This window comes from Nelumbo nucifera, chromosome 4, assembly GCF_055504915.1.
Source record: "Nelumbo nucifera cultivar China Antique chromosome 4, China Antique-T2T, whole genome shotgun sequence".
NCBI lineage: Eukaryota > Viridiplantae > Streptophyta > Magnoliopsida > Proteales > Nelumbonaceae > Nelumbo > Nelumbo nucifera.
This window is the reverse complement of record NC_142652.1, coordinates 20,000,771-20,289,128: the sequence shown is the minus strand read 5'-3', so window position 1 is coordinate 20,289,128 and position 288,358 is coordinate 20,000,771. Positions and strand designations below refer to the sequence as shown.

Genomic DNA, 288,358 nt, shown 5'->3' with positions numbered 1-288,358 from the left:
AAGGCTTATGGAAAGGGTTTGAATCAGTTCCAGGAAGGAAAAAAGTGCAATTACTCCAGTTTGCAGATGACACATTGTGTTTTATTGATGCTAATCTAGGTCAATTGGAAATCATGCTTGGGGTGTTAAGTTGGTTTGAAGTGGTAACCTGTTTAAAGGTTAACTGGGCCAAGAGTAGAGTAATCCCTGTGGGGAAGGTTGAGAATCTTGAAGTGCTAGCTGCTCTTGCTTGTTAGATCGGGTACCTTCCAACAATGTATTTAGGGCTCCCCTTGGGGGCCAAATGCTCTTCCTCTCTAATTTGTGATATGGTGGTGGAAAGATTGGAAAGGAAATTGGCATCCTAGAAAGCCAAATATCTCTCTTTGGGGGGTAGAATCACTCTTCTAAAGAATTCTCTATCTAACATTCCCTCCTATTTCCTCTCTCTCTTCCCTATCCCTACCAAAGTGGCGAACAAAATAGAAAGGCTCCAAAGAAAATTTCTTTGGAAGGGCTGGGAGGAGGAAAAGAAAATACACTTAGTTAGTTGGAAACAGGTATGTACTCCGAAAGAAAGAAGTGGCTTAGGGGTGAGAAGTCTGGAGACTTTTAACAAAGCTTTAATGGGTAAATGGATCTAGAGATTTGCTAGAAGCTGGTGGAGGTCTTTAATGGCAGACAAGTATAAAACAGATGGAGGGGATTGGACAACAACTTTGAACTTTCCTTCCTTGGGTTGCTCTCTTTGGAAGAAAATTATGGAAATCTACCCTCTAGTTCAAAGTGGTTTGCCCCTTAAGTTGGGTTCAGGCCTTCGCTTGAAATTTTGGAAAGACAATTGGTGTAACAAAGGTCCCTTGAAGAGTTGTTCCTTCACTTGTTTCAACTTGCAGAGAATCAGGATGTTATGGTTGCAGATTGTTGTGAGCTGATGAGGAATAGTATTGTATGGAGCCCTAAGTTCAAAAGACCTTTCCAAGATTGGGAAGTGGAACAAGTGGTGAACCTGTTAGACTTTCTCTCTAGTCAGGTTCTAAACCCATTGGAAGAAGATGCTTGGATTTGGAAGTGGAATGCTGATGAAATATTCACGGTAAGCTCTTTAGCCAAAAGATTAGCTAGCCCTTCATCAATTGCCCTTTTGCGCTCGAAATTTGGAACCATTTTCTCTCTTCAGAAGGTATTTCTTTGGTCATGCCAAAACAGGTTTCAGATCTGCTAAGGAGTTGGGATTTGTTAGGCCTTTCTAAGCTGGCTAGAAGTGTGTGGTGCATGGTTTTTAAAATCGACCTGGTGACCGAACCGGTCAGGGGTCCGATTATCGGTCGAACAGTCTGACCGTTCGAACGAACGGTCGGCCCATTCTGACAAAAAAATAAAAAAATATATATAAAAAAAATAAAAAACGGTCAAAACTGTTCGAATGGTTAACCGCCCAGTTCAGCGGTTCACTGACCAAAATCAACGGTTTTGGGGGGAAATCCAATTTTTGGGGAAAATAAAACCGATCACCTGACCAATTCCTAGTTTTTCCAGTCCGATCGTCTAGTCCAGTCCGGTTTTGAAAACCATGGTGTGGTGGGTATCCCTGCAACTGTTATCAGTTCCATATGGGCAGAAAGAAATAGAAGAATCTTTTAGAATAAGAAAAAAGAGGCAGACTGTCTTGTGTCTGGTGTAGTGGGAAATCTAGTGTCCTGGACTGTAGGTGGAAAAGGAATACAGCCTAGGGTCTTGGGGTCTCACTTAAGATCTATTAGTATATTTGAATTGTAACGTAAACTGAGAGATTGTTCTCAGTCTTTGCTCCCTTCTAGGAGGCCCTTTGTATGGTTCTGATATCTATTAATAAATTTACCTTGCCTTGAAAAAAAAAAAAAACGCTAACGAGCCAAAGAAGCCCACAATAGGCAATAATAATATAACACCGGCTATGAGAGAGCTTTATGAGACTCTTCCTCCCTTGCAGCACCAAGTACTCAACAAATGGAACCGGAATATTATATCAAAACCTATGGCAATCGAAGAGCGAACCAGAGAACCTCGAGTTTTTATCCCCTAATTTGGCGGAGAACCTGGAGGCCGAAGAGAGAGTGTGTATGTGGGAATCGTGAGACTTCTTCCAATTCTCCAATCCTCTCCCACCAAGAAAAAAAATTGCATTATGAAAATCTTGACCTGAAATCGGTGCCCGAACGTTTGAACCTGTGAATTGGACTTCCAAAGCCTTAGTAACCAAAGACGAAGAAAACGCAACGCAGATGAAACATCGAGGCGTATAATGAAATTGCAAATGACGGTGAAACCCTAACCTCCTCGAATACCAGCTTCAGTGGAAGAATACGCTTCGTCTCTCGGCCAGGTTGCAATCCTTCATTTTTTTCCCGTTCTTTAGTTGACGTTGCCTCACTCGCCAAAAAGGACACACTAACACACTCAATTGTCAAAGAGGTGGCCCACATCCTTTCAATCCGACGATCAAAATAACAAAGAAAATCTATAAAATGAATGGTTATGTTTGATTGATCAATTGTATAGGGAAAAAAATCTACGGAGCATCAATGCTCTGATTTCCACTGCAGATCTTCAACATTTCAAAAGGTCATTTACCTCCACCCTATATAAAAATGCAGCCCTATGTATTTAAATATTGACATACTCGCAGAACAACTAAAGCATTCAGATAAACCTTATTCGTAGTTAGTAGGGGTGCAAATTGGGTATCAGATTTTAAAATTTTACACTGCATTGAGCCCAGGTTTTCGGGCTGGGCCATTCAAATTTTGAATCTGAGGCTGCCCAAATTGCACCCCTAAGCTAAAATTTGTGCAGATGTGCCCTCTATTTACACAAACAAATGAATAAGTTCCAAAACCAATTATTGTATCAGTCACTTTGTCGATGTATAACTTAGCCCATGATGTCTCCATAGTAGTAGCTGCTAATATCATCTTTTGCAACAGAAAACAGCTCCACTTGTAACATGAGATGTTGTACGACAGTCAAATCTCGTATGAAATAGCTTGCCATTCTGATTCTCGAGCTGCAATTATCCAGTCATTTTCATCTAGTAAAATAGGGAAAATCTATGATATTGAAAAGATATAGTATGGGAAGAGTTTTGATCAATCAAATTTCATTTGATAAATAACACTTGATTGGCTACCATGTTTATGATTCCAGTTTATTGATCAGAAGTTTTCAGATATCATATCTTTTCCATATCATAGTCGAACCTAATAAAATAATACCATATGCTGCTCTGTTTAACTGTTCAAAATTAGAACCACCCACATATAATTTAACCCCTTTATGAGTCATGTACATCGAAAGTGCTTGTAAAGAGCCCAATTCCTGTGATTGATCCAATTCTCTTGTGAGATATAGTGCTGAATTTTGGCTAATAATTCTAGGGTCCATTTGGTTCATAGTCGGAATTGGAACCAAAATCTATCAGAATCGGAATCTAAATGATTTATTTCCATAATCTGTTTGGTTAAATTGGAATAGAATTTCATTTTCAATGAAGGAAGAGGGAATGACCATTTCCACATATATGGACTTCAGAATTTCTTTTTTCCATGTTGCAACCAATTCAAGAAGCAGCATGGAAAAAAGTTAACCCAACCCATGAACTCGACCCAATCCAACCCAGAAAAACAGGGTTAGGGTCTCATATTTAGTTACATAAATGGGAGAATGACCCAACTCAACCCAACCCAACCTACCCAACCCAAAAAACTGGGTTGGGTTGGGTTGGGTCATGGGTCAACCCTTTGACCCGATTGTCAGGTCTAATTGGGACTATTATGCATTTTTAGAAGTTTCCACTCTTTAATTTTTTTATTTAGTCTTTACTCTTTATTGTGTACTCTTTGAATTGTTAAATATTCAAGTTTTTTTATTTTATATTTGAAATTTTAAGGTTAATTCCTTTAATTTTGAAAATTTTCATATATTTTTTCTTTATGTTTTTAAATTTCAGTATGACCCAAACATTTAGGATTAGAGTCTAGCATTTGACAACTCAACCCGAAATTTAACCCAACCTGAAATCAACCCAAAAGGTCTTGACCCAACCCGAATCCAACCCACCCAGGTCTACTGGAAAACAGATGATCGAAGTCCTCATTTTGTTTTCCACACAGTACGCATAGTTGGTCTGACCCTTCAGACTGTGTCTGGCTCAAAAGAAAGGTAGGGAAAGGAACTTCAGTCCATCTCTAGTTGGAATTGCTCTCCAATAAGTTTCCAAAGAATTTCCATATCTCATTCCAGTTGATGTTTGTTCTAGCCCATTTGAAAGCCAAAGGGTTTCTTGCATTTGATGAGTAGTTGATGTTATGAGCTGTTGATCGCAAGGTACACGTGGCAAATGATCCTGTAAGCATACACGAGCTCATCTGCATGAATTGGCTAGGGCTAACGTGATAGACCGCTGAACGGTTAAGTTCAATCATCCATCATTTGAATATTGTTATAATCAGGAAATCACCTATATATCTAATAGCAACTACGCAATAATGAAATCATTGATCATTTTACCCCTTTTGCTTCATTTTCCTGCCTTTTAAAAGAACTTCCTGCTACACAGAAAATTCCGTATCACATCATAAAGACACATCTAGAAAAATATGAGGTAGCTTCTTGGATTTGATTTGGAACATCTCTTGTGATGGCCCCTTTTTTTTTAATTTTAGTGTATTAATTGAATGGTCTAGGTAGGTTAAAATCTTGGTACATATTTAGGGGGCAAGATGAACTTGTTGTTACAAGTAAGGGATGGCAATTTTCTTTTTCACGACGGGGATTTGATTTTCCCGAGTCAATGGAGTTGGGGATGGGAATTATTTTGATGGGGCGGAGATGAGGATGGGGATGGGGACGGGGATTAATAGGAATCCTCGATTGGGGTCGGGGTCAATGTCGGGATGGGAATTGAGGTCCCCAACTCTGATTATATATATAGATATATATTTAAATGCTATCTATATTAAATATATATTATTTATATTATTTATTTATATATCAAAATATATTTAAAATATTATTTATATTTTAAAATTTTTATCTATTTTAAGTAAATTTATTTTTTTAAATACTATTATCTAAAAAAAAATTAAAAATCAGGGATGGAAGACAAATTATATTCTCGATGGAGATCGAAAATGGGAATAAGGGTTAATTTTAGAATTAAGAGAGAAAACGGAAAATATGATCTCTGCTCCAAACCCACCCGTTGTCATTCCTAGTTACAAAGATAACATATTTTAGAATTTGAACAATCAAAACCACCCCATGAATTTCGTCAAATATATGGGAGATCTGGACCCCTTAATAATGGGTTACATCATTCTTACATCACAAAACCATGTGTACTTGGTTGAATGAACATGAGAAATTGACATTTTGGAAAGGGGGATTGACTAATTTTAGAACCATGGATTGTTGGCTCCAAAACCACCACAGAGTGAACCAAACCTGCAATAAAGGGTACTGATCGGGCATTTTCCCTTATAATAATAACCTTTCATTTTTCAAGTAATTAAATCACTCCAAAGGTGCATTTAATCGGTCCCAATCAGGTGGGCACACATGGTACATTGAATAAGTACGTAACACTTTTTTGACACCCGGTTCTTCAAAATATCTCCACCTACCCTGGAAAAAAACTAAAAACAACTTTTGATTAGATGTTGATTGAACGTGAGTTTAACTTTTTCTTGAACGGCTCAGCACCATTGCTGGCGTGCTACTGCTCAACAACGGCCTTGAAGCCTGCCGTACAGTACCCTCATTTTATTGAGGGGTCTCTGAAATTTCCTGTGACCACAAGAATATGAATAGAACACAAGGAGTTCATGAATCATTGCAGTAGTCCATTGCGACCTCAATGATTCACGAACATGATAGCAATTGAAATGATTCACGACCACGGCCCAGCCCATTTGCTCACAAAAACTTTGGTAGACCCAATGGAGATATGGATTCAAGGGTAGTCTCAGTGGATGTGGATTCTGAGTCCCGCCATTACCACCTACGAAAGTTATTAGTATGTTGTGTTAAATATCAAATAAAATTAAAAGAACATTGACAGCAATTATTCCTTTATCTACACCCATTCTAACTTGTCATGCACATTAAACTTTAAAATAACCTAAGCTATTTTTATTTTTTTTCAAATATCCAAAGTTTTCTCCATTTGCTCTCATGGAGCATGAGATATTCATGAAGTTTGTATACATAATCCATAAACAAGAAAAAAATAAAAATACATCCTTAGAATGTGTTTTGTTTTGAAAAGAAAAAAACAAAGTTGAATTATGTTTAATAAAATAAATCATGTTCTTAAATCATCAAAATGATGGATTTTAAAACAGCAACAATTTTTTTGGTACAGATGTTATATGATTTAGGAATATGATATTAAATAAATATATGACAATATATCTTTTAAATAATAAATTCAATGATATTTTGTTCTAATTTTGAAAACAAAAAAAAACAAATATACAATCAAACACATTTTTTTTCATGTTATTGTTTTAAGAAAAAAATTATTTTCAAATCAGATGGTTTTGATTTATTTTTTAAACTCGCAAAAAAAAAACACACACACACATTAAAGAACACCCCCTAAATTATACATATGGTCTACCCTTCGCCTTAATTACCAACCAAAAAATATCATATGTGTATTACCGAATACCACACAACTATATTTGGTATTAATCACTTTTTGTTTTGGGACTACAAACCCTGGGATGGTAGTCCATCCCTAAAGGCCTGGAGAAGGCAGGATTGGACCCTAAGTCTTCGCTACAACCAGCCAAAAACCTTACCGACCAACCAGTTGGCATCTATAGTACTGAAAACTTTTAGACATTGATACTTTTATGTTGTATTAATAATTGGTGCCTGTTATTGCTGATTTTTTAGGAGGCATTACCCCCTATTGTGTATAGTACACTTCTAACTTTTTCAAAAAAAAGAAAAAAAAATCGGTACTCTTACCTATTATTATTTAAAGTTGCCACCTGTTCTTAATTTCCTATATTTGATACATAGGCAACCTCAAAAACCCTCACAAAATGTATCAATACTTTGAATTAACAATCTATTTTATCAAAAGAAATGGACTAGTTTTTTTAGTTAGAAAGCTATGTTCAATTTTACTCGTTATAAATGACTAGGCATGATTCCCGTATTCAGTACGGGGCCATTAATATGAACTATTTTTAATTTTCGTTTTTTTAATCATTTATATTAAAAAATCAGGTTAGGTTTTTCATTTGTTGTTTTGATAGATTTTTATTTGATTTAAGAGACTTACCATATTTTATCTAGTATGTAACCCGTTATGGGGTAGTCACACATATGTATCATTTTGGTTTTTACTCTTGTTTTTTATAGAAATATTATTTTATTTGATCTTCACTATTTGCCTAACAATTATATTTATATTGAGTTTCCCACTTCTCATGTACACCTGTCTTAGAATACCACATGTTTGAATTAAAAAATTTAAGTGTGATTAAAAGCAATTTATGTATATAAGGAGTGGGTTTTCTCTTTGAAAATGTGAACAACCAAATTCTGAGATGTTTTTTCTAGAAAGTTGGGGTTGCCAAGTGTCTGAATGGTTGGGGGGGGGGGGGGGGGGGGGGGGGGGGTTATGGGGTGTCTTTTTAAATTTAATCCAAATTTATTATATCTTTTTTAGTGGGTTGCCCGTAGGGGTGATCATTTCAGCCCGGCCTAGAAATTCCAGGCTTGGGCCTGGGTTTTGTGTTCAGGTCCGGCCCGACCTGCACATATTTAAACTTACACATGTATAACTTATATTATATGTAATATTTTATTATATATATATAAAATAAATTTATATGCATATCATGTCTGTTTTATATATGAGTGACATTGGCCCGGAATCAGGCTCAACCCGGCCTGGGTCCATATAGACTTAGGCTAGAGCTTATGTTTCAGGCCTGAAACCCCAAATCCGAACCTAAACTATAGCCCTTATCATAAGTGCAAAGCCCAACCTGGACTCACCCGGCCCGGCCTATGATCACCCCTAATCGCCCGCCACTTATTTGAAGGAATTCTCTTGTATTAGGATTCTATTTGATAAACTTGTATTAGAAGCAAGGTTAAAACATGTTACTTTTAGATATTGTTATTCGAGTAAAAAGCTAGATGGGCCATTTTGAAATTAGGAAAATTGAAAATTGAAGTGAACCATCTATCTATCACTCTTGACAGCATAACCATCTCATCTATCATAATCACTAATTTATTAGGACAAACAAAGTAGGATGCATTTATGACTTGAGTCTTGACAGCAACTCCAACCACCATCACTGACGAATCCGATTTTGTCCTCACACCGTTTTAATACCAATACCACCATCTTTAAATGGAAATGTACAAGCACCGACATATTTTCAATGGGATTGTTGTGAAAAATAAATGGGAGAAGTAGGGATACACACGATGCAGAATTCTGAATTCCAGCCCCTTACAACTAGCCCTCTCCCCCCTATAAACCACATCTTGCTCGTGAATTTAGCATCAATTCATGGTCAGGATGCATTCGCCCTATACTTTGGGCCTAGAAAATTTTGATCTGGGCAGATTGGTACTTCTCCCAAAATAAATTTTGTGAGAACGAAATTTGTCGAGGTGCAATTTCTGACATTCCTAAATCATATGCCAACAAAACATGTTATAATCCTCTACCAACATGATCTTATATCATACATAATCATGTGATTGTGTCATACAAACATATCTAGATGTTACACAATTTGGACATACCACAGCCAAGCATCACAATAGCTCAACACCTACGAGGCCCCCAACATCAAAGCTTGGCATACCATAGCCAAGCATCACACTAGCTCGACACCTATGAGGCCCCCAACTTCGAAGCTTGGTAGACCACAATCGAGCATCAAAATAGCTCGGCACCTACGAGGCCCCCAACTTTGAAGCTTGGCAGACTACAACCGAGCATCAAAATACCTCGACACCTACGAGGCCCCCAACTTCAAAGCTCGGCAAATCACAACAAGCTCGGCACCCAGAGGCCCTCGAACATCACAACAGCTCGGCGCCTAGAGGCCCTTAGCTTCGGAACTCGGCAAGTCATAGACGAGCATCGCGACGGCCTCAGTTCCGTAGCTCGGCGCACCGTGGCCAAGCATCACAATGACCTCAACTCCAAAGCTCGACCTCCCATCGGCAGCAAAAAAGCCTTCTCTCGGCACACGGCTGAGCTAAGCCCCGACTTCGGAAGCTCGGCACATCAGGGTCGAGCATCACAACAGCCAACCCCGAAATTCAGACCCAACTCCAAAGCTCGGGGCACCATGGCCGAGCATCACAGTGACTACAGGCACAAAAGCTCGACTTCCACCTAGAATTAGAGTCGTTCCTCAACTCCACCGGGAGGACGGACCTTGAAGCTCAGTTCAACACCTCGACGCTCTACCAAGCTATGCGATCGTACAACACTTCGGATTCCATATTGGGGGAGTGGTGTTCGGATTCCTTGGCTCCAGAATTGGGGGAGTGGTGTTCGGATTCCGAAGTCGGATCTCTTAGAGTTCCGAAGTCGGATTCCATATTGTCCGATTCTCAAGATTGCGACAGGCGCCGAGGAACAACAAAGCGGCCAGGTCCTCATCTAGACATCAACTTGGAAGTTCTTCAGTTGAAGGATGAACTGAACTACTTCATTCCTCGACTTCAGAACCGGGGGAGTGGTGTTGGGGTCATGGCTGAGCTGGCTCTATGAGACACGTGGCCACCCAGCTATCGCCCAACCACGTCACCCTAGCTCGGCCACGTCGTCATAGCTCGACCACGTCAACATAGCTCGGCCAAGCTACGTTATTACTATGGCTCCCCATCTTTCTGCCACGTCAACTACGCGAGCGCAACTACGAATAAAGAGGAATAAGGAAGATGACTCGACTGGGAAATGAGACTCTATCCCGAATACCTCGGCAGTTGACCTCATCCCGACAACCCCAGAAGCCCAATTCGACCAGGGCGCGGATCTTCGGCGATAAAAAGGTACTCCATGCTTGAGATAAGGGATCCCCAACTTCTGAGACCTACACTGCTATTTAACTAGGACCAACATCCCTATAGCTTGGCCGACCACCTACCACCTCCTACTGACTTGAGCGTCGGAGTACTTACCCAAGGATAACTCCTCGGGCCTCTGACTTCTTCTTCCTTGACCATAGGTCTTGAAGCGTGGCCTTATCCTTGTAGCTTGACCCCGCCCTGCCAGCAAGGAACTCTGATTGCTCTCCTCGGTTCATGCACCACCTCGAATTGAGCAACATCATATAAAAATAAAATCTTTAAACCTATTTTAAAAAGAATGGTCAACAAGCCCAACAACAAATCAAAAAGTTTAAAACATTTATTAAAAACAAAAGAAGGCATTACAGAGTAGACCGATCACCAATAACAGAATAGAATGTAAACCACAAAAGAACCTCAAATATGAAAAAATTGTAAGAAAAAATAAGAAAAAGAAAAGGAAAAAAAAAACAAGAGTTGAGAAACGAAATGGTGTGTCAAGCAATGAAACTTTTCTAATGAAATTAATAAGTTGTTCATGAATCATTTTGAAAAATAATGGATGGGGATCCGTCCTCCCATATTCCGTTAGAATTAGAATAAGGACAGCTAGCTTGGCTTACGCCCACGTGGCAGTTAGTTACAAACCACTTGTACCACTTGGGCCAATTTGTTGCAACTTGTAAGTCGGTTACCTATCGACCCAAATGTATTTATACCTCATTTCTTTATCAATTAATGCAAGAAAATACGTGCGCTCAGCCTCTCTATCTTTGCAATGAACTTACGACATTCGCGATAAGGCTACGAACCCTGCCTCTATTTTCTTTGCTTTTACATGGTATCAGAGCCTGTAATCTCTTCCGCTACTACTACCTTTTGCAGCATAAACAACCTGTAATTCCCTCCTGGTTCATCCCCTTTGTTCTCATCATTATCAAAACCTACCGTTGCTTCCAGTCATGACGGCCATGGAATTTGATCCAATCTCTCCTTACTACCTTCATTAACTCGGCTTCTGAGATCTGGAAAGAGTTAAAGGAGAGATTTGTGCAGAGCAACATCCCACGGATCCATCAGTTGAAACGGGACTTGGCAATGCTACAGCAAGGAGACCTAACCATAGCTGATTATTTTACCAGACTCAAAGGGTTATGGGATGAACTCTAAAGCCTCACCGATCTGCCTCAGTGTACCTACGAAGCTTTGAAACAATTCATTGTGGACCATGTGAAAGAAAAACTCCAATTCTTGATGGATTTGAGTGAATCTTTCAACATCATCCGATCGAACATTCTAGGATCTGATCCATAGCTGAGTTTGAACAAAGCATATTCTCTTCTGATCCAAGAAGAACAGCACCAGATGTCTGTCTCCCTTTGAGGACCGCTCAACCCTGAAGCGGCTGCATTGAACAGTGTATCAAGATCCAACCCTCGAGAATCCGAGAATCACAATCGTTTTAAGTACGTTTGTGATCATTACAAGAAATTTGGGTACACAAGGGAACGATGCTACAAGCTTGTGGGTTACCCTGCCGGATGGGAGAAAGGCAAATCAAATCATTCTACAAAGTCTGGCAAGACCCCCCAACTGAGTTCATGTGCCAATGTAGACACCAATGATGACGAATCACCTATTACTGGGCTGAGCATCTGACAATATAACCAATTGATGGGCCTGTTGAGCAGAGAGAACCATGAATCGACTACACATGTAAACCTTTTTAGTAAGCACTCCAATATTTCCATTGGATGGATCCTAGATAGTGGTGCTTCTAACCATATGGCTTCTACTACATCATTATCTAATTGCACTCAGCTGCAATGTTCTAAACCAATCTACTGAATGGGATTGTAACAACTACGTCTCACTACGGAACTGTTAATCTTGGACCGAAACTGGTCATCAATCATGTTTTACATGTCCCAAAATTCCACTGCAATTTACTCTCTATTAGCAAACTTACAAAGGAGCTGCAATGTGTTGTTCTATTCTTTCCTTCATTCTATGTATTCTAGGACCTTGCCTCTCAGACTGTGATTGGGATGGCTAAACTTGTGGACAAATTGTATTACTTCACCAATATTGGATCTATAGATAGTTTTGTTGCGCTCACTACAACCTCAAATAAAGACCAAGAGCTTTGGCACAGACGACTTGGACATGCCTCTTCACAACACCTTTCCCTCATCTAAGAGATTCTGACCCTTCCTTAAACCAACTGCTACGACGCATGCCACAGGGCCAAACAGTACAGATTACCATTTCCAGTTCAACAGTCTCAGGCTGCTCAACTCTTTGATCTGGTACATTGTGATTTATGGGGAGGGTACAAGACTCCATCACACATGGGAACACATTATTTTCTTACCATTGTTGATGATCATACTAGATGTACTTGGACTTATCTTTTGAAATTTAAATATGAAGTTGTCTATCCCATATCCTTTGTGCTATGGTAAAAAGGCAATATGGCCATTCCGTTTGACAAATTCGATCGGATAATGGCAAGGAATTTTTCTCTGTTCCTCTCCTCAACTACTTTGCTGAACAAGGCATAATCTAGCAACATTCTTGCGTAGCAAGCCCTCAGCAAAATGGTGTTACAAAGCGCAAACACCGTCACCTACTAGAAGTCGCTCGTGCATTACGATTCCAAGCTTCACTACCTATCACATTCTGGGATGAATGTTTGCTCACGGCCACATATATCATTAATTGGCTACCAACGTCCTTTCTTTCAAGTAAATCACCATCAGAAGTGCTATTGCAACAAATCCCAATTTACAACCATATGTAAGTGTTTGGTTGTCTCTGTTATGCAAAAGTATAGCCCAAACCTCCTGACAAATTCTCTAGCAGGGCAACACGTTGTGTGTTTGTTGGGTATCCATTTGGTCAAAAAGGGTATCGTGTGTTTGATATAGACACTGAGCACATTTTTACCTCGTGGGATGTCATATTTTATGAAGATCAATTCCCATTTCAGACCTCATACCCAACATCAGCCACTCCTGTCATGCCATTGCCTGCATTCGACCATGATTCGACTATATCACCTGATCCATTGGTTCATGACATGCATGAGGCACCACCAATTACAAGCACACCCGCTGGCAGCCCAGAAATAGCCATTGAAGAAAATAACCAAGTTCTCACTCAACCTGCCCCATGACCGCATAGACCTCAGTAAGTATCCACCCGCTTGCGCTCATATGACTACCAACTTCCACCATCTCTTGCTAACGCGGTCACCAGCCCGGGTGCCTGCCTGGCTACAATTTCCTCAGAAGTAGAACCATCTTCCTTTATTGAGGTTGTCAATGATACCAAATGGCGACAGGCAATGGCAGCTGAAATTGAAGCACTTGAGCGCAACAACACATGGACACTTGTGGACTTACCACCAGGAAAGAAAACCATGGGCTCAAAATGGGTATACAAGATCAAATTGAGACCTAATGGCAGCATTGAGAGATACAAGGCTTGTTGGGTGGCAAAAGGTTATAATCAAGCCGAGAGGCTTGACTACCACGACACCTTCACGCCTGTAGCAAAGATTGTTACTATTTGTTGCCTGATCGCAGTGGCTGTTGCCAAATGTTGGGAACTTCATCAACTAGATGTAAACAATGCATTCCTCCATGGTGAACTCCAAGAAGATGTTTACATGCGCATCCCTCTTGGATTTGCCAAAGATAGGGATCAACGAGTTTGCAAACTCCAAAAATCCTTATATGGCCTCAAACAAGCTTCACGGATGTGGTTCCAAAAATCAGCTCAGTCAATTCATGCAAGATCCACGAGAAGAGCACCTCCAGGCTGCTTTACGAGTGGTTAGATATCTCAAGTCCACCTCCCATCATGGCATCTTTATCCCATCCACTAATGATTTTGTGGTCCGGGCCTTCTGTGATTCCAACTGGGCTAGCTGTCCACTTACCCAACACTCCACAATGGGTTATATCATAATGCTTGGACAATCTTCAATCTCTTGGAAGACCAAGAAGCAACACACTGTGTCGCGATCCTCTACAGAGGTCAAGTATCGAGCCATGACGGTCACAACATCATAACTCATTTGGCTTAAACGAGTTTTTGCAGATCTAACAATTCACATCACAATACCCATGGAGTTACACTACAATAGTCAAACTACTCTCCACATTGCTGCCAATCTGGTTTTCCATGAATGTACAAAGCACATAGATATTGATTGTCATTTTGTCCAATAGCATATTTAGAATAACGAGATCAAAACTTTCCACATCAATAGCAACAATCAACCAGCAAATCTCCTAACCAAAGCTCTAGGGGTGTCAATATTTCAAAACCTCGTTCTCAAGTTGGGCGTTATGTCTTCTCACACTCCAACTTGAGGGGAGGGTGTTCGAATTAGAATTAGGACAGCTGACTTGGCTCACACCCACGTGGCAGTTAATTACAAACCACTTGGGCAAATTAATTGCAACTTGTAAATCGATTACCCACCGACCCAAATGTATTTATATACCTAATTTCCTTATTAATTAGGAAATAATATAAAAAAGATTCGATATGGAAAGAGTTTTGACCAATCAAAACCCACCCATAAATATTAATAAATAACATCTTATTTGCGTTGAGGTTTGTGATTTCAATTTATTAGTCAGTAATGCAAGAAAATAAGTGCGTTCAGCCTCCCTGTCTGTTTTCTCTGTTTTTACATATTCGAAGCTATTTATGATCTCTGTTCCCTGCACAGTAGATGCCAAAGGAGCGATGAGACTTCCCAACGCTAGTTAACAGTCCTGCCCCTTGTCAGGGCTTTCAATGCGATGAAAGGGCGGTCTGCAATTGATAATGGTGTTTGCGCAGCTCTGAGGTTTGGTCTGCAAAAGAGTTCCTTGTCTTGTTCTCTCCCAACTTTAAAATTGTTTCCTTTTTCTATTTTTTTATTTTATTAATTTATTACTATTATAAAAAAATCCAAAAAACATGGGATTTTTAGACTGGGGTGGAGTTAGGATTTCTGGGGTAGACTGATAGTAAAAACCCCAAAAACATAATGGGCCATTTAAATTTCCTAGACAGGTGAGCTGGAGGGTCGTACAAAGCATGACGTGTTACGATCTCATTGGCAGTGCACCAAGACACACACCAAAGGAGTGCAGGAAATCCGACCTCGATGTATAGATGGGGGAATTATTGGGCACTGTATGCAGATGATATTGTTCCACTCTGACCTGTCCAAGTTTCTGCCCAACCCCTCTCCTCCTCCCACGTGATGTCCATCTTAGATTGCTGCTTCTGCAACTTTAGCCCACTCTCAGACTCACACAATCTAATCTTAATCACCACCATCATCTACTGGCTACTGCTTTCTTTATGTAACTCTTTTCAGTTTTTCTTTTTGGGTGATCATGTCTATACCATGACGGTATCGTCATACAATCTGTGTTTTAGCTCATTCAACATTTCAAGCATAGATAAATAAGCAAAACTCAGATGACCCACCAGAACTATCTTCCTCTGCTGACCCAGAAGTCGGCGTTTGCTGTGATGATAATAGTGGATGCCAACGATGAAGACGACGGTGACGATGAAGTGATGTCGATGATGGGAATGTGGATGATGATGTTATTGGCTTAAACATGAACAATGCATGCCTCAAACCAGCACTAAATAACCAGTCATAAACATCCCAATACACTTCTCCTCTAACTTTATCAATGGAGATGGATTGATTACCTCTGAATTTCTAGTGAAGGTATTTGGCAAGACGTTCTGACCTTCCCAAGGTTCTGTGTGATAGTGTGAATATAATCTTCAAAGGGTTGGTTTTGAGTTTAGCGTATACATTGATAAAGAAAATTATATGATATTTAAAAGGTATTTTTGTCTTTTTCACATGCCATTCGCGTTTCAATAGTTCAATATTGAATTGTTTGTCAATCGAGCCAAAATACAGGATACTGATCGGGAATCAATGAAAATGCACCTCAAGACCTTGTCAACCGCTAGTTTCGGTAATTTTTTTTGGGATAAGTTGATTGCCGTCCATCTCAGAAAATCTGAACTATAAAACCCCTTTTTTTTTTTTGAAAAAAGCTTGTTTCGGTAATAACAACCGTGGTTTATTTATTTATATATATTTAATAGTGAAAGTAGGTAATTCATTCAAGAGGGAAAACATAGAGTGAACTACCTAAAACAAAGAGACAAACAAACACCAAAAAAGAGAACTCACAGGCAGGAAAAAAGTCTATCTGAAATCAAAACATATTCTAGCCACAGAGGACTAGGCTCCACCCAACTCAGAGTGAACCATCTGAAGTCGACCTGTAATTTCCTATTTCCTTTTTGAAAGGAAGAACACCAGTGTTGGTTCAGAATAACATATTATGCATTAACTGTTCAATAAAAGAAGAAAAGCAAGCTGACATCCATTCAAAGAACTAACTAGAAAATAAACGAAAGATGAGAAACGTAGGAACATAAAATAATTAACAATAATATACTAACATTTCTTATTGAGCTGTAGACGTGGCACAGTAGACGTGTGGAGCCAACCTTGGGCGTGTGTGTACCAATAGCGGAACAGCTCTTTGCAGCGTCAGACCATACGCCTCCTCCATGTTCAAGTTCTCTGGTGTTTGGCCCTCTGGTAGCACCCAATCGAATGCCTGAACCAGAGTTGCAGTCAGGAAAAGAACCATGCGCAAGCCCCAGCTCATCCCGGCGCAAATCCGACGGCCTGCACCAAAGGGCATGAGCTCGAAGTCGTTGCCTCTAACGTCGACATGGGCATGCTCGCTGCCTGGGAGAAACCGCTCAGGCCGGAATTTGAGAGGTTCAGGCCATACGGCTGGATCACGGGCGATAGCCCATACATTGACTAGAAGGGTGGAGCCCTTCGGAATGAAGAATCCATTGATCTCACAGTTTTCAGCAGCAATTCGGGGGAGAGAGAGCGGTGTTGATGGGTGGAGCCGAAACGTTTCCTTCATGACCGCTTGCAGAAATGTAAGCTGGGCGATATCGGATTCTGTCACCAGCCGATCCTTACCCACGACCGAGTCTAGTTCCTGTTGGACTCGGGCGAGGACGTCAGGGTGTCTGATGAGTTCAGCTAGCGCCCACTCCACCGTGCTTGATGAGGTATCGGTACCTGCTGTAAATAAGTTCTGCAATCACAGAGTTAACTCATTAATTAGTGTCCATTTTTTCCTTTCTCAGAGAGAGAGAGAGAGAGAGAGAGACCAAAAGCAAGGCTTTGATTTCTGTATCAGTGAGTTTGCCTCCTTCGCCGTCTGCGTCCTCCTTCAGAGAAAGCAAGGTGCTTAACAAATCTGTGTGCCTTCCGGATCCACCACCTTTGACCTTGTGTTCCTCCAAGATCTTATTCAAGAACGCATCAAATCTCGCGTGCAGCTTCTTCATCTTAGCAGCAACGCCCTGCAAATCCAACCACTCCAGCGAAGGCACAAAATCGCCGATGTTGAACACCCCGGCCAGCACCATTATCTCCACCACCATTTCCTTGAACTCGTCCGATTTCCGGTTCCCAGTTCCATCGTCGCTTTCGAACACTCTCCTCCCTAACATCACTCTCGCCAGTGCATTTGTAGTGCATACGTTCAACAACTGCCCTACGTTCAGAGGACTCGTCCCTGATCTAGATAGTGCCCGCGTCAGCACTGCCACCTCCTCCTGCATCCACAATACAACTCAGTCTGTTGCTGGGCCTTCCATGGCGGGTCATCCAAGGAATAAGTCAAAAGAAAACGGAGAGAACCTGTCTGACGTGACGGAAATCATCCAGAGCCTTGCCGGAGAAGAGATGGACGGAGCAGATCTTCCTAAGCAAGCGCCATCTAGGACCATAGGGTGCGAAGACAAGGTCATGGTAGTTGTAAGCAATGTGCTTTGCACCCGAATTAGGCGGCCGGCTCGAGAAATTAGCGTCGTGAGTCTTCAGGAACTGTGAAGCAACAGACGCCGACGCTGCGACGACGACGTGCACCGATCCCAGGCGTAGATGGAGGAGAGGGCCGTAAACACGAGCCAGGGCGGCGATAGTGTGATGGGGCACCGGACCGAGGTGGGGGAGGTTGCCGATGATAGGCCATGGCTTAGGACCGGGAGGAAGTGGACGAGGGTATCGGTTGCTGAAGTTGAGGAAGAAATAGATTAAGAAGGCGACGAATGAAGTTAGAGCTACAAGAGCCAAAGGAGTCATGGCCTTCTCGTCCAAGTCCACTGCGCAGGTAGAAAGCAATTCCGTTTTCTTACAGAAGGACGGACTTCTGCGTTTAAATAAAAACTAAAATGCGAGCCAGTGTGTCATCTCTGGAGGCAATGCACCACGGTGGTTTGTATGATGAATAAATTAATCTGGATTCCTACACGTCACGAAATGGTAACTATTAACTAGTCCCATGGACCATGGACCATTAGAATGTTCAAGGTTCAACCTAGCTACGTGGCCCCATTAAAATGCTTGGAAATTCAACAACTCGACTATAATGTGAATCTACTCGCTACCTACCACAACTTAGCATTGCTTACGCTTGGCGGGTTTACGTTTAGGAAATATCATCATCATTTTTCATATTAAAATTTTGGGGAGAATTAATGTCATCTTCAACCTTCTTGGATGCTTAATCTTGACACTCCTGGACCAACATCCCTTACGGGGCGGCCTTGGTTAATGGCTAGCATGGCTATCAGGGTTCTTCATGGGCGCACATGCTCACGGGGAGAGCGCATGGACCGACACTACGCCACCGACACTCAAGGGAGGCTTGGCACGCGGGCCTAGCTCAAGCATGACCCATTACCTCGCCAGTCCCTTGTCCAAGCTGAATGAGTTATCTTGTTGCCCCTGTGTTCCGGCCCAATGGTTGCCTATCATCCGCAGCACATCGGGTGCCTACATCATCAACATATAGGAGACCCTTCACATCGGCACCAAATCGCCTCACATCATAGCCTTCCCCCTTTAACACGTAAGAGGTGCCTCCCATGGACCGGCAAGAGTCAACCGAGAGCCTCAGCCATGCGACTTGAGGTCATGATCCAATGCTACTGACCTTGGTGGAGCCATCTCAATGGGCAACTCCTATCCCTAAGCACACATCAGGCTTGTCCTGGCCTACCTTGGCCTAGACGCCACATGGGCTTCTTCCGCTGCAGATCTACCCCCGTGACAACAAGGCACCACCAATCGAGTGGAGAGTATATGGATCTAGGCGTGCGCTTGGTATAATAATTCATTAAGGAGACAGGGGTTATAAATTAGGGTTAGGGGTGCAAGTCGAATGGGTTGGACCGAGTTTATAGTCAACCTAGGCTCGGCCCTAAAATTTGGGCTTAAGGCCTGAGCCCGAGGTCAAGCCCGATTTTCCTAACGCAAGTCCAGTCCGTCTTGTAATTTGATGTACTCGGGTTGGGCTCGGGCACGAGTCGGATTCGAGTTGGTTAATGAACCCACTCTAAAATTATGTATATAATATGTAAATATGTATGCAATATGTACATATATACATATATATATATATATATATATATATATATATATATATAAATGTATAAATGTATATAATTAAGTCAGGCTTGGGCCCGGATGAAAAAAAATAAAAAAGCTTGACTTCTTAGGCCCGAACCCAGTCCAAAGACCAAAATTCCAAACCCAGCCCGTATGAAATTCCATATTGGGCCGGTTAAGGCTCGGGCTGAGCCCGCCCAAGTTGCACCCCTAATTAGGGTTAGTTGCACTTTGTTACGACAACTTCAGCATGTATGATTGTAATGCATCATGAATTCATGAAAATTGTCGGTTTAGTAAAAAATTGTTAATTAACATGTGAAAGGACACAATAACAGCCTACCAGTTTTTAACAGGCAATGAAAGCATAATTTTGAAATGTTCAAAATAGGTACATGTTTGATAATTAAGGTAAAATGGTTTAAACAATACTAAAAAGTATAGTTTTAATTGTTTTTTTTTAATTTAGGGCCCGTTTAGTGCATCTTTCCATGCGATCTTTCAACTGTTTATAAGTTGGGAAGACTGATTTTTTGTCTATTCCTATTTGGCTCATGAAAGATCTAGCCGCCAAAAGACAATGCACTAAAAAGATACAAGAAGCCCATTTTGGGCTGATTTCGGGAAAATGAAACTTCTTACATCTTTCGAGTTTTAATCTCATACAAAAAGACATAGGCAGATGCTCAAAAAGACAAGTGTCTGCCAAACTGTCTTCCAGCAGCCCAAATCTTATGTCTTAAGTTTAATGCATCTTTTGACTATCAGAACTACAAGAAAATCTCAAAAAAACACACCAAACGGCCCTTAAATAACACATATTGTCACGTCATACAAATAAGTTATGAACAACTATAATAAATAGCAAATTGACATTTTTGAACTACTATACTATATTTTGAAATTTGGATAGTAAAATAAAGTATATATATGGTACTAATCCACAATTTATCATAAAATTAAAATTTTGCGTAAGAATGAATTTTGAGTAGGAATCGCCGAATGGTGTCTCTAGAAAGTATATTTAACCTACCCAGGCCAAGACAACCCAAGAGGTCAAGACAGAATCACTACAAATTGTTTTCGCTTGCTCAGCGTAATGAAACAGGATTATAACTGGATAAAGCTCAATTGCCCATGTGGAGCAAACACAGACACGTAACACAATGATTCCAAGCTGCTCAAGGGCTGAGAATATAATTGTAGACCATTCAAACTATGTGTGGCAGGTGAACTCTTCCATAAAGATTGATATATGGGACAACTGACAGAACTTTTGATGGTTAGCCAATTGGGAAAGGACAAATGGGAGAGTGGAGAAACGAAAAGTAAAGCGTAGGAAATAAAACATGCAACCTTTCAATACCCAATACATCCTATCATTTGAGAGTTAAATTATGTAAGGACCGTTTGGTAAGTCTTTTGAGGAAGATTTTCTGTGACGGTCACAAGATGTATTGATTTTTTACATGACGATCTAAGTAGTATAGACTTTTGGCAGCTAGATCTGTTATGAACCAAACAGAAAAAACCACAGGGATTGCCTAGCTTGTAAACAGCCAAATACTGTACAGAAAGATGCACCAAACAAGGCTCTAATTGTCAAATTGATCTTGTGACACAACAGAACGATTTCAAATCTCCTCTCCTACCCATATGATACTACGGCAGTATATGTATATTGAAAACTTCTTCCCATGAATGATAAGAGATCAAGTATATGTTTGGTTTAGTTGGAGTTTACATATCATTTATTGTATTATATTATTTTAAACGTTTTTTCACTTTAAACATTTCTTGTTTTTTTTTTTGGTTGGGCATCACTTTAAACGTTTATTACTTTCCGCCTTAGATTAACCCCCATAAAAATATGCCACATCATCATTTCATTCCAAGAAACGATAGAGAATTAGGGAGAAATGAAAACATGATGTTTCCCCAAATGCCCCATGCACAAAAACCAGGCATTTCAATTTCTTAGCATTTATTTGATAAATTGTGAAACCAGCAATGGTTTTATATGCAATAAACACAAATGCACATGTGGCACATGTGAAGGAGTTTTTTCAATAAACACCAGCGGAACCAAACATCCTACAAATTTGTGCTCCACAAACACCCCACATGTACATGTACTTCACTTTTTATTGCATTTCCATTCGATTTGAGACAAATGTCTTGTTGTACATATGAAAAGTCATCTCCTACTAAGTGGGTTTGAAACTTAGTATTAATTCCCCGTTTGCTTTTTGGTAAGTCACTTACCCGAGTAAATGCACTTACTTGAGTAAGTGTTTCCCAATAAAGACTTACTTGGGTAAGTGCATTTACCCATGTTCTTTTATTTTCCATGTTAATAAGGCAACAACCATCTTAACCATAAAAATTCCATTATTAAAAGGGGCATTTTTTATCCCATCCAAGTATTGGCAACTTTCCCCTAGGTGGTTAAGTTAATTTAGCCACCTAAGAGATGGGAGGTAAATGATACCCAGAAAATAAACTTTCACCAGTCCCCACATAAATTTGATAAATGAACATGGGTTTCTTGGTCAATGGGAATCAAAATTCCATAGACCAACTTTCCCCCTCTGAAAATCCAAAAAAAGAACACCCCTAAGGGGTTTTTATTGTTCGGTTGTTGGAATGGTTGTTGGGCATGACAATTTATGATGGGCTACGTAACTGTGGGTGCGTGGGTGGGGGAAGAATAGAGCTATGGCAAATGTCGGCATCGACAACATTTTTGTGGCGTTCAAACTAATGCATGTTACTTACTAGGTGTGTCCATGAAAAACCGAAAAAACCAAAAAGCCAAACCGAACCAAGAAAATCAAATAAAAAATGCGGTTAATTGAATCAATTGGTTCGGTTTCGGTTTGGTATTTTATAATATTTATACTATATTATATATCATTTATTATTTATAATATAATATTATACATATATTTATATAATATATATTATAAATATAAAAAACCAAAAAACTAAAGAACCAAACCTATTAAAAACTGAAATTGACAGACTAGTTAACTGGTGGAACTGGTTCGGTTTCAGTTTAGAGAAATGAAAAAACCAATGGTACCGATTTCGATTAATCAAACTGTGGTACGCCATAACAAAGAGCAAGGTGTCATGCTGTCGTTAGCGACATATGCGCATCGGAGCTTATTGCTATAATGTTAAGAATTTATGCATTTATATGCGGGTATGGCTATCAATGGATCGGGTTTAGATATAACCAGTCTTAAACTAATTATTAATCAGGATAAATCTGGCTATACTAAAACTTGATTAGGTATAATCATCCCAATTAATAGTCGAGCCTATTAGGTCAAGACCCGATAGATTTGATTATACTAAAATCTAATTTTTTATTTAAATAATAATTTAAAATTTGATAATATGACCTTAATAAAATTGATACAAATATATTAAATTATTTAAATATTAATAAATTAAACATTTTTAATTAACATTAACTTATATATTATTTATCGAATTTATCATTTTAAATATAAAATATGATAAAATTATAAGAAAACTAAGAAAGAATTATACATAATTAATAAGACAATTGATTCCAAGTTTGAATCGGTTCGAGATAGGTAAGAACCGGAGTCAACCCAATTATTAATTGGGATAAAATCAATGGATCGGATTGAATTAGTAGTGCAACTTAAGCAGGATTGGGTTGAGATTTTGTCCAATTTTGAATGAATCCAAGCCCAAAGCAGGCTAACCCGAATTGCACCCATAGTTTGAACATATACCTATTTAGGGATGCCATACAACCAAATCAACTACTCAGGCTAACCCGAGTTGCACCCATACTTTGAACATGTACCTACTTAGGGATGCCATGCAACCAAATCAACTACATGATTGCTGATAAATGGTATTATAAAGGTGTTTTCACTTTGGTCCTTCAAATGAAGTAGGTAGTTATTAGGGGCTTTGTGGTCTTTTGCGGCTTTTCTCAAATCATGCTATCACGATAATTTCTTTTTTCCTTCGGAGCTTCTACTGCCATTTATCTCTCAGATTTTGGTAGATGGAGATGCATTGGAACATTGATACTTCTATTGGTGATTCTTACTTCACCATTTTTTTAGTTGCGGAAATTCTTTTTCTTTTCATTTATCCATTATTATAGTATATTGTGTTCTTTATGAGAAATTGTATCAACGCCTTTTTGTTTGACATTGTTGTCAATTATCTCTACATGTACAAGTTTCTTGGTTGAATGAAATATGTTACTTTTTAGCTTTGACTCAAAAAATAAAACAAAAAAATGAAATAGGCAGTTCCATTGTTTCAGGATAAGTGACAAGCCCATGTCTCCTTGTTTTTCTCTTTGAAAATGCTTCAATGTTGGATGAATTGACTTAAAACATCCAACATGAATTCATGGTGGAAGCATATGTTACTTTGCAACCCAACATTAGACATACTTTTTAGAATTGAACCGATGACCGAATCGGTCAAGAAACCGTTTTCTGGTTCGGTGGTTCAATCGTCCAGGTCGAATGATTCGACCCGTGATGTCATAAATAAATAAAATAAATAAAAAATATTTATATATAATAAAAATATCATAGAAATTTAAATAAAATAAAAAATTTCACAGAAAAATACAAGAAAAAGAACAATACATGAAAAATAAAATATCTAAATATAAAAATAATAAAATACAAAAAATACAAAAAAATCCAAAAAATACAGAATTTTTTCTAAAAAATATAGAAAATTTTCCAAAAATATAGAAAAAATTCCAACTATAGTACTTAAACCCTTTGGCCTACCTGAAGCATCCATGCCAAAAGATATGTAGTCTAATAACCAAAAACCCAAGGCCCTAATGCAAGGCAGCTTGGATCCATCTTGCCTTGGGGTAGTCTAATAATTTGTAGTTCTGTACAAATCTGTATTTTCAAAAGATCTGCAGTTCTGTACATTCTTCAATAAAGGGGTAGTTTAATAAATATTAGTAATATACTTATAACTGCAACCAAACACCACAACCTACATATATATGAAGGTCTTTAAAGACAGAATTGTTACTGACTAATTGTCAATAACTCATTCAATAGATTTTGTATGTTCAAGAAGAGGGTTGAACAACCACCTTGTCTCTTTTTTGCTTCAGATTTTGCAAAGAATTCCATCAATTCATCAGTCATTACAAACACAGGTTCTTCTTCTTCTTCCATCAAGTCCTCTTCCCCCTACTTATTAGAAAATACCCATTATAACAGCTTAATGCACCTTACCATTAGTTAGATAAATAAATTTTTTAATTAACAGAAAAAAGTTACAACTTACAATTGAGAAACAAAATCATTCCTTGAGAAATACCCATTATAATAGCTCAATGCACCTTACCATTAGCTATTTCAGGCTTTCAGCTTCTACTTTCTTTGAGTTTCTGACAAGCCCTTTTAACCTGTATTCCAAATATACAAAGAAAAATGTAAGAAAAACTTCTACCAGGTCATAAGCAATGCAAACTATAAAATGAGTACTTTCTTTCACCTTATGGAAAGGGACCCCTTTAGATGATCAAGTCTTTCAGAGTTTCCTTTGGACTTCCTGTTCAAAAACACTAAGAAGACAAGAAAAGAAATTTTGCAAAATATTCTATTCATATTGCTATAACATCGTGCATTCTTAATTCATCAAACATAATACTTAGATACTCAAAAATAAAAATATCATAAACACAAGTAACAAAAAGATCAAAAACCAAGTTCACCAAGTATTAAACACAAATCAAAACTTCAAGTTTAACAAAGAGTTTGGTTCACTAATCTAATCATCCAAATTCTTCAAATATGTTGGCCCCACTTCTCAATGGTACCAACTACCAACCAAAGCCATGTGGTATTTTACCATCATCTTCATCTTCATCTTCGGGAGGTTGTGTTTCATCTACATTTCCAACTTGGGTGTTGGTTGCATTTTCCTCCATGATTCCCCATTGCTCAATGAAAAAATTATCATCATCTAAAGAACGAAAATAGAAAATTAGAACTCAAAAAATAGCTACAATAATCAAGTATGAAAATTTCATTTGAGATAATATCAATGATAGTTACCATCAGTCCTAGCTCTCTTTTTCTTGATGGTGATTCCATTATTGAAAGTGTTGTCTCATCAGCTTTAAACATATCATCATTCTCATTACCATCAAGTAATGGAGGATCCTCATCATCGTGCACTATCCAATCTTCCACAACATCAACATGCTCATGCCCAATTGGGTTAAGACTTTCAGTTTTTCTCCTACAAACCAATAAATGATACATTAGATGAAATGCAAGCATTAAAAAAAAGCAATCATGAAACATAAAAGTTAAAACACTTACCCATCCATCACATGCAAGTTGCAATGAACATATACTAGGTCATTGAGCCTTTAGTGCTCTAACCTATTCCTTCTCTTCGTGTGTATACGTTCAAAAACACTTCAATTGCGTTCACATTCAAATGAACTACACGTCTGGCTAAGGATCCGTACAACAATCCTTTTCAAATTTGGAGTGTCACAACCAAATCTCGACCACCATTCACCTATATACAATGAAATAGAGTTAATTTATAAAATAAAATAAAATAGAAAATTGAAATAATAAACATGTTATAAGAAAAAATATTTATTACCTAGAGGCGTTGACTTAAATGTCTTCATTGAGAAAGGTTTTCCAAAATTACCACGACAATTTTCAAAAATAATAAGTTCTTTGTTCAGCTTTATCCCCACATCATTTTATTTGATTACAAACTTTTCAATGACATAAAAAACTGCAGACATAATGGTCGGGGATTTAACTTTTGATTTCAGATCATATTGAAAGGTCAGGTCAAAATAATACCCTACAAGATGAAGCCTCTGACCTATTTGTCTATTCCATCTTCTATCAATAATGTTCACGATTGGGCCATATTCAGCTTTCTTATAATTAAAAAACTTTTTCAATGATTCTTTTGCCTTCAACATTGCATGATACATATACCCCATTGCAGGCCTAAACTTAGAATCTATAAGTCTCAATGCACTAACAAGAGGTGATGTGAAACCCACAATCATTTTGCATTGTGCCCAAAATTCAGAATACAGAACTATTTGTATTATTTCCTTCCCCTTTGCATCTTTTGCATACCTAGAATCAATAAAACTCCAATCTGTCACCAAATTTTGCAAATCATGCATGTGCTTCAAAATGCTATCCAATGCAATGAAATTAGTTGCAAAACGAGTGGCTCGAGGACGTACTATCTCAATCCAACCAGGTCTCTTCCTTAGCATTGAGAGTACAAAAATATGATTGTAGACAAATTTGGTAATTCTAGATGCACGTAGAACCACATTTGCAACATAATTCATTTCCCCAATTTCCTTTAACATCAAGTTTAGACAATGTGTTGCACAAGGTGACCAATATATCCATGAAAATTCTGCTTCCAACAATCTTCCTGTAGCTACATAATTTGCAGCATTGTTAGTGACCACTTTAACAACATTTTCTCCTTTTACCCAATCAATAACTTCCTTAAACAAAAGAAATAAATTATTTGCACTCTTGATTGTTTCAGAAGCATCTACAGACTTCACAAATGCAGTTCCTGTAGAACAATACACCAAAAAATTAATCAATGTTCGGCTACGTGTATCTGTCCAACCATCAACCATTATAGTGCAACCATATGTAGCTCAATCCTTACAGAGTTTATCAACTGACATTTGCACCTCCTAAACTAAATCCTTCAACAAATTGGTCCTACAATTATGATATGAAAGAGCTTTGTAACCTGGACCAATAGTAGCAAAGGCATCCAATATAGGCTAAAAATATCTTGAACATAAAGCATTCAAGAAAATACAAGCATCACACAACCACTTCATAACAGCATGGTCCACATGATTAATTGCTCCCTTAGATGCCAATACACTCTTAATTCCAGGTTGTGCACTTGGAGTGATTCGTGGAGCAAAATGACTAGTTATTAGCCCTGAAGATGCTTTCCCCTTTCCCGATGATGTAGTTGGTTTTTTTCCCTTGATAGGTATCATGTGTACTAGGTGGATCTATTTCTCTAATCTCAATATCATCATCATTATCATTCCTTCCACATTGTGCTCTAGTGTCAATAAAATTCATTGGTTGCTTTTCACTTCTTTTTTTGTCATTGATTTCATTCAACGATTGCTCCATTTTGAACCTTACATCATGGGGTATTTTACAACAAATTGCAATCTCACCTTTCCTTTGGGCAAGATGTTGTTTCATCCTATTAATCCCTCCCCCTTTAAAAGTCTTTTGACAATAAAGACATGTCATTGACTTTGATCCATTAAGAGGGTCAACTTTAAGGGAAACATACTCCCAAGCAGAATCAGTTTTTCCCCTAACATTTGATGAAATGGACTCTTGTGATGGAGTTGGATCAGATGTATTAGCATTTGGACTTTAAGATTCCGTCATCTTAGTTCAATTAAAGAAACCCAACTCAAAAATAAATCCATTCATACAAACACAAAATATAAAATTTAAAACCTTGCATTGACTAAAAGAACCAACCAAAATGTAAAATCGCTCCATATAAGCAAAAAATACTTAAGCAAATAATTAACCAAAATGTAAAATCACTCCATTAGAAATGTGAGTAAATTGCTTGCAAAAATTTAAGCAAAACTTCCAACATCTAATCATCATATGAAAATTAAGCAAAATATGCATATGAAAATTAAAAACAAATTAAGCCAGATTAATTAAACAAAGAACTAAGCATTTGACCATCAAATGAAGTTTGAGGGTTCAACAAGGCATATAATCAACAAGAAACTAATACAAAAATACAAGCAACAATTTTCTACTAGTAAATCTATCAACTTATCATCTGCTGCTCTTAATTATAAACTATAAAGTATTCACTAAAAGCCTCTGCCTAACAGGTCCAAAGCAAAATGATGAACCAAATGTAGAACAAATAGGGGTTGATGAACCAAATGAATAAAAAAACAATTAAATCACAATATACCTTCAGGGTTTCACTGCCGAGTGCCGGTAATGGTGGTGTGACAATGGATTTGCCGCCGGTGGGCTCGGGTAGTCAGGCTTGGTCGCAGGCAAGTTGTCGTCGCAAGCCTGCAAGTGCTGAGTGTCGTTGCCAAGTGCCAAGTGTCGAGTGTCACTGCAAGCTCGCCGTCCGCCACTACAAGCTCATCGTCTGCCGTTGCAAGTCATCGCTGCAAGTGCTGGATCTTCTCGCCGTTGGACGTCGCTGCAAGTGCTGGGGTGAGGGTTACTTTTCGCCACTGCAAGCTTGCCAGTCGCCGTCGGTGTGTATCACCATCAAATGCTGGAGGTGATGGCCGCCGCAAGTGATCGGTCGATAGGGTGTGAGGGTTGAGAGGAGTGAGAAGGGAACTCGGGAAAATGGGAAATAACCCTAAAGCTAAAGGGAAAATCGAATAAGGATTCGAACTGGTTGGGATATAATGGGCATTTATTTTTTGTTTTTTTATTTAAAACACTAAAAATAAAAATCTTAACCCACAAACCGCTGCCCGGGTCGAACGGTTTAGCAGTCCGACCACCCGAGTTAGCGGTTTTTTTGACTTTTCAACATTTTTTTTCAATTTTCCGGTTTCTAGTAAAATCAACCCATATGGCTGACCGGTTATCGGTTTTTCCAGTCCAGTCCGGTTTTGAAAACCATGATACATACAAATCTACCATGAAAATAAATTCAAAACATCATGTGAACTAGTTTTTAATTTGGATAAAAGACTTGATCCTCCCTTGAAATTTCTCCCAAGGTTGTGTTTGCTTGCAATGTAAATAAATTTGCAACAATGCAAAATCATGACAGTACAAATGATCCGAGTGTAAATTCTGACCTATTTTTGTTTCAAACTTTAACTTATTTTGCATGATTTCAGTACAAATGGAATAAATTAAGATATGAAGCAAAATAAAGTAAAATCCAAAATAAAATTAAACTAGAATTTGCATTTTCTACACTTGCACTCCCATGCATTTATATTAGTGCAAATAAAATTGCATTGCAACCAAACACAGTGTAAATAATTGGACTAAGATATCCCTTATTGGGTGATGTCATCGGATAAAAACCCAACTTTACGGTCTTTGCCCATTGTTACTCCTAAATAATTAGACTAAACTGAGAGAAAATTTACCTACATCTTCCACAATCGAACGAAATGAATAGCGCTTGTGGTTTTTTTTTTTTTTTGAAGATAAAATAGCGCTTGTACTTGAATTGCAAGAATTCAAATCAGCACCCCATAACGTCTCACAGCACATTCCCGTTGTGTATTAGGAACCTCTCCCGGTGATATTTCATCATTTTTTATACATGATCAAGAAATGTTTCCAATACTCGGCAGGGATATGCTGTAGGACCTTGTGGGATGCCGTCATAGGGGCTGATTTGATCTCGAATTGCAACCAAACGTGAAAACTCAACCTGCAGATCAAGGCTATTCGTTATTTAAACGATGTGTGAAAACTTGAAAGAGAATTTGGTAGAATATGAACGAAGTGAAAGATAGGATTGGGAAGGTGTGGCATTTTTTTTTGAGGGTACAAACAGAATTAGAAAGAGCCAACAGAAAGGATAATCCTTCTGGGCCAAAGTCAGAAATGTCCTTAGCTAAATAACAGTTTCTTTGGGAGATTGCATTCACGAGAACTTGGCAATCACTTTCAATTACAAAAGAAGAGCCTTGCAATTGGGATTGAGCTTTAAACCTTGGAGCATAGTTTTTAAAATCGGATTGGATTGGACGGTCGGATTGGAGAAATCGGGAACTAATCACCTCACTGGTTCCGTTTTTCTCCAAAATCATTGATTTTGGTTAGTAAACCGCTAAATCGGCCGGTTAATTGTTCGAACGATTTTGACCATTTTTTCAATTTTTTAATATTTTTAATAATTTTTTATTTTTTTGTTAAAATAGGCCAGCCGTTCGAATTAAACGGTCAGACCATTCGAACCAAAAACAGAACCCCTGACTGGTTCGGTTTTAAAAACCATGCCTTGGAGCATGGCAGATGCTTCTACTTGCAAAGGCGAGCTCACTCTCCGATTTCCAAAAAAGACCTGCCACCACCTGTCCATTCTGATCCCTGGAGATTACTCCATAGACTTAATCTTCTGACAAAAAAACTCCAATCTGTGTTAATCTTAATCAAACCAGGTAATAGAGGGTTCCAAAAATGAGGTGTCTTTTTTCCCTCTAGGGGAGCGGAAAGAGAGCTGCCATTCTTGTGGGGAAATCAGGTTCCTCTCCCTTTTCATCCCGTCAGAAACAGAAATAGTATGCGGCATTTAAACAAGTATACAAGACCAATTAAAACTTAGAATGCATCTACTACTTGTTTTCCGAGCTCGTCATTTGGATGCACATGTTCTATGCATTTCCTTTGAATATTTTGAAATAAAAAGGTGTCTCGTTTGAAAATGGTCTTTTTGAAAATTTAAAGAAAAATGAATGAACAAAATGTCTATTAAATTTATTCTGTCATATATGGTAGCTAAGAAAAGTTTAAATCCTATCAAAAAGTAGATGGGGGTTTAAGTATTTATGTTAAATGATTTATGCGAGTACATGCATTTATTTGGACAAGTGTTTTTAGGAAATATTAATCCAAATAAAAACATTTATTATCCTTCTTTTATTCCTCAAGTAAAGGTGTGCAATGATCAATTTATCCAAAAAGGTGATATTATTGAAGGACAATATTATTTAGCAGCTTTTATTATACATGGATAAATAATTTATACATTCAAGTCTAAGAAAAATATTACTTTTCCAGATAAATGAGTTACTCGCGAATCATTCTTTTACACATGACCCATTAATACTGAAAAACAAATATAAGTTTGTCCCTCTCTGACGTTTTCATGCTTAACTTAACTGGTTTCTACTCTCAGATTTGAATCCACATCACAGCAGAAACTTCAGAGTGCCCACTTCAGTCGCCAAATTTTGTCATGGAGATGGCCTGAAGAAGCATTTCTACAAGAAAAGCTGCCCTCAAGCTGAGGATATCATTGGGAAAGTGGTTTGGAAAAATGTAGCCCAGGATGCAACAGTTCCTGCTGGGCTCGTGAGGCTGCATTACCATGACTGCTTTGTTAGGGTAATAACTAATAAGAATTGTTTTGTATGTTTGGTATGATTAATAGATATTATCTCTCAGTCAGTTTCAGTACTGGTTTGATTCTTTTCTTCAGGGCTGTGATGGGTCGGTTTTATTGAACTCTACCAAAGATCATTTGGCTGAGAGGGATGCAAAACCAAACCTAACTCTGGACAGTTTCAAAGTTGTTGATGAGGCCAAGGATGCAGTGGAGAAGGCTTGCCCTGGAGTTGTTGTGCTGATATCCTTGCTTTGGCTGCTAGGAATGCAGTTGCCTTCCAAGTAAGTTCAATTTTTTTTCTAATTTTGTTGATTCATCATCATCATCATCACCATCTTCATGTCAACTCACAATGCTTCTTCTTTTACTAAAGCTGTGGATGGTTTGAAGAAATTACAGGACCCACTTGGTTGAGAGGACGTGTAGTTTGGAGAAATTAATTGATTTACTATAGTCATTAATTAAGCAAACTTCTGAACAACAAAAAAATTCCTATTTCTTGAATGTGATTAATTGGAGCAAAGACAACATGATTTGCCCAATGAATGGATAAGCTGATTGTGTGTAGTTGATTTGGATTTGCAGTTCAAGAAACCAATGGATGAGCAGATGGTGTTGATCCAACCCACCAGAGATGCACCCACAGTAAGGATAATGGCAAGAACAAGAAGAAATACTTCAAGCTTCAGAAGATGTTCTCTAGCAAGGTTCTGGTTAGCGCTACCAGTAGCAGAAGACAGATGCTCGTGGGTAGGAGAGTAGGGACAGATTTGATTATGAGCAGGAAGATTACTCTTCGATCAGCATCAGCATCGTTGATTTGGATTCCCCTTTACCAGTTGTTAAACGGTCTTTGGAAGAGATGTGGAGAGGTGTTGAAGGGTCTACATGTTCAACAGAGACAAGTTCCTTTTGCCCAACGACCAGCCTCCCTGTGAAGAAATTGATTAAATCATGTAACTTTTTTTGTCAATTACATGAAACAATTGTGTGTGTATATATATATATATATATATATATATATATATATATATATATATATATATATATATATATATATATTCATTTCATTGATTCTCAATTTTGTTCAACTTTCTTAGCTAGTTTGCTTCAACAATACAAAATCCATAGAAGGATAACTAACTTGTTCAGAGGTAGGAAACTATTGGTCCAAGAACTGTTCTGCTAGCACTGCATCCATATCCAATAATGGAACAATATATCAGGTATCCAATAATGGAACCTGCATCCCTACAGGTAATTTGAAGAAAATTAGAAAAAAATAAATTATTTAATATATATATATACTTTTAGCGGCAGTCGCTTTAGTTTTAGGGTAGTCGCGGGTGAATTTTTAGCGGCAGCTTAAGATTTATACCGGAAGCTGCAAAAATTGCCGCTAGAACCTTTAGCGACAGTTGTTTTAGCGGTAATTTGTCATCTGCGGCTGGCGACAGTTTTGATTGCCACTAAAAGTCAATTTTCTTTTAGTGGGGTTTCTTCTGGACTCCAAATTGCTTCTGATCCAACCCTTATCCGAACTTTTGGTCGTCGTAATATGTCAAACCCTACCAACTCTCCTGCTCGTATTATTGATATGGACGACTTTACACCTCGAAGTGTGGCTCCAAAGATAGAGCATCAGGATTCGGTAAATAAAAATATATAAACCTTGTTTCCTTTTTTATCTCTATGGGTGGAGGAGACTGGCCCGAATCAGCCCCACCTATATCCATGTTAATTATTAGTTGGAACTGTCATGGGGCAAGCTACCCTAAGGCAGTTCAAGAATTGCTGGATTTGGTCCTGCGTTAATCCAAATATTATATTTCTTTGTGAGATCAAAATCCAGGATTCTAATTTAAATTCTTTGATTAATACCTTATGTTACCCTAACTCTTTCATCATTAATCCTGATGGTTGGGCAGGTGTTCTTGTAGTTATGTCGAAAGTTGCTTTAAATGTTTCTGTTTTTTGCTCTCATAAGAGGTATCTTTTCTATTGCCATTTGGATTTTAGGATTTATATATGGACCTTTTGTTAAAAGAAATGTTTTCTGGACTCGTATCAATAACCTGCTTCTTTCACTTGATTTCCCTTTCCTGCTAATAAGGGACTTAAATGAAGCGGCATTCATAGATTTGTCTGCTCCCTCTTCCAATTCTATCAGTCACCACCTCACTTCTTCCTAGTACAGTTCACTAATCCTCATGCATAATTTGGTGGAACTCAATCTCCAAGGAGGAGGTGTGACTTGGTCTAATATAAGAACTGTAGGCTATACCCAGAGGACTTTAGATTGAGCTATCCTATCTCCGGAATGGCTCCAATTGTTCTCTGATACCTCCTGTTCTTAGGATCTAAATGGGATTCAGACCATCACCCTCTAATTCTAAACTTGCACCCCAAGAGCAGAAGTTACCCAAACCGTTTAGATTCTTTGAAATGTGGTTCTCAGATGAATTTTGTAAGCGTATTTTAGAAGACAGTTGGAACCTTTAGGTCTCTAGCTATGTAGCCTTTCGGTTTGTTAGTAAATTGGATGCAATCAAGAAAGATTTAATTCAGTGGAGAAAAACTCATTTTGTTGACCCCCAAAGCTAGAATAGAGAGTTTAGAGAAGCAAATCATTCAGACTGAGCAAATGGAGGATTATCCCTTAATCCAAAGCCTGTACAAACAATTAGAAGATGCCTCTTGGCGGTTAGAAAGCTTTTGGAGACAAAAATCCCACCACACTTGGCTGCCTTTGGGAGATAGAAATACTAGCTTTTTTCATAAAAACACTCTATGTAGAAGAAAAAAGAATTATATTGAAGGGAATAAAAATAACTCGAATCAATGGAAATCCACTCATGAGGAGATTGCACAGATTTTTAAGGATTACTTTTCAGATCTTTTTGCTTCTCAGGCAACTCAGGAAATTGAGAATCTCCAATCCCTTCTTCCTCCAATAATCTCCTAGGAAGATAATTCCATGTTATTGGCCATTCCTACTGAAGAAGAAATCAAATCTTCTCATTTTAGTATTGGAAGCCTTAAGTCTCCTCGCCCGGATGGAATGCCACCCTTGGTTTTTAAAGATTGTTGGGATTTTATAGGATCTGAAATTGTGCAAATGGTCCAAAAATTTTTCACAAATAAGAAGTTACTTAAGAGAATGAATTACACTTTCATCTGTCTGATTCCTAAAAAAGTTTATTGTATAAAAGTTCAAGACTATAGGCTTATTAGCTTATGTAATGTCACCTATAAGATCATAGCTAAATTAATAGCTTCTAGGCTAAGGCTAGTTCTTGACAAGTGCATTTCTCCTAACCAGTTAGCGTTTGTCCCGGGCAGACATATAGCTGATAATACTATCCTAACTCAAGAAGCCTTCCATTTTCTTAAACATAAACAGAGGGGTACAAGTTACATAGTTGTGAAACTAGACATGTCCAAAGCTTATGACCGTCTAGAATGGGGCTTTCTATTAAGTGTTCTGTCTGCCTTAGGTTTCTCAGAAGACTTGTTCTATCGTTAAAGAATATATCTCCACAGTTTCTTATTCTTTCCTCATAAATGGAACCTTAGTAGGTTATTTTTGCCCTTCCAGAGGTATCAGACAAGGAGATCATTTATCTCCCTACTTGTTCATCCTAGCCATGGAAGGGTTAAGCCATCTTTTGTACCAAGCTGAGGCTGACAACAATTTAAAAGACAAAATTATCTGCTAATTCTCCCGCCTTTTAACATCTCTTATTTGCAGATGATATTATGCTCTTCTTAAGGGCCCATAGAGATGAGTTGGACAATCTGAACTCTATTCTTTCAATCTTTCAAAATGCGTCAGGCCAACTTATAAACTTTGAAAAATCTAGGATCTATTTTAGTAAAATATCTATCATTGCCATCAAAGAATGATCAAGAGACAACTCCATATAGGATCCCTTGGAACTCCTCTGATTTGGACTAGGAACAGACACAATCAACTCAGTTTTGTTTTGGATAACTTGAATGCTAAATTAAACAATTGGAGGGCCTCAGCCATCAGCCAAGCTAGGAAAAAAGTCTTGATCCAATCAGTCTTACAAGCTACCCCAGAAAACAATTCACCAAATGAATAAAATCATTAAAAATTTCTGGTGGAACACCTCAAAATCTCACAGACAGTGCTACCGCTGGTGTGCTTGGAATACTCTGTCCTTACCGAAAGCTTTTGGTGGTCTGGGCTTTAAAAATTTGACTCTGGTTAATCATGCTCTGCTTAAGAAAACCGCCTGGAAATTCTTAAATGAACAACATAAACTCTGAGTTCAAATCTGGAAGTCAAAGTACTTGAAACCAGAGAATACCTTCCCTTACATCACCCCTTCTAATGCCTAGGCTTGTTGGAAGTCAATCTATCCTAAACTTAGGGAACTTGCCACTGAAGTAGGTTATTTAGTCAATGACAATTCGGACTTCCTGATTTCTCAATACCCCTAGATCCAAACTAATCAAAAAATTCAATGGATTCCTTTACCCTTAGCCCCTCAGCTGCGAAATATCTCTATCAATAACCTCATTTCAGAAGGAAATTAGAATCCATCCTTAATTCATCATCACTTTGATAGGGAGGCTGCTATGCAAATCCTCCAAACCCTGATCTTCCCCTCCTCTAATCATCGTCATTGGATTTGGTTCAGCATAATTTAGGAGTCTTCACTGCAAAGGAATAATATAAAATAAAACAAGCTCGATCAAATCCCATAATAGATGATGATTTGAAATCCTGTCTTTCCAAAATTTGGAAACTCAAAATTCCTACAAGATACCAACTTTTCTTATGGCGAATTCTCAACAATTTTATTCCAACCAGATGTCTTCTTTTCTTGGACTCTATTGAGAAACTTTGTATCTTTTGTAACCAAGAGGAAGAAACCTCGCAACGCCTTTTTTTGCATTGCTCTTTTACTAGAGTTGTTCTCTTTGGCAATCCCTGGAATATCAATTTCTCCCTCACCAACAATACTTTTTGGATAGCTTATTTTACTCTGCTATATAATCAAATTCAATATAATTTTCTTTTCCTCCAAGTTTTAAGTTGGTTTGCAATTTCCTGCTACTATATTTGGTCTACTAGAAACAAAAAAAATTTTGAACAAAAGCATTCACTCCCCATGCAGATCCTTTCAGTGGTGAATAAAATCTTTCAAAATTCCCTTCAACCTACCCCTGTAGTTAATCTTCAGACACCTCAGGAAAATAGTTTACATTTAGCCATTACTTATAATACTGAACTCATCATTTTTTACAAATGCAGTAAAATTGGCTAACTCTTGCTTCACTTTTGGAATTGTGATCTTAATTCAAATCTTCAGTGCCTAAGTATCATTGGAGGAAAAACTTCACAACCTTTAGATATTGTTCATGCTGAGATTTATGCCATTTTGCAGGTTGTTTTGAAGTTACAAAGTTGGAATTTCAGAAATGTTGTCATCTGCTCAGATAATCTTCAAGTGATACAGAAAGCTATGTTACCTTGGTTCTTGATGAGGGCAGATTTGGCCCTCCAATGATATTGTGACACATGCCACCTCAGAACAACTAGGTGACATCCGGAATCACTTTGGCAACAACTTGCCTTACCCAAGTTGATGGTGTCCCACCTAGTGGCCTGGCCCAGGCGCGACCTGGCGGCCTGGCCCTGGCGCGAACTGGCAGCCTGGCGCAGGCACGAGCTGGCAGCCCTGACGGCGTGGCCCTCGTGCGAACTGGCAACCTGGCATAGATGCGAGTTGGCAGCCTGGCACAGACGCGACCTGGCGGCCTGGCCCAGGTGCGAATTGGCGACCTGGCGGCCTGCGAGACGTGCTCGCCGACAAATTTGGCATGCATATCCAAACACTCCCATGATCATTGGAAGTTGGCACACGTGCCGAACGATCCAGAGGGTGGTCAACGTTCATGGCGATTACCTTAGGGAATCTCGGACCACTTAGACGACTTCTCAGAAATCTCGGATATGGTGCGTGAAGCCCACGCCAAACAATGCCTATATAAAGGCACCAACCCCAATGACAAGGGGAGCAAGTAAGCAAATAAGCAAATTCTAGCCTTGGTTAGCCACCCCGGGTCCTCTGACATTTGGTTCCTTACAGGTCTCTAAAGAGCAACGAAGCTCATCAATCCAGCTCGTCACCAGGCAGCTCGACACCTCATAGTCAGCTCGCCACCAGGCAACCCGGCACCTCACAGGCAGCTCGGCACCTGGTCAACCCAGCACCTCACAGGCAACTCGCCACCTGGTCAGCTTGGCACCTCACAGGCAACTCGCCACCTAGTTAGCTCGGCACCTCATAGGCAGCTCGGCACTATAGTCAGCTCGCCACCTAGCCTGCCCAGCTCGACTCATCTCGGCAGCCAAAGTTCTCCACTTCGGCCTGAGTCATCAACCACTTGGAAACAGACCAAATGACGAGGTACTTAGCACAAAAAATTCACACTCCACCAAAAATTGATTCATCAATTCTGCTTCTGGCTTTTGCAAAAAACCAAAGATCCGTTTGGTTGGCAATAATAGGGGTCCGGAATCGGAATCGGTCCATTCCGATTCCATGCGTTTGATTGGGCGGAATCAGAATCCGATTCCCATCTCGGACGGAATGGCAATCCCCATTTTCGGAAATGGGCCATTCCTGACCCACCCCCCCGGAATCGGAATTTCATTCCCGCTTTTTCACATAAAAAAACCAAAATGACAAAAAAATCCTCAAATCTCTCCCGACCCGATTCCAACTTTCTAACCCACACTCCTCTCTCTCTCTCTCTCTCTCTCTCTCTCTTTACTTCCTCATTCGGAAGCTAGAGTTCGAAGTAGTGATCTGAAATTCAGAACCGAAACTCCGGCGACTGTGACAAGGTAAATCACCGTTGATTTTTCTCTCCTATTTCCTATTCTTCTTCTTCCTCTCCTTCTCTCTCTCACACTTTATTTTTTTCATTACTCCCCAGTTTTTTCACTTTAAACCCGACCAGACCATAGCAAGGTAAGTTTTCATTTCTGAGTTAATGCTAGCCGATTCATGATCCCTTAAATTAGAGGATGAAACAGATTTTGTATTGCAATTTGGAAAGTTGAATTCCTTTTCTCATTTTTCTACTTTCGAGAGGTAAAATCTCTGAAAATTCCGCTCGTTCTATTTAATAGGCTGAACTATATAGAGCTCAAAAGGTGGTTTCCTCTTCTTCTCTATTCTCTCTTCTTTATTCTCTCTTCTCTTTCTCTCCTATCTTCTTCTCTCTTTTTTCTTTCTATTTTCTGCTATTATTCTAATCAAATTATACCATATTTATAGCCATTAGTTGCTTACCTTCTTTGATGAGATGTCCTGATGCCCATGGACCTGAAACATTTGAAGAGAGCCATTATATGAGAAGTTCATCTTTCTCGAAGAAGGAAAAATTATATAAACTGGGATATAGTATATATAATAGGGCTTTGACTGTATTGATTAGAATAGGGATGGCATATGGGTGCATTCATGCTTAAAATAGAGAGAGCAGATACAAGCATTCCAAAGCTGCTGCTTATGGAGGTATAGAAGCTATGGTTTGTAAAGAAAAATCTAGGCGTTCGATGAAAAAACAGTGGTATCTGGTAGGTGCCATGTTTTAAGGATGGCTTCTGCTAAAATTCAAGAAAACATGAGGGTGATTTATGTATATTAATTTTCTTTTCCAACTTTTAGAGCTAAAAATGTGATACTATAATCATGTCATTTTCACTTGCACAGCCTTATGGTTTACTATTCCAATGGTGGATCCTAGTAATCTGTATATATGTAATATGTGGTAAGTTACAGGGTACCAGGTTGAAGTATATTGAATTATGGGGGCACCAAAATCACAACCTCCTCTTAACCTCCTTCGTTAGCTCATAGTTGGGGACTTGTGCTTTTGGTCAATTGCCACATATATTAGAGCACTTATCTTCTTCCAACACTCCAAAGAAGTTAAGTTGTTCTAAAGGCGGACCAAACATCTGGAAGAGGAATAGGGAGATGACACAGAACAGATAGCACTCCACCGGGGATGCTTTTCAAATTTCAACTAACTTGTCTTTCCTTGACACAGGGAAAGAGATTGATTTATGGAGAGAGGGTACTTTTTTTCCTAGAAAAGAAATCTGAGAAATTCCACTAGTTTGTGCCTTAGACATGCAACCTTGAATTAGTCAAATGCTGTTAATCAAGAGTTGAAGTTAGACTTGCAATATTTCTATGAGAATACGAACTTGGATGGATTGCTTGTCAATCAATGTAAGAGGTTTGTTTGGATGGTTTTAGTTGTTAGAAGGAAGAAATGAGCAAGTGTCCAAGATGAAGCTTTGTAAGTCAGCATTGACTTTATGGGGTGATTGTCTATATATATTTTTTATCCAGCCAGAAAATTCATCTAAACTTTATGGGGTGATTGTCCAGGATTTAGCAATGTGAATGCCAGATTTCTTTTTTCTTTCTCACCAATAGATAGTTCTTATGTTTATGGAAAACAGCTTATGTATGAATCCAATATTTGTGTAAATTAGCAATTGCTAATACTAATCCTAAAAATTAGATAATCATCACATCCCCACCAGTTTTTGAGAGCAGACTCATAAGAGAAATGCAACATTGTTTGAGAAGTACAAACAGATGGAGGAGGTGATAGAACTCACAAAGATAAGAGTGGTGCATTGGGATTTAGTGACAACAAAATTTAAAGACTTACCTTTTAATAATTGATTAGAGACTGGTAAACAGTGGTGGGTTTCCAAAGAAGTAAACAGGTAAGAGTGATGCAACGGAGTCCACCAGGTTGTGGGAAAATCAAGTTTAATTTTGATGGGTGTTGTATCAGAAATCCAGGGCTATTGGGTGTAGGGGGTGTTGTCGGAAATGTTATGCTTAGTTTTCCAGGCCCAGTGGGACAAGGGAAGTCTTTGAGAGCAGAATTGATGGCTCTAATACAAGGTTTAAAATTGATGCAACAACAGGGGTTAAGAGATGTAATAGAGGAGGGAGACTGTCATGTGTTATTTACTGGATGAAAGGTCAGAAACAAATATCTTGGGAATTTAAGGCTTTGGTAATTAGGATGGTTGTCTCATTAGGGTCCTCCCTGAATGCCTCATTCAATTGGATCCCTAGAAGCGCAAATATGTTAGTAGATTCTTTAGCAAGAGATGGAGTGGGGAGGGGTTCTCTGCTGTGGGGTTGCCCTGGACTAGGTTGTAATTTTGCAGAAAAGATTTCTTGTTAGGGGTGTGGGGAATTTGTTTCTGTTATATAAAGTGTACCTGTTTTAATGATGGTTGCTTTGTAATCAGTTTGACTTGATTAATGAAAATCTTCTGTAATTTATCAAAAAAAAAAAAAATCACATCCTAACCTGTCCCAACCTATGTTATCCAAACACAGAAGGGACATGCCTGGATACAGTACATATATGAAATTTACACTAAAATTTGAAGTATCCAACATGATATGGCACCCACGTACATGTATCTGGGTATCATAGGTTCTAACCCGTTTAGGTGGGTTGGCAACACCTACCTATTCCCTCATTCTGCTCTAAGGCTGTGTTTTATGTTATAGTAGTGGTAGTAGTTGTGTATTAATAGTTATAGCATTTTTAGCTTTAGTTTATACATTGAAAACTCATTTCTATGCATGTCAACAACAGATTTCCAAATATAAAATTTATCTAGGAGATAGTAGTTGTGTATTACTATCATCCGTCTTATCCCACTTAAGTGGGACTGGAAGCATCAGTAAAATTACTCTATCTTGGTCTATGAAAGGTCATATGGTACCACCATCATCAACAACAACAATTTCATGTTGTAGGCTGAGAGATATTTTGTTGAAGACAGTCAAACCTTCCTAGATATTCATGGGAAATTATCAATATATTCCCAAGATTTTACCATGTTTAGATTGTCTCTATCTTTCTGTCTCTCTTCCATCAGGCCTTAATTGTATCAGTGAAAAGGTGCATAAATTTCATTTCTAGATCTCTAGAAAAATCAAATTACACTTAGACAATAAGGAATATGCAGTAAAATGAGCACCTTCTCTGAGTTGTATATTATTGTACAATGTTGAAATGAACCTAGAGTAGGACCATGCTTCCAACTTTAAGGAACTCAAGATTACTAAAGTCTGCCCATGGGAAAATAATATCCACTGTGGTTTTCAACTTGGCTTATGTAGCTTGAACAAGTTTGTGCTACATTAATCCTGTTTTGTCATTCCATTCTATCAAGGGCCATATCCATTGACCATTATTAAATTGTCTACCCCAAAATAATTTCTCACTACCTCAACCAATGTCCTTTTACGCCTGATCCTGTCTCATCTTGGTTCCAGCCCCTTGCATCAGATTGCTTCTTATTGGTGCAGCAGGCAGTCTTCTATGTATATATCCAAACCATTTCGGTTTGTTATCCCTCATTTTATCACCTACTGGACTAGTAATCTCTCTCCTATACTTTCACAAGGTAAAAATCTTACCAATCAAGAAGCAAAAAAAAAAAAATCTGATCAATCAGGATTTGTGAAACACACTAGAGAGCAATGGAAGCAAATTGAACATTGACTCCATCTTACCTGATTAGGTTATAATGAATAAATTATTAAATACATAAGAAAACTAAGATTTTTATGTTGTTAATTTATAATGCATTTGATGTAGGACAAAATTCACAATGAAATGTAGGCCTAATGTGTACGGACAATATCAATTCAGATCTAAAACAAATCTGTAGAGTATTAATTATTAAATACACAAGCAATGGAAGGTAATTGAACATTGACTCCATCTTACCTGATTAGGTTATAAAGAATAAATTATTAAATACATAAGCAAACTAAGATTTTTATGTTTAGTTGTTATTTTCTTTCTGGTTTTTCATCTGCTTTGAGCCTGTTATCTGTTTCTCTTTATTTTCTTTGTTTTTTTTTCCAGAAAAGCAGTGAATTGTGCTTTTTATCCCATGTTTTCTTCAATTTCTTTATATAATTATATCTTGTCTTTTCAGAGTCTCCAAAATACCAAGCCCCATCAGTGAAGGAAGGGAAAGATGGCCAGAAATTGCCTTCCAATCCTGAAGAGGTTGAGGACCTACGATGTGATTCTGCTGCAAATTGACTGATTACATTCTCTTACAATGAACTAAAGATAATAACAGAGAATTTTAGGCCAGATCATGTGTTGGGTGGAGGAGGATTTGGAACTGTTTATAAAGGATACGTTTCTGAGGATTTAAGTAAGGGGCTTCAGCCCCTTCAAGTAGTAGTCAAGGTTCATGATGGGGATAATAGTTTTCAGGGCCACAGAGAATGGGTGGTACTTTTGTCTTTGGAGATTATTTCTCTTTCAGTTCTGCTAAGAACTTGGCAGGTTTGTAGGCAGAGATTATATTTCTAGGACAACTCTCTCATCCAAATTTGGTTAAACTCATTGGATACTATTGTAATTTCTGCATTTTCCCTGCAAACTTTTTATGTTTTTCTATTTTTTTGCAAAATTTCTACAATTTTCTGCAATTTCCTACAAAAATTCTGTAACTTCTATAATTTTATGCAAAATTGTTGTAATTTCTGCATTTTCATGCAATTTCTACAAAATTCCTGATATTCTCATGCATTTTTCGAATTTTCTGTAAAATTGTTGTAATTTCTGCATTTTCCTGCAAATTTTCTCTATTTTTTATTTTTCTACAAAATTTCTACTCTTTTTTGCAAGTTCTGCAAATTTCATTTATTTTTCATGCATTTTCTGAATTTTCTACAAATTATTGCAATTTCTGCATTTTTTGGTATTTCCATGCATTTTCTGCTTTTTTTAATTTTTATTATGGGTAAAATTGAAAATCATGGCTGATTCCGATTCCAGCCTCTTAATGAACCAAACAGCATAAGTCAGAATCTGATTCCGATTCCGGTCTGAACCAAACAACCAAGTGAAATAGACCATTCCGGTTCCGATTCCAATTCTGATTCCAATCACAAACCAAACGGGCCCCAAGATATTAATTTCCCAATCTTAGTTGTCTGTAAAATATAAACATATAAACAGATCTTTTAATACTTCTGCTCATATGCTATCCCAACGGGCAAAGTCCCATCCTTTAGAATTTTTTGAATGTAATGTCTACCCTGAAGGAATACCTCCTGTGGATCAGTCTGTAAATATTGCCTTTTTTTAATAGATAGTGTTATTTACCTTCCAAAAAAAACAATCGTCAATTAACGGCACTTGTATAAAAGACAATATTCACTCAAACAATTCACAATTCACAACCGATCCAATCACATCACGATCTGATGGTGGTTCAGTCTAATTTATCCAAGACCTTTATCAAATCCCAATGCCACCAAGGTTTGGAGAAATTGGATTTAATCCTCATAAAATTGGTGTTTACACCTGATTCACATTTGCGCCCCACAATGCCGATGATGTCATCATCGGGAGGAGAATATGGTTTTTAAAATCGGACTGGACCGGATGGTTGAACCGGAAAAACTGGGAATTGATCACATGATCGGTTCTGTTTTTCCTCAAAATCGTTGATTTTGGTCAGCAAATCGCTGAACTGGCCGGTTAACCATTCAAACGTTTTTCAATTTTTTTAATTTTTTGTCAGTGGATCGACCGTTCGAACCGATAACCGAACCCCTGATCGGTTCGGTTTTAAAAACCATGATGTTCCCAATACAAGGCGGAGATGCGCTGTGGGATGTTGTGGGGCACCCGTTGTGGGGTGCCCCGTCGTGGGGCACAGATCTGAACTCATTTACACCATTTGGATAGGAGATCAGATGTTCAGATCTTCTACCCACGAGCTGTTCCCATATTTTTATCCACTAGACATTACAATTGTGCATTGGGAATATCTCCCTTGTAATTCATAGGAAAATATTCTCAATACACGGTGGTTGCGCTTTATGGGTAGAGATGTAGAAGCAACTTATGAGTAGCGGATCCCAATTGTTTTAACAGACCTTTTCAACCGTGCATTAGGAACATCTTGATACGGTGTAAGCACAATTATCTGCCCTCAGTTGTAAGGGTTAAGAGAAGGGAATGGGCTATCCCCCATAATGTAGTCCCATGAAAAATAAAAATAAAAAATAAAATAAAAAAAGACTGATGGGTGCTTAGACCTACCTAAACAGGTCACCCTCGAGTTGGGCGAGCTGAGGAAGAAGATAAAAAGTTCTTTACTTTTTTAAGTTTCAAAAAGATATTTTTTGAAATAACGATGCCGTTTAATTTTTTTCACACATGTGAATGGAACCGGATCTACTCCTCACACATGGGTGTCTCACAGGTACATCCACCGTCCGTTGAGAACATCTCCCATGAATAATAACTTATAAATACGAGAGATATTCCCAATGCACAGTAGAACGTGCATCTGAGGTCGGTGTGAAACGCCATGTGAGGAACAGATCCGGTCTCCATGTAAATGGGATGCCCGTATAAATTATATATGTTTCAATTTAATTGGTAGTGCACCCCGATACACCAAATCGAATGCAGGAGATCCGAACTCACTACATTGCGGCAAATGTCGGCATCATCAGAATCTTTGTTTTTGTGTTAACACATTAGTTGCTCTCGTAGGGCTAAGGAGTCGTACACTCAGTGATAGAATGCACATGAGAGTCTGTTAGTATAATGTGAAGAGTTTATATTACGTACCTGCGGGTTTGAAGGATACAACTTAAGCTTGAGTTGAGATTTTGTCAAAATGGGTCCAAGCTTAAAACAGTGTAAAATACATAATCAGACTAACCCGAATTGTAACCATAATTTGAATATAATACCTCCTCACACAGACCTCACAAGTGGGATGTATGCGTTTAGTGTGGGGAGCAAATCTCATAATATAAAGGTCTGTTAACTTTTGCTCCCTCAATTGAAGTAGTAGTTCCATTGTTTCATGATAGATGATGAACTCATACCTCTTTTTTCTCTTGGGATGAGGTGACTTTTAACATCCACCAGAAGGTATAGGTTCTGGCACTCCCATGCAACCACCCCACAAAACACACAAGTCAGCAGTGGGAACAAAGTCAACATATAAGTTCTCTTTCTTTCACTTTTCAATAGATATGCATGCCGGGCCAATAACATTAACAAGACATTCACAGCATCATCTTTGAATTCGACTATAACACGTTTGAGGGGTAGCACCGTTTCAGTGTCCAAAACGGAGTACAAAATGAACAAAATAACATGTTATAGATGACCAATTCCCTATGAAAATTGAGCACCGAAAGACTAGAATAGAGGCTGATAGGATGAACAATGGTCCAACGCCAGAAGATAAACATGACTTGATCCTTCATCTCAAGTCCTGCAAGAAAGCACTCAAGTTGTATCAAGAAGAAAAAATTGTAACTGGTGTTGTGGTGCACATTCAGGATGAAAAGATAATTTAGACTAATGTATGTTTTTTTTTCTTTTTGGTTGGTGCATTTTCTGCATGTAGATGTAGAAACAAGTAGTCTAGGAACATCTCCTTTGCCAACAAAAGCAATGGGATATCAAAATAGATAGAATTGGGCAATGCATGATATATTTAGAATAGAAACAAAGTTTCCTAGGGAATGAAAGCATAGAACTGAGGCACAATGAAGTTAGAGTTGTGGATGAAGCTTCAGGCTCATATTGATCATGGGTTGACAATGTGAATCAAACCCCATAAGATACAGTATCCCCTTAGGGGTGATCATTTTCATTTCTAGCCTGGTCAGCCCAGAAACTTCCAGGCTTGGGTCTAGATTTTGTGTACAGGTTTGGCCCACAATATTATAAATATTATAACATGTCAAAATATAAATATTATAATATTTATAAATACATTGTAATATATGTTTATATTAACATTATAAATCAAATATAACTTTTATGACCTGCACCAAAACCAAGGCAAGTATATAAATTACACGTATATTCTTTATATTATAATAAATATATATACTTGTATCATATTTGTATTATATAACATTATAACATTACAATATTTTATAATATATAAAATATAACATGTATATTCTTTAATATAAATTACATTTGTATCATATTTTATTATTTTATATTTAATGGCAAGGCCCAAAGCTTGGCCTGGCCCATGATCACCCTTAATCCCCTTCTTCACTAATAGCTCAGTTGCAGAGCAGTCAACTGTTAGTTGATGACTGGTCACAAGGTTTGAGTCCTATTTGAGGAGATTTAGTTCATTTACATGCATGCTGCACGGTTAATGATAGCAAGGGTCTAATAGGCAGCATTTCTGACTCACTGCTATTCTGACCATTTGAAGCTGGTTTCATTCCTCGTCACTATCGTAAACAAATGCCATTCTACGATGGGTTGTTGCCTTTCTTGGAGGAGACTCGCCATCTGACTCGATCTCCTTGCGCTTGAATCCACTTCCAGACTCCCTACCTCTTCTCCTTAGCTCCTGCAAGAAATCCAAGAAACTTCAACTTAAATAACTGAATTTCTTTATGAAAAATTCCCTTGATGCAGGACACTGTTTCTGACATCTGGAAATCATGATCACCATGTCAGCTAACTAGTCAACTACTTGGTTTTTATAATGGCCACCAAATGATACATTACTCCAAACATCATTTGTGATTGTACTTGTTTATTTCCAGTCTATATGAATAATAATTTCCTTGCATAATTTTCAGTCTTGCTCCAGCACCTTTAGATGCAAAGCAGTAACCATACATAATGCACTGTATGCAGGAAGCAATAAGTGGAAGCCTTTGATCAAAAGAAACAAGGAATATTTGGGCAAAGAGCTGTGCACCTCATCTTCCTCTTCTGATGCTTCATTTGCACCTGTGTCCTCTTCCTCCTGCTCATCATCCTCCTCATCTCCATTCTCTGGCTCCTCTGCCCTCTTACGTGGTGGAGATCTTTCCCCTTCATCTCCATCACTTTCATATTCAGATTCCTCTCTCTCACTTTCAGAGAACTCTTCAACTGGACGCCGAGATGATCGAACAGCTGGCAAGGATGGTTTGCGTGGAATATCCTTGTGTGCCTGCAAATACATATTACGGCAAGATTTATCATTTTATTAAGAAAAAAGAGAGAGAGAGAGAGAGAGATGTTGCAAAACACTGTTATTTCTGAAAGCACTGAAGTGGCAGTACCCTCTTTGCATTCATGATACGTTTTTCAGCCTGTGCTTCCACTTCCAGGTCTTCCTCAAAACGATGTCGAGCAGCCGAGCGACGAGATTCATAATAATCAGGCTCATCATCCTGCACAACAGAGCAGGGGAAAAAAGACAAAAGATTGACTAATGTTCCAAAGATGGAGGAAAATGTGCTTATGGACTAATGTGCCAGTAAATGCTATCCTAGACACAATTGTACTCAGTCTTAATCCCACATTCCATCCATTTGGGTTCAGCTACATGGATCCTGCCCTTGCCATTCTACTCTATCAAGAGCAATTTTTCAATAACTTTGCAAGTCCTTAATTCATTTTACCACCTAAGACCATGTTTTCTTTGATCTTCCCCTTGCTTTTCTAGAGCCTTCTACTCACATTAAGTCACACCTCACTGGTGAGGTCGTCTATAGCCTTCTACTCACATTAAGTCACTCCTCACTGGTCAGGTCGTCTATAGCCTTCTACTCACATTAAGTCACTCCTCATTGGTGAGGTCGTCTATCCACATGAAAAAACCATCTCAGTTGACTTTCCCCCATGTTGCCACTAATTGGAACTACTTCCAAGTCCTCTCTAATGTGCTTATTTCTGACCTTGCCCTTTCTAGTCTTGTCACCCATCCATCCCAACATCCTCATTTCAGCTATATCTAGATCAGCATCACATTACCTCAATCCATGTCAACCTTATATCCAATGATTTACTGAATCTTTTCTCAGTGGTTATAACTCTTAAATATTGAATTTTTTTTTAATTAAAAGCAGCTTTGTTTACAAAGAAAGGGAGCAATTCCCCAATAATACAAAGAGAACACAACCTTGTATCTCATGTCCATGTTGAAGATTCCTGATTCTCAAACTAGTAAAACTCTCCCCACCCCACAACACCCCAAAAAAATAAATAAATAAAAGGCAAGCATGCACGTGCACATACGCAGCACACACACACACAAGAGAGAGAGAGAGAGAGAATAAAATAGCTCATGACAGACCTCATCAAGTGCTTCCTCCAAGAACCCAGGTGAGAGTTGCCGACCCTTCTCTACAGTTTGTGTGTACTTCCTGTTGACCTTTTCTCGCTTACGATGCAGAAGTTCATTAGCTCTAATAGTTTGACTTTCAGCCTGTTAAAGAATAAAGACCATGAAGATTGAAAAATCTACAACAAAATTTAGTCAAAAAGAGATTTGGTGAGGGACTAGGCCATTAGTTGCAAGTTTAACCAAAGTACCGGGAGCATACAGGAAAATACATTGATGTTTTGTGATTTCAAACACAGCAATGCTAGGTGATAGAAATAACTTCAGCTCACCAAGGTTCTATGTTAATAAGCAGCAAGTTTAATTACCTTCTCTTTCTCCTCCTTTTCCCTCTCAGGATCAATGTCAGTGATGCAATTCTTAACTTTGTAAACCTTTTTATGTCGTGAGTCAACAAGAGCAGTCAATAACCGATGAGAGTTTGATGACAAGGAAGATGGCATAAACCTCATCTTCCTTAGGAGTCTCCCTTGTGATTGAAGGATTCCCTACATGATAACATACAGCACCAGGAAAATTTTCTAATCAGGTAATAGCACAAACAATAGAATAGACAAGGGGGAAAAGAGCATAGCTTTACCATTCTGTATGAATGTCAATTATTATTATATGAAACCTAACCAATCAGCAGCTAAGGGTACCTAAAGGAAAACCCAGGAAATTGAAACCCTGGCCTTCAGGCAAATGCAATAATGATTAGGTTATGTATGAGGTTATTGTTCCACAACAGGGTAAGAGAGTATAATGACCTCTCTGTAACAAACAATGTCAAACACCTATTCCTTTCTTATGCTTACATAAAGGATATACGGAACCATTTCCACTCTTTTAGGTGCTTGACAGAAACTAATAGCTGAAATCTTTAAGCTTTTTGGTTCTCAAGTTCTTCCCCTGATGCTACAAGGGCAAGAATCATCTGGGATGTACTAAAGTATCGAAGTAACATTCTCCAGAGTGTTTGGACTGAGAGAATGCATGATTTTGGGTTTCAAAAAAAGGAGTTCAGGGGTATTTCTAAAGATTATATCCTTTGTGGGTGGCTGGTGGTTGCTGGTTTTCCCCACCAAAGAAAATGCATGATTCAAGCTTGGTACCACACCTGTTGGTACATGGCAGGTATGGTACACATGCTTAGATATAACTTGAACTATATTGTTTTGATTTATTCAGGACCTGTAGGGGAATTTCTTGCAAGGTCTAAAACTTTCTTTCTCATGGGGTTAGAATGAACTTATTGTATACAGGGCTTGTATTGGATAATGAATGCTGGCACTACAGGCCCATGGAACACTGGTTCAGCAAATTCATTAAGTCATTGGTTTCTAGGATGAACAACACTTTCAGGTAGGTTCCAAGATCAGCTAATGATCTCACTAGTTGTCATGCAAGGGAAGTAGTAGGCAAGATGAGCCACTCCTGAATAGGGATGCAACTTGGATTGGTCTAAGTTAGCATTTTACACTGCTTTGGGCTCAGGCCTTCAGGCAGATTGAAATTTTGACAAAGGCCCAACTTGAGCCCACCCAAGTTGCACCCCTACTCCTGAATGAGGATCAGGAACTTGAATTCAACCAATAGATACATTGTACAGTTCTTATTTTTTTGTGTTTTCTCCTGCCAAGACCCGGCTGTCATGCTCTTTGTTCCCCCTCTTGAGACATCCTCAAGAATAGGGGGTCTTTCAAATCTATTTATAATAATTAATAAAATTCTTTCATTGTGGTTACTATAAAGAAATCGATAAAATGTCATATCAGGTGTGAGGAAATACAGAGACAATTAGATATATTAAAATAAGAAAATTTTGTAAAGGAATGATGCTTATTGAAACTCAAAGATTGCCAACTCATGCATTTAGATTTCAAAAACCCTAAACTGGAACCACCTGGAACAAAAACCAACTATTAATTTCTGAGCACTAGCATCAGGAGATTGGAAAAGCCACCTTTCCATGTCGAAGGAAAAGATGTGCTTGATCATGCAATGCCTCTTGTACAGATATATCAAGAACTTCATTCCCAATTAACAATTGCAAACTGCCGTCCGACCACCTTACAAAACGTGCATTGCTTTCGTACTGCATACAAAACAAATCATCGTGTATACTCACAGAACAGATAATGCCAATGAGTTTTCTACCAGCAACAGTGAATTGTATTAATTGTGAAGGATAAAAGAGAAACATCTATGTATCCAAAACAAATACAGAGATGACGACGCAAAACAGCTCAATCTGACTGATATCCTTATTTTCTTTTACAGCTAGTATGGATTTACATCAATACCCAGACATGGTGTCCGCCATAAAAACTGGGTCCTGGTTATTCCATTTCTTGCAAGGGCATCTGCTATTATATTATTGGTTTTCACTAATAATGTCAAGAGGTTTGGCAATAAATTTAGTGCCATCTAACAGCACCAAAGAAAAATACCAATTTCTAGCTTCCAGTTGAGCAATAGATAGCAGCAGAAAAATGAAAAAGTACAAAAAAGAATGTAACGACATACAGTATTCCTCATGAACTGCCATATATGCCAATATTACTAATTCAACGATTATACCACTGCTATTCTCAGAACAGAATCTATAATGCTATATACTTTGTATTTCTTTTTTTTATCAATAACAGAACTTCATTAGAAATATTAGGAATTAAAAGATAGGGAGAGGTAAACTATCTTAACTCTCCACAAACACAACACTGTTACAGCTGAGCCCAAAACAACTGATTCCTCTCCACCCCTTGTTTTGCTAAAACATCAGCAAAACTATTCGCTTCCCTTTTAACCCAACCGAACTGCACTTCCATATCTTGAATCATCCACTCAAATCTCTTTTTTTCATTATTAAAAATCCAGAATCCTTTATCATCCTTTTGCAGCCAATCCAAAACCAGCTCTGAATCACCTTCTACAATCAGCTTTCTGACATTCAGATCTTTTGCCTTTTGCATACATACTCTGTATTTCTTCTGAACATGATTCAAAGATAAAGACTGGAATTATGAGTCCAAGTTGACATGACTAAAAAGTAACAGAAAATGGTAACTTCCAGATGAGAAGATAGCTATACAAATATGGCCTTCATTTCATGCAATGACACAGGTCAACCAGCATAATATTCCAATTCCCAATCGCTTACCTATTTGTGAGATTCTGAAGAAGAAATAATGAAAAAAACAGATAACAAGAAGTGATTTTGGACTTTCTTAAAAAAAAAAAAAAAAAAAAAAAAAAAAAAAAAGAAGAAGTGATTTTGGAGTCTTTTCGTAACCTAGAGCAAGGGTAGTCTACACTTGAAAAGCCCTTCAACTTCAATACTGTTTTTCACAATGAATAGAAATATCCCTGCTTTAAGAGTTCTAGCTAGGTACCAAATAATGACATGGTAAAATGGAAGAAAACTGATATGACACAATACACATACAGGTTTACATGTACCATGCATAGACGATTGCATATTGGATTGTCTGGTTCCATCTATATTCTACTCACACCACTTGTCAAAAAATGGTTTTGATGATTGAGATACAAAGATGGGTGATGAAATTTCCATTTTAAGCAAAAAATCTACAATTCCACATCAACAGGTTCATAGACATGGTGTAAATAATGGGGTTAGACATCTAACCACAGGCTGGTGTTAAGGAGTGTCAAAAGCATTTTGACCCCCCCCCCAATCACAGTCTCCACCTCCTGATGAACGTTCTTCCCTAGGGGAAAAAGAACCAAGGATTTAGCTACTATATGCATAGATTTATTTGCCACGTCCTCTATAGGCAGCTGGAAATTCATAGAGAATGCCTTATCAATTCAGTATTTCCTCTTCAGATTACAGACACTCACATGCTGAACAGTTGAAGCCACATAACCAGCATCCCCAAATTTAACCAGACCCTTCCTTCTCTTGGAAACCAGACACAAGGGAAGTTCTATACTTCCCTAGCCCTTCAAATCCCCCCTCCAAGCCACAACTACACCACTTCCTTCCCCCTCTCCCCACTTATCCATATTATGCTCCATGGAAATTGCTACAAGTGACATCAAAAACAAGCAAGAGCCTTAATCAAAATAGAGTTGAAAAATGCGAAGTACCCAATGTCGATCCAAAAAAGTAAGATACCCAAGATATCTTCATCTTTAAGTAACAAGGGTAGGAAGAATGGCAACATGTCCCTAATTAGTTCTAATCAAAGGGGTGCAATGGTGAGTTCACAACCCACCAACACCTACAGGACCTATCCAGCCTTTTCAGTAGTATGTCCTTGAGGCACAGCTGACTCTAAACCCATTCTTCTCGGGCCTATATGGGTTTTATTGAACTGATTTGGCTGCCCAATCTTTATTTCATGTGCAAACTTCAGTTTTTGGTAGTTCCTATTTTCCATTTGAAATCTTTAGTAGTTCCTTCGAGTCATTTAGTTGCAGAATCTACAGTATTTTAAGTACTCAATTATTTTCTAATTTTATTCCTACTGTCCTAGGTTTGTTTGTAATAGTTTCTATTTCAGTATCTTGATTTTAGTGCTAATTTGAAATTCTATGTAGGAATAACTCATCACTAAGAAGATTCTTTATTATGCCTAGTTTTAACTTCAAGTCTAACCAAGTTTTCCTAGGTGATATAGGACCACCCAAATGGGCATCACCTAGCCTTAAAAAGATGAGTTGTTGCTTAGGCAATGCCCTGAGAACTATGCTAATAGGAATAAGTGATCTACCAATTCTTCCAAAGACTTGCACAGACAAGACCTGCTGATAATTTGAACTTATCCACAATTTAAATGATCAACCATAAAAAACCTATGAAGGAGAACCAGCTAAATAAAAGACTCTATTTTCGGAGGAGCCACCTGACCAAATAAAACCAGCTTGTACAGACATTATTACATCTTAACAGAAAATTTTGCAGTCAGCTCTACTCTCAAACTAACCTCATCCTTTTGGCCCAACAATATAAGGACAGCTTCAAGCTTTTGGAGGAGAAACAAGCATTTACTATCTTCATCCTCAAAAGAGACCTTAACACCAGAGGCCCCTCCAAACAAAAATAACCAATCAATCTCCCCACCTGAGTAGATAGAAACAAAGTCTAGAGAACTAGTCACTGGAATTCCAAATGTCACTCTAATCATCTTGCTAAATCTGATTTGGGACCCATCCCACACTTTGAATTTTGTTAATTTCATTTTGGGTTTCTATGGGTTGCTTCTTTCATTCTAATTATTTTCTGTTATTTTAGAAGTCCACATTCAGCTCTTGTTTTGGCCAATTAACCTTGTGCCTAGTGTTAGCCCAAAGTCCCTTGAATCCATTGAAATCCAAGAATAAAACCCTAGTTTTCACCCATTAAGATTTTTTTAGAGTAACTGTTAAAGATTTTATTAATTGTAGAAAAGAATGATATACAAAAAATATGTGCTTAGCATCTCCCAGGGATTGTAGGCCAGTCCCTGCTGTCTAGCCCATCTATCCCTCTTTAATTTACGCACAACCCTGGTAGCTGAATCTAGCAAGTATGCAACTTTTGATTAGTGTGTCATACTTTAAACAATTAAAGAAGAAAACGTCCACCATACAGAAAAGGTAAATATCGAATCACTGTTCTAGAATCTTCAAAGTCCAGAAGCATCTCTTATATGGTACCCGTTGCTGGATCATCATAAGTTGCAGTTAAACAAAACCTTTTTTTTATCAATAACAAAACCATTTAACAATAGCAGAAATTATGGTCTTTACTTACAGACATTGTGCCATCTGGATTCCGAACTCTCCTCCACCGAACAATATTGTTTTCCAAGCGGATACGTTTCTTAGATCCAGATTCATCTGTTACAAACATATCCTCTTCTACATATGTCTTTGGATCAAATGGCTTTGGTTCAATCCCCATTATATTAGAAACCTTGATCATGTTCATCTGCAACACAAAAATGGCATCAGTACATGAATAGGAGATACTATTGAGCATCAGTGGAACTGATGAAACTAAAACTGACAGTCATCAACTTGGTAAAATTTGAAAGCCCCCTAGAATGAATGGTGAAAACATATGACTGATAAAAGCACAAGTGAATAAACAAAATACATGTGAAATATTAGGAGATATTGAAGATAAAGTACAAAATTCTTTCATGTAATCAGAAAAGCTTAAGAGCCACTTGTATGTGGAATGTGCCATGTTGAGGCTTCTACACTGCACCATCAGGTTAGATTTCAAAGAAGATAATTGTAACCGAAAATGTGTCAAAGAAAATAAATCATACTAATTATTTAATATGAAAACAGAGTATGTTTAAGTAAATAGATGCTACACAAACAACAGCTGAAAAAGGATAGATTGTATTTAGGAATTTGTCAAATGAACATACAAGAAAGGTCAAAGATAAACCTTATCTGGCAGACCCGGGGGTGGACGTAGCGGAATTTCTACTTCCAGAGGGTTGCCAAGAGGTTTCTCTTTAGTTTTCTGTTCAATGTTATCTTCTGATTCATACTGTGCATCTTCATCAGGCACTATATCTTCTGGTCTCAGATCCTTCTCATAGCTCTCTTCCTCCATAGGGGATCTCTAATAGAAAAAACAAGATTTATTTGTTTATTTATTTAATAATTGCTTAGGAAAGTTACTATTATCATGCTGAAAAAACACTGACATGTGACTCTTCCTCAAGATCATTTTGAGTTGTATACTCAGCAGGTTCATCCTCATCAGAATCACCAAAAACATCTCGGATCTCAGCTGCTGAATGTGAGATATGGCCCTCATCTTTCTCTTCACTAGGTGACCTACTGCAAGAAAAAAATAAGTTGCCCAGGCTTGTCAGTAAGTTCAAAACATATGATTATTTTAGTAAAGAAGTGATGTAAACATTTGTGTCATGTAACAGATCTCTTTTTTCTGAACATGTGGGGGAGACAAATTGCTTAAAGAGCAGAACATTAAGTGTATTCAAATTTCAGACAAACAGAGAAAGATAGTATTGAAGTGGTAGGTAAACCAGCAGTTATCTGGGCCAAAAAATCCAGAAGAAATAAGCCGATATGGATTTAAAAATTTACAAAATGAAAAGCCACTTTGCAATGGAAAAGGTGAGACCTGACACCCCCAACACATAAGCAAGACCAGAATTAAAGTAGAAAAAAATTTGCAATAATTAGTAAAAACAAAGTAAACACATTTTAATAGTTGCATAACAATGCAAAAGATATTCTGAAGATGAAAAGAGAAAAATCTCAAGGGAAAACATTTGGGAATATGTAGCAACTATAAATGAAACAAGTACAAGGCAGATCACCCATGCATCAAGAAAATTGTAGATATGGATAACAAGCACAAAGAGCAATCAGTAACATAGAGATGAATAAGGGAAAATAACAAAAAGATTACTAGATGGCAAATTACCTTGGTCTTGCAGCCTGATCAACCTCCTCATCTTCGTTGTCAACATATTGGTTTTCCTCAGAACGCTCTGATTCACTATCAATTACTTCCCTTCTCCTGCTGGTTACAACTCTTTGACCATACTCTTCTTGGTCATCACTCTCAACTTCTTTTCCTTCACTTTCTTCCCTTTGATCACTAACTTCTCTTTCTGGTGAACTTTGAGCCCTTTCACCCTCACTCTCTCCAGGATCAGGATCTACATCATGTAGTTCTGCATCACTCTCTACTTCTGCCTCGCCTTGACCCTCAATTTCAGCCTCACCTTCACCCTCAAGCTCCGCCCCACCCTCCCCTTCATCCTGGGCAAATAACCATTACCAAATGATGTTAGAATCCAGCAACAGTACTTCATTTTTTGCTTTAGCACATTCATCTAAAAGTGAAGGGAAAATCAACAAGTTTTTTTCAACAAGTTGAGAAACCACTAAAATTACAGTAAGCATTATAGCTCTTAATTTTATACAGTAAATTTGTTGTACTAAACGTTGTAGTTCTTAATTTTATATAGTAAGTTTGTTATTGCAACAGAAGTACTTGTCCTCATTGTATAGCTCCTGATTCTACATGAACAATACACATATATATACCCTTGTTGGGTTTATACCAATATGCCTTTACATTCTTGAAAGAATATGTATTATGAACTTGAAGTTAATCTAGGGCTTCTGTCAAACAGCTTTATATAGGTTCTGGTGTAATTTCAATAACGGATGAATTATACTAACCCCATGTCCCATTTAACAATTCAAAACAAGTACAAATCATCAATATACATATCAGAACTCATAAGCAGTCGGGCTTGAATCAAATATATATATAGCCATATAGGAAAAGCAAACAAGAAATTGTGGGCGGACCAACTCAAATATATACTAGCTATAACTCATATTCTTCTTCTGATGTGGTATACTGTTTTAAAATGCTAATGTCGGCCTGCTCGAAAACTTCTCATATAAATTCAAATAGTTCTTTTTTCACATACAATTTAGACAGAGACATACTCTAACTCCGAGTCCCCTTTAACAATCCAAAACAAGTACAAATCATCAAAATACATCTCAGACGTAGTCGGGCTTGTATCAAAAATAATTAGGAAAAGCAAACAAGAAATTGTAGGCAGACCAACTAACTCATGTTCTTCTTTTAAGGTAGTATTCTGTTTTAAAATCCTAATGTCAACCTTCTCAACAACTTCTCATATAAATTCTTTTCACATACAATTTATACAGAGACATAATTACTCTAAGATACAACCATTCCATTGTGTTTTCAATTATCTGTTCTTTTATAAAAAAATGGGTTAGAAATAAATGAAACATTGTTACCAATCAAAAAGAAATAAATGAAACATCGGTGTGTACACATAAATTTTCGCCTCCAAATGTTATAAGGAAAGACGATAAAGTTTACCCATTTTTCTTATCAGCCAAGGCACCGAATAACGAGTTCAGATATCAACGTTTTCCCCAGAAAATTTTATTTAAAAAAAAAAAGTGATGTATGTACATCTGAGAAAACCTAGGAGAGAGGCGTTGGGGAGATCATGAACCGAATCAACTGTTTCAGGTAAGAATAATAAAAAAAAAAAAAAGTCGAGAGAGATTACAGAGATATAATCGCGTTGTCGTGCTACTTCGTGCTCGGAATCAACCTCCTCTTCTTCCTCCTCTTCTTCAGACTGATCACCGAAGAGGTTCTGCATCATCTGGTGCCGCTTTTCTTCACCCATCTCGTTCAATCTGGAATTCTGGATTTCCTTCTTCTTCAGAGCCCTCTTACACTAGCTGTTCTCCCCTCGTAGTCACAGAGCAACAAAACAAAGATGAATATTGAATAAAATTGTCAAAGATGTTAAAGGTGTAAAAATAGAAACTATCAAATTAAGACCCTCTTCCTAATCAATAGATGGGCCGGGACATAAACAGCATTTTGTTGGACCCGAGCCCGAGCCCGGCCCGACCAACGGGCTGGGCCCGAGTCCGGGTTTGATAAAAAGCCCGAGCCCGAGCCCGAGCCCGAGCCCAAAACATGAGAATGAGTCTATAGAGAAGATTGACTCTGGAAATTGTTCAATAGGGTTTTGATCAAACCCAAACCAGACTCTCCACCTAACAAATTTATTCTCTTTGTCCTTGCTTTTCTGGCCTAGAAAAATCCCACTGAACTTGGACAAAGGACAAGCTCGATTTTTTGGGGGGTGAACATGAACGGAATTAAACACAAAGAAAAATAAAACAATTACAATCTACTAGGAGTGGCTTACTAATTACTAAACCAAACTACCACAAGGGACTTTCACTGAAGCACGACAAGCCAACTCGTGCGCTACTCAGTTACTTGACCACTTGATGTAATACAACAAAATGGCAAAGAGGACTCATCGTCGGTGGCTGTGTTCGCTGGTGTTGAGTTCACAGTGAACTAAGATTTTGACAATGAAAAGTGAAGTCAGTTCGCATATGAGAGAGAGAGAGAGGACTCATTGCCACCGGCGGTGCCTGTGTTCGCTGCCTCGCCGGTGCCTAAGTTTGCGTCTAAGATTTGAGAGAGAATAAGTGAGAACTAAGAAGAGGAACGCGAGAGAGAGAGAGAGGACTCACGTCGATCTGCGAGAGTTTACTGATTGTGCCAGTGAGTGTTCGTCGGTTCTGTGTTTGCCTGAGAGTGTGAGGTTGTGAGTCACTACGAAAATTAAGAAGAGGTTCAGCTAACTGGCTTAGACAAGAAAGAGATGAATGAGAAGAGGGGTTAGGATATTAGGGTTTTTTGGTTTAACCTATAGGTCAGGCTGGGCTTTTATAACAAATCCCGAGCCCGCCCTATAACATAGTCGGGCTTGGGCTTTTAGGCTCGAGGTCAAGCCTACAGGCTCAAATGTGTGTTCAAACCCGTTCAGGGGCCGGGCCGGCCTGTCGGGCTACCCGGCCATGAACAGGTCTACTAATCAAATAAGAAGACACGGCCGATGGATTTGAAGATGGCTGAACTTGCTGAATAGCTACTTACCGCCATATGACTATTTTATATGTGCTAAAAAATAAGTAATTCAACAGATATAATTTAGGGTGAATTACATAATGCCACCTCTATTTAGGGAGTGATGACACTTAATCCTCCAAACTTTGTTTTGAGATGAAGAGAAACCTCTGAATTTATGAATTTGAGTACTTTGCCCCTAGAGGCTAGAGGTTTTGTGAAATGTGATAAAGGGGTGCTTAAACATGCCAAAAAATAGCCAGGAATGGTGGGAACAAGGACGAAGGATTAGCTGAACGTGATGGCTATTCAGTGGGCTGTATGGGCTGTAGAACCCATGATAATTTTCAACGTCATTAATAAATTTTGAGGTGCGAATCGCATATAATTTATTATTGACGTGGAAAATTATCATCGGTTCCATAACCAGTCGAACAGCCATAGCATTCAGCTAATCCAAACAAGGCGATGAATTCCTACAAGGAAAAACTCTCCAAACAGGGGAATCCAGCCAAACATATATGTATGGAACATTTTTTCCATGAATTTGACATTGAATGGGAGATATTCCCAATGTGTGTCTTGATGCTATGTGCCTGGAGTATTTTTGCTTGCAAGAGATTTTAAGTTCTTTCATTTTATAGTCCAACCTGGTCCAGTTAGGAAAAAAAATCGGTTTTAAGAATGATAATTTCTATTCTACCTGGTGGGTATTCACCGTGATAAGGAGGTTTTTTTTCCTTGAAATGGATTCTGGGGTGAGGACGGGTTCACAACCTGTATGAATATGAACAAGGTATGAATTAGCACTGTTTTCAAAATCGGACCGAACCGGACAGTCGGACTAGAAAAATTGGTATGGCCGGTTCCGTTTTCCCCCCAAAACCGTTGATCTTGGTCAGCAAACCGCTGAACCAGTTGGTTAACCATTTAAACGGTTCAAATGGTTTTGACCGTTTTCCAATTTCTTTTATTTTTTTGTCAGAACGGGCCAGCCGTTTGAACCGATAACCAGACCCCTGACTGGTTTGTTTTTAAAAACTATGTGAATTAGGCTAAACCCGGACCACATATTGTTAGAAGTCCTACGAACTTATGCACTAGGTGCTTAAATGTAACAATATTTTGAATCTTTTGTGAAAGATAATTGATAGTTTGTTCTTTTACCTATTTAATCAAATAATTAGAAATTTTGATATTTTTTCATGCTACTTTACTTAATTTTTACTAACATGTAACATTTAAATTAGGTGCATGTTTTAAACCCAATCAGCCAATTGGACCCACTCCACTCTCAAATGCAGAGAAGGTTTTACATTTTTATATACAGGAAAGATTTGAATTCTAAAAAAAATGAAAATCCAACACAGTAGAGGGTTTTGGGAGGATACTAAGAAGTTTATGAAGATGAATGAGTCTACAATTTATAAAACCCTTTTTTTTATTTTTTTTTGATAAACAGGTTCAAAAACTTCTAGTTGGTCTAGAACGCGGCCTTTCGCTCATAGGAAAAAAAAAAAAAAGAATGAAAGAAATTTCAAATTAGGTTATGCTTGCATTGGTTCGAAGGAAAAGGTAAGGAAAGCGGCCTTTCCCTGTCTTTCCCTTCCTTTTCATAATTGTTCTTTTAAACCAAACACAACCTTACTTATCGAGTCATGTAGTTTTTTTTTTCTATTTCACAAATTTTTCTCAATGTTTTCACATGAAACATCTTTGAGGTGTGCTGGTTCCAATTCCCAAACCACACAGGCACACACCCAAAAATATAATAAATAATAAATGACAATAAAGTAAAGCCCAAGTAAATGATTTAAATTACCTGTATTTGAATGTCCCAACGATGGATGCTGGTGGATGAGCTACAACTGGAAGTGTCCAAAGTAATTTAAAAATTATCATCGGGCCTCTTTCATATTTATATTGGTCAGTCTTGATTTTTTTTTCTTTATATTGTTTTTTTCAAACCAAAAGAAAACTTTAAGGCTGTATTTGTTTTGAAAGAAGAAGTAGGGAAAGGTAGGTTTCCCTACCTATACAACGTTTGTATAAATTTTCTTATCATTTCCTTCCTTTCCTTACTTTTTTCTTCAAACCAAACACAGCTTAAGGATCCAAAGGATCAAATGTGTTATAGCCAAAGACAGAGATGTGATTCTAAAAAATGGCTCTACTAGGTCCAATGACTTGGGCATCAACTTTGGCCTTATACTGCTTGAGGTCAAAGCGGTCGAACGACCTACTAGTTAAGATAGTCATTTGGCATCACCCCATAATAAGAGGTGCAAAATCAAATCCTCAAAACTGCACGTTCTTCATGGTATGGCCAAATGGGCCTCGTTTGCAACCTATCCACACCCCTTGTACCTTGATTCTCCTGTAGTAATTTTTTGGGCAAATTTTAAACTATTTTTATAGTTTAGCTACTAATTGACTAATGTCTTAAAGTACTCTCAAATTTTTTCAATGGGCTAATTACTCTCTTATCATTAGGATTTCGTCACAATCCACTCACATATCACACCAGATGATTATTATATCTTGAGAAAATGATAATAATACCCTTTCTCCAAAATTAGAGAAAAAATGGCATCATCATTCAACCGGTGCCGTAATGCCTGTTTGTTACGGTCTGACACAGGCTTAGCCTTGCCTACGTTTTGCAGGCTTATGTTAAGGGACATCACCGTCATTTTCGCCAGTAAGATTTTTGGGAGAATTGATGTTATCTTCAGGCATACCACCAAAAGCTTAACGTACTCTTTGAGAAGGGGCGGTCGACCTCCTTGGGTGCCTAACCTTGGCACTCCTAGACCAACTTCCCTTGCGGGGCGACCCTGGTTAATGGCTAGCATAGCTACCAGGGTTCCTCATGGGCGCACACTTGCTCATGGGGACAGTGCATGGACCGACACTGCGCTGCCGACACTCAAGGGAGGCTTGGCATGCGGACCTGGCTCAAGCATGACCCTTCACCTCGTCAGCCCCTTGCCCAAGCTGAATGAGCTATCTCGTTGCCCCTAGCACACGGGTGTGTTCCGGCCCAAGCGATTGCCTATCATCATGGCACACAGGTGCCCATCATCATCGGTGCCAAGTCACCTCTTCGGCGCACAGTCACCTCACATTATGGCCGTCCCCCTTTAGCACGTAAGTGGCGCCTCCCATGGACCGGTCAGAGCCAGCCGAGGGCCCCGGCCATGCGACTTGAGGTCATGATCCAGTGCTATTGACCTTGGTGGAGCCATCTCATCGAGCAACTCCTAGCCTCTAAGCACACAAAGGCTTGTCCTGGCCTACCTTGGCCTGGACGCCGCACAAGTTTCTTCCGCTGTAGAACTACCCCCGTGACACGATGGTTGTCAAGATGCAACACCAATATGCTACTGTTACAACTCATGTTTAGGTTCCAACTCTTGAGGTCGTCCAACTCACTCTCCGACATCCATATCGTTTCGGTGCTTCAGTCTCCAAGGAATTGTCCAAAGGTTGTTGACTATCATCTTCAGTTCTATTAGCTTCTATCTCCTATGCAATGGGATTCTTCGATGACTTCTTCATCAATGGAGTAGTGGAACAAAAGCAAACGAGACAAATTTCAAACAATGGATATCCTCCCCATATTTGTAGTGGCGGTCTCTGTTGGTTTGACACCTGGTTTAAACAACTGATATCTTCCCTTGTTTTCATCCCTGTCTTCCCTTGTTTCATGCTAAATGCAAGGAACCGATGAACAGGAGACGATTTCTCAACATGACTATTGCAAAACAGATCCCCTATAGCCCTACCTATTGCTTGCTCACCAAGAAGAGGGGTTGCACTCTACAACTCTTTCTCTTTGTTGTAATTTGTTTTAAGTGTGATTCAAAAGTTTAGTAGTGTTAGTTTTATCATTTAAACTTTTTTTCTTTGTCTTTATTTGCACACACCCACACAAGTCACATGCTCAAATAAGCTTTGACCTTTGCCAAAATTTTGTTTCCCTCCATTCTTGAGCCCAACTTTTCAATCTCCTAGTTTGCTTGAATCCCACATTGGAAAATTACAAGGGAAGTCTTAAGCTTATTACTAGGAGATGACCTTTCCCTTATGGCGACCCAAATGGGGTACTATACATATGGTCTCGGTGTGGGCATGGGTGTGGGTTACCTGCCTACTTTTTTGTACTGGTTTTCCTTTAATTCAAACCGTTGTGCATTCATTTTAAACTTGTTTTAATTTCGAATTCAAACAAGTGACTATTCATTTTTTTCTCTCTAATAAAAAATGTCGGTCTTGACATAGAATCTCTTTGTCACAACCTTTAATGGCGTCTCTTAGAAGAGTCACCACTTATTTCTCTTGCATTAGAAAATCTATTTATACCCTACATGTTTTACACTCATAATTCATTCATTGTCTACATATTGTGTTCATTTTCCGAGTTGAGAGATTGTTGTAGTTCGTGTTACTCAGTATTCAAGTGCACGGTTACTGAGTGCCTTGAAGGCTATTGAATCTTGTAGCAGAACATTGGGTTTCCTGTACTACACCAAACATTATCCAAAGGAGGCGAAGTTCTGCTTAAGGATAGCGTTACAGACACGCCTCAGCTGATAAGTCTTCAAACTCTATTTACCTTTGTATCCTCTGCACATTCATAGTAGCATCCACTTTCACGCACAACATCTTAAGCAGAATTAGTTCTTTCTTTCCTGTTTGTGTTTGCTCTAATTTTACAATGGATGCTACTATAATTGCAATTCCTGATGTCTCAAAAATTGAACCTTTTAATGGAACTCATTTTGTACGTTGGCAACACAAAGTTTACTCTTTGTTAGATATCCATGGTGTTGCCTACATACTTGATGACTCTCCATCAGAGGACCTATATGAACCTGCAAAATCCGCATTAACTCAAACCTGGACCCTCACTGATAAGATTTGTCGGCATGCACTTCTGAATGCTATGACAAACCAATTGTTTGATGTTTACCAAATATACCCCACCACTGTTGAAATTTGGAATGCCCTTAAAACTAAATACATTATTGAGGATGTTGGGGACAAAAAAATATGTCATTAGCAATTTTCTATCATTTGCCATGTCTGAGGAGAAATCTGTTTCATAACAAATTCATGACTACCATATGATCATAAATGACCTTCAGAATGAAGGAATCACGCTCCAATAACAATTTATTATTGGGGCTCTCATTGAGAAGATCCTTGCATCTTGGAAGCACTACAAAAATAATCTAAAATAGAAGCGAAAGGAAATGTCACTACAAGAATTGGTAGTTCACATCAGAATTTAAGAAAATAACAAGGAAAAAGAACGGGCTGATGCACTTAGTGATATATCCTTGAAGGTTAATTTGAGTAAAGATAAAACAGGCAAGAAGCATGAAAGAAATGAAGGGAAAAATGGAGAACAACACCACCAAAACAAGAAATTCAAGAAAAACTTCAATCCCAACTTTAAGAAGAAAGGTGCTTGTCACAGATGCGGAAAGTAGGGACATTGGGCACCAGAATGCAAATTCAATAAGAAAAACTTAGGCAATGGCAACAATAACAAAAACTCTATCAATTTGATTAAATCAAATGTCGTTGATGTAGTTGTTGTTTTAGAGGTTAACATGGTAGCAGATTCTAAGGAATGGATCTTGGATGCAGGAGCTACAAGACATATCTGCAGCAACAGAAGTTGTTTCCAGTCCTATACTCCCATTGGGGAAGGTGAGTAGGTGTTATTGTGCGATTCTAGGCCCGCTCCCATTGTTAGCAAAGGAAAGGTTCTCTTAAAATTGACTTATGGGAAAATTCTATCCCTTTCTAATGTCCTTCATGTTCCCAGCATCCATAGAAATATGATTTCAGGCTCCTTACTAAATAAGGTAGGGATAAAACTCTCATTTGAATATGATAAACTTATACTCAACATAAAGGGGGGGGGGGGGGGGGGGGGGTTGTTGCGAAAGGTTATTGCAGTAATAGTTTGTTTGTTCTGAATGCACTTGAAATTATGAATGAGAATGATTATACTTCTGTGTATATGGTTGACTTAGTTGACATTTGGCATGGTAGATTAGGACATGTTAGTGTTCCTTAAAGAAAATGAAACAAATAGGACTAATTTCTGATTTTACAGAAAACAATATTGGCAATTGTATGTATAGAATCAAAATTCACTAAGAAAAGTCACAAACCAGTACAAGGGAAAATGAGTTACTTGGCTTGATACATAGTGACTTAGGAGATATGAAAAGCATTATGTCTAGAGTAGGAAAATCATATTACATAATTTTTGTTGATGTTTTTTTCTAGATTTGCCAAAATTTATCTTCTTAGAAATAAAGATGAAGCAAGAGAAATGTTCTACAAGTACAAAAATGAAGTTGAATTACAATTAGGCAATAAAATTAAAAGACTCAGAATTGATCAGGGAAGAGAATATGATTCCTTATCCCTAAAGAAATTTTGTAAAAATATAGGAACAATACATGAGACGACTGCTCTCTATTCTCCTGAGTCAAATGAAGTTGCAGAAAGGAAAAATAAAACTTTAAAGGAAATGATGAATTGTCTACTAATAAGTTCTGGTATGCCACAAAATATGTGGGGAAAAGCCATAATAACTGCTTGTTATCTACAAAATAGGATTCATCATAAGAAAAAGGGAAAAACACATTTTGAACTTTGGAAGGATTATAAACAAAACTTGAAATTCCTTAAAGTGTGGGGGTGCCTAGCAAAAGTTGGAATCCAAGAACCTAAAAAGAGGAAAATCGGACCAAGAACAATAAATTGTACTTTTATTGGATATGCACGAAATAGTGCAGCTTATAGGTTTCTAGTCTTAAAATCCAAAGGCAATATTATAGAGCTTAATACTATTTTAAAGTCTCGAGATGCAGAATTCTTTGAAACCATCTTTTCCGATAAAAGGGATGAAACCATATTGAAAATAGAATTGGCAGACTAACCGAAACACTTAACATCCAAGTACCTGATAGCAAAAGTTGGAATTCAATAACCTAAAAAGAGGAAAATTGGACCAAAAACAGTAAATTGTACTTTTATTGGATACACACAAAATAGTGCAGCTTATAGGTTTCTAGTCTTAAAATCCAAAGTCAATATTATAGAGCTTAATACTATCTTAAAGTCTCAAGATGCAAAATTCTTTGAAACCATCTTTCCCCATAAAGGGATGAAACCAATATAAAAAATATAATTGGCAGACTAACTGAAACGCTTAACACCCAAGTACCTGATAACAATTCTTAATAAACTTTTGACCTTAGAAAAGTAAAAGAGCAAGAAAAGAGACTAACTTGGGTGATGGTATCTCTGCATACCTAGTTGATGAAGATCCTAAAACTTATAAGGACGCCTTAACTTCTTATGATGTAGCCTTTTGGAAAGAGGCAATTAATAATGAATTAGAGTCTATATTATCAAATCATACTTGGGAATTAGTAGACCTATCAAAAGGACCTAAACCAATTGGATGTAAATAGATATTCAAGAAACAAAGTTAAGATTGATGGAACCATCGATAAATTCAAAGCAAGATTGGTTGCCAAAGGATACAAACAAAAAAAAGGTGAAAACTATTTTGATACTTTCTCATCAGTAACCAGAATCTCCACTATTAGAGTATTCCTAGCCATGGCATCTATACATAATCTGGTGATACATCAAATGGATGTAAAAACTGCATTTTTAAATGGAGATCTTGAGGAAGAAATCTACATGAACCAGCCTGAAGGTTTTCGGGTTCCAAGACAAGAACATAAGGTATGCAAATTAGTAAAATCCTTATATGGTTTAAAATAAACACCAAAACAATTGCATAAAAAAATTGACAATGTTTTAACCTCTAATGGTTTTGTCATAAATGATAGTGATACTTGTGAATATAGTAAATTTAATGACAATTTTGGGGTTATAATATGCCTATATGTTGATGATATGTTAATCATTGGAATTGACTTGTCTATTGTGAAATATACGAAAAAAATCATAATGTCCAAATTTGTTATGAAATATTTGGGTGAAGCCGATGTTATTTTAGGGATGAGAATTTATAAAACCAATAAAGGTATTTTGTTATCTCAATTGCATTATGTTGAGAAAATACTTAGAAGGTTTGGTCGGTTTGACAGTACTCTAGTTAAAACTCCTTATTGTCCAAGTATTTACTTAGTTAAGAATAAAGGGAATGTTGTGTCTCTAGTAGAATACTCCAGGATTGTTAGAAGTTTGATGTATTTGAAAAATTGCACTTGTCCAGATATTGCATGTGTGGTTGGTAGATTAAGATTGTCCTAGTAATGATCATTCGCATGCTATTGTTAGACTTCTAAAATATCTTAAAGGAACTATGGATTATGGCTTGTTTTATTGTAGGTATCTTCCAGTATTATAAGGATATAGTGATGCAAATTGGGTCTCTGATGTGGAATCCAATTCTACTAGTGGTTATATTTTTACACTTGGTGGGGGTGTTGTGTCATGGAATTCATCTAAACAAACCTGCACAGCCAAGTCCACCATGGAATCTGAATTTATAGCCTTAGAAAAGGCTGGGACTAAAGTTAAATGGATAAGAAATCTCTTAGTTGATATTCATTTATGTGAAAAACCAATTCCCTCTATCTCACTACATTGTGATTGCTAGGCTACTATTGCTCGAGCAAAAAATAGGACATATAATGGTAAAAATAAACATATCAGATTGAGACATAATGTATTGAAAGTATTAATTTCTGATGGAATAATATCCCTTAAATTTGTTTGGTCAGAAAAGAATCTAGTAGATCCCCTGACCAAAATTCTTCTTAGGAAGCTTGTGTTTGAATCTTCTCGAGGTATTGGACTTAGGCCTATTTCAAAGGTAATTAGTGATGGATAGGGGTGGATTCGAGTCGAGCCAAGCCGAATAGCACGAGGCTTGAGCTCAGCTCACCAAGGTAGTACAAGAGCTCGAGCTCGGCTCGAACTCGATTTGAGAAAAAAAGTTTTATAAAAATAAAATATATATTTTTTTATTTGATATTTAAAAATTAAGAATTATAATATTTTTATTATATATATTATTTTCTATAATTTATTATTATTATTATTATTATTATTATTATTATTATTATTATTATTATTATTATTATTATATATTCAAACTCGTCTCGTTTATTAATCGAACCTATAAATTGGGTTCGAGCTCAGCTCGAAGCTCGATTGAAACCAAGCCGAGCTGAGCTCGAGTAGCTCGTGAAGAGCTCGGCTCATGGCCACCCCTATTGATGGAAACCCAACCTGTGCAAGCAGAGAACCCATGAGTTGGGTCCATATGGGAAAAACAGAGTCACTAGATGACTCATCGAGCACAGTTAATTTATTTGTCCCTATCTCACTTTAAAGTGCTCGCTACTTTTAGGTTGAGTTGCATACTCTTAATGAATCCTGCTAATTTTATGATTGCTTATTGTGTGATTAAACAACTCACACTACTATACATTTTGGATTCACCTATGTGAGCTTGGAGCTGAGGCTACCTTCTATGAAAAGTTAGGTCAATTTTCTAGTAAGCTCGTGAAACCAGGGCGGTGCATAGGGATGACAATCTCCCTCGTAAAACTAGGGCTCTGCCCCACCTCGCCCCAAGCGGGGCGGGTTTTCCCCGACCCTAAACAAGAACAGGGCAAGAATGGGGAAAATAATTTTTCCCTGAACCTGGTATGGGGAGGGGACGGGTTTTGTATATAATTCCCCGAACCCGAAGGTAAATTAGTAAAATATCTCTAGGCTTAATATTGATATTTAAAATATCTCTAAGTTTTCCCTAAATTTTTAAAACCCTAGGATCCCATAATTTTATTTTTGAATTACCCCTAAAGTTTTATAATTCAATTCTAAAATACCCCCAAATTCCTATAACCTATGTATAAATTGTCCATAAAATAATAATTTTTAAGTAATTGACTTAGAGTGGGGAAATTTCGGGGATTCCCCGCCCCGCCACCGGGGACGGGGCGGGTACAAGGCAAGGTATCGTGACTTTGGGGCGGGGATGGGGAGGGGGTGCCCCGCCCCAAACCCGCCCTATTGCCATTCCTAATGGTGCAAGGCCGATTTAGCGCTACCCTATTGAACACATAGCAATTATAAGACAGTTCAGTGGGTGGCAAATTAGCAAATCTACGATAAAGAGAACTAGTTCATAGGCTCAGTCCACCAAATCTCTATAGATCTTGATTGCACACCCTAATGTAAGTTCATAGTCCAAAAGACACATCATTTCATTTATGTTTTAGCATCTCAACTCGGTAATCTCATCGTCGCATTAAACTTTTGAATCATGTGGGGGGATTGTTGTAATTTGTTTTAAGTGTGATTCAAAAGTTTAGTAGGGTTAGTTTTGTCATTTAAACTACTAGTTTTAATCTGAACAGTTGTGCCTTCAATTTTAATTTCGAATTCAAACAAGTGACTATTCATTTTCTTCTTTCTAATCAAAACTAACGATCTTGACTTAGCATCTCTTCGTCGCAACCTTTAATGGCGTCTCTCAGAAGAGTCGCCACTTCTTTTTCTTGCATTAGAAAATCTATTTATACCCTGCACATTTTACTCTCAACATTCATTCATTCTTTGCATACTGCATTCATTTTCCGAGTTGAGAGATTGCTGTAGTTCGTGTTTATCATTATTCGAGTGCACGGTTACTGAGTGCCTTGATGGTTGTTGAATCCTGGAGCAGAATGCCGGGTTTCCTGTACTACACCGGACATTATCCAAAGGAGGCGAAATTCTGCTTAAGGACAATGTTATAGACACACCTCAGCTGATAAGTCTTCGAACTCCATTTACCTTTATATTCTCTATACATTCACAATAGCATCAACTTTCATGCACAATACTCCTCACCCCATAGAAACCCATTTTGTCATTCGATCTCAACTTTGAGTACAAACCATCTCTCGAAAAATCTCCAAGTTGAAGAAACAATTAACCTAGGACAGATCGTTAATCACTTGTCCCAACTACCTAAATTCACTATTGGCTTGTATCTAATGGCGTTGATGGAGCTTTTATTCGACGAGTTATGGCTTATGCAACTGCTCCTTCTACTGCTTACACTGGTGAAACCACACGAAGAGCCGAATTTGTGGGGCTTTGGTTCCTCCAATGTGACTTCTTCCTCGTGAATGGAAGAAAGGTTGTGGATGGAAGATCTAATGGTCAGCGATGACCAGAGCAATGACTGGGATTCAAATTGTGTTTTGAACCTCTGTTGAAGCAATATTTGATGAGCAGAGATTTCTTAAACTATGTTACGAGCATCTAGTTAAGTAGTTTGAGTTGAGCAATTTCTGTCCAAATTTCTCCATATTTCAATCGTGTTCCAAGCCTCTATTTGAAACGAGGAAAGCAAATTTTTGCTCTCAGTGGTAATAGTAAGTAGCATTCTCCCTCCTTTACATTTTCTTTGTGATTTGAAGCAAGATAATGAAATATGGAAGCATCTATTTTAGATGCCATTAAATATGAAATTTTAACTATTCTAGCACAATTGTTAGTACAGTTTCTAGCGACATTGTTGTCGGTGCATAGGTGGTAAAGGATTGGAGACTTCAGTTTAGGTGTCTACTTCGGTTAGACTGTAGAGGTGTTTGTTTCAAACTTCGTTGTTTATCTTCTTGAACAATCGTCGAATTCTGACAACATTGTTGTCGTAGCCTCGTAGGGTGGCCCTGAGTAAATTAAAGCATCTTGACCGTTGGTGGTGGTTTTGGGATTTAGGTCAAGAGAGAGAAGCATTCAAGTGAGGAAATTAAAGCTCTTGAAGTTGAAGAGGACTTTGAGTTTGGTTCATGGGGTGCCTCTCTTTTGATAGAATAAAAAAATGCGTGTGGCCGACAACGTGTTCTTTTAGGGCCAGATCCTAACTTTACGAATATTGGTTAGCTTTAATAGTGAGTTCTAACTGGTACCTTCTTGTTGTGGCCATGGTGTCCCTAAGCTCGTCTCTCTGCTTGTTCTTCGTCAGAAAGAGGAAAAAAAAGAATAGAGAGATCGAGTGGTAAGAAAAACAGAGACATCGACTAAAAATCCATTTTTTGAGGGTGGAGATTTAGTCTTTGAGATTAGTGGGATATGAACCCTTCTTTTAGACCTAGTGCTACAGTCACCCATGAGTCAGAAAATTAAGCCACCAGAATTGGGAATGGATTGAGGCTGAGCAGTTGCATCGACTTGAACATTTTCATCAAATGAATTTTATTTTGAAAATTTGAGAATCAATGAAAGGCAAATTTGACCTTTTCTTTTCAATGACTATTTAACAATGATGTCAATTGTCAAAAAACTTGGGAGTACTTTAAGACGATATGTAAATAGTAAGGGTAGAGTTGGTCAATTAGCTGGACCATAAGGATAGTTTAAGAAATTTGCCCTATTTTTGAAAGCAATTCCCCTATTAATATGTATAATGTAATACACACACAAAAAAAAGATCAAACCTCGAGTTAATTCAAGTAAGATATCAGCTCAAGCCATTTTCATGTTTTGTTATTCTACCCCACATTTGGGTATAAAAAAATGCATGCATACATACACAATGTCAAACATGCTTATTAGGCATATAATTTTACAATATATATATATATATAACTTTTTCATGATATTATTAAGGTCATTTTCATTCATTCCATTAACAACATGTAAGATCTTGATTACTTTTAGACTTTTAGTTTATTTATTAATGTTGTACAATGTATAACTCAATCTGAATTTTATGGTTTGAATGTAAATATTATGATTCAATATTAGAAAAAAAATATATCCCATATACTTAAAACATAGTTATCCATGTCCAGCTATTCTCTTTAGGGCTGTCAATGGGTCGGATCTACTTGATGGATTTGAACTAACCAAATTGATTAATACTATCCTGGTTCAATGATTTTGTCCCAATTAATGGCATATTAGAGACTTCTACATTGCTTGAAATGGCCTGAAATAGTTAAACATAAATGATATATCTAAGCCAAGGTTCAAAGTATTGATACGTATCATGTTGATGGCTTCCCGATACGCCCCTCCAGGGGTTGTATGGGTCAGCCACTGGTTTAGAGGGTAGTTAGGCCTTAAACCGACCCCTCTGAATCGGTTTCGAAAAAAATAAGTAAAACCCAAAAAACTACCAATACGCCTCTACTAGCGTATCGATATTTTGAACCTTGATCTAAGCGTATTAGGCAAAAGCACCATCCATCTCAACCTTCGTCTTCCTCCCTCCCTCCCTCCGTGTGTGTGTGTGTGTGTGTGTTGTAAAATCGAATTGAGGAGGGACTTCTCTATAGTCATAGCTAGTCTTAGTTGATGAATCATATAGTGTGTGTGCATAGCTCTTTTCAATTAAGTATGCAAAAATCATAGGCTGTATCATCATTTGTTTTGCAAAAAATGGTGATAGAAAATAGTGGTTTTGAATAGAAGCCATGGAATGAGCTCCAGTCATAATGAACTCTAACATTAATGCATGTATGCATTTATGTATTTTACACATATTGGGTACTCGTAAAAAAAACAGACAAAAGCAATCTCATCATCTTATAAATGGGACTTGAGTGCATGTTAGAATTCAGAATTACCATATTAAGGTCATGTTTGAGAGTGCTTAAAAATAAGTGCTTATTTGAGCCATTAAGCACTTATTGGTATTTGGGAAATAAGCTCGAAATAAGTGCTTATTTTAAAACAAGGGCTTATTTTTTAAGCCCAAATTTCTAGATTTTTTTAAGTGTATACAATAAGCACTAATTCAATTTTTTCTTCCAAAACTATCCCTAGTTAAATTTTACAAAAGTACTTTTATGAAAACACTTTTATAAAAGTACTTTTACGAAAGCACTTTTAAGAAAGTACTTTTATGAAAGCATTTACAAATGCACTTTTTTAAAAGCACATTTGTAAAAGTACTTTTACGAAAGCACTTTGACGAAAGTACTTTTACAAAAGCACTTTTAGAAAGTACTTTTATGAAAACGCTTTTACGAAAGTACTTTTATGAAATCGCTTTATGAAAGTACTTTTATGTTTCATAAAGTTCTTTCATAAAAGTACATTTGCAAAAGTACTTTTGTAAAAGTTCTTTTTGTAAAAATACTTTCATAAAAGTACTTTCTTAAAAGTGCTTTCATAAAAATACTTTTGTAAAAATGCTTTCATAAAAGTACTTTCTTAAAAGTGCTTTCAAAGGGTATATTTTGAAAGTTTGAAAGAAAACAAAGGACAAAATAGTCACAAATACTTATTTAAGTGCTTATTAGAAAAAAACACTACAAAATAGTCACAAATACTTGAAAAAGTTGAGTGTCAAATGCAAATAAGTGCTTATTCAAATAAGCACTCCCAAACATGGCCTAATATAATATGCATGAAGATTAGGATTGCCGACTTGATGAAATTCAACTACATTGGGCTTAGGTTAGGGTTCACGTTCATTGAGAATTTAAAAATTTCCTAACATAGCCCACATCGCAAACCTAAAAAAACAAAGTTGAACCCTATTTCACAAGACCAGATGAATTGAAGTGTGCTTATTTTACGCAAAGCAATGTCAGCTCTAAAATTTACGAGTGAAAAAGAAAAGAATAAATAATGGCTAAGTAGAGAATTTCTCTACACAAACCCATCATTATTTTTGGCCACATAATGACATAAGGGATCTTGTTGACAACCTGGATTGACCACATGCTTAATCACATAATCCATGTCAGCTTCATATATACATCCAATCCATTTCTAGTTATATACATGCATGTATTTATGTCTATTTTCAGTTATTAGTGACGTCCATGTATATATTAGATCCATTTTCCACTGTTGGATTGTATTATAAAGTCAAATAAAAGTTGAACATTGACAAGTACTTTTAAATGACCAGTTCATCCAAGTCTGACCGGAGTTGTGTTGGGTTAAGTTCGGTTGGGTCTTAGTTGATAAAATCAGATTTGATCTTTGCTGAGGTTAGGCTTGAGCACGAGGGTTGAATTTTAGGGTTGGGCTGTTGACCTTCAACCCACCCAACTTGCCTAAGTTACACTTACACCCCCTACTAGTAACTCATATCCATATGTATATACATACGTCTACATACTAGTAATTAAGCACATGCATTGCACGTGAGAAATTTTTATTCATAATAATTACTTGAATTTTAGATATATTATAATTAAGATATAAATTTAAAATTAACAAAAGTAACAATATGATTAAAAATAAACTTAAATGCTTGTAGCAAATAATAATAACAATAATAATAATAATAATAATAATAATAATATTATTATTATTATTTATTATTATTATTATTAAATTTTGTATTCCATTTCTATCATAAATAAAAATAAATTTTATTTTAATAATTATTTTTTATTTAATATGATGAATATATAACACTAAAAATGTTCTCAAATGTTTTCGACAAAATTCTGTACACTTTCATTTTTAGTGTTCTATCTTTTTTTAAATATTTAGTATTCAATTATGATATCATGAGTTTCTTTGAAAAGTTGGATCATTGACCCACCATCTATATAAGAAATTAGCTTTGCTTTCGGATTAATTTTAAATTAAGGAAAATTATAGTCAGAATTGGTTGTACATTTAAAATTAGGCTGCAAGTTGGTCCAAAAACCAACAAAATTCTAACAATTAGCTCTACATTTCGAATTATAAAAACCCCCGCCATGTCATTGAAGGCTTATGTTAGCTCTACATTTCAAATTATAAAAACCCCTGCCATGTCATCGAAGGCTTATGTGGTTGTTGCCAACATGGGACTTAATCCATGTTGGACACAACAAAAAGCTTATACCGAAATTGCCCTTTAATGTTGGGTGATTGGAAAATAAAAGAAAAGATTTTTAGTCTATGCTCTCTCTCTCTCTCTCCCCCACTCTCTCATTCTCAAAGCCATCTCTCTCTACTCAATGACTATGTAATTTAAAAATAAATAAAAATGGTTTTTTGGTTTCTGTATTTACGTTCTTTCTATCAATTTCTCTTATTATCTGTCTACCTATTGTTCTCCCTCATTTCCTCTCATTATCTTTCTCTCCCGCTCCCTCTCTTGTTCTTTTTTTTTCCCTATTTTTCTTACACACTTATATGGTATTAATTAGATTGTATTAAAGAACATGAGTCTAATTTGGTATGGTTCAAAAATCATTGCACCAATTTGATAAAATTTCACAAGAAACTCTTGGCTATGAAATTTACACCAACTTGATAAAATATTATAACTTGATTGTATAATTAGTTGGTCCCTTTAGTTCTTTTATATAGTCTTATTAATATTGTATAAGTTTGTAAGAAAAATGAAAAAAAAAGAATGGAAGAGGTAGTGGGAGAAAGATTAAGGGAGAGAGAGAGAGAGAGAGAGAGAGAGAGAGAGAGGTTTTGATTTGGATACAAACCAAAGTTGAGAGAGTGGAAGAGATAGAGGGAACGGGAGATCAAGAGATGACTATGAAAGTGAAAGAGAAGGGAGGGAGATCAAGAGAGAGAGGGAGTGGGAGAGAAACTGAAAACCTATTTTCAGTATAGGCTTTTTGTTGTGTCCAACATGGATTAAGAGTCCCATGTTGGCAATAGCCACATAAGCTTTCGATGACATAACGGGGGTTTTTATAATTTGAAATGTAGAGCCGGTTGTCAAAGTTTTGTTGGTTTTTGGATCAACTTGCAATCTAATTTAAAATGTACAACTGACTTTCACTATAATTTTCTCTTTAAATTATATATTTTATTTACATTATATAAAATAATTTTTACTTATCACACTTAAATTTCCTCTGTATATGATATCATTTGACCCAAACCACTAGCGCACCACCCAAAAAGAAAAATAGTTTGATTTATAGGTTGACATTAAATTTTGTATTACATTTCCATCATTGATAAAATTATTTCTTATGTATAATACTTGTTTTTGTTCAATATAATGAATGCATAATATTAGAGATGTATCCAATATTTTATTTTTTATAAACATATAACATTATATATGCACCTAAATTTTTCTCTATCTTTTTTTTTGTGATTCTTTGTATTTTTTATTTTTACAAATTTTATTATTTGGCTATGGCATCATTTCATTTCTAGGTAGATTTTAAATTTGGCATTCCATTTTCATCATTAATAAAAATACTTTTTACATTTCATACTTATTTATTTTATTTTTTACTATTTAGTTGTGACACTATTTTATTAATCCATTTAATCCCAAATGGTCGAACTACTTGCGCACCACCAGGAGGGAAGCAAATAGTTTTGTTTTCAAATTACTTTACAAAATATTTATTTTTATACTATTAAAATTAATATTATGGATTTAATTACAAGAATTGATGAGAAAAATATATTTTAAATATATGTTTTAATGAAAGAGAATAAGAAAATATTTTTATTTTCAATTGATTTTAAATTTTATATTCCATTTCCATCATTAATAAAAACATTTCTTATTCATCACACTTATTATTGTTTAATATGTATTTTAAAAATGTTCCCAGTTTTTTAATTTCTATTTTTTTCATTATATTATTTAATCGTGGAAACAACATTCCATTTCCATCATTAATAAAAACATTTCTTATTTATCATACTTATTATTGTTTAATATGTATGTTATAAATGTTCCCAATTTTTTAAATTTCTATTTTTTTCATTTTATCTATTTTCAAATTTCATTATTTAATCGTGGCAACATGGATAAACCCATTTGACCCAAATTTTTTTTAATTTCTTACTACCACCTAGATGAAAACACTATTTTTTCTAGGTAGATTTTAAAAGTATAAGCTTTCATGTTATTGAAATTATTAATTTATTAAGTATGGATTTAATTAATAGAACTTAATGATGAGAAGAAACAAAAATGGCTTAAATATATGATTCAATGAACATGAATGCAAGTTAATAACTTAAATGTTGGATTTAATGAAAGGGGATTGAATGAATTAAATATCTTAAAATTACCCCTTCTCAACTCATTTAATATCAATAACCAATTACCCTATTTACCCTCATTTTTATAAATAAATTTAAATATAGAAGGGTAAATTTTGTCATTAAAAAAATTCAGAAATATTCTTGAGGCCATTTGTGCTCCTTAAAGTTGTATAGATATACAAATGTTTATTTTTTTTTGGGTAATGTACATGTGTGTGTGTATGTTTTGGAAGGTGCTAAAGATCATAGTTTACACCCATCTTGCTAAAGATCTCATCATCTCTTAATGAAACTGAAAGGGGTTAGGGATAAATAAAGAATAAGCAAACCCCATTTTGTAGTTTTCTCAGAATTTGCTAGTGAAAACAGGAGACAGACATAACAGAAGAAAAGAGTTACCACCATTGTCTCCAGAGTATGTTTCCTTTCCCTCTTTTTCTATAATGGAACTCTGGTGCAGTGTAATCTGTTTACTTCTCGTTGACCATATATATATATATATATGTGTGTGTGTGTTTTGGAAAGTGCTAAAGATCACAGTTTACACCCATCTTGTTAAAGATCTCATCATCTCTTAATGAAACTTAAAGGGGTTAGGGATGAATAAAGAATGAACAAACCCCATTTTGTAGTTTTCTCAGAATTTGCTAGTGAAAACAGGAGACAGACATTACGGAAGAAAAGAGTTGCCACCATTGTCTCCAGAGTATGTTTCCCTCCCCTCTTTTTCTATAATGGAACTCTGGTGCAGTGTAATCTGTTTACTTCTCATTGACCAGAACTTAAAAGTAGTGGTCGTGGATCATTTTAAAGAGGGATTTGCTGTTAAAATTGGGGCAGGATTGGGTTGTTTTTTTTGTCAAAATTTGAATGGACCCACTCGAGTGTCTCTGTTGGAAAATCAGTTTTTTAATAGATTAAAGAATGGGAATTTGTCACCGTTCTTAATTTCAGTTCTCCTGTGTGTGTGTGTTTTTCGAATTCCTGTTACCTGAATCTGCAGATCTGTTTAGCATATTTCATTTTTATGATCTAATGTTGTCCAAGCAGGTTAAATGATTGCACGGAATGGCTTTAAGTTGACTCCATTTCATAGGCATCTTCAATTCTTCATCTAAACTCCAACGGGAAATGAGTGTTTAGTGGAGTGGCTGAATTCGGATTAACTGAACATTATGATGACTGACTGACTGTTCAGTGCGTGGGTCGTTATCATTGATTCCACAGTCCGCTATGCATGACTGCACATCTCCGCCCATGCCGCCCCACAACATCTCACAGCATATTCCTGTCGTGTATTGACAACATAGTATAGGTAGGAAAAAGAAGAAAAAAATGTAGAAATATACAAAGTTTGTAAAAATTTTCCCACTTTTTTTTTTCTTTCCTTACTTTTTTCTTCAAACCAAACATTGCCTAAATTTATTTAGGACATTGGGAGACCACGAACATGACGTGTAGGCTGGTTAGAAACTTGGAATCAAATAGTAAAATACCATCATTCTCTGCTGTCGTTTAATGTTTATCAAATTGCAAGTTTTATTTTATTATTTATTATTATTATTATTATCATCCCAAGGTAATGTCCTTCATTTTTAATACACTAATTCCCAACACTGCCCTCGAAAATTAATAAAATACAGCCAACATCATCCTCGCCTCGTGTGCTGCTGCTCGTTTTCCTCTCTCCTCAGCTCATATTATATTCGGAGTATGCCAATTATACATCGATTGTTCTGGGTAAAGATCTCCTACAAACAAAACACTCCCAACGATGTCCCAATAAGTCATTACCGTCATACATATACATCGGAATCTTCTCTATGTGTTGCGTTTTGTTGGTAGCAGATCAATTCGGTTCTTCTGCAATGCCAAGTTGCCAACAGCCTTTCATATGGACTCGAACTCCATCAGTTTTAACGGAGGGATTGGTTGGGCCTGGTGAAATATTGCAAGTAGATCTCTTCGGTGGGCGGTGGGCCCATTATTTTTATTCCCTTGGGTATAAAATTGTGGGCCTGTTTAGCTGTAATTTGACACAAAGCCAGACCACAGATTGCGAAGGTAAACGAAGGACACTCTAAAAATTAATTAAATAAAAAAGAAAAATTCTCGTTCCAGCTTTACACCAGCTCAGATCAACTTCACATCTGCGTCCCACAATCAGCACATTTCGACCTTGTATTGAAAAAATCTCCCAATAATAAGTATAGAGAAGATGGTAAGATATCGTCGGGAGATGTTCTGTCGGGATACGCTGTGGGGCATTGTGAGGCGCAGATGTGAACTCGAAGCAAACTGCAGGAGAAAAAAAAAAACGCGCAAACAGGTTCGGTGAAAACCGGGCTAGCTTATTCCGATCCAGATCAATTTGGATGAATGGACCAGGTCATTTAAGTCAGATTTTGGCAGTCAATCAATTTTTTTTGTTGGTCTCCTACTCTCCTTCCTTCTTACGAAAGCAACTGAACTGGGTGTGTCTGTGTTCACAGTTCACACCGGACTGGGCAGTAAGGAAGGGCATTACGGTAAATATGGAGAAGGGTAGTTGCCATTAATTCACAGGGGGACTCAGGTAAAACGGCAAAATATTCCAGTTATTAACTTATTATTCCATTTTAAGTCCGAAATGATTTTTCTGTGCCTTTGTTTGTCTAAATGCGCGAGCCCCTGGAGGATGAATCAGCTATAAAAAGTCCAAAAATAAATTAATTCCTCTTTGGCACGAAAAGGAAATTTCGGGAGCGGGGCCGATCCAACAACTGAAGCCGTATTTCTCTACGTTTAATGGCGAATTGAGTATCTGCTTCCAACAGTTTCACCTCCTCTTCACTGTCTATCTCCAGAAGGCGAAGCTGGTATGCCAAAACCCTAACGGGATCTGTGTGTATGATTTGGATGTCATCTCCATTGTTTCTCGGTTCATCTTTTTGTTATATCTGCCGCGATTTCGCTTCGCCTGAATTGTCTTTCAAAAGCATTACTTTTTTTAGATCTGGACTTTTCTATCTTCTTAGATCGATGAAGACTACGTAATTTATAGTTTTGAAAGCTAACTAATGTGTAGTTTTTCTCCAAATGAATAGTTTTCTGGATCTTCAATGCATTGCAGGTTGATTTGGATGTTCCCTCTGGAGATTGGTGTGAGGACTGTTATTCCACTGACTGTGCTGAAGGGAGGAAATAGTGCTCTTGTAACTATTTAGTCTGGAAGGAAATTCGCCATTGTTTCGTCTTACATTTACGTAGAATGTTGGATTTTAGTGATCCGCGGAGCTGTTCACCCCTCTGCGAGTAGTTGTTGAATGTTCCGTCCCTTGATCTGAGGTCTAGTTCATAGATTTGGAAATATCTTCATTAAATTCCTGTTAGTTTAACATTTCATCACACTTCTTTTTTGTTCCATCTCGTAACTGAAAAGCTTAGTTCTTTGATCCTGAGGTACTTCTACAAGCCTGAGTCAGAAGATTGTTTACTGATATCTCAGTATTTCTATTTAAGAAAGAAAATCTGGTGTTGTTATTTCAATGCTTTTAGTAATTCCACGAATTAGTTGCAACATTAACGGAAGAGTCTTGTATCTTATGTTAGACTATCCTTTTTCCAGATATTGGATATTTAGGTTAAAGTTATAGGCCCTTTATTAGATTCATCAATCAGCACTTTACTGCGGTTGCATTTTCAGTCAATTTGACATGAGAAGCCACTGGTCCCACAAACTCTTTCTCAAACTTGGCCGTAGACCGCCACTCAACTGGTTACTCCTGTGCTTTGTTAGTGTCCTTGCACTAATTGTAATCTTAGCCTCCCCTTCCTCGAACACTGTGGACTCTGTTCCTTCCTCTTCCATCCCCGACATTTATAAGAACTATAGAAGGATAAAGCAGCAAGCAGCTAGTGACTATTTGGAGATAACGTCTCTTTCCTTGGGTATAAGTCATCCAAGGGAGCTTGATCTATGTAGCAAGGAAAGAGAGAATTATGTACCTTGCTATAATGTCTCTGCAAACCTGTTTGCTGGGTTTCATGATGGGGAAGAATTTGACCGTCATTGTGAAGCATCAAGATCAGGACCACGATGTCTGGTCCGACCTCCGAAGGACTACAAGATCCCACTTAGATGGCCAGCTGGTAGAGATGTGATATGGAGTGGTAATGTGAAGATAACAAAAGACCAATTCCTTTCTTCTGGAAGCATGACAAAAAGGTAAGAATATCAAATAAAGACAATTCAGAAGTGGTGCACATTACTTTTTTCTTTCAGAACTGAGAAATTGCTAATTCAAACCTGCCTCTTTCTAAAAGTTTTAAGACCCTTATTGTCATGATAATTAGTCCCTTGGCATATAGATGGGAGCCTGATTTCTTTCTATGTCTATGAGCCAATAACTCTCCCATCTTTCATCAAACATTTTAGGTTAATGTTATTGGAAGAGAATCAGATTGCATTTCACTCCGAAGATGGAATGAATATTGGTGGTGTCAAAGATTACTCTCGTCAAATTGCTGAGATGATAGGGTTGGGAAGTGACTCTGAATTTATTCAAGCTGGTGTAAGTTTTTGTTCCCCATTGCTTTCTTTTCTTTATTTATTTTTCCTTTTCTTTTCTGTTTTTTGGTGGGTATCATCTGGAACCATCAAAAACTTGTGTTACACGGATATGCACAAAACTGGCCAAGGTGTCTAACACAAAATTTACACTAAAATATGAAGCATGTGACATTGTAGATACCCAGGTATAGGTGTCTGGGTGCCATAGTCAATGACAATGTCTAGGAGGGCTCCTTATATCAAACATAAATCTTGACTTTTTGAAATATATTGCTTGGTGTAATGGTAAGATCTTGGGCTGACAAGCATAATGTGGGGGTTTATGTCTGAGAGCAGCCTCTTTGTGCAAGAAATTCCAAAGGTTAGGTCTGTATCTAAATGTCTTATTTGAATTGAATAGTTTGTTATGAAAGAGGGAGAGAGAGAGAGAGGAAGGGAGGGACTTGGGGGGAGGGGTCTTTCTTGAATTGAAATATATAGCAGAAGTCTTATTGCATTATACTATTTTGGCAACGTTTAATATCTTTTATGTTAATTACAGGTTCGCACTATATTGGATATTGGCTGTGGATTTGGTAGTTTTGGTGCTCATTTACTCTCACTGAATGTAATGACTATTTGTATTGCGGCATATGAAGTATTTGGCAGTCAAGTTCAACTGTCCCTTGAGAGAGGTCTTCCAGCAATGATTGGAAACTTCATTTCAAGGCAACTTCCATATCCAGCATTGTCATTTGACATGGTTCATTGTGCTCAGTGTGGAATCATCTGGGATGAGAAAGGTACTTATGGTGTTGGTATTGAGGCATTTTTTCCCTTATCTTGATTATTATCAAGTTCCCTAGTGTGTATTTTTGTGATACATTTAACCCTCTTTTTGTAATACTACAGTTTCTGGTTTTGTATATGCTCAATATTTGTACAGCTGCTTGATGTATTGGGTTTAATCCCATTTATACTCAATAGTTAATACAATATACTTTTCCTTCCCCCCGAAAAAAAAAAACTCCAGATGGTGTTTTCCTTTGTTTTTCTTTGGTAAATGTAATTTTCATTGTTCCAGTTTTCTACTGAAAACTTGTTACTAACTTCTTGATTAACATCCTAAATAAATAATCCTCTTCCAATATAGTGAAATTATTTTTGAAGTATATGCAAGCATTTAGCATGATAAACAAATAATAAATAAATTTGTTTAGAGTTAAATAATGCAACAAAAAGCATCTTTTTTTTTTATTTTAAAACAATACCTCTCATTTTCCATTTCTGAACTCCGTCTACAGGTAAAAGTTATCATAAAGCTAGTAATGCGATAAGAGATTCATGACTCTTGTCATGATTTGCTGTTCAGACGCCAATTTATTTCAAATTGGAGGCAAAGTAGAAGTAATATAGTCAGAAACACGAGTAGGAAGCTACCTTATTGAATTAGGCTGAAGTTAAATTCACTTGGAGATAATATCTGTAATATCAGGATTTAGGAAGAGAAGAAGAAATTAGGTTTTGAGAGAGATGACTCGTGGGTAGCAATGTGCTGTCCTATTTGCTTCTTAAAATAATAAATATACAATTACAAATATATCCCTAATAAGTAAGGGTAAAAGCAGTAATGAATAATATAAAACAAAAGAGTTAGGCCCACAGCCCAGTATGAAATAAAGGCCCAATAATCTGGAGTTTAGGATCTTAACCCTCCCCCTTGAGCTGGGCAAAGGTGTCAATCATGTCCAACTTGCTTATATTGTGCTGTAGTTTTCAGTTAGGAAAACCCTTAGTAAGAGCATTTGCTAGCTACTCTTTTGAGGCAATAGAAGGCAAACTTCTCTAGAAATAACCCTCTATTGTATGAAGGGTTGATCAACCTTAATATGGTTTGTCCTATCATGTTGAATAAGGTCGTGAGCAATGGTAATAGTAGCTTGATTGTCACACAATCATAGTTTTCAAAGCGCCAAGGCGAGGCTGGGCAACTGGGGGGCGCCTAGTTGCCTAGGCGATGAATTTTTTTATGTTAAAAAATAGATTCTAGGGTAGTTCCCTAGGTACCATAACCATATTTCTTTAATAATTATTCATGGTTTTCATAAGAAAAGTATAAATTTCATATTAAAGTATAGAAAATCAACATATTCATGAGAAGAAAAGGAAGAAGGAAAATAAAATTCAAAAAATATAGGGGCTGAACCCTTATTTTTGTTATAGGAAATGAAGAAAATAAAAAGTATTGGTAGTAGTAGTAGTAGAAGAAGAAGTAGAAGAAGAATATATGGAAGGGGAAAATGTGCTGATTATATAAAATTTTTAGTTCTTCCCTACTTATTGGTTCAGGTTTTTAAGTCTTTGAGGGTTCAATACAGTATTTAGCAATGTTTGTGTTGATTAAACCCTAATAAATAAGAAAATAATAAAAAGGAATTAGTATATAAACACACAAAATGATTATTTTAGTTTAATAATGTCTATTTTATAATTATAATCTCAAAAAAGAATGAATAAAAAAGTATTTTATAGTAGGAAGTAGAAAACTGTTAGGCGATTGGGCGAGGTGAGCCTCAAAGGTCGCCTTGTTGCCTAGGCGTCGCCTTAACAACTATGCACACAACACAACATCATAGGTTTATCAAAATCAACTCTTAGCTCACCCAGCAAGGACTTAATCCACAATGTCTTAGAAATACCATGTGCTATAGTCCTATATTTTGCCTTTGCACTTGAATGGGCAACAACTGATTGTTTCTTGCTCTGCCAAGAAACTAAATTACCTTCACCAAGAGTACAATAGCTAGAGGCCGACCTCCTATATCAATAGAGCATGCCCATTCTGTGCTAGTAAATGGCCTGAATCCTCATATGTCTATGATTAGCAAACAAAACACCTTTCCTAGGTTGACCTTTTAAGCCGCACTGGCTTCTCTCAGCAACTGCTAAAGGAGTATCTCTAGGAGCATGCATAAACTAGGTCATCACACCTGTGGCATATGAGATATCAAGCCGTGTCATATGTCATACACATGTACAAGAGTTTGCCTTCCAAACACTGGAATACTCCCTTCTTTGAGAGTAGAGTGCTATTAGAACGGACAGTCGATGATTGGGGTTAATAGAGGTATCAACTGAAGTTCTAAAACATACTTCCTCTGTGAAATAAAGATGCCTTCCTTAGAATGTGCCACCTCAATCCCAAGTAAGAATCTAAAAATCACCATGGTATTTCTTTTAAATTTCACACTAAGAAAATGCTCTAGCTTCTCCATCTCAAATGGATCATTTCCTGTCACCACTATGTCATCAACAAAAACACAATAAGTCCAGTGAGAGAAGGGCCACATCTCTTAATTGTATGATCAAATTAGGCTGCAGTATAACAAATCTTAAGTAGAGCATCTCTAAGTTAATCAAACTAGGTCGTAAGTAGTGACTTCTTTAATTAGCAAACCTTACTCTTCTCAGTAGAATCATTAAAACCGGGAGAAAAACCATATACATCTCATTCAAATCACCTTTGAATAAAGCATTCTTGACATCAAGTTGTTACAAAGGCCACGAGTAGGATGCGGCTACGGAGAGGAAAATCCAAACTAAATTCATCTTTACTACAAGTGCAAAGGTCTCCAAATAATCAACCCTGTAAGTCTAAGTTTAATCCTTGGCTATGACTATGAGTATATCCTTATATCTTTCTATTGACCCATATGCCTTGTATTTAATAGTAAACACCCATTTACAACTCACTGCCTCCTTCCCATCAAGTAAATCTACAATCCCCTAGATATTATTCTTTAATAATGCATCCATCTTACTTCTCATAGCATCCCTCCATACATGAATGTATAATGCCTTTTATATGGTTTTGGTTATGGGCTTAGATGGGACAGATGCAAGAAAGGATTTTATATGCAGGAGATAAAAGTTATAGGAAATATACTTAGAGATGCAATGGGCAGTGGAAGAGTGATGCTTACCTTTTCTAATGGAAATGGGGAGATCAAGGTTGGTAAAAGGAACAATAGAATGGGTTGGTGGTGGAATAGGTACAATAGTAGTGGTAAAAGGAGAGAGATCAATATTTGTTGTCTTTGTGGTGCTGGGGGAAGCTCAACAATAGTAGCAAGACCAACCTTTGTGTGCCTTTGATACACCTGTAAGGGTTCTGCGGTAGGAAGGGAGATAGGAAAGGTAGTAGGAGTATCAAGAGAAGGAAGAGGAATGTGAGTAGAAGTAGGGGAAGAAACATCAAACACTTCTCTCCTCTCTCCTTGAGAAGAAGCACAAAAAGAATGGGGAGTAATCCCAAAGAAAGTGGTATTCAATGAAGCAAATTCACTACCATTGATAGGATCAAAACAACAACCTTTTTGTGTGGAAGCATAACCAAGGAAGACACACTTTCTTGATTGAGGATCAAACTTTGATATGTGGGAGCCATGAAAACGAACATGGAAAGTACAACCAAAAATCTGCAAAGGAATGGATAACAAATCATCATTGGGATATATACAAGACTAAAGGGAATTATATATCCAAGAACCCAAGAAAGTACCCTATTAATCAAATAAGTTGTGGTAAGGACAACATCACCCCAAAAACGAATTAGAGCATGATACTACGGGCTACTTCAAGAATATGACTATTTTTCTTTTCAGCTGCCCTGTTCTGATGAGGTGTATAAGCGTAGGAGCTTTGATGAGTAACCCCATAATTGGATAGGTATTCTGAAATACTCTTCTCAAAATATTCTTTAGAGTTGCCATGTAAGAATCATCTAATGGAACTGACAAATTAAATTGGGTACCTCATCTAATCAATTAAAGACATGTATAGTGGAAAAAATCATCAAGACATCAACAATATCAAGAAATATCTGAAACTACCCACAAAAAGAACATGATATGGCTCTGGACACATTAGTATGAACATTATCAAAATAGGAATCTTATATTTTTATTACTTAAAAAATAAGAATTTCTGCAATGTTTTGCAAGTTAATAGCCTCAAAAGTACCCTCAAACATATCTTCAGAGAATTGGAAAGATTAACAAAGGATATAAATGCTGATTTTAGGTGGATCAGGAGGAATGCAAATGGGTTAGCAGATACTTTAGCCAAACAAGGGGCTACAGTGCAGCTATTGGGCTTCATTGTAACTTTGGTTGTAATTTTTTGGGATGACATTTGGGCCATCATTCTGTACTTATCTCCACATGTTTTTAATTAATGAATCAATCCTTATTGCTGATTAAAAAAAAGTACAACTTAGACAACTTGACATCTTTAAAGAATTTAGGAAATCAAGAGGACATACAGGAAAAAGGTAAATGATCCAAATGATAGTAAAAAGCAGCACTCTATCAACAGACTCCAAGGTAATAAACCTAAAGGCAATAGATTGGGATAGTCTTCTCTCAAGCACATCAAAGAGGAAGACCTCATTCTCATGGCCACGTCTAATAATCTTTCAAGACTCCAATCTTGAAAAACACAAAAAGTAGGGAAGGAAGTCACTGAACAGTTCAAGTCTTTGGTAAGAGTACTGATAGAAAGGAAATTGGTATTTGACTTAGGGACATGTAAAACAGATGGCAAGGTTAAGTTGTCAGAGACTTTGATGTTTCCCTTTCTTGAGACAGGAGCAAAGGATTCATAAGCAATGGAAACTTTCTCTTTGGCATGTTTACTTGAGACAATAGCATGATTAGCTATAGTACAAGTATTTAAATGGGCAAAAGCTGTGGAAAATCCAGAAGTACCAGTCATGCTTGCAACTGTATTCTCTGACTTTAGAAATGTATTGTACTTATCAAGTTCAGCTCTATCTGTAGCTCATGTCTCTGCAGTTACTGGTGGAGGTGGCCTCTAATCATCTGATGCAGTAGAAGCTACTTTAGCCTTTTAAACCTTCTTCCCACTATTACCATTTGAACCGATAAGCATGAGATGAAGATGTAATTTCCAACACGTCTCCACATGTCTCCTGAATGTGCTTAGGCTTCTTGCAATAATCATACACTCCTTTACTGTTTCTGATAAAAAAATCAGACACTCCTACCTTCTTCTCCTATACACCCTTACTTCTTGTCATAGGAACCCCCTTTGGTCTCATGCTGACATAAGCAGAACAGTTTGTAGATGGAGTATGTAGCAGCACATGTCTTCTGCTCTGCTCACTATGTACTAGATAATAGGCCTGGGAAATAGTGATATCATCCTGTGCAGAGAGATATGCTGCCTGGTGATGTCAATTTTTTTTTATTCAACCCAATGAGAAACTCAAAGAATTGGTTTCTCTCAACCAACTTCCTATTAGATAGCAGCACCCTTAACATTTCCTTACTCTACATTCTCCAGATGACCCAACTCCTACTAATAAGGCTTCAGTGTTGAAAAAATAAATGGACATTATTCTCCCCTGCTTTAGATTATTCACTTTACACCTCAGTTGATATGCACTTGCAACAGTCATAGCCTGGGAGTAGTTCTCTGCAACTCCATCCCACAACTCCTCACCAGTTTTCATCCAGAAAAAAACTCTTGCTAATGTGTGATTGCATAGAATAAACCATGAGATTATCATATAGTTTTCCTGCACCAATCGAGCATGGGAAGCATCTGGTCCTTTCACTTCCCTTGTAGTATACCCCAGTTTGCCACATCCCCTTATATAGATGCATGTAGATTGAGCCCACTCAAGATTATATTCCGATCAAGTTTCACTAAAGTAACTGAGATGCTTTAAGTATCCACAGTCCCCATTGGAGCAACTTTGGGCTCTAGGTTCTTCTTAAAGTCAATTTTAGTATGCTCCATAATTCAAGCTCCACCAGAAAATAGTACTATAAACAAAAAAAGCACTAACCTCAAACCACTTTGACCTACAGTCAAGTACACTCCAAGAATTTAGGGTTTCACCAACTGCAACCTGGGAGAAAGGGGGATGATGCAGTTGTTCCTACCATCCTCTGACTATGAGCACCAGCCCCAATTCTTCTCTTTGATGCCTAATCTGAAATAGGTCCAGTTTCTCCAGTTGGTTCTGGTTTTGAGAAAATACCTTGGCAACCTAGTCCAAATACCTCTACCAAGCAGACAAGATCAATCAAAGATAATCAGAAACTCAAAACCCCATACACACTGCTGATCCTAGTAGCGCATGGATCTAGACAAAGAGAGAAAAGATTGAAACCTTCTCTAATAACTCAGAGATCATATCTCTAATATTTTGGTTATTGTAATGAATCACATGAAAGAAAGGCAAGAAAGCAGATCAAGAAGAGAAGAAGAAATTAAGTTTTGAGAGAGATGAATTGTGGGTACCAGTGTGCTGGCTCACGGTCCAATATGAAATAAAGGCCCAAAAATCAGAATAACCTCTACAGTCCACGATCTCCACAGACCAACTTGATTAACTCAACTAGTATTTTCCAAGCATCCCCTTTATCTATCCATATACTGCTTCCACATTCTTTTCCTCAATAGGGTCCATATCTTTCATAGGCAATTAACTGGCACATACTAGAAAACAGTGATCCAGACGTCATTCTAGATGGGTGTAGAAAAAAAGTGATCCAGACGTCATTCTAGATGGGTGTAGAAAAAAGGTGATCCAGACGTCATTCTAGATGGGTGTAGAAAAAAAGTTAGATGCTGGCTGTCAACTTGATGCAACCTCCTTTACCTGGCATTGGGACTGGGAGTGCTGGAAAGATGTCCAACATCAACAGAATACATGACAAATGAGCTGTGTAACATTGTGAAAGTTTCAAGGTGAAAGAGTTCATTGAATGTGGATTGCATGTATAAGTTAGTGGGAGATTGTATTTAGGGATGTAATTGGGTGGGATTCGGATTGGATCTTGCCACATCTCAGTCCAATCTGAATATCTGATTATTAAAATCCAAATCCAATTTCAATCTGAAATTCAATCAGATCTAACGGTCTTAGAGATCCTATTGGATTTTCAGATTTTTGGATTTAATCCGAGTCCATTTCACCATCTTTATTTTTAAAATAAAAAGTACAAATAAATTTAATCACTCTTTGACTTAAATATGTAGCATAAGTTTATATAAAATTTAATATTTTGATAGTAAAATAAATTCATGAAAATAAAGTACAAGAATGGTATAAGAAACCACCCAAGAGGAGAAAACATGAACCACAATAACCATCCAACCACGATTTGCCCCAAATGAAATTCTTTACAAAAACAACCCCTGATGTCTAAAAACAAAACCTGCAACAAAATAAGGTGAGACCCTCTAACACAAATTATATAAAGTTTAATCGGACTTGGATCTTGATTGATTCAAATAGTGTTAGATCCACATTCACCCAATTATTAAATGGATCTGAACTCTAAAAATCATATGATCAATTTATGCAAATGGATAATCTGAACTGAAATAATAAGATCTGATCTTGGACCGGGTCTCAGACTTTTGGACTCCGTTGATAGCACTAATTGTGGTTATAAGAGTGTGTTCCTGTTCTCAGACAGAATAGATTGAGTTATACACTGTGAAGATGGTAGTCAACAAATAATTACTGCGCAATTTAACTCCCAACCCGCATCCCACCCCTGAAAGGAATGGAAAAATAAAAAAGGAAATTTGAGAAGCAACAAAAAATAGTGTAGTTACAGGCTGTACATCCTAATTTTATATCAATAAAATTTGCCTTACCTTTTCTCAAAAAAAAAAAAACAGGCTGTACAGCCTCTGGTTGTAGAAACTACAAAGGTTTTTCTCTATATTAATAAATGATACTTTATCTCTTCTCAAAAGAAAAAAAAAATAGTATAGTTAAAGTATAAATTAGGCTAATTGATTGCCTAGTTTTTTTTTTATTTTTTTGATCAGCAAAGGATTAATTATATTAATAGTTGAAAAAAATTACAGAAGTTTGAGTATCCATTCACCCAAGAAGACAGCATACAATAATAGCCCAAAACAAAAATTACAATAGAGCCCAAAATAGTTGCTGCCTAAGTACTCCTTGCTTGGCTAAAGTGTCGGCCATCCCATTAGCTGTCCTGCATGTCCAGGTAAAGGAAGCATTCAAGTCCTCTTTCAGGCTTTCTATCTCCCTTAAGGCATGTCTATAGATCCAAGGTACATTGTGCTCCAAGAAATAATCACTTTTGAGTCTCCTTCAATTTCCATGTTTCTAAAATTTGATTGCTTAGCAAATCTGCCTTGTAGCAATGCCATCAGTTGAGCCTTTAGTGTTGATTGCCTAGGTTTTTTGGAGGCCCAGGTGACCACTAGGCAGGAAGCAAGATATAAACATCTTAATAAGGGCAATTAACTAATTCTGCTTCCTTTACAGTTTTTTTGATAAGTAATAAAGTATTTTATTAAGATTAATCAAGATGAACCAACATAAGGTACAGCATAGAGTTCCCACAAAGAGGCATGAGATGCTGTCTCAATACAAGGCAAAATTACAACTGAACCTAAAATAATTGATCCCTATGCACCCTTGCTTAGATAAAAGCTCTGCCAGCCCATTAGCCGATGTCCTCTCCCACTGAACTCTAACTGTTAAGTTGGAAGTTAGCCACTTAAATCTTCTCATCGCCCCCCTGAATGACCAAGGCACAGTCTTTGGTTCTTTCAGAAACCCATTTACCAAGCTACAATTTAACATGGATAATTGGTGTGTGCAGCCAATTTTGGTTGATGGGAGTGTATATAGAGTTAAAATTAAGGGCTTTTTAATCCTTGTGTATCATTGTGTGTGTGTTTTCTTTTGAAATCAGGGAGGTTATTGGAAATTATTGTCATTATTTTTTGAAACCCAGGGAATTTACTTATCATTGAACCTAATGTTGACTGGACAATATTTATCAGTGTAGGATTACAAAGTAGCTGAATTAGAGTGCTGTGATTTTCACCTACAAATTATTTCATATTCAACTATGATATTTCCATTGTCATCTACTCATTATCTTCCATGATGCTACTACGTGGATCTTTCCCTGCTATTCTACTCTATATATCTTAATATCTTTTGTTAAAACCTACAGCACCTTGCTGGGGAGACTGATGTATTTTTGCGGATAAATATCAATATCACCAAACCCTCCACAATTTCATGCCATTGCTCTCTTCTCTCTCTCTCTCTCTCTCTCATGGTCAACTCTAATAGAAATTCTGTAAATCAGATGGGGCATTCCTTATTGAAGTAGACCGCGTACTCAAGCCTGGAGGTTACTTTGTTTTGACATCACCAACAAGAAAATCTCAAGGAGGGTCGTTGGATGCAAAAAAGACAATCTCATTTACACCAATTGAGGAATTCACTCAGAAAATCTGTTGGAGTCTATTGGGTCAGCAAGATGAGACTTTTATCTGGCAGAAAACTACAGATGTTCATTGTTATCTCTCTCGGTATTACACTTCTCTTTCAGTCTTACTTAAGAAAGCACTTACTTTTCCCTTTTCATTTAACTATACCTTAATATTGCATTTCTTTTTCTTTTTTTTTTTTTTTTTGTAGCAAGCAGGATGGTGTACCTCCTCTTTGTAAGGGAGATTACGATGCTCAGTCATATTATGAGCCCCTCCTATCATGCATTAGTGGAACCACTAGCAAACGCTGGGTGCCCATACAGAAGAGGTCATCTGGTTCTCAGTTGAGTTCTGTCGAGCTTGCAATTCATGGAAAGTATTGTTTCAACACCTTTCCCCCTTCTTAATCTCGTATCTATTGTTTCTACCAGTAAAAAGCCGTATCTATTGTACTTTCTTGAGCATACCCTACCTGTCATTTAACTGTATTGAATCTCATATCCGCTGGACTTTCCAGAGCTTCCCCTATTTGTCATTTTAATCTTATTGCTATTTTGTTCTAGCTATTGATTGGCATGCATACTGCAGGAGTACACCTGGAAGATTTTTCTGAAGACTCACAGTTCTGGGCATCAGCTTTAAGAAACTACTGGTCTTTACTTACGCCCTTGATTTTCTCTGATCATCCAAAGAGGCCGGGTGATGAAGACCCTTTACCTCCTTTTAACATGATACGCAATGTGATGGACATGAACGCTAATTATGGAGGTCTCAATGCTGCCTTTCTTGAAGAAAACAAATCTGTCTGGGTGATGAATGTTGTGCCTGTCAATACTCCTAATACGCTTCCTCTCATACTTGATCGAGGTTTTGCTGGTGTATTGCATGACTGGTATGATATCCATATTAGTTCCTTGTATATTGTTTTTGCATCTATGTCAGAATGGATGTCTTGGCTAGTCAAATTTGGTCCATGAGATTTATTGGGAACCCTATTACAAGTACCTTGCATATGCATATGAGTATTAGCCTCAGGGATCATGGCCAGCAATCCACTTAAATCACAATAAGAAAAAACTTAAACAGGCAGATGTGTGGTCTTGACGAGGTGTTGATTTTTGTTCTTTTTTCATTTAAGGGCCTCTCCTGGCCATGACCCAAGGTACTAGTTTTGCTTGCTGGGGTTGAAAGGTCTCTATGAAGAGCCTTCATATGTGCGGCACGTAGATAATGGGAGTAGTAAGGCTACTTTTTTGTGTTCTTTGCTAACAAAATCCTCTTTATTGCATCTCACACTGGTTCATTATAGTTATCATCCTATCAAATAAATGAAAATCAAGCAGCTAATTCAACTATTCTAAACAGTGCAGGATTCTATCAAAATAAGTGACAACTTTTCTTAAAAAATTAGGTTATGTTATGGCAACCTATTTACATGCGGCTACCAAGTGTTAGCCAAGGCATTGCTTTCAATATAACTAATAAAGGAACACCTCAAAACTCTAAATTGTGGATGACCTTCTACCAGTAGAATGTTGACAAGCATAAAGAACTTTGTAGGGGCAAAATGGCAGTTTCTGAATTTATAGTAACTAGTTCAATTTGGATGGAGTATTGGGTGGAAGAGTTGCCCCAAAATGGAATTTATTATTGTTGTGATGTGTATCTCTGTGCCTTCCCTATTTAGGAAGCAAAACTGATCAGGTTGAATCAGATTACCTAGATCCATGTATGATCTGTTAATATCAGGCTCAAATAGAATCTTACCAATTGGATTTATATCAGTTTCAAGTGGGATTTGGATATCGAATACCATTAATAAAAAAATGCCATTACCCAATGTCGGTCCCAGCTATGTGGTATCTTTGAGGGGCAGACTGGATACTCAATGCTGAATGCCATTATTGAATTGAACTAAAAACAGTAAGTATATTTCATACCATTAATAAAATGAACTAAAAAATTGCTTTGATATTGTATATTATGAACAAAATGGCTTGAAAGTGGCTTCTAATTTTAGTCGCTCTCTAAAAAAATGGCTTGAAAATAACTTCATAGAAACTTGAATATATGTGTGTGGAGGATCGATCAGATTCGTGTGGATCCATATTTGATCCACTTATAAATGGTTCAAATTTGGATTGTTGTAATTGGATCAAATTTGAATTCCAAAAAACAGACACTGTTTGCAGTTCTATCCATACTCTTACCTAGTTATGTCTATTATATGATACTCATTTTCCTTTGTAGGGTTTAAAATATAGAAAATATAGCTCACTCTCAGATAACATTGTCATGTGTGCACAGGTGTGAACCTTTTCCTACATATCCTCGAACATATGACATGCTTCATGCTAATGGACTGCTCTCTCACATTATCAATTCAGAGTGTGACATATCAAACTTATTGTTGGAGATGGATCGCATTCTACGCCCAGAGGTAGATTGAATTATCATCATATATATATATATATATATATATATATGGATTTGCAAACTTAGTTTACTAGTTAGTGTTCGTAATGATGAAAGTAGGATGCAATCCTGTGTCTAGGGTTTGACCCCCACTCTCCCAGACTGCACCAAATAAGCTAGCTGGCACCTTCAAAGTAGTCTATCTGGATGCCAAGTGAAATGGTTGAATTCTGGTTTTCCTCTAAATTATTAAATAAGCCTTAACTATCTATGGATGGGTGGAGAAACAATTGCTTGTGTCATTACTTGTAAATAAAATATGGGAATGAGGTTCAAATGATGGAACAAAAATGAAATGCTTCCATTTCTGGGGAGCTTAAAACATAATTTTAGTTTTGAAACTGCTATTGAATAGGTGAAAATTTTCTTTATGAAATAGAATTTCAAAATACTTTTATCTTTATGCCATTTTATGGGGTAGATTCATGTATACATTGCCAATGGTGATGACAGATTATCCCTTGATACCACAAGGTAACCTTACTTTTTTCAATATCTTGTCATGTAATGTTGGTTAGGTTGTGAATTAATGTGTGTACCATGTTAATCTAGGGGTGTTGAGCTAATATATTATTTGTTTATATTTATATCAACACAAGGGAGTTTAACATCTTGTTAATATCGAAACTGAACAACATATCCATGTCTTTATCTGATCATAATATTGTACACTTGCATATGTATAATGGAGATCAAGCAGACAAAACAGTAAGAAAATGTGATTTTTACTGGATCCCTGATCTTCTTTGATTGCTTATTCTGATACTTAAGACATCCGTTGCTAGGGATGGGTGGTTCTATGCGATAAATTGCATGTAATAGAGAAAACACGAGCACTGGTAACGCAGGTTCGGTGGGAAGCACGGGTAATTCAGCTCCAGAATGACAATGACCGCCTGCTACTTGTTTGTCAAAAGCCTTTCTTGAAGAAATGATCATATCAAACTTGAAGATTCTTATATTTACAGGCAGAATCAATTTTACACAGCTGGTAATTTCTCTCTCTTAATTTCAGGAATACAGAAATCATGTGATCTGTGAATGTAAACTTGTGGATATTGTGGTGCTGAAATTTTCTCTTTAGGCTCAGTTTGGAAGAGTACAGATACAATATGTAGAGTGCAAAACCTTGTATTTTGTATGGCTCGGTTTGAAAGGAGTCAAATACAAATATGTACAGTACTAATAAAGGTTTAGAAATACAAAATACAAGGCTTTGTACTGTGCATATTTGGAAAGAGTGCAAATACAAGGTTTTGCGTTGAGCATATTTGCATTTGCACTTCTCAAACTAGCCTTAGCACCAATGGAAGTTGAGTCTTTTTAGTACATAGAATGGCAATATGCCTTTGATATTCGTACCATTAAGTATCAAAGTGCTAGTGAGAAAAAATGCTGAGTTTTAAGTATGACACACTGCATGGTTAGTTATTCTTTGAATTCGATGATATTTTTGAGTTCCTGTGATGGGAATTCAATGTCAGCCGTCATGATTGGGTACCAACACAAATGCTGAATCCTTGTAGAAAGACTAAAACAATTTATGTTGACGTAGCTGAGTTGTTGAAATTGATGATCGTTGCCAACCAAGTTTAGAGTACATATATTTTGAATTTCTAGTAATTGATGAACTATTTTCTTCATTGGATCATTAAAAATTCTGGTATATATGCCCCTAGAGAGAGATAGAGTATGAACACTTATTTTTTGAAATGAAAAACTAATAAAAATTGCATTTGAAGATATCCTCATGCTGACTCCAAGGATCAAAATTTCACAATGTATCGGACTGTATTGGTCGATATGACACATATCGGCCCGCCTCTGATGCCTTGAATTTTTAAGAAACACTTTTTTTCAAACGTTGAACATTAATATTCCCTCCCCTCTCCCGAATTCTGACAAAAAAAAACTTAAAAAAAAGGTTGGCACGAGGTTCAAAAGTAACGATACACCCCATCTGCCATTTCGGGGTGTATAACTTTGAACCTTGGCTGATTCTACTCTTATTTAACAAGTTACTGCACTTTTTTATGTTAAAAAAAAAAAAGAACTAATCAGTGTGGCTTTATTCTGAATGACAGAGCAGAGCATCAACTGTCAAAAACTTCTCTTCATTATTCGCTCAGAGTGACCGATGGATTCGAGTCGGAGATTGCAACAGGGGCTATGCGGAGATGTGATCATGTGAACAAAACAATTGAATCCCCCCCTATGAGTAGCCACAGTTGGTTTTTCGAAGAATTTGTAGCAATTCATTCATCCCATTTTTTCCCCAAATTTTTTATTCTAAACTAAATGGTGTTGGAGTGGAAAATATCATTCTTGTTGAGTGGGGCTGTAGCTGGTCATGGAATGTAAGTTTGTGTATAACTCTCTCTCTCTCTCCATAGATACACACATACTCACAAGCACAAATCCATGTAACGTTGGCTGTAAGAGTATCCGTCAGCGGGGACAGTGGTTCGGTTTATTACAGCCCCCCGACAACATACAAAAAGGGTTTGGGTTTTCAATTGTGATACCATGGTGGTTAATAGTATTCAACATGGTTTGTAATAATAGAGACATACTCTTGGCCCGTAGGACGTGGCCTAACCAATCCGGATTTCTCAAGGGTAGACAAATCTCAAACAACATTCTATTAGTAAAGGAGATCTTGCATAAGATTGTATGGGCTGGTTCTTTCTATATCATGTGCTTAAAAAAAATGAATTTCCCAGACAAGTGTAATATGTTACACCGATGCATCTCCACTGCATCATATTCTATCATATTAGCAGGTAAGACAAAATGACCCTATATCTCCCTACTTATTTATAGTAGGCATGGAAGTCCTCTCTCAACTGTTAAACAAAGTCTCATCAGAGGGGCAACCGGAAGGATTGTAGATCAGTCGCAACTCGCAACAGCTCCCCCATTATACACCTCATATTTGCTGATGATTGCATTCTTTTCTGCAAAGCCGAGGTGGAACAAGTCAAGTCCCATACCAATCTACTAAAGTCCTTCGAGATCATGTCCAGATAGAAGATAAATCATGCCAAATCCAGCCTATTCTTTAGTAAAAATGTTCCCCGCCAACACAGGAGATTCTCTCCCGCATGCTACACATTAGTAAATCACTGGTTGGCCCCAAGTACCTTGATACCCAAGTTGGTTTAAATTCCCGTCACCTCTCATCTCACAAAGAAATAACAGACAAAATCTCCTTTAGAATCAACTCTTGGAGCTCCAAACTTTTGTCCAAAGCAAGGAGAACCACCCTAGTTAAATCAGCGCTTCAATCCATCCCAATGTATTCCGTGTCCACAACAATTCTTCCCCAAGTTGTAGGCTCTCAAATTGATAAGATGACTAGACCATTCTAGTCGGGTAACTCGAATAAAAACACAAAACACAGTTTCCTGGAGCAAGATCTGTCATCCAAAGATGCAAGGTGGCCTTGGATTTAGATCCTTCACAACCATGAACAAAGCCATGTTTAGTAAGCAAGTTTGGAGACTGCTAACTAACTCTAATGGGATTTGGAGCAAACAAGTAAAAGCTAAATACTTCCCACATTCCTCTTTCTTTGCTACCAAAAAAGGCCACCGCAGTTCCCCATGGTGGCAACAAGCACATCAACTGATCAGCAAGTTACAATCAAATTTGTTATGGACTATCAAAGATGGAAACTCTATTTTAGCAATGTCAGATCCATGGATTCCCACGCTACCAGGTCACATTCCGCACCTGAAAAAGTTAGCTAACAGGGATCAAGTACGAAACCTGAAGGTTTCTCACCTAATAAATGCTGATGGTACATGGGATATGTCAAAGCTTCTTCAACTTTTTCATGACCACACCATTCGGCACATCCTTCACATTAGCCCGGAACCAAATCCCTCCTCAAATTTCCTAATTTGGAAGCGTAATGCCACGGGTATCTTCTTTGTGAAATCAACCTATCAGCACTTTAACTCATTAGAGGACTCTCCTTCAAACACCTTCTTTGAGTGGAAGCTCAAAGTTCCTCACGGATTTCAGGTATTTCTATGGAAGTTGTTGTGGGATGGTTTGCTCACTAAAAACAAGTGTGCGGCTTGTCTAAGGGAAACTGAGAGGTCTTGCACCTTCTGCAACCTCCATGAAGAAACAGTCCACCACCTATTTTTCTAGTGTACCTTCACTCGTGCAATTTGGTGTGAAGCCCAAATTGGCTTAAACCCAGCTCTCATACAAAACCAACCCATGCATGTCATTATCAATGACTGGTTCCAAAGCCTAAATGCACACCATGGTAAATTATAGGCAATTTGAAGTCTAAGCTATTTCAGCATCATTGCCTATCACATATGGAAAGCACAAAACAAACGCATATTTGATAACATCATGCAACACCCAAAGCAAGTGATCAACTCATCATTTCATTATATACAGGAAGAGACCCCAAACCCATCACAACCCCAACATAACATCAATCCCTCTCCTAGAAATAATGTTCCAACACTTTTTAATGATGGCTCTTTTGATCCAAATACAGATCATGCAGGACGAGGGTTCATCTTCCAATTTCCCAGCGAGCAACTAACCATCGCAAAAGGCACTCCCTGTTGGGTGATCAACAGTTATGATGCTGAAATCCAAGCATTATTAGGAGGTTTAACAGAAGCCCGAACAAATGGAGCCAGAGAACTATGGGTATTTTCTAACAACAAAGCTTTGGTGGAGCTAGCAGCGAATGATAAAGCATCTTCTTGGACTGAGCAGTTGTACAGGAACCACCTTAAAAGACTAACCTCCTTTTTTGATGCTATATATTTTGTGCATATCTATAGACAAGATAACCACATAGCCCACCTTTTTGCTTATATATCATGCAAAGGGCAATTAAAGTAACACTACAACTCTCATGTATCTAATCAGGTTTCTTGGTCAGTTTAATACTTAAAAAAAAAACCATGTCTCCCGCCATTTGAATTTAGGGTTTAAGGCTATGAGCCAGGTTACATCATACTCATGCGTGATGAGGCTATAGATTGTACTGTAGCCGGTGAGCTCATTAGTGTGTATATCGATGAATTATGATTAACGTGAAGGGATAAGCGGGTTACTAGTAACTACAACTAGATGTCTTGTGCATTAGGGAAAGAAATGGAACTTTCACATAATGGTGAGCAGTGAGCTCAGTGACACAGCACAACCCTGCCTTCACCGCTTGCAGACCCAACAAACAAATATGAGTTTTTACATTGTACAGAAAATGGGTATGTGAATTTTCTCAATTAATTCTTTAGATGGTTGGGTGCGACGAATTCATGTATCACGGTTGAATGATTTCAGGCCATGCCCTTGAAAATTTAATAAATGCTCATCAAACAAGACCCACCCAAATTGCAAACCACCTCCTCCTTGAAGGGGGGGGGGGGGGGGGGGGGTGATTGATCAAATCCCTTCCAATATCATGTATTTCCGGCAGCATAGATTAAGGGGTTCTACAATTTTTATAAGTTATAAAAATCACAAAATAATATGATATTATTTCGATGAATAGAGTGCACTCCACTCAGAATTCTGAATCTCTTGCAGACCGACAACAATTCAAAGTTTCAAACAATTCCACCTATGACAGTAATATCCGCTTTTATATTGGCATCAATTACAAGCTGATACCTACCCCAATTGTACGGTGGAGCTAAGATTTGTTGGAGTGGACTGACCAATAAACCCCCGCCCCCCCCCCAAAAAAAAAAAAGAATTGGATGTTATTAATCACATAGATGTTATATGAGATCTGCATTGATTCATGAGAGGTTGAGATTGAGAGTGTATGCAACGTACATTGGTTAGAACTTAATGTTATTAATCACATAGTGTATACATTCGTCCATGAAATTGGTTAGAACTTAATGATAGTGACAATCATATTTAGGCCATGTTTGGGAGTACTTATTTGGATCATTAAGCACTATTGGTATTTGGGAAATAAGTCTAAAATAAGTACTTATTTTAAAAATAAGGGCTTATTTTTTAAGTCCAAATTTTCAGCTTGTTTAAGTGCTTATTGTATAAGCATTTATTCAACTTTTTTCTTCCAAAACTATCCTTAGTTGAATTTTAAAATACCACTTATAAAATTATCCATAGTTGAATTTTATAAAAGTACTTTTATGAAAGCACTTCTACAAACCACTTTTATAAAAGCACTTTATGAAAGTACTTTTACGAAATCACTTTTATGGAAGTACTTTTACGAAAGCACTTTTACAAAAGTATTTTTATGAAAGCACTTTCACGAAATCACTTGCTTTCATAAAAGTAGTTTTATAAAAGTGCTTTTGTAAAAGTGCTTTCATAAAAGTACTTTTATAAAAGTGTTTTTGTAAAAACACTTTCAAAAAAAGTGTTTTTATAATTTAATAAAAGTGCTTTCAGAGGGTATATTTTGAAAATTTGAAAGAAAACGAATGACAAATTTGTCACAAATGCTTATTTAAGTGCTTATTAGAGAAAAGAACTACCAAACGCCCAATATAAAATAAATACCTATTTTAAAAAATAAACACTTGAAAAAGTTAAGTGCTTATTCAAATAAACACTTATTTTTAACTTAAGCACTCCCAAACATGGCCTTAGAGTGATAGAAACACATACAATGGCCTTTTAAAAAAAGTCTTCAAAAAAATGGATAGAAACGTATACAAGAGTTGTATCAAATTGTAAGCTAATTCTTCCCATGCTAGTTTGATGCTTGGCCTCCTATTATGTTCCATAAAAATACATTTTTCTTTTTGTCATTTACTTCTAATCTGAAATGCTTGTTGTTTGTTTTCTAGCTATTAAAAATATATGAAGGCTTGAGAGAAGCATTTATATACATATGATATGGAAAAGATATGATACTAGAAAAACTTATTAACCTATGAATCAGTATCATAGTAGAGGTGATCAATCAGGAGGTATTGATCAAAATTCATGAGGTTAAAGCTCTTTCGGCACCATGTCTTTCTGGTATTATAGATTTTTTCATATTTAGACAAACTTTTTTTTGGACTTTGGCATAGGTTTTGTGCTTTGTGTTCATGTCCGGCTTGGGCTTACGCCCGCAACAGGTTCACAAATTTCTCAATTAGGCTTTGGCCCAAAACTTTAGGCCTGATCTAGGCTCAATCTTGTCCATGATTTATTTATATAATACATATATATATATGTTTAATTTTATATTATATATAAATGTTATAAAATGACATATATGTCTAATATTTTATATTTATATAAAGGAAAATTTTCACGATATGCAATTTAAAATGTGGAAATTTTAAAAAATGTCAAAACTATCTTTCAAAAAAAATACTGTTCATTATCTTCTACATTAAAAATTTCACGATAAACAATAAACTACAGTAATTCAACACGGTAATATGGAAATACAAGCTTGGGTCGTTAGACTCAAACCTTCTCTCTCTTAATAATCAAGCGGCACTTGATTATTAAGAAGAGCCCTATGCACTAACCGTGGGGGTGAACAATTCGTCCCACCCATTTCGGTAGCCATACTGAACATCTGGGGTGAACAAGCGGGGGAAGAACATTAAGAAGAACCATATGCACTAACCGAATTTTGCAAACCCTAAGCAACAACCTCAGCCACAGGTTTACAATATCAGCAAGAATGAGTTCCGGAGTATTGTTCAGCAGTTGACAGGTTCACCCTTTGCCTCGCCCCCACAAAATCCGCCCAAACCCCTGAGTATGCATTTGCAGAAGATCCGTCCACCTCCATTGACGCCAATTAACCAACCCCAGATCCCTCCTGCACCGGCTCCTCCTTCCTCTTTCAACACTAATTTTGTCAGACCCAGTCATCTTAGTCAACCATTGGCGTTGCCGACACCACCACCGTTTACTCCCAGCGACTCGATTTGGTCCAACACGGCGGAGTCTCCAATCTTGGCTTACATGCGGTACCTTCATAATTCTATCATTGATTCAGGTCCAAGACAAAGCCCAGTCTAACCTCAAGCTCAAACTCAAGCACAAGGTCAAGCTCAGTCCTACCCCACCGCCACATGCGTTCCCTTCGCCACGGGCAAATGGTCCTGGCCTTTTGCTTTCTCCAACTTTTCCATTTCCCTTGTCATCCCCAAGCTCATTCTTGAATCTTCTGGTCCCCTCGCTCCCCCTATCCTTTGCCTTCCGGCCCTTCCCCTGGGCTTCAGACTTCCAGTAGCCTATCTCACCCAACTTCTCTTTCTCACCACCAATCATGTATTTTGGGTCCTGAGCCACAACCCCCATTTTCCCCAGGTTTTTTCCCACCTTCTCCTTTGGGATTCTTCCCTATTTCAAGCCCTATATGGAGGAATCTATAGTGTTTTCCATGACCATGAACACATGTTTTTTATCGTTCTTACGAGTATTGCTGACTCAGCTCCTAGTAGATTGGAATTGTGCTGTAACGTATACCAGTGCAAAAGGTCTTCAGAAATTTCTATCCCTTGCTTCTGTTTCCTTTTATTTTTGTTTTGTTTATCCCCCTTGCTTGATTGAGTATAGGCCCTTAATCCATAATCAACTTGATATTGGAGGTGGTTATTGGTTAGAGATTGAATACCAATCATACTAAAATTAGATGATAGGTAAAGGGTATTTTTGTCTTTGAAAGCTTGGAAATTAACTTGACACTATCCAAAATTTAAGGTACTAAAGTAAAATTTTCTCTTATATAAATTATAATAAATTTTATTCATATACATGTTTATATATACTAAACCTAATGTATTTAATGATTTATGGGGGTGTTTGGAATTGATGTTGTTTCTCTAGTGCCGTTTTTTTGTTACATGGTATGTCGCTTTTTAGAACATGTTTTTTTTTAATGAACCATAGCTGAACCAAACAGTGAATATTTCTTCATAAAACAGATTTTTCATGTGGCGTCGTTGTTTACGAAAACGCATCAGTTCTATCCTTTTTTTTTAAAAAAAAGAGAAGGACTGTACTACACACAGCGGTGGGTAGTACATCCCAAAAAATCCGCAAAACAAATAAGAAGAAGGGAAGGGGGAAGGGAGTTGATACAAAAGTCTAGGGATGGGGTAGAAGAAGAAAGAGTTTCATGAGCAAGCCAATATGCCGCTTGGTTAGCTTCTTTGAAAATATATTGGTACCGAAGACCTCCTTCAAACAGAACTCTCCTCCTCAAGCAACAAGAGATGACACCTTTCAAATTACAAGAAACTTCCGCCTTTTTGTTGAGGCACAAGATAACCAATAATGAATCACCTTTGATTAAAATAGGATATTCCTTGTAGTTTGTCGTTTGAATATGGGCTTCCCATGCAGACCATGCTTCCGCTTGGTTGATGGTAGATGTGCCAAGTTTATATGCTTTAACCGCTAGCACCCGACCAAGATAGTTATGAACAATACAAGCCACAAAACATTTTTCATCATTGTTACGAGAGGCATCGAAATTTATTTTAATAGTGCCAATTTTTGGAGCACTCTAACTAATTGGTTTCCACACTTTGTCAATTTAGGTAATGTCTTTATCTTTGCTCCCATCAAGAAACTCCACAAACATATCAAGAGCCCGTTTCAAAATAATTGGAATGGGAGTTGAAACATTATTCCTATTGTTCTAAACAACCCAATGAACAAAAGCTAGTTTTCCTTTAATAAAAGAATCCTGTTTTTCTTTTTATTGCCGACTCTTGTCCACCAATCACTTAAATTTTCACTCTCATTGTCACTCCTAGGGGTGGATCTGAACCGAGCTGAATAGTATGAGGCTCGAGCTCGGCTCGCCAATGTACTACAAGGCTCAATTCAAGTTCGGCTCGATTTGAGAAAAAAATGTTTTATAAAAATAGAAAATTATATATATATAAAAAATTATTTGATATTTAAATATCAAATAAAAAATATTTTTATTTAATATATATATATATATATATATATTATAATTCTTAATCTTTTAAATATCAAATAAAAAATAGAAAATTATATATAAAAATATTTTTTATTTGATATTTAAAAGATTAAGAATTATAATATATATATATATATATATATATTCGAGCTTGGCTCATGAGCTGAGCTCGAGTAGCTTGAGGAGTGTTTAAGGTAAGTTTGAGCTCGAGTAGCTCGTGAAGAGCTCGGCTCTAGGAATGGCAACGGGGCAGGTTTGGGGCGGGGTATCCCCTCCCCGTCCCCGCCCCAAAGTCATGATACCTTGCCCCGTACCCGCCCCGTCCCGGTGGCGGGGCGGGGCATCCATTCCCCATTAGGGACAGGGAATCCCCAAATTTTCCTCGCTCCAAGGAAACTTAAAAATTATATATTTTATGGATAATTTATACATAGGATATAGAAATTTGGGGATATTTTAGAATTGAATTATAATACTTTAGGGGTAATTCAAAAATAAAATTATGGGATCCTAGGATTTTAAAAATTTAAGAAAAGTTTAGAGATATTTTACTAATTTACCTTCGAATTCGAAACAGATTCAGAGAATTATGTACAAATCCTATCCCTACCCTGTACTCGATTCAAGGAAAAATTATTTCCCCCATCTCCACCCCATCCTTATTTAAGATCCGAGAAAACCCGCCCTGTTCGGGGTGGGGCGGGGCCCAAATTTTACGGGGGAAATTGCCATCGCTATCCTAGCCACCCGTCACTCCAGTAGTGTTTAAGGTAAGCTACAATGATGCCGTAAAGGTATGATACGGTATACGGTATATTACCTGCAAAAAAGCGAGGAGGGTTTTAGGCAATTAGGGAACACTTGGGTTTTACATTTTTAGGTCTGAAACAGGAGAAGCAGTAGCAACAGGTAGTTCTCGTCAATCAAGAGGGGATTTGCTTCCTTGTCTTTCTTCTTATATCAATTCTGTTTCAGCTTGCGTGCTTGCTGAGCAGGGTCTTCTTCTTAAGTACCTCAAAACTGGGATTGAGCAGGTATGGAACCTAGCCTAATCACCATCTCCTCCAGCACGGACGTATCGGCGTTTATTGTTTACTAGTCTCTAGCATGTATAACTTTTTTCCCTTCTTTTTTGTCACTTCCTGCAGCAATGGAGCTCGATAGTGATCCTATGGAGTCATCAAGGCGGGTTCAAGCTCGCTTTGTTACGAAGCTCCAGCCTCCTTTGAGAGTTCCTCCTGTTTCTATTGCGGTTCCCTCCAACCTTACCAGGATAGGCCTTTCTGCTGTCGTCAATAATCTTCTCAAAGCTGGTAAAATTTCGTGCATCTGTCTTGTTTGTCTGTACGAATTTTGCTTCGTCTGTCTTGTGTTGAATAAATGATGATTTATGGTTGCATTTTCTTTTTTTCCCCTGATGTTTTAGTTTAAATTTTTATTGTTAACTATTGGGACTCGTAATATTAGGTTTCTCATCTTGAGATGTTCCTACTGTTTTCTGTAAGTTCAAATTAAGTTTGTAAATAAACTTTCCCTTCTACTACCTTCAATTTAAGCTCCAGCGGTGGAGATTGACAATGATCTTATGGATAAATTTAAAATGCGTTCTAACGATTTACTGGCTCTTCCACCTTTTTTCCTTTTCCATTTGGTTGCCTTTTTTTATATATGTATTTTAATATTCTTACTGTCTCATGTTTGATAACTTATTCTCATCAGGAAATTCTGACTGGGAACCCCAACCTTTTGATTTTCTCATTGATGGTGAGTTGGTACGAATGTCACTTGAAGAGTTCTTGCTTACCAAAGGCATTTCTGCGGTACTTGTCTTCCCTCAATGTTGCTTTTTATTCAATTACTAATATAGATTATTTGTCATATGCATATCAATCTTTTGGCCATTTCTACATCCCCATCCATCTCAATGCACACACACACACAGAAATGTGGATTTCATGCCTCATTAATACTTTTTATAAAATATTTATTGCTCTTGCCGATTAAAAAAGAAACTTCTTACATAGTCAAGCATTTGGGAATTCCACATATACGTTCACATTATTAACCATGTCATATGAGGATTTTTTCTAAATCTAAAATTCTAAAAATGTTACTTTAGTGGTATTATTCCTGCAGGTCTTGTTTTTTGTCCAGTAGCCAGACCAAAAGCATGCATTAATTACACAAATCAAAGAAAGTGACATGAGTACACAACCTTCTTTCCATACAATGGGTGAAAGATCAAACAGCCATATTTGACCAAAATCTCAAGATGGAATCAAAATCAGTGGATGTATTGTTCCACTAAGCATTTCTATCTTGGTTTTACATGTTTTAAGCTTGGACCTCTGGATATTTTTATTGATACATTTTCTTAGAAGAGAAGAAATCATACAATTCAAATTATAACACATCTGCCTGTCTTTATGTTAGTAGTGAAATTTTACCTATAATATGATTTTAGTATTTTTCCCAGCTAGTAACTGGTACCTTCTTGATATATATTACAGGAGAAAATACTTGAAATTGAATATATAAAGGCTGTAGCCCCACGAAAGCAAGAAGAACCTTGTTTACATGATGATTGGGTCAGTGCAGTCAGTGGTTCCAATCCTAGGTAAACTTTTGGATGGTTAATAAGATGCAACAGCATGATTCCTATTTCACCATCCATATTTAGTTTCTTTGACTGAAAACTTGAAATTTCTGATTTGCTTCATTGTTCTATAGTAACTGTTTGTGTCTTAGTCACTCTAGGATTTTTTAATTTTTAATTTTATGTTTTTATTGATAACAAGAAGCAGGAAGATGTTCTTGCATAGACTTTTCTTTTAATTATTAACCATGTCAAAGGGACCCATTAAAGTAATAAAAAGCTTCTAGTTAATCAATGAGGTAAAACCAGGTCTAAAGATTCTTCAAAAGAGTAGGCCAAGGAGATCAGAACAGAAATAAAAGCATTAGTTATCCTGAGAAATGCTTCGAAACACAAATCTGCTATTCCTACATCTTCTCTAGATGGAAATCTGTCCTAAAAGGCTCCATGCATTTGCTTCTCCACTCATTATTCATTGGGCAAATTTCAGATTAAAAACTCTTGTCCGTGCAAAACAAGCATGTCTTTGTGGGCAGTTTTCAAATTAGAAATATTTTAAAATATGGATGATGGCTAATAAAACTCATGGAATATGTCAATGCATGGTAACTGTTGAGGTCTAAGTTGACATGGACTGGGTAATGAACACATAAACCAATCAAAAAGGTCCCCTACCTGAGGGAAAACTTTGGCAGACTACAAAAATTTTCCCCTATCTGAAGGTTCAGATTGGTCACATTATCCTTTCATAGGGTAGAAATATTTTGTAGCAGTAAATTGCATAATTTTAGTCTAGAATATCTTTCTAGTGGTGCTAATTAAATGAATTTGAAATTTGTATGTTTGCCACAGCTATATGATGTGAGGGAGGCTGGATTCTTCCCGTTCTGGTTTAATAACTTGGCAACTAAGTGAACCTGTGACCTCAATAAGTATATCAGTGGTTTCTTTGATATTTAAAATGCAATGTCTTCCTCATGCAGCCAATTCCATATGGTTGGGATAAGGCTTAGATGATTATGATGAATGTCTTCCTCATGCACTGGGAAACTGCATGTGTAGGACTATTGAGCCAATGGAAGTGGCTATAAATTGAACTTTAGATTAAGTTAGTCAGGTAAAAATTCCTGCTTGTGTCATTGATAAGGTTCTGCAATTGGTTCAGAGTTTTTGCAATGTTAAAGGTACCAAATTCATCTTCAGTTTTTGTGTTGTAGATAATGCAAATTTCTATGGCATTATTGTTTTAATGGAAGCTGTGATTGTTGCCCAAAAATCTCTTACACCATCAAGCACTCCTTGCTATTGTACCAAGAATGTTTCAGAGAGAAGCTATTTGACCCATGTATTTCTTGCATATTTATATTGAAGTGATACAGAGTTCATATTAGAATTTTTATTAATTCATTCTTTTCTTGCAGATTTTGGTAAATAAGGATGCTAAGCAAAATTTCTATTTTCACTTATTTGTTAGTTCCTTTTGTTTCTTTTGCAACTTTTGATACTTATCTGAAAGAAAGAGAAATGTTGCTGATTGGTTCCTGCCAGAAAAGAGTGGGTAATGTTTTTGGGTGGTGGTGGAGCATGCCTTTCTCCATTTCTGATTGTTTTTTCCCACTAACTGATTTTTTTTTTTTTTTTTTAATTCTTTGAAAGATGAGAAAGATTCTCTCTGTACCTTTGTTCGAACCTTAATTCTTTTGAGCATCATTATGGAAGATAACTGGTTTTAAAGTAGATATATGCTGGTGTTTGATACAATGTGGAAATAAAACAATTATCATTTTCATTAACTTCCAGTTAGTATATTTTTGCCAAAAAATTAACTTCAAAATAGCTGAGTTGACGTATATCATGTAACAGGTTTATATTAACAGGATGTTATGACAGTTTTGGAAGGTAAACTTTCCAACAATTTTTTGTTCACTTTACCAGTTAAGGAGTGTTGTTTGTTTCTTACTGTTTTCCGTCTTGGCTAGTTATTTACCCAAAAGGATATGTGTAAATGCGAAGATTGGATATCTTATGCCAACCTTTAAATCTTTCCAGGATATGGAAGGCTGGTGGATTATGTAGTCATATATTGGAGGGGCATAGTGGTGCAATTACTTCTGTCAGCACAATTGGTCCAAAAGGTATATATCAAATAAAGCTTTCATTTCCTGATATGATTATCGTTTCTTTGTTTGTGACATCCAGTCCATTTAATTCAATTGTTTCCTAATCTTATAAATAGGGAATTCAATTCAAGTAAAAGAACATTTAATTCAATTGTTTCCTCATCTTACTCACAGCCTTCAAGCTGTTTCTCAGTTTCTCTTGTTTCCCATCTTTTCAATTCCTTTCTAGGGTTGGGAGTTTGCTTTCTCATCTCTTTAATAAAATCCTTTTTTCATTATTACTGATAAAATAAAAAGAATCTGTTAGATTCGAGTTGAAACCTAATGACTCTTTGCTGGTGCATAAACTGGACATTACATTAAGTGTCTTGTATTGGTATCAGGCAAAAGAATGTAAATGTAATGTATGTCATGTTACGTGTCCAAGAATTTGATCCCCCTTGGTATATGTAACTATTATTTCATTGAAGTATAGATTCAGGAGGAAAAGGTAAAACAAACATTCCGATACTGCATCAAAGTCAGCCTGATGAACAAAGAATCTGTTCTGAATTCTTTCCTGAGCTTAGTATCCTTCCATATCAATCTATACCTTGTTAGTTTATAGTTGGAGATATTTGAAGGGAGCCAAAATACTTAATTTTCTTAATGAAATTGGGAGTCTTCAAGGGCATTTTTTTCTTCTTGATTGCCCATAAGTAGCATGCATGCCCTTTTACCATAATGTTGCCATTGTTGGGGTGCTTGCACACTAACATACTTAAGGATTGCCAACGCCTCAACCTTATTGGAACCACATTATTGTCCCAGCCCAGTGCATGAGGCTCCTGCCAATCTGGGGTCTGGGGAGGGATAGATGTATGCAGCCTTACCCCTGCAGACACACTGACACAGAGGCCGTTTCCAAGAAAGTGTTAGTCTTTGAAATGGATATTAGGAAAAAAACGTCTATCCTGGATGGGCTTACCAAGAAAGCAATTGTGGGACAACCGCAAAAGAGGCACATAAGAGGCACTTGTTCAAGTGGATTGCTTCATGTGATGCTGGGATATTAGAGGCTACTGAAGTCTATATTCCTTGGGATCTGTTGAAGTCCTTTCAGTTGCCATCAGGTTCAAGGTTTTATAGAGAATAACAGTTTTTTGCCTTTATTTCTAGTTTGGCATCTGAGGTTGGTTTCTTTCATTGTTTGTGCTTTAAATTGCTTATTATGTCTGAGCTCATATGGTATATGTTTATCAATCATACTTGTACCTTGTAGGTGATGATAGTGTTACTGACCTACGAATAGCAACTGCTTCAAAAGATCATACCTTGAGGCTATGGAAGGTAAAAGGAAACTGCTACTATTGCATACTCTGATTCCTGATTTTGTTTAATTCGCTTAATATCTTGTTTTCCTCTTGAAAGTTTGATGCAGGGCAACGAGTCCTGGATCATCCTATGAAGATTAGAGCCTTCAAAATCCTGCAGGGGCATAAATCATCTATACAAAGTGTTGCTGCACAGCCTTCTGGAGATATGGTCTGGTTTATCTTCTTGCTTTTTAGCCAATGATTATGTACATAAACTGAACTAGTTTTCATATGTAAAATGATTTTTTTTTTCTGTTGTTCGCATAGGTTTGTTCTGGTTCCTGGGATTGTACCATCAACTTGTGGCAGACAAATGAATCTGATACAGAAGGTGATCTAGTGTCTGTAAAGAAGAGAAAAATGGGTTCTGAGGCTGAGGAATCCCAGTTACAGGTATTTATCCTTCTGTTTTCTGAAATGAAGACAAAAAACTTTTGGTATCTCAATCTAGAGTTTCAACATTATTATTCTGATCTGCAAAGCTGAGACTCACAAGTATCATTTAGAAGGAGTTTCTTTGGAAAGGCTGGAAAGAGACTCACAAGTATCATTTAGTGAGCTATCTATCAAACAAAAAAGTATCATTTAGTGAGCTGGGATCAAATCTGCAAACCTCAATCACAAGGTGGTTTAGGGTTAAGACATTTGAAGTTGTTCAACATAGCTTTATTGGGAAGTTGGCTGTGGAGATTCTCAACTGAACCAAATAATTTGTGGAGAAAAGTGATAGAGAAGTATGGCCTAAGGAACAATGGGTGGGATGCTGGACCACCCCCTCAAACCTATGGTTGTGGAGTATGGAAAGGAATTTGTAAGGCAGCTAGAAAGTTCTCCGACTGCATCAAGTGGGAGATGGAAGAAAAGTGAAATTCTGGTCAGACAACTGGATTGGTGACAGGCCCCCTAAAAGAGATGTTTCCTGACTTATACAATGTGGGCTTAGACAAAGAAGCCTTAGTGGCAGACTCATTCAGACTTCAGGAGAATAGCATGTATTGGACTCCCTCATTTAGAAGGAGTTTCAATGACTGGGAAATTCAGCAGGTTGCTGACCTTCTATCTCTGTTACAAAGCCAGCAACTAAATCTCCATTCCCAAGACACAAAAATCTTTAAAGGGACCAAAACTGGAGTTTTCACAGTTAAATTCTTCTATTATAAGCTAGTGAGGACTGAATCTCCTTTCGGGCCATTTGGGGGAATCTAGCTCCTACAAAAATTAAGTTCTTTGTTTGGGTTGTAGCTTTGGAGAGATGTTTGTCTAAGGAAATGTTGATAAAAAAGGAATGAGCATTCCAGATATCAGGTGCTGTCTATGTAATGAGGAGGTGAGTCAGTTGGACATCTCTTCCTATATTGTAAGTTTAGTACTACAGTATGGAGCCACTTTTTGAAATCCCTGAATCTGAACTGGTGCATGCCAGCATCAGTTAAAGCTCTTTTGGAAGAATGGCAGATTTCTGGACTTTCCAAAAAAGGGAGACTTTGCTGGGCTTCTGTCCCTCCAGCAGTGATGGGCTGTGTGGTCAGAAAGAAATAGAAGGCTGTTTGAGAAGAAATCCTCTTCTGAAGCTGAGGTGATTAATTTAGCCATAGATGATGCCATTAGGAGCTGGTTGTCAATACATTCTGATTTCAAAGATGTTACTTCTGATCATACTTTTTTGAGAGTGGACTTTTTTTGAGGTCCTTTTTTGTACAGATTCTCGTTGTACAAAGGACCAGTTATTATAATCATACTTTACCTTCTTTCAAAAAAAAAAAAAAAATACTATTCTGATCTTGTATGCATAGTATTCACAAATACATTGGGTATTTTCATTTCAACCATTCCTTCTCAATCCAACTAGTGGGCAAAGGATATTGCTTTTGGAAAACATGCCTGACAGAAGCTAAGAAGATTTCCCTTGATATATATGATGATATGACTCTATGACTCCATGTAATTGTGTATGTTTTTCTGTTCTTATTTTCTCAAAATTAACCACTTGCTACTATGTTAGATTTTTTCGCAACAATAACACATGACATCACGCCCACTTGACATTTGTTATGAATTGACATGCAAGAGTTGAATTTGAGAGGGAAAGAAGTGTATAGGGGTGAAATGATGGAAGAAGAGTTTTAGAAAAGGGTACAGGAGCTCTTTTGAGCCTGTAACTTATTCTTGTTTTATTACCATCTCAAGCCCATATTTTTATCATGTTTTGTATGGTGGAAAAATTCATCATCTACCATGAAGTAGGAAGATACAGAATTACCTTCCACATAATTGAAACCTAGATCTGTTAGAGGCAAAGCAAGGAATCTTTTGTAGGGAATTAATCCAAGCAATCCCCAAGAACCTTGTAGGAACCCAAAAGCCAAGAAGAACTTCTATCTGATATTTAGATGACTACTTGCACTGCTTTGAGAGGGGAATGTTTTGTAGGCAATTTAGGCCCTTCTGATGTGGTGATAACCGTGATGTTTCCAAAAGAACAAAGAGAAGATGGAATAAGAGGCCTAACTATCTCACCCCATTAATAGAATATTAGGGGCTGTTTGATAGCAGCCAAAAGTGGCTCAACTGAATGACTTATTGCTCTTTCTTTTATTGAATAAGTTTTTAAGGAGGTTGTGAGGTCCTTAATAACTGAATCTGAAGTTGGGATGATTACTACGTCCACAAATATTTTATTATTTAATTATTTTATCCACTAAAAGACAAAGAAATAAATCATTCAGTTCAGCCACTTCAGTTGTTTATCAAACAGTCCCTTGGCAAATAGATTATCCAGTTGTACATTTGTACTATAATAGCATGTTGACTATAATAGTGCAACATTGTGCATGGTTAAATATGGATCTGGGAGGTTATCTTCACCTGGTCAATCATTTTTCTAGGTTCAATCATCTAAAATGCCAAGATTCATCCTCCTTGATTTTTAAATTAGTATAACCACGAACCTAAATTTCTATGGGCACTGTTCCCTTGAATTTGAGGATACAAGGATATTTAAAGTAACCCTATTATGTTGTATAATTTAGTATTTGATTTTTTTTTTTAATTCTCTTGTGCAATTAAAACAATTTTATATGCTAATTTGTTAATAGGAATAGCAAGTTTTCTAGTGCAGTGTTTCAGGTTAAGATGTTGTATTCTTATTTTGAATTCTTTGTTTGGTTTTATAATCTTAATTTTTTTAAGTAATCCATGCCAAACTAATTTTTACTCGTTATAATGGCTTTCCTTGGCATTCAGGGGGAGGCTGTATCTACCCTTGTGGGGCATACACAATGTGTCTCTTCTGTTGTCTGGCCAGAACATGTGACAATTTATTCTGCATCATGGGATCATTCTATTAGAAGATGGGATGTTGAAACTGGCAAAGATTCTTTGGACATGGTAAGCAGGCAAAGCTTATATTGGCCTTTTACAGTTAAAATAAAAGTTAGTAGTATACTTGTGGAAGAAACTCTTTGGGTTAGGTCAAGTTCTGAGTCTTGCAATTCCCAGAGAAGCCAATGGTGTGCTGATCCATTGATGGCATATCAGTTTAACATATCTCATGAGAGACCATTTTATATGAATTAGTATCTGCTTTCAGTTTTGCAGTTATATTAAATGCTTGGCTTCAGTTTCTACATTTTGAAGATATGCAAAGATGTTCAGCTTGTTTGATCTTTCTACTTTTAAAGGAGTTGGCATTTGATGATGGGGGTGCACAGTGGGTTTAGACTTCATCTTCTGTTCATGTTTGACACCATATATGTTTCATCTATTATTCACTGAAAAAGATTTGATTCATGCATCATACATGCTTATAATTCCAGATAACTGAATCTATCATCCTCAAGCACTTTTTTGGGAATAGATGAGCCTTGGATTTTGGAAGGAAATTGATATGCAGGTGGCATTCAACCAGTGATTCCTATTTAAACAACCTTTTTAGATTATTCAAGCTTCAAGTAGTGAGCTCTTATTATTGTCCAAAGAAAAGTGCCCCTTTGTCATTGGTCAGGATCACTTGACCATGCGGATATTTGCATGATTTTGTAAATGGCATTTATTGGTTTAGCAAATTTATCTATGAGGCACATGGGATGGAAGGAACCATGAAGTCTCACAATGGCATATTTGGTTTAAGCAGTTTGAGCAGCTTATGTAGATGATAGAAATTGATAGTTATAATTTTCAACAATCTCCATGTAGTTCTGTGGCAAAGTCCTCAACTGCCTTGATGTTGGTGGTGAAAGCTCTGCCCTTATTGCTGCTGGAGGTTCTGATCCTATTCTTAGGATTTGGGATCCTCGCAAACCAGGTTAGTTGACAGCAAGATACTCTCTCTCTCTCTCTCTCTCTCTCTCTCCGCTCCTCAACTAAAGTTCATGTTCTTTACAGGAACTTTAGCTCCTGTCTTTCAGTTTTCATCCCACACCTCATGGATTACTTCTTGCAAGTGGCATAAGAAGTCATGGTTTCATTTGCTTTCTGCTTCTTATGATGGGAAAGTTATGTTATGGGATCTAAGAACAGCGGTATTGCCTTTTTTTCCCTTAAAATTTTAGGGATGATTAAATTTAATGAATCAATATTTATCAAAAAGAACTAATGAATCAATATCAGCTTGATTGATCTCCAAACGATATTTTTTTCTGTTCCAGTGGCCTCTTGCAGTGATAGACTCCCACAAAGACAAGGTATTTTATTCTCCTTTTTGTCTCTTTCTCTGTGGGTCCATGTGGAAGGACCTTCTCTAACGCAATGGTCTTTGCTAAAATACAGGTACTATGTGCTGACTGGTGGAAGAGTGATAGTGTGATCAGTGGCGGTGCAGACTCAAAACTCTGCATTTCTTCTGGAATTTCTATTGAGTAAGGTGAGCTCTATGTACACATTTATTTTTGCAAATACATCTTGATTATTATCTTTCTTCTCTGTAGTAGTCTATCCTTGTCCACATTGATCTTCTCAGGTTTCTGTGAGGTATGCCGATATGTTAAGAAAGGGATTTCAGTGTTCCTTGCCTTGTAAACCCCCATGACTATATATGCATTGCCTCTGGTATTCAGTCCATAGTTGTTCCTGCTCATGCCGTGGATTTAAGTGGAAAGAGGGTCAAGTTGGTCTAACCCAATCAGATTGGTGGGCATAACTGTTACCTGATGGCATCTGCAAAAATAGACAGAAATGCTAATATATGTTGCTGAAAAAAAAACTGCTAATATATGTCAATGTATTCCCATTATTTATCTCCTAAATCCTCTTTTTATAGACGCATCTAACATGAATATACTAAAGCAAAGCCCTTAAGAGGTATTTTCCTTCAAACAAGTGGCTAACCTGATTAAAAAGTAACCTCATATATTTTAGTAACAAACCAAATCCAATTTAGCTTCCTAACTCAAAAAATCCAGCAGAAAGGCTTTCAATACGCGTGGGTCAAATTCTTTCAGATAAAATAGGTTGGTAATCAGAAATTAAATCTAAGTGTCCTGAATCAATTAAAAAAAATCAACCTAAATTTACCTGTCAAATGTTTTGACAGTACCCCCTAGAAAATAGCGAGCCTATTGAGTTTTGCAGAAGAAACACTCGTTTAGGGCTTGGTAATCAATCCTATTTCATGTAGTTTGGTCATGTTGGGTTGGAGTGGCTTCAAGTTGTGTTCGGGCTGACTGAAATCCGTACTAGACCTAACTTGTTGAAATCTCTAGGTTTGTATATGAGGACATGGAAAGTGATGTTTCTATTTAGCAGCGGAGAAGATAAATTACATTTTAATTGTAGTTCAACGTTTTTGTTCTTGAAAATTTTCAATTGGCATTGGTTTTTGAACTTAAATGTTTTAATATATATATATATATATTTGCTTTAATGGTCATTTGTTTTTCCATTTGTTAATCCAGCAATACGAGTATTTGAATTGAGCATGTAGCAGAAAGATGGAAACATCTCCAACAATGCAAAGCGAAGTGCAGAGCCTACTTGCGCCAAGTTTTTGAATACTATTTATTCCTTGATGACATAGAATTGAAATTCCGGCCATGATGGAAACATCTCCAACAATCTAGGTTTCGTCAGGCTGCTTAAATTTTGCTTGTTGCCGCCATGATGAAACATACTGGTGAGATGCTGTTGAGTGAAGAAGATCAGAATCGCGGTAATTGTATTTATTTTAATCACTATCTTTAATTGATAAACTGTCTGAGCTTGTTATCGGCCGTGAATTGGTGGATTTGAATTTCATAAAATATTGTATTCTTCTCTTTCTATTAATCGTTTTTTCTCTTATGATCCTTGTCTTGCGCCTGAAGGGTGTTGAAAAATGAAAATCCAGATGAATTTAAAGGGAGCTTGCTTATGGCTTGGATCCACTGGTTTTGATTTTTAAAGTAGGATTCTATTGTCTGGTATGAAAAGGCCAATGCCTATAGGGGAAAGCCTGCTTATCCCCATCATTTACAAGATGATGGTTTAGGTCCTACAGGTCCCACCATGATCCATTTAAAATTCTGAAAAAGCTTCATAATGTAGAAATTAGATGGTTAAAAGTTGGGGATTTTTAGCCTGCACTCTATCTCAGAATTCTGATTTGCCCCCCCCCCCCTTCCCTTATAAACCATATCCTGCCCGTGAATTTGGCATCAATCCACGGGCACGGGCAGGATTCAGTCCACCCCTAAAAAATCCTAGGTCCACCTAAAGTTATCTCAGACTATGCATGGGCGCTCTGTTTGGTGGAATCCATCCAATGTTGGGGCACCAGGCGGTCATACTGCAGCTACCGTTGCAGTGCTTAACAATCTTGGCTCTTCAAGAGTGGAACTGGAAACTAGACAGCCAAGCTTAGCCTCTGTTGTTGACTTCTTGTGTTTGTTTCCCCTCGGTTAAACGAAAGATCCTATTTTGCTTAAAAAAATAGGATTGAAATGTAGTTATCACTTATCATAGTTATCACTTATGATAAGTGATAGACCGAATTGAAATGTAGAAGAGAAATGTAGACCGAATTGAAATGTAGAAGAGAAATGCATCAGATCTGGACTCGGTTCTAACTTCTTATCTACCTCCTTCAACTTAAAGTGCGGGTCCTCAGCACTTGAAAGATGAAACTCATTATCATAAAGCTGGTTTAAGAACGATGCGGGTTAGGGGCTGCAAGTCGGGCCGGTTTAGGTCGGGTTGAGGCCAACCCTAAGTTCTAAACCCCAACCATAATCCTAACCCAACCCGACCTTCAACCCGACCAACCCAACCCTAACCCTAACTAAATTCCTTAAATCCTAATCCAATCCAATCCAACCCGAAGTCAATTTCGAGTTGGGTTCGGGTTGGGCCCAACCCAACCTTCTTCCCATCCTTCAAAACCTCATAGAATTTCTCAATTTTAGATCTTAACTCAACTTTCACTACATATATTAATCCTATGTTTCATTAGTATTTGTTTGTTGATGTTATTTTATTTTTTGTTATTTTGGTGCAAAATTCAGAAAAACAAATGTTAGAAATGACTATAGTTTATTATGAGTTATGACTTACGATAGATCTTTCTTGGGTGGCAAACAACATAGAAGAGATGAAGAATAAAATTTTGAAAAAAACATAAAATAATGTTATTAAGGTTTTAATCTTTCTAATTAGGATTAAGTGAAGTGATTATCTTAAAAGAAATACATGATACCATGTGGTGAGGGCTATACAAATATTATGCATCTAAACAAATCAATGTATGTTATATATTACATATAACATATATTTATATATGACATGTACTATAGAATCAGGTTAGGGTTGGCTAAGAGGTCAACCCTAATCCAACCTGAAGTAAAGTCAGGTTCATGAATTTCAACCCTAACCCTGACCCGAACATCAACCCAACCCAACTTTTTCGGGTTGGGTTCGGGCCAACCCGGCCCAAGTTGCAGCCTTAATGTGGGTCTTGGGTATCTAGAAATTGCCACCTGTCCCATCTCAAGAGAGTTAGCTTTGCTGTTCCTATGCTGTTGAGAGTGTTTTTGGACTGGACACGTTCACCAATTCACGTCCGTGTAAAGGAAATAGGGGGTAATTATTATTTTGCCTCACTGGCATTCCCAACAATGTTCTCAACAACATAGGCCCAACAACCAAAGTTTTTCCATCTCAAGACCCTCTTAGTAGTCAGTAGGCCTGTTGGCTATACCTATACGGGTCAATTTGGATTTACTCCTTAGTGTCACGGACCTAGTTTCTTTTAGTGTCTCGTGTGGCACTTGGGCAACAGTCCGTCGCTCCACAAGTCAGCCTTCCCTTCTTAAAGCACTCTCTTGGCTCCTAGGATCAAGTAGTTTACCAACTTGTCTCTCACACTTAGGTACACACTTAGGCAACAAAGCACAAAACACACAAGGAAAGAGAGAAATGGAGAACTCAAAGAACTCTTTGTATTACTCAAGAGAGGGATACAATGCTTGATTGTTTGCTTGCTTCCTTACTTGCAAATGAGGGAGGGGATCCCCTTTTATAGGCACCTCCACCTCTTTAAAGGATTTTTCTAGAATTATGTACACTTAGCATCATCTAGAAGCACCTCTAGAACATTCTACCTTCTACACTTTTGTAGGGGATGCCTTCTCCATAAGATATAAGAACACTCTAGAGAAAGTCTAGATTGTTCCCAACCCCTCTAGGTTCTTCCACACAAACCCAGATTGTTCCACAAGGTTCTAGAGAGTTCCACCAACATATAGACCCTTATAAACACATGGAAAACACTATAAAACACCTTGGAACGTTCCATAACACCCCAGAAACATGCAGAATTGGCTAAAAGCCTCAAGAAACATCTAGAAAGCCTCTAGTCAAGCACTCCATTGTGTCACTCCGTGACATTAGGCTCCTCATGAGTTCAGATTGACTTTCCACAATGTGCCATGTTCTGTGGGGAGCCAATACGAATTCTCTCCTTACACCAACCTCACAGTATATATGTGTGCATTAGGAACATCTCACCATGAATGGCATGACAACATACATGCATAGAAAATGTTCCAATGCATGGCTGAATATGAGTATGCTGTGAGGTTGGTGTGATGAGTGGTCTCTGAGGAGCAGATCAGAGAGCAAATCTGGTACCCATACATACCACGGAGAGCCTGTGGTTATGAAATTTGTATGGGTGTGCCACAGAGTGTGCCCCACACCACATCCCAACCATGTATTGGGAACATCTCCCCATGACAAATATGTGAGATGTTCTCAATGCATGCTGAGATGTGCATGTGGGGCGGGTTTGAACCCATAGAGTATATAAGGTTGTTTATCTAGGGGTTAGAAGGCTTTGCCTCCATTAATGTAACGATATACAAGTTGAGCTCATACTCTACCTTTTATGTAGGCCCAAGGACAAATTAAGCTCAACAGTTTGATGAGTTGGGATCACCTGCCAATAAAGTACATTTCAACACTCTACCAACTTGATCTGTCACCACACATCTCACTATGACACTAGGACCCACCATGTATGAGATGTTCAGTGACAGTTGGTAGGGTGTTGGAATGTATTTTGTTGGCAGGTGATCCAAGCTCGTTTAATATAAATTTCTATGAATAACTAATTTTTTCATATTTGGATGTCATACGCCCAAAGCCCAGCCCAACCTTATCCATGATCCTCCTACGTGCCACATCTTTTAGCAGCTTTCACCATTCTGTGTGGAAGTGTGGAACATCTAAGTTCATTTTCAACATCTGGGTAGGAGAGTTGTTTGGATTGTTTTCTTTTCAGCTATATTGGGTTGATTGAAAAGAAGTCAAGATTTGTTGCCCACCATAGGGAACATCTTAGTTGTCAATCATGGGGGGATATTCCCAATGTGTGGCTATAGCGTCCTGTGGGTATATATGGGTTGCAGATCTAAATGTTGTGTTTGGTTGCAGTGCAATTTTATTTGCACTAGTACAAATGTATGGGAGTGCAAATGAAAAAAATGCAAATTTTGTCTTGCCTTTTACTTTATTATGCTTTAGCCCTTATTTTACTTCATTTTTAATGCAACCAAACCAAGGTAAAATTTGAAACAAAAATAAATCAAAACTTGCAGCCAAATCATTTGCACTAGCATAATTTTGCATCAGTGCAAATAAATTTGCACTGCAACCAAACACAGCCAAACTTACAAAGAAGAGTCTGGATTTGCTACCAACATGCTGCCTCCACAATATAATCCCCATCAATGACAACATACAAGTACAAATTATGTTTTGAGATATGTGATTGAAAAGACTGCAAATACAAATATGTACTGTGCAAATACATACAAAATACAAGGTTTTGCACTCTATATATTTGCATTTGCACTCTTCCCAACTAAGCCTAGGTTGCGTTTGGAAATGATGCAAATGGAGTGTAAATCCTGGTTCAGGATAAATTTGCACTCTGGTTCACTTTTGTTTGTGTTTGACAACATTACATTTATTCATTGACAAATGATAGAAAACATATTTTTCAATGCATATTTACATTGATAATAACTAATAAGATGTAAAAGTACATCAATAAAAAAGAAGTAAATTTACATTCAAGTGGACTTTTGATAAAAAAAGGCATATGCCTTATTGAAATTCGTGTTTGCATCCATTACAGCTAAAAGTCTGTTTGGTAAGAAGGTAAATTTGTTGGTGCAAAACTAACCCAACTTTACAATTTATATGAATTGTTTTACACTCTACATATTTACACTTATTTGCATCATTTTCAAACGCAGCCTTAATATCATGTTGAAAGCAAATTTGAACTTGATAGAAAATAAGAGAGAAATAGCGAGGGAAAGATTTTAAGTAACCATAAAAAATGTGTTAAAGAACTTTCCCTCAAAATTCTATTTCTCTTTTCTGTCAAACCAAGAACGAAACGGATCTAACCTAGGGACTAGCTTCTTTTGTCAGTTTTGTCTTGTGTCTGGTTCCTGTCGGTTCCCTTGGACGTTTAAACAACAAAAGACTTGAGAGAAGTTGTGAATGAAAACCATTGCACCAATCGGATGGTTGGAAGTCATCTAATTATGCTAATTTTTCACATAAGCCCATTATTGGGTGAACCTTTCTAGGCCAATCTATTAAGCAGATGAGTGACACTGCTTTCTGGAACAAATTTTGGAGAATACGGGTTTACCCAAGAGATCAAATCAACCCCCCACAACGTCCCACAGCACATCCCTACCATGTATTGAGAATATCTCTCAATGATGTTATCAGAGATGATGATGTCATCATCGAGAGATGTTCACAATACACGGCAGGGATATGATATGGGACATTGTGAGGGACAATCTGGTGGGGGGGGCTGATTTGAACTCTTTACCCAAGGCTTCAAATATTTCTATGAAAAATATTACATAATGGGTTGCGAACCCGTGATAATTTATTTGTTCGAAAGTACTGTATGGTTGCTCTGAGATTGAAAATGAAGAACATCTATTTTGGAGTAGAAACTTCGCAAGAGCTACTTGGTTTGGGTCACCACTAAATTGGCGTTTAGATCAGGTCTCCTCTCTTTCTGTCAGTGCCTGGCTTCGAGCGTGTGTGATGCAAGTTGATATTGCAGAGGATACTTCTATTGCAGAGTTCACCATGAAGACAATTTTTTGATGAATGGATGGCCTTAGATGAGCAATCTCAGCCATCGAAGAATGAAGTGCTCTTGGAGGTCAGAACAAATAATTGCTGACACTATTTGGCTATTTTCACAATTTTGTACTGTTTCAATTTCAGCACATCCCACGTCAAGAAAATCATATAGGCTATAGCTCATACTTTGACTACTACCTTTAGACATTGTAATTGTGCTCAAATTTGGGACCATTCCAGATCCCCTTCTTATGTTATTTGCAATCTAATCAATGCATAATTTCCATTTGCAGCAAAAAAAAAAAAAAAAAAGCGAACTGCCAACTGAGGGGGTGGCTCAATTGGTATATGACAACTAAGCCAACTGAACGGAAAACTAGAGATAAGTCCTTATTTTAAGGAATGCCAAATATTTGGTACCTGTCCTGCTGATAACTCTCTTGTATGTGAATGGATAAATATTTATATTATATAAAATTCATTTTATTTCTACTCTCTAACTTTACCTTATACTCTCAAAAAAAGCTTTATCTGATTATCGTTATTTTTTTTAAGAGGATCGTCTTTCTATTAATTAATTGATAATTTCAGTACATGCATCTCTACTTTGTATGCAGTTCTGGAAGCTTGTCTGCTACCAATACTAAAGAAACCACCAAAACTATTAGCTGTTATGACCAAGGTAGGACTCCGACATCCATAGTTCTTTGGGAAATGGCAATTTTCTTTGTTAGTTGACGATGATGTAAAATCATGGAAAACAAAGTGAGCATAAAAGTCAATGATTAGATGGTCAGCTGGTTCTCATCGTCCGCTGCCTCCGATTATGAAAATTATTAAAAGAAGGGTTAGAACGTTACCTTCTCTTCATAGCACTTCTAAAGCACAAAAGGAAACCTTAACTCGAACGAACAGAGGTTGCCTAGAGATCGCCCAGAACGTTACCTTCTCTTCTCTTGCTTGAACGAACAGAGGCCGCCTAGAAAATCGTACAACCCTAGTTCTAAATCACCCAGAAAATTGCACAACCTTATCTTTAAATCGCCCAACCCTAGTTTTAAATCATCCAAAAATCGCACAACCCTATAACTTGTCTTCTTCAAAATTTCTCTGCAAGGTTCTCTACTGCAAACCAGAGAACCTTCTATCTTGTCGAATAGGAAGAAGAATTCGCGTGCGGGAGAAGAATTTCTCCACACCGGTTCGTTGTAAGGAAGACCGGTTTGATTCCAGTTCACAATAAAATCCGTCGAACGTATATTAAGGACCGCCGTGTCAGCTTTTAAAACGAATCCTCAGATATCCCTATAGTGGCGGTCAGAAAGACCGCCGGCTTTAAACCATTGAGTCAGACCATTTTTTTTTTGGTAGTGAGACAGGAATAAAGAATTCGAATCCCGTTATCACCAAATTTGGGGAAGAGGGCCAAATGTGATGCTGTGCTGTTCAAAACAGCCTAAGCAAAAAATCGTTGAATTGATCAATAACCTTTTGATTTGGGCAATCAAATTATCGACTATCTGTTCAAACCGGACAGTCAAACCATCAACTTAAAAACTGATGGCCAAAATAATTCTGGTTCTAGGTCGATTTTTAAAACATTAAATCAAATATAACCTAATGCAGCGACCACCTCGGTGGTATAGGTTTCCTACTTTTTACTTCCTTAATTCCCTACCTTCTAATTTCAAGCCAAACATAGGCTTTCGCGGCCACCACGTTGGTTGTGATGTCGTTACTCGTTACTTGAAGGCGGTGGTTGCCACTTGCCACGTTTAATTAAAACTCCACAAGGTGGTAGTCCCAGCTTGTTACATATGTAGTCCACTCTTCCCCAATTCAACCCTTTGGTAAACAAATATGCCCATTGATTTCCTGTGTTCACACATGTTGTACTTATCACTCCACTAAGCATCACGTACGAAGTGGCAATCCACTTCTATATGCTTCGTCCTTTCATAAAACACTGGATTAGAGGAGATGTGAACTGCAGCTTGATTATCACAGTATAGCTTCATAGGAGTGTCAATCGAGTATCCCATCTCCTCTAGGAGATGCTTTAACCACACTAGTTCGCATGTTGTGTGTGCCATAGCCCTATATTCAGCCTTTGCACTACTTCTTGCTACCATTGTCTGCTTCTTACTTTTCTATGTTACTAAGTTCCCACCAAGAAAAGTGCAATACCCTGTAATGGACCTTCTGTTAGATATGGAACCTGCTCAATCAGTATCCGTGTATCCCTCTATCTCAAAACTTCATCCACTCTTATATAACAAACCACGACTTGGAGCTCCCTTCAAATACCGCACAATCCTTAGGACTGCCTCCCAATGTGGAATTCGAGGATTCTGCATAAACTGACTCACTACACTGACGGCAAATGAGATATCAGGTCGAGTGATGGTTAGGTAATTAAGCTTACCCACCAACCTTTTGTACCTTCCCGGATCCTCAAACTCTTCACTTGTATCACTACCCAACTTAACATTCGGTTCCATGGGTGTTTCAGCTGGTCTGGCACCCAACAACCCTGTTTCTTCTAGCAGATCAAGAACATATTTCCTCTAGCACAGATTAATACCATTATTGGACCTCGCTACCTCTATCCCTAGGAAGTATCTTAATTTGCCAAGATCCTTTGTCTGGAAGTGATCATGCAAGTAAGTCTTCAACTTGTCAATCCCTAGTCTGTCATTGCCTGTGATAACAATGCCATCTACATATACCACCAAGAGAATCTTCCCAGCATTTAATTCATAGCTGAATACGGAATGGTCAACCTGACACTGTTTCATTCCAAACTTCTTCACCACTTCACTAAATCTCCCAAACCATGCACGTGGAGATTGTTTAAGTCCATAAATAGCCTTCTTGAGTCTACATACCTTCTCACCCTCCCCCTAAGCAACAAACCCTGGGGGTTGCTCCATGTACACCTCCTCAAGGATATCACCATGCAAAAAAGCATTCTTGATGTCAAGCTGAAACAAGGGCCAACCAAACATAGTAGCAAGAGAAATCAGAACACGAACTGATCCAATTTTGGCAACCGGAGAGAAGGTGTTTGTATAATCAATACCATACAGCTATGAATAACCTTTGGCAACTAACCGAGCTTTTAACCGTTCAACACTCCCATCAGGTAAGTATTTAACCGTGTACACCCACTTACAGCCTACAACATGCTTACCAAGCGGAAGAGTGGTGAGGTCCCACGTATGAGTACGAGTTAGGGCCAAGAGTTCTTCTTTCATTGCTTGGCGCCACCCTGGAGAAGCGAGGGCTTCTTGGACATCCTTGGGAATGGAGACAAAAGATAACATAGAAACAAACTAGTGGTGGGAAGCTGGAAGGTGAGATACAGAAACATAATTGGAAATGGGGTGGAGAGTGCAACTACGTTTACCTTTCCACAAAGCAATAGGAAGATCGATGTCAGAAATTGGGGTTGGGACTGGGGTGGTAACAATTGCCAGATTTGTTGATGATGACGAAGCTGGTGGAGGAGCCGGTGCCTGACGATGTGTATACACTTTCCAGATAGGTGGTCGTCCCGCAGGTAGCTGCATTGGAGGCAAAGACTAGGTCACAACTGGTACAAGTAGAATGGGGTCCTCAACAGGAACTGGAAGAGGGGGTGATGGCAATGAAGGAGAAGTATCCAACCCGAAGAAGAAAGGAACATACTCAAAAAATGTAACATCAAAACACACGAAAGAATTCCGAGAACAAGGATCATAACACTTACACCCTTTCTAAGTCTTGGAATAGCCAAGAAAGACACACTTAGTGGATCTAGCATCTAACTTGTCCATTCCAGGCCCAAGATTATGAACGAAACACACACATCCAAAAACTCTGGGAGTAAGGGGGAAAGTAGACAATGTGGGAAACAAAACAGAGAAAGGGGACTGACCTTCAAGGATAGACATGGGCATGCGGTTAATAAGAAAGCAGGATGTAAGCACATCACTCCAAAAGGGTTTGGGGACATTCATCTGATGTAAGAGGGACCGAGTAGTTTCCAAAAGGTGATGGTTCTTTCTTTTAGCCACCCCATTTTGTTGAGAGGTGTAGGTACATGAGGTTTAATGGATAATGCCATGTTGTTCCAAATATTATTGAAAGGGTGTTAAAAATACTCGCGGCCATTATCAGAACGAAGAATTTTAATATGTACACCAAATTGATTGCGAATTTCAGCATAAAATTTTTGGAAGATAGAAAACAGTTCACTCATTTTTTTTCATAAGGTAAATCCATGCCATCCTTGAATAATCATCAACAAAAATTACAAAGTACTTGTAACCATTATAAGACACTACTCTATTTGGACCCCAGATGTCTTAATGAACTAAAGAAAAAGGACTCAATGTACGACTATCAACTCTAGGACCAAAGGAAACACGACGATGTTTCCCAAACTGACATGACTCACAATTTAAATTAGAAAGACGACTCAACGATGGAACAAGTAACTGGAGAGCTCTAAGAGACGGATAATCAAGTCTACAGTGCCACTGATGAGGGGAAAGAGATGACTAAAGGGTTGTTGCTGAACCACCTCCATCAAAATAATACAGTCCACCAGCTTCATGCCCTCCACCAATTTTAATCCCCGTCTTGAGATCCTGAAACACAAGAGGAAGGGTAAAAAGTTATTGAGCAATTAAGAGACTTAGTCAATTTACTAACAGACATCAGGTTAAAGGGAAATTTGGGAACATATAAAACTGAGGATAAGGATAATGAATATGTGTCAACATTACCAACACCACATATGGTTGATGTAGAGCCATTGGCAAGAGTAACAGATTGGGAAGTGGAGGATGGAGAAATGGATGAAAACACACCTAGAGTCCCAGTCATATGATCGGAAGCTCCAGAGTTTATAATCCAACGGGAAGGTGTGGGTGCCAAACAAGTCGTACCTAAGTGTGCAAGGATAGCCGTGTTCTGTTGAGATGTACCCTGAATGAACTGCTCATACTCATCCCGTGAAACACGACCACCACCACGACCATACATGGGTCCACCACCACTACAACGACCATGCTGACCTCCTCTACCACCACGACCTCCCCCTCTAGTAACTACAAATGCATACCTATCTAACATAATGGAAGTCTCTGTGGGTCCAACTGAAATCCTCCGAAGACAAGCAAACACTTCCTCAAGAGTGTGAAGAGCAGATCCACCTAGTATCTATGCCCTTACGGGTTCATATTCGGACTTCAGCCCTACTAAAAATCTGGTCACATCCAAGTGTAAGAGGGTGATAAACATTCAACTCATTTCGTATATTTCTCATACTTGCATAATAGTCCTCAAGACTCTAATTCCCTTGTTGCAGATTGAAGTACTCGATGCAATTGATAAACCCTAGTAGTGTTATCTTGTCCAGAGTATAGTTTCCTTGCATGATCCCAAACCTCCTTGGCTGTATCTAAAAATATGAAGTTCACACTGATTTTGGACTCCATGCTGTTCCATAGCCACGTCATAATTTGAGCATCATCTTGTTCCCATTCATCATATCACAGAGAATCAATTGGGGGTTTATCTTCCCTCACATGTTTCACTTTCTTTTTGGCTTTCAAGAAAACTTCAACAGACTTAGCCCAAGGAACATAATTCTCACCATTCAGTTTTATAGAGGTCATTTGCACATTCAGATAATCATAAGGCACCATCACACTTGACTTGTATTCACTGCTGTCTCCCATGACTGCATAAGAAAAAAGGAGAAACTGTACCACTAGATTGTCACTCTACTGCCCTAATAAATCACCACACTCCACATGAATGACTGAACACTACTAGGGTTTCTAGTATCAGGTTTCAGCAACAACACTCACAACTCTTCACCACTATTAGCAACAACACCATTGTTGCCGTCTACTGTCAGTACTAGAAACCCTCACAACACACCTCATGAATAGGATATTCAGTTCTGCAACATAAAAAAAACTTGCTACATACCACAACTTAGTTTGAAGATCATGTACCTGTCGAGTAGAGGGTACCAAGTCTGCATTGTCACTATCACAAAGCCAGCTCTCTTCAAACTGCTGAGTAGAGGGTTTTCTACCAACCACACAAAACCACAACGACTGCACTCATTGGAGGCATGGAAACCCCCAGAAGGAGAAAACGACCAGTCCTTTTCTTTCTTTCTGGAAAACTTCTAGTTACCAATGAGAATTCTGCAATACCTTAGAAAAGAATGTGTAGAACAGAGAAAAGAAGAGACGACAGATCTGAACTGATTATCGTGGCTATGATACCATGATAAAACTCAGATTAGATGTTCATATAAATTCAGATCAGAAGAAAGAGAAGAAGAAGAAGAAGAAGGAGAAGGGGAAAAAGTTTCTGCCGAACTAGAGAGAAAAATCAATCTTCTCTAGTCAGCCCTTCTTTTATTTATATTCTTCATACAAGAATTACTATTGTGCCCTCACTTAAGTGATAGCCACATCAGCTGAACAACTCATATATAACTAAACATAAAAGGACTATACTACTCTTCTACAACCGACTCTAACAAGGGTCTTGGATATCTAAAGCTAATGAGAGCTGGTGGAATTTTTTACTGGATAAGGTGGTTAAATCATTGATTGGCAAAGTTGGGTTGATTAGAGCTTGTGTGTCACGGGGTAAGTTTGTGCAGCGGAAGAAACCCGTACAGCATCCAGGCTTGTGCGGTCAGGACAAGCCTTTTGTGATGTAAGGCCCATGTGCTGGCCCATTGAATGGCTCCACCAAGGTCAGTGGCATTACATCATGATCTCATTGCACATGGTCAGGGCTCTTGTTTGGCTCTTGCCAAAGGGGGACTATAAAGATGATGATGTGCTAGGAAACCACTAGGCCTTGATTACATCCATGTGCTTGGACAATAGAGTAGCTTGATTAGCTTAAACATGGAGTTGGCAAGGTGAAGGGACATGCTTAGGCCAAACCCACATACAAAGCCTCCCTCTCATGCACATTGCACAATGTCAGTCCATGCATTGTATCTATCAGTGATTGTGTGTCCATGAGGAACCTTGGTAGCCATGTAGCCATTAACCAAGGCTGCCCCATGAGGGAATGTTGGCCTTGGGAGTGCCAAGGGTAGGCACCCGAGGAGGTTGACCACCCCTCCTCAAAGAGAACGTTAAGCTTTTGGTGATCTCCTAGAAGGAAACATCAATTCTCCGAACAATCATATTTGGGATATTTATGATAATGCCACTCAACACAGCCCACCACGTAGGTAGACTAAGTCTGCATTACAACTATGACATGTGGGCATAACCACATGCATGTCTTTTAGAATACTATCCTGGATACTTCAACATCTCACTAGAGAAACTAGATTTTTGGCTTTGACAGTGAACAACTTATTCAAATGAATCCCTAGATCGGCCAACACTTTCACGTCTAGCCTTGTCAAGGGTGTGAAAGGAGTGAGTTGTTTCATGGGTAGTCAGATGTTTATGCATTTTGGCATCTTAATGTGTTTGCGTTGTTGGTTTTCTCCTTTTGAAGTTTTATAGGGCTTAGTCTCTCTATTGGTACTTGAAAGTCTTTGCTTCCAATAAACTTTGACTCTAGAAAGTTTGTAACTAATAAGAGTTGTCAATAAAAGTTAAAAAAAAAACTAATTCAAGTTGCCCTTCCTCAAAAAGAAAAAAAAAAAAGTGTTTTAACTTGACCACAACTCATTTGCATGGAAGGAGAGCTAAAAAGGTTTCCTTTGTTATTTCACTACCATTGATCTGCCAAGTTGACCTATGGTCCTGACTCCTGACACAATTTCTTTTTTCAGAAAACATGGCCAACGAGGTCAATCATTTTTATATGTAAGATTAGTTCAAGAATGTCAATTACTTGAAACATCTATCAATGACCTACTTACCAATAGCAAATATCAATGGATAATTGAAGTTACAGAGTGAATGAAAAGAAATGATTCTAATAAGAAGGCAGCTAGATGTCAAGAAACTTGAGTGGGAAAATATGCTAAAAATTTGCATCTCCCTGGTTCAATAGAATTCAAAACATAGGAATGAATCTATATGGCCATAGGCTCATAAGGCTTCTCTTCTGATCTGCTCTGCACACTGCACTTGTGTATTCATTATTGGAGGTAAGATTCAAAACATAGAAATGAAATGAACATTTTAATGATAAAAAATAAAACACCTATTTTGTGGATATGCCATCCAATAATGAATTCCCGGAAGTCTATATCTCTTGTATGACTGCTATTCTAGGAGGAGAAACCTTCTCATGCCAAAATGTTTCTATGTGGAACTTCTTTTTGGCTTTCACATCCATGCCCTCGGCTACCAACTAACTGTAAAGCCTTTTCTTTTCCACATGGTCTCTTGCTAAGCAGATTTTCATGCTCTTTTGATTATCTGAGTTCATATGTGCAGGTGATATCTTTCATGCAGCACCAAACATTGATCATTCTTAGGATTTTGTACGAAAAGATATCAAGGAGTGGTTAAATTGGCTTCGTACTTGCATTGGTTTTGATGGATGGCGCCTTGATTTTGTCAGGTAAGCAATTTCTATGTCTCTCATTCTCTAATTTTGGGGTTTTCTCTTTACCCTTGGCATTACCAAAATAGTACCAGGTCTCAATTTTGTTATTGTTTCTCCACTTTTTGATAAGTAACCATCTTCATTAGTGGAGGCCAAAATACATTATCAGGTGATGAAACTCTTGAATGAAAGGATAGTTTAGTGCTCCTCCTAACTAATTGGCTAGAGCACTTGTGTTTCTCAGGTCATTCTATTTTTGGGTAACATGAAAGAATTTATCACCATAGCATGAAAAGAAGAACAAAGAAAATGCAACAAAAATGGGTAAGACTATTGATAAAAAAAGAAATGGGTAAGGCCATACAACATAATTTGGTCTAACCCCTAGACCACAACATCAATCCAATAAATAACATAGAAAACAAACCCCAAGTATCAAACCTACTTTTGAACTGCATATCCTCACGTACTCCTGTCAACCCACTCAGTTCTGATCATGCTATCAACTATAGAATCTGCTTACCTTGGTCTACAGTGGAATGAGGTGTTTGTTTTAGCATCCAAGTGTCTATCCTCCCTGATGTGAAGCCATAGTAGCCATGAAACCCCTATAGGTCTCTTATCCTAGCCAATAATCACCCGGTAATCCCCACCGCTAGTGAGTTTCTTTCATTGTCGGGAGACTTTCATATGATACAGACTCTTAAAGGTCATACCAGCCACGGTGGAAATAGAGGGCGGACTCATAGGTTGTGATTGGTTGGATAAGGGATGGGGAAAAGGGACCTTGGGTAAATCACCATTGTATTAGAGATGCTAGATCTTTAGCCAGAGGGAACATCTTGTTCTATTAATTTTCAATTGTTACTGGAAAAAATATAAAGAAAAGGAAAACATGCCTTGGATTCATTCAACCTCCACCCTATCAACCAATAGAATTTATGTCTCAGCCTCTAAAGTGATAATTACTTTAGGTCTGATGGAATTTCTATTCCATTGGGTCCTGAATACAGAACTAATTTAATTCCTCCATGATATCTAAACACTCCTACTCTTCACCTCCCCAGGCTTCCTATACAACAATCACCAAAGCATAACTTTATTGCTCCTAAAAATGAGGGAAACTGAGGCATGTTAGAAATTTGAGAAGAGAGAAATATGCACATCTTTGAGAACAAGGACTCCTTAAAAACTCTCTGGGTGAGAGTGCTCTCTCTTCTCAGATGACAGGCTCCTACCTGCAAGAAATTCCATGCTTTCTTCCCAGACTATCTGAGAAGAAACCTATTTGAGTTCTTCCCAGATAATTTGAGAAGAAACCTATTTGCTTCTGTTTACAAGTTCTTTCTGACCATGCACCTCAAATTCTAGGAAGCACATATTCTATTTGTATTGAATTTTGCTTCCACCATTGATCATACTTTTCATATTTCACAATCTCTAGATGTCTGACTTTAATATATGAAGCCTCTCTTAATGTTTGCAGAGGCTTCTCAGGTGGATATGTAAAAGAATATATACAAGCTTCAAATCCAGCATTTGCTATTGGAGAATATTGGGATAGTTTGGCATATGAAGGTGGCAATTTATCTTACAATCAAGGTATGTGCTTCTTTATTACTAAGATAATTGTTTATAATTTTGTTCCTTCTTTTATTTTTTATTTTTTTAGATGATTCATTTCAGAGTGTCTACCTAATCAAACATTTTTTTATTCCACGTTTTCAGATAATCTTTGTTTTTAGATAAACTCCTTGTATTCCATGTTTTCCAAAGTTGAATACGAGATCTTATGGTAAGATCAGGCAAATAAGAGTTGTAACTCAAACTATATGGTTAATTCCATACCAGTTCGGTGGATTTATGTTTGGGTTTGTAGTCCAAAGTTCAGTGTTTCCAGAAGAATCTTGTTCACTATCATTAGGCTTCTTTGACCTAGCTTCAAATTTTGTAGATTAGATGAGCCATAGGTTAGACAAATCCTATATGAATGACCTGCATTAAAACTTCAAAGGTGTCATATGTGATTAGAAAGGTGAAAACCTATTTTTCTAGATAGATATATTAAAGCATAATTCCATAGTGATAGTGTCATACTAATAGTTCATTCAACTTTCAAACCATTTACTGAAATAGTGAATTGAAGACTTCAAGTTGTTCTTTCTCTTCGAACTCAATGTTTTTTATTTATTTTGGGATTAGAATTATCAGTTTGTTGAACCATAAGGTGTTTCTTATTGAAGAGCTGAAATTCTTAATTTATTTGCCTGGTTAGATGCTCATCGGCAACGAATTATTAATTGAATAAATGCCACTGGTGGTACTTCATCTGCATTTGATATCACAACAAAGGTAGTCTCTGGACTTCAGGCAGTATACTTTTACCTTAAGGATGTCTCATGTACTGAGAAAAACTGAACTCTTAACTCAGAAGGAAGTATGGTAATAGATGTGCCTGTTGAAGTTTGGAATTGGCCTAAAGAAACTTGTCACATTTAAGATTACTGTGGTTTTAACTTGTTAAAGCTGAAAAAAGGAATTTGTGCATCTGATATAGCAGTCATGAGAAGCTTAATTTCTTCAAAGTTTGTAGTGTTATGATTGTTTTGTTTGCATTTATAAGATTGATGGGTACGGAGGGTATCAGACAAAGTTGCTAATATGCTCTCCAAATCAGGGATGGGAGAGATTCTATGTACAGTAATAGCACATTTCCTGAATGGTTTTTTGATAAAAAGTGGAGCTTTGTTTCTTTCATATTTTGTATAGACCTACACCACATTGACCCTTCTAAACCATCTTCTCTTTTACAATATTATAAAATCAGTTACTTTCCAAAAAAAGAATATAGTCTACGGTCCTGCAATACTGATGAGGTCTCAACTCTATTGGAACGTCTATCCCATTGGACCAGAGAAAACATGAAGGATAACTCCAGTATTGTTCTAAACAGTGCCAATGCTAGAACTATGGAAATTCCTTGTGGGAAATCTCATATGAGATTCCTCCTCTAGTTTGTTGTGATTATCTTTATTGTTTATCTTTGTGTATCTTAGCCCATTTCACTTGAAACTTAAAAGCTGTTAGAATGCTCGAGTCAGGGGTATTTTGGTCATTCTGGTGTATCTTATTGAAAGTGAAATGTCTATTGTATCTGAGTTTAAGTTATGTGTCCCATCTTCTATGAGGGACAAAATTGTCTTTCTTGTAACTCAAGTTTTATGAATAAAAGTCAAGTGGGTCGGCTAGGAGAGTGACTTTTGAACATCCTCTCTTCTAGTCTGGCCGAACACTCTTCTCCTCTCCTTCTTCTTCTTTCTCTTTTCTTTCTTCTTTCCTCTTCTCTACTTTGACCTAGAATCAACTAGGGTTTATTCACATGGTATCAGAGCATTAAGGTCTCGTTTTTTTTTTTTTTTTCTTTCTTGCTGCTGTCTTCTTCCTGGGTTCGCCGCCAGCTACACAGTAGGTTTCATCATCCTACAGCTGACCTGATTGAAGACTCGATAAAGGGCTGAAAAGGAGTTGCCGTTTTGAGGGCCTGGAGGTGAGAATGCCTTTGGCCGGTGTGGTGGTGGTCGTTGAAGTGGTATACTAGACCCTCTACTCAGTGTACGAAGAGGGCTGGATGTATACAGGTATGGACACTGCTGTCGTGTGTTCAGAAATGGACTGTGAATGCTGATTTTTTTTGTGTGCTTCAAAAGTTAGTTGTTGTGGTGCTGGGTGAAACTGATACACATATCAGTCATGTTTTTTTTTTGTGTTTTCTTGCTCGCATGCGTGCTGAAAGAAGAGTAGTAGATTGCTGATGTCCACGACAGCAGTGGTGTGGTGTTGATTGTGTTGTGGTGGCTGACATATCTATGATTCTAAATGCTTAAAAGTGAACCCCTAGACCTTGTATGTAATCAGTTCTGCAGTATGAAGAACAAGTGTTCGATGAAATGACTGAGTAATTTCAGTAGTGGTGTGTTGATGGTAAATGGTCCTGCAGTGTGCAGTCCAAGTGTTTGATGTGTTGACTGGATGATTTCAGCTTTAGAGTGTAGTGTGTAATGTGCAGATGAAGAAAGTGGGTTGGTGGTATCATAAGTGAGATAAGTCTTGTGACGAGTGTGAGATTGTGGTGTATATTCAAAGGAGAAATAATTGAGATGGCTTCAACTGTAGTTGGGAATGACAACAAAACAGGCATCATGCTTTCTTCAGATTATCTAAGTATTCAAATGACATCCATCAAGTTGAATGGTGAGAACTATGTACCATGGGCAAAATCTGTGGAGGTGTTCTTGAAGGCCAAGAGGAAAGTAAAACATGTAAGGGAGGAGAAACCTTCCTTTGATTCTCCTGGGTTCAGTGATTGGGAACAAGATGATGCACAGATAATGACATGGCTTTGGAACATTATGGAATCAAAGATTAGTGTGAACTTCATGTTCCTAGATACAGCCAAAGAGATCTGGGATCATGCTAAAAAGTTGTACTCTGGACAAGACAACACAACTAGGGTATATCAGTTATACCATGAGTACTTCAATTTGAAGCAAGGAAGTCAAAGCTTAGAAGAGTATTATGCAAGTTTGAGGAACATCCGCAATGAGCTAAATGTGTATCACCCTCTAACATCAGATGTTCAGATCCAACAACAGCAACGTGAACAGCTTGATGTGACTAGGTTTCTTGTGGGCTTGAAGGCTGAGTATGAGCCTGTCAGAGCACAGATATTGGGGGGATCAGCTCTCCCCTCACTTGAAGAAGTTTTTGCCCATCTTAAGAGGACATCCATTGAGCCGGTGGAACATTCTTCCTTCTCTGATAGATCTGGTTTGGTAGTGACTAAAGGGAGTGGCCGTGGAAGTAGAAGTGGTGGTGACAGCAGTGGCCCTCCAAGCAACCGTGGTGGACACATGTTTAACCGGGCTAGTGGCCGGATTGGAGGCCGAGAGTCAGGGGGAGGCCGTGGAAAAGGAAGGGGTAATGCTCAAAGAAAATGTACACATTGTGGCTTAGAGGGGCACACAGTTAATTTCTGCTATGATTTGCGTGGTCCACCCAACACTTGGGCTAACCATGTTACATCTAAGAATAGTAGCACAATTACTGAAAGCTAGCAAACTGCCCCAACCCCCTCCACACCCACTTGTGCTTCTGGGCAGGAAATGGTGAGTGTACCACGGGCAATATATGAGCAGTTCCTTCAAACAGCTTAGCAGAACACAACTACACTTGCCCATTCAGGTATGACTTGTTTAGCTTCCAAAGCCTCACCCTGGATCATTTATTCTGGAGCCTCGGACCATATGCCTGGGACTCTTGATATGTTTTCTTCCCTTTCTCGCACCTCCACATCTCAGACAGTTACACTTGCTAATGGTTCTACATCTCCTATTTGTGGTGTTGGTGATGTTGATCTCTCCTCATTGTCTTTAGCATGTTTTATATGTTCCTAAGTTCCCTTTTAACCTTATGTCTGTTAGCAGATTAACCAAGTCCCTTAATTGTTCTGTAACCTTCTATCATTCTTCTTGTGTGTTTCAGGATCTCAAGACGGGGGCGAAGATTGGTGGAGGGCATGAAGCCAGTGGTTTGTATTACCTTGATGGTGGTGGCCCTCCAGTGGCTTTTCAGTCGTCTCTTACTCCTCTCCAATGGCACTGCAGACTTGGTCATCCCCCTCTCAAGGCTTTGAAGCTGATAGTTCCTTCCTTGAGTCATCTTTCATCATTAGATTGTGAGTCATGTCAGTTGGGAAAACATCATCGAGTCTCATTTAATCCAAGAATTGATAGTCGTGTCTCAAGTCCTTTTGCTTTAGTTCATTCTGATGTATGGGGTCCAGTTAAAGTGGTTTCATACAATGGGTTTAAGTATTTTGTAATCTTTGTTGATGACTTTTCAATGATGACATGGATCTATCTCATGAAAGACCATAGTGAATTGTTCTCTATTTTTCAGAAATTCCATGCTAAAATACGCTCTCAATTTGGTGTTCATATGAAAATACTTTGCTCCGATAATGCCAAAGAATACATCTCCTCACCATTTCAGCAATACCTACAACATCATGGAATAATTCATCAAACTTCTTGTGCCTACACCCCGCAACAAAACAGTGTAGCTGAATGGAAAAATAGACATCTTCTTGAAACTGCTCGGTCCTTGATGATCAATATGCATGTCCCAAAGCATTTTTGGAGTGATGCTGTTCTTACATCCTGTTTTCTGATAAATTGGATGCCCATGTCAATCCTTGGAAGTCAATCCCCTTTCTCCGTGTTGTTCCCCACTTTGTCTCCTTTTCCTCTCACCCCAAGAGTCTTTGGTTGTGTTTGTTTTGTTCAACACTTGGGGCCTGGAGTAGACAAGCTAGATGCTCGAGCTACGAAGTGTATTTTTCTTGGCTACTCAAGGACTTAGAAAGGGTACAAGTGTTATAACCCTAAGTTTCATAAATTGTTTGTGTGCCCTGATGTCACCTTCTTTGAATCAGTTCATTTTTTCTCAGATGCCAGGGTCTCTTCTTCTCCCTCTGTGGTTCCTCTTCCTGTTCCGATTGTGGACCCCCTTCCCGTAGCTCCCATTCCTACTGCAGATGCACATCATATGCCTGTTACTACAGAGAGGCCGCCAATTACTCAAGTGTATACCCGCAGAAGTGCTTCGGCTCCTCCTCCACTTCAGCACCTGTCGATAGATCCTGCTACTGCTCCTTCTCCCTCAGATCTTCATCTCCCTATTGCTTTGCGGAAAGGTAAACGTACTTGTACTTCTCATCCCATTTCAGACTATGTTTCCACTGCTCACCTTTCTGCTTCTCATTGCAAGTTTATATCATTACTCTCATCGGTTCCCATTCCCAAGACTGTACAGGAAGCCCTTACCTCCCCAGGGTGGCGGCAAGCCATGGAAGAAGAACTCTCTGCTCTACAACATAATCATACGTGGGAACTCACCACCCTTCCTCCTGGTAAGCACACTGTTGGGTGTAAATGGGTCTATACAGTGAAGCATCTTCCTGATGGCAGTGTGGAACGATTGAAGGCACGGTTAGTGGCCAAGGGCTATTCTCAGTTATATGGTGTGGACTATATGGAGACATTCTCTCTTGTGGCTAAAATTGGTTCAGTTCGGGTGTTGGTTTCATTGGCTACTATGTATGATTGGCCTCTCCTACAACTTGACATAAAAAATGCCTTCCTACATGGTGATCTTGTTGAGGAGGTGTATATGGAGCAACCACCAGGGTTTGTTGCTCAGGGGGAGGCTGGTAAGGTGTGTAGGCTCAAAAAGGCAATCTATGGACTGAAACAATCTCCTCGTGCATGGTTCGGCAGGTTAAGTGAAGTGGTGAAGGCCTTTGGGATGAAACAGTGTCAGGTTGATCATTCTGTGTTCAACTATAACTCAAAAGATGGAAAAATCTTGCTAGTCGTGTATGTTGATGATATTGTCATAACTGGAAGTGACAGCAATGGAATTGATAGGCTGAAAAAATTCTTACAGGACCACTTCAATACGAAAAATCTGGGGAAGCTAAAGTATTTCTTAGGAATAGAAGTTGCGAGGTCAAAACATGGGATCAACCTATGTTAGAGGAAATATGTTCTTGATCTACTTGAAGAAACAGGGTTGTTAGGTGCTAAACCAGCAGAGACTCCTATGGAACTCAATGCCAAGTTAAGTGTGGATGCAGGTGAAGAGTTTGATGATCCTGGAAGATACAAAAGGTTGGTGGGAAAGTTGAACTACCTGACCATTACCTGACCAGATATATCATTTGCTGTGAGTGTGGTGAGTCAGTTTATGCAACATCCCTGGGTTCCTCACTGGAGAGTTGTTATGAGAATTGTTAGGTACCTAAAGGGTGCTCTAGGTCGTGGTTTGTTATACCAAAAGGGAGGAACTCTTGAGGTAGTAGGGTACACAGATGCTGATTGGGCTGGGTCTATATCAGACAGGAGGTCAACCACAGGGTATTGTACCTTCCTAGGTGGCAATCTTGTAATTTGGAAGAGCAAGAAGCAAACAGTGGTGGCAAGAAGTAGTGCGGAAGCAGAGTACAAGGCTATGACCCATACCACATGTGAACTAGTATGGCTGAAGAACCTACTACAGGAGATGGGTTTCTCAATTGATAAACCCATGAAACTATACTGTGATAACCAAGCTGCTGTTCACATCTCATCCAATCCTGTTTTCCACGAAAGAACTAAACATATTGAGGTGGATTGTCATTTTATGAGAGAGAAAGTGATAAGTGGGGTAATAACTACATCTCATGTGAGCTCAAGAAATCAGTGGGCAGATCTTTTCACAAAAGGATTGTCTCGGGGAAGAATAGATTACATTTGTAACAAGCTGGGACTATATGATATATACTCTCCAGCTTGAGGGGGAGTGTTAGAATGCTCGAGTCAGGGGTATTTTGGTCATTCTGGTGTATCTTATTGAAAATGAAATGTCTATTGTATCTGAGTATAAGTTATGTGTCCCATCTTCTATGAGGGACAAAATTGTCTTTCTTGTAACTCAAGTTTTATGAATAAAAGTCAAGTGGGTCGGCTAGGAGAGTGACTTTTGAACATCCTCTCTTCTAGTCTGGCCGAACACTCTTCTCCTCTCCTTCTTCTTCTTTCTCTTTTCTTTCTTCTTTCTTCTTCTCTACTTTGACCTAGAATCAACTAGGGTTTATTCACAAAAGCAATCTAAAATCCTTTTATTATTACAGAATGCTGGAGATTTAAATACCTATGATATTTACTCCCTATCCTGGAATTACCTATGTAGTATGTAAGTTGTTCGTTTCCAAAAGCTCATATCATGGAAGCATAGCACATATTCACTATTATCTTGGCTGCCTTCAAATTCAGGAGGTTCAGAACATTTTTTATTTTACTCCAAGTTTGAGGTGGATGGGCATTGGTTCTCAACAAATTTCTGAAATTATGTAGTAACTAGGATGATTTATTTGACAATGTAGCCTCTATTAGCCTGAATTTTGAACATTAATTTAAATAAACAAAAGGGATTGAGGCTTTAAAGGGATATTTAGTGCCCTTAAAAGCATAGAGCCACTGCCACAGAGGAGCCGATTTCATGTCAACTGATTATTATCTTTTCCTAACTGCATAATTTCATAGGCCACATAATGGTTAAAAAATCATTTTAACTTGCTAAGAATTTTTACATGTGGAATTTCATAAGTGGCAATATTGTGCTTGCAGGGGATACTTCATTCTGCTTTGCACAATCAATATTGGAGATTGATAGATCCTCAGGGTAAACCAACAGGAGTAATGGGATGGTGGCCTTCACGTGCTGTCACATTTTTAGAGAACCATGATACAGGATCAACACAGGTTCTCTCTCTCTCTCTCTATCTATCTATCTATCTATCTATCTATCTATCTATCTATCTCTCTCTCTATCTATCTATCTATCTATCTATCTATCTATCTATCTATCTATCTCTCTCTCTATCTATCTATCTATCTATCTCTCTCTCTATCTATCTATCTATCTATCTATCTATCTGTCTATATATATATATATATATATATATATATATTCTATATAGAATATATATATATATATATAGATATATACGATCCTAACTATGCATATTTTGTTCAAAGGACTTTGTAAGGATATTTCTGCTTTCCGTGCAGCTACTTTTATAGGTTTCTTCAAACAAGTGTTCATAGGTACCAAGAAACTGCCTTCATGCTCAGAGCATGAATTCTATAGACTGTTCAATTCATCTTAGAAAATTTTCCCTTTATTTGGTGCTAGACCTAAATCTTGTCAATATGCATATTTCTTGAACTACCCCTCTCTTAGGAACCAGCCCAATCCAACTACTGGAGCTCACACATGAGGCCCATCTGGAAGCTCTCAGCCCATCAAGCAAGTTTACGTCAAAGGCCCATGCCGGATTGTCAGTTACAACTACAAAAAGCAATACCAACATGAATTGGGCAGAGCCTAACACCCTCTGTCTACCAATCCCTGTAAACATCCTTACTCTCCTAAACTCATTTTTTGGGCTTTTTTCCTGATTGGTCATTATTTTCCTCCATGAAGTCATGGCAAACATTATAGAACTTACGCTTCAGTTTAAATGGTATTTACTGGTCATGCAACATTATTCCTAAAGCACATCTCTACTTTGACAATATTTGTATGCATGGAATCATCTTCAATTTCTCCCTCTTTTGACACTTAGTATGGTATAAGAAAGTGCACAAGGCAAATTATCAGCTACGGCACAATGAATGACTTGGGAATTACCAAGAAGGCAAGGTCCTTGCAATCTTTCTTGATTTCCTTGGAAGTCCTTGCATGTCTAACTTTCATCATCATCATCATCACCCTCATCATATAAGCCTTATCCCAAATATATTGGGTTAGCTACATGAATCCTGTTTCGCCATTCTGTTCTGTTTAATGTCATATCCATCACATTACTTCCAAGGAATGCCCTAGCATGAGCGTGAAAAAAAATTCAGGATCCATGATCATAAGAGTTTGGCAAAAGTTTTAAATACCAGTTGCCAATTTGATGCAATCCTCCTCTATCCAGGCTTGAGACTGGCAATGTAAGACAAGATCACATTGACAGAGTTCCTTGAATGTCTAATTTTGGTGTACCTAATTAACCACTGTCCCTCGTAGTCCTAGCTTTGCATTTACCTCTCCCAAGTTTCTTAAATCAACTATGGCTTTACCAAAAAAAAACAACTATGGCATCTGAAAATGACAAACATTGCAGTGGCTCCTCCTCTATGTACACGAGTAAGTCGTTCATAAGTAAAACAAAAAGATGCTATCAACATAAATATTTTTCCATTGAAGAATGAGTTCAGTGTTGATCGTTGGTATACATCTATTGTAATTTCTAACTAGAAATTTGTTAATGTGTAAACTAGTTGTTTTCATGCTAGCAATTTCTATCTCATGCATATCCAATTGGGACAACTTTTCTACAGGTTCATAAAATTAAATTTTTTACCTGATTACAGTTGTTTTCTACACACCTTCTTGTATGGATAGGGTATGTCATACCTTGTATTGGTGTTATTCCCCCTAAACAAGATTTTCACTATCCATCCCATCCCTAGCAAGGGAATCAGCAAAATCATTTGCTTGGCACCCAGATGAACAAGATATTCAAGTGAGTAGCAAGGATCTTTCTTTTCTAATATGTTATGATACTTGGATATCTCTACATGCCAAGTATACTGGTGTCAGATAGGATATTTTTAAAATATGTATAATAATATGTTTAACAAATTATACTATAAAGGGATCTTCACATATTAGAAATTTAATTTGGCAACATAGAACTCTTGAAAAATGACATTTAGCTTCAAAAGCTAGATGTATATGCATGATATAAGCATATTAAATGAGATATGCATACCTGTATCCATGTCCAGGATTTTAGGAAATGGAGAGCCGTATTCCCATTTCCTGTATCATTGTTTGTGTTCGTATGTATCTGTATCTGGGCACCATAGGTAATATGATGTTTGACTGTCTAGGGGCCATCTGAAGTTGCCAATAGCCATTTCCAATCATGATCTATAATCCCATCTACAATCATATTACTCCAACCCATTGAATATACCAATCATTTTTTGATTGGTAAGAGTACAGTTTATTAATTATAAAATAATGTGTAAGCTGTACAACAAGTGCCAAACAAAAGAACACCACAGGCCCCTGGTAAACCCTTATCTATACATTATAGTCCCCTGGATCTCTATTGATTACACCCCAATACATATCTGTTCTGTTTACCCCATACTTAGCCCATCTGCCAATCTGTTTCCTTCCATTGAATATACCAATCATTTTTTTATTGGATACGGTACAGTTTATTAATTATAAAAAGAATGTGTAAGCTGTACAGGTGCCAAACAAAAGAACATCACAGGCCCCTGGTAGCCCCAGATACCTGCTCCAAGTAAACCCTTAGCTATACATTATTGTCCTCTGGATCTTTATTGATTACCCCCCAATACATAACTGTTCTGTTTACCCCATACTAAGCCCATCTGCCAATCTGTTTCCTTCCCTTGAAATCAATCAGATCTGGTGAATGAATATACCAATCATCCAGAAATCATTCATCAGCAGTTATTCTGCAACTATGATGATACAGAAACTGGAAATCACTTTTAGCAGAATTTTAACATTTCAATCAAATCTCTAATATGGAAATGCAACCCAACTAATTAACACATGGGAATTGACTGGCCAGAAAAGAATCCAGACATGCTGTAAGGAATCTGTCCTTCACCTGTCCCTTAGTAGCACAACTAAAGGATCCCTTTAATAAGCAATACAGATTAGTGCTTTGGTTGAATATAAATATGGATGGCGGGATCCACTTTAGAATGTGGATCAAAGGACATGTACATGACTTTCTTGTCTGGACATTGGACAAGTTTTGCCTACTTCTTCACAAACTTGATCATTTTTCCCCTCAAGTCTATTTAGGTCTCGTGTTGGATTGATTTGAGACAATTCATCACCTGCCCAGAGACTTGGCTGCTTTTGCATTTGTTTAGCCAATCAAAATGAATTTATGTTGAAGAAAGGTGCTCAAACTCAGCAATTGAATCGGAAGTCAGCATCAATGACAATGTAATTATTTTTTCTTGTTTCCTTCTTATTTCAGGGGCACTGGCCATTTCCACGGGATAAGCTTACACAGGGATATGCATACATTCTAACCCATCCTGGAACGGTAATTTCATTTCTTAGTTTTTGGAATAATTAAGGCCCCGTTTGGTTTGTGGGAATAGGGGTCTGGAATTGGAATCAGAATGGGCTATTTCCGTTTCCAACTGTTTGGTTGGATGAAATCAGAATCCTATTCCCATTCCTGCTGGAATGGCATTCCCCCATTTGAGGGAATGGCCATTCCCTGCCCCTCCCTTTGGAATGAAATCCCATTCCTGCTCATTTTAATTTTCATTCCTATTCCTGTTTGAACCAAAAAGACTATGAGAATGGACCATTCCGATTCCAATTCTGATTCCAGAGGATTTCGATTTCAATTCCAATTCTGATTCTGATTCCGGAGGATTTTAATTCCGATTCCGACTACGAACTAAACGGACCCTAAGAGTTGTCTTGACAGGCCCTGCTATTATGCTTTTTTTATATACATTTATCTAAGGTACTAGAAACTGTATTTGTTGCAAAAAAAAAGGTGGAATTTGTTTCCATGTAAAAAGGGTGAAAAAAAAAACAAATTTTGACCATAAAAAAGAGGCAGAAGTAGAACTGCAATCTTATAGACCAAGAAATTTTCTACATATTTTAGTGAAATAAATGGAAAGTGAAGAAAAGCCCAGTTTACAGAGTAATTTCTCCAATGAACATAGGTTAGGCTTTCAGAAATCACTAGAAGTTTCATTAAAATTTCCAGCTTAGAAGATCTCTGTAAAAACCGGCAACTTGATGATTGATTTGATTGATATTTTGAAAACCATGGTCATGTCAACCTTTTGTTTCCTTGGTTATTGTGTTTCGGTAATTCAAAGTCTCCTTTGATGTAGCGTCAATAGCTCTAGTACTGACTGAATCCTGTTTTGCCATTCTGTTATGTTTAATCATTTCTTACTACTTTGGCCCATGTCTTTTTTGGTCTGCCCCTAGCCTTTTTAGCCCCTAAAATGTGCAACAGATCACTTCTTAAGGTGTTGTTGATGTTCTTATATGCACATGCCCAAACCAGGTTCTTCCAATGACTTCATTCTGACACTATCCTTTCTAGTTTTTCCATTCATCCACCTGCATACAAATTTCTATCACACTCTTTTCATGGACATGTTTCTCTGTGTCAAATCATCTAAAAATAAAAATTCTTTATGAGATGAAGGAAAATTATTAGATTCATATAAGTTTGTGAATATGCTTAGAATTATGCACTGCAAGTGGTGATTTAATCAGAAAACATCCTGAACGGGCTTCCACAAAACAAATGAAGAATTTTCTTTTGTAAAAAAATAAACTACTAAAATTCCAAAAATTAGGGTTTTAGATGGAGTCTTGGAATGGAACTTGGTAGAATGAAAGGGGATGGATAACTATGGGAACGTCCATATGAGGGGAATCAAAGATGGCTTGTTTTGGTTTAAATTAAGGGGTGTTCACCAATATGATTGGCTTTGTTTACAAAACAAAAAGAACTGCCTCGTCAAAAAAAAAAAAAAAACTATTGTTGAATGATCATAGTTCCTTAGGATTGTTGACTTGAATGAACCATTTTGAATCTTTGATGAATAATTTGTGGGATGTTGATGATTATAATGGATGCCTATCAGATTAGAAGAAAGATTGGAAGAATAAAAAATCTAGAACTTAAAGGGGGGGTGCTGGAATCATTCTTTCCTTCGGCTCAGTTTGAAAAGAGTACAAATACAAATATGTAGAGTGCAAAACCTTGTATTTTATATGTATTTACACTGTACATATTTGCATTTGTACTCCTTCCAAACTAAGCCTTTACGCTTATGACAAATACATACACATTATAGCAGTGACCAATCTTACTAAAACTAGATATACAAAATTTGCAAATTTGCCACTATTATATGTTGACTCAAAGAAAGTAACTCCTAAACTACTTAACCAATGATTAGGAAACTTCGAAAACAACTAAACTATGACTAGACAAATCAAACTATAAGGATAAATAACACATAATAGCCATACCCTTACCACCCAAAAATACAAAATGACATAAATTTTCAGAAATTTCAAGTTTTGACTACTGGGCTCCTTCATCTCTTTTGCATAGATATCCACTCTAGTCCAAAACTTAATATGTATATAAAAAATTAGTAGTTACATGACTTTTGGTCCTCCAAAGATGTCAAAAATTAATACTTACATGACTCCCAACCTTCCATGGTGTTTGGCATAGGCAAGGTTTTTAAATGCAAAAATTATCAGCATTTGAAATGAATTTTATTTGAAATTCTAGATCAATGTATAGTGTTTTAATCACGTTTCTATATTCACACTATTAAAACATTTTTATTGTCTCACATTTAAGAAATATTCTGAATGATATAAAACAAATAGCTCGGGTGGACAGTTGCATATCAAGTTGTGGAATTGGGTTCAACATTTTTACTAACCATGACAAAAACTTCTGTATATTTGCAGCCAGTGATATTTTATGATCATTTCTACAATTTTGGCCTCCGTGACAACATAGAATTAATTGAGGCCTGGAGGCAGGCTGGGATCCATTGTCGGAGCTCTGTCAAGATATACCATGCAAACAACGATGGATATGTAGCTCAGATTGGCGATACACTTGTGATGAAACTTGGCCATTTTGATTGGAACCCTTCAAAAGAGAATCATTTGGAAGGGAGCTGGCAGAAGTTTGTCGATAAGGGGTCGGATTATCAGTTGTGGTTGAGAAAATCAGTTTTAGGGTAAATTTCTTAAACTACCCTTATGGTTTAGCTAATTGACTAATTTTACTTTTATTGTTTGAAAATTGACTAAGGCTACTCCTATTATTTCTGACAATTGACTAATATTTCTATTACTTTAGCATTTGTTAATAGAAAGGCAAAAAAAACTATTTTCCCCTTTATTCTTCAAATTTTCAAAGTAAAACAGAGAAAAAGGGAAAGCGATGTTGCTTCATCAAAACCCTAACCTTTCAAACCCAAAAGCTCCACTCTGTGGTGAATCGAAAAGAAGAATAAAGGGTAGTGTGGAACAGCAACCCATTGCAGAAGTCTTTGCAAATCATTTGTCACCAAATCGTTCTTCATAGGTGCGTCCTTTTTGGTGAAGATGGTAGGGAAAGGGAGAGAACTCGAAAGGGGGAAAGTGAGAAAAACCAATCCTGCAAACACATCTCCATCTGTTGCCTTTGCGTTTGTGAGACGGATTTGCTTTGGAACATTTCAAGTTCTGGACCAAAACGATTAGAAGAGCTACGTGAGGCTTGAAATTGGATTCTATCTTCGTGCACATCGTTTGGCGGGAAAAGCCTCACGCCACTCTTGGTACCTCCCATCTCTCCCCAAAACAACAATGGAATCCAATTCGAACTCCAATGGGTCTCACATCTCTACAACTCTGCCTAGAGGAGATCCAAAACCTTCACAAGCTCCTCATCTTCCTCCTCTAAAAAAATCTACTATTAATTGGCATGGGGTTTCTAACAAGCTTTATAATGTTGGCGATCCATATCCAATTGCGAGTAATAAGATGTCGGTGCTAGATGAGACAATGAGATATTCCGTGAAGCTGGTGTCAGTGTTGGAAGTTATAATAAGGGTAAGTTGGGTATTTTTGGAAGTTAAAACATTTACAAGATACACATTTGAATGGTTTATGACGGAACATTAATGATAAGGAAAGTATTAATCAATTGTCAGAAACGGTAGGAATGGCGTTAGTCAATTTTCAAACAGTAAGGGTATATTTAATCAATTAGCTAAACCAATACTCCAGGAAACGTTTTCAGCACTGGTACCCATTATCCAGTGCCACATCACCGCCACCTCACATCCCTCTTGAAAGAAACGAGCTGCAGCTTCAGGAAACACCAAATTCGGCGTTGCTCCAAGCTACGCCTTCCCGATTTTCAAGGCATGGCTTGGAACATTGTTTTTATAAAAAAAAAAGGTTCCAAATAAAAGCTCGTTTCCTGGACCACCGTTTTTTCTGATGTAGCGTTGATGTGATGCCGTTTTCTAGAGCAACGACAACGATGCCAAACAGACACTAAGAAAATAAAGTCGATTGCAATTCAAAGAGGAGATAGAGGGTCGGGGAGTTGCTTTTGGAAATTGGGCCAGGGCATCTCTGGGAGGGCTATTACCCTTCAAAAGTGGTCAAATGTCACAACTCTCAAGATTTAGTGTATTAGCGTATGACTTGTGAGATCATTGCGTGCCTCATGAATCATGAACTGAAAAGGCTCAAAGGTAGGTTACATCCAGAGGCACCTTGATGCACTGCTTTGGCGTCTTTTTTTTTTTATGGCCTCATTGGGACTAGGGGTGTCAATGGATGGGGTTCCTTATAAGTTATATTGAATTGGACTAGTGCAGACTTAATGGTCCAAGGTATTTATTGGATTGGATTGGACCGGGCCCATAATAGATTTATGTTGGGTTAGGTTGGATTGATCCAATATCCAGTCCATCGACATAATATAAGACTATGTCAAAGGATCAGATTTGGGTTTTCTTTGGGTTGGACTCAATCTAAATTAAAATCAAGTTGAATAGTTTGGAGGGTTTTCTTTGGGTTGGACCCAATCTAAATTAAAATCAAGTTGAACAGTTTTAAACAGTCCAGACATTGAATTGGACCACTTCAGAATAGTCCAAAGTATTCATTGAATTGGATTGGACCTGGTCCATCTATAATGGATCCATTTCAAACCGGATTGGATTGGACCAATACCTGGTCCATTGACAACCCTTTTTGGACATAAAAGAGAATTAAAAAACAAAATAAAACAAACAAACGACCTGATGAGATTGCAACTTCAGCTTCAAATTTGAGGCCATCCTCAAAAAGCTAGAGTTGTCATTTCAAGTATTAAGATTAGGAAAGAATGAGAAATTTAAAAAAAAAAAAAAAAACTATAGATTGAGTTTAAATGGAGAGATAAAGGAAGATACTACAATAGTCTCGTTCGTTTGTCGGTAATTAATGGGGTAAATCACTAAATTGGTCAATCGGGTATTAATGGGGTACATTGAATCTCACAGTAAGCCATGACTCCAAAGAGTATAGTTACTCAGGTAACTGATACCCTCCTCGAGGGTGGATAACCAACTTACTGCTTAAAATAACGCTCCCTCTCTCTCGCCTTTCCCTTTACCTGAGTAACCTGTATGGCTGTATCATACAAGAAGGCTGGAACCTATCTTTCCCAGACAAGTATTGCAGGTTGCTCTTTTATTCATTGCATCTTGCAGTGTATCAATCCCAAACGTTTCCGGTTCAAGGTTGTCCAGGTAGATGAAAATGCTTACAGGGATATAATACGACTCGCCACAATTGATAATTTCTTTAAGAAACTCGATTCCTTCATTTTTAACGTCAAAGTCAATTCCTTCGAGTCACTTTCCAAGAGTCCATGACAATAGAATGGGTCTTTCTAGTTTTTGCTAATTTTGCATCCTCCAAGCTTCCGAACCGAATGCCTCTAATGGTGATGACTGATGATGCCTCACATTGTTCTATCCTGGCAGCCAAAAAGTATAGAGGAAGATGCTCCTATTAAGTAACAACCAACCCATCTCCCTTAAAAGATAAAAACCTCCATCAGTATTCACTTCAACGGAAGCCCCCGAGTCTGGAGGTCTGAGTCTTTTTTCCAAGTGCTCCTCAGTCCTTGATTCCTCTGGTACTTTTATAGTTTGCTGGTGGGGCTTCTTCAATTCGTCGTGGTGATAAATATTGTCAGCTCACCTCTTTTATAATGGTTCTCGTTGCATTACTACCATCTGCAGCATCTTCTGCAACAAGTAGGTCTCTGTTTCTCCTCCTCTCTCTAGTAGCCATCTTCTCACCATATCTCACAAATATGTCAGCGAGATCAACCAATCCTACCTCCCTCAATCTCTTCCCCACCTCTTCAAAGAAAACTATACCTTCCTCGTTTGAGAAACAATACAAAAACTTATTATAGTCAAACCTGGGCACATCAACTGCACCACCCATCATCCTCTCCAAATATTTGGTCGCTTCCAAGGTCTTTCCCGCTTTGACCAACCCTCCCACAAAAATGGTCTCAAAATTCACAACAAGGTCTGGTCCCTTTCTCCCTCTCTTCCCCAAGTGTCCTTGCAATAGCATTATGTAAGTGTGCATGATAGGCTCACACCCTCTCTTTATCATCTCTCTGAACACTTGAGTTGCTTCTCTCGCCATTTTTAACCTCAACAATACTTTAATCAGCCCATGATAGACGCTTATATCTGGATTCTCAATCTCTTCCACAATCTTATAAGCTTCCCTAACCCTTCTTTTTGTTAACAGTCCGTAGACCAGAGCTGCAAGTGTCGGATTATCGGCACGAATTCCTCTCTGCCGCATTTCTTCAAACACCAGGTAAGCCTGGGTGAGCTTGCTTCTTTTGCACATCCAAGTAATCACAAGCCTGTAAGTGGATAGACCCAAATCATCAATCCTCCCACTTCTCATCGACAGAAAAAGCTTCATTGCTTCGTCAAATTGGTTGTTTTTTAGAAGAGTCTCCATCATCTTCTCGATTGCATCAATATCTGCTTCGAGCCCCTCCTCCAACATCTGATTCCAGATTTTTGATGCCTCAACCAAATTGCCAACCCTGCAAAACCCATTAATGAGGTGCTTATAAGTTTCTCTAGACGGCTTGATCCAGGGCTTCAACTTCAAAACAATAAACTTAGCTTCCACGACAAGCTTTGAACCACAGAGAGTCTCGATCACCTTGTTGAGAGTCTCCAAACTGTAATGGAACTCATGGGCGTTCATTAAATGAAATAATTCCACGCATTTCTTCAGTTCCCTGGCTGATGCTAACGCTTTCAAAGCAACTATGAAAGTTTTATTGGTCACAAGTTGTCGGTCGGCGATTTCTTGTAAGACTTCCCAAAGAAGATCTATGTTTCTGGACTTTCCCATCACATCGAGCATTTTATTGAATGTAACCGAAGTGTGCGAGAAATGCGGTTGGGCCTGTGTGAACTGGAAGAACTTGTAGACGGGTTTCCACGAGTAAGGGAACTTATTGCAAACCTGAAGGAAAAATTCGTGAGAGAGATCAAAGTCGCAGTTTCTTAGGTGAGAATGAAGCTTTGGTTCGTCTGAATTTTGTTGTTGATAAAGAACCGTGCAGACTCGGAGGAGTTGATAAGGGTTGATAGGTGAGCTGGGTTTAGAGATTTGAGAAAGGTCTGAATCGGTTACCAAGGTTCGACAATGGAGGTGATATTGGAAAATGCAGATAGTTCTGCTGATCGATAGTCTTCTAGCCATTTTGAATCAGGTTTCAGGAACGAGTGTAAATGTAGCAACTGATAACCTGTTGGTGTTGCACAGAAAATTGAGAAAGGTTGGGAAAATAATTCAAAAAAATCGAATAAAAATTTGGAGATGCAGGGATCGAACCCTGTACCTCTCGCATGCAAAGCGAGCGTTCTACCAATTGAGCTACATTCCTATCGTGTCAATTACTTAATGGACAATGTACTAAGATATAAATATTTCTGTCCCTTAGCTTAGACGCGAGTGATTGAAGTATTGATTCGGCCGAATTTTGCTGTTGATGGAGCAGAATCGTGCAGACTTGGAGGAATTGATTAGGATTGACAGGTGGCCACCTTGGTTTAGCTAGTTGATAAAGGTATGAATTGGTTAATGGGGAAATTGAAAAATAGTGAAATGAAAATTGGAAATGCAGGGGATCGAACCCTGTACCTCTCGCATGCAAAGCGAGCGCTCTACCATTTGAGCTACAACCCCACATTATCTAAAAATAGAATAAAAGATTTCATCTTTTAGATCCATCACTAATGACTTAAGGAGATCTATTATAGCATAAAATGCTTGCTTCAGTAAACAAATCGGGATCTCTTGCCAATGAAACACGTTTCAACACCCTTCTAACATGATCAAACACCACAAATCTCACCATGCAGTTAGGACCCATCATGTATGAGATGTGTAGTGCCAAATCATGTTTGGAGAGTGTTGGAACATATTTTGTTGGTAGGTGATCCCTGATCCAGATAAACATTGATAATCACGAATGTTCATATTTGTATTTAGGGTTGTTACCGGGTTGGGTTGATTGATCCAAGAAAGGCTTGGTTGTTTTGATAATTTGTGTGCATAACATGTTAGTATCAGGGGTGCAACTTGGGCGGGCTTAACCCGAACGTGGCCCTGCCCAACCTTATTTTTTTCATGGGTTGGGTTGGATTTTTTGGGCCTCAGGTTGGGTCTGGGTTTGAAAAGGCAGGCTTTCATATTTTTCGGGTTGAGGTCTTGGGTAACCCAAGCCCGGCCCGATGTGTTGTACATGTACATTTATAAATCATAATATACATGTGTATATAGTTGAATCGTATGTTAATGACTTAATGGTAGTTGTTTAATTAGCAAATTACTAATTTAGTATTAGGTGCCACGTGCCAATACCATTACTCATTAGTCATTACTCATTGATTATTAATTAGTTTCTTTTTGTAAACACTGATTTCCCTTTTAACCAATCCAAGTCTAGCCCGGGCTCAGGCCCAATCCAAGTGCCTAAAATTTTAGTGCAGGCTAGGCTTGGGTTGGATAATTCGGGCTTGACCTCTGGCTCGGACTTTAGGTCCAATTCTTAGGGTTGAGCCTGGGTTGAGCTAAAACCTGGCCCATCCCACCCGACTTGCACCCCTAATTAGTATGGGTGTTGTTGATTGATCTAAACACTTGCATATTGCATCGAACCAGCAAATCATGCATGTATTTAGGTGAGATGAATACCATCTATAGAGTGAGTGAGCTCAAGCCCAAGAAAGTAATGGACAGGACCAAAGTCGTCGTCCCATAAACCAACTGAGAGATAAGGTCCTAGATCAGCATGGTAGAAGAATTGATGATAAGAATGTTATTAACATACACAAGTACTTAGAGAATGCCAGAAACCACTCCATTTAAAGAAAAGAAAAGGGTCAGCCTTCGAAGCAACAAACTATAATGCAAGATTTGTTGTAAATAAACCAAGCTCTTGGAGCATGTTTAAGGCTGTAGAGAGATTTAATTTATGAAGTTTGCATACATAATTGGGAAACCGAATTCAACAAAACTCATTAGTTGGTGCATGTAGAATTCCTTATGCAAAAAAAATGATAAATTTCTTAAACTATCCTTATGGTTTAGCTAATTGACTAATTATACCCTTACTGTTTGAAAATTGACTGATGGTACCCCTACTGTTTCTGACAATTGACTAAGTCTATTCTTACCGTTAACCTCTGCCAAAAGAGAGTCCAAAAGACTGAAAGACTTCTGCTGCTGCAAGGAAAAAGGAGAGACAGGATGGATGGAGAGCGGCAAACCAAGAGATTTTACTCCAATTCGTTTATAGGTACCATTATCATTTGTAATAACAATGGTGGTAATTGAAAAGCTGACGTATCAAGGTGGTGGGAAGGGCTAAGCTCGGAGTTGTTGGCCTTGATATTTGTTCGGATCTCGGCAGACCAATTGATTCAAGTGATTCCTTTCATCTGCAAATCCTGGCGGGAAGTCGTTGTCGAACCCTACTAATGGACTGACATTGACGTCAAGCAATGGTGTTGCCGATGTAATCGCTCCAATCTCATCGACTCTGTTGTTTGCAGGCTTGTCCATCGCAACAAGGGGACCCTTCGTCGACTCTCCACTTACAAGCTTGGCGACCCCGAATTCTCCTTTGTAGCCAACTGGTAATTAATTCCTTTTTTCCCCTCTGTTTCATCTCTTGTTCAAAGGGGGTTATTGTCGTCGTCGCCTAGAGGAAGAAGAGAGAGAGAAAGAGAGATGGGAATTTAGATGGGGTTGTCGCCATCGTCGTTGTCACCCAGAGGAAGAAGAGAGAAAGAGAGAGAGAGAGAGAAAGAGAAAGAGATAGAAGTTCAAAGGGGGTTGTTGTCGCCATTGTCGTCGCCTAGAGGAAGAAGAGAGAGAGAGAGAGAGAGATGGAAGTTCAAAGGGGGTTGTTGCCGCCATTGTCATCGCCTAGAGGAAGAAGAGAGAGAGAGAGAGAGAGAGAGAGATGGGAGTTCAGAGGGGGTTGCCGCCATCATCATCGCCCAAAGGAAGAAGAGAGAGAGAGAGAGAGAGAGAGAGAGAGAGAGAGAGAGAAAGAGAGATGGGAGTTCAAAGGGGGTTGTCGTCACCCAAAGGAAGAAGAGAGACAGAAAGATCGGACTATAGAGGGAGTTGCCGCCGCCATCACCCCTGTTCAGTTCGCTCATACCACTTCAGTTGTCGTCGCCACCGACACCCTATTCGGTTCACTCGTTCTCTACTTCTTCAACAAAGCACCGTCACTGTTGAAGAAGAAAGAGGATAAAGGGTATGTCGGTTCACTTGTTCTCTGTTTTAATTTCCTTTTATTCTTTTTTGTTTTTAACTGTTAAAAAGATCGGCAAATGCTTTACTTTTTTTTTTAAGTTCTTTTATACAGTGTGGATACGGTGCAATTCTCTCCGGTGATCTGGTGTTGATGGAGACTGTGGGAGGAAGATAGAGGGAAGAGAGAGAGGTCAGAGGAGGAAGGGTGTGTCGGGTCGAGAGGAAGGGAATAAGGGTAGCATTGGGTTTTAAAAATTTTTAAACATCGTGTGGTGTCACGTGTTTATGGGTTTTGACGAAATATTAACAATAAGAGTAGCATTAGTCATTTTTCAAATAGTAAGGATAAACTTAGTCAATTAGCTAAACCATAAGGGTAGTTTAATTAATAATTTTACCCAAAAAAAAAGCATTACTTACATCCAACTGACGTATAAGCCAACTAAGAGATACCGCTAAAGAGAGAACTGTAAATATAGTTATAGGCTTCACAACAGGACTAGATGTCTTGTCAAAGTCGAAACCAACCTCTTGGGTGAAGCCTTTAGCTACAAGACGAGCTATGAACTGCTCTATAGACCCATCTAATTTTCTTTTGATCTTAAAAGCCCATTGAAAGCGTCCAAGTTTGATTATGTAAAAGAGCCTTGTATTCTTAATTGCAAGGACCCAACGAGAGGGTCTTTTTTGTGCAAGTGTATAACATGTGGGTACAATCTCTCAAAGAGCATAGACTTGCATGCCTCTGGATTCAGTTTAATAATACCATGTTGAAAACAAGTAGACCTGTTCATAGGACGGGCTTCGGGCCTGATTTACACTGTACCGGGCTTGGGCTTTGGGCCGGGCCTCATTCAAAATTTGGCAAAAGATAAGCCGGAACCCATCCCATAAACATGTCCAAGAACAAGTGACCATTCAACATGGAGCAATAGGAGGAGGAGCCAATAGTGAACTTGAAGAAGATGGCAGCTCAGGCACCAAGGGTTCAACTATAGAAGTGGGACGGTAGGAGGAGAAGAAGGGAAGCTTGCAGGTGATCCAGGCCCCAAATAGAAGTAGAAACCGGTTGGGACTTGGGATGTAGAGGTCCCAGTAGAGAAGGGAAAATTAGACTCATTGAACAACCAGTAGAACGATCTGGGCAATAATAACCTTTGTGATGCAAGCAGTAGTCCAAAAATACACAATTATACGATCGTAATTGCAATTTTTTTGGCACTGTAGTACGTGAAACATTCAGAGTTGCAGGTACTCAGGATCTCAGCCAAAGAGAATATTGCATAGGCATTGGCCATTGAGAGCAGACAAATAGCAATGTAAATATTCAGATACATCATCACTCTAAAAATAATTAATTTAGAAGAAAATTGATCACTCGAAACTGATCGACCGCTAGTGAAGATCGATTCTACCGTAAGGAGGTGTTTGTTTATTGTGGGATTCATTGGATGGGGGGGGTATTGATTTTAAGTAGTAGCTTTTAAGAGATAAAATGTGGGAATGAGAATGATAAATAGATTAAATACAACATTAAAATAGGAGTTCCAAATTATAAGTTTTAATTATTGTAATCGTGTAGAATTCAGAGAAAAATATTCTAATAGACATAATTTGGTGACAGGATAGACCTGACAATAGGGTCAGGTTGGACTGACAAAGGCTAGACTCTAGCCTAAAAAATTCAGGTTAGGGGTGATCTATGGGTTAGATGGATCATGTTTGATTCAGTTAATAATTTTTTAGCAAAAATATGGATTTAATCGTCAGATTTATATAATTTGACCCGTTCAAGTATCATGTCAACGCTGGTTTGAAAAGATGTGACAGGGTGATCCATGATCCAACCAAACCCGAAGAGATTTCAGGTCGGGTTGAGTTGAGGCGCCCTTTTGTTCAGGTCGCTAGAATACCAGATATGTATCTGTCTCATACATGGTTTTCAAAACCGGACTGGACCGGAAAACTGGTAACCGGTCAGGCCCCCGGGTCCGGTTACACTAAAAACCAGAAATCTTTAAAAAATGTTGGAAAGGTCAAAAAACCGCTAACTCGGGCGGTCGGACCGCTAAACCGTTCGAATTGGGTAGCGGTTCGCGGGTTCTCTTTTTTATTTTCAATGTTTTAAATAATATAAAAAAACAAAAAATAAAATTTCTTTAATATCCCCATCCCAAATCAATTAATCGAATGTAGGGTTAGAACCCCATTTTCGTTCTTCCCTCCTCTCAGCCTTCACACCCAATCGACCACCTGCGGCGGCCAGCACCTCCGGCATTCGACTCGATACACATCAACCGACAGTGATTAACGAAAACCGGCGATTTGCAGCACTTCCAGGCTTTGCGACAGGCTAGTTTGCAGCGGTGGCCATCCCTCACACCCAACCAACCACCTGCAGCGGCCAACACCTCCGGCGTTCAATGACAACACACACCAACCAACCACAACTAACGGTGATTGGCAATGAGAGTTTGCAGCAGCGGCCAACGTTTTTTGCGATTTGCATCACTTCTCAGCTTTGCGCCAGGCGAGTTTGCAGCGGCAGCCATCCCTCACACCCAACCGACCACCTATGGTGCCCAGCACCTTCGGCGTTCGACGATGAAAAACACCGACCGACCACGATTAAAGGCGATCGGTGATAGGTAGTGTTTTTTGCAATTTGTAGCACTTCTAAGCTTTACGGCAGGCGAGTTTGCAGCAGTTCCAGGTAAAAATTAGTGTAATTTTTTTTATCAATTAGGTAAAATTAATGTGTATTGAAGTTTTTTACAAATCAATCTTGGTTGCATAACAATCTAACATGCTCATATTTCTCCCCTTTTATTTTGGTGCCAGGGGAATTTATCTATGTGAGTCTTGATTTTAGGTCAAGGATTTTTGCATTTTAGGACTTAACATTCTAGAGTTTTTTTTCCTGTATTTTTTGCATTTTTGTTTTATTTTTTTGTTTGTTCTCTTTTTTTTGTGTTTTTTCTGTATTTTTTAGAATTTTTTCGTATTTTATTTTTATACTTTTTATGTATTTTGTACTATATTATTTTTTATTAGATAGTTTTATTTCCTGTATATTTTTATTTAATTTTATGCTATTTTTTATTTTTAATTTATTTATGACATCACGGGTCAAACCGTTCGACCCAGACGGTTAAACCGTTTAACCAAAAACCGGTCCCTTGACCGGTTCTATTTCCGGTTCATTTTTAAAAACCATGGTCTCATATGAGGAATTGAGTAATTGAACATGGCTCGAGTGATAATTTGGTACCCGAACTTTAAAATGCGACAATCTAGTATCTAAAGTTTCAAAATGTGGCAATCCAGTACCTAATGTTAACCAGCCCGTTAATCAACTATTAAGTGACATTTGAAAAGTCAAAATTGTTCTTCAAATGCCATCTAATTCTCCTTATCAACCATCCAAACATTGACAAAAAACTGAAAAGTCCCAAATCCTATCATCTTCTATTCAAAAAAGTTGGTGACTATTTAGAATAATCTAGAATTTGGGATTGTTCATTTGATTGTCAATGTTTGGATGGTTGATAAAGAGAGCTAGATGGCATTGTTAAGGCATTTTTGACTTTTCAAATGTCACTTAACGACTGATTAACGGACTGGTTAATGGCAAGTACTGGATTGTCACATTTTGAAAATTCGGGTACTGGATTGTCGCATTTTAAAGTTCAGGTACCAAATTGTCACTCAAGCGAAAGCATAGGGTATTGATCGGGAATTTTCCTTTTTTTTTGGGGGGGGGGGGAATTCTCGATAGTTACCCTGTACTTTAGGCCGATTGCAAATTTAGTACCCGAACTTTAAAACTCGATAATTTAGTATCTGAACTTTTGAAATGCAACAATCTAGTATGTCCTGTTAATCAGTCGTTAGGGGTGTAAACGGATCGAATTCGAATCGGATCAGGCAATATCCGAATTCAAATCCAATTAGAAAATCCGACATTCGAATTCGATTCGATATTCGATGGATATTGAAAATTAATATCTGAATTTGAATCCAATTAAACATTTGAATATTCAATTCGATTAATTAATTATTTTAGATAATTAATAAATATATAAAATAAATATTTTATTGATATAAGGTATATAAATTATTTATATAACTTAATTATATATAAATGATATAAAATATTTTATATATTATATATAAGAATTAAATAATAAGTCGAATTCGGATATTTATCAAATCAAATCAGGTCGTATCCGAATTTGAATCCGATTAACTATTCAATATGAATAGGATATCTGAATTCGATTCGATTATGTCGAATATCGAATTCAAAATCGGATTTTTGAATACCATTGACACCCCTACTTAGCATTCTATTTCCTGTTCGTGACTGAAAGAAACCATCAGAGGCTATGTATTGGAGGACAGTCACTAACGTTGACAATGGCCTTGCAGAAGTGTAGAGTACACAACCACTATGCTTGCCCCTGTAGGTGTACAGATCGTCATTGAGCCATTGGCACCCACCTAGCCGCCATCGGTAATGAGTGGGGTGGTAGGATTTTTGAAAGACCCATCAGGTGCCAAGCCTGCAACTAAAGTTTTGTTGTCATTATGCATGGCAGAATGCAATCGTCACGTGGTCGTGGAGGCGGGAGTGGTTGCAAAGGTGGTGGAGACAGTGGCGGAGCTAGAAGGATCAGCGGCGGAGCGGCCCAACCCGGCATGATGGTCTGGGCCGTGCTAGGCCTAGGGTTTTAGGTCTGCAAGCCGAGTCGGTCATGCTGCTCACGGCCCGCATGCCGACAAAGCTCAGCCCACAGCATGGCCCATACATATTATTTATATATATGTATATATAATGTAATATTATATAATAATATATAGTATATAATATATTAATAAAATAAACAATTGTTTTCAATTTTATTATATTAATTTATTTAATTATTGTATATATAAGTAATTGTATACATCAAAATTCATATAAAATTAAAAATTTAAGTTTTTTTTTCATTTTCTTAATAAATAAACAAAAATAGCTTTGACTCGGTCTATGGCCCGGCCTGCAGCATGGCACAGTCGTGCGGGCCCATGTTAGGCCAACCCCCCCAAGTTATCCCAGGGGAGGGTGGCATAGTCCAGGACGGCCCGCACTTTGCACAAGCCGCCCATTTTACACCTCTAGGAGCAAGCGCTAGCTATGCTGGAATTGGTATGTATGGTCCCAAAGGGAGTTGTGGAGTTGAGGGCCCATGCCTTGGTCGTTCCAATGCTGGAAGAGATGGTAACGAAGATGGAAGGAAGAGGGAAAGAGCATGGGGTAAGTGTTTTGGTAGTGATCTTTGGAGGGGGTGGTGAGGAGGGGGTGGCTCTTCCAGAGGAGGTTGGTCAAGCAATGGTGCTAGCGCTGCAGGGAGAGTGCAGCACAAGGATGAGGAGGAAGGGGGCCCAGATTCTAAAGGTGCTTCAAATACGTGTAATTGAATTCTTTGGTTTTAAGTACAGCCAATACTCAGTTCAAGAAATTTTTTTGTTTGGAAAAAACAGTCAAATAGGTCTTCTACGTTCTAAGATGAACTATTTCTCATCTGTGTTCTTCTCACTTGCTTCTTTCTAAGCTTGCAGCATAGATAGTTTTCTTTTTTTGATAGATATAGCTGATCTGGACTCTCATAGAAGTTTGGGTTTTAAAAACATGGGTTTATCACTTCCTTTATTTTGGACTCTTGGGTTTTCATCATGAAATGATGATGTGGACTGTTGAGAGTTTGGGCTCTTTTTCATTTTCTTTAGAAAGAAGATGATGAACAGTGTGTAAAGTTAGGGTACTAGATTGTTACGTTTTAAAATTTGAGTACTAAATTGGCATTCGGCCTAAAGTATAGGGTGCCTATCGGGAATTTTCCCTTTTTTTAAGGTAAAACATCATATTTCTTTCAACTAAGAAACTTGTATGAATACAAAGTAGTGGTCACAGTTCCAAGCAATAAAGTATAGAAACATTGTATGAAAAGAGAGAAGTGGTAACAGTATCAAGCAAGAATATAAGCCTCTAAAAATAACAAAATATTAAAGGTGGATAAAAAAAATGAAGAAACTTCTGCAATAAACAAAAAGATAAGGCAAATTCACCAATAAAAGAAATTTCTGCAACAGACAAAATACAACGATACTAAGTCTCTAAAAAGAACAAAATAATCATAGTGGATGAGGGATACTTATTAACATTGGCATTGGATTGGTATCATTAGAAGGGACATGCCAAATTTAGGTGGGGAATGCTAGCGAAACTCGAGTAGTGCTATTCGAGAAATCGGCCAATATTGAATAACCATGAAGGCTGAGTTTGTTTGTGATATAAAAGTTGAATTGAGGTATTTATATATTGGGTTGGGATGAGAAGGTAAGGTTGTGTGTTTTGGGGAAGGTGTATCCTCCATTTGATACAAATAGTTAATAAAATTTTTAGGTGGCTGCCCCTCCACTGGAGTTAATTTAGAGATATTAAAAAAAAAATCTACTCCAATTCAGATTTGTAAGTATTTATTGGTCATACAAAAGTGCAAGGATTAAGGAGGTAAAAATGTTTTTTTGTAACATTTTCGTATCACGAGAGTGCATTACTGTATCCAATCGATGGATACAAAATTATATTTTTTTTAATAAAAGCTTATTTTATTCTGTTGATCGAGTGAGAAAGACCATCTTACAGCGTTTTTGCATCAATTTGAAACAAACAAGAAAAGAACAAAATGGGTTTACAGTTGTAAATTATTTTAAGAGAAGGTATATATATTTGTGTTTGTATTGCACATAATCACAGTCGGAAAAATCGATAAAACGCCAAGCACTTATATTGACCAAAGTGCCCCTGGTGACTTGTCCTTTTCGCATATGCAAAGGCCAAAATGCCCTTTCAGGTGGCAAATTGATTCCACGAGTTTCTCCCGAGCCAAGTCGATGTGCGGGCAATCTCTTACGTGGGAGACGATTAAAGTGGGTCTCCAGCTGCACGTTTGACACGTGGCAATGCCTTTGTATAAAGGGTTTATGGTGGTGAGCCCCTCCCTTGCCCTTAGCTCAATCCTTTCACAAGACCCCCGTGTCTCAAGCAAATCGCCAGCAAAGCTCGACTAAACTTGAAAGTTGAAAGGTCCGAAACCGAACCACCTAAATCTCGGCCGTTTCCCAATCACGACTTGTGTGGTTAGTTTTCAACCCTCGGAACGGACGATCAGGATCTGGTCTAAGTCGCCCTACTTGTTCGAGACTTAACAGCCACAGCCCCTATAAAATGCCCATTTCAACGTTTGAATGTTTTTAATTCATTTATTCCAGCCATTCATCTCTCAAAAGCCCTCTTTTCGCTCTTTCTGCAACCTTTCTCGCTTCGCCTGCGCGCGCCTTCTTTGATCTCCCCCAATCCCAATGTCGACGGAAAAGGAGAGAGAGAACCATGTTTACATGGCGAAGCTCGCCGAGCAGGCCGAGCGATACGATGGTAAGATATCAATCCGCATTTTCCATTCCTTTGTTGATTCTTTGTTCTTTTCCCGGCATTTTTCCTTTGACCTATTGTAGGCTCAGATTAGGTATTTTGATGCTTGAGTGTCTTGGTGTTGATCTGTCAACGTTTCTTTTAAATGCGTTTAGATCTCGATCACGTAGAGCTTATGATAGTTTATTTTTTTCTCCGCATTTGTCTTCGATGCATTTTCATTCGGTACGATCAATGGTTGAGAACATGATAATTTTTTTCGTGAAATGTAGTTTAAAGGAATATTGGCTTGCATTAAGGTTAGGGATTTCTTGCGCTTGGATTTAATCTTGGTTGAGAAAATAATTACGTTTGTTGTTTGATGAAGATCGTATCAATGTCTCTTTACATCTGATTTATTTTGGTATTCAATAAAATTCCGGCCGAGGCAAGGAGTGAGAAATTTTTTTAGATCTCTCATCAATAACCACATCCACGTCTTTAGGGAAAATTATTTTTTTCTCTTTTCAAAAACATTTGAGCATAATTCTGTTATATTGAAGCTGCATCCAATGATTGCATTGTATTGACATTCTTATTTACAATAACACAGAAATGGTGGAAAGCATGAAGAAAGTTGCCAAACTCGATCTTGAGCTGACTGTTGAGGAGCGGAACCTCCTTTCTGTGGGTTACAAGAATGTAATTGGCGCTCGTCGAGCTTCATGGCGCATTATGTCTTCCATTGAGCAGAAGGAAGAGTCAAAGGGAAATGAACAAAATGTGAAACTCATCAAGGCTTACCGCCAGAAGGTAGAGGACGAGCTCGCTAATATCTGCAATGATATCTTGACTATAATAGATGAACACCTTATTCCTTCTTCCGCCTCAGGAGAGTCAACCGTCTTTTACTACAAGATGTAAGTTGCATCAATTCCTTATGCTGATCAATTTAGTATTTATTGCCAAATTCACACTCTACAGTCTGAAATATGAAGTACTTTGTTTACTGGCAGCGTCTATTTTGACCCTCTAGTGCATGTAGTATAGAGTCTGTATGGCATTTTAGAGGATGATATTTCTATCACGATTTGATGGTGTGAACTTCTCCTCCCACCCTCAGCAGAGGGATGGGGCAGAGCACATTTGTTTACCAGAAACTCAACAATTTAGGACAATATATGAATTTTCTTTCTAATTAGTAGAAAGTAACGTTTCCTCGGTTTTGTTTTTGCCAAAATTGCAGGAAGGGCGACTACTACCGCTACCTTGCTGAGTTTAAGACGGATCAAGAAAGGAAAGATGCTGCTGAACAGTCATTGAAAGGCTACGAGGCATTCTCCCCCCCCCCCACACACATTTTCATAGATATTTCATTTATTACCTTGTAAACTCTTGTTCTTTTATTCTCTGATTTTTTTTTTTTTTTTGCTTTCTATTTGTCACTTGTCAGGCTGCTTCAAATACAGCAAATACAGATCTTCCTTCAACTCATCCCATCCGTCTGGGTCTCGCCCTCAACTTCTCTGTCTTCTACTATGAGATAATGAATTCCCCTGAAAGGTAATTCCAGATTGCTGGTTATTAGGAGAGTTTAGGCTTTCACCTTTCTTGGTTTACCTCCATATTTGATGGATATTGTCATTCGGTTGCAAATCTGATTATTGAAAATTCTAGGGCCTGCCATTTGGCTAAACAAGCTTTTGACGAGGCAATTGCAGAGCTGGATACTTTGAGTGAGGAATCGTACAAGGACAGTACCCTGATCATGCAATTGTTGAGGGACAACCTCACCCTCTGGACTTCTGATTTACCCGAAGGAGGTAACCTATATAATCAAAAATTAGAAGTTGTTTTGTGTATTTCAAGAGATTTGGCATTCTGTGCATTTCCAATTGTAACCTGGTAATTGGTATTTGTGCACTCGGGGCCATTGGTTTTAAGGAAGCAATCCCTTGATCAGTTTGGCTGTGTTTGGTTTGACAGAAAACCAAAGAGAAGGAAAGCCAAGGGAAAGTTATTGGGAGTTTTGCAAACCTTTGTCACGAACTTTCCATCAACTTTTTGGTTCTCTCTTATTTTCCATCAAACCAAACATTTAAACTGATGGGATCTGTTTCAGTTCTAATAAAGAAGCAATAAAGAGGAGACAATATGGCAACATCTGGGACAGCATAGTGTGGGATAGTGGGGTAATTTAATTGCCAGACTCCTGCATGAAATCTGTAATTCTGAACTTCGGTGCTATCAGATGTTTTATACTACTGTTACGTTGGCCACTAGTATGGAGAAGGAGCAATCCATCTCCAACAATCGTAGCAGAGATGTTGGCATGGAATGCCAAAAATACTTAAAAGCTGACTGCATCCAAATGCTTCTGTGCAGGTGAAGATGGGGCACCTAAGGGTGAAGAACCCAAACCTGCTGATCCCGAGGTAAATATCAGCTACTTCATTTTTCTTTATGTTGCTTGTAAATGAAAATTTCTCCACCAGAAAACTTTAAAAAATCAGAGAACGAAGTTCTCCATATTTCAGCGATTGAAAAGAAATTGTCAAATTGCTTTGCAGCACTAATCGGGATCTCAATAGGCTGTGCATGATGCAATCCAATAACCAGGAGAATAGTCATACTTCTCAAGGCTCCGAAGGTATTATGCAAGCAGCGGTTTCAAGTTTTAATATAGCGAGGTTCGATTTGGAGTGGAAGAGATGTATTGAATTTCTGCGTTTCTTTATGGCCGTTAGATGTTTTACACCTCTGGCCTGATATGAAGTTCTATTTGTTGTCTTTTTCCGCCTTGGTTCTGCCTTTCAATGCAATTCCCTTATTGGGTTATAGTTGTTGTGATGATTTGACTATAATGCCAAAATTTGTGCTACTGATTAGTTGCGAGGGGAGAGTAGATTCATGGGTTGATTTCCACTTATACAATAGTACCAACGCCTTGTTTTATTTTACTTACGCTTCTATATAAATGTCTCTATCGGTCGCCAAATAAACTACTCACTATCTCATTTCTCCTATTTCTCTCTATTTATGGTAATTGAATATTTGTTATGACATCCCCGTTTTCATGTGGCAAGCAAGTGGGTTATTACCAATCCCACCCACCACCATCATCACCAAGACAGAAGTCACTTCAAAACTTGAATCCTTCCAACTAGAGTACTTTTGTCCCTTTGCGGGATCACTAGGGAACTGTAGGATTTTGAGGCCAATTATGATTTGGCAGTTGCCATATAAGCCTGACATATGGGACGCATATCAGTTCGCATTCGTTGCGTTTGGACTCGAAAGGATTTTCCCTTCGATTCCAATCATTTCATGACACATCAAAAGTAAGAAAAGGGGAATCGGTTGGCACGGTGAATTTCCTCTTCCATAACTCTATACCATTAAACAAAACAAAAAAAAAAAAAAATCGAAGAGGGATTAAATAAGAAAGAAGCGAGAATTCTTCTTTTTTTACTTCGGCGGGCAATCTTTGTTGAAAGGAGAAAGGTTTCTCTCCTTTTTGATAAACAGAATCGAAAGATCGTACGAAACCCTCTCTCGATTAATTAAAATTCTTTCATTCAATAAACTGAAGAAATCGTTCATCAGAGAAAGAGACTTCTCTTCGATGTCTTCTTTAGGGGTGAGAAATAGAGGCATAAACACTGTACATAGGCTCTCTAACTATAACTGATCATGACGAAAGGGGATTAAACCTTAATTGTTTCTTCTGCCGCAAAGGAAGAGAAGAGGGGAAGTAGCCTAACTTGGAAGAGGAGGAGCGCCGTAGGGAGGGAGATGGGGAAGAAGAAGAAGAAGAGGCTAACTCTGGAGTGCTTCTCGTAGAATCGTAGTCATAGAGAGTCCCGTTCAACAAAAACACTCTCTTAGAAGCCCTCAATGTCAAGGTCACCAGTACCGGCAACAAGTTCTTTGTCCTTGCCTACCACTTTGGCACCAATTAATCAGCTTGGCAGTGCATACTACCCTATTTTTCTCAGCACTACCGCATCATCCTCTATGACCTCATATGTGCCAGCAGTGTTAATCCTGATTACTTAGCCTACATTGGTCACTCTATTTTCCAACATGATAGACATCTTAACCTCTATTTCCGTCTGAAAACGAGGGCATTGGAATTTTCTCTCAGCATTAGCTTAATTTATCATTTTTTATTTAAAAATATTTTTGTTAGTAATAAGTTTTCGATCGATTGTAAGTGGTGGTCAATTAAAGACTGAATGACGCATCAAAATATTGACGGAGTTGAAGAAAAAATCCCTTTCGATCCAAACGCACTGAATCCTAACCGGACTCGTATATGCGGACCTGACGCGGCGTATCGCGTTTGAAATTGGAAAGAGGACAGATTTTCTGGCACACATCATATAGTTCAGAATTTCAGACACTCAAACAGTCTGGCATTGACATAAGTTCATCAGTATATGGAGATGACTGAAACCCCTGGCCTTAGCTCTAGCCTCTAGGGAGTTGCGAGTTGACCGGATCTGCTACGTATACCGGGCGCCTCAAACCGATATTCCAGGCACATCCCACCATGCATTATGAACATGTCCTGTACTTATACGTTAATATTCACGGAAGATGTTCTCAATGCATGAGATGTGCATATGAGGAGCAGATTCCTAATCGTTGCGTATGGCGCGACACTGGTTGGCCAAAGCATCGCGCTTTGGGGAAGCAAAGATAAAAGAGTCATATCATATTATCATAGGACAGCGACTTGGCCCTGGGACGTCAGTGGTGGTGGGTGCTAAATATCACGGAACAGAACTTTTTTGGGATAGGTAGACTTCACTCTTGGTTGATGTACCTCGCCTCCTTTTTTGTGAATTGTGATAGATCGAGAATAAATGCGTCGTTGACGTGATAGACATATGATGACCGAGCAACGTGACAACTTACCGGTTAATGTACCTCGCCTCCTTGCACAATATTGTCGGTGACATCATGGATGGCGTTCACTTCTGGTCGATGTTTTCATTTGATCCCGGCTCGTTCGAATGGGTCGGTCTGTGACATCAATCATTTCAATTTTCAATCGCTACATAAGATTTTTATCCTCTCTTTCCATTAGATTAGAATCTTAGATTGCTCCACGTTCAGGAAAAAAGAATAAAGGGGTTATTGGATAATGGTAACTTTTGCCCTTAATCAATAAAAATAATTATTTTAATATAATCTTTAGGAAAATGTTCTCTTTTAAAAAAAAAAAAAAATCAAATAGTATTTGTTCACCTTCTTCCTCTTTTGAATGGTGAGCAACAAGTGATAAATTTCCCTCACCTCCTCTCTCTCTTCTTTTTCTTTTTCTTTTTCGTCTCTTTTTTTTTCTTTCATATATGAATTCTTCCAAATTCAGAATAGAGCAGAATGATAAGACCTCTCTCCACTTTGTTACACTATACAAACAAATAGTTCACCAAGTTTGTTTAAGAACATTTGTCGCACCTAAGCGTGTCAGGTTTATTGACTTCCCGTCTATGGCGAGGGAAGTCTGACAGAACAAATAGGTTGTAGTTAGAACTTAGATGCAGAGAATGAGAAGAAGAAGAAAGAGAAAAGAAAGAGAGAGAAGTAGAGAGGGATCTCACCATTCACAATTCGGAGGAGGAAGAATATGAACAATATTTCTACCCTTTTTCTATATTTTATTCAAAAAGTTAACAATTTTCTAAATATTATATTAAAATAATTATTTTTATTGATATTAAGGGCCAAAAAAGTTTAGCATTAACTATCTTCCCAACCCAAACGACTTACCCTGAATTGGGTTTTTCCTTATTTGGGTTTTGCCACTTAAAATCATTTGGTTTATGCCTAATAAAAAGGAAAATAAGAAATATATTTATTTAAAATTTTATTTATATAATACAGGTCTAAACTCGTGAATATAACCACCACTTGTGGTCAAACCATTTAATCCGATGAACAGTTTATTTGACCTGTGACCCTACATACCGATTTTGTGTCCCAGCCCGAGACTTAAACGTTGGTTGTTGGCATTAAACCACCAGTTTTCTTATCTTTTTTTCCGTAGGAAAGGAACTGGTTGAATTGAAACTTTTAACCCTAGAGTTGAGTAATAAAATGGGCGGGAGTTGCGATGTATTTTCACTGACACTTGAGAACCCTTTGATCCTTCGTTGGCTTGAAAATTCGAAAAATATAAGAATATAAATGTGTTTCCAATTTCGATCAACTTGTCACAGAGACAAAGACAAGAGCAATAAATGAAAAAGCTCAACTTTCAAGTTTCAACCTTGGAAAGTAGGAAACAACGGGGCCAGCCAGCCTTTGAATTATGTTCACGGGAATGATGACTGCGTTTATCAACAATGTTTATAAATAGCAACGATATTTAACCAATAAAGGAGAAGATTGTAACATATGATGACATGAACTATGAATTACATTCTCCCACAAGAAAATTGGTAATTTAATAATTTATTTTTTATTGTAGGGTTTTTATTGTTCAGTCCACTTCATAAAGGTTTGTACCGTTGGAACAGTGATAAGTGGGGCAATGAATCAAATTCATGGTAGTGAATCATAAGTAGAGTTTGGAAAATAAAATTAAAAAAAACAATAAAAATTTCTGAAGTGGACTGAATCATATAAGCAATTTGTACATTTGCCTTATGACTATGACAATACACGTTGTGTAGTTATTCAAAAGATATCAAAAATTCAAAAAAAAAAAAAATGAAACCACATCAGCTAGTTATCTCTATCGCTTCAGATAGGTGCCAGCTACCTTGCTGGTAACATCTTCGTGATACTCAGGAGCCGTCACCAAAATCGGATCCTACGGAAAGCCCACCAGTTAGGACCAGTGGGGAAAATTGTTATATTTGTAAACCCTTTATTCCATTTGCATTGATACAAATGCATAGAATATCAGAATAAATGTACATTCTAATTAACTTTTATTTCGTATTTTGCTTTTTGGTTGAACTGTAGACAAACAAATCAATTTAAATTTTAAAATAAATAAAACAGGCCCATTCTGATTGGTTTGTCAGAATAGAGGTCTGGAATCAGAATCAGAAGCCCATTCTGATTCCAAACGTTTGATTGGGTAGACTCATAATCATGGTTTTCAAACCGCCATTGATCCAGACAGTCGGACGATTCGGCCCAGAAACCGTCTAAGCAACCAGTTCTGTTTTACCCCAAACCCAGTCCCTGGCCAAAAACCGTTAGATCAGTCAATGACCCATTGACCCAGGTGATCAAACCGTCGACCCGTCCAACGGTTTTTGGCCATTTTTTATTTTTTTATTTTTAATTTTTTCAGAACAGGCCATCCTTTCAAACCAAACGGTCAAACTGTCAACCCAGAAACCAATGGCCAAAATGGTTCCATTTCCAAGTCACTTTTTAAAACCATGCTCAGAATCTCATTCTCATTCCTGGTGGAATGGCATCTCCTATTTGAGAGAATAATGGCTATTCATTCCCCCTCCCTTGGGAATAGAACATTAAAATTCCAATTCCAGAAGCAAACCAAATAGACCCAGAATTTACATTTCAACTCATTTGCAGTTCCATAGTGCAAATATAGTTTTTATTTATTTATTTATTTTTTTTATACATCAGTGCAAATGAAGTTGTGTAGCAAACAAAAGACAACAATGGACCACCCATCGTAGTCTGAATTCATGGCCCCATAACATGATAGACAACTCTATGTCGGAAGTCTTGAAACATCTATAAGAGCTGCAAACAGTATCCAATTGTTCGAATTCAATCCTATTAAGGGTTATCTGAATTCAATCCGTTTATAATTGGATCCCATATATACTTAAAATTTATATTGCACATATGAAATTGCAATTTAGAACATGCCTTTATTGTGGTCAACTATTCAACACCCAAGCACAAACTAATCACCATATTGACTAGTCATCTCCCCCCATGCAATAACACCAATCCCGTAAAGCCAAGCTGAACAAGTAAGCATTCCACGAAATAAAGCACATAACTGTTTTGCAATTCTAACTCTCAACAAGATCAATAACCATAACATGGTCAAAAGTATAATATAACAAAAAGTTCACGTACATGGGGAATCCTTCTTTGAAACTATTTATTCTTTAATTCAAAAAAGTTGTATAAAATCTTCTCAAATTGACCATCAATCCAGTATTACCATAATGGCAATAACATTACCAAGGAAATGTCTATAACCACCATTAGAATAGAATGTACAAACAGCAGTTGGAATAGTATACTTATGATTCTTCCTTGACAAAAAAGCTCTGAGGTAAAGAAAAATCTTCCTCTTGGTTCAAAATCTCTCTCTCCTCGTTGTCTGGTTTCTGAATTTTGGCAGGAAAACATGTAAGATTATCGTATGAGATATGACACTGTACACATTCACAATTCCACTGTGCAAAAATGGGAGATGACTAAACCAGATGACACAATGAGGAAGGCCTTGCATTGTTCAAGGTGGGGTTGGAGGCTGAAGGGAGATGAGGGCATATAAAAAGGCCATTACCCAATGTTGGTCCCAGCTATCTGGGGTCTTGGGAGGAGAAAACTGGAGGGCATATCAAGAATGAAAATTTTTAACATTGATTTCAAATCCAGTTTCCATTTCTTGCAGACCTTGCAAGGTTTTCTGAGATCTTCTCCAAAAATAGTATTTTGAGGAGGTTCTATGAACATTGTAAATTAGACTCGGTTTACTGTATGGTTTAAAACTGTTGTAAGATTTAGGAGCTACCATTCTCAGATGGCTTGATGAATCAAGTTGACATAGCCTCTCTAAAATTCTTGATAGGGGTTTTTGTCAATTCTCAGTTCTTACTCTGCTTTCAGTTGCATTTCTTGAAAATTGAAATTCCAAGTCCACCCCCACCTCCAATTCTATGTTGGTCTTTCTTTCTATGTCATCTGATAAATGTGGTTTTTTCTTGTTTGACTTCAATTATACCTTTCCATGTGTATTGGATCAGGTAGGGCATGCCAACAACCTTTCTCCATACTCAAGTAACAGTTCAGTGGAATGAAAATGCATCTACTCTACTTTTAAAAAGAAAGGGAAAAAAAAGCATCTAGTCTGCAGTGCTGCTGCTTAAAATGGATCAGGTTTTTGGGGTTTTGTCTCTTCCTTGTTGCCATCCCTACACAATTATCGATATTTTGATAGAAAAGGACCTTATCTTGCTTCTCTTTCCCAATTTTATGTTCTAATAAGGGAGGAGAAAAAGTCAAGAGAATAAAATTCAGTTGCTCATACCAACATATCCAAGTTATAGAACCGATCCAGAAGCTGCAGAACCTCATCAGGTGAGAAATGTCGATCAAAACTGTCAACAATGAATTTTAAAGAGAGTGTAACATACTGGAAGCTTACAATAATTTATCTTGAAATCTTTATGGTAGTTCTGAGAGCAACAAACCAAACTAGAAACAACACTAACCTTCTTCTTAGAAATTCCATCAGACCATAAAGTACAAAATGGCGGTGTATACCTGTGTAGAAACAACTTTATTTATACACTATTCAGATGCCGGACAAATCATTAATCGAAAGTGTGAGGAAGGAGAGGAGTGAAAAAAAAGGGAAAGGAAAAGCAACAATTACAAAAGTAATACCACCATTTTATCTTCCCGGTACTTAAACTAAAAGCAACACCATGTACAACTCGTTAATACTGGAACTACTAAACAAGCGGCTAATGTACATGTAGTTAATATTACTCAAGGTTTGAGTCTTCTTTGTTGAGCATTATTGACTGTCGGCCTACTTGTTATTGGGTCTGTTTTATTTCTTTCTTTTAGTTTATTGTTAATGGGCTGAATGAGTATTCAGGCCCATTTACCCTAAAATTTGAAGTAAGGGGTATAAGGTGAGATGGGAACTGGTGCTTGAGATTTTCTAGGCTCCATTTACCCTAAAATTGAAATCAATGTCCATTGGGAGTTTTCTGGGCTCACTAGAGTGAGCGTTTACTTGTTCTCCCTTGTCCCAATGTTCCCGGGTTGGCCTGTCCTAGGATACAGTTAGAATTTGCGTTTGAGATCACAGTTTCTCATCAAATAAAGTTTCCTCCTATTGCTTAAAATTGTTTGTGGTGATTGGTAAGGGATGAATGCTGGTGGAAGTGAACAGAAGCAGATCACAGAGGTTCAAACTTCAAACCTTGTTAGAAGGTGGTGAAAGCCTCCAGACTGCTGGGATGATCACTACAGTACAGTCAAGCTAAATGGGTCCAATTACCTAGAGTGAGCACACTCAATGAAGATTGGGATTTGGGGCATGGAAAATGGGGTTACATACTTACATCACAGGGAGTGAGGAGCCTGATTCAAAGGAATGGACTCAAGAGAACTATATGGTGATGTTCTGGTTGCTTAACTCAATGCAATCTCATATTAGTAGAAATTTTATGTTCAAAAAGAGTGCAAAGGGTGCGTGGAGTAGTGACTTATTGACAGCTTCAATGGTGCAAAGGCACCTAAATTGAAGATGTGAATACTTTGAAGAAGGGGGAGATGTCATTATCTAGTATTTACATACTACTCTCATTGAAGTCACTTTCAGGAGGAGAAAGATCAGCCTGAGATTTTACAGTGAAAGTGTAATGATGATGCGAAGACACGTAGAAAGCTTGTAGAAAGGAATAGAATTTTTTAACTCCTAACTAGTCTGAATCAGGAGTATGATATTACCTGGCAGCACATTCTTACATATGGAGATTCTCTCACAAGCCTATTCCTTGGCTCAGAGTGAGGAGAGTAGGAGGGCTATGTCACAGACACATGTTGTAGATCATTTGGCCTAATCTATATCAAAGACTAACACGCAAGGGTAGCAGTACAAATGGAAAGGAGGAAGGTTTATGCAACTATTGTAAGAAACCAAAAGCATACACATAAGACTTGTTGAAAACTACATTTACACTCGGTTCAAGAACAGTGGCAATAAGGGTAGTGCCAATGTTGCTTCCTCTACTACAGATCCTATGGCATCTAGTCCTATTGTCCCTCTCCCTCCTTTTCATTATTTGGAATCACAAGTAGCCAATAGAGCATATGTTGGGGAGTATGGCAGATATCTTTCCCACTTGCAGGGTGCAGCCACCAGTTCTAGCACATCTATTACTTTTACTCCTACTGCATGTGCTAACTCAGGTATACAGGCCACTACTCATGTTGCTACTACTAGTAAGTCTATTCCTTGGGCAATAAATTCAAGTGCTTTTAATCATATGACTAGTATCTCATTCTTGTTCCATTATTATATTTTAGCTCTGGGTAGGGATAAAGCTTGTATAGCAGATGGTTTTCTTGCACCTATTGCGGGAAAGGGTGATATTAGAGTTTAATTCCATACATTTGTCTTTGGTATTACATGTTCCTTGTTATGGGCCCGAGCGTAGGATCGCGTCACGGGTCGTTCCACGGCAGGAACCCCTGATCTTCCCTTGCCTTTGGTCTTACGCACTGACCCTATTTTGCCTATCTAGTGGGTGATTTGTCCAAGAGACCACCCGAACTCTCCCTTGGGGTGATTTGTCCAAGAGACCACCCAAACTCTCCTCACTCTTTTCTTGGCTGGAAAACTGAATGCTTTATTTCAATTCGTGGCTCCTTAAATAGGAGCTTACAGAAGGAAATTCCTAATTAAACTCAAACTCCTAATTACCTACTCCTATTGGTAACTCACTCTTACTTAAGATAAGATAAAGATGAGATTAAGATAAAGCTAAGGGATAAGGGATAAGATAAGGATAAGGTAAGCTGGCGGCGAGTTGGCTTGATGTGTCCGGATAAGGGTGGGCCCACCCCTATGAGCTGTCGTGTGGGCCCCGCTCTATTGTTGCTGCCGGGTGCGTGCGCGCGGCTCATGGTGCCACTGCCGCGCGGTGCGTGCGTGCAGTGCTGCTGCCGCGCAGTGCGTGCGCACGCCTCAGGGTGCCGCTGCCATGCACGCGCCTCATGGTGCTGCTACCGTGCTGCTGCCTGGCGGTGCGTGCTGCGCGCCATGGTGCCGCTGCCGTGCGGTGCCGAGCGTGTGCATGGTGCGTGCTGCCGTGCAGTGCGGCGGTGCGCACTGCTGCCTGGCGATGCGTGCTGCGCACTATCGGCGGTGCATGTTGCAGTGCTACCAGGCGGTGCCCACTGTTGTGCGGCTGCTGCCTATGACTACGCCGCGGTGCCTTGTCGGATGGTGTGACCATAACATTCCTAAATTTAGCACAAATTTACTTTCTTTTAGAAATATTACTAAAGCTCCTCAGGACATTGATTCAAAGAAGGCGATTGGGAGTGGCCGTGAAGTGGATGGTGTTTATATTTTGGATGTTATGCCCTCAACTGTTGTTGCCATTAGTCCTACTCATCATGGTCAAAGTGTTACCCCTGAGTCTTTTGATAGAATAATGCTTTGGCATATCCATCTTGGCCAATTGTCATCTCTTTCTTTGAAGTCTTTATTTCCTTCAATGTTTGAGTTGGTCAGTTTGTCTAGTCTTCAATATGATGATTGTCGACTACTCAACTTTCAGAGCATTGTAGACACTCTTATGATTTAAGTTATAAAATATGTGCTTCTTCTTTTGATCTTATACATACCAATTTATGGGTGCCTTGTCATGTTCCTTGTATGAGTGGATATCATTACTTCTTATTATTTGTGGATCTCGTTTTTCATGGGATTAGTTGATGCATTTTAGAGATGAAGCGCCACGCCATGTTCAACAGTTTCATCGAATGATACTCAGTTGAAGTTTCCATTCTGATAATGTGAAATAGTATTTTGAAGAGAAACTTGCATCCAATTTGAATTCCTATGGTATTGTTCATCAGAGTTCTTGTGCCTACAGCCCTCAACAAAACGGGGTTGTAGAATGTTCATCACACAGGTGGCTAGTGGCATTATGTTTAGTAGTCATGTTCTTATATGTTATTGGGTTGATGTCATTCACACTATTGTGCTGATTCCATCTCGTATACTTAACTTCAAGATACCTTTTAGTTTAGTTTATTCCAGTGATGGTGTCTTTCCCATTCCTCTCTGTGTTTTCGGTTGCACCTGTTTTGTCCACATCCTTGGTCCTCACAAATCTAAATTTAATACCAAGTCAGTTAAGTATCCTCTTGGTATGCATCAAATCAAAAGGGGTATCGTTGTCTTAATCCCATCAATGGTAAATGTTTTCTTTCTATGGATGTTACCTTCTTTAAGTCTGTTCCTTTTTTTCCAGGGAAGACTAGTCAGTTACCTACATCTCTACTTTTTGTCTCCTACACCTGTTGTGTCTCATCATCTTTCTGTTCCTATTGTCAGTCCTGGTGATGGCATGTTACAACTGTATCAACGAAGGAACACGTAACCCCCTACTTATCAACCACCTCCTATCTCTTCTGATGATGCAAGTTCTGAAGATCCACCTATCCCTATTGTTGTTTCCCCTCCACCTGCTTTACCTACACCCCCATCTGACCTTTCTTTTTTCTTTGATAGATAACTGAAAGATTGCATTAATTAAGAGGAATTAGGAAGATTACAAGGCTCACAATCAAAACCATCCCCAATATGAAGTTAAAGAGTACAAATTAGCCCAATGTAGGTACTCCCCCATCATCCCTTGCTTTGCTTTGTCTGTGAAAGCATTTGCAGACCTGTTAACCCACTTGAAAGTAGCTTCTACCTTATTTGCTAGCCTTCTAATCTCCCTTGTCACTTAACACCTAGGGGCCATCACTTTGTTTTAATAACCATCCCATCACCAGCTGTGAGTCACCCCCAACCTCTATCTGCTTCAAATTCACCTGTCTTGCAAACTTTAAGCCTTGTAACGGGGCTGAAATTTCAGTTGTCAACAAATTGTTGCTCCAATAGAGACAGAATAGAGTGCCAATAACCCTTATGACCTGTTTGCACCCCCATCTGACCTTGATTTACATATTGCTCTTCGTAAGGGTAAGCACTCCCCTACTGCTCATAGTATTTCTCGCTATGTTTCTTATGATCAGTTGTCCCCTGCTTACAAGTCTTTTATTGCATCCATCTCATCTATTTCTATTCCAGGGAATAAGACTGAAGCAGCAAGACAACCAAAGTGAAAAGCTGCTATGCAGGAAGAGATGAATACTTTATTGAAGAATGATACATTGGATGCTATGACACTGGTTGAGGGGAAATAAGCACAGGAAAGAGGAAGTATTGAAAGGTATAAGGCAAGTTTAGTAGCAAAGGGGTATATTCAAATTTATGGGGTGGATTATGAGGAGACCTTTTCTCCAGCAACAAAAATGACCTCTGTTCGAGTTCTTTTGTCACTTGCTTCCCATTTCTCTTGGCCTCTAAATAAGGGGTCTTCATGAGAGTTTATATGGATATTCCACCTTGTTTTTACAATGACTTGCCTAGGGGGAGTGTGTGTAAACTCAAGAAGTTGTTGTATGGGCTTAAGCAGTCTCCCTGTGCTTGGCTTGATTTATTTTGTGGTACCTTACCAAAGGTTGGATATTCTCAATCACAATCTGATCATACCTTGTTTATCGAGAGTCTAGAAGAGAGGCTTACATGTTGATTGTTTATGTTGATAATATTGTTCTCACTGGGAATGATGAGAAGGAAATTGCTAAACTCAAGCAGTTTTGGGGGACAAGATTTGAGATTAAAGATTTTGGTTTCTACCAAAAAGAAGATTAAAGATTTGAATGAGATAAGATTTTTTTGGGCATTGAGGTAGCTTGATCCTATCATGGTATTTATATTTCTCAGCGAAAGTATGCACTGGATCTTCTGAAAGACAAGGAAACTAGGAGTGAAACCAGTTGAAACTCCTAAGTCCTATTGACCCCAATGATAGGACTAATGCCACTAAGGAGCTTCTTGTAGACCGTGATATGTATTAGAGGTTGGTTGGTATGCTGTTATACATGTGTGTGACTCGACTTGACATAGCATACTTTGTGAGTGTGGTGAGCCAATATATGCATTATCCCCATACCACTCATCTAGCAATTGTGTATAGATCCTTGCATACCTGAAGGGGTGTCTAGGAGGGGTGATTTTATTCTCCAAACATGATCAGTTATACTGTAGAGGTCATTACAAATGCAAATTAGGCAAGATCTCTTGATGATAGGAGATCTACCTCAAGTAACTATGCCTTGCCTTTTGTTGGGGGAAATTTGGTATCATGGAAGTGCAAGAAGCAGTCTATGGTGGCTCACTCTATTGCTAAAGATGAGTATATGTCTATTACACATGGATTACCAAAAGCACTCCAGCTACACAGTTTGCTAAGAGAGTTGGATATTAGTGGGAGTCTCCTCTTGTTTTGTATTGTGATAATAAGGCAGCAATTAACATTGCCCATAACCCAATACAGCATGACCGCACCAAGCATATTGAGATAGACTATCGCTTCATTAGAGAAAAGGTGTTGTCTGGGGAAGTTTGCCTCCCCAATGTGAAGACAAATCAACAGTTGATAGGTGCTTTTATAAAGGGGATTTCTCAACTGAAGTTACAAGACTCACTTAGCAAGTTACTCATTAAAAAAAAGACTCACTTAGCATGTTGGGAATGTTAGACATTTAGTCCCAACTTGGCGGGGAGTATTGACTGTCAGCTTACTTGTAATTGGGTCTGTTTTCTTTCTTTCTTTTAATTTATTGTTTTTTATGAATTCTTTTAATGTATTGTTAATGGGCTTGAATGAGTATTTAGGCCCACAATCTTTTTAGTTTTATTGTTGTCACCCTTAATTAAGGGTATAATTGTGAATTCTTATTTCTTTAAGTTCATATATAATCTAATCGGGAGAATACCTCCCCACGATCTATGTTCCCTTCTCCCAAACTCTTATCTCTTTTTTTCATCTTTTTTCACCTTCTGTTTTGGCCCTAACTTCCTTCTTCTAAATCCCATTTGTCTCACTTTTAAATTTTTCAAGGGCTGATATCAACCTACTAGCACATCTGACACATACAGGTTCAGGATGCATAAAAATGTGCCTTGATGGGATTCTCGTGTACACCTTAAAGCAAAAGAATGCCGGTACAAGAAAGTATTTTATAACACTGGCAATAGGATTCATTGATCAGTCCCTCCCCCTTTTGCCATTATGATTGAATAAAATAAAAAGTCATTGAAGATTGACTTACTTTAGCATCATACTCTTTAAATACTTCCCATCTGGGTGCAATAACAATATCCAAGACATTCAGTGAGTATGTAAAGCCCAAGAAAATTCCGTGTGCATGGACATCAATTAGAATTCTAATTACATTCACTAATGAAATGATTCTCAAAGCAAAATGATTCAGTCAAAAACAACAACTTAAACAATCACTAAGACATGTGTTACACCTTCCAAAGAAATGCCACCACCCCCATTTGAGCCACAACTCTCAGATCCACCTTCATGATCAGAGTAAATAAGGATAACAATCACCACTAAAACATAGATGAAACTTAACCTCAATACCATCCCGAATTCCACAAATCCAGATGCATGTTTTGTACCAATAAACATTGCCACTGACTACCAGTTTAACAGAATCCCTCTTCTCAGAGACAAAACTCTTACTGTTAGCATAATAACATCTGAAATCATTATGGATACTCCCCTTTTTGGACCAACACCCAACTTGCTACTTGTTTCAAAATTAAAAATGTAACTCTTCCAATTTTTGTAATCCCCATTGGTGTATTTGATACCTAGGACTTCTTCCATCAGCTTGACCATCCATTACTATACTACCAACACCAAAGCAGGAAAAAAAAGGAACATCAATAGAACCTACAACAACATGTATATTCAAAGATTAACCTCTATTAACTCTGTCAACCATGGGACATTAACCCTCATATGTTGCTTAAACATATACCATTCTCAGCACCTGTTTTTCTGATACACCAAAAGTTAGACCTAAATAGATGCACCATTGAACGGAACCTAAAAGTCAAATGAGATGAATTAAGATCGGAACTTGATATCCATCTGAGTTTGAATGGGGCCCTATGGTGCCTCTCAACCTTGTTGTGATGACACGCATGGATTGATCAATTGTGCAGTTATTGAAATCATCAAGTTCTTCATAAAATGGGAAATAGTAGTACTGCATTGTTTACATACACTGCATAGAGATAACTAGAAACCAACTTGCTTTGAGGTTTTATAATGGAACATTTCTATCAAAGCATAAGGAGGGAAGATGAACAGGCTAGTCATTACATGATAAAGATGTTCTCAGAAGAAGATAAAAGACTAGAAAAGGGATATTTTCATGGAATAGCCTCATGGATTGGGGGGACAGGGACTAGTAAAGTAACTGGTGTAGTTCAAATTAAGAGCAATGACGGAAAGAATATATTGCAGCTAATTAGTGTAAACATGGTGGATGCTACTACTATTCCAGTTAAATCTGCCACAGACCAGCTAGAGTCAGCATTGTCAAAGTCCTTACAAATTGTCTCTAGCTGCCGGTGGATGAACAAAAGAACCTCTATTTTCCTTGTGTTGCAAATATCCGCAAGGGGTCTGCTGTATATCTTTAAAATGGACCAAAAAGCAATAGAATTATCGATACAAGTTGGAGTTTTCTTTTTTATTATCTCTTCTGATTCGAATGTGCGCTCATTCTAACTAATCCAAAAACAATTCGCACGCCACCCCCCCCCCCTCATCCTCTTTTTTTTTCCTATTTTTTTGAATAACAACCCATGATTCATTAACCAGTTCCCCTATCAATCCTCTCATTTTATCACCTGACCCAAATTGAAGGTTGTCGTTTCCAATATCGTTGATCAAATTCAAACGCCAAAACACGGACAATATCAGTTATCACAATTCAATAAGAGTCACCTTGTAATTTGGCGGGAGGATATATTTCAAGAGCTTCCAACAATCTCAGTTCCAATTCAACCTGCGATTGCTCCTACGAGAAAATAAACATAACGGAAATAGTAAGACGATAAGCTACCCAACCTGAAAGAGTGAACTGGAAGGGGGGAATGAAGCGACCTTGGGGAGAGAAGACGCTGATGAAGGTGGAGCTTGACCTGGAGAGTGTACGGACATACCATCTTGTTCCTCTTCTTCGCCTGCAGGTTCCATTGTCACTTTCTATGGCGGACGGTGGATCAAATTTTAACCGAAATACCTAGAAAGAAAAACTTTTGGTTTTGGAGCGACTGAGAAATCAAAGCATTTTCCAGCTTCCACTACGCTTTTGCTAGGGTTTTACGGTTAATCGCTGACCGAGTGAGCCGGGAAATGCTAACGAAACTCCAATTCCAAATCGTGGCCGCTCCCACGAAATCAAAGCCTTCGATGAATTGTTGTAGCCCCACCTCAAATGAGATGAAGAGCCGTCGTGGTGGGACCGCAACAATACGGAAGGCCACGATTCACGGTGACACACGTCATCTACGAGAGTTTTCTATGTCAATATGCATTGTCGAATCTTTGCGAGTGAACCAATGAATCTACGATGCAGTTGATTCACGCCTTCACGGTGCATCAACTGCACCGTATTTAATTGCTAGTACGTATTTATGAGGCAAAATCTTAGGCCCTGTTTGGATAAATTTCGTATAAAAGTATAAAAAACATTACATGGTGTTTGGATGGCATACTTTCTCTCTTGGCTTTCATACCTTTTAAAAGCATAAAACCCCCAAAAGCACGAAGTCTACTTTTATTACTCCATGCTTTTTGGGAAGTTTTGCTTCCATTTCGTGTAAAGGGTGATAACGTGTGAAGTTTTGTTTCCATTTCGTGTGGTCATTCTTCAAGTAAAACCCGTCGATAAGGTTGTTCATAAGAAGACCCAACCCAACTAAATCGACCAATCTGGACCGATCCAACCCGAGTTGGCTGGGTTTTCATCAGCATGGGGCGGTTTCGGGTTGTGCAAATTCCCAAACCGATATTCGGGTCGGTTTTGGTTTTCATACAAAAAAATTGAAACCGACCAAATCGAACCAACTTAGTTCCTAGTTCAAACATGAAGTTCCAAAGCCCATTAGGCCACTTAGTTTTTGATTTGTTGCAAGAAACTTTGGATTAGTGAATAGTGATTAATAAACAGCTTTTGTGATTAACTTTTCATTTAAATTTTATCATAGGAGATGGCTGAAATAATGTTCAATTTATGACTGTTTTTAAAATTAGCAAGATTTTATCACGGGGATGAACTTAAAACCGAAACCGACCCAAACCAACCCAACCCGACTCAAACCGACCAAGTCGGTTTTGCTTAACACTGGGTCGGTTTCGGTTTCTATGTCAGATAACCCGACCAGGTCGGGTCGGTTGGAAAAACCATAGTAAACCGACCCAACCCGACCCGTGAACAGCCCTACTTGTCGATCGAAACTCCCCCACCCCATTCGCTTGTCATTTTCAAGCCCTAACCTCTTAGCTGTTATAGGGTTCTTGCTCCACCATCGCCCATCTATGGCCACCATTACCACAAGCGATCACCGCCAGAAGCACAATTCTCATTGGAATCGTAGGTATGGATCATGGTTTCATATTTCCTCCATTTCTTTTAATGTTTTCTCCATTTCATGCTATATCTTCAAACTTAATGGTATGTTTATTGCATGTTTACTGCCACTAGAATTATTGTCGTCAATTTCTTCATTTCTTAACTATTCTTGAAGTTTAATGAAATGTTTGTATAGCTTGTTTACTATAACATTACATATAGTATTATACCTGTACAAAACCACTTTGTTTCCTAAACGAAGTGTTAATTCTAAGTGGTTGCCACGTGTACATGATGACTAATAATGGCCATCATGTCTACACATGGCATGTGTATGTATCTTCGGTGTATACAAGTGGCTAATCATGGGTAATGTCACCTTTGTCATGTATAAAATCAGATGAATCACATGAGACTGGTGGGACGCTTCTGCTAAACAGAAAATGGTATTTCTGTTTTGGAAAGCATGTTTTTCAAAATTTTTTACCCAAACGATTTTCAAAGCAAAAATGCCAAAGTAAAAGTTGTATTTGTACTTTGTACTTCCCTACTATTAAAAGTATAGTACAAAAGTAGAATTCTACCCAAACATAGCCTTATATTTTGTAATCTTTTCAAATTGAGCCCAAGGCTGTGTTTGGTTGGGTTGCAAACTTATTTGCATTGATGCAAAACTATGGTAGTGTAAATGTTTTTCGTGCAAATAATGATTTATTTTTATTTCAAACTTTACTTTATTTTGTTTGATTGTGGTAAAAATGAAATAAAACAAGTCATGAAGAAGAATAAAGTAAAACCCAAAACAAAATTAAACCAAAATTTGCATTTTTTTCAATTGCACTCCCATACATTTGTACTAGTGCAAATAAAATTGCGCTGTAACCAAACACAGTTGTTTAGTTGCAGTACAATTTTATTTGCACTAATACAAAAGCATAGGAGTGCAAATGAAAATAATGCAATTTTTAATTTAATTTTGTTTTGGATTTAATTTTATTATGCTTTAGATCTGATTTTACTTCATTTGTATTGTAATAAAAGAAAATGAGATAAAATGTCAAACAAAAATAAAGCAAAATTTACATTGGAAACATTTGTACTACTATAATTTTGCATCAGTACAAATTTATTTGCACTACAACCAAATAAAGTATAAGTAACACATTTAACAATAAACATTGTTAAAGTTTGGATGGTAATTAAGGGGATGTTTGGAACCATGGTCGTTTAAAAAATAAAAATAGTGCCACGTCGGATCCATATAGGCGTTTCAACAAACGCCCATATATCTCATTGTTTGGTTCAGCCGATTATTAAAAAATTGGGCATGTCTCGAAAATTGAGACCCCATCGATTTGGCGTTTCATGCATCGGCGAATCATTTCCCCCCAACGGTTGACTGGTGTGTATCCTATGTTGTGCTTACCTGTCAGCACATACATAAAATTACCTTACCAAACAACATAGTATTGCTCACTACTTACGTGACGGAAGCGTTTTTTTGTGAAAAACGGGTCTTGGAAGCATGGGCATTTTTTTTCTTAAAAATATGTATCAAAAAGCGCTCACGCTTCCAAACACCATGTAATTAATTAATCTTGTTTAACATGAGCCAATAAACAGTAAGTAAACCATGTAACATATTTCACGGGATTAGTTAAATCATTGATTTAACGTGTAATAAATATTAGTGAATGCATCCTAATTGGACTCTTAATTTTTGTATTAGTCAACGAAAAATTGTTTTAGAATTACGAAAGGTTTTGAGAAAGAAAATAATAAAACGTTACTAATAATTATTTTATAGTGTTTGATCACTAATTATGACTTATCATATAGGATAAATAAAATAAAGGGAGAATGAAAGTTCAGCTCAGGGCCAGAATTTGTAGGTTCAAAGTACATTTTGGGTAGGTGCCAGCTCGAAATTGATGTCAATTTACAGGTAGACCTGTTCATGGGCCGGGTGACCCGATAGGCCGGCCCGACCCCAGATGGGCTTGAATAGGCTTTTTGGCTCGCGGGCTTAACCTCGAGCCAAAAAGCCTGGCCCGCATAAAATTCGAGCCGGGCTCGGGCTTTGCCAAAATAGCCCGGCCCGAGCCCGGCCCGGCCTGACCTATAGTTAAACCTAAGTAAAAACCCTATGTGATGTCTATTTGAATAAATTTTTTGATTTGAGGTCATTGATTCACTTGAAGGCCCATTGTTCATTCAAATAGGGGAAAAAACATTTAAATTAAAATAGAAAATGTCGGAAAATTTTGAATTTCTTTTATTAGGTCGGGCTTCAGGCTTTTTATCAGGGCCGGACTCGGGCCCAAGTTGTAGGCCCGTTGGTCGGGCCGGGCTCAGGCTCGGGCCTAACAGTTTTCTATTAATAAAGAGTCAAAGCCCGACCCGGCCCATGAACAGGTCTATTCATAGGTGAATATGAGTGCATGGAGTGTAGGTCTTTGTCTTTTTAAATGTTTATAATTTTGTATAAGGCCTCTCCGTACATCTCCTCAAAACAAATGATTATATATAACTGATGTTTATATTAAAATAGACAAAAAGACAAAGAAACAGGACAGAAAAATATTCTTTGTAAATAGCTTTATTTTATGTTTGCAATTTAATGTGGCATGTAATTTTACCATGAAACCAATATAAAGAGTGTAGGCTTCAATGAGAGAGAGAGAGAGAGCAGTTGGGCCCAAATTCATTAAAATCCACATGGGCCCACTCTAGGTTTAGGATTGGCTAACTTGGGCTTGGACCTCGATCCGGGTCTAGTCTTGAAGGACATGTAGTTGGGTTTGGGTTGGTCATCAACCCTCACCCAACCTTTCCAATTTATACACTTGCTTCATTAGAAAGAGTTATGAGATTTGAAATGATTGCGATATGTCTGAAAAAAAAAAGGTTAAAAAGGGATGGGATGGGGAAACGGAAAGGCTACAAACATTTGACTATTTTGGTGCAGAGGTTTAACAAGTTCCAATGTGCCTTTCAAGATTTATATCCTTTTCGTAACTAAAACGCCCATAAAGATGCAACGAGGTATTTCATTTTTATCGTGTATTTATTATACACCATAAGTAATAATTATCAAGAAAAAAGTGCTATTATATATATATATATATATATATATATATATATATATATATATATATATATATATATTGTGATTGACCAACTCCTACTTATATTGCCTCCTGACTTCTTGAAACTTATACTGCAATGATCTGCCCATGAGCTTTTTTTTCAAAAAAAAAAAAAAAAAAAACAAATCCTACCTAAGAATCTATTTTTATTGGGTTCGACTATGTAAGGGTGCCTACGATTTGGTTAATTGAATAGTGGGCTTAATTTTCAAACGGAATTGGTAGTATTGGTTTTTGGAAAATAAAATCGAATCGAAATTGGTTGGTTTGGTTTGTTGGTCTTTTTATTTTATAATAAAATGAAAAAATATATAAAATATTATATTATATATTATAAATATATATTTATATATGTAATGCATATATATTCATTTATAATATACAGATAATATAAAATATATATGAAAAATGTATATAATGTACAAACATATATGCATACATACCTATATATAGGTATGTATGTATGTATATACACACACCAATCTATTCGGTAAACCACCAGTTTTTTTTTTTTTAATATTACTCAATCGAAACAGAAATGGTATCTTAAATTTTTTGAAAATACCAAACCAAAACCATACCAATCGATTTCACTAACCGAAATTTTTTATTTGATTTTTTGGTTTTTCGGTTTTCTTTGATCACTCTATAACAATGATATGAAAAAAAAAATATTACAATCAATCAATTCATATCAAGAAGATGAAAGCCAATCGGGTGGTATCCATCAAAATTCACGAACGGATTTTGATTGGTCAAAGCTCTCATAGTATCATGTCCTTCCGGCATATAGATTTGTCCATTCTTATTTTATGGTAAGGAAAAATCTTAATTTATGTTACATGTCACATGGTTATTAATAGACTTATGTTACATGTCACATGGTTTTCAATTTGGCTGAAAATGGCCAAGCTTTTTGGTTATTTAAAACATATTGTTGTGACAAGATAGTTACTTGTTAAATAGGTTATAAGTGCATGACCTATTGGCTTTTCAAACTTCTATTCACGATGAGTTAAGTGGTATCAGACCACTGAAATTCAAATCAGCAGTAAAAATATTATAGGTTAATAAAAAAGAATAAATAGTTTGTATTTGTAGAGAAAAAAAGTACCTAGATGAAAATAATAATGATTATGTGTAAGTTTTATATATGATATTTTAGAAGCCCCGATGCAAATGCATTTGGAACGCTGTAATTTTTTTAATAATATGGTTTAAATTTTAAAACCATGTAATTTAGATTCAAATTGTAGCATGTTTCTCTAGATTGCTATTTTCTTTATATATGTACTTATTGATGTAGGGTGGCCCAGCCTAGCCCATTCTGGGCTGGGAGGTCTAGCCCATGAACGCCAAAATTAGGGATGCGACTAGCCACAATAAGGGTATCCTGTACCTCTCATACAGAGCCAATCGTAGAATTCCCATGCGTCTTCTAGAGCCCGTTAACTGCCCTCGCATGGCTCCCATCTCAGGTGTTCATCTCCACCAACCTCCAGGCGGCTCAAGTATAAATAGGGGGTACCCCCCTCGAGGTGAAGGATCCTGATCCTGAAATCCGATCCTACTACAAAACTTAAGCGTCCTCACTTTGGGAATTCAGTATCTACGAGTAGCCTCATCAGAGCCCTCGTACGTACTTAATTCCCCTTTTCGTACCCTCGTACTGACTTGACCGTCGGAGCCTCTGCCTTGGGTTCCTACCCGAGGCCTCTGACATCCTCTGCCTTGCAGCACCTTAGCTATCAGCTCTCGACTTCTATGAAACTCGGTACATTATCAGCCTCGGCCTCCAATCTTCAGCCTTGACACTTCATCCCGGAATGATTCAAAGCACTCAACCCACCTTCAGAGCTTAGGGGCAAAATTACTTTGTTGTCCCCCTAGGGAGAAACCGCCCCGCCGGGGAGTTAACACAACCAGGACGGCATGGGTCTACAAGCCATCCAACCCTTGGCCCCGGACACGTGCCACAGATCAACCCCTCTGAGTCTGGCAACAGTTGCCCAGCCTGCCTGCCTGGGGACTCCCGACCTCCCAGCCGAAGGGAGGAGGAACCAACACAATTTGAGGATAGCCGCCAGCCCTCCGAACAACATCACCGGCGCCGAAGGGCGAACTCGAGGGGCGAAGGCGGGCATCGCGGTCACCCCAGTGCCCATTCCAAGGCCAAGGGCCGATGTCGAGCCTCTTCCCCTCACGTCTCGGATCTCTGAGACATCCTAAGCGATTGCCGTGCCAAGCGCGGGGCGCGTGGTCTCGCCTTAGAACGCTCAGAAGTTCGTAATGACCCTCACTACATCCTCGAAAATCGGGATAGCGCGTAGGCCATGCCCGATCCTCAGTTCGGCCTTCCTTGACTTGTCGGAGCTCGGCTTTGACAGCACCGAGCTCTGCTCGCAGTTCGGAGAACTGAGGCAAATGGTGAACGAGTCGTGCATTCCATCTCTTGTTTATAATGTCCAGGATGTGTTTATTTGAATTTGGAAATTTATCTTCAATCATCTTCTTCACTCTACCCATTGCCTCATATACAATTCTCATTGTTGCTCTTTTTTCACCATCAACAATTTGAAGTATTTTTACAAGGGGCTCAGTCATCAAAGCATATTGTTGAACTAATTTCCAAAAATTATTGTCATTGATAATTTTCTCAACTTCTCCTCTTTTTGTTCTTGATTGTGGTAGTGATTTCCATTCATCTGAGCCAATCACGCGTCTCAATGTTGTCTTTTGAGAATTTAGACTTTTAAGAGCAATATAATGAGTAGCAAAGCGAGTTGACTGGACGAATTTAGACTTTTAAGGGCAATGACACATCGACCGAACAAAGTAACTATGTGGGGAGAATGGATGTCTTTTCCCCTTACATCATCGTCGAGCCATTGCCCCCAAACTTCAAAGCTCCCACCTTGGAGATGTACGACGGGAACACAGACCCAGACGATCACCTAGAGAGCTTTAGGGCACTCATGATCCTATATGGATACTCTGATGACTTGACATGTCAAACTTTTTAGGAAACATTCAAGGGATCCACTCGACGATGGTTCTCAAGCCTCCCACCTCTGTCCATTAACTCGTGGGAGCAGTTCTCCAGCCTGTTCCTCGCCCGCATCATCAGCAGCCGACGACCCCGGAAGAGTGTTGTCTCGCTAATGACAGTTAAGCAGAAGCGAGGAGAAAGTTTACAGTCATACATTGATTGCTTCGAGAAGGAAGAACTCGAGGTCCGTGACCTCGACCCCATGGTCTCCATGTATGCCGCCATCAGCGGACTCCTCCCTGGCTCGGCCCTCAAGTGCTCAATCGCCAAAAGCTAGCCAAAGACGAAACTGGAGTTCCTTGAGAGGGCCTAGAAGAAGTACATTGCAGTCGAAGAGGCTTCGGCTGGTGATGTTCAAGATAGGGGCACCGAGCACCGGGACAGAGTCCCAAAAAAGAAGAAAAAGAATGGAGACCATGGCCGCAACAACGGCAACAACAACAACAACAACAACAGCAGGAAGCCACCAACCTTGGCCCTGACTTACAACCAGTACACGACACTCAACTCCACTTGCACGCAGATTCTAATGCAGATCGGAGAGGAGAAGTTCATGAAGTGGCCTGAGAAGTTGAAGAAGAATCCCCGAAGGGGAAACCCAAAAAAGTATTGCAAATTCCATCGAGGCACTAGTCGCGACACTGATGATCTCTATGATCTCAAGAATGAAATAGAGTCCCTCATACGCTGAGGCCACCTCAAGCAGTACATTGGAGGCAACGCTGGCGCCTCGTCCTCACAGCAGTAGTAGCAATAGCAGCATCAACAAGTAGTTGGCATCATCGACATCATAACTGGAGGCACGGCCTCGAGCAGAGCCTCGGTCTCGGCTCGCAAGGCCTACACCAGGCAGTTAAGTGTCCAGGGGCTAACCCCCAAGAAGCAGAAGCAGGAAGAGTTCCTCCCTTTACGAACGAGGATTTAAAGGGGGTAATAGTCCCCCATGACGATGCTCTGGTGGTTTCGGCCATCATAGCAAACTTCATAGTCAAGAGGATCCTCGTTGACAGCGGCTCTCCGGCCGACATCCTACGAAGCATTTGAGAAGATGAAGATAGCGTTGGAGCGCCTTTAGCCAACAATGTCCCACTAGTTGGCTTCTCCGGCAACATTGTCAAACCAGAGGGCAATATCACCCTACCAGTTATATTAGGGACGGAGCCCTAGCAGGTGACGAGGATGACAGAGTTCCTGGTCGTAAGTATCGGCTCACCCTACAACGCAATCATGGGGAGACCAACCCTTTACGCACTTCAGGCAGCCATCTCCTCCTATCACCTCGCTCTCAAGTTCCCCACCAAGAACGACGTTGGAGTTGTTCGGGGGGACCAGCATGACGCCTGCCAGTGCTATGTGGCAGCACTGAAGGGGAAAAACAAATAAACCTTGCCACTAGAGGGCCTCGACCTCAGGGAGGAACCAGTGAGTCGAGGCTAGCCGGCCGAAGATCTCGTCTCGGTTCCCCTAGACAAGGATGAGCCTGAAAAAGTAGTTCACATTGGGTCCAGCCTTTCCTCGGAGAACTTGTCCGAACTAGTAAGCTTCCTCAAACTTAATGCCGACGTCTTTGCTTGGTTCGCTGCTGACATGCCTGGAATTGACCTTTCGGTCATTACCCGCAGGCTAAGCATGGACCCGAGCTCTAGGCCAGTCTAGTAGAAGAAGAGAAACTTTGCACCTGAATTGAAGTTTTGAATATTCACGGTAATAATTCTTTACGATGTCCACCTGGATATTTAAATTTGTTAAAGTCTATAAATAAATTATGGTTAACAACAATTTGCTCCTCATAAAGCGCTTTTCACACCAACCTTACAGCCACATCCCATCATGTATTGGGAACATTTTCCAATGAATCTCTCTCTCTCTCTCTCTCTCTCTATATATATACTAGTAAAAGTGTATGTGCGTTACATGTAGCAATATCAAATGATGATGATGATAATAGTTAGCAATCAAATTACTTTACTGGTTGAACAATTAACCTATTTAACCAGGGAAATGGACTATGATTAAGACATTAATTCATTTTTTCTTTGTATTTTAGCCATTTCTATTTTTACTAACAATAATTCTTATTTTTCAAACATATTTTTTGTTTAATATGAAGAATATATAATATTAATGCATGCTCAATTTTTTCTATAAAATTTATAAAAAATCTATATTTTTATTTTTTATTATTTAATTTATGAGATAATAAAAATTACTTATTTACCAAGAGGAGATGCAATTCCCATATATTGTTTGAATATTGGTTTTTAATATTGTGACCAAATCAATTATTTGTATATAATATATATGTTATTTATTGTTTATTTATAAATATATTATTTATATTGCATTTTTGTAAACTTCGCATATGATGAAAATAGTTGAAAAAGTACTTTTCTTTATTTCAACTATTATATTTTCTTTTCTTTTTAATAATTTATTATTTTTTAAATTAAATAAGATCGTATCAAATTCGGATATCTAACAACTTGATCGGATTCAGATTCAAATCAATATTTATCAGATCCGATCAAATCTTCGGGTCGAATAGAATTTGAATATACCTTGATTCAAATCCAGTCCGATCTATTTGCATCCCTACTAAACCACTTGCCTACAATGACCTAGCTAATTAAATCATTTAACCATATGACATTGTTAGTGGGGTCATGTGTTAGACATTAATGCTCTTTATTTTTTATCCTAATTTTTATCCCATTTCTGTCATTAATGAAAGTAATTCTCATTAATCACACTTTTTATATGATGAATATATAATATTAAAGAATGTACCCAAAATTATTTATAAGTTTCTACACTTTTTAGAATTTTCTGTATTTTATTATTTAATAATGACATCATGTGTTGATCCATTTGACATGGATATATAGTTGAACCATTAACCCACCACTTGGATGGAAAAACCATTTTTTTCCTTTTTGATTGATTTTAAATCAAGTATTACATTTTCATCATCAATAAAAGTAATTCTTATTTTTGCATTTATTTTTGCATGTGATAGTATCAAATGATGATGATAATAGTCAATAATCAAATGACCTTACTAGTTGAACCATTAACCTACTTAACCAGGAAAATGGACTATGATTAAAACATTAATTCATTTTTTATTTGTATTTTAGCCATTTCTATATTTACTAACAATAGTTCCCATTTTTCAAACATATTTTTGTTTAATATGAAGAATATGTAATGTTAATGCATGTTCAAATTTTCTTATAAAATTTATAAAAAATTCTATATTTTTATTTTTTATTATTTAATTTATAAGATAATACAAATTACTTATTTACCAAGAGGAAATGCTATTCCAATATATTGTTTGAACATCGATTTTTAATATTGTGGTCAAATCAATTATTTATATATATAGTGTATATATATATTATTTATATATAATATATATGCTATTTATTATTTATTGATAAATATGTTATTTATATTGCATTTATGTAAACTTTTTACATGATGGAAATAGTTGAGAAAATACTTATATTTTTTGTATTTTATTTTAACTATCATGTTTTTCTTTTTCTTTTAATAATTGATTACTTAAAAAAAAAATAAATCGAATCGTATCATATTCAAATATCCGACATCTTGATCGGATTCGGATTTGAATCAATATTTATGAGATCTGGTCGAATCTTTGGATCAGATCAGATTTGAATATACCCTAATTCAAATATGATCTCATCTATTTGCATCCCTATCAAACCACTTGCCTACGATAACCTAACTAATTAAATTATTAAATAATTTGACATGGTTAGTCGGGTCATGTGTTAGACATTAATGCTTTTTATTTTTTATCATAATTTTTATCTCATTTCTATCATTAATGAAAATAATTCTCATTAATCACACTTTTTTATATGATGAATATATAATATATAGAATGTACCCACAATTATTGATAAATTTATACATTTTCTATAATTTTATGTATTTTATTATTTAATAATAACATCGATTTGACATGGATAGTTTAACCACTAACAAACCACTTGGATGGAGAAACCATTTTGCTTTTTCGGTTGATTTTAAATCATGAATTCCATTTTCATCATCAATAAAAGTAATTCTTATTTTCACATTTTTTGTTTAATATGGTGAATATATAACAATAGAATTGTATCAAAATGCTTTATACAAAGCTTACATTTTCTTTGAGTTTATATATGTATGTATTTAATATTCGTTACTTAGTTATGACATTATAGATTAACTAATTTGACATAGAATGTTAGATCATTGACCTACCTACCATCTAGATATGGAAATTGTTTTATTTTCAATTTGCTTTTAACTTTTGCATTTCATTTATATCATTGATAAATTATTTATCATACTTATTTTTGTCTATATTATTAGTATATAATATTATAGATATGCCCAAAATTGTTTCATATTTTTTGTATTATTCTATTTAAAAAAATATTTTTAATTATACATCATGGGTTAACCTATTTGACCTAAAAGGTTGAACCACTAACCCACCCCTAGATAGGAAGATGGGTTAATTTCCAATCGGTTTTAAATTGTATATTTGATGTCCATTATTAATAAAATTATGTCTATTTTAGCATAGCTATTTTTTAATATGACAAATATATAATAATGGAAATTTGTCCACTTTTTTTATATTTTTGCATGCTTTATATTTCTAAAATTGTATTATTTATTTATGACATCATGAAATTATCCATTTGGCCCAAATGGTTGAAATACTTACCCACAGCCTAGATGGAAAATATGATTTCATTTATAAGTTTATTTTAAAAATATAAAATTTCATTCTATTAATAATTATTGTGTGTGGATTTATTAGTGGAATTTAATGATGATAAACAATTTTTTTGTATTTCAAAATTTGTATTATTTATTTATGACATCATGTAATTATCCATTTGACCCAAATGGTTGAACTACTTACCCACCACCTAGATGAAAAATATGATTTCATTTCTATATCTATTTAAAAAATATAAAATTTCATTATATTAATAATTATTGTGTATGGATTTATTAGTGTAATGATAATAAACAAAAGTATAAATGTTGTATTCAATGAGAGAGAATGTGATTTATTTAATGACTTAAATGTGAGACTTAATGATAGGTAATTGAATGTACTTAATGGTATTCAAGAGGCGGGGTATTTCAGTAAAGAAAAATCCTAAAAGCCAATACCTCCTCATTTGCACTTTTATAAGTAGTATAGATATAACAAAGTAGAGCTTGTCATGTCAGCAGTCCTCTCTTTGTTCCGTTACCCAAAGCCGCAATTCTATAAAGGGTGCAAGATTCATCTAGAAAGCACTAGAAGTTGCCACCTAACATAGCTTATCTCCTTTTTCCTCTCTTTATATTAGGAAACTAACTATTCCTTCACTTTCTCCTAAATTATCTCTATCTCTCCCTAATTCATATTTATCCTCTCCCCCACTTTTCATCTATATCTATCTAAAGTAAGGTTTAATTAAAACATTTAACAACTATTTAAATATTATAAGGAAATTATGTAATAACTCTAAAATATTATAATTTTATATTTTTATGAATTCTATAATGAAATTATGCAATAAAATATAAATTATAGTTTTATGGATTGTTCAAAATTATTTAAATAACAAAATACTAAAAATATTTAAATAATTATGTAATAAAATATTTAAAACTACATAATAACTAAAAAATAAAATTTAAATAACAAAAAAGATTAAATACTTTACATATTAATTAAATAATGAAATATTTAACATAACTAAATTTTAAATAGTTAAATAACAAAATTATGTAATAATAGTATAAATTATAATTTCATGGTTTATTAAATCTAATAAATAATTAATATTTAAAAATTTTAAATTGTGACATTATTTAAATAATTAAATAATATTATAAATAACTAATTTTAAAATACTTTAAATATAAAAAATATTAATAACTAAATCATATCTTATATATTATTTCAAAAACAAAAAATCAATTAAATAACAAAATTAGGTTATAACTTTAAAAAATTTATCAAAAGCACAAAAATAATTATAACTAGCGGGGCCTATGCGATGCACGGGATGTGACACCCTTCATTGTCTATCGCCCCCTAGTCAAGACACTCTACCCCATCCCCTCCTCGTCCTTGGTGGTGGGGTGGGTTGGAGAAAAGGCACCCATTCCCTGTCGGGGAATCCCCAAATTTTCCCCACCTGAGGCAACCACCTAAAAAGAATCTAATTTGTGGATATTTTACAAATAGGATTATGGGAATTTGGGGTACTTTAGGAATTGGATTATGACAAATTGGGGGTATTTTATAAATGGAATTGTGGGAACCTAGATTATAAGAATATGAGGTAAAACTTAGAGATATTTTAAAAAGTCAATATTAAATCTACTAAGTACTAATATTTTACTAATTTACCATTGGGTTTGGGGAATTATATACAAACCCCATTCCTTCCTCGTCCTTGAATTGGAAAAAAAATATTTCCCCTATCCCCGCCCTTTCTCTTCCCCATCCCTATTTAAGATTCAAGAAAAGTTGCCTCGTTCGGGGTGAGGTAGGGTATTATTTAAGTTTTATATACATTTTAATAATTATTTACATATTATATACTATTTTTGAACAAATTTTAAATGTTTTCAATATAAAAAAATCGAATACTAAATCATATTTAAAAACAAAAAATAGATCAAATAACAAAATTTTGTAATAACTTTAATAAGAATATAAGATATAAATAAATGAAAAAATAAATATTATTGCAATAGTGGAAGTAGATTAAATAACTTAGAGGTATTAAAGTTTTTTATTAGTTATTTATTGTATTTTCGTTATAAATATATTTTAAGCAATTATGTATTTTCGCTATAAATTTTTAATAATTATTGAAGATTGAACTATTGTTATTTGTTAGAGATTAGACTATTAATTAAGCTGAAATTAGGAGTGTTCACTAGGCAATTCAATTCGGTTGGAGATTGTTTGACTAGCCAACCATTAGTGAAAACTAACCATTGGTCAATTAATATTTTTATAAAATCAATAATTATAGTTAACAATTATCAAATAATTCAAGGAAACTTTTAACTAATAATCTATAATTTATTAAATAAATAATAATTAAAAAATAGGAAATTAATCTACAAAACAAATATTATCCATAACTATTTAAGTAATAGTCCATTATTATTCAACTAAGTAATTATTAAAAATTTTAGGAAATAATTACGAAATAATTTAGGAAAATTATTAAATCTATCCACACCAGTCTAGACCACTTGGTTGACTTTAACCATACTTGGTTTTACATTAATTAACAGCAAATTATTTACTTTTAATTAAAATTAATTTATTTTACCAAAATTACATTAATTTACTATAATTACACCACTTTGATTAATAGTAAATAATTTACATTAATTTATTGTTATTGTAAATAACTAATTTACTATATATACATTTTTTCTAATCAACAATAATTTTGGGAAATTATCATAAAATATCATTATTTATTGTTAGTTAATTAGTTATAGAAAATTATTAGAATTGTATGGATGGCAATTTTTCCTATAAAACTAGGGCCCTACCCTACCCCACTTCGAATGGGGCAAGTTTTCTTGAATATTAAATAGGGATGGGCAATAGATATGGTGCGCGATCTGACACTCCCTGCTGGTAGACAGCTCAGATGCTAAACTGGGTAGGTCGCCTTGCCGAGCTACAAGAAAGAGTTGATTAGAGTGTTCGAGTTGCTTGACCCGGGGTGGGCACTCTAATGCTTAAGTCAGCGAACTAGTAATTGTTTGTAGGAACACAACAAAGCTAGAGTGCTTAGAGAGCTAAATCACACGTGTACCTTTTACGTGAATGAGGATGCCATTATATAGGCTAGTTGCTGAGGCTCACGAACCGCATCCAAGATCTTCGGTCCGTCTAGTTCAAAGGTAGTTTCACTTCCAAAGATGGACTTCGCATAAGCGGGTAATGTCCATCTAGTCACGTCCAAAATGGGTAAGGTGATAACCGACTCCTCTAACATAGCATCGTGATCTCGGGGAAGTTGGAGACAATATCCTGCTCATGGAGGAGGTCGTTCGACACGTTAGGCAGGTAGCTATCTGAACTCAGGTCAGGTCTGCGGAAGCAAGTTGCTTGTTATGTTGACGTGACGTCTTGCTTGGTTGTTTGTAGTTCGATTATCCGAGGTGGTGCCAAGGTCTTCAAGACGGGTGCGAGGTGTTCAAGGCTTTCCCAATGTTTACTTATGTGGTGTTGAGTTGCCAACTTATTGTTTTGAGGTACCACATGTCATCACATTACTAGAGGGTCAAATCACCCTTCATCAATTGCCCCCCACTCCTGAGTTGATGTCGGTTTGGCAAAGGGAGTCGCTTCATTGTCAATCTTTGGCCTGTGGTGACTCATTCGGCCAGCTCACAAATCGCCCGGCCTATCCACCCAAATCAACTCAAAGGAGGACTAGTGTGCGACAAGATTCGAATATCAAATTTCAAATTGGGTGCGCAAATTTTAAAATTCAAATTCGCTCGCAAGCAGTGTGACCTTCTCGATCGTCGATCTATTGTCACGTCGCCTCATTCGTTGATTTTTCGCGCCCATTCGCACAGTTTTGAGATTTTTGGCAAGGGAGTGGGACAAGAAATTGGAGGAGAATTCTATTTGGAGATTGTTGTCAATTCGGTTGGGCGATGTCAATTTCTATTTTCCAAAAAGCTAGTGAGTCTTTTTTCCCTTTATTAGTCATGTCCTCGAGTGAGTCAAGGGGGGGGGGGGTCCTCTTATTCTGCTTGGGCCGAGGAAGGGACTTTGGCATGAGATCGGCGAGGTTCCCATATTGGGGCCTCAACTTCTTGGTAGGAGCCGGAGGCCAACTCCCAATTCGGTCCCAACGAGCTAAGCAGGGAAGAAATCATTGGTTTAGTATCTGCACTCCACATCCTAATCTTTAAGGAGGCATTAATCAGTAGCCTCCGATTTCCTCTGCACCCATTCATTGTCGAGGTGCTCTCTCTCTCTCTACGACGTTTCTTTAGGGCAACTCCACCCGAATGCCATCCATACCCTTATGGGAACAATTTCTCTTAGCTACCACCTTAACTTTCCTTTGGACATAGATGCCTTATCGGGGCTGTGTAGTATAATGAAGGTTCCTAATGAGCCCTACTGTTTTTACTTGTCTTTCCGCCGAGGTTGGCTAGCCTATGGACACCATTTGGCGACGTAAGGTGAGAAAGATCTCCGAGGTTGATTTCGATGAAGAGTTGAGTGTTGAGGTCCAATGCCTTATACATTAGTAGTTAATGATAGATCAGTTCTTGGTCAAGCCTATGCTCGCTCGGGCTTGCTTAAGTCCTATAAGTAGGTAATCCTAATCGTAATTTATCTTTATATTGGAGGTTACCTTCTAACTCGACTAACTTACTTTTTCTTTTGTGTGTCTTCTCAGAGATGGCAAGTACTGCTTCCTGACAGTGACCAAGAGGCCCTAAAGAAGAAGAGAAGGGTGGCTAACTCCTCGGTTTGCTTGTTAATGGAGGGTTCATCGGTTGGTGCCGAGGAGAGGCCTGCCGTGCACATGCCTGAGGTTGTTGACCTTGAAGGGGGTGGCAACCCCATGCCTGTAGAGCCCACTCAGGTCACCATAGGTCCAGCCTTTCCATCCCTTAAGGTCGTCCTGGAAGAGCACACTACGAACCCCTCTCACTATGATCGACGTTCCAATTGTTGGCCATCTCACCAATCCTCTATTTGCTCTACAAATGGGGAGGGGAATGCTTCTCCCTGATGACTTGTAGTACTACAGTGGGCTCGATCCTACTGCTGATGTCGGCACAAGGATGACTTGGTGCATCCTTCAGGTGCGTGATCTCTATTTTTGATGTCTGCTTATCTTTCCTTCATAGCCTTAAACTCGATGAGCCAAGTCTTGCTAAATCAGGTCACCTTATCTAAGCATGAAATGCAGGCAAACATAGAGGCCCTGCATGCCCAACTAGAAGGAGCTCACCTGAGCCCTATAGGCCAGGTCTTGCTAAATTAGGTATGCTTCTCTCTCTCTCTCTCACCACACACACGTTCCAATAACCTAAATAATCTAATATCCTAAAATTTCCCCTAAACAACCACCCCCACTATCCCCAACTTTTTTCGAAGTTGAGTTTCTCCCCTAAATTATCTCTAATTATTAGTAATCTTATATTTTTACAAAATTCATCATGTGTACAAACAATACAAATTATGATTTTCTAGATTATTCAATCTAAATGTCATTCAAATAATAAAAAATCTAACATTAAAAATGAATATTATTTAAATATTTCAATAACTAAATATCTTAAATAACAAAATATTAAAATTAATATTTTAAATAAATTAATAATATATTTTAAATAGTTACTGAATAATGTTCAATTATAATAAATAGATTAAGATTTTAAGTATTTAGTTAAATAACTACATATTTTAAATAATGAAATATTTAACAAAACTAGATTTTAAAATAACAAAACTATGTATATTACTATAGTTTTATTGATTATTAAATTCAACAAGTAATTAACATTTTAAAATTTAAATAATAATATTATTTCAATAAATAACTAATTTCATTTATACCAATTAATTCATAAAATTATTGTTTATTAATAATAATTTTAAAAACTTAATCTATATATACTAAAATTAATATTTATTGTATTTCAGTAATTATTTATTATTTTTTATGATAAATATATTTTCAATAATTATGTATACATCTATTTTTGTTTTCTTATTTAATAGAAAATTTCCAATAATTATTGGAGTTTAAACTACTATTATTTAGCTTTTTAAATTTAATTTATTGTGTATTTTTGCTATAAATTTTTAAGAATTATTGGAGATTAAACTATTGTTCATGGGTTGGTTCGGTTAGTTGTAGGTTGTTTAGCCAACCAAATCGGCCTGGTTAGGTTGGGAAGTTAGTCACTCAGGTTATATCGGTTTAGGTCAATTTTTAGTTTGGTTGGTTGATTCAAAAGATTTAAACTTAAAAAATTAAATTTATGATATAAAATATTTTAGCCTAAGAAATATTAGAATTTTCCCACTTCCCGTATTAAAAAATATATTTAAAATATATATGTGTGTATGTATATATATTTATGGTCGGGTTGTTCTATAAATGGCCAAAGCGAAACAAATCCAACCTAGTCGGGTTGGGAAATTGTTGAACCAAAGTTGACTAGAAATACTAGAAATCAGGTTGGTCAATTTCATTAGTTTGATTAGGAATGGCAACGGGGTGGAGCAGGGATGAGGAGCCTCTCCCCATCCCCGTCCCAACAAAAATCCCCATCCACGTCCACGTCCCCGTCCCCATCCCCGCTAACGGGGACAAAGTTATCCTCATCCCCGCGAGGATCCACACTCCCATGATTCTTTATAATGTCAAACATTATGTTTTTATTTTTTATTTTATTTAAAAAATAAAAATAAAATAATTAAAATTTACAATCCTATTAGAAAAGATTCAAACATATTCAACCATATTTTAAAAAATATTAACATATAGACATATGTGTACATATATACATATATAAACGTATGTGTATATATACATATATATTAGCGGGGATCCCATGGGGTGGGATCTAGGTCCCCGCGGGGTAGGGAGTGCTCTCCCCATCCCCGCCAACGGGGATGAAAATTTCCCCATATCTGTCCTAACAATGGGAAAATCATCTCCATCCCTACCCCATTCGAGGAAAATTCCCACGGGGATCGGGGAAATGGGGAAAATTGCCATCCCTAAGTTTGATAAACAACCCTATTTAAAATTAATTATTGTTATTTTTGTATTTTAAAAAAAATTATTAAAAGTAGTATATAAAATATAAATAATTATTAATTATTATATAAAACAATTGTATACTCTTACATGTTTCTATTGTTTATCTTTAATTTAACAAATCTTGTGCATCGCACGTGTCCCTACTAGTAATAAATACATGTACGGGATATGTTTCCGATGTGCGACCAGGACATGCTGTGAGGTCAGCGGAAGACAATCCAGACTCCAAATATATATTTTTCTACCCTATCAGGGTTACAATCATGTTAATGTGAAGACCACATGAAAAAAAAGTATAACAAATAAGTTGGATTAGGTTTTTTATTGCAAGCAAAAACTCCACACACACTGTACTCAGTTGCACATTAGGAATATCTCCCATACATGTATATTAAATTTATAGGAAGATGTCCCCAATGTATGGTTGGATGCCCCTACTTGTAAAGTGTGTGCAAGGTTTTTGCTTGCAGTAAAACCCCTCACCTCAGGAACAAGACAAAGAAAATGCTATCCTTCTTAAAGCTATTATTCCTTCTTGAAGCAAATATTGCCCATTAAAACTAGCCCAATATCCTTACTTTATATTAAGATTATTTTTAAATGGTAGTGAATTTCTTTATCAACATTTGAAGCCAAACGGCAAGCAGCATTACCATAATTGTCTTTCTTTATTTGCTTGTTTGTAGAAAGGAAAGTTCATCAGTGTGGCTTTCAATTCCTTCGTTTGTTTACATTTGGTCAAGATAATCACCATACACAAGGAACACAAATAACATGTGGACAATAAATACATTACAAAACTCATGTGATTACAAAACCTTGTATTTTTGCATTATTTTGCATATATTTGTATTTGTATTCCTCCCAAACCCTTGGCCTCAGTTTGGAAAGAGTACAAATACAAATATGAACAATACAAATAGTGAAATAGATACAAAATGCAAGGTTTTATAGTGTATATATTTGTACTTGTACTCCTTCCAAACTGAGCCTAGGTATAATTTGAGAAGAGTGTAAATACAAATATATACAATGCAAATTATGACCAATAATCTTTAAAATATTATACGTATAGCATCATACAAAGGTGTTGATACTATTTGTAAAGTTACAAGTTCTTATTAAAAAGCAAAAATATTTGTATTTACAATTATATTTAAAAATATCATATTTGTATTGGTACATTTTCAAACATGGTTTAAACTAATGATTTCTATTGCATTGTACAAATCCGGATTTGCTCCTCACAAAATTACTCCTCATACAGACCTCACAGCACTCCCATCCGTGCATTGAAAACATTTTCCATGAATTGAAACATAAAGGGTGCATAGATGTTTCCAATGCACAGCCGTGAGTGTTATAAGATCGGTGTGAGGAGCAAAACTGAACTCACATTGTATAATATGATTTTTATTGTTTATTAATGTTTTTAACACATTAAATGCAAATAATTAGGGCTAATGCATATTTATCTAATGTCTATTCGTTGACACCTAAAACCTTTTCTGTCTTAGAGTAAAGCTGCTTTGATATGCTCAAAATGTGAACGATCTAGAAAATGCTCTTCACCTCCATCATCAAGAAGTGGAATTTTGTCCAATAGTCATCAATCTTACTATGATTAAAATAATGTTGCCCTATATGCATTCTTTGTTAATTAGAAATGACAAGTGCATTAACACACCTCCCGTTCGCATTTGTTGTGATCATGGTTTATAAAATCGGACTGGACTGGATGGTTGGATTGGAAAAATTAAGAATCGATCAGTTCTATTTTATATCAAAATTGTTATTTTTGTCAAAAATCATTGATTTGGTTAATATGTTAATTAAATTATTGACCTGGGTGGTCGAATCGTCTAACAGTTTGATTGTTTTTTATTTTTTAATTTTTTTATCTTTTGTTAAAATAGGCCATCCATTCGATTCGAACTGTTGGACTGTTCCACCCAAAATTTTAAAAACCTTGGTTGTGCGCATAGCTGCAACACTGAATTCCAATAAAACATGATCATATCATCAATGTAAATAAATTCAATATAGCATAAATTGGATTTTTGTTTCCATTGTCGTCATGCCTACAATGTCATTAAATCGAAAGGGTGCTCTGCGAAACAGACGTGCACTAATACAACTCCTCTTTTCCATTTGTTTAAACATGCTTTCTAGAAATGGAAAAATCTATGATGTTCAAAAGACATTATACCGAAAGGACTTGGCATAAAAAACCCATGAAAGCCCACATGAATGCATAATTGGCTACTACTTTTATAATGCTGGTTGATTGGTTATAAGACTGGGATTTGTGATTCTCTTGAGAAACATGGAGGAGATTACTGTTGATTTCACCATATTTTATTTGTCATTTTGTTAGTTAGAGCAAAAATAATGCACATGATTCTTACAAATTTGGATTAAATAGAGACAAGATCATACACAGCGGGTTGGGCAACCTGTTATATACATAAGGTGTTGGTCCTATGTGTACAGAACACTGGTATATTCACTCTTGATAAGTTGCCCAGCTCACTTTGCATGATTTTATGTCCATTTAGTCACCATTTTTACCTATTTACTCCCATTCCTGGGTTGAATAGTCAAACCATCTGGTTCAAGTGGATAGCATGTTCTGACTTGAAAAAAAAAGGCCAAAAATTGTTGTCCAAGTCGACGAATCGCTGACCAAATTAATGGTTTTAACTAAAAAGCAATTTTATGGTGAAACAGAATCGATTACCTAATGACCATTTTTTTTTTCTTTTGTCTTTTTTCAGTCCAATCCAGTTTTCAAAACCATGCATTGAATCAGGCTTGGACCCTCTCTCAGGCTAGGCCTATTTAATTTTTAGCAAATGCTTAACCTCAGCCCATCCAAATTGTAGCCCTAATTGAAAGTAGGAACAAACTCGACCTTGAGTTGTCTTGAATAATAGTTCCCTCATTTGTATTACTGATCTAACGACCATTAGTCCATTACATCACATGACATGGCCAGTGGTAAGGTGGGACCCAATCCCCAAATTGGCACCAGGGGAGTGGAGTTATCTGTAGTTGAGAAAGAGAGTGAAAAAAAATAAGATGGATGAAGTCATTGACAATGGCTTCAAGCAACCAGAAAAGTGTAGTCATTACATTGACGGAAACTTGACAATGGAGAAAGCAATGACGAATTGACGACGATACTGAAGTAGTTGGAGCTGTATATTGGAAAATCTTTATTAAGGCTTTGTATTTTAAGTTTAATGAAAAATAGTACAACTAAAAAAAAGGCTTAATGCCTCCTCTAAGTTTCATAAACAACCTTAGAAATTATAATCAAGTTATACCATTTTTTTCACAAATAAAATAAACCAAGCCCCCAAATGGGAAAACAAATTATGCAAAAAAAAAAAAAAATCCTAAATGTAAAAGCAATAAATCATAGGCCAATCAAGTAAGAAAGAAAGAGTGAAAGTAGAAGAATATTCTAATAAATGATAGGTTTATAAATCTTGAATCTATTAGTAACAAGTTTCCATTTATTTCACTGAAAATCGATACTACACATATTGCCCATTTCGAAAATTGGTATGTAATACAATATGTAACAGTGCTTTGAATCTCTTATAGGCACATTACAAAATTTATTAGGAAATTGGTTTTAGCAAGAGATATTGAAGCCTTAAAGAGTATGTAAAGACATTGCATTTAAAATGTATTTTGCCCTCACTTAGGCAAATTCATTTTTCGGGATACAATGAAACCTTTTATAAAAATTTAGGGTTTTAACTGTTCAGTCCACCCTTAGAAATCTTAACTTCACCCTAGGGGTGGATTGATGCCAAATCCATGGGCAAGATACGATTTATAGGGGGGCTACTAGTAGATTAAGAGGTAGCTGTATTTTCAGATTTCTGAGGGAATACAGTCTACTTATCCCTACAAATTTAGCAAAGTTGAATAATTTTTGAAAAAAAAAACCCTAAAATAATAGTAATTCGGATTGAGAGAGAGGGAGGTGCAAAAATGTAACTTTCAATGTGTAATATTTCCTCACCTCTAAATACTGCATTGTGCAATAACATTAATTTATTTGTGTTCCACTTCCTACATATAAATCTAAAAGAAATCTTATTCTTTTTCCACGGGAAAATCTAGGTTACAAGAAAACAATATGTGGTATTGAAAGAGGTTGTCCAATCAAAGCACCCCTTTTGAATTTTGATGAATAATACTTGATTGGTCATCTCTTTTTTGTGATACTGATTGATTGATTGTAAGTTCTTTTTACTATTATGTCTTTCTCATATCATAATTGAACTCTTTTTCATATATGATTCTGAATAAATAATAGAGAATGTGAAAACAAGAGATCCCCTAACATTGTTTTATTACTAGTGGATTATCAATAAATGTGCTTAATGAAGTAACATGTGCAAACCCATTTTTCATGTGTTAATGATAAGTGACACAAAATAATGATGTGTCTAACATGAGATCACATCTGCGCCCCACTGAGGGCGTCTCACATGCACATGTCAGCATGCACTGGGAGCATCTCCCGAAGTTGTCAGTGGGAGATGTTTTCAATACACGGTTGGGATATGATGTGGGGCGCAGATGTAGATTCACCTAACATTGTTTTGTTATTAGTTAGTCCAATTTTTCTAGAGATGTAATCATGTAAAATAGGCTGTTCAAGGTGTGGGCTGTGCTAAGCCAGCTTGTGGGCCGTCTTGGTCTGTGCTGCCCTTCCCTAGGGTAACTTGGGGGATTGGCTCGGCACGACCCACGGTCTAAGCCTGCGTGAGCCCGTGCTGTGCCGTGCCGTAGGCTGGGTTGGTCCATGGGCCAAGCCTTGGGCCAGGCCAGGACGTGGACCAAGCCAAAGCTATTTATTTAAAAAAACTGAAAAAAACTTAAAATTTTAATTTTATATGAATTTTGATTATACAATTGCTTATATATACAATAATTAAATAAGTTAGTATAATAAAATTGAAAATAATTGTTTATTTTATTTAGGAGTGTCAACGGTGTTCGAAAATCCGATTTCAAATTCGAAATTCGTTATAATCGTATCGAATTCGAATAATTTGAATATCTAATCGGTTGAATTCGGATATCCTATTCATACCGAATAGTTAATTGGATTCGAATTCATATATGACCTGATTTGATTCGATAAATAAATGGATTTTATCGATTATTTAATTCTTATATATAATATATAAAATATTTAAATATCTTATATAATTTTTATATAGAATAATTAAATTATATAAATAATGTATATATTTATAGACTTTATATAAATAAAATATTTATTAATTACCTAAAATAATTAATTAATCGAATTCGAATCAAATCGAATATTCAAATATTTAATCGGATTCAAATTTGAATATTAATTTTTAATGTCCGTTAGATATCGAATGGAATTCGAATATCGTATTTTCTAATTAGATTTGAATTTGGATATTGCTTGATCCAATTCGAATGCAATCCGTTTATTATATTAGGTTTGTGGGTCGGGTAGGCTTAACCCGGCTCGTAGACCTAAAACTACAGGCCTAGCATGACCCACACGATTGTGCCGGGCCTGGCACGACCCACAGACTGTCATGCCGAGCCCTGGTCTGGCTCGATTTACACCTCTAAATTTTTCTATTTGTGCAACTCTTATAATGCAACATAGCATCATTTTCTTTTTCTTTTTTTAATTCATTTGAAAATTGTCCGAGTCAATTTCATTCAACTACATTGATGAAACATTATACAATTAATGTAGCTTGATATAAATGAGCCCGGATCTCTTGCAATCAACAAATTTTCTTACATAACATTCAACTACACTTTGAGAACTTTTTTGCATATGTATGTTAAATTCATAAGAGATTGAACATTGCGAGGCATGTTAAGGTTTTACGCGACTCCCAATTCATGGTGAATCAAGTCAACGATAGATTTAAAGTTCGACAACCAAGCATGTCCAGCTACGTAGAAGGCTGTTTAAAGATACCACGCCAAGTTTAGGGGATTGCCTGAATTGACACCGTGGTTCACTCAATCATTCCCAAAGTGACTGACTCTGACAATTTTTCCGACGTAATCACAACCATACAACCATCCTGAATAGACTTCATCTTCCAATACATACGAAAGACACTCTCCTGCAAGGTCGAGCCTAAGCCAAGTAATTATAAGAAAATATTTTGTATCCTTCGATTCTTCCCCCAAATAATACAATGTTCATGAAAATACACACTACAAACCAAAAAACGTGAAAATTGCACATGCTTTTTACGTGGGTTCCACCTTACTTCCAAGAAAGCGAAGAGTTGCACAAGCTCTTCGTTAACAAAAAACCCTCGTTGCACGAACAGCAACATGGGATGCATTTAAAGACCCCACGAGTTGCATGATGTTGCTGTTTGCCATCATATCTTCAAACATGTAACGATCGTCACGCCCAGTGCTATTTTGAATTTTCCTGCCTGAGATGAGAAATTGAGAGGAGCCCATGGAAAAGACACGTTCACCTTCGTCACGTAATGCTTATTAGTTATTTCCATTCATGGCTCATGTGGGTCCTACTGTTATATCTGTGGGGCGAAGAATCCGAGAGTTGCACAGATTAGTTGTTCAATTAATTCTTCTGTTGTTTGTCCTCCCCGCTCCCCTTCTATTATAGCGAGCGTTCATCCGTCCGTCGTCTCTTTATTCTCGTCCCTCAATTGCATCGAATCACCACACTATTTGCCAAACTGGGCGGCGGGAAGAGGGAAGCCTAAAAGTAGGAAGGTTATTTATTTATTTTTTTTAATCTTTGTTTCAAACCCAAATTGCGGAAAATTGAAATATTGAACCGAATTAGCACCCACTTCGGTCATTTTTTATTTTTATTTTATTTATTTTCTTTTTATTTAAATAATACGCCGAGGTTCGGATTCCAAACCAGTTAGCCTCGACGTACGAACCTAAGGCTCGATCCAAACCTATGTATTGTTTCTCAGTTCGTTGAATTTTTCGCACTATTTCGATCACTTTATCTTTGCCCTGGTCTGAAAAACCCCGTTCTCGCAGAGCTCGAAAAAGAGGAGGGCCATTTCTTCTTCATTGACGGAAACCCTAACTACAGTATAATCGAACAAAATTACAGAGGTTGAACTTCGATCCATTAGAAGACCTTCAACAACCAAGTAAGTACGCATCTAACCTCACAGAAACCCTAATTATCCCCGTCAGATCACCATTTCTAGACCTAGGACCTTCGTTCCCTGAGATTTTGGTTTCTGAGCTGGGTGGGATCTATATTCCAGCTCGTTTTCTTGTTTTGTCTCTTTTCTCGTCTCAATCTCGAATTGGAGTCTGAATTGTGTATGTCCTCTTCGATCCCGCTGCAATTGGTTTTGGAGCTGCAGGGGCTTAGTAATTAAGTATGTTCCTTGAAGGTTTTAGTTTTCTGATGTTCCTTTTAGCATTCTCGGGGTTATTTTAATTTTTAGCTACTTTGTGAGTGGAATCTGTATTTGGGTCGTGGGAATTGGGCCGTATTAGGAGTTATAAATGCAGGAAGTGTATGGCTTTCTTGCTTTTACATGAACTTACTTGGACGAGAGATAGATAGAAAGAATATTCTCTGTACTTGATTATTGTTTTTGTGCCTGAATTTCACCAATGAAACACTTTTTTGTTAATTTTGTACATTAATTAAGACACCTTTGAGTAGCTTAGAGTTCACTTTTTCCTGTTTATGTGGATGCCGCCATTTTTATGGGATTATTTTACCTGTTAAGATCATCATTTCTCTGTACGAATGTCTCATGCCTTAATCGTTTCGTTCAACTATAGGAAATTAATGTACTGTTACATAATTTCGTTAGTCAGTATGTACGTATGGAAACGCTTAACATGCTCACTATAAAAACCAGAAACTGCAGAAACAAGCAAGGCTCAGGTCCATAATCCAAAGTTCTGTTATGATAATGGAGCTTTCAAATCATTTCTCTGTACGAATGTCTCATGCCTTAATCGTTTCGTTCAACTATAGGAAATTAATGTACTGTTACATAATTTCGTTAGTCAGTATGTACGTATGGAAACGCTTAACATGCTCACTATAAAAACCAGAAACTGCAGAAACAAGCAAAGGCTCAGGTCCATAATCCAAAGTTCTGTTATGATAATGGAGCTTTCAACTTTGTCAATAAAGCATCTTCCAGTTTTCCTACATCAAGGTTGATACATATATATTGATAAATTGCATCAAGGTTGATATTCCAACTTGAAGATGTGTCTCTACTATGCCAAGATAGAATCCTACTTCCTAAAATTCATACTTTGTGCTTTCCTTGCATGGGTCAGATGTTTCTATTCTCTCATATGTTTCTGTGTGCTTCTGAAAAAGCACTTCATTGTTGCAGAGACGTGTTTATGTCTTTTACCCATTTTCATTGTTTAATCATGACATTTTTTCTGGCTTTATGGTCCATTCTTGTAACTGTTAGTTATGATGATTTGAGGCTTGAGAAATTGAACTCTTTTTAGATATCTAGGTTTTAGTAGCTGCCACTTTGATAAATGGGGCATGAGAGGGAGGTGGGGATCATAGTTAGTAATTCAAGATAACATCAAAGCATCTAATTGCCTAGGCAATGGAATTTGACAAAGAGAAAACCCAAATTCTAAGTTATTTCCTATTTTTGTATACCGACCAACAAACAAATTGAAAAAATATCAATTTCTTTGTTAATAACAATGAATTTCATATAAAAATGATAAACCATCATACCCAAAGACAATAGCATTTTAAGTATATTAATTTTGATATTTCAAACGCAACATTGCAATATAATGGGTGCCAACTAGCTTAGCTGGTAAAGTCTGTTGATGTAATTCCCATTGAGTTGGGGTCATATCCCACCTTCACCATACAAAAAGTGCTATGTTAAGTATTTATAGAAGAATTGCATGTAAAAAAAACTATTAGCAACTAAAGAGGGCTATAACTTTTTAATAGAAAAAAATTAAGAACCATGTAAGAAAAACATGAGACAAAGCAGAGCAGACTGCAGTGTTTTCATCTGTTTAATGTGGGAGAGAGAAAGAGAGTTTGCAGGAAAAAGTAAGAAAAATAAAAAGAACTCCTTTTTCCTTTTCTTCTTTATTCTCTCTCCTCAAATTTTGTTTTGCTCTCTCTCTCTCTCTCTCAATAAAAGGCCATTACCTAATATTGGTCCCAGCTACCTGGGGCCTTGGGAGGGTGGGCTGGATACAGACCTAACCTTTGGCATTTATGGTTTTCAACAGTAGAACCATAAAATAAAATCATACATTATAAATACATGATAAAATGCGTCAAAGGACATGCTAATAATGTGCACCCCATCTGATAAAAAAAATATAATGTGCACCCCATAGTAATATAGTTAAAATAAGGTTCCTGTCTTGTAATTTTTGTCATCTAGGCAGTTACTTTGTTACACAGACAGGCACCTTTTTAAGAGAACTCATCCCCCTCCAAAAAAGGGTGCTTAGCTGCCCAGTCACCTAGTTGACCCCTTAACAACCATGGTGGGGACATGGTTTCTATGTTTCTTTTTCTTTTTTTTCCCCCTACTCCTCTTTCCCTTTCCCTTTTTACAAATACATATTGGATTTGGTAATTTAATATGAAAGCAACTCCTATCTTTTGTTGAGAGGTTTTCTTCCCATTACATGCAGGATTGTTCTTTGATCTTTTGATGGGAGATTGCTTCATGAAGAAAAAACATGTGCACACAACCCTCAATGGTAGGTTGAGTTCTATACTTAATCGTCCTATTATTAGTATTGGGAGTTGGCACACATCTTCTGCACCTACAGAATTCTGTAAGTTGCATAGAAGAAAATTTGTCATGACACGGTGACCTTAAACTTGACCTTTAACCAATTTTCTTAGTTGCATATAAATCTTGTTGTAAAACGGATTCATACTTGTAAAATATTAAAGATATGCAAAATTATTGGATATTTGGATAACTTCTAAAATGCATCACCATTGTTACGAAAATACCATCAATCCTTTTTTTTTCTTCAGGAAGTTGAGTCACCAGATTTCAAGAAAGTGCTTAGAATAATATGATATATGATAATTGCAATTGTCTCACAATTTACCAATTTGTCTCGATACGACTTTTCATGGAATATGCTAGTTGGCATGTAGTATTTGTTTGACATTAATTATCTGCCCCTATGTTATTCAGGATGAGGTTTTGAGGGTCCGGAGCACAGCATTTGCAGTCCCATTGATATGTACAAAGAAGTACTAAGCCACATAAATTAGGTACTACTGTGGTCTGACTGCCTGGATATTTGCTCTTTGCTAGACTTATAAGAACAAAAAGGTTTTGAGCTTCACATTATCTACCTTCTAAGGTAGGTTTTTACCTGAGACAAATATTGACTGCTGGAAGTTTGTAATCTGGATTATCTATGCCCGGAAATGAAGCCAGAGACAAGGTACATAATTTCTTTGAGCAAGACAATTTGTCACAGGGGCAGCAGCAATTCCAGGTTGGAGGTGGGAATTGGACGGTTCTGAATAACAACCTCTGGGCTGGACATCAAAGGCAGATAGGGTCACCTCCAAGTTCCAATTCAAAGAACTACAACATACAACAGTCAGGTACCAATGCTTTTGATCATGTTAGTGGATGGTATCTCTTGCTTGGTTGGATTCTCCATCACATATTTTTTCTTTTCCTTTTCTTTTTTTTTTTTTTACAGTTAATGATTTAGTTGTCTTCATTAGACTATTCTGGTCCTCTTTGTTTTGTTTTTCATTTGTTCATTTTCTAACTCCAACAAAGGAAAAATATATCTAAATAAGTTTGCAACACCTATGTGGAAATTCACATGTTTCCTGGTCCACAATTTTTATTATTTTTGTTGCTTTGGTGTTTGCAGATCCTGAGAGTGGAAACAACAGTCAGTCTTTGCATGTGCCACTTGGCACAAATCTTACACAATTAACTCTCAGGCATGATTTTGCCAAAGCCCAATCTAGAAGCCAGCAGCTGAGTCTGAATGGCGTTATGCATGGAAATCAGGGTTTCCATACAAGGCAGAATCAGGAACAGTTTCAAGGAGAGGATACTGTCTCAGGTTGGCATGGTTTAGCATCAAGAGGTGTCTCTCTCCTTGAATCACAAGAAAGTAATGCTCCTGCACAAAGTTCTGCTATAACCAGAATTTCAGAAAGGGCAGGAACTGCTAAAGCTCCTATTAATTTTGACTTGCTTGGTGGTCAACTGCAGCTCATGAGGGGACAACAACCAGGCATGCCGCAACCTCAACCGAGGCAGCAGCCTGGTTTTAATGACATGCAGTTATGGCAACAGCAGATCATGTTGAAGCAACTACAAGAACTTCAAAGGCAGCAGCAACTTAATGAAGCAAGACAACAAAATTCGATGAATCATCTCTCTGCAAAACAGACTTCTGCTGATCAGCTACCAACTATGGTCAATGGAACTCAAATTCATGATCCATCCAACTATTTGTGGACGAATGAACTTACTGGGGGTGAAACCAAAGTAGCACCAAGTACTTCTCAAATGTTTATGGCTGGTACTATGAACATTGTGCAGCGCACAGGACCTCCTCTGCAAGGGTTTTCTAATGGGCTCATGTTCACAAATGAGCAAGGTCAGGGGCTGCGTTCAATGGGGTTCATTCCTCAACAGCTTGACCAGTCTCTGTATGGAACTCCCATTGCTAGCTCAAGAGGAAATTTTAGTCAGTATTCTAATCTCCAAGGGATTTCTCATGATTCAGCTGATATTTTGACCAAGGCAGGTGGTAACCAAGTAGAGAAGACTGGAGTGCAGACATCAACCTTTAGTAGCTCCTTTCAGGGCGATTTATTTACAGGCCAGGGTTCCATGCAGGATGGCATTAGAGTTTCAAAACAGGGATTCCAAGGGAAGAATTTGTTTGGGAACTTTCCTATTCATGGGAGTAGTGAAGGTGTATCAGGTAATTTCCAACAGTTGCATTCCCTGCCAAGGGTTGCACCAGTGCAGGAATTCCAAGGGAGACAGGAGCAAGCTGGTTGTTCAGGAAACTTGCAGGAAAAAGCAACAACACAAGCTGGCCCTTCTCAGGGTTTTGTTGCTTTAGATCCCACAGAAGAGAAGATTTTGTTCAGTACAGATGACAATATTTGTGATGGTTCTTTTGGCAGGGTCACAGTAGGCTTTGGGAGTCCAATGGAAGGTTCAAATTGTGTCAATGTTTTTCCTTCCATTCAAAGCGGAAGCTGGAGTGCCCTTATGCAGTCCGCTGTAGCAGAAACTTCTAGTGGTGACACAGGGATGCAAGATGAATGGAGTGGCCTGAATTTTCAAAAGACTGAACTGTCAGCTGGAAATCAGCCAGGAGCATTTAATAACAGTGAGAAGCAGCAGAGTTGGGTTGATAACAACTTGCAGGCTGCATCTTCTTTAACTTCAAGACCTTTCCCGTTGTTTGATGATGCCAATGTGAGTCCTAGTAGTCGTAATATTTCTGTTTTTCAGCAATCAAGCATCAAATTTCCTTTTGAACAGACTGAAAGGATGCGACTTGATTCTTCTCGTGAATCAATTCAGCAGTCTCCTAAAGAAGGTAGCAAGTGGTTAGATCGAAGTCCTCATCAAAGATCACTTGCTGAAGGTAGTCAGCAAATTCAACCGCTTATGCATTTGGAAAATTCTTCAGGTGGTGCTTGGGCTGGTCATCTTTACAGTCAGTCTGAGAGTGCTGCACATTCTGCAGGTGCAGAATTAAATGGTCAGACCATGCAGGATTCTTGGAGCCATCAACAGAGCATATCATCATATAACATTGGTGGCCATCCATTTAACAAGTCAAATGGATGGAATATAAACGAATCCTTATCAACCAGTAGGGATACTACATTAAAAATTCGTGAGAACGAAAATATTGCACAAAATTATCAGGGCAATGACAGTAAGAAAGCCATGCAGTCTGAAAGAGATACTAGTGGTGATATTTGGAAGGCTGATGGAAATCCTGTGGCAATTTCCTTTCCTAATTTGACTGGTGGACCAGAGCAGTCAAAATCTGGAGCATGTATTCAACAGGTCAACCAAGGAGATTCTCATACAAACAATTTTACTGCTATACCAAATTCAACCATTGGAAAAAGCAATCGGGAGGTTGATCAACATGTCCTAAATAGTCATCAGTTTGATTATGGGAAGCCCACCATTAATTCTTCTCCAAGATATAAAGGAAATGAAACTGGTGGAAACTACCAGCAATCACTTAACAAGATTCCTTGTGTTTCAGAACCATTGATGAATAACTCTGACAGGGTGTCAGGTGAATCATATGAAAAGAATCGAGAGAATTGCCACCAGAAAGAGATTTCTAATAATTCTAGCCAATCCCAACATCCTGTTGCAGGAGGTTCTGTCAGAGAGAATGTGTGGTTAAGTTCAAGTGATTCTCATTCTTCAGCTGGAGTGAACCAAAAGTTATCAGGTCCAGCTGGTCGAAAAGCACCTAGTCTTCGCAGGTTTCAGTATCATCCAATGGGAAATTTGGGGATTAATATGGAACCTGCTGACAGCATGAAAAATGTCACACATTCACAAGTCCTGTCCCAGCAAGTAACTCGAGGACTAAAAAGCCATGAACAAGGATATTTTGGGCAGTCAAAGTTTGCTAGTCACATTCCTAACAATGCCATTGATACTGAAAAGGTTGGACTTTCAAAATTAGGATAACTCTGGTAACTGGTAACCATCTTTTCTTAAATTTTCTGATTTGGCTAGCAAATCTAAATGGTCTTCTGTTTGCAGGGGCAGTTACCTGATTTTCAAGGAAACATAAAAAGGCCAGATGATGTACCTTCTAGAGGAATTCTTCCTGGCTATGCGGCTAATGCATCTTCTTCCTTCGACAGATCAACTGTTTTTTATGCTCCAAACAGGAATGCTCAGACAAGGTAAATAAGGACCTGAGATTAGTCTCCTTTGTTGAACTTTAGTAACTTACTCATAGTAATTGGGCATAATAACTGTTGTCAGAGCTTTCATTGGAGGTATTTATGTGTAACTTCTAAGCTGACTAAGTTTCAACTATGCTGACCTTGGCAGTCTATTTTTCTACAATTTATGAATGGCTTTAGATTTATATTTACTGATTTGGTTATTATTTTGTATGTTTAACAACTTTTCTGTCATTTTTCTATCTTTTTCTCTCTGATGCATTTTATCTTACCATCTTGCAATTATTGCATATGACAACTTTGTTAACTTTTAAATGATTTTGACAATTGCAGTCAAAATATGCTTGAGCTTCTCCATAAGGTGGACCAATCAAGGGAGCATAATGCCATGATGCCCTTAAACTCTTCTGACTGCAGTCCCTCAGCTGAGATGCCTAAAGCAGAAGCTTCTGACAAATCTATTTCTCATCTTCGGTCCAATCAATCTTCTACTTCTCAAGGATTTGGCTTGCGGTTGGCCCCACCTTCTCAAAGGCTGCCTGTAGCAAACCATGCTTTCTCCCCTCAGAATTCCTCACAAACAGTTAATGATTTCAATTCAAAGCATGCTGATTCAGAGATGGGAGAGAAGGGTCAGGCACGGTTGGCTCCAACTACTGCGGTGCAGTCTTTGCCTCTTTCTCATGAAATAAATCAGAGGGAAAACTGGGACAACCAATCTAGTGTTTCAGGACAACCTAGCAATGAAACCTCCCATTTGAACATGCAAGAAAATTTCTCTAAAGCTTTTACATCTTTGCCGTATCCGAGAAATCTTCAGAATCAGCAGATGTCTGGTGCAAGTGGGCAAGCAGTCAAAGATCAGTCTGTTAATGTCTCTTTTGATAGACTTGCTTCCCATTTTACACAGGCAGATGCTTCTCATGATGGCATGGTATCTGATCTATCTGCTCGATCATCAGGTTCTGGTGCAGTTAGCAGGGTGTCACCTTTCAACCTTGCCCCTCCTGCAGATACATCCCAGCCTCTAAGAGTTTCAGGCCAACAGGTTCCATTTCCAGAGGCTCTGCCTGTCTCTCAGCCTTCTATTACATCAAACATGTCTCAGCAGGGGTCCTTTTCAACAATGTTGCATAATGCATGGAATCAACGTTCATCAGGTGGCCAATCTCACAAGGTTTCTCCTAACGTGTTCCAGTCCAATCCATCAAATAGTAATCTGGAGACATCTTCATGGACTTCACAAAAGCCAGGTCAACAAGATACTAAGAGAGGAGGATATAGCTCTTCTGAATTTGGTACATGTTCTAGTACTTCTCAACGCTTTTCTCATGTGGAAGATCAACCAAGGAAAGAAAGTCCCTGGAAGCAAATAACCTCTGATAAGGTTGGGCTGGCTCAACAGACAGCACCTGTGTCTCAAGGGCCAGAGTCCAAAGCTAAGCAACTCTCAGATGCAAAGTCTCTTGCTTCTGGGTCATTGTTCTCTCATCCACATCAGCAAGAAGTTGATAGAGGAAGGAATGGGAAAGATCCAGTTTTGGTTTCCCAGGCAGACAATGCGCCCCTTCAGAACCCTGCTGCTTTGAACAAAGATATTGAAGCCTTTGGTCGTTCTCTGAAAGCCTCTCATATGCTGCATCAAAACTACTCCTTACTGCACCAAATGCAAGCCATGAAAGGTGTGGAGACAGACCCGAGTATGAGGGTTGTGAAGAGATTGAAAGGAGCAGATTATGGTGCGGATGCTCAACAGGCAGCTTCTAAGTCAGGGCAGCAATTATTATATGGATACAATCCAGTGTTCAGGGATCCTGTAGACAATGAACTGAACTCAGCAGCTCGGCGTAACTCTTTTTCAGGAGATACTAAAATGCTTAGTTTTTCATCAGAGGCAAGAGATGATCAGAATAACAATACATCTTCCCAGTCTGCATCTTCTCATGATATTGTCACATTTGGTAGAAATGATTCCCAAAGTCATTCTAATAATCTCAATATAGCATCTACTAAACGGGAACATTCCCAGATTAGCCCACAGATGGCACCCTCCTGGTTTGATCAATATGGAACCTTCAAAAATGGTCAGATGCTGCCAATGTATGATGCATGGAAAACTGCAAAGACTGCTGCACAGCAGTTCTTTTTTGGAAAGCCTTCTGAGAGTTTGCCTACACATGCTTCAACAGAGCAAGTGAGTATGGTTGATTCCAGTCAGGTTGGTAGCATTTGGCAAAGTACAACCACCACCTTGGTTGCAAGCAAGCACTTGTCTCCTCAAATAGTGCTTCCAGATGCCAGTGACCAAAGTTTGGCTGTTGTGAGACCAAAGAAGCGTAAGAGTGTAACATTGGAGCTCCAATCGTGGCAAAAAGAAGTTACCCAAGGTTCCCATAGACTTCAAAATACCAGGTGGTTATAATAATTAGAAATTTATTTCAGTAGTTTTTTTTTGTTTTTTTTTTAATTGTGCTTTATCATCTTATTTCTAACCTTATTTATAAAGGCCTGTTAAGGAGGTTGATTCCTTCGATATCTGTTTCTTAATGTACAAGTTATTTCATTATTTACAGCATATGTGAACTAGACTGGGCACAAGCTGCAAATCGGCTGATTGAAAAGGTGTGTTCATAATTGAATGGCTGTAAGTTAAGTTATTTTTAATATATCTCCTCAATATCTGCAAGATCTGGCATGGTTTTCAATGGATGCATGCCTGATGGTAGGTGGAAGATGAAGCTGAAATGATTGAAGATGGACAACCAATGGTTCGGCCAAGGAGAAGGCTTATATTGACAACACAGTTATTGCAACAACTTCTTCGCCCTGCACCAGCAGCACTTCTCTCTGCAGATGTAACTCTGAACTATGAAAGTGTGACATACTATGTTGCTAGGTTGGCACTAGGGGATGCTTGCAGCCTGATCTCTTCCTCAGGCAGTGATTCACGTTCACCCCCTGACAAGGCGAATACGTAAGAACTACTTCTGCAGCTTCATAATTAACAATAAGGATGTGAATATACCTGCTCTTTCTGCCATGTCCAGCCATTCATCAGAATGGGGACAATCTGGGCTACATATTTCAATCCCACTGTCCATATCGTCCAACATGATTATAGGGTGGGGTTGTTGGCACAAGTAGTCAGAGACTTTTGAGATCCGTAATAATTTGTCACATGTAAGGTTCCTTGGTTTTTCAAGGAAGCTCACTAAACAACCTGATTAGCAAAGAAATTGGGGTTGAGTAGCCAAGGCTAGTGTAACAAAAGGGGCATAAGCATTCTATTTTTCATGTTATTCTTTTATTCATATTAAAAAATCAACTGTTAACAATAAAAGAAACAACTTTATTAGCAAAGCTGTTCCCTATATGGAAAAAAGGTTCACTAGTCAGGTGAAGTAGGGCTTATTTTGCACAAATGGCAAGTTGTTTCGGTGGGGAGGGTAGTTGAAGATTCCTTTTGAGCTCCAAACTAATTTGTCATGTGTAAGACTCCTTGGTCATTCAGGAAAGCTCACTTCCCAGTTGGCAAATCCATTCCTTGTATGTGTTGTGGGTTTTTGTTGAAGAAGCAGTTACATCTGAATATAGTTTCTCTTTTCCCTTTTTATCCAGGATATCTGAAAAGGTAAAGAATTCTGAGCGAATTGGTGATCAGTATTTTTCTAAAGCTGTGGAGGGCTTCATCGGCAGAGCAAGGAAACTAGAGAATGACTTATTTAGGTAAAACTCAAGTTCCAGAGTATGCATTTATGGATGCTTATTTTTCTTTCTGGAACAGTTTTGTTACTCTTTAGGTCAGAATGTCAAATGTGCCTCAAGGAACTTATTAATGATGCCATAATCCACTTATATTTTCATATTTTTAGTTCACATTATGTCCCATATTCTTTGTTCCTAGTCTTTTTCGGTTTTGATGTTATTGCTGTTGTTTATGATTTTCTGTGACACTGCAATTCATCTTCTTTAAGTTTTTTTAGTATTATACATTTATACTTGTACACCACTGGATGCACTCTCTAGATTTTGTCTTAAGCTTCATATGCATATTGATAAATTTGCAAGTGAATAAACTGAAACATTTTCTTTTGGTTGATAAATAAACTAGCATCATTGAATTGCCAACTTGATAAGAAGTTAACAGATGGCCAATGAATTAAGATATGAATCTGCCTTTAAATGTTTATCTACAGAAGGTGTTCTCATAAATGCTAACATTTGTAGCATTTGAACATGATGCAAATGGAAATATATATCATGCCATAAAGAGAAAAAGTGTTATGTAAGATTGTCTTATGGGAGTTTGTTCTTATCTATACTAGGAGCAAATTTTCTGGATGGCCCATGCCAAAGAGATTGGATGGTCATGGTCTTAAATCTTAATTCTTACATGCAGACCTGATGTGGTAGCCATAAAGGTCCCTTTATTGTTCACAACACCAGAAATCGGCAAATTTAATCCCGACAACATGCTTCTACCTGGAAAAAGGCTGTAGTCTATGCCATTTATATTTTTCAGACAGAGAAAATTTAGTTCTAAGGTTGCTCATACATACCATTATGAGACGGTTTAAAATAGGTCAGTTCTGGGGATTGCATATTGTTGATGTTGGTTAGCCATGTAATCCCTTCTCGTGCTTGAAAGTTGAGAGTTTTGCTATGGTTCATTGACCTGTCAATTCTGTATGTTTAGAATCGTAATAATTTTACTAGGTGGTACTTTATAGCTTGGATCACTTGCTCCATTGAGGATGCAATCTTCGTATGAAAGTAGATTCTGTAGCTTTTAAAGCCTCAAATTTCTCATCTAAGTAGGTGCTGAATTTGCAGCCCCATTTTTAGTTCAACAGTTTCTGTAGCTTTTAAAGCCTAATGGTTGGGCAATCTATCTCTGTGGAATTAATTGACAAACTGTCAATTGGGGATTACCTTCTTGATCCTTTAGACCTGTACCTTTGGTTGGTTTTGAGGATATTAGAACATATAATGTGTGCTAAGAAATGCATTCCCTTGTGAATTTCTTTTGTGTTTTCTTTAACTAATCAGAATGAAAAAATTATTAGATTTTTTAGTGAAGTTAGTTGCTTTTGGACTTCATAATTACTTGTTAAATCAGGCTTGGAGAACCTTTTTTTCAAGAGAACTTTAGGATTTCTTAGAGGTCTATATAAAGGTCAAAAAATGATGTGCTGGCTTATTGATATTCTTGGACTCTTCCGGTCGAGTTCAATAAACTTCATTAAGTAGAAGTCTGCCTACTGAGACTGGATGTCAACTGCATTTCTTATGAAACTTTAATTCTTATTGACATTGTGTGTGTATTCACCCTATGCATGTCCTCCAAAGCAATAATACTTTGAATTGAATTTATCCGTTTATGGTGGTCTCTGTCATTAGTTTCAGTTACGAGTAGGAGCAACATTTCAAGTTTCTAACTTTTATTCTGCAGAAGCTTTGTAGAAGGCTGAAACCTAAAGCTAAACCTTAGTAGATTTTTTATTTTTCATCAGGCATCAGGCATTGGTTAAACAAGTATTCATGGAAGTGAAGTTGGTTCTCTTGAATTCCTTCAGGTTCCTTTTTCTCCTATTTATTATTTTAATTCTTGTGATTATGCAGATTGGACAAGAGAGCATCAATCTTAGATCTAAGAGTGGACTGCCAGGATATGGAGAGGTTTTCTGTCATCAACCGTTTTGCCAAGTTCCATGGCCGGAGCCATGCCGATGGGGCAGAGACCTCATCATCCTCTGATGCAGCATCAACTGCACAGAAAACTTTCCCCCAAAGATATGTTACTGCTCATCCAATGCCTAGAAATCTTCCGGAGGGGGTACAATGTCTTTCACTTTGATCATTAATTAATTGATTCTTTCCCCTTTCATCATTGATCACCATTCCTGCATGCACTTGTGGTCTCTTTCTTCTCATTTGCACGATGGCACCAATTTACACGAAAGTGACAAGAATGGAAGAGAGGATGCAGGACAAGAATGGGTTTTTTGATCAGCTCCTCTTGAGTAACTGAGGCTCTCTGATCTTTTTACCAAGAGGCCATTTTTGGGAAGAAGATATAATTATAGGTCTTTGTATATTCTTATGAAAAATTTGAAGCTTGGGGTTGGCCATCATTTTCCAAAAGAGTAAAGTTTGAACGGCTGCTCCATCTGTTTCTCCAAACAAATCATGGTAATTGGCTCCATTTTCAGATCAGATCATGTTGTCTTCTGGAAACGGGGTGGCTTAATTTTCAGGTCAAATTGCCCCTCCTTCCAGAGGGAAGAAGGGGGGGGGGGTCCTTATATCCATAGGGTCGGGGCTTTTAACTAGAACTGACCACCGCCTGATCGTCCCACGGAGAATGGATATGGTAATTTTGATCAATCAACAAAAAGTAGCCTTGTGCAGGTAAAATTAAAAGCTCGGTATTTTTTCACTTTCTTTTAACTCCCTTTTCCTTCTCCATGGGAATCCATCCCACTAGAAAAGGACTGTGGTAGAATACCATAAATGGGTGGATCACGTGTAATTCACTTCATATTTATTTGGCTGCAAGTGGTCAGAAATGTATAGAGATTTCTGTCATTCGTGATCCTTTGCTTGTGTCTGTGGGAAAGTACCAGAAGTCCTTTTTTAATCTTTCTGTCAGCTTCACTTTCGTGGGACAAGTAATGACAAGCGGCTTTTATTGTACCAGGATTGACTCCCGATATTTAGAATGGGGGAGTGATTCTTTTCTTTTTTTTCCTCATTCTTTTCTGTACTCTGATTCAGGTGGATCTCAATGTCAGTGTCAGAGCCTCTCATGTCATCTCATTCATGAGGAATGTGATATTAAAAGAATACTCATCATAACCTGAAAGAGACATTAAAAGATAAAACAATTAAGAAAGGAAAAGTAGAAAGCATGTGTAGTACATATATGGCCGTGGGCGCTGGTGTTGAGGCCTGTGGTCCAGACTCCGAAGTCCAGACTCATGGGAGTTCTAACAACAAACAAATGTATATAATGCAACAGGAAGCCCACTCACAATTATATAAAAAGTGTTTTATTGATGACTTGGTGGACCAACTCCAACTGAATGTGAATCTGATGAATCGTATAAAAGGATAACCATCAGCTCCCTTTCCCTGTCAAATGAGGAATAATAAAAGATAGAAAAATCATGCAGAAAAAGTGCGTGGGAATAAGACAACTAGTCAACTATAATGAATTTTGTATATTATATTATAGCCTCTGCTTTCCCCTGCCCCATGCATTCGTACTGAAGACGGTCTTTTGCAGGTGGATTACTTGATAGATGTGACTATTAATGGCTTGGAAAAAATGGTCATGTCATTTACCGAGTTTACAGTTTACTTCAATCCAACGTGGTCAGTTGTAATCTTATACAGTAAAAGAATTATCTATAGTAGTAGTCACATGATTGAGCTCGTATCTAGTACCTAGTGTCTCTCATCTGTTGGCTCGAATTTTCAGAGAAAGAAATTGTGAACATTTTCTATCTTTTGGCATGAGACCATGAGTGATAAATATGCTATAGGGTGCCCGGGGTTTAAAAAAAGTGAGCATTTCAAAGCGAGCTCATTGGATCACCACACTTGTAATGAATATCAAGCTTTTGCACTTCCAAATTCCAGAATTGCACAATCTTGTCTGACATCTGTTGGTCACTAATTTTAATTTTGCACTATTTACTCCTTTAATATTGTTTTTGCTTTTTTTTTTTTTTAATGATGAGGTGTAATATAATTTTTAGTCCTTGTTTTACATTCTTTTTATTCCAAATTTCCAACGAGTTCTTATATAGTTTTAACTTTGAATCCAACTGCGTTCTAATCTTGCATTTAGCACCTTATCCTGTTTTGGGTATTACATACATTAGAGGGGACTAAGGGGTGGGGACAGAGCAAGGTGCACAGGTGGCCCTGGCCATACTGCAGACTGCAGAGAGCTTTGTAGTTCACCTGTGTTTCCTTGTTAGTGACCATCTCAATTCTCAACTATTGGGTCATGGACAAATTTAGCACCTTATTCTAAGGGAAGGAAGCATATTGAGTAAAGTAGTGTTAGCTCAATTTAGTATATACCCACCAAAATTCCTGAGCTGGGATATGGCTGACACACTCTGAGCATTACTAAATAAGCATATTGTAAGTGTGCCAAGGACATGTGAAATGTGGAGAGAGAGGTGCTAGTTAAATTGTCTAGAGAAGTCTAAACAGCTTAGGAGTCTTCTATGTAGCAATGTGGTTTGGAACCAAAAGAACCTTCATGGGGTAAATTCCAGCCAAGAAGACTTTGCTAAATGTTTAATACAAGCCTTTTAAAATTTAAACATAAACCTAAAAATGGAAAATAAAGAAAAGAAAAAAAATGTTTTTTGGTAGAACAAGAAAAAAGCATTAATTGATCGTCAAAATTAACTAGTGGGGAAGCCCCTCCTTTGCAGGGGCAAAATTTAAAAATGCCATTTGGAGATACAATTTTTTATGCCTATTTAGAGATACAATAATAAATTAGGTTATATTTTTTAAAATAAAATAATTATAACTATACTATTATGAATAATAAACAATCACTTAGAACCAGTCTTGAACTGATTATTTAATTGGGATCAAATCATAGACCTCATTATATTGAAAACAATAGTCAAAATAATACTAATTAATTTTTATGTTAATAAGTTAAACATTTTTGATTAATATTATCTTATTTATTATTAAAAAATTTCAGCCAAGAAGACTTTGTTAAGTGTCTAATACAAGCCTTTTAAAGTTTAAACATCATCCTAAAAAATGGAAAATAAAGAAAAGAAAAAAAATGTTTTTTTTGGTAGAACAAGAAAAAAGCGTTAATTGGTCGTCAAAATTAATGCGATTTATATTGGTTTTTTGAGCATATCCATTATGGGTGTTTACGGTCTAGTCCAGTGTGGTTTGGGGAAAATCTTAGACTGAAGTATTAAACCAGAATTTTTTTTTTTTTTTTTTCTCTCATCAAGCTGTTTTATATAGAAACCAGATTAGACGAGCGTTTTATTATGGCCTGGTCTGGTCTCTAATACAGTTTTGGTCATTCTACTGGGCTTAACCCAATTAGAAAGCCTAAACGACATACAAATTTGTATAAATAACAGATGTAATTCAAATATCAAATTATATAACAATTATATTATATATGTTTTAAATATATATTAATATACGTTATTAATAATTTGGTTTATGGTGGTTTGGTTTGTGAAATTAGAAACCAGACTGTTTTTTTTAGGACCAGATCAGACCAGATAAAACCACCAATTTCAGTTTGTTTCGGTCCAGTCTGGTGGTCTGGACCATATGATGGACACCTCTACTATCCATTCATTCTCAATTCTTCCAACAGTTTCCAACATTTCACAGGTAAATTTATTAGAATTATATCATTAATTCAATCTTCATATAAATTATTAAAATGTGTTCCTTGTGTTTTACACCTTATTAGAGCATGTGCATTTGCACTTGCACTTGCAAGAGAGAAGAGTAGAAGTGGAATGGGGGAGAGATGAGTAAAATGAAAAATTTTTAGTTATCTTGACGTGAGGCCAAGACAAAACATTTATGGTATTTGAGCCTTGGTTTTGTCAATGCATTTGTGGGATTTAAATATGTTTTCCAGTGTATTCTAATGATTTCATTGTATGATTTGTATCCGAGCGTTTCCTTAACGTATTCCTCAATCTTTGTTGATACTTATTTTAAAATGAAAATGGCCTTTCCAATATCGATACTGGATAATCTATCTTGTGATGCATGTGGCTAATCGAAAGGCAACCATATTTATAATTTTTCCCATGCTGAGTTGAACCATTTTAAAGCTTATTTTATTAATTTCAAGTAATAGATAGATTAAGCATAACGAATTTTTTTTTTTTCATTGTTTTGGCCTCCATCTCTAGCCAGAGCATTTTTTTAGGGGCTAAACAGAAAAAAAAACCCTAAATCCTTCTAAATGGCATTTCGGTGGGTTAAAATTCTAATGTATATTGTACGATTGATATATTCACACGTTATGGTATTTTGAACCTTGATCTTCATAAATGGATAATAGAAGAGACCTTTGCGATGCATGGGCTGGTGTTAAAAAATGTCCAGTTTATTAACTGAATCGGTTGTGGATAAGCTTAAATAGTCTCATATTTAATTATTTTTGTTTTTAAAAAAATTCAAAACAACAGAAAAATTCTAAAAGGGTTGTTGGAATATTATATGAACCATCTAATGTGGATAATTGCATTTTAGAATAGGATTGGACTATGATATAAAAAAGATATGATATCCGTAAAAACAACTGACTAATAAATTGAAATCATAAATATGATAGCGAATAAGGTGTTATTTATCAAAATTCATGGATGGGTTTTGATTGGTCAAAACTCTTTTCATAATTTCAGTTGGGCTGGGCTAATTGATCTTGGATCATCTAATATTTAAAGTAGTCAGTCTAAACCATCTATATATCAGGGCCAGGGGACCCTCCAGGTTGGCCTTGCCCACTTCTTTGACCTACATCATCATCTCTTGTTCAATTTCTTTTTGAAAAGGCCGTTCTCTTGAGGTTGAGGGTTTCAGATTCTTCTCTACCGTACTTGTTGGGATTATTGAAGCCAGATTTGTTCCATTGACCATTGGACGCTGGGAGTGGGATCGAGTGATCGACCAATTCAGTTGCCCGTAGGTTCCTGTGAGGGTTTCTGTTGGAAGACCTTTCTGTTGGCTTTTTGGAAAGGAAAGGGATACAGGTTTCAATAAAAGAGTAGAAGGGTCATCATAGTCCTAAAAGAGGTATGATAAATCCCTATGATTTTTGGGTCCTTTGGGATTTGGGTCAGCTTTCAATCCCTGGTTTTCTGTTCATTTCTGGATGACTGATCTGCTCCAGCTTTTGAAGCGTCCACCCAGCCCATAAAATAGGATTCGGGGACTTTTATGAAATTTATTTTTATTAGTTGTGGCAAGTGTGCCTTTGGTAAGGGTAGGATTAGAGTTGTTTTCATGAGGCTCACATCGATCTAACTTCGCACGCTGCTGTTGTTGCTGTGAAAAGGCATCAGGTTTCAAACCCACAGGCTCTTTAAGATTCCCCAACAGTCTGTCCTTCCCCCACAGTTTTAATGGCAGAACCACAAAGCCATGCAGAAACCCAGAGGACGGAAGCATCAATGACTTTAATGGATAGGCATATCGCTGAGCTTGGTAAGGAACTGGCACAACATGCAACCCTGTCAGGCTCAGTCTACGAAATAAATATAGAACCCGCTTCGGAAGCTCTTGACACGAATCTTCCCACAAATCCAAGTGGACGAAGATAACGTAAAGTCATTTGTAAGGAATGCATGAAACCTAACGTCAGGAGTAGAAGTTGACTATGACGACAGTGGAGGTTGGGTTTACATCTTCGACAGTGAGGAAGACATGCAGCGAGTTCTGAACGGTAGCCCCTGGTTTATTCGTTCAAGCTGGATGTTGTTAGCGAAATGGCGTGAAGGATCAGCTGGAGAGAGAATCAAACTATGGCACCAAAACCTATGGGTTCAACTCATCAATGTACCTCGCAGCCATATTCCGGAGAAGAACTGCAAGTTCCTTGCCAGTGCAGTCGGAAGAGTTCTCAACTCCCCAAACTCAACCTCCCCGGGCAAACCCTCATGGGGACGAGCAATCTGCATGCGCGTGGAGATTGATTTGGGGAGACCACTGTTTCGGGGCTTCTTTCTCAAAAACTCAGTGAACCCGACTTGGATAAGATTTGTGTATGAAGGAATGACGAAGGTGTGCTTCTACTGTGGCCTGGTTGGCCACCGGTGGAAGAAATGCAGGCAGCTCCCTCCTGGAGTCCCGCATGATGAAATCATCATAGAAATGGAAAACCGCTCTCTGGAAGCCCCGGGAGAATGGTTGAGAGCCGACTACAAACCAGAAAAACCTCTAAAAATTCCGGCACACCAGATTGCACCCACTGCATGTAGACAAACTCAATTGATCCGAAGGGATGCCAGCTCGGATGAAGACTCAGAGGACGAGCTCGCCGAGAAAAGACCTAGACTCTTAGAGGTGCCGGAGCAGACAATGAATCGCCAAAGGAGTCCATACTCTCTAGTGAAAGAACATGAACCCGTCGAGGGAGGTGAATCGTCCAAGCAGAAGCACTCTGAGTCAACCCAGAACTCAACTCGGAAGAAAAAGAGGGGAAGTTGACCCTCAAAACTTGTGCAAATTGGAGCTGCTGAATCAGCGCAAATCTAGGACCCAGAATCGAGATTGGATAGCAGTGTCATAATTAATACCCAAAAGAAGAAAAGCAGAGGTAGGCCTCCTCGATATAAAGTGTCAATGATGGACTTCTCAACCGGTTATGATTTTTGCGATGAAAAGCTTCTTGGGAAAGGGAAAGAATCGGTTTGGGAAGGGAAGGGAAGGAATCAAACTATGGTTCCTATACAAGGAGCTGGATAGCAGCTCTCAAGAATAATGATTTGCCACCAAAGGGTGAACCCATTAAAAGCACTATTAACCAGGAGAGCCCCACTTGGAGCTAACTTCACCAGTCAGCAACTGCCATTTCCACTGTATTAGTCAAGGTACTCGACACTTTTTATGCATTATTATTGTCCATTTTAATTATATAAAAAATTCATTATTTTATTCTGTATTATCCTGCCATGCATTGTATCCTTTTAAACCATAACATGAAACTTCTGGCCTGAAACATAGGGGGGGAGGGGAATAGAGGCTCAAAGAACCCTGAGAAACTGGTGCTCCACATGGAACCCTGACATAATCTTTCTCTCTAAAACCAAGCTAAATGAACAAGTCTCTAAAACTCTCTACAAAAAACTCCACTATCACAATTTCAAAATCATTGGAGCAAGAGGTCTAAGTGGTGGTCTCCTATGTGGATGGAAGGATGGTCTTTTAATCAAAATTATTGACTCTTCCTCGAGACACATAGAATTGAGAGTGGAATCAAACCCTCAGGACCTAAACTGGACTATCCTGCTCCTCTACGGCCAACCTAGCAGAGGAGACAAAGAGGTTTTCTAGAACTCCCTAATCGCATAAAAAAACTACCTTCTGAACACCCCGTGACTAGTGATTGGAGATTTTAATGACATCACCTCCAACTTGAATTATGAGGGCTCAAGTAGCCAGATCCACATTTCTCAGCCTTTGTAGAGTTTTGTAGACCACTTTGGTCTCCTTGGTCTTGGATGTTCTGGCCCCTATTTCATATGGACTAATAACCAATCCGGGAAAAGAAGAGTCCGAGAAAGATTAGACATGGCCTATGCTAGTACACAATGGCTGGATTGGTTCCAAGAAGAAAAACTCCATATCTTGCCAGTAATAAACTCATATCACAACCCTCTCATACTCAACACCTCGGCCCCAAAGCACAATGAGAAAAACCCTTTCACTTCTCGCCAATGTGGACAGAACATGAGGAGTGCAGTAAAATCATCCAAAAACAATGGAGGAGGAGGATGAATAGTTCAAGGGCATACAAAGTAACAGTTAAGTTAAGAGCAATCAAAAAAGAGCTGAACCAATGAAACAAAATGGTCTTTGGGAATATCACAAGTACATTGAAAAAGCTGGAAGCCAGCATGCTGGAGGAATGCAAGCAATCAGGCAACAAATACAAGGAACTGAAAGCCCAGTACAACAACTGACTGAAATATGAAGAGCAACTCTGAAAGTTAAAATCAAGAGAATTATGGTTGAAAGAAGGGGATAGAAATACTAAGCAAGGAGAATGGATCTCAAACCTTAACCAGATTGCAGATACCCTTAAAAGTCAAGCTCTTGATGTAAGTGGAGTGGATGAAAACTTTACCCCAACCTGGCTTGATGGGCTTCCACTCAAGGAAATCTCAGAAGAAGATAAAAGCTCCCTCATCACCATCCCCTCGAAAGAAGAAATCAAATCAGCACTCTTCCAAATGAACCCTCACAAAGCCCTAGGTCCAGATGGCTTTACAACTTTCTTTTTTCAGCATTATTGGAATATTGTAGGGGATGACATTACTGTAATGGTGCAGAGCTTCTTCTATAGTAGAAGGCTATTAAAGCAAATAAACCATACTCTCTTTGTCTTTATCCCCAAAAGAGCTGACCCAGAGGTAGTAGAACACTATAGACCCATAAGTCTTTGCAATACTATATATAAAATCATTGTGAAAGTGATGCCAAATAGATTAAAACCCATCCTAAAATACCTAATTCAAGAAAATCAGACTGCCTTTATTGAGGGCCGTAGCATAGTGGATAACATCATCTTGGCAAAGGAAGTCATCCATAAGTTGAAGACCTAAAAAGGCAAAAAGAAATGGGTTGCTCTAAAAATTGACATGGCCAAAGCCTTTGACAGGATGGGTTGGTGATTCCTGATCCTGGCAATGAGAAAAATGGGATTCCTTGAGGAGTGGTGCGAAATGACATGGCAATGTATCTCCACAACTTCCTTCTCCATCAAACTCAATGGAAGCTTCTTTGAACATTTTACAACAAAAAGGGGTCTCCATCAAGGTGACCCCCACTCACCTTATTTGTTCATCTTAGTAATATAGGTTCTATCGGCTCTGCTCCTCAAAGAAGAGCGAAATGGGAACATTCAAGACATCCAAATTGCAAAAGGCATGACTCCAGTCACCCACCTCTTGTTTGCAGATGACTATCTCATTCTCAGTAGAGCCACGCCTGAACCTCTCCTAAACATAAAGAGCACTCTCATAACCTTTGAAAGAATGTTAGGACAGCTCTCCAACAAAGGAAAATCTGGAATCTTGTTCAGTAAAAACACCCATAGAGTCCACAAAAAGTTACTAAGCAGACTAATGAACATGAAAATAATGTCCTTCCACTCAAAATACCTAGGAGCAAGGCTGACTGAAGGGAAAAACAACACTAGCTAATAGAGAAATCATAGACAAGGTGAGCAAGAAGATGGCAACCTGGCAAGCCAAACTCCTATCCCAAGCTGGGCACCTAACTCTTCTCAAGGCAGTAGCCCAGAGCATACCCACGTACACAATGCTGAATACCCTGCTCCCATAAGCGGTCTGTAAAGAACTTGATAGAATCCAAAGGAATTTTTGGTGTCACGGAAGCAAAGACAACAAAGGGGGACACAATATTAGCTGGAACCAAATCTGTTGCTCCAAGAGAGAGGGGGGACTTGGCCTAAAACTTATGGAACTATTTAATAAGGCTCTCTTCTCCAAGCAGGTCTGGAAACTAATACATACTACTGGTACCCTATGGGCCCTCCAGCTCAAAAGCAAGTATTGGAAGAAGAACAACATTTTTGAATGCAAGGCTCGACAGTCTGACTCATGGTGGTGGAAATGCTCCCTTAAGTTAATAGCAGAACTCAAACCACACACTTGCTAAAAAGTAGGGATAGGTATCACAATAGATGCTTTCAAGGACGCCTGGATCCCTGGAATACCAGGTAACACACCGAGACCCAAGGTAGGAACCCTCCCCGAAGACACCATGAAAGTTAAAGAATTTTTAATAGAGGGTATAGCCTGGAACAATGATAAACTACTGGAGTGGTTCGAGCCAGAGGCAATACAGGCCATTCAAAGTATCCACATCAGTGGCCCAACCTCCATGGATCCCCTTCTCTGGCTGTCCTCGAGCAATGGAGACTTCACAGTTAAATCAGCTTATTTAGTCTTCTTACAAGGTAGAGTGTGGGTGGACGCAACTGAAATTAAATGGACAAAAATCTGGTCAAACAAGGCCCCTTTTAGGCGTCAATTATTCATGTGGAAATTCCTCCATAATGCAGTTAAAAACAAAACAAATACATGGAGTGCCATCAGAAACAACGAAGTAAATTGCTTCTTCTGTGGTGACGAAGCTGAAACCCAAGCCCACCTCTTTCTGCAATGCCCGTTCTCACGAGCAGTCTGGTTGCAAGCCCAAGTTGACTTCAATCCGGAAGCCTTCCTACTGTCGAGATCTAGGGACATCCTAACCTGGTGGTGCTCCTATAATGTTACAGCAGTAATGAAAGAAGACTGTAAGGCTTTCCTGGCACACATCATCTCCATCTTCCGTGCTATCTGGGATACCAAAAATGCTACAATTTTAAAAAATGAAAACCCAGTCCCATTGACTGTCCTTAGAAGAGCTAACTCCTACTGCAAACTGCAACTTCCTTGCCCAAACAACCAGTAAACCCCAACCCATGAGCTCTCCCTGGACCTCTCTAACCTGATCGATGCGCATGAAGATATTATTTTGGTAGATGGATCTTGGGATCCGCACACCATGGACGCCACTATAGGGCTATTCTCCATTTCTTACGCTTTGTATCAGTCTTTTGCAGAAGGACAACCATGCCTGGCCTCTTCCCCAACAGTAACAGAGATGTGGGCGATTGCTAGAGGTCTCAAATACCTGTTGAAGCAAGACATCACAAAAGCAACTCTCTTTTCAGATGCTAAAGCTGCTCTTTTGTCTCTAAAAGGAACCAAAGGAAACATTAGTGGGAACACCCAAGCTATCCATGCACATATCAAGCACCTGCTATCTTTTTTTGTTACTATAAAACTGGTATATGTAAATAGGACTGTAGTCGCAAAGGCCCATGACATAGCTAAACTAGCAAGATTGCGCAGATCTTATGTTTCTGCTTCTTATCCCCTCCAAGCTGCCAATATTTTTTTTTGCTTCTTGAAAAAGGGGATCACTATGTACCATTAGTGTTTTTCTCGTTCCTTTTAATATAAATATTTTTACCCAAAAAAAACTATTCATAATTGACTACTAAGTATATGTACACAAGTATTAGAAACTTCATACCGAAATTGTAGCCTAAGAGTTACAGATTTTTGTGACTCCCGATCACCTGCTCACGTCTACCCACAACACACTATCCCTGTGAATTGGGAACATCTCCCCCTGCATAATAATATGTAGGAGGATGAGATGTTTTCCATGTGTGACTGAGATGTTGTGTGGGTAGATGTGGGCAGAGTTTGTGTGAACAGGAAATTCGGACTCGATTTTTGTTACCACATATCACACAATAAAGAGAGGAATCCCCTCGAATGCCATTACACATATTGACTTCTGCAGGCTTTCTCCCAAAGTCCCCTCTCTCCACCCCAAACTTTATTCTAGGTGAAGGGGCAACAACTTAACTATAAGAAACATGGTTTTAAAAACTGGACCGAAATGGACCATTAGACGGGTTGACCCAGGAACAACTCATAGGTCGAAGTCTAGTTTTGGATCATAAAACCATCTGACGTGGGTTTGGACTAGATGATTGGATCGTTTGACCCGAAAATCAGTGGCTAAAACAATTCCATTTCGAATCCGATTTTCAAAACCATGATAATAATAATAGAAAAAGGTGGAGGGGTGTCCATCTAACACAACTGCCTGTGCCTGTTTAATGTTGGTAGTTGGTACATTACCATGCATACAATACAACTATATCCAACATCAGTGCTTTAGACTCAATCCCAACTATTTGGTATGTTAGCATTGTCCATACATTGTTTGTACTTTGTAATTGTAGGCAGGAGGATAACATCATCTAAACCTTCTACATTGAATAATACATGTGCTACACAGCCTACATGTACGTGGCCTTACCTTTCTTTTCAATGATAAACAAGGTCTGAATGGGTCAGGTAGCTAAACACAACTTAAATGATGTAGAATCAAGTTTTTTAAAATCGAATCGGACAGGGAACCGTTTTGGGTCCGGTTATTGGGTCCAATGGTTCGACTATTCAAACTAAACAGATAATCCATTCTGATAAAAAATAAAAAAGTAAGAAAAAAGGCCAAAAACCATTGTATGGATTGACGGGTCGACGGTTCAACCACCCGGGTCAGTGGTTTACTGACCAAATCAACGGTTTTGGGCCAAAAAACAGTTCTGGGCTGAAATGAAACCGGTCAGATTTTGGTCTAACCATCCAGTCTGTTCCAGTTTTGAAAACATTGTGTAGAATTATTGAAAATGACCTACCAATCAATTCTGAGCCAACCTGAACAACCCCATGAACAATACTAGAGAGAGAGAGATGTAACATATTATTATCGAAAGTATATAAACCAATTCCATAACAACACTTACCATATATTTGAAGGAAGGGTTAGAATCCATCATATGGATGGCTAAACCATGCTAGATGGCTGGGCAAATTTTCAAAAATTTCCTAATCCTTATGGGACTCGAATTGCCTATGTTTCGAAAAACTGCATTTTTCATAATCAATTTTGCATTGAACCGGACTAGATTTGAAATAAACCAAAGGGAGATGTATACTTGATATGGATGCCACATACACAGATCCCAAGGTGGAAGTTCACGCCCAAATCAGACCTAAAACCATCATCTACTAAAGATGGCATAGTGTACTCTTGAAACTGGCTCAGCAATGCAGTTTTTAGCAAAACTGCAACCCAACTGCTTGGATTGAACTGGGTAGGTGAACACGAATTTCCTCTAAACTTTTCTTGCAAAAATTAGAAGAAAATTGATCTATATCAGTCCCAAAATAGTTGTGGTCGAACTAGGGTTTATTGGGAGACAAAAGAAGAAGAGAGAGAGGGAGAAAGAGAGAGAGAGAGAGAGAGAGAGAGAGAGAGAGAGAGAGAGAGAGAGAGAGGGAGAGCATAATTGAGAGGTGTTCTAGTTTAGTTTGTGCTCTTCTTCTTTTATTTCTTTATGGAGCACTTCTCCTAATCAAATTAGGAGACTATCCAAATCTAATTTGGATTTGGACAGAGATAAGCCTTATCATTTTAAGAGGATGTGTGTTGCATACCCATTTCCAAACCCAGATTCGTCCCATGTCACATGACAACTTAAACTGTCATGGGACAGCTTAATTAATCATATTAATTATGGGCTTTAGGCCCATCAGCTATAAGGGTCATGACCCAAGGGTGTTGCATGGCCAACTTAGGCCTGATTTGTATGGCGTGGGACCCCACAATGACCTCACATAAGTCCACATGGGTTCGACCCAACCTTTGTGACAAGGTTTAGTTGAATTCACTACTAAATGCAGCGAACTCCTGAGTACATCACTATGGGCTCAAAGGGGCCGATAGTTTAGGTTTCCATTAGAGAGAATGTAAACCCTATCAGTTACTTTGTCCGACAAAGGGGTCGATCCTATCACTATGATCACCCTCTTATGTGAATTCTCAAACTGCCCCAACATACCTAGGTTTTGACCCTCAATGGATCTCATTGATTGGCGTATAAAAAATAACCCAATGCGACACTTAGTGCAGTACCATAATCAAGTCTAGGGGTTATGTGTAACTTTTTAATTTTTCCCATTAATCTCCATGGTCTAGGGCATAACTAGAAAATGGTATAGGTTTAGTGTTTCAACCAAACACACACTATATGTGCTTTGGCTCTAACCATAGTAGTTGAGACAAATTGCCCCAACTTCTTTTGCAGCACATCAATGCCATCCTTGGCAAGATAAACTCCCCAAATCTATCCAATAGCAAAATACATTTTAAACTAATATGAGTCTCATAAGTGTCCAGTTTAAGTGGTGATTTAACAGAAACATATCAATATCAACATGAAATAATAATGTAATTTTATTCATTTACAATAAATGTATTTGTACATCAATCTGATTGGAGTTAAGGGCATACACTGTCTAACAAGGTTAACATTAACAATGTAGGTGTTTGGCATTGATGCCATTACTACAGAGATATTTTCTAAGAAAACGGTGTTGTATCCATGAGGGTTTGTTGCACCGTTGAGAAAACTGTTCCTTTTTTTTTGTTTGGCATCCATGCTACCAGATAGGCTATTTTCTGGGAAAACAACACTATTTTTGTTTGGTACCAGTGCTGTATAACCGTTTTAAGCATTGGTGTACATTATCCAACGCCCAAGATGATGCCACATCATTGCACCACTCACAGCAACAGGCTGTTTTATGAGAAAATATTGATTTTGGTGTTTATTCAGACCACACTATTCTAGTTTTCAAGGCATAGTCTAGAGCAACATTTTTTTTGGGGAAAAAACGATGCCAAATAAGAAGTCGTTTTCTGAAGCACCACTTTTTTCTAACGTGGCATCGATGTGGCGCTGTTTTCTCAGAAAATAGCATCGATGCCAAACACCGCCAATATAAATGAAAAGGAAAAGCTATAACCCAATTATACCAATTAGTTGTGTTTGATATGTACTCACATCAATGAAAATCCAATATGACATTGGTAGGGTTGGGTTAGGCTGAGGTGGGTTTAGTATATCACCTGACATACTTGGCAGCAAGTTTTTAAAAACTAACCCAAAATCGACACTGCTTTGGCCACCGTCTTCTGGGAGTGGTTCAACCATCTGGTTCAAATAGATGGACCGTTCCAACTTAGAAATAAGAAATGGCCAAAATCATTGTCCAAGTTGAACGGATTGATGATTTGATCACCAAGGACTGGATTAAGGGTGAAATGGAACCAATTGCCTCGACGGTTCCCAGGCCTCCGGGTCAACAATGATTAAAAAACACTGCTTGGTAGAAAGTGGAGGTGGGTTTTTAACCTACCATTAGTATGGATTCTTGTCAGTGCATTGACAATATATAGCACGGACTTCACTTCTTATATGATTTTAGGCTGAGAAATTTTGTCGAGCATGTATGTAGCCCAGAAAAGATGGAGCCCTGCTAGTGGAAGAATCCAGATCTGCTACCCACAAAAGACAAGCTGGTGTGTCTTGTGGGTAGTTGATCGAGATTCCTAATGGAGGACTCTGCTCTGTGAAGAAAAACAGCACATTGGGAAATAAATTTAAAGCTTGAAACATAATCCAGAGATAAAACGTCAAAGTTGGTTTGCTCCTCCTGCCCTGCCGACTTAAGGCCACAGTATTTTAGGTGAGAACCGTGAGATGGGGTACAGGGTTTGAGGAGGGCAAGTGTTGGTTTAAAGTGTTAGCCGATTGTCAGAAACCACAATTTGGTCCATTTGCATGGAGTAAAGATGCTGCTACTTGGTCTTCTTACTTTCTTCTTAACCAATAAACCTAATGTACATCATTACTTTTGATGCTTATGTAAAACCAATGAAGCTAATGTTTAAAACCCAAAAAGCTGAGACAGTGCAGAAGGGAGATTATCACGACTCTCTGATCACGCTTTTTTGTTTTATATGTGGACTATCCAAGGCGGCACTTCTCGGATGACAAGCATCCTTCCTTATTACTTAGCCGGTTGGTTGGCTTATTGTAAAACTATCTATCACCACCACGTACCTAAGCCCAATAAAAGAGCGCGTCTCACAACTTGTCCTGGCCGCACATCTTGTATTTATTATTCATGGGGAGATGGCTGTGAGGTCGGTGTGTGACGCGCTCAGTGAGGAGCAGATCCCAATTCCTAATAACCATAGCTAATAGCTTCAGGAGGCTCCCGGCAGAGTGGTTTATTTTAGAATCAATCCAGATGGTTTAATTCTCAATCTGGTGATCAAGAGGCCAATGGAACTTGGTCAACTTCATCCTACATATTATGTCTCATCTGGATTCTGAACTGTGAGAGCCCATACCAGAATCTCCTCTTGTTGAAGCACTACCTTCTTGGCTTTCCTATGCCATTGCCCATCCCCATAGCATATAGTAGGCCGTCCGGTGCTTGTTGCGCAAAGAAAGGCACTCCGGAATAGTTAGTTCCACATGAAGCTGTTTTCTACAATTCTAGCTTCGTAAGATGAAAGATGCATACACAGTTATCTGCATTTCTTCCAAGGCCTTTTCTTTCATTAGGAGTTCGAGATTATGGAATTCTAGGCAGTAGATAATAACAATTAACCAACACTCCAATTCCCTCCGAATATTCCTAAAAAGAATGGAGAAGCAAAAGGACGGAAAATAATGGCAATAGGAGGTTACAAACCTAGGATACCTCCTTCTGGGTCTCTCTCTCTCTCTCAAAATAAAGTACAAACGGAAATTTACAAGCAGGGATGTGCAGTTCCGGGAGAACAGGAGGAAGGATCAGCAAACTTATTGGTCAAATGAAACGTCAGTCTGAGAAGTCCCAGTACAGAAGACGAGCTCATGGCAAAATAACCCACTGCAAATGCATAGACAACCATAGTTTGTAAATGAAAGCAATTAGCATCTTTACAGATGATCAAACAATTACTGGAAATAGCAAAGTTAGGAATCCCATATAAAAGAATCCATAGAGGAAGGAAATCAGTTCTCCAGTTTGTGCATACATGTGGGACAAGCACAAGGATGTGAAAAAATACAGGCAAGATCTCTAAAGCCAAAACAGCGATCAGAGAAACAATTTAAGCAACTTTGTCACACTCAGACTGGATGTGAAACTGTTTTGGTCACTGGGTCATGGGTCAAATGGTCCAATCATCCAAAAGCATAAAAAATAGCAAATGATTCCTCTCTTCCAGATTATCTTTTAAAGCCATTTTACATCAAACTAAACTTGAAACAGTAAAATACTATAGGTTATAATACCTATTAACAATCTAACACGTATCCAGTAAGTTCCACCAAGTTAACATTTCTAAGAACTAGGTAATCCAAAAAAAACATTTTTGCTGCTGGTTTCACATCCAAATAGTTCGTCCATCTGATCTGGTCTAGGTCTGATAAACATTGCTCAAAGCATCACTATCTTGTAAAACTATTCAGAAGACTTCCATATAGGGGTTAAAAAGAATGTTAAAATGCCACTTTAGCATCAGAAATATAATTTGCAGCCCAAGCAGAATTGAATAATGCTGCCTCAGAAGTCAAAAGAATCTTCATTCATGCAATGCAAGATACTTTAACAAGGATAGTTACACTTCTGTCCTGATGAAAATGTTCTTTGATGCAAGAATTTACCTATTAGGTGTAGTCAGTGCTGTACTCAAGATTAAACAGCATGTCTCTGCGGTTTTCTGTACCCATTCGAATCTTAAATTTCTTAGCCAGGGATTCCACCTGGTCATCACTCTCATAATCAAATTCTCTCATACATCGCCTTCTGACCTTCTTCAATGTCTCTTTGGATGGTACAAAACCTGCATTCACCTGCCCAGATATTTTAGCACCAAACCTTAGCTTGTTAGCACCCGTGCAATATATACATATATACACAAGCTTCCACATGAACTAGAGGAACAATACCATCTCATCAATCACAGAGAGAGCAGCCTTAGCATCCCGATTAATTAGATGAGCATCAACCAGCAATGAATATGATGTTGCATTTGGTTTCACACCCAAGCTAGTCAAGTGCTCAAACACCCTTGAAGCTTCAAATGTCTGCCAATATGAAGGTCACTTCTACAGTTTCAGCTAAAAGTATGAGAGAGAGAGAGAGAGAGTATTGAATACAACAAAAATGCATTAAAAATTTCCCACCTTCTTGAGCTTTCCAAATGCATACATCAAAGCATTATATGAATGGATATCAGGGGTCAAGCCATAGATGCTGCCAATGGCCTCAAAAGTCTGATAGGCTCGATCAATATCCCATATGTTTGCACAACCCAATATTATACAATTAAGAGCAGCAACAGATTTGTAAGGAAGATCTGCATGGCTCAAATTCTCCAATTGGAAATAAACCTGACAATTTTAACAGTAAGTAGATATATGCAAAAAAGAAGGAAAACAAAAAAACCTTCTACTCTTCTTTTTCTTTTTTTGTCTGTGTGTGTGTGTGAGAGAGAGAGAGAGAGAGGACAGCATCACTAAGACTGTTTTAAAGATAACAACATAAACTCATTATGTTAATATTTTATAGGTGGATTAACTCATATCAACAGGGGAAAAAGAAAATTGCACATTCTCAAAGTAGACAAGTTATAGTATTGGACTGTCTTTGCTTCTTCTATAACACCATATATAAAGAGATAAGAATTAAATACTGATTTAAAAAGGATAACTACTAATTGACTGCATGGCAATTGTCTAATACCTGTGGTGACACACACAAAAACTGAAACCAAAATCAAAGCGCAGTTCCCAAGGCACTGCAACCAGAAAAAAAGGCATGGATTGCAATTTACCTTGAACATGCAGTACACCTAAATCATCCCATACTTAACCTAATTCTCAAAAAGATTTCAAAAAGGTACACTAAGTTCCTTATTAAATGCACAACAACAACAACAACAACAACAACAAAAACTTTGTACAGATAGTAATCAATTTTAACTTAAAAAAAGAATTATAGGTAAGGTGAGGAAGAAAGTATAGACAAGCACATACTGAGTCCAGGGTCTCAAAACCATTCTTGGTGCATGCCACAACTAATGGATGTAAAGAGGTAAATGGAGAGAATAGATCCTGATCTGCAGCTTTAGTAGAATTTCCATAAGCAGATTCAAATTCATGCAGAGTACTGAAAGCCTTCTGCAAATTTCCCAAAGATGCATGTGCATATATCTTCCCAAGGTAAGATTCTGGGTTGGGTGCCTTCTTTTGACGCAATGAGCGCCGTAGGATAGCCCATGATGCATCTAGAAGAGTAGCATCATAGGTCCTACTGGCAGTTCCTAACGCTGAAACAACCACTCCTTCATCAACAGAGAGAAGAACAGGTGGCCTTGCATTCTCTCCACGAGCAATCCATTTAGCTAGAAACTCCAAAGCATAAAAAGCCAATTTGCTGTTATCTGCTTGCATTGCAACATCCACAAGGTAATTACACATGTTCCAGCTTGGACAAAGAGCTTTATTTTGATCCATTGCCTGATCATTAACAATTGATAATTAATGGAAGGGAGAAACTAACCCAAAAAAGAAGAACATACAAAAGCAAGCAGACATATAAAATAAAAAATAATAATAATGATTAGCAACTCTATAGTGTACCTTGCACCTCTCTATGATGGATGCGAGGGTATCCAACCTTCCTGCATTACCACAACTCCGCACACATTCAGTAAATACCCTCATTGATACCATGTAGCCAGATTTTAGAGTCATATCTATATATTTTAGGGCAGCATCTATCTGATTCTCTGAAAACAACATTCCAGTAACCAATTCGTATGTTTCTTCATCTGGCAGAGACTCTTTTCCTGTCTGCAGCATCCTGATATCAATAAAATCCATTCATCACAAGGCAAGAATGCACATTCTAACATATATGATCTTAAAAATAATGTCTCACTGTTTCACGATTAATGTGACAAGAGCAATCAATATTAGTATGGGTTAACAACAAAGAACTCTGTCCTTGTAATGAAGAAAAACAATGGAATGGAATGACACAAGCAAAGGCAAGAAAAAACACATGAAATAATAATAACCAAATCAAGTGCAGTGGTAGGAAGAAGCCCTTAAACCTTAACTGTTCTGCAAGGCCTTGCCTGTGGGAATTAGGCAAATGACCAGATAATGTTCGAAGGTAGGCAATAGACCAATTAGACAAGTCTGATTGGTAATGTTCTATAGAAATTTCTCTTTTCTATATATGTTGATGTGTGGAAGTACACTGCAAGCCTGCAACAAATTAGAAGGCCTAGAAAAGGTCCATCTCTCTGAACTCCACTGTCCAATAAAGAGATGACTACTGTTTACTGACCTTAGTGTGCAATAAAAATATATATATTCAATCTGGAATACAGGGACCTAACATTTCAAATAAAATTTTTGCATCTCCAATTAACTCTATACAGCAATCAAATCCAACCCAACATTATGAATGAATAACTATCCAAGACCAACACAAAGAAAAGAGGGCAAGGCATTGCCTGTGGGAATTAGGCAAATGACCAGACAATTTTTTTTTTTTTAACTTGATAAATAATGACCAGACAATGTTCGAAAGTAGGCAATAGACCTATTAGACGAGTCTGAAACATTGACAATGATTCACATAGATGACCTCAGTAAGACAAGACTTAGGTGAAAACTTGAATAGTCGAGTTAATACAAGTGGGAAGAACCAAAGACAAACGTATGCTAGACTAATTCAAGGTCGCAATATGACGAACAAGCCTAAAGACAAGTATAACTAATCAGTTCTGAATGAGATCGGACATTTTAAAGGAAATATAGCTTAAAACAACAGGGAATTAAACAGGGCATTCCGTTGTCCAGTCTAGAGAAGAAAATGAATCTGGTAAAAAGCCAGAAGGTTAATCATGTGATTAAAAAAGCACCTTTTTTAGTAGTATTTAGTAAATAGCATACGCAACATGCATTTAGTGGTGAGAAGTGAGAACAGAAATAACAAAAGTTCAAGTAGAATAAAATACCAGAAAAAGATTCATTGCATAGTTCATACCGTTCAAGCAATTTCTCTGCTGCCTCAGTCTCCTTCGCTTGATACATAGCCTTCAATACCAGATTAAACGATGCTGTGTTCGGTGTAATCATATAATCTTCCATTTGTGCCACCAGATCAAGGAGCTCCCCTGCAGTTGCACCATTTTCCAAGTTCGCCCTCAAGTAGTGATTGTACAAGTTAACGTCGGGCCTGTTCGGCTTTCCATTCTTGTCGAGAGACTTTATCCAGAACTCAAACAATTGTTTCATGTCAGCCCATCGCCGTGAAGTCATCCAATCAGCAAAAACGTTCATGAGGCTCTGAACATCGAGCGTCCGAGATAAAGATTGAATCTTCGCAGACGGTGTTTGATGAAGGAAGCCAAGAGGGACGAGTGACTGACCCGGTAAAGGAGTTTGTATGGGGTTCCTCCAGTTCTGCTGGTACATGGGGCTGCCTGATGAGGGGTTTGGAGGCAATGGAGTCGAATCCGGGATTGAGGGTTCTGCAAGTTGAGGTTCCTGGCAGAGGAAGGTGAAGGTGGAGATCGTTCTGAAGGAGTTAGGAATTAGGGTTTTAACGAAGGTCCTGCTTCTAAACAGCATCGCCATTGTCGACGACAAGCTCAACTTTGTCTGTCAATCTATCCCTGAGTCTGATGCGGAGCTTTCATGAGAATTGGACGTGACAATCAAACAGGGATGGTATTGCAAGCTTAGGGTTCAGTTCATCGTCCTTGTTGTTTTGGTTGAGGTGAACTCTGAACTGGTTAGGGTTTCCGGGCATGGGCAGATCAGCCTTCGCTAGTTTCAGTGCTATCTCATCTCATGGTCAGGTGCTCTCGGTCTACCGTTTACATAAGAAAGGATATCTTGGTCATTTTGGAAGAATTCACATCAGCGCCCCACACGCGCCCTACAGAACATCCCAACCGTGTAGAGAAAACATCTCCCCATGACCGGTATGGGAGATGATCCTAATGCACGGTGAGATGTTGCATCTGGGGTGCGAGTTGGGTGCGCTCAGTGGGGCACCAATGTGAATTCATTTTGCAAGGGTTATTTTGAATTTTGATCATCCTCATCCTCATTATCCTGAGGCCTCACCTTGGAGTGGGTAGAATATTTGAGACGATGAAATAATCCTACGGTGATGGTGGTGTCCTCTTGGCCTCTTGGGCTGCGCTGTTATCTTTCGACTTTGGTGATTGGCCTTGGGGTTTTAATAATGATCCCCACTCTGTTCCAAACGATTCCAATCGAACAACTCTAGCATCACCTTTATGAGAACTCTCATATATGGGTCCGGAACTGTGCGCCCATAATTTGCTGCCATCAATTACCAAAATAAATAAATAAAATCCCATGGTTCAACATTCAAAAGCCAGGGACCACCATTTAATGGAGTTCACATCTGCGCCCCATTAGGTTCCATAGCACATCTTTACCCTGTATTGGGAACATCTCCCAATGACAATATCATCATTTTTGATACTATCATTGGGAGATATTTTTTAATAGATAGTAGAAATGTGCTATGAGATAGGGCTGTTCATGAGAAGGCTCAACCCGACCAACCCGAACCGACCCAATCCGAGTCGGTCGGGTTTTCATCAGCATCGATCGGTTTCGGGTTGGGCAAAATCATAAACTGATATATCGGGTCGGTTTCGATTTTTTTATGTGAAAACCGAAACCGACCCAAACCAAACCGAACCAATTAGTTTTTTAGTTCGATAGTTCCTAGTTTACTACTTAACTAGTCTTCTACTAGAACTAGAACAGCCCTATCTTCTAGTTCCTACTTAACTAAATTGTATCTATCCTAATTTTTATAGTCTTTTACACCAAATAGGCAACCCATTAGGCAATTACAATTAGAATTAGGTGTCCTTCTAGTTCTAGGCTTCTCTATCATTTTTGTACAGGAGCAAAACCGAAACCGACCCAACCTGACTTAAACCGACTAGGTCGGTTTTACCTATCAACAGGTCGATTTCGATTTCCACCTCATGTAACCCGACCAGGTCGGGTCGGTTGGGAAAACCTCTGTAAATCGACCCAACCCGACTCGTGAACAACCCTACTGTGAGACGTTGTGAAGCGCAGATCTGAATTCCATTTAATGGGTCTCATTGGATCATGAGTGAGAGATTGATTTGAACATTATTAATAGATATTATGTGCGATTGGACATTTGACATAAATTCTCCACCCTTTGATTATATGAATTAAAACAAGATTGCTTAAGTCTTCTCTTTTTTTAGTATTCATGCGAGTTGGGTAGTGTTGTCAATGGGTTGTCCCGATTGATAATTGGATTTGTTATGGATATTGCTTGTTTCCAAATTCCAATTAATTCAGATCTAAATCGATTATTTATTTATTTTATCAATAATATACCAGGGTGAGCGTTGTAAATAGAGATAAAAGATACAAATTACCAATATGATAAGCAAAGTCAAGTATCCACTTTACATGTAGATATAGATAAAGGTTTCCTAATTTTTATTATATTTTATATATAAAATGAACAAATTCGATAGATAATATGTAACATAATTTTAGTTAAAACAGTAAAACACTTGATTTATTAATATATAAGTAATTTATTATTGTACTCTCACTTTTATTAAGATAAGGATATATTATGAAAAATCAAGATTAAGCCCAAACTGCCCAATTCAAGCCTAGCCAGCACTGAAATTTGATTAGAGGTAGACATGAATCGAGTTTTTTTTTTTTTTCCTTTGAGCTATTTGAGCTCAGCTTAACAAAAGTTTGATTTGTGCTGAGCCAATCTGATATTCGAGTCCAAATTCCAATAAAACTTGGGTTCAAGTTCAAACATATGAGTTTTTGAGTTGAGTTGAACTTAAACTAGCATTTCTACTCAAATTGAGCTCAAGCCCTATAGTTTTCTGCCGAGTCAAGTTCAAATAGTCTAATATTTAGTTGGGCTCAATTTGAATTCACTCCTAAATTTGATACATTCAATATGGGCTCGGCTTGGGTTGGTCAATCAGCACATACTAAATTTTGATGTAAATATGTATGCATGTATATATGGTTTAATAAAAAAATAAGCATATATGTGTTAATATATGTGTTTATAGGTAGTTAGGCCTGACTTGGGTTGAGATAAGGTTGGGCTGGGATTTAGCTACCAGCCTGAAAAAAAAAGAGCCCAAACTTTGGGCCTGGGTCTAGCCTGAGGATTGAAAATCCAAGCCCAACCCTTGTAAAATTGCAAATTAGGTTGGTTTGGGCTTGGGTTGGGCCTAGGGATGTCAATTGGACTGGATTTGGTCCAATCTGATCCAGTCCAATGTGAGTCCATTATTAATGGACCATGTCCAATCCGATCCAATAAATGGTTTGGACCAATTTGGATTGGTCCAATTCAATGTCTGGACCGTCCAATCTGTTCAAGTTCATTTTGATTTGGATTGATTTCAACACAAACCCGGTCCATTGACACATATATTCTTATCTTATATCAATGGACTAGATATTGGCTTAATCCAACCCTATCTAATATAAATTTGTTACGGACTAGGTCCAATCCAATCTAATAAATATTTTTGACCAAATTGGTCCAATCCAATATGTCTTGTTGGTCTGTCTAAATTGATTTTGGTCTGGATGGAGTCCAATCCAAAACAGATCCATTGACACCCTTAATTGGGCCTGTCTAAGTCGCAGTCCTTTTATAACAGTGTATTTAGTACATAGGCTAGTGCGAAAAGGTTTGAGAGAATCTGCTTTATTATTAAGCTTTTCTCAACCAAAAAAAAAAAAAAAGAGTGAGTTCAATATGGAATCATGGACCATGGAACAGGTATACAACAAAAACAACACATGGAGAGTTAGTTGTTTTTGAAGCCTGTGTTGAATTCAAGGTATTTCTGGTATGTATCAAAAACAACTGTATAGGAAAAGTAATCAGGGAATGTTTTATTACTCATTCAGATTCAATGACTAAGCACGGTTGGGCATATCAAGCAAGCCAGGAGTGTTCGATAACATGCATGAATGGTTTTGTTTTTGAAAGCAAACTTCGTTTTTTGAAAACAAAAACAAAGTTCGTATTTTGATTTTTTCGATGACATAACAGTTATTTTTTGTGTTCAAAAAAACAAAACCAACCCCCGGAGTTCAGCTTTCTATTTACAAACTAAAAAAAAAGGTATATCCCAGGTCCAAAATACCTTGAGAAGAAAAATGCTCTTAACGTTTACCCTTTACACCGTTGCACTTCCAAAGCCACACGATTGAACCCACATCCAAGAGCAACGAGCTTCAGCTTGGAGGATGGAGGGCCTGGAGGCCGTATGGTAAGGAATTCAAATCCTAAAATTAATCCAAATGCAACCTTAGATTTTGTTTTTTTTGTTTTAAACAAAAATCAAATGCCCCGCCGTTACCTGAAAAATGTAATTGTTTAAAAACGAACCCATGCAAATACAAATATAAATACGTAGAGTGCAAACACATACAAAATATAAGGTTTTGCACTCTACATATTTATACTCCTCTTCTAAACTGAGTTAAGGCTACATTTGATTCATAGGAATAGAGGTTTGGAATCAGAATCAGAATGGGCTATTCCAACTCCAACTGTTTGATTGAGCAGAATTGGAACCCCATTCCCATTTCTGTTGAAATGACATTCCCCTATATGAGGGAATGACCATTCCCTGCCCCTCTCTTGAGAATGAAATTCCATTGCCTGCTTATTCCAATTTTCATTCCCATTCATGTTTGAACCAAACAGATCATGAGAATAGACCATTCTTGATTCTGATTCCGAAAGATTTTGATCATAAATTAAATGAAACATAAAGTTTTAAATATATCATAAATAATTTCAATAAAATGAGAGGACGTGGGTACTTGCATTTAATGCTCAGTTTTATTTAATTGATTATTACCATTTATGTATTTGACACCATTGACGGGCAACATTTTTATATTTCATTATATTCAGTTCCATATCCATTGCTAAATTATAGGTGTAAATCAGGATCATGTTAAGAGGAGACCACAATTATAATTATAGGTGCAGGACAATCTGGAGACACTCAATAAAACGTGAACATGCCGGTGTTTGAAAAAAAAATAAAAAAACATCACACTAATTGGTGTTTGATTTAGAACATTGGCGCATGGTTTTTAAAACCACTTCCGAGGACCAATAGGTTAGGGGTCTGGTTACTGGGTCGAATAGTTCGATCATTTGATTCGAACGGTCAGCCCGTTTTAACAAAAAATAAAAAAATGAAAACAGGTCAAAACCTTTTGAACGATTAATCGCCCAAATCAGCGGTTTACTAACCAAAATTAACGGTTTTTATGAAAAATCCGATTTTAAGGAAAACTAAAATTGGTCATCTGACCGATTCCCGATTTTTCTGATCCGACCATCCGGTCCAGTTTTGAAAACAATGCATTGGCGTGTTTTACATTTCATTGAGGGTTATGCGACCTAGGTCGCAAAAAAACGTATTTACTCATTCGTAAGACTTCGGAAAAAGTTTTAGATTGACTGCTAACATAAATTAAGCAACATTCATCCTTTTGTTCAGGTTTAGGGACTGGCCATGTAATAAATATATATTACATATTATTCTGTTTTGGTTAACCAAAATTTTAAACTTGAAAAATGAAATCGAAATTGAATTAGCCAAAAACTAAAATAAGTTAAATAACTAAACTGAAAAGACGGAGATTGAAAGTTTCGGTTTTAACCAAGCAATGCTTATTCTTAGATTTATTTTTTATTAAATAATTTTAAAAATTAATTATTTTAAATGAAACTGAAATGAATTATCAAATTAATGAAATGTATTATTTATACTATATAAAGCGCATACATACCTTGAATTCCATGCAGAAAGAATGTAATATATGATTAATACTTATTTTTTGCAAAGAGAAGTGCTAAAGGCACCTCAATTTAAAATTTTTATTTTTTTTCAAATGTAATTGTTTTAAATGGAATTTAAATGAGTATCAAATTAGTAAAAATTAATAAAATTTATGATCTTTATATCATTTTTAAAATGGTATCGTGTGCTAAAGAAATCACATTTTTCTATTATCCAATCCAATGAATTAAATCAAGGAAAAATTCCTGATTAGTACCCTGTACTTTGGGTGTAGTGTCATTTTGGTCCCTCAACTTTAAAATGCGACAATTCGATACTCCAACTTCCAAAATGTGTCAGTCTAGTACTTATCGTTAATCAATCTATTCACCATCCCCTAAGTGGCATTTGAAAATGCATAAATTGCCTTTCAAGTGTCATTTAATTCTCTATCAACCATCCAAATGTTGACAAAAAATGAACAGTTCCAAATCCTTGCTTTTTCTATTCAAGAAAATTGGGGTCATGTCTCATAGGTATTCTGGCGACCCCAACTTTATTGAATAGAAGAGAAGGATTTGGTACTGTTCATTTTTACAACATTTGGATTATTAATAAAGAGAATTAGATGACAGTCAAATGGCATTTGGGTCTTTTTCAAATGCCACTTAATAGTTGGTTAACAACAAGCACTACATTGGCACGTTTTGAAAGTTCGAGTATTGAGTTGTCGCATTTTAAAATTCGATGACCCAAATGACACTATGCCCAAAGTATATGGTAATAATGGAGAATTTTCCCTATTTAATTACAAAGTTTACTCTTTTAAAAGAGGGAAAATTCCATATTAGTATGCTGTACTTTAGTGGTAGTGTCAAGTTAGTACTTGAACTTCAAATTGTGTCACTACAGTACCTAAACTTCCAAAATACTGTTAATTCAGTCCCTATTGCAGCCTGTCATTTATCTAACATGTGCAACTTAAAATTTTTGAAAATATCAAAATTGTCCTTCAAAAGAAGACACTATTCATTATCTTCTACTAGACTTGTTCATGGGCCAGGTGGCTTTCATTCTTTATTAACAGATTTTTTTTTAAGGCTCGAGCTTGAGCTCGGCCCGACCATCGGGCCTACAACTTGGACCTGAGCCCAACCCTCATAAAAAGGCCGAAGTCTAGGCCTGGGCCCAAGCTCAAAGTCTAAAACTCTCTCCACACACACATCACTTTGAAAGGATTTAATTCATTTTCCTTTCTTATTTTTTCCCTTTTGACAGTATAAGCTTAGTTCGTGGCTTGCCATAATATTCTGTGCCCAGTCGCTTGCAAACATGAAGAATATTGAAAATGATCTCAAACAGAAGATATCTATGGCCATGATGTAAGTAGAAGAACTCTTCCTAGAGAATGGTTGATTGTAATTATATATTTATTGCTATCATTTATCTTTAATTTCCCAGTGTTTTTTTTTTTTTAAATATAGTTTTCTGTTGGAACTTAGAAATATTTTTTAGATTGGAAACCGGAAACGTACTAGGACAATCGTTCTGATTCTAGATTAGTTTGAAAATGTTCTACTTATTTGCTTAGAGTTTCCTTGTTTCTTCATTAATTGTTTATAAAATGGTTGAGTGATTATATTTCTTCACTCGCTGTTGTTGTTATTAAGGTTCAAAATATCGTTACGTATCGGCCCGTATTGGCCAGTTGTATCGGGGCTTTCCTGATACGCCTCTACAGGGATTGTATCGGGTCAGGCCATGGTTGAGAGGGTAGCTGGAACTTAAATCGACCCCTCTGAATCAGTTTTGAAAAAAAATAAAACATAAAAAAGCACTGATACAGGCTGATATGCGACGTATCGGCCTGTATCGATATTTAGAACCTTGGTTGTTATAGCACATGGTTATAAATGTAATTGGGCAGCCTAGGGAAGCCTGAGAACTGAGACCAGAACGGTAAGGCAATAAGGTAGTGCCTTGTCACCTATGCTTAAGGCAAATAAGACGTATAATTTACAGGATATGTTCCATGTTGAAATGGAGCAAGCTCCAGTTTATTGTTATTTGTATCACTATCATCTAAGTCTTATCCCAACTATATGGAGTTGGCTTCCTGAGTCTCGTTTTGTCATTCTGTTCTGTTCAGTGCCATATCCATTGTCAAGTTATAAGTGTTCAAATCATTTCTTGCTACTTCAACCTATTTCCTTTTTGGTCTGCCCTAGCCCTTCTTGCAACAGATTGTTTCTCCTTATGGGTGCTGCAGATGGCCTTCTGCACATGACTAAACCATCTTAGTCTACTTTATATATTAAAAAAATAATAGAAGCTAACATTAACCATAGTACAGTAAACAAAAAATTGACAACAAATTCGGCAATTAAAAAAATGAATTAGTAAGCAAGCTAATAAATTAATTGATGAAACTAAACAAATCAACAATTTAAACAATTCAAACAATAAATCAAATGAATGAAAGGATAAGTGCTGAAGCATTAGATAAAAATCCTCCTTGAATCATTGTTGACTTCTATTGGGGTGAATCTGTAAAGTATGAGAGTGTGGGAGATCAAAAGAGAAAGTCAATGAGGAGCTTAGATCTGCTGCTTGCTCAGCAGTGTATAACAGGCAACATAACCAATCACGAGTGGATGGGCCTCATGTGTATGGTGTGAGCATCAGATCCCGACTAGTGAATGAGGGGATGGACTATTGAGCCTCTGTTGTCACTGATCACTGAGCAAGATTATGATGATGGAAACTACTGCATATTGCGAAAAAAAAGAAAGAAAGAAAAGGATCGCATTCCTCCCTATTATTCGATTTCTCCTCCTGTTTAATCTCGGGGTCTTCAGTAGTGGAACATTTAATAGACATTACTTAATAGTATTTATAAGATGTGATCAAGTGCATTGCACAAGCATCTTCATATTGTATAATTTATGGCTCTTGATAGAGCAAATGGTGGAACAGGATTTGTGTAGCTGATCCCAAACAGTTGTGGTTAAGGCTGAATTGAGTCCAGTTACATCTCCTCCTCCATCCAAATAAATAACAGAGGGAAAAGCTCCTCCTTCCCATCTTATCTTGGCAATGCCTTGATAACATTGTTTGAGTGGTTTCTGTTTGTGCATCAATCATCATATGAAGTTTACTATACTAATTGTCCATACAGGGGGACTTCTTGGTGGGTTTTCAACTGTAAATTTAACTGCCTCTAACACAGTATATGGTTGTTCATTTTAGGGACTTAAGGTTTTTTTGCCCTAATTTTTTCAAAACTGATATGTCATATAAAATCTCACTAGATAAACTAGGTAATAGAATTATATAGAATGCTAAATTAGCAAAGCAGCCCTCCTTGGTCACTTGCGTATTTAACAAGAAAAGTATCCTGTGTTTTTATTCTTAGGTATAGGAAAATCTGTTGGGCACTAGTGGTTGGTCTTAATAACAAGAGGGAGTTCAAATCAGGGCATGTTACAAGAATGAAACATGCTAGAGGATTCTTCTTTGCAAGTTTATGCTTCATTTACTGGTTTCTCTAATGGTTGCCTTATTAATAGCTTACCTTGTTATCATTCAGGAGATAACTATGAGTCTTTTGGTATGTAAAAAAATTCACCACAGTTCCTCGTATTGTCCAGGAAAACTGTTATTGCATAACAAACTGTGAATTGATGTAGACATTTATGTAAGAATTAGACATGGAACTGAGTTGATCTGAAAAGACGTATTATGCTTAATTCTGCTGGAAGCATAAATTGTATGAAACTGTAAACTCAACCCTCCCAACCAGCAGAGGCTGGATAGATGAATTCTGCTCCTCCATTGTTCTCTGTTAACCATGTAATTTGTATTCATATTGGATTGGTCATAATTAGGGAATTAGGGAAGAAAATGGAAACATTCTAGCTTTGTACTCAGGTCCTATTCAGCATGGAGATGTGGTGAGATCAGAATTATTGGCAGCAGTCTATGGAGTAGAGAAAGCTAAAGAAATAGGGATTACTAAGCTGATTATTGAAGGTGATTCAAAAGTAGTTGTGGGCTGGTTGAAAAAAGGGAAAGGAATCATATGGAAGTTAAGGAATGAATTCAGGAGATTCAAGCAGATTTCTAAAGATATGATGATCCAAATAAGATGGATTAGGAGGTCTGCAAACAGTTTGGCTGATGGTCTGGCAAAGCAAGGAACTCAAAGACAATCAATGTTCTGGGCAATTCTGTAAATAGTTAATAGTTTCTGGGTGGGCTTTGTTTTTGTGCCCACAACTCTTTGTTGTATCTCTATTTTTTTAATCCAATGAATCGATTTTGTGTTGCTGATAAATAAATAAATAAGTAATAGTTTAAATGCTTACATATGGCATACAACGGTTCATAGGTGAGATCCATTAAACTTGGGGTGCAACTGAGTACTGACTGCATGTGTGAAATGTTATATGGCTCACTTTTTTAGGTTTATAGTTTATCAGAGAAAACAAAGTAGAATTCACCAAAGTTCTACATCTTGTATTAGGTGCCAACTTAAATTTCAGTTGCAAATGACACCAATGATGTAATTGCACTCTTGCTTCACATGGAAAATCTAGACATGTGTGTCCCTGCTTGTATGCAACCTCAAAATTCTCCATTTTTAACAAAATTTTCCTATTGTCATGCAGAGTAACAGTTTCATTTTGTTAATGGCAATATTCAAATTATTCTCTTGTCACACATGCAAGTTCCCTTGAAAAAGTTTTTGAATCTCAAAATTTTCTTTTGTAAGCATTATATCTTCTAAGGTTAAATGTTCAACACCATACCAATTGCATTATGCAACATACTTTTATTGGTTGGTTGGTGCTTATTACTTGTTAAGGTCCATGCTGATTTTTGTTTGTAAATATTGAGCTCTGCTAGGTTTGCTATTATGGGGCTGGTGACAAACTACTTAGGACCTACTCGACCTACCAAACAAGGTTAAAATTTCCTTGGATCAGTGGTGTTTTGAGCAAATTGTATCAGTGTCAACAACGACCACATTCTTCTAAGTAGTATATTGAGTCTATAACCAGCTTCTTTGGATCAACAACAAATTGTACATTTTGAACGTTGACAGAAGTAAAAGTGTACATACCATGTTGGATTGTTGGGTAATTGAATTACCCAATCTGTTGATATGTATATACCTTATGAACATTCATCTGTTTTATTTAGCTTTTTGAGAGGTCAATTTTGAGCATGGAAGCTAAACTTTGCAAGGAAGCACAAGGTATGAAGAATTTGGTCTTAGCATGCACTTGCATTTTTGGAAGATACCTGATACCTCCTAAATCATGTTTTGAAAGTAGCAACCAACTTAAGTCTGTTTGGAAGCATTAATAGGCTTTTCTAAATTACGTGTGCCAACTCCTAATACTTTCTTTCAATTAATTCAAGAAGAGTGTCTCTCTTAAACATCTACCATCCAATCTCTCTTTTTGGATGCAAAACCTTTATTGGAGTAGGATGGCATCACAAACTTGTAAAGACTACGATCATGGACAGACTTCACGCAGCAAGTTTGGCATCGTTACTGCTAACTGCTTAGTATGTTAGACAGAAAGCCCTGACCTGGAACTTTTGCTGACCGAGAAACAAACAGTGTACCAGATACTGAGAGACCTCTCTTCTTCAGAGCTGCACCCACCATGGGCGACTATACTCATTACTCAATGATCAGTTGGCAAGCCGCTAGATCTACTAGTTGGTTGGATAAACTATGATCTGTACCAATTGTATGGTAGAAACAAGACATTAAGTGAAACCCTCAAATAAAAAGGGTAAATTATAGATAGGTACTGTACCCTGTACTTTGGGGGTAGCGGCAGTTAGGTACCCTGAATTTTTAATTGCAACACTTGAGTACCGTGAACTCTCAAAAATAGACATTTGGGTCCATCCATTAGTACTCTGTCAGTTAAACATTACATAATCTAAAAAATGCCCTTCTCATGAATTTTTGAGATCATTCTATGGAGTAAAATCATCACCAAAGAATGCCATCTTTGAAAATTTTGAATCTATTATTTGCTGTCCGTGTGAGAATGCCATCATGGGGAGACATTCGGTTACTGGAAAATGATCTCACAAATACATGAGAGGGGTATTTTTGGCATTATGTAATGTTTAACTGACGGAATACTAATAGATGGACCCAAGTGTCTATTTTTGAAAGTTCAGGGTACTCAAGTGTTGCAATTCAAAGCTCAGGGTACCTATCTGGAGTTCATGTGTGCCTCACAAGGGGGTGCCCCACAAGGGGGTGTCCCACAATGCCCCACAGCACATCCCCACCTTGTATTGGGAACATCTCCCAGTGATGTCTCATCATCTCCAGTACTTGTTATTGGAAGATGTTCCCAATACAAGGTGGGGATGTGCTGTGGAGCATTGTGGGGATGCAAATGTAAATTCACCTATCTGTCACTACCCCCAAATATAGGGTACCTATCTATAATTTACCCGATGAAACCCATTGATATTAAAGTTTGTGGATCAGTTCGAACAACAAAACCAATACAATGAACCAGGATGAGATTGGCTGGGGACGATTTATATTCCAAGCCTGTCCTACCAGCATACACAAGGCAATAATAAACTATATAAAGAGCTGGTGAAATTAAAAGAAAACGATGACAAAGAGATTGGCCTCAACTGAACAAGAACATTGAGAGATTCCACCAAATAATGAATCCCATTAAGACAAACTATCAAGCATTGGCTTCATCCAACAAATCTAGACTGCAGTGCAGGTGAAGAATGTGCATGAAGCTAAGCATTACAGAGAAGGAAGAATAAACATGGTCGCATGGGCAAGCCACGTGCTAGCCATGCCATTCCCCACAAAGGCCATGTCATACCCCCAAATGGAGCTTTTCTACGAGTCCATGTGGATGTGGCCAGCGGATCAGAACTCCTTTTCTACTGCTGCGCATTGTGCCTGCACTTAGAGAAGAAAAATAATGGAGGACAGATGTAGATGGTGTCTATCCCAGATGGGTTGGCGCCGGTAGAAAGATCAGAATGACCTGGAGAAGTTATCCCATACGATTTTCTGAATGATGCTTGAGAAGCTGGAGGAACTGTTTTTAAAAGGATCAATGAAGTGGAACATTGCACAGTGCCGGAAGTTAATCTGTCCCCAAGTGCTCAATGAGGACATTTGATAATGACCAAAGTGGTTGAATCAAGCAAGTCATTAAGTAGGTTGGATTCCTTATTAGCTGAATGGCATGTTAGGTTGATTATGCTCATTTTGTCCACCAATATACAAAGCAATCAGCCCTTCAATTCAGTCCCTTTTGGATAGGGATGGGCCCTGTGCTGGCCAGTTCTTTAACGAGACTCCAGATCTCTTATCCACAAGAATTCTACCCACAAAACACTACAGCCATGCATTGGGAACTTCTCCCATGCAAAATAATAACATAAAAGTGCAGTACATATTCCCCATCTGTGGCTGCAATATCAAGTGGTAAGTGGGGGTAGAAAATCGAGTTGCCTTAACGACAGCTACATGTAATATTCAGAAGGCGAGCTTGGGTCTGAAGAACTCGGATGAAAATGGAATTTTCCCAAGGAAGATATTAAAGAAAAAAAAATGATGTATTGATAAAATAATTAAAAAAATAGGGAAAAAAGTTATGCAAATTTCCAAGCGACTCAGAGATTAGAGGGGGTCTGAAACTCAAGGACATGGCTATGAAGAGTGTTAAAGAATCTGGGTCTTTTAAAAATCTGAAAGATTTTGTTCAGAGCACCGGGGAATAACATTCTACGGCAAGATCAGGTGAGAAAGGAAGACATGATAAGAGAGATCCCGATGTAAAAGCCTTATTTTATGGACAGCAAGGTCAGGTGAGATTTACCAATAGGGGAAAGAAGAGGGATACAAAATTGACCTATGCTTTAACTCAGCAAAAGGCCCAATAGATATCCCACTAACAATCACAAATGAGCGGAAACCCCGAATGATACATTCACTCAAGTTGCTAATGATCTAACTTCTCTATCATGGGGATTTATCAATAATATCACTATTTTAAGGTGAAAAATAAATGATGCAATATTGGGTCAATCTCAAAACACCCCACAGTGCTCTAAATGATTCACCTGGTTTTTTGTGCTTGTTCTGTTCGGAGCACAACCAACAAATGAAGAACCCATACATACCTAAAACCAAGGTCCAAAAAAGAAGCATTAGAGAGTTTTATACATGTAGGGTTCTTTTATGCTTGGCACTTCAATACTTCATCCCTATTACTTAAATTTAAGAATATAATACTGTGGATGGTTTTTGCACTTCAAAATAACTGGAGAGAGTTGGTTAAAGGATCTTGGGAATCAATTGTCCAAGCTCTATAATTTTCCTTTCCCTCAATATGAAATAAGTCCAATAACTAAGCATCTTTGCATGCATGGTGCTCTTCTACTCAACAACCTAGAGCCTAGAGGGAAAAAAAATAGAAAGAAAAAGGCCTTGTGAAGGTTAAAACACCCATGAAGATGCAATGTTAATAGAAACTCTTGTTGAAGGCCAAAGTTGAGCCCAATTAGTAATTCAATGTTCAGTTTGGTTGCTTTTTGGGGCTACATGAAGTTAGTTGGACCTAATTTTGAAACAACCCCGTGTATTCATGGCAAAAGGAAGAGAAAGGCTATAGCAACTGATAGTAGTGATTCTTGGGACATCAAAAAGTGGAAAGAAATGCTAGAATGGAATCAAGCCATGTCCTGAATACAAGTCATCCTTGTGTCACGGATACGGGTATATTGTTTATGAACCACTGATCTGTACCGCATATATTCTTTTGAACAATGAAATAACAGTCAATACATGCCTGATTCCAACTGTTTCTTCAGTTTCTATATATGGTTGCCAATTCCCATTGCTCCCTCACCAAAAAAAAGTCATTAACACAATATAACCCATTTCTGCACAGTAATGTACTGATATTGTATTTGAATATTGTTATACATACTGTAAAAACCTTTAGTTCCATTTTCTGGGACCTCTGGACCAGTATCAGTGTAATGTAGTTCATCAGCCCAGCCTTCAGGCTAGCATCCAACAAAGGGTGGCCAAAAATTCATGGAAATCATTGTCCCAACATGAGCCATAGGAAAACAAACTATACAAGTCATTCTACAAAAAAAAAAGTTGATTCTGTTTTGTGGATTCTTTTAAACAAAAGTTATGTGATAATTCTGATAAACCATTCCAAGATCAGTTTCAACCTTCCTCCAAGCAGCATCATTCCAACCTAAAATTCAACCACAATTAGATCCATACTGAGAAAATGTAACCACTTTGTAAAAGAATGCAACAAGGGCAGGGAAGAAATGAAATAATGGGAAAACCATATCCTTACATGCATGCAATGCTTATCTAGAATATGGGGAGAATGCCTGTTCTGGGAGAATCTGGACTTGTGGGTCCACAACCCTAGCTGCCACTGGGCAAGCTCTAAAGTACCATGTGACTGAAAGATCACCTTCATATGATCAATATTCTAGGTAAGAAAATCCAGAGGTACATTTGGTATTTGGATTTTCTTGTTTTTTTTTTTTTCCTGAGTAGATTTAGCAAATTTCTTGGAGTTGATTGTCTTTCTTCCAGCTGCAAAAGTAGTTAACCTAGAATAAATTGTTTTACTATTTAATAGTAATTCTTGAATTCACTACTTAAAGCAATTCCTGAAATTATGTTAAATCATGATTTACTACTTGAAAGTTCTCATTTGTTCAATGTGTTTGCAAATCCCATCTATAAACAAGGGCACTTGTGCAAAAGGAAAGATCCACACTTTTGATTAATTCATTAAAGAGATGGATGTCTCTCATCTCTCCTTATCTTTCCTCAAGTTTGTATTATGTGTATAAAGGAGGTGAAACCAGCTCTATATTCATTCATCAACTGCCAGGTAACAAGTAGGTTGTGGCATTTCTGTTCAGGCCTTAATTGGTGTGGCCTGGGAAGAGGGAAACAATCAGGTGACAAGTAGTCAGCCTATTGCAACAGTGGATACATGTTGATTTAGGCACCAAACGAAAGCTTATCAGAAGGAAACTATACATGATCTCATGTGGAGGGCCTCAGAAGAGGGAAATAATCAGGTACTTGAAGGTGGCAGTGCCTCCTTTGAAGCTTTAAGAAGCCACATTCTTTTCTAATCAGTTCTTAAGCATTGACCACCAAGAAGTTTAAAAGCATTTCCCTCAACAACCTTCAAATATATCTAATAGAGATTCTTCATTCAACTCTAAACTCTTCACCCTACTCCACCAAGGGCTCCTATACTTCCATGAAGGGGTGCAATTGAATTGAGCTTTAGTTGAACAGTTCAGGCTCGAGTTTGAATTGATTAGGCTCAATTCTAATTGAGTTTGAACCAATAAAAAGTTTGCTTGAAAGCTCGCAAGCCTGGCTCGAATAATATATTAGTTTTTCAAGATGAACTCAAACTTGAACTTGAACATTCTTACTGGTTCAAGAATTGCAAAGCATCTTCAACCTCTAGTACTAGCAATGGTTGGTGATTCCATTGATGCTATTACGTGGGCAAATAAGATGGGTTCTAGGCCATAGAAGATGGCATATTATCTCAATGAGATTATAGCATTTTAAATTCCTTTCCAACTATTCTGCATTGGATTCCTAGAGGTCTTAACTCAGAAGCTGATAGTCTTGCTAGGAAGTAGGAATGGTGTGGGAAGGGGTCTTTTTGTATAGCAAATATTATTTGTTCATCATTTCTAGTCTTTTGGTTTAATGATTGGGTTGCATTAGCTCTTTTTGTACATGTCTTTTTCTCTAATGATTTTGTTACTTTTCTTAAAAAAAATGGTGCATCCATCTCTCTCTCTCTCTCAGTTATAATTCTTTATTGTTACTTTTTGGTATCTTAACACTGGAATGTTATCACCAAGCTACAAACATAGAAGCCATGAGCTAGCAATTTGAGACTGACCTGCAATGACTAATATCACGAAAGCACATCAAGATAACACTTGGGCTGGGATGCCATGTGCTACCAATATGGTGATGGCTGAAGTCATACTAGTAATCTGATATGAAGCAACAGTTAGATTTAAGTTAATTTTGGAGGAAAAAGGACAATTAGTCAAGTTCTTGCTGACTTCAGCTAAATTTTATTTTACTATTTTTCTCATTGGTAGCATAAATTTTCTAAAGCACAATAGAAAGGGAAATAAAATACAAAGTTTCCTCTAGTGAAGGACCTGAACTCAAATCTTATAGTCAAAGCAACCAAAAAATGTAAAGACAGAAAATATCTACAAAGACATAAATTTGTGAACAAAGAAATTACCAGTGGTTAAACGCAAGCTCTGAAAGAATTCCTGAGAATGTCCTCATCTAGATTCCGACCTGCAACCATTGAAACAGATTCAGAATACAGTCTTTCAACGGAACCTCCATGTAAGCTCAAAGATCAAAATGAAATGTTGTCCAAGTCTTGAGATCTTCCTATGAACACAATCTTGTTCACTTGGTTCTCTTCCTGCTGCCATCTACGAGCTGGAACAATCTCATATATCTCTCGCACAGCCTGCTTTAAACATTAAGATAATAAAATTTGTGTCATCCACTTTGTGCAACATAATAAGCTTATCCACTTTGTGCAACATAATAAAATTTCTGTCTGTGTTTAGAATTCCTGAGAGAGTATGTAGGATTTTGGAGAAGTTAATGAGGGATTTCTTATGGGAACCAGGGGAGGAGAAAAGGGACCATAGAGTTAGGTGGGACTTGGTTACAAAAGCCAAAAGTGATGGTGGTCTGGGTGTGGATAACTTAAGGAAGAAGAATGAAGCTCTTTTGGGTAAATGGTTATGGAGATTGAATAAAGAAAGGGAGAACTTGTGGGCTAAAATAATCTTAAGTATTCATGGGCAAGAGGCAGACAGCTGGGACACAGGGATCTCATCTAGGGCTAAAATAATCTTTAGTATTCATGACCCCTCTAGAGTGGACAGTAGATTGTGGTCTCTTGTTCTGTCGGGTATTTTCTCTTGCTCTTCTTTCTTCAAAGAATTAACACAGTCCAATCCGATCATTGGTTCTCCCTTCCCAGTCTCAGAAATTTGGGGTAGACCAATCCCTCCTAGAGTAGGTGCCTTTTGCTGGGAAGCTATCCTAGAAAAATGTAACACTTGTGACCTAATTCAAAAGAAAAGGCCTAATTGGTGTTTATCCCCACACTGGTGTATTTTATGTAAGAAGAATGGTGAGAGCTGTTATCACCCCCCCCCCCCTCCAAGTGTGCAGAGCCTATTTAGTACTACATTAGTGAGGGGTTTAAAAAAGAGAGGTAAACTCCTGTGGAGATGTGCTAGAGCAGCTGTTTGCTGGAGTGTGTGGGAGGAAAGAAATCAAAGAACTTTTAATGAGAAAGAAAAAAGCAGGGAAGCCATCATTGAGCTAATATATGTTAGGGTGGTTCGTTGGGTCAAGTCTATGAAGATATCTGAAGGTTGCTCAGTAGGAGACATCATTCAAAAGTGGGAAGAAGTGGCTCGGTCTGCTCCCTTGACTTCTTCTCCCAGTCCAGCTTGGACTCCACCAGAATTGGGATACATTAAATTGAACTTTGATGGTAGCAGTGAAGGAAATCCAGGTCATTCAGGCATAGGTGGAGTTTTCCGGGATGAAGAAGGTCGAATTATTGTCATGTTCTCAGCACCTATAGGTTGGGGGGATTCATTAAGAGCTTAAATTTTGGTAGCTTTGGAAGGGATCAAAAGAGCCAAGCAGTTGAAAATCAGAAATCTGTTCGTGGAAGGAGATTCAAGGCCGACAGTTAACTGGTTGCAGGAGGAAGATTCTAATATGTGGAAGTTCTCAAATGAAAAAAAAAAAGAAGCAAATCAACCAGATTACTTGAAACATGCAAATTCAGGTTCAGTGGGCCAAAAGGTGTGCCAATTCTCTAGCAGATTTTTTGGCCAAACAAGGGGTGGGAAGAGCAAATCTTTTTTGGGCTGTATTGTAATATGATCCTTATTGTTAGGGAGGGTTAAGTGTTTTTACCCCTCCCTTATACTGTATCCTTCTTTGATTTATGTTAATAAAAGTTACTGTTATTGATCAAAAAAAAAAAAAAGAAAGTAGTCTAGTATGTAAGATACCCCCAACCAACCATCACCAAAAATAAAAAAGGAAAGGAAAAATGAAAAGAGAAAAGGGTATATGGGTTGGTTTATGGTTCATGTTTAATACTTGGGTCTTTTCAGACATAAAGGTTAATCTATTAGGGTAATTGAGTTTACAATTGACATATTATTTGAGTTCAGATTGTAGGGTATTTTTATTCCGAGTCATAAAGTGTGTTTCTATTCTGAGTCATGGGCTACCCTTAGCCATTGGGTTTTCCATTTACAATACTTTTATGGTCTGTTTTGATCTGATACCATGTCAAATTAGCTTAGTAAATCACAAGAAAGAAGACAAGGAGAATCAAAGTAGAGTAGGAAAAAGATACTCGTAATGTGATTTGACACCTCAAAATACATGCATATTGGAAAATACAAAAATACCATCTTACAGCTAACATCAAAGCAAGCACAACATGGAGGATGGGGGGGTGGGGACACAATAGTTACATTCTTAGCCAGGAATTTCAGAATGAAGAGACAATTGTAGCGTTTGCCCACTGGTTGAATGTTTATAACAGGAAGCAGAAAAAGTGAAACAAAAATATTAGTCAAGAACAAAGCTGACCTGTATAGTATGAAGTTCATCTGAATTTTGGACACTTAGAACCCCTTTGCAACGATAGATATCCATGCTATGTTTTTTCTCCCAAAGAATATCCTCAAGCCATGAATGTACCTGGAAAAAAGGGAATCTAAATCAAGCACATCAACCTTTGTTATTCTATAGGAAAAAAGGTGAGTTGTCCATATTAATGATTAGCCTTCTTAAAATAGTTTTTTCTCTTTTTCTGATGACAAAAGAAATAAGGGTGCAACTTTGGTGGGCCCAACTTAAGCCTAGAGTGACCTACCCCAATTTGGAGTTTGTCCCATGTGATAAGATGGTCATAAGGCTGGCAATGTTGCATAGTGAAGAGTGCCAGGCAATCAAGAAACAACTGTCCAAAAAATGAGTGTAGCAGAAGTACAAATATGTAGATGAGTGGGAAAACTCGAAAGAATAGGATCAGAAATTAACTTATACAAAAGCACCTAGGAGTAGATCCAATAAGTGATAAAATGAGGGAAGCAGACTAAGATAGTTTGGTCATGTGACATGTGTAGAGAAGGCCATCTATAGCATCCATGAGAAGAAGTAATTTGTTACAAGTTGAAGGGCTATAAAATCTAGGGGCAGACCAAGAAGGGCATGAGTTTAAGTGGTGAGAAATGATTTAAGGGTCCATAATTTAACAATGGATATGACAATGAACAGAGTGCAATGGTGGAACAAGACTCACATAGCCGATCCCATATAGTTGGGAGTTCAGACAAGACTTAGTTGAATTGAGTTGAATTTGAAGTTCTCCTTGCTGGGCTTCAAAATAAAGTGGTTAAGGGGTGAAATAGAGTAACATATAAGAGTTTCTAATCTCTAAATTAGACTGATTGACTAGGATTTAGAAAGAAACTAAATGGCTCTATTAAGGCCACCAGCAAAATTAACGATCATGTATCATAAAATCCGGGGGGGGGGGGGTATGGAATTCTCAAATAACAGAAAGCTAGGAGAATAGGCAAAGAAACTATAACTGAAATAAGGGATTCAAGTGCAGTGACATCTAAAAGATCAGACCACTTAGGTCACCATGCTAAGCATCAGACTAGATGACTAAAACAGAAAGCTTCAAAAGATTTATCTTGCCAAAATATGTTACATTACAATGTAAGTCCATATAAGTGGGCTAATTCAATGTTCAATAATAAACTTTTCATTGCTAATAAAAGTAAAAGGTACTTAGACTTCAGTTGACCTTAAGACAAACACAAGAATTACTTTCTAAAAGCTGGTTCATTCCTATTAGATTTAAGATTGGACTAAGATTCAAAGGAATCAAAATATAAAGTGATTAACAACACAAGGACTTCTAGAACAAAATTAGAGAGTACCTAAAACTCCAAAGAGACTAAATATATAAGATAATGAAGGGCACATGAACAAAAAATATACACACCTAAAATTCTAAAACCCAACAACAAAATTAGAAAGCAGTCTACACTAGTTACCACACAGAGAATATTCAAGTTACCAGAAAGAAGGATTTCCATCAAAGATTGGACTGACATCCATATTATAGAATCACCTTTCTAATGATACCGAAGTTAAGATGAGGGAGCACTTTTTTGTATAGAAAACTGCAGCTGCAAGTAGAGTGATAGAACTGAAGCTCAAACCTACTGGATAGATAATGTATCTATCCAACAGAAAATAAATTTTATTTTATTTTTTGCTTTTTAACAGAATATAAACTATATATATATATTTTAACAGAATATAAACTATTATATGGTGGTTTTGCATTTATTTCTCCCTTTTTATATCTGTTGTTTGGGTACTCCTGATAAAAGGTCCTCTACTGTATTTTTCTTTATGTCCTTTCTAGAATTAACGTCATTATGAATGAATTTAATATTAAGATTGAATCAAACAGAGAGTGTTGGTGCTTAAGTGATGAAGAAAGAACCATCCACCAGTGCATCAACATACGTTCACTAATAGCACAACCAAAATGGTAGCCTTTGAATGAAAGTATACACACCTTCTGGAGGTTAACCTTTTCCTGATTATAAATGCACAAGGTTCGCACGCTACTCTCATGACTATCTTTTGTAGATAGAGATTGACTTTCTTTCAAAAGAGCTTCCAAGTGAGAAGTGTGCTGGTAAGGGAATACTGAACTTTGTTAACTGAATGGAAATTCTGACTGACATAGAAAAGATACCCAAGGGTGATAGACGAGAATATCTTTGACTAACCATGGCATCATAGGCTCGGCAGTCAAGTATCTTAGACAAGTCAACTTGGCAACGGACAGAGTGAATGATAGTAGCAAGAGAATTAATGTTATGAATCTCCTTTTCCAGTTCCTGCAGAACATCAGCATTTGTTGGTGCTGAGCCCTCAGAAGAGACCAGATCAACCTTATTAAGAATTACCACATCCTATAAAGATAGAACTTGTCAGAATCTCCAATGTTCATGTCCAATATGGCAACAAAAACACTTGGTGAAAAAAGTTCACAAGCAAAGAATTGACAATCAGCTTAAATGGACTGCCAGTTGGCTTAAGGATAGAAGGATTCATACACATAATTTCAGCCATGCTGAACAAATTTTGAGATAGTTACCGCAAATGCTATTTGAAGATATGCTTCGGGAAATGAAGAAGAATCGTGATGCTCATAAAGTTGATGCCGGAGGTTTTTTGCATCCACAACCTATTTGAATAGCAGACATTAAAAAACAAAACATGTTAAATAGAAATGGAAGAAAAGATGAACCATAAATTATAATGCATTGAAAAGAAAAGATGGCAATATCATGGAAAAAACAAGAAAAAGAACCATGAAAGTGTGTTATGCAAGTGATAAGACCACAACTGAGTTTCCATATAGTTAACAACTAAGAAAAACACAATACTCAACAAAGAAATAGAAGATAGCATATCAACTACGGAAGAACCTAAAGAATAATATATAAACCCTAGAAATAAAATGGGTAATCTTCGGTAAGAAGCTCACTAGTTGCAATGATCATTCAATAAAGATAGCATTGGCAGATTACAAACTTGTAATCTTATTATAAATGCAGTTTACTTGAAATTAAAAGGATTTGGATATTTTGAATCATGAAAATATAATAACAAGAGTAAAATTCATGGTAAAAGGAAATTAACTGTAATAATACAATCAAGTTTGACTGATGCTTCTAGCTGATCATCCAACCAAAGAACAGAAGCAAGAGGAGCAGGATTTGCCAATCCGGTGGTCTCCAGCAATATGTGATCAAGTCTATTGACAACAATAACAACAGATTAGAAAATAATTAACTTCAACAAAAAAATCAAAATAAGCAGCATAGTGCTGTGGAAATAATCATGCAAAAAATTCAACTACATGTATATCTTTCATTGAATCTAAAAAGCTTTGCAGAAAATGCAAGAAGTTTGCTCATTGCAATAGATATGTGTACATACGGTTCTTGGTCTTTACTAGACAAGAATTGGGAACCATGACATTAACCTATAGTAGCACATTCAAAGTTCATGAAAACACATGACTGTGGCATTCCATTAACAATTGGAGGCAGTTCAAATGTATAATGGGTACCACTTTTCCACATTTGGGGTGAGGTACATTGACCAAGGCAATAAACCAAACAGCTGCTACAAAGCAGTTCAGACAAATGCCTTTGATATGGAACTCAGAATAGGTCTTGAAGTGAAAGATCTTTTTAAGAATGCAAAAGTTATCGTCCATTTCTATTAGATAAAAAGAGGTGATTGCAACAATGAACTTGTTAGAGAGCAGAACAGAAGTGTGACAAGTTCATAGTAAGATAATTGATCAGTTGGCCAATTCTTAGGGAAAAGGTCTTCTTCAACATCCTTTGGGTAAAACCAGACAATGGAATTTTTGCAAATGCAAAAATTGAGACCTTCTTCTGCTTGTGTTGTTGAAGAAAACGACAGCACTGCTACCATGGCAATCTCCTGGAGTTGCTTGAACTTCCCCCAGAGTTGAGACCGACCTCCTAGTAGACTTGACTGAGCCAATAAACAAAATAGGATTGACATTATCATGACAAGAGCAATTGGTGGCCTGATCAACTCTTCCCTGTTATAGGGTCAAAATAACACAACAGAGAGACATGAAAACAATTGTTGGTTCAGTTGCCATGAAAATTTCAAGTCAGATCACAAGTTAAAATGCAGTAGTTACTCCTCATGGAAAGAAGGGGAAGTTGGGGATGGCGGCTCCTAGACCTTGATAGATCTGAAAATTACTGGTATTAATCATGCAACAACCAATCGAAGTGCTCATTGATTCAGGCGGAATCCATAATTTAATGGCGTCTCCTTCTCTTTTTATGGGGAAAATGATTAGTGGTCGGTAGTTAGAATGTTGGTGGGATTCCATCCCATGTCTGAATCTCAACAAAATTTCCTAAGCTAGGTGGTACCTTTGAAGCTAACTTTTTCTGACAAAAATGTTTTAAATTGGGGATGTAACAGATAATAATTATAGTCACTGTTTTGGTGAAGAATGTTAGGTAAACGCTGCAGTTCAGGGAATTCAATTTGGAAAGTGGACTCCAAAGTAATATGTTCATAAAAGGAAAAGTGGACTCTGACGTAAGAATTAATCATCTTTTATTTGGAATTAAAAATTCTAAATATAATTAAACAATCCACCAAATGAGATGTAATAGCTGTATAACTAGAACCTTGCAGCTCTAGCTTCTACATCACAGCCAAGAAATACCCAATCACTGGTTAAAGAAACTAATGGTTGTAATGGAAGCACATAAACAAAGTTTGCAAAATCAAATGCAGTTCAGTCATTGCTTGAAATATCATTAGTTGACCAAGCAAACATGAGACAAGCAATTGAAATGCAAACACAAAAACCACTGACACTATAAAATTACAAATTTCATAAGAGAGAACCTTTTTTTTTTACTTTATAACAAAGCTTTGCCAATTGTAATAAGTAGATAATTTTTTGGACAATCACTCTATACCTGTATATAACTACCTACAGCTATTTATAGTAGAACATCAACAATAAATAAAAAGATACTCCTAAATGCTCTATTTTCTACTTCCTCTACAGCTGGAAAGTAGCAACTAGTACTTATTTTGTGGTCCAACCAAAACTGAAAGCAAATTTCAAAAAAACTAGAGGCAATTTTCAATTCCTGATTCAAAACAAAAGGGGTTATTACTCTCTTTTTATTATTTACAAGCTCAGGAATTAAAAAAAAAAGTTATTTACAGGCTTACTACTTCCATTTTTATAGGAAACGGTAACTTGCTACTTCATAACAATAACAACAAGAAAGTAATTTTGTACTTCCATTTTTATTATTCTGCAAAGTAAACCTCCAGGGTGGAATACTTCCTAACAAGTAGTTCTAACAACCTTGTGACTCAAGCAGATTTTGTAAATAATGATTAATAATAAAATAGGCTTCCTTGAGCTCCAATAAATCAATCATCCCAGCTTCTAACTCTTTGGTTGGGTTGCTGTCCTTTTCAGCCATTTCTCTACCATTGATGCAATCCACTTTTCATATTTCATGAAACACTAGAATAGTGACCATTTTTTATAGGAAACGGTAACTTTCATTATATCTATAAAAAAATGGTAACTTTCATTAAAGTGATTAAAAGAGCACATCTGTCACCACCCTAAGGATGGCTAAAGAGACCAGTAGCATAATCAGTCTACAAGAAAGCCCAAAATAAAGTCCCCCTATTTACTCTTTGCTTAGCTAGAGCAGAATCGTGACCATTTTGAACAATATGTGTGGCAAGTACCATCTTCATTCTTTTACCAGGTAGGTCATAGGGACTGGAACTTTTTGATTTACAAACAGAACATGTAGTCCTTTTATCACAAATGAATGGTACAGCCAAATCATTTTTAGGACTCAAGGCTTATTGGCACACATCCTGAACCTGACTGCTCAACACTCCTAATCACCAACTAAGAACGAGCTTAATAGAAGCTCAGAAGCACCCCTGCCAATCGAAAATGTCCATGGCCACAGCCCATACAAGCCGAGCAAAAGGGCAATGAAGGAGAACATGGTTTACGTATTTAGGTTCTGCCTTGCATAGCACACATCAGTCATTGTCAATGACTATCCCTTGATTTAACAATTTGTCAGCGGTCAAGCACTTCTCAAGCACAGCAGTACAGTTTAATTACAATAGAAAACCAACTTAATATATGGGAAGTTGTCCCTCTCTGAGATGGTTTCTTGGGTGTACTTTTCTTTTTCATTTCCACACTATTCATGTTAAATTTTATGTAACTTCAGAACAACCTAATACCAGTTTATGTACTTGATGGGGGAGCGGGAAGAGAAAACAGTTATCACCTCTCCTTTCTCTGAACGAGCTGCTCCAATGCTTGCACCAGACTATGCTTGACAGTGCAGCAAATGCAACCATTTGCGAGCTCTACCCATTCCTCGACAAGTGTGCCACCGTCTCCCTCGTTTATCATCGCCCTTTCCACTCCAATCTCCTCACCGAACTCATTTAAGATAACAGCAATCTTCTTGCCGTGTTGGGAATTCAAGATGAAATTAACTAGCTGACAGTTCGACATCGATGTGCAAGTTGAATCAGTGGCCAACATGAAAATCGGATTGCTTCCTCAAGATAAGAACAACCAACAGTACAGAAGAATTCACACCCACAGCTTCTTGCAGTCATGCATTGGTTGACTACTCGAGATAACATTTCTTTATCCGAAGCAAACGATTAATAGTAAAGGTGGAACGAGAAAGACTATTGCAGAGATGGACTTACAGTTGATTTTCCGGCGCCAAGATAACCTGTGATAACGGTCACGCCCACCGAATCTTCATCGGCTGATCTTCGATTTTCGGGTTTTCCAGTGAATTCTGATGCGTTTGGCTCAGAAATTCGATCAACCTCAACTGCAAGTGGTGGAATTTCATCGTCGTCTTCCATGGTAGAGCGCTGTCGACCAGAAGAAAGTTTGAAGTTTTAACTAAACAAAAGAATAGCAAAGCTACTCTCAGCCGAAAACCCTCTCGCGGGGTGTCTCGGGTTCGGCTGCAACTTGGCCCCCGGGGTTGTCAATTGGACAGGATTTGGTCCAACCGATCCAATCCTATGGGTCCATTTACAAATCGATCGTACCCAGTTCAGTCCGAAACCCGAAATCCAGACAAACCGAATCCAAACCGGTCCAATTAAAATGTAAATGAACTTATTATATAACCCCCCCCCCCCAAAAAAAAAACAAAAAATTAAAACAACTAGCAAAGTTTTTTCTTTTTTCTTTTTTCTTTAGATCATGAAGGGCTGTAATCGGATCGGATGCAGCAAATTCCATTGGATTTGGATTTAATCCAATCGCTTTAATTTTTAATAATACAAAAAATAAAATTTTAATTATTTTTCAACTTTTATACATAATAAATTAATGTAAATATACATACTAAATTTATTATATATATAATAAAAATATATTTTTCATAATTTTAAATATAATTACATAAAATTTATATTAAAATAAATAAATATTATAATATAATCATATTCGGATTTTAGTTGGATCTATGGATACTAACGGATCAGATTGGATTCAAATCAGAGTATATCTGAATCTGATCTGATAAACTATAGATTTAATCGAATCTCACAAACATTGATTTGAATTCAAATCTAATAAGGATGTTGGATAATCGAATCTAATCCGATCTGATTTAATTTTTTAAAAATTTTATTAATTATTAAAAAGAAAAGAAAAATATAAAAGTTTAAATAAAGGGAAAATACAAGTATTTTTTAACTATTTCATCATGTATATACATGTCTTTTATAAAAAATAAACTATATAAAAAATTACAAATATGCAATATACATACATGCATACATCAAGTCGATCCTTTTGGATCGGGATAGGGGTGATTCAAATCCGAAAATCCAAAAAGAGAGTATCCGAATCCAACAAAATATAATCGGACTTTGGGTCGGATCAAATCATGGGCCAATCCATTTGCAACCCCCAATTAGAATGGATGGAGTCAAATCCAAATCCAATCCTATCTAGTAAGCACACTTAAATTACAACCCCCAAATCTGATTCTGATTAATCGGGTCAGATATCATATCAGACCTAGGATTTTGGGGTATGATTGATAGGCCTAGTGACCAAGTGATGTGGCTCTCTCACAGTGCCATTGATGACACAATACGTTACAGGTATAACTAACCAATGGAGCTGAAGAAAATTTAAAGTCAAATTGGAGAGTACAGGTCACTCCCCAACATATCTTTTATTGAGTGGACAAATGAAAGCCCAAAAAATAAAAAGTGGACGCTCGAATGGACTTGGACAATATCCGTTTCGATCCACTAAGGCGCTAACGATCAGATTTTGGATCAGTGCAATCCAATGTAAACTTCGGACCGTTCATATTAATTCAATTAATTAAGGTTCAGGCGGAGTCCAATCCGAATTTGGTCCATTAACAATCTTACTTGGCCAGCCAAACCCAATGGGGTTGACGGGTTATTGTCAAGATTATCTAATTTTCTCTATTAAAATCTATTATTATTTTCCCTAATAAAATTATTTTAATTAAATCCCTTATTTCTTACTAAATGTCTTTGAAACCATTTAATCCTACCTAATAAAGCATGCGTATAAATTAGATGGATTTAGTGAATTAAGGGCCAACCCTAGACCAAACCTTTAATAAGAACCTTGGCCAGAATGAAATTGATGTCAAAGCTTAAATTTGCCAATATAATCTAATTTTTTATTCAATATAATGTATTTGCAATTGAGAGATTTTTAAAGAATTTAAAACGACAAGTGAAAGGTCAGATCGGACTCAACCCGAGCCTAACCTAACCTGAAGTCAATTTTGGGTTTGATTGGATTGGATTAGAGTCAAGGGATTTTGTATTGGGTTAGGGTTGATAGTCACAACTTGGAACATGATCTGTTCTACATCCTCTACTCTTGAATGGGGTTCAGAACCTCAGGTCGAACTCACTACCTAATGTAGCTTGGCTTACATAAATTAGTTTAAGACATGGGGGTTGAAAATAAGGCAAGTATCATCATTATATGACCTACTGACATATAAATAGAGTTCAAATCAACCCCCCACAAGATTGTCCCCCACAACGTCCCACAGTACATTCCTGCCGTGTATTGGGAATATCTCTCGATGATATATTAGAAATGATGATATCATCATCGGGAGATGTTCCCAATACACGATAGGAATGTGCTGTGGGATGTTGTGGGGGGCTGATTCGATCTCCATATAAATATAGAAAATAGAATATAGACAAGTAGACATATAGACATAGTCTATAGATAGATGGATATAAACAATGGGAAGATACGTTGCTTTAATTTTACAAGCTCAGCCCCATTATATGAATTAATTATCAGTTTTTCCTGCTTCAAATTTATGAGAACATGAAATTTCTACAAACCCAAATGAAAAAGAAACTCAAGACTGCATTCGACATTTCTTAATTATTTGAAGGATTTATCTCCTTTTTCATGTTAAAATGCGTCTATGAATACTGAGTTTTTAATTACAAAAAAGAATGCCAAATGCAACCTAAGATGATCAGGCTCTTTTTTCAGGGTTCAAATGATCAAGCCACAAAGCCAAAGCGTCTCCCTCTAGGGATCCAGGACCTCCGAAAGTATATCAACTTTAAGTGGAATGGAAAATGTGCCGGCTTCTATCAGTGCAAGTCGGTGCTCACACCTTCGAGCAGCTCCTTGCAACCTTGTATTAGGAATATCTCCTATGAAATAAATCAGATAACTACAGAGATATTCCCAATGCAAGGCTGTAAAGGCTGTTGGAACAGGCTTTGTCCTGATTGAAGCCAGACTCGCATTTGAATTGTTGGAGAAAAATTCAAATGTATGTTAATTGGTTCTTCCAGCATCGACGCAAAATCGATTCCCGATTCCCACAACCACTAATAAGCTCCAAATATAATGCCGTATGAATAAAAATACCTTACCAATCTCTCTCTCCTTCGTTGTTTCGTCACTGGTTATAGAGATTGACTAATCTGTTCTTACCCATGCCCACATGTCTAAGGTGGTCTAATTATCCAACAATCCCATGTGATGAAAAGGAACAAATGCCATTGATATGGCAGATACATAAAAGAAGGAAGGAAGGAAGGAAAGAAAGAAAGAAAGAGAACATGCATATGAATAGATCACAAATCTTACTTAATTACAACCAGAGTAGGTTAATAATCTTTACAGATAAAGCTAAAAAAATCTCCATTGGGGTAGGGGTACAAATGGATGGGATCATGATTCGATTCAATCCAATTCGAATCCAATCCTATTTTTGTCGGATTCGGATAACTCTCTATTGGATTTTCAAATCGAATTGAATTCAGATCACCCCTTATCCGATTTGCTCTCTCTCTCTCTCTCTATATATATGTATATATTTATAAATATATTTACTTATAAAAAGACATGTATATATTAATATATTTATATTGCATTTTTTGTAACTTTTTTATAAAAAAGACGTGTATATATTAATATATACAAAAAAAGTAGTTGAAAAAGCACTAATATTTTTTTTCTTTATACAAACAGTTGTTTTTTCTTTTAATAATTTATTAAATTTTTTCATAATTCGAATTGGATTGGAACATATTCAGATTCAAATCACTAATTATAAGATCTGATCAAATCTTTAGATCGAATCAAATTTGGATATACCCTAATTCGAATCCAATCCGATTTATTTGCATCCCTACCATGTGAGCATATTCCTAGCTAGCCCCTAAATATGCAATATGTGACAAGTTTATTACAACAATATGCGGAAATTAGGGTGTTCTTCAATATTCAGTCTTTCTTTTGATAGTCTAGAACCAAAAAGAAAAAATCACATTCTATTACCCTAATTCTTTCTCGGGCTTCACATAAAAACAACCACCCTTTGGCTACACGCCCATACCACCATTCCAAAAATTTTGTCAAATTTCTTGATCTAATGGATCCCATACACGTGCCACTCACCTATTGTATATAGATCTTGAGGGAGAGGCAACTTAAGGCTATGTTTGGTTTGAAGGAAAAGGTAGGGAAAGGAAGGGAAAAATATCAAAATCTATACAAAGTTTGTTTTCCCTACTTTTCCTTCAAACCAAACATAGCCTTAAAACATCAGCGGATTCTATACTGATATTTTGTTGGATGGTTGGCTAAATTGATATCAGGGTGCACACGTGCAACACTGCATCATTGTGGCATGTTAAATATTCAATAGATAAGATGCTATTCAAGAATGACTGTTCAGCCCACCTCAGAATTCTTAACCCCATCATATAGGTGGGATGAATCCTGACCATGGATTGATGCCAAATCCACGGGCAGGGTGCGATTTAGGAAGCTGTAATTTCAGAATTCTACAGTGGGTTGCAGTATACATATTTCTCCATTTCTAATATCAATGAATTGAATTTAAGGTCTACCTATCATTCATTTGCAGCACTGCCCTAAATAACAGTCTTATTCATATTTCCATGTACATAATGAGATATTGGGATGTAAAATGTGGTGTGATTATATCAAACATAATGTGCCCAAACTAAAGCAAAATCAATAAACAAAGTGAAAATTTATGAAGATTTTAATTTTGATTTATTTAATGATTCAATTTAAAAATAAATATGCATGTATGAGGAAAGACAGAAGGGGGAGATACTTATGAGCTCTATGGTGAGAGGACTCGTAGCGCTGTTGTGTATATAGATCTATTGGCCCCACCAAAAAGTCACTTTATCTGATTCAAGGTGGGGCCATGTTAACAAATCAAAGTCTTTGATTTACTTGTTTCAGCGTGTTAGGACTATGACATTGTCATAGCAAATGTGGGTTTGTATTATATAATGGCTTTATATGAGTTTTAAAGTTGACATCAGCACTCCATAGCACATCCCAACCGTATATTGGGAACATCTCCCAATGACAATGTTGAGATGTGCATGTGGGGCATTAATGTGATCTGTGAGTTTTCATGTAGATACCCCAAGGCCCAAACAGTGGGGCTTGATCCTAGGTCTCGACTACGACCAATCAGAGAGTAGGGGTATAAATGGTTCAAATTTGAATCAAACAAGGCAATATCTAAATTCGAATCCGATTAGAAAAATTGATTTCCGAATGTGATTCAATATCTGATGGATATTGAAAAGTAATAAATATTTAAATATTTGATTCGATTTGAATTTGACCAATTGATTATTTTAGGTAATTAATAAATATTTTATTTATTTAAAGTATATAAATATATAATTTAATTTTTAAATATATAAATTATATAAAACATTTAAATATTTTATATAAGAATTAAATAATCAATCAAGTTCGGATATTTATCGAATCGGATCAGGTCATATCTAAATTCAAATCTGAATTGTTATTCAATATGAATAGAATATCCGAATTCGACTGATTAAATATTCGAATTATTTGAATTCAATTCAATTATATAAAATCTTAAATTTAAAATCAAATTTTCGAATGCCATTGACACCTACTAGAGATAGACCTAACCACCATCGGTTGGCCATCATCGTATAACCCCAATATTGGGAGAGTTTATCTTTTAACTTCTTCTTTTTTCATTTTCTCTTACCAATTAATATGGAAAGAAATTACAAATGCATGAAGGCGACACCCTTTTCCTATAGGAGCCCACTTGATCTTCAGTTTTCTATCTAAGCTCAAACACGTTTTTTTATACATGCATGTATGATAAAAACTGGTCTTCATGAGAGAGAGATGCCTCTAAATAAAGTGAGAATGTGAGATTAAAGGGTGTAACTGGATTATCTGTAGCGGATGGAATGTTAACATTTTTTATGATCCTTGACTGCCAAATGGTCTTATTGACAAACCTGCAACTTGGAACCAACCCATAAACATGGTGGGTACTCTTATAGATCAACACTCTTATAATTGGAGTAATGTTGTGCGCGCACAGGGTTTCAATGAGGAGACTGTTAATATGATTTTGAGAACCGGTATCCCTTCTACTTCTCATTCCCATGGGGACACCTTGGTTTGGACTTTAACTCCCCATGCTAACTACACTTGTAATTCGGGAAACAAACTTATTTCCAATTATCAAGAATCTTCACACTCTATGTGGGTTTGTCCAGGACTAAGCTGAAAATATTTTTGGAAGATAAAATTCATCCTACCCAGAATAAAAACCTTTGTTTGGCGCTATTGCAAAGGAGCCCTTCCTGTGTCTGCTAACCTTGCCAAGAGATCGAATCACATTGATCCCACCTACAGACTTTGCCATGAAGATCCAGAAACTTTGGACCACTTATTTTTCCACTGCCCAGCGGTTCAACCAATTTGGTTTGCCTCATCCATGGGTTTGTGAGTCAACATTTGCAATGATCAATGTTTTCTTTTCTGGTTAGAGGAATGGAGGAAAATGGATAACATTATTAAAGAGGAATCCGATCTCTCCCTATTTACTAGAGGCACTGTTCTTATGTGGTATATTTGGAAGGCTAGATGTCAAACCTATTTTAATGGGAAGCCATTCACTCATTCACTCATTCAGCCATTCTCATTCCCTATAATGCCCACCTTGGAGGCTTGGTGAAAATGCGTGAAAGACGTTTGTTGACCCAACTAGAAAATTTAGGATTTGCTTCTCCTTCTCTTCAAAGAACCTCATCAGTTTAGATCAAACCTCCTCATTTGCACATTAAAATCAATACTGATGGAGCATGGTCTCCATCAAAAGCTACAGTCGGTATCATTGCTTGAGATGAATTTGGATCACTCCTGGTTGCCAAATCTTTGTTGGTGAAGAGTTCTTCTCCCATTGAATTTGAATTTAAAGCAATTCTAGAGGGTCTTTGACTAACAAAATCTTTCATCTTGGACCCGATTATCATAGAAAGTGATGTTAAAGTGGCTATTCAAGTTTTCTCTTCGGATCTAGAACCCCTTTGGAGTTCGTTGCTAATTGCCTTGAATTGTAAAACCATCTCAAAATCCTTCTCATCTTGTGCTTGGTATCGCACCCCTCGATCCTGTAATAGAGCAGCCCATGGGCTTACCCAATTTGCTCTAAGACAAAATCGACCGTTTACTTAGTCCTCTATTCTAGATTGTATCAGATCTGTCGTTTTATAGATTATCTTAAACATTAATAAACTTGTAATTCTCATGTTCAATAAGATACAAACTTAATTTCAACCCACTTGAATACAAAAGCAATTTTGATACATAAAAGCTATAAAAGCACTTTGCCACCCCCTCACACCACGTGACATTGATGTAATTGTTCATGCTGGAGTTGGGATCGTCTGTCCCCTGGGGATAGACGTTACATTCTGCCCCGTCCAATATTATTCGAATACGTTACATTCTCCGACTCATTTTGAAACTAACCCATCCTTCTCATTCTACTGTTCCGTCAAGAGTTCTCTTTCTCTCCCTCCCCTCTCCATCCACTGCCCTTTCACCTTCACATACATATGAAAGCAAATATCTCATTGTCATCAGAGATGAAGTTGCATCTGAGCCCCGCTGCAAGTCCCGCTCTCTTCTCTTCTCCTCCCTCTCCATTGACATTCTGCATTGCGATGTGAATCGCAACCCAACCCCGCCGCTGTAACCCTTTCCAGTGTTGTATTCCGGCCACTTCAAAAACCCTCCTTGCGGCTACAACCCTCGCCAGTGTTGTATTCCAGACAGCTCCATAACCCTCGCGGGTGCTGATTACAATAATAAGGCTTGATTTACTTTATTTATGTTTCAGACTTTCAGTTCTGAAGAATGTTAAATCTAACATAGATTGAAGATTGGATCTTATTTTCAAGTTTGGGGAATATCATAGAAGTTTTCTATCGATATGGTCTCTGTATTGCAGACGGGATGAAAAATCTCACAATTAAAAATTAAAACCTTAAAGTTACAAGCCATAAATTCTATGTACACTGTATAGAACTGGATTGAAGAGAAACAAACGGAAACGACTCTCTTCCCAATTTCTACGATCTAGACAGATAATTGTGTTACCATGTTCTTTAATGTGATTTAATCTATGATTGGGCATTTGGGTAAACAGAATTTTCTTTTTGGGAAAATAGACCCCTAAAATGGCCGAAATAAATCAAAAATAAAAAATCTAGTCGGAATACAACACATTAAACCTGAAGTGGTCGAAACATGAACCACGAGAGTTGCAGGGGCGAGGCAAGGTTATGGAGCTGGCCGGAACACAGCACTGGTGAGGGTTGTACCGACGAAGAGGGTTATTGAAGTGGCCGGAATACAGCATCGGAGAGGGTTGCATCGGCAGAGTTGGGTTGCGATTCGCATCGCGATACAACATGTCGGTCGAGAGGGAGGAGAAGAGAAGAGAGAGGGACTTGCAGCGGGGTTCAAATGCAGCTTCGTATCTGATGATAGTGAGATATTCACTTTTAGATGTATGTGAAAGTGAAGGGACGGTGGATAGGGGAGGGAGAGGAAAAGAACTCTCGGCGAGAACGTGAAATGAAAAGGAGGGGGTTAAACAAATTTGATAAAAACTGAATCACACTACCGTTAACATCCTAATTCCGTTAGTTTCAAAATGAGTAGAAGAATGTGACGTGTTCTAATAGTATTGAACGGGACACAAAATTTTCTGTCGGTAGGGGACAGATGAGCCGAATTCTTCATGCTGACGATGCCAGATAAAATAAAGAAAGAAAAGCAACGATGATCAAATGGCATGAAGGGTGACCAGGTTCCTGACCTGATGTATGTACCATGGCAATATCGGTACTGAAGAAAAAAACGAGTTAACTCAGTGTCCTGACTCCTGAGTCATGATTTCCTCAGTCCCGACAACCGACCACTACGTGTTCGAGCCTGTGGCTGTGAGAGAGGTACATTATTTGTAGCCCAGACGAAAAGACTAAACGAAGCCAAATTGCGCTGAAGCAAATAAAACAAACAAGAGCCAAGAGACCACATGTGATATAGAAACTAATTACGAGCTAAACAATGACAATACGGGAACAAAAAGCTACAAGGGAACAAAGATTAGAAGACAAGCAGAGACGCCAAAGTGGAATGAAGATGAGAAAAGGAATAAATAAGTAAAGAAAGAAAAGGGCACGAGGCTCTGAGCCAACTTGACTCACATGGACTGTGTCTTCCATGTTCTCTCTGTGTCTTTTTGCCTACTAAGAAGAGAGAGAGAGAGAGAGAACGAGAGAACCCAGAAGCGATGAGAGCCTAGCTAATAGAAGCCTATCCAGGCGAGAGGGCGCGCCTCAGACTCACAGTTTTGCATGTAGACAAAGCAAATTCTGTACAGTGTTAATGCAAGCAGAAAGGGACTAAAGAGGGTGACTGTACAAGGGATACAGCTAATGAACCCAGTGCTGTATTTTGTGTTTTTTGCTTAGAATTGGATCATCTGTGTGAACGTTTGAGTTCACATGTTTGAACCGACAGGTTATAGCTTGCTCTAATATTAAAAAGGTGGTCGGCCGGAGATCAGATGGGATGGGGTAGAGCCACTGAGCCAGTGAAAGTGTCGTCAGAGCTACAGTTTCAACTTTTTCGAGTTGATCAGGAGGATGCCCATGCATGACGAATAATCTAGGGGTTTTATCAACTTGCCAAACAGCCTTTCTTCGTGGTTTGGTGGCCGACTTGTTGTATTACTATTAATCATGTGACAAGGCTTCGTAAAACCTGTTGAATTTAATAGTTGATTTGGGTCACGAAAATCACGTCAAAATGGAAAGGTAGGAAGTGGGTTCTTTTGATCAGTGTTTACATTAGATTACATTTAGGCTATGTTTGGTTTGAAGAAAAAGGTAGGGAAAGGTAGGGACAGGTTTCCGTTCCCCTACCTTTCCCTACTTTTTACTTCAAACCAAACACTGCCTTAATGATTTTATCTCAAGTAAAACGCATCCAGAAACTTATAAGCAATGTTTGGTGAAACATGGGAAAGCCAAAACTAACTGTTTTTCAGCAATTTGGGATTTCAGTTGGTTGATTCAGCTTCTTTCAATTGTTTTAGGGCCATGTTTGAGAGTTTAAAAATAAGTGTTTAATCAAAATAAGTGCTTATTTGGGCCATTAAGCATTTATCGGTATTTGGGAAATAAGCCTGAAATAAGTGTTTATTTTAAAAGTAAGGGCTTATTTTTTAAGCCCAAATTTCTAGCTTTTTTTAAGTGCTTATACAATAAGCACTTATTCAACTTTTTTCTTTCAAAATTATCCCTAGTTGAATTTTATAAAAGTAATTTTATGAAAGCATTTTATGAAAGTAAAAGTATTTTCACAAAAATGCTTTCACAAAAGTGTTTTTATAAAAGTAATTTCATAAAAGTGTTTTTATATAAGTAATTTAATAAAAATGCTTTTGAAGGGTATATTTTGAAAATTTAAAAGAAAATAAATAACAAAATAGTTAAAAATGCTTATTACAGAAAAAGACTACCAAACACCTAATATAAAAGAAGTGTTTATTTTAAAAAATAAACACTTGAAAAAATTGGGTGCCAAATGCAAATAAGTGCACTTATTTTAACTTAAACACTCCCAAATATGGCCTAGATATATAAACTAGCTAGCTATTCAAAGATGCCGGAGTACTGAACAGCCTTTCAAATGCGATTGAAAGCCAATTTGAGCTCACCGGATTTTTTGTTAAACATAGTTTGTAGGCTGTCTGTGGAGAACCCAGATTTCCTACTCACTCTCTATCCGCTTTGAATTGCAACGTCTCTCAATTTATAATAGAGATGTGTGACTGCAATTCACGATGGGTAGAGGATGGATAAGAAAAGTGAGTAGGAAATCCCGTTTGGTCTGTGGAAGGCTGTCTTAAAAAGCCAGAAGCCACTGCGTTCAACCTAAACCCTCCCAAATGGGCACTTAATGGCTTCTTCAAGCTTACCTACCAAACATGGGGTCACTTATATATGAATCCTGTTGTGCATTTTATTGAGTGTCATATCCATCGTTAAATTATGGGCCCTCCAACCATTTTTTTCATAGTAATCCATTGAGTGTCATGTCCACTATTTAAGTATAGTAATCAACTATGAGAAATATTAGATATTCAGCTTTCTTCTACACACTTATTTTCATTAAAACATGCTTAATTTCTTTTGGGTGCAGACAAAAAACAAATGACCAACTTTATAATTGGGACTTCTTTTATAAAAGATTAGTAAACAAATTCTGGGGATGTAGAAAATGTAAAAAATATCCATTTAGGTTATGACATATGAATTTGCTTTTATTTATTTATTTTGCTTTATGGGGTTACATTTCACATCAACACCCCATAATGCCCCACAGCATGTCTCGACCTTGTATTGGGAACATCTCCCAAAGATATGTTCATTAGTGCCTCACAGCACATCTCGACCTTGTATTAGGAATATCTCTCAATGATGTTTCATCATTTTTCGTGATTATCATCGGGAGATGTTTCCAATACAAGAACGGGATGTGCTGTGGGACACCCCTTGTGGAGCACTAGCCCATCTCCCATCCCCTTAACCCCTCACAATCTCCGTGGCAAGAAGATTCGATCTGTTTCAAATTAGAGATATGAACCACCATCAAATGATGCATATGAGTTTCCAATTGACTATTAACAACGAGTAGCTATACATTGTGTTTTCATTATAAGAGCTACAAGATGCCCGACCATGAATTGATATGTATGATGAGAACCCACGACAATCCATTTAGATCATTGTCCACAACAAAACACATGATTGATTGATTGATTGAAATTATATTCTCTTGATTTAGAGATCATACCTCCTTGTTTTTATAGATAAAAATAGTAATTTATTAACTATAAGAAGAAAGATCAGTCTTAATACAATCCAACCAAAAGAAGGACAACAACCCATCTATCTAACTTATACACTAAAGAGTTTAGCTTTCTGGCTACGACATGAGCAGCTCTATTTGATCTCTATTCACATATGTAAAATAAACTTGCTTTATGCTGTTATGCATGCTTTTAGTTATAGACAAAATATCATCTGTCACCCTGATAGAGTGAAAGAGATTGCATGCAAGCTTTAAAAGCAATTCGAAAATTGAAGGGTCAAAAGTTTCCCAAATTTGAGCGGTTTTCACGTAAGGCTCCTTTTGCTTTTGTTTCACTTTCAGTTGTATACATTTCTTCCCCTTCTGCAGCAAAACTGCTTAAGTAATTTTTGAGGCACATCTAGTTCACTGGAGCACATGAGAGTGCACGGGCTACCCACATAGCTAGCTCGCCCAACATGCACCCCACAGCATGATCCACCCATGCATTCTGAGCATCATCATCTCCACATGATGTTCCCAATGCACATGCGGAACATGCTGTGGGGAACGTGTGAGGCGCTCAGTGGAAAGCCAATCCGAACTCAGGAACACACGGCAATAAAAAGACTCTACCTCATAGTAAACACATGCATACAAAGAAAAGAAAAGAAAAAATATCTTTAAATTGTGGCAAACAACCTTTTGGACATCCCACTAATGGACAAATAACCAGCATTGTACCAAGCCTTAAAATTTTTTATTTTAATTTTTAAGAAAGCAGGGGGGATTTTCCAATTTGGGATTTGCTCCTCACATAGTGTATCTCATTCCGATCTCAGAGTCTCATTCCACTGTGTATTAAGAACATCTCTCCATAAATAATGATACAAAGTACAGAGACGTTTCCAATGTACGGTTTGGACACATTGTGAGGTTGGTGTGAGGAGCAGACCCAGACTCCTCCCTTCCTCTCAAAAGGAAAAAACATCCATTTAACTGGCAAATCCAAACATTGAACAATTTTTTCCCACAAAAATTTGTTAAAATTAGAGATTATCATGCATCATACATATAAGGGTTCTAATGATCCAAAACTCACTCATTGAACAAGTTATTTAATTAATAGAGTATTGTAAGGATTTTGTAGATCAACCAGAAAGTTTTAGACTGTGTTTGGTTTTACAGAAAAGGGAAAACTTTCCCTTCCCTTCTATTTCTTTCAAACCAAATACAGTCTCATTGCACTAAGGTGGCATTTCACATTTGGTCGTGCTTAAAGGATCCTCTAAGCTTTGAAAAATTTTTGCTTTTTTTATAGGTTTTAGTATGAGGCCCAAAATCACATTTTTATGGACTGAACTTAGATTTTTCTATTTCTCTTTTTTTTTTTTTTCTTTTTTTCATAAAACAGAGATCAAAATTGCACTAATCAGAACGAAATGGTGAAATAGGATTCAAGTAGCCTCCCATCAATATGGTTGGATTAAGGCTTCGATGGTGATGATAATGATGAGACAGTTCAAAATCACCAAACACCACCTAATGTTATTATTATTATAGAATTTTAAATATTATTTTCCCAAGTCAACTAGTATATAAGCTAAGAACCAATGTTCCTCACTCTTCACTTCTCAGGTTCCCATAAAAAATAAAAAACATACTAACAAGATTATAGGAAGTACTTTGGGATAATTTGTACGGACAACACAACAAACGGGTGTAACCTCAAATAACGTCTGAAAAAAGGAGCTGGAAATAAAAGTGAAAGTCAGAACCTGCTTGACTGGGGGAAAAACATTAAAAAATTAATTCCTATGCAAATTTTTTTCCTGTTTAGATCAAGTTCCTGCCAAATAACATATATTCTTTTGATTTATAAAAAGGGAAATAAGAATTAAAAATATGTTCCTCATCATAATATATATTTTGGTAAACATGGGCTGTGTTTGGTTTGAAAGAAAAGGTAGGAAAAGGACCATCTGCCGACCACCCATGGTAGAGAAGCTTGTGTAATCTGTATTATGACCCCCACCCAGTAGAGAAGTTTAAATTTGACCATCTGCCGTCCAATTGACGGGCCAATTTAGTCTGAAACAACGACCGATCGGACGACTCAACCAGTTTCTGATGAGAGGAGAGAGAACTCAATCAAGTAAAAACCTCTTTGCATGAACTGGTTTAACTGCATTTTATTTTATTTTTCTGGTGGGTGGAGAGATTGAAGTCTCATTCATCAGGGATATGGCTTGGTTTGGTTCGAAAGAAGAAAAGGAGCTTTCCCTAATGCCATTTTGTTCAAACTTTGCTGCTTATTTCAATGAATAAATGAATGAATTAATGAAACAAAACCCATATCCAATCATGCCATCTCCCTGCAGACGCCCAAAAGATTGAAAAGAGAAAAGAGAAGAAAGAAACTCAACCCCATTAAACAACTGGGTTTAATTCATTTCAACTAGTCTATTCATCTTCGCCAAAATTATAGGAAGAAAGAGAAACATATTTTTAACAGAAAAGAAAAGAACATAAAGACGGCTATTGAACATCTAAAACGAAAGTAGAACAAAGGAGGGAACTTTTCTTTTTGCCACAGATGAAGTTACTATACACTCTTTTGCTTCTCATCCGTCCCATAAAACTCAATCAATCTCTGCAAAATCTCCACTTGGGCTCTCAGGAAGACGATGTACTCCGCAGTTTCTTTGAACAAGCGTTCAGTTTTCATCTCCCCGTCTCTTGCTGGAATCAGGCTCTTCAGAGCCTGCAGTTTCTGTGAAATGCCCACTTGCACTCGTCCACCGTCGGCGGTGTTTGTCAGGCGCTTCCGAACTCCGCAGAGACGCGGCCTGAACCGTCTTCGCGAGTTTCTCTTCCTTCGCAGAGTCTTGAGGAGGCTTTTCGGTCTTGAGCTCATGGCTGGAGAGAGAAAGAGAGACTTCGCGTTTGTTTTGCCTTACGGACCTGAGATTTGTGAGCTCGTTTTGGGGTTTAAGTAACGGTGGATTTGCATATGGCCATTCGTTTCTTAAGAATTTACGAAAATGCCACTCTCTTCTTTGAATTAAGATCTGCTCCTTACGGGGCGCGCCTCACAGCCACATCTCATCCTGAATTAAGAATATTTTTCCTTGAATAATAAATATAAATATGGAAAATGTTCCAATGTGTGGCCAGGACATACTGTGAGAAGAATTTTTCCCAAAAGAAAATATATAGAATTAATCAGTTAACTCAAATTCTACTGTGTACAAGTCTCAACTCAAACTCAACATTCAACAAAAGGTTTATCCCAGTTAAGGTAGTGTTCGGTTGCACCAAACGAACAGCTGATGAACCATTAACAAAAAATAAATTGAACTTTGACGGGGAAGTAGGCTTTTCTGGTAAAACTTTGACTGTGTTGGTCAAATGGCAGAAAATGGGGATATAGATGGAGTTAAAGCAATTCCCACAGAGTCGACTCACAAAATTTGACCATGGATGTATATATAATCAAATTTCCAAACCAAAAGAAGCCTTTGACAGCTGCTGTAGCTACATTATGTCCCAGCGAGGAGGAACTCACAAATTGATTGGTCCATGCAGATCAGTAGATAACGTGTAGAACATGAGGTGTGGGACCCATTTTAAAGGAGTGGACCCCGTCTATAAAGATAATTTTCTTTTGTTCGTTTTAGGGGTCTAAAAAGATACAAAGCCATGTTGGACAGCCTGGGCTGTCAATACAAAGCCATGTTGGACAGCCTGGGCTGTCAATAAGACCCTGTCTGTGTGACATGTTAAATCATCAGTCAACTGATGCTATTTTATTTACCGAGTCCATGAACTAACGTGTCTGACACATAGAGAGCCCTGTTGACAGCCCATGCTGTCGAATATGGATAACCAAATTTTGCCCTAAGGCCCTAAATAAGACAATTGCTATATTAGTCATAAAAAAAGTCATATTAAAAAGGGTAATTTTGTTTCATTCAAGTGTTGTCAATTTTCTCTCAGTGAGAAAATTATTTATTTATATGGAATCGTTTGAGAAAATAATTTTTTCATGAACCTCATGTAAATCTAAAAAAAAAGAACAAAAATATCTTGATAAATAGGAATCAAAATTCCATTCACCAAAATTTTTTCCTCTGAAAATACAAAAAACAGATGGACTCTAAGATATATAACTCATTAATAGAGAGCATGGTGAAGGATTAATAATTAGAAATAAAGTCAATATGATAGATCTAATCAAAACGAGAAGAGCATTGAAGATTCAGAGGTTGAGATGTGTAGAAAATAGAGAAAATTATGGAGTGGGTTCGCTGATTGGATAGTTTAGTGAGTGTTCTTAAATAACCAAAGAATCTTAACACTTGGAGTTCAAAAGGAGCTTCCGAGTTTCTCTTTGATTTTGTATTAGATCTTATAATATTTTTTTTTTTTTGAAAAATCAAGGTTCAAGGTATTAACACATTTCATACTTAAAAAGAATTGAGTGTGAAGCCTGTTATCAGCTTGATACTTAATTATTTTTTTAAGCTTTTCAGTTTGATAGTTTGTGAATATAATTTAAATATATTAATTAGGCTTGATTCCAAATATTTATGTATCAATGAATTAAAAAATCAATGCATATCATAAAATACACACCGATATCTTAAAAAATATCTTGACATGTATTCAAAGTGTTTCACTTTTATGAAAAAATCTATATCGCAAAAAGGCTTTGATCAATCAAAACTCCCTATGAATTTTAATGAAAACCCATTTTTGATTGATTATAAATTTTTCCGGTATCATATCTTTCTGATAACCCACTTCTATGGGTGCAGATATGTTACAAACAAGATGTTTAGAATAGATAGGGGGCAACTTAGGTCGGGTTGGGTTGAGAATTTGTTAAATATTCGACGGGTCTAACCTCTAATCAGATTCCCATGTAGCTGAAATTCTTCAACAATAACAACAGACAATGTAATCCAAAGGAGGAGTGAAGACATCAGTGATTTGTACAGTTGTATGGATTCCTGACGGGCACAAACAAGAATTATACGTATCAGTTGTACAGATTCCTGAAATGCTTACTCGTGATGGGACTACATAGCCCAGTCGATCCCTCATCTGTTGAACAGTATGGATTAGTCACAAGATCCCTCCGTAGAAAATTTCCTGTTAATCCGACCGTCCAAACTACTTCTATAAAATCGATATCCAAAATAATATTTTAAAACAATGCAATGAGTAACCCTACAACCGACAATAAAAACAATCACTTCAGAATTTCGAGGGAGTATTTGGGGTATTTCATACAAGCAACAAGACAAGCTTTGAGGCTGGGTTTGGGATAATGGCATTTTCGATGTAATGGGAAAATGAAAGGGCAATGTGGTCATTACAATGAAAAGGGATTTTTGGGCTCCTCCGTAGCGTAAACTCGTAAAGGGTGCACGTGAAGGTGGGGTGGCCAGCGAACGCCCCGTTGGAAGGGAGAGAGGGGGGAGGGGGGAGGGGGGAGGAGCGGAGGAGAGGGGCAGGGGGAACGGGGGGGTGCGCACTGCGCAGCGCGCACATGGGAGCACATGGAAGGGGGTGGTGTACCTTTGAGGGGGTGGCATGTGACATGGTGGGACAGAGAACCAGGAAGAAATGTACAGCATGTTCTGCACATTCCCTGCATGGAATTGATGGGTGTAGCAGCACCTCCCCCTATTTTCAGTGTTTCTCTCACAGTCTTCAAAAGGAAAAAAAAATAAAGAGAATAGAAAAATTATAAAAATAATAACACAAATAGAAAGTTATTTATTTCATTTCATGAAATTTGGAATTGGTGGGTAGCAGCATCTCTCCATATTTTCGGTGTATCTCTCACAGTCTTCAAAAGAAAAAAAAAAGAAAATAAAAAAAGTAAAGGATTATAAAATTATTCACAGATAGAAAGTTAATTATTTTATTTCATGAAATTAAAAAAAATTACATCCTAAGTATGTGGTTCTCTCTAAGCAAATGTATGATATGCCTTGTGGGACCCATTGTGCCATGTTAAACCTAGACAGGATGGAATGGCTGTAGATTTCTCTAAATTTAGCTCATGCACCCAAAGAGATATAGAGAGTTTGCACATGGGAATGGATGTTTCCTTGTCTTCCTCAAGGCTTGCTGTCATCTCTCATCTGGTTTAAATTCAATAACTAGTGATGATTTGATCTTCAAAGGATTATTAACGGGAGGGCGGGCACAGTCATCATAACTGCACCAGGTGTTATCCCTTCAATCACCATTTGTCTCATGGATGGAGGATTTGGACCTCACCATTAAATGGGTGTCACCTAAAACAGAAAAAAACAGGTATATTTAAATCATTTATTTTTTGAATTATTTATGAAATTCTAGTAATAATTTGTTCATCTTAAAGGCCAACTTTTTTAAAAAGCAAATGCTTAACTAATTGGAATTATTTGACTGTTGATTTTTATTTTTTTTTTGTCTATTGTTTGGAGCAAAAGCTTCCTCTGGTGGGTCTCAATCTTCTTTAATTTAGACACATGGCACCAGTTTACAGCTTAGAGGATGTTCTCATTGTAGCATATCTCAAAAGAAAAAGCCCGTAGCTGTTGATACCTGAGAGAGAGAGAGTAAAACCTTTCATGCATGGACCTATGTAATTATAGTCCCAATGCTCGCATTGTTGGATCAGAGAGCTAATCATATCAAATTCAAATATTCTTGTTGATTTGAATTTAGTTTGACATAAAAAAAAATCTGAAGTTGAAGGAAAAATCATGCAATATGGGTATTGAACTTGTGGCTTGTTAATAATTTTGAATATTTCGATTGGATTTTAAGTAACTAAAATTCAGCTATTAAGGGGGCGTTCTTCTTTTTAATTTTGAGAGGGGAAAATATTAGCTAATGGGATTTTGGTTTTTATTGACCAAGAATCTTATGCTCATTTTTAATATTAATATGGAGATCAGAGAAAGTTTATTTTCTTGGGTAATTAAGTAAGTGATATCCATCTCTTAAATGGGTAAATAACTTTCCCACCTAAGAAGAAAATTGCTAATACCTGATTGGAACAAAAATGTCCCTTTTAATAATAGATTTTTATAACTAAAATGGTCATTATCTTATTTACCTAAGAAATAAAAAAAAATGGTAATTAGCCGGGAAACTCAATAAAAAGTCAACTTTGCTTTGAATTATACATACATTGGAATTATTAGAATTAAACAACTAAGGAATAAAATAAAATCACTGTGGCAAAGGGAGAATATCATTAATCTTGTGATAAAGGGAGCAAATTTTCTACTGTATAAAAACGGTCAAACATAGATCGGCTTCGGTTAGTGCAAATTTAGCTTTTTGCAATCTTGTATCGGGAATATCTCTTCATGAAATAAAGCACATGAGCGTGAAGATATTTTCAATATAAGGCTGTAAAAACTGCTCGAGCGGACATTACGCTGATGGGAGCCGAACTCTTCATGCTTTGGTGAACCGTTGCCCCCAATGGTTGACTGATTGACGATTACGTGTATCCTATATGACACTTATCTGTCAGTACATACATGAAAAACAATGACAAAAATCACCTTACCAAACAGTATAGTATTGTTCATCGTACTTAACAGAAATACTCCCAAACATATCAAAACAAATTTCTTTTTTTAAAATGGATCTAACAAGTATAGACATTTTTTTTTGAAAATCAGTCATAAAAAACGCCTACGCTTCCAAACACCATCTAATACATCATCTCTGTGCGGCAGAATAGCTCACTTTCAAAGGTTTGGAAGCTCGCATTAAGCAACACAAATCGCCTATTTATTACTACACTATCTCCACAATCATATTTGAAATGAAGAGATCAGACAGAGACTCCATTAATGATGATGTACATTACTAGTTGACAGCCATTTTTTTTTTTCTGCCATACATCCAAAGCCTGGCAAATAGAGCGAGATCAACACGTTAGAGGCCATAATGATCACTTTCCCAGCTTTGGAGATAACCCATTTAATAATTGACTCTCTCTCTGCTTTAAAGCTTTAGAACTGTGAAGCTGTGAACGTACACTAGACAATCTTATTTTCTTTTATCTCTCTATGGGCCTGTGGTGACTAGAGGGAACATGGATGGAATTTGAGGGACAAGATGATTAGAGCCATACTCTGAATCTCTGATTTTTCTTCCTTTTCATTTTATTTAATTTTGGTAGAGGTGGAACGAATACCACTCCTTTAATTTGATTTACCACCTTTTTCTTTTTCTCTCTCTTTTTTGTGTTGCAGGAAATCTCCGTCCCGACCCGACCGACGGCATTTGATTTCAAGTCTCTGAGCTTGGGCTCGTTTGTCTTGTCCCATGTCCACATTGAACTCATGAATTCATCCCAGTGAGGCAGTGAGTCAGTGACCCCACCCACACTTAAGTGTTTCTTTTTGAACTTGTCTTTCATTTGTTCTCTCCTCTTCATCTTGGCCAGGTTCAGGGTTCAAAAGCCAACGTGAACATCAACCATTGTACATTGGGAAATGGGCGATTGAAATTTTCTCAGAAAATATAATTGTTTGAGTTTGACTACTTTTGTTTGCATTTGCACTGGTGCAAATGCATGAAAGTGCAAATGGGCTGAGTGTAAATTCCAATTTGCTTTGGTGGCAGATTTGATTCTGTTTTGTTTGTTTGTAAGAAGTAAAATGATATGGTCCCCACTTTATCTTAAAGAGAATGGAGGCAAGAGGAAGGTCATTTGTTTGAAAGAGTATGCTAAAAAGCAAAATAATGTAATTCTCACTTTATATGACCGAGAATTCAGGTAGAATAAGATTTAAAAAATGTATGGGTAATTTAGGAGTCCTGATTTCCTACCCACCCACGACAATTCTACCCACATCTACATGGAGAGATGTTCCAAAACATATAAATAGTGTTTTATAGGTAGGCGTAATAGAGTTCATGTGGGCAGAAGATCGGGAGTTGTAATTTGAATGCAAAATTTGCATTGCCACTAAATGCAAAGCTTGTATTTAGTTCAAATTAACAAAATGAGACGAGTGAGAGTGCAAATCACAATTACAAACAAGCATACAAAATCTGAATCAGATGGAAAGCTTGTATTTAGTTCAAATTAACAAAACAGGGCCTTAATTCTGAAACGAACTAACTAGAACAATCGCCACTCCCATTACAATGATATAAAGCAAGGAGCACAGGCTTTTTACCCTTATACCATGTGCAAATTAAAGAATACACTTTGCACAATATGAGAGTACCGGGGTAGAGAGGGGGGCATGTTCTTTGAAAGGTTGGAGATTTCAAGTTGCAATTGGCCTTTCTCTGCAGTTGAGAGAACCCACTTTCTTTCTTTCTTTCTTTTTTCTTGCAGCCATTCTCGTAAGTGGAACAGAGGAGTCTTCTATCTTTATTTGCCATGATTATAGTATACTGGTTTATTTGAATATATCCATCCCTATTTTGGCAAACCTGCCACCTTCCCCATTTTAGGGGTGCAACTTTTCTTTTGTTTGAGTAAATTAAAGGTGCAATTTTGTTGAAATTTAAGATTTTTTTTTTTGATATTCAATGCCATGCACCACTAAACCTCCCCTTACCCCTTTTATCCCCAAAGTGGTGGCTGTAGAATTTAAAAGTGTGATCAACCAGTTAACTAGCAGTATTGGTTCAATTTCGATTCAGATATATAATTATAAAAACCGATGACACAGTTCGGTTTACAAAAATAATTCATAATTCGATTAATCAAACCATAAACACCCCTAACTCTAACTAGAGTAGATGCAATTTGTCTGATTATAAAAGTTGATGGACTGGTGCTTCCCCTTTTGCATTTTTCTAATGAATAACATGTTTCACAAGATAATAATAATAAAAAAAATCATTCATTTTTCCTTTATTTTAAAGCAAATGAGACGATTAAAATCCCATTGCTGAAGTGTGGTACAACAATCAAGTGCACAGTTCGGAGTAATTAGTAGGACCACATTAATTGGTTTCAGTATAGCTCCTATTCAGTGGGGCAACATTAATAATTATAAAATCTTGTCACTTTTTAGCTGGGGCACCTATTGATTCCTGGGGCCATTGATTGTTGTTGCCTCTTGGCTCTGTAGGGTGTAGACTGTAATTGGATTTAACTAGCATTGACGGTCACCGTAATTTTCACATGTAACGGCCGCCGAAACAAATCAATCTCTCAGCTAATCTGATGCTTTTTCTGAATATTTAAGCTGAATCAAAATCTATTGGAATTGAAATTAGAATGGTCTATTCCCATAATTATAATTTGGTTTAGACATGAATTTAAATGGGAATTGAAATCAGTTAGAGTGAGGTTTCATTCCCGAGGGGAAGAAATGGTCACTCTCTCAAAAGGGGGAATGCCATTCCATAGAGAATCAGAATGAGATTATGATTCTGTCCAATCAAATGGTTGGAATTTTCATTTGGATTCCAAATTCTTATTCCCGTGAACCAAATAAGCCCCTTTAATGGTATCGACTGTTAAATAAATCACCTCTGATAAAGTTGTTT

General features: G+C 37.5%; 12 protein-coding genes, 2 long non-coding RNA genes, 1 other non-coding gene and 1 pseudogene across 46 annotated transcripts; 8 read left to right on the top strand and 8 right to left on the bottom strand.

Moving 5' to 3' along the window:
• Positions 1–16,388: 16,388 nt before the first annotated feature.
• Positions 16,389–18,436, bottom strand: LOC104597960 (flavonoid 3'-monooxygenase-like). 2 transcript variants are annotated; one of them, XM_010259775.3, is made up of 4 exons: positions 17,864–18,436; positions 17,329–17,778; positions 16,591–17,252; positions 16,389–16,424 (listed from the first exon to the last, which is right to left on the bottom strand). In XM_010259775.3, exons 1-3 carry the CDS (start codon positions 18,305–18,307, stop codon positions 16,596–16,598), a joined length of 1,551 nt encoding a protein of 516 aa, XP_010258077.1. In that variant the 5' UTR covers positions 18,308–18,436; the 3' UTR covers positions 16,389–16,424; positions 16,591–16,595. The 2 variants fall into 2 exon arrangements, with proteins under 2 accessions (XP_010258077.1, XP_010258076.1); XM_010259774.3 differs by having other exon boundaries at positions 16,389–17,252.
• Positions 18,437–25,006: 6,570 nt separating this feature from the next.
• On the bottom strand, positions 25,007–27,308 carry LOC148792068 (uncharacterized). The gene is made up of 5 exons (XM_088903715.1): positions 26,491–27,308; positions 25,803–25,900; positions 25,508–25,621; positions 25,151–25,220; positions 25,007–25,061 (listed from the first exon to the last, which is right to left on the bottom strand). The coding sequence occupies exons 1-5, from the start codon at positions 27,306–27,308 to the stop codon at positions 25,007–25,009; spliced, it is 1,155 nt and encodes a 384-aa protein (XP_088759841.1).
• A 4,243-nt stretch (positions 27,309–31,551) lies between these two features.
• Positions 31,552–32,779, top strand: LOC148792067 (uncharacterized). The gene is made up of 3 exons (XR_016085275.1): positions 31,552–31,788; positions 31,883–32,070; positions 32,375–32,779. It is a non-coding gene; the product is annotated as an uncharacterized LOC148792067 (long non-coding RNA).
• Positions 32,780–38,535: 5,756 nt separating this feature from the next.
• LOC104597962 (uncharacterized) lies at positions 38,536–43,295 on the top strand. The gene is made up of 3 exons (XR_735279.2): positions 38,536–38,675; positions 38,768–38,802; positions 42,837–43,295. It is a non-coding gene; the product is annotated as an uncharacterized LOC104597962 (long non-coding RNA).
• Positions 43,296–45,879: 2,584 nt separating this feature from the next.
• On the bottom strand, positions 45,880–58,582 carry VIP4 (leo1-like family protein). 3 transcript variants are annotated; one of them, XM_010259776.3, is made up of 12 exons: positions 58,097–58,582; positions 56,449–56,789; positions 55,700–55,835; positions 55,435–55,614; positions 54,787–54,963; positions 50,989–51,120; positions 49,352–49,531; positions 48,996–49,127; positions 47,980–48,090; positions 47,631–47,867; positions 47,112–47,273; positions 45,880–46,163 (listed from the first exon to the last, which is right to left on the bottom strand). In XM_010259776.3, exons 1-11 carry the CDS (start codon positions 58,217–58,219, stop codon positions 47,139–47,141), a joined length of 1,884 nt encoding a protein of 627 aa, XP_010258078.1. In that variant the 5' UTR covers positions 58,220–58,582; the 3' UTR covers positions 45,880–46,163; positions 47,112–47,138. The 3 variants fall into 3 exon arrangements, with proteins under 3 accessions (XP_010258078.1, XP_010258079.1, XP_019053449.1); XM_010259777.3 differs by having other exon boundaries at positions 47,124–47,273; XM_019197904.2 differs by lacking the exon at positions 50,989–51,120.
• A 21,538-nt stretch (positions 58,583–80,120) lies between these two features.
• Positions 80,121–97,162, top strand: LOC104597964 (putative methyltransferase PMT5). The gene is made up of 10 exons (XM_088904025.1): positions 80,121–80,333; positions 80,588–81,682; positions 81,893–82,028; positions 82,569–82,809; positions 92,191–92,416; positions 92,526–92,691; positions 92,908–93,209; positions 94,625–94,757; positions 95,578–95,783; positions 96,877–97,162. The coding sequence occupies exons 2-9, from the start codon at positions 81,171–81,173 to the stop codon at positions 95,725–95,727; spliced, it is 1,866 nt and encodes a 621-aa protein (XP_088760151.1). The 5' UTR covers positions 80,121–80,333; positions 80,588–81,170; the 3' UTR covers positions 95,728–95,783; positions 96,877–97,162.
• A 5,172-nt stretch (positions 97,163–102,334) lies between these two features.
• LOC109114746 (protein HAIKU1-like) lies at positions 102,335–103,261 on the top strand (annotated as a pseudogene).
• Positions 103,262–105,551: 2,290 nt separating this feature from the next.
• On the top strand, positions 105,552–117,055 carry LOC104597965 (Transducin/WD40 repeat-like superfamily protein). 3 transcript variants are annotated; one of them, XM_010259783.3, is made up of 16 exons: positions 105,557–105,617; positions 105,684–105,742; positions 105,857–106,021; positions 106,428–106,528; positions 107,219–107,325; positions 109,168–109,203; positions 109,354–109,439; positions 110,686–110,753; positions 110,835–110,948; positions 111,047–111,172; positions 114,023–114,166; positions 114,974–115,082; positions 115,163–115,299; positions 115,426–115,461; positions 115,547–115,640; positions 116,671–117,055. In XM_010259783.3, the coding sequence occupies exons 3-15, from the start codon at positions 105,859–105,861 to the stop codon at positions 115,637–115,639; spliced, it is 1,320 nt and encodes a 439-aa protein (XP_010258085.1). In that variant the 5' UTR covers positions 105,557–105,617; positions 105,684–105,742; positions 105,857–105,858; the 3' UTR covers position 115,640; positions 116,671–117,055. The 3 variants fall into 3 exon arrangements, with proteins under 3 accessions (XP_010258084.1, XP_088759534.1, XP_010258085.1); XM_010259782.2 differs by having other exon boundaries at positions 105,552–105,742; XM_088903408.1 differs by lacking the exon at positions 116,671–117,055 and adding an exon at positions 115,737–115,875 and having other exon boundaries at positions 105,553–105,742.
• Positions 117,056–130,508: 13,453 nt separating this feature from the next.
• Positions 130,509–147,078, top strand: LOC104598173 (alpha-amylase type B isozyme-like). The gene is made up of 5 exons (XM_088886604.1): positions 130,509–130,930; positions 133,191–133,267; positions 140,143–140,277; positions 143,604–143,672; positions 146,105–147,078. Exons 3-5 carry the CDS (start codon positions 140,215–140,217, stop codon positions 146,384–146,386), a joined length of 414 nt encoding a protein of 137 aa, XP_088742730.1. The 5' UTR covers positions 130,509–130,930; positions 133,191–133,267; positions 140,143–140,214; the 3' UTR covers positions 146,387–147,078.
• Positions 147,079–148,564: 1,486 nt separating this feature from the next.
• On the bottom strand, positions 148,565–151,139 carry LOC104597966 (Pentatricopeptide repeat (PPR) superfamily protein). Of its 2 annotated transcripts, XM_088904481.1 has the most exons (2): positions 150,398–150,535; positions 148,565–150,275 (listed from the first exon to the last, which is right to left on the bottom strand). In XM_088904481.1, the coding sequence occupies exons 1-2, from the start codon at positions 150,430–150,432 to the stop codon at positions 149,387–149,389; spliced, it is 924 nt and encodes a 307-aa protein (XP_088760607.1). In that variant the 5' UTR covers positions 150,433–150,535; the 3' UTR covers positions 148,565–149,386. The 2 variants fall into 2 exon arrangements, with proteins under 2 accessions (XP_088760607.1, XP_010258086.2); XM_010259784.3 differs by having other exon boundaries at positions 148,568–151,139.
• A 220-nt stretch (positions 151,140–151,359) lies between these two features.
• On the bottom strand, positions 151,360–151,432 carry TRNAA-UGC (transfer RNA alanine (anticodon UGC)). The gene has a single exon. It is a non-coding gene; the product is annotated as a tRNA-Ala (tRNA).
• A 9,882-nt stretch (positions 151,433–161,314) lies between these two features.
• Positions 161,315–164,434, top strand: GRF12 (general regulatory factor 12). Its single transcript, XM_010259785.3, has 7 exons — positions 161,315–161,498; positions 162,088–162,394; positions 162,721–162,808; positions 162,928–163,037; positions 163,152–163,297; positions 163,860–163,909; positions 164,045–164,434. The coding sequence occupies exons 1-7, from the start codon at positions 161,426–161,428 to the stop codon at positions 164,048–164,050; spliced, it is 780 nt and encodes a 259-aa protein (XP_010258087.1). The 5' UTR covers positions 161,315–161,425; the 3' UTR covers positions 164,051–164,434.
• Positions 164,435–169,451: 5,017 nt separating this feature from the next.
• Positions 169,452–179,879, bottom strand: LOC104597968 (chromatin modification-like protein). Of its 2 annotated transcripts, none has more exons than XM_088902477.1 (5): positions 179,495–179,879; positions 179,336–179,396; positions 170,927–170,978; positions 170,743–170,812; positions 169,452–169,816 (listed from the first exon to the last, which is right to left on the bottom strand). In XM_088902477.1, the coding sequence occupies exons 1-5, from the start codon at positions 179,585–179,587 to the stop codon at positions 169,730–169,732; spliced, it is 363 nt and encodes a 120-aa protein (XP_088758603.1). In that variant the 5' UTR covers positions 179,588–179,879; the 3' UTR covers positions 169,452–169,729. The 2 variants fall into 2 exon arrangements, with proteins under 2 accessions (XP_088758603.1, XP_010258088.1); XM_010259786.3 differs by having other exon boundaries at positions 179,336–179,408; positions 179,495–179,820.
• A 26,172-nt stretch (positions 179,880–206,051) lies between these two features.
• LOC104597970 (uncharacterized) lies at positions 206,052–220,733 on the top strand. 9 transcript variants are annotated; one of them, XM_088903958.1, is made up of 12 exons: positions 206,057–206,223; positions 208,748–208,816; positions 209,269–209,690; positions 209,972–210,220; positions 210,322–212,775; positions 212,875–213,020; positions 213,357–215,435; positions 215,597–215,645; positions 215,750–215,997; positions 216,642–216,749; positions 218,646–218,859; positions 220,312–220,733. In XM_088903958.1, the coding sequence occupies exons 5-12, from the start codon at positions 210,325–210,327 to the stop codon at positions 220,474–220,476; spliced, it is 5,460 nt and encodes a 1,819-aa protein (XP_088760084.1). In that variant the 5' UTR covers positions 206,057–206,223; positions 208,748–208,816; positions 209,269–209,690; positions 209,972–210,220; positions 210,322–210,324; the 3' UTR covers positions 220,477–220,733. The 9 variants fall into 9 exon arrangements, with proteins under 9 accessions (XP_088760081.1, XP_010258090.1, XP_088760080.1 ...); XM_088903954.1 differs by having other exon boundaries at positions 206,053–206,223; positions 209,972–212,775; XM_088903956.1 differs by having other exon boundaries at positions 206,053–206,227; positions 209,972–212,775.
• A 14,088-nt stretch (positions 220,734–234,821) lies between these two features.
• LOC104597971 (Tetratricopeptide repeat (TPR)-like superfamily protein) lies at positions 234,822–240,175 on the bottom strand. Its single transcript, XM_010259794.3, has 7 exons — positions 239,339–240,175; positions 237,919–238,141; positions 237,313–237,795; positions 236,461–236,667; positions 236,224–236,361; positions 235,939–236,127; positions 234,822–235,159 (listed from the first exon to the last, which is right to left on the bottom strand). The coding sequence occupies exons 1-6, from the start codon at positions 239,929–239,931 to the stop codon at positions 235,942–235,944; spliced, it is 1,830 nt and encodes a 609-aa protein (XP_010258096.1). The 5' UTR covers positions 239,932–240,175; the 3' UTR covers positions 234,822–235,159; positions 235,939–235,941.
• A 13,952-nt stretch (positions 240,176–254,127) lies between these two features.
• On the bottom strand, positions 254,128–266,013 carry LOC104597972 (Cobalamin biosynthesis CobW-like protein). 17 transcript variants are annotated; one of them, XR_016068685.1, is made up of 13 exons: positions 265,759–266,010; positions 265,323–265,540; positions 262,111–262,225; positions 261,563–261,652; positions 261,192–261,377; positions 260,975–261,094; positions 259,676–259,747; positions 259,247–259,333; positions 258,961–259,071; positions 256,710–256,792; positions 256,550–256,610; positions 256,190–256,286; positions 254,128–254,482 (listed from the first exon to the last, which is right to left on the bottom strand). XR_016068685.1 is itself a non-coding variant. In XM_088886591.1 (12 exons), the coding sequence occupies exons 1-11, from the start codon at positions 265,921–265,923 to the stop codon at positions 256,556–256,558; spliced, it is 1,227 nt and encodes a 408-aa protein (XP_088742717.1). In that variant the 5' UTR covers positions 265,924–266,013; the 3' UTR covers positions 254,128–254,482; positions 256,550–256,555. The 17 variants fall into 17 exon arrangements, 11 of the variants coding, with proteins under 11 accessions (XP_088742717.1, XP_088742714.1, XP_088742715.1 ...); XR_016068686.1 differs by having other exon boundaries at positions 254,425–254,838; XR_016068687.1 differs by having other exon boundaries at positions 256,550–256,789; positions 265,759–266,009.
• Between the last annotated feature and the right edge of the window lie 22,345 nt (positions 266,014–288,358).

Coding starts and splice junctions, on each gene's coding strand:
- LOC104597971 (XM_010259794.3), bottom strand. CDS start 239,931: ATGGCGATGCTGTTTAGAAGCAGGACCTTCGTTAAAACCCTAATTCCT. Junction 238,142..239,338: donor GCAGAGAAATTGCTTGAACG/GTATGAACTATG, acceptor TATTGATATCAG/GATGCTGCAGACAGGAAAAG. Junction 236,668..237,312: donor GTTTTGAGACCCTGGACTCA/GTATGTGCTTGT, acceptor TAAAATTGTCAG/GTTTATTTCCAATTGGAGAA.
- LOC104598173 (XM_088886604.1), top strand. CDS start 140,215: ATGGGATGGTGGCCTTCACGTGCTGTCACATTTTTAGAGAACCATGAT. Junction 140,278..143,603: donor ATGATACAGGATCAACACAG/GTTCTCTCTCTC, acceptor TTCTTATTTCAG/GGGCACTGGCCATTTCCACG. Junction 143,673..146,104: donor TTCTAACCCATCCTGGAACG/GTAATTTCATTT, acceptor GTATATTTGCAG/CCAGTGATATTTTATGATCA.
- LOC104597968 (XM_010259786.3), bottom strand. CDS start 179,587: ATGGAACCTGCAGGCGAAGAAGAGGAACAAGATGGTATGTCCGTACAC. Junction 170,979..179,335: donor TCCTCCCGCCAAATTACAAG/GTGACTCTTATT, acceptor GTTTCTACACAG/GTATACACCGCCATTTTGTA. Junction 170,813..170,926: donor ATGGAATTTCTAAGAAGAAG/GTTAGTGTTGTT, acceptor CATTGTTGACAG/TTTTGATCGACATTTCTCAC.
- LOC148792068 (XM_088903715.1), bottom strand. CDS start 27,308: ATGGTTGATGGTTGGACAGATACACGTAGCCGAACATTGATTAATTTT. Junction 25,622..25,802: donor GGATCCTCCATTACTTGATG/GTAATGAGAATG, acceptor TTCGTTCTTTAG/ATGATGATAATTTTTTCATT. Junction 25,062..25,150: donor AAGGGGTCCCTTTCCATAAG/GTGAAAGAAAGT, acceptor TTTGGAATACAG/GTTAAAAGGGCTTGTCAGAA.
- LOC104597964 (XM_088904025.1), top strand. CDS start 81,171: ATGAGAAGCCACTGGTCCCACAAACTCTTTCTCAAACTTGGCCGTAGA. Junction 82,810..92,190: donor AATCATCTGGGATGAGAAAG/GTACTTATGGTG, acceptor TCTGTAAATCAG/ATGGGGCATTCCTTATTGAA. Junction 93,210..94,624: donor GCTGGTGTATTGCATGACTG/GTATGATATCCA, acceptor ATGTGTGCACAG/GTGTGAACCTTTTCCTACAT.
- VIP4 (XM_010259776.3), bottom strand. CDS start 58,219: ATGGGTGAAGAAAAGCGGCACCAGATGATGCAGAACCTCTTCGGTGAT. Junction 55,836..56,448: donor GATCAGGCTGCAAGACCAAG/GTAATTTGCCAT, acceptor TTTTTCTTGCAG/TAGGTCACCTAGTGAAGAGA. Junction 49,128..49,351: donor AAAAGGAGGAGAAAGAGAAG/GTAATTAAACTT, acceptor ATTCTTTAACAG/GCTGAAAGTCAAACTATTAG.
- LOC104597966 (XM_010259784.3), bottom strand. CDS start 150,946: ATGGCTAGAAGACTATCGATCAGCAGAACTATCTGCATTTTCCAATAT.
- LOC104597972 (XM_088886588.1), bottom strand. CDS start 265,923: ATGGAAGACGACGATGAAATTCCACCACTTGCAGTTGAGGTTGATCGA. Junction 261,378..261,562: donor ATCTTCAAATAGCATTTGCG/GTAACTATCTCA, acceptor CTATCTTTATAG/GATGTGGTAATTCTTAATAA. Junction 259,748..260,974: donor AAAAGGTTAACCTCCAGAAG/GTGTGTATACTT, acceptor TTTGAAGCCCAG/CAAGGAGAACTTCAAATTCA.
- LOC104597970 (XM_088903955.1), top strand. CDS start 209,498: ATGCCCGGAAATGAAGCCAGAGACAAGGTACATAATTTCTTTGAGCAA. Junction 209,691..209,971: donor CTACAACATACAACAGTCAG/GTACCAATGCTT, acceptor TGGTGTTTGCAG/ATCCTGAGAGTGGAAACAAC. Junction 216,750..218,645: donor CTAGAGAATGACTTATTTAG/GTAAAACTCAAG, acceptor GTGATTATGCAG/ATTGGACAAGAGAGCATCAA.
- LOC104597965 (XM_010259782.2), top strand. CDS start 105,859: ATGGAGCTCGATAGTGATCCTATGGAGTCATCAAGGCGGGTTCAAGCT. Junction 106,529..107,218: donor TTACCAAAGGCATTTCTGCG/GTACTTGTCTTC, acceptor TATATATTACAG/GAGAAAATACTTGAAATTGA. Junction 110,754..110,834: donor ATACCTTGAGGCTATGGAAG/GTAAAAGGAAAC, acceptor TCCTCTTGAAAG/TTTGATGCAGGGCAACGAGT.
- GRF12 (XM_010259785.3), top strand. CDS start 161,426: ATGTCGACGGAAAAGGAGAGAGAGAACCATGTTTACATGGCGAAGCTC. Junction 162,809..162,927: donor AGTCATTGAAAGGCTACGAG/GCATTCTCCCCC, acceptor GTCACTTGTCAG/GCTGCTTCAAATACAGCAAA. Junction 163,038..163,151: donor ATAATGAATTCCCCTGAAAG/GTAATTCCAGAT, acceptor TGAAAATTCTAG/GGCCTGCCATTTGGCTAAAC.
- LOC104597960 (XM_010259774.3), bottom strand. CDS start 18,307: ATGACTCCTTTGGCTCTTGTAGCTCTAACTTCATTCGTCGCCTTCTTA. Junction 17,779..17,863: donor ATTTCCGTCACGTCAGACAG/GTTCTCTCCGTT, acceptor TTGTGGATGCAG/GAGGAGGTGGCAGTGCTGAC. Junction 17,253..17,328: donor AAATCAAAGCCTTGCTTTTG/GTCTCTCTCTCT, acceptor CTGTGATTGCAG/AACTTATTTACAGCAGGTAC.